The following is a 256,753-nucleotide window of genomic DNA, read 5'->3' on the forward strand; positions in this document are numbered from 1 at the left end:
AACCAACTGTGTGCCCAGCACTGTTCTAGGATTCAGAAACAATAAAGACACCTGTCTGTGTTCACAGAGATTTCATGGGGGGGGGGGGGGAGAGGGAAGGGGAGAGAGAGAGAGATTAAACAAGCACATAAGAAAATATCAGAAACAAGGGCTACAATGAAAATAAGACAGGTTGATGTTTTGTTAACTGGTGGCTGACTACTTCAGATTATGTGGTTTTAAGAGGCCTCCCCAAGAAGGTACTACTTGAGACACACATGTGGCCAGCCACCAAAAGGTCAGAAGCACATTATAACTGGATTGAAGAAAGTTAGTGTATGAAAACCTAAGGTATCTTTGCTTCCAGTGAACAGGTATAAAATGAAATGGATGTGTGAGCAAAGGGGTGGGGAGTGCAAATTTAGAAAGTTTTACTTTGCCCATTCATCAAGAACCAAAGTTCAGAGAGGAAAACCCTGAGGGCCTAGCTCTGTAATTGATACAGGTGTGTGGAATGGATGGATGGATGGAAAGAGGGATGAAGTATAAAAAAGAAAAAGAAAACTTCTTGGCCACTTAAAAGACATTTTCCTTGAAAAACTAACCTAGGGGCTGGGGATGTGGCTCAAGCGGTAGCGGTAGCGTGCTGGCCTGCCATGCTTTCGGCCCGGGGTTCAATCCTCAGCACCACATACAAACAAAGATGTTGTGTGCGCCGAAAACTAAAAAATAAATATTAAAAAAATCTCTCTCTCTCTCTCTAAGAAAAAAAAAAGGAAAAACTAACCTAGATCTTTCTGAAGTTGTTTATTCTTAATTTAAGAGCTTTCTTTTTTTATCTCTCAACACATGGAGCCATGATTTTATTCTATTTCCTGGTCACTTTACCCAGCAATAAAATACTCCACTTGAAATTTATTGGCTTATGGAAACTTATCTGTAAGTACTCAACAGCTCTGAGATTTGAATGAATTGGTTAATAAATGTTTTATTTAAATAGTGCTGAGGTAATCTGAGAACACCATATATAGGAAACAATTTAGTAGGGAAATATAACATTCAAATATTTTCTACTTGACTCAAATTCTGTAAGTTAAAGCAAAGTTAGAAAACATGTATGATGTTAGTTAAGTGTTAGTCTTTAAAAAATTGAGACAGAATTTATTTTGTTGTTATAGTTGTTTGAGCTGTTTGTGCTTTTTCTCATAACACTGTTTTTCATTTACACATAACAACCTTCACACTGAAAAAATTATTACAGTAAACTTATAAGGTGACATTAATTTATTATTTGGCAAAATAAGACATCCTTTTTTTCTGTTATTTGAAGTACAGTGGGTTCTAGACCAATCAAACCAGGGCATCTATGGAGCTCCCTGGAGGGGGATGGTGGTGTAAAGGGATTAGAGGCTTCTGAGAGAATTATGATTTGATGAAGTGGAAAGACCAGATGACTGAAATTCTGGAAGCCTGTGTTTTCATTCCAACCTTTCACTGCTGAAGCTGTGTAATTTCAGAGGGGACATTTAATGTCTCTCTGCCTCAGTTAATTCATCTGTAAGCAGATCTATAATTACTGAAGACACCTCAGTCTAGCTTTGCACATTCTATAGTTATATATGCAGTTTTAACTCTTTAATTACACTAAAAACACAGTAAAACCAGTAAAAATTACTATATCAATATTTCAAAATCAAGTAAAGAAGTGTTGAGTAGATCTAGAATAATGAATGTTGGGAGAAAGAACAATAGATTGCAAGTTTAAAAATATTAGATGAATGGGAGCTGGGGCTGTAGCTCAATGGCAGATCACTTGCCTTGCACAGGTAAGGCCCTGGGTTCGATCCTCAGCACCACATAAAAATAAACAAATAAAGAAAAAAAAATATTAGATGAGTGAACAACTTATAGTTTTCACAAAGTTGCATGCTTGATGCAATTGTGGGTTATATGTGTTTATGTAATATGTTTATAACTTTGGAATAAGAACAGTTCAGTTGTTAACTGAAACTTGAGGATAATATGGGCTACATGTCTCTGTGGGTGGATGGAGGGATGTCCTTTTTAATGTTTTTGCTATTATTGCATTTTAGTTATACATAATCATACATGCATGGAACATAATTTGTTCGGCTCAGTCCCCAGTACTTCCTCTTTCCCTCCCCACCTCACCCCACACTTTTTTTCTTCTTTTACTCTACTGGTCTTCCTTCTATTAATTTATTTTTTAATTGATGCTTTATAGATATATATAAAGGTAGAATTCATTGTGGCATATTCATGTATGTACAAAGCATAATTTGGTCAATCTCATTCTACAGTTCCTTCCTTTTCTTGGGGAGGGATGAACTTTTGCTCATTGTACATATCTGTGCTGTTCAATTGATGATTAATTTTTAAAAACTTGATATTACTATTATAGCACAGTATTTCAAAAAGTCAATAGAGACAAAAATAAAAAATCGTTGTTGTCTGAAAAGACTTAGGCTAGGAGCTCAAGGGGGGAAAAATGCCACTAGGGGCAGGAGGTTGAGAAAACATTATCAGATGCTTAATGACCCAAGAAGCTGAGCTGCAGTCACACTCAGAACTCAGAACAGCTACAGTTTGTGAAATGCTGAAGAGAGACAAAGGCAAAGGAGCCTTTCTGGGAAATGCAGTTTGAGGTTAGTTGGCCAGAGCTACAGATAAAATTTAGTCTTAAATGTACATGGGTATTTTAGAGGAGTTAGAACATAAAGCCCTGACTCCTACTTCATATGGAATCCACGGGGGGAGTGGGGGCATCCTAGAGGATTCCTTTATGAATGAAAGTCCTGGTAAATCCTGGTCAATGAAATGGAAGTGGGTGAATCTTTGAATCTCAATTTCTTACTTTCTAAAGTAAAGGGATTATAATATTACATTTGGAACCTCTCTTAAAGTTAAGTTTCTTTTGACAAATATAGAAAAATAAATAGCGATATATTTTAGTGTTTGTTTTGATTCGAGCTTAACACAGATGTCCAGAATTCTAATTTTATCATATGGGTATTTTGTAAACAGTTGCAATTAACATGGTTTCACTTGGAGTTACTCACATTGGACTAAATTAATTTCTCTAATAGAATTATTGGGATACTTTTAGCAACTACTTGCCAGGGTTATGGTGGAGCATATTTGTTAGCAAATTTGAAAAATAAGCACTAGGTAATAGGAGTGATTCACACTTAGTCAGAAGACTGTTGGAAAGACCAATAATGTACAGACAAATGCCACCAATGTTGAATAAATAAATGTGTTTAAAATAGATTAAGCTGCTTTAGGTGTTTGTTAGGTTCTTTATTCAGACATATTAAAGGCAGCCTGGGCCTCTAAAATAAATTAATATATCTATTGAAAATTAAATAAACCCTAAGATTCCTTAAGAAAAGTCTAAAATTTAGAAATTAATCACCATCTCCAAAGATCCAGGAGTAGAGTTGCTAATATCCAATATCTATTTATGATTATTTTTAAATAATCATATTAATAAATTACAACCATAATAAATTACAGACACATATTTAATATGGTAAGGAAGACTGACTTTAGAAAAAATTAATATGGAGAAATACCAGAGATGTTTCCATTAATGTAAGAAATAAAAGAAATGTGTTATTATAGTTGCTACTAGTCATTATCTAAGAAGTTTTACAAGAAAATAAAACATAATACATAAGATGAAAAGATTTCTAATGAGAATATAAACTTATTTGCTTATAGGTTATATAATTTTTTACTGTAAAAATACAAGATTTATTACTGAAATATATTTGAATTGAAAAGAGAGAAGTGTGCTTAGTACAATATTGAATAATAAAAGAAAATAATTTTGAAAATGTAGTTTACCATGACTAACAATATCTAATCAAACTATATCAAAAGCTACAAAATATAAAATACATAGAAATAAACTTAATGAAGAATTTTAAGACTAAAGAAAATTATAAAACTTCACTAAGACCTAATTAGACAATGAATTAAAATTTATATCAAATTATATAATATAATTTACTGATAACTCTTTTATACTTACATTAAATTTATAAATAATTTTGAATAGAAAGTAGTATTTTTAATATTGTATATCCATCTAGGGTCACGTTTTCTCTACTATTTACTTTTTCACATTTCTAAAAATAATTTTGTCAAAATCAAGAAAAATTGACAAAAGAGAAGCAATGGAAGAAACTTGGCCTATAAAATATCAAATGATTTAGTAAAACCACACTGAATAAAATAAATTAATACTCAACAAATGGAAATATTAATAGAATATAATATAGTCTTAAAAAACTTCAGATACAAACTATTTTATGGTATGATAAAGAACACATTAATTAAAATGAGGACAATAATAAGGAATATTAAATGAATTGAATAGATATTTCTAGCTCATATCTTTGTCACAACAAGTGGAATGCATTAAGAATTTAAATGTTATTAAAGAAAATTTTTTTAAAAACTAGAGTAAGATACAGGTAGAGTTTAATATATATGTTGTCTATAGTAAATTTTATATATATAAATATATATATATATATATATATATATATATATATATATATCAATCTAAGATCAAAATCATATTGGTATCATTTATGATCACAATGGCATGAAACTGGAAATCAGAAACAGAAAGAAACTTGGAAAATTTACAAGTGTGAGAAAATTAAGCAACATTATTCCTGAATAACCAATGAATCAAAAAGAAATCAAAGGGGGGATCCAACATGGCGGCGAGAGGGGAGGCAGCGCTTTCAGTACCTCCTCAACAACGGGGTCAGAGAGACGCATGGATACGCTTAGATTCGACCTGCTGAGAAACTCCTAGCAAAATTCCACTAAAGAGAGACCGGCCGGGAATCGGTAGGATTTTTAGAGGTGACAGTCTGCGCTAGACGAGTGAATCTCCGCCACGCAGCGCAGAGGTCCAGACCCGCCAGCCGCTGCCCGCGCGACTCGGCGACTGTCAGCTGCCTGCACGCGGCCCCTGCGTCAGGGCGAATAGCCTCCGAGGCGCAGCGCAGCAGGAGCGGTGCAGGGACTCTAGGAAGAGGTCTCTCGCCAAGCCTTCATGAAATAGCGAACCAGGAGCTGAAACCAACCAGCGACAGACCAGTCCCACCCCTCCCTTCGGACACTCCAGCAAGGAGCCTGGGGCCCGCCATAGCAGAGAGGTGACATCATCAGAGTTCCGCCGACAGAATTCCTTCCCAGCGGAATCCACAGTAGCAGGTGTGTGACTCCCACCCCCTCCAGATACAAGCAGCCAGGAAACCTCGGGAATCTCTCCGGGGGCGTGTCTGTAGGGAAACAGAGGGGATTCCAGATCCCCACCTCCCCTTAACACCAGCGGCGACACCCAAGATTTTAGCCGCCAGTTTCTGGGGGCGTGCCCACCAAAGGGGTCTGGAAAAATTAAACTGTTGGTTCCCAGATCACCCCACCACAGCACTGGGGCTTAGATGAATGACAGAGAGGGTGTTCATTGTTCGGGATATAGGACACATGGTGGGGCTGCAAGTGTAATCAGATCCTTGGGGAACCGCCTCTGGTGAATAGGACCTGGCTGGCTGGCTGGGAGGCGGAACAGGGGGAGGGGCCGGATAAGTGAAAGGGCTCTGGACTAACAGGATTGAGAGACTCCCAGGAGCCACTGTACAGGGATTTCTGTCAGCACATAGAGGGCAGAAGCTCGGCTCAGAGGGCACAGCTCCGCCTATTGGAAGAGAAGAAAATGGGATTCAGCCATAGAACAGGGGATGCCAGCATGGCAGAGATCTGATGTCATCGGAGAGTGGCCGAGGAGAGAACCTCATCGGTGCCAGCGGCGACGGAAACAGTTGGTCCCCTGGTAGGGAGGGTGAGTCACAGATACCCGAGTCTCTCTCGCTTTGTCGTCGAGCCAGAGGGGAGGAGCGGGGCCGCCGCCCGCGCCCGCAAGGTAGGCAGACCTGCGACCAACCTGCAGATCAGGCCCAGCGGTCTGCAGGCGTGGTAGGAGGGGCAGGGCAGAGCCGCCGCCCGCGCCAGCAAGGTAAGCAGACCTGCGACAGACCAGCGGATCAGGCCCAGCGGCCTGCCAGCGTGGTACACACTTCACCCCAACTGGAGTAGGGGCAGAGCAGAGCCTTCGCCCGCGCCCAGATCAGGCCCAGCGGCCCGCCTGTGTGGTGGTCAAGTGACCCCAATTGGAGTGGGAGCGGAGCGGAACTGACACCCGTGCCCGCAAGGTGGGCAGACCGGCGACCAACCTGCAGATCAGGCCTAGTGTTCCCCGGGCGTGGTAGGAGGGGCAGGGCAGAGCCTTCGCCCCCACCTGCAAGGTAGGCAGACCTGCAACAGAACGACGGATCAGGCCCAGGGGTCCGCGGGCGTGGTAGACACCTCACACGAATTGGAGGAGGGGCAGAGCAGAGACCCCACCCGCACCTGCAAGGGAGACTTTTCAACTATACAAGAGCAATATAAATATATAGGGGGGGAAAAAATTTCAAAAACACAACAGTTTCACCAAGAAGAAAGAAACGCAAGCAGTATGAAAATACAAGGAAAGAAAGGACCACAAGCAATGCAGGTCAACTCAACTTTAGAAGAGGTAACAGCTGCAGCAGATGGAATGTCAGATAAAGAATTCAGGATATATATGCTTCAGATGATCTGGAGTATCAAGGAAGACATTAGACAGCAAAATCAGACAATGAAAGATCACTTCAACAAGGAATTACACAAACGAATCCAGGAAGCAAAGGATCAACTATACAGGGAGATAGAGGTTATAAAAAACAAACAAACAGAAATCCTAGAAATGCAGGAAGCAATAAACCAACTTAAAAACTCAATGGAGAATACTACCAGCAGAGTAGAACACTTAGAAGATAGAACATCAGACAATGAAGACAAAGTATTTCAACTGGAAAAGAACATAGACAGCTCAGCAAGACTGTTAAGAAACCATGAGCAGAACATCCAAGAAATATGGGATAACATTAAGAGACCAAACTTAAGAGTCATTGGGATACAGGAAGGTATAGAACTCCATACCAAAGGAATGAGCAATTTATTCAATGAAATAATACGAGAAAACTTCCCAGACTTGAAGAATGAGACAGAATCCCAAATTCTAGAAGCCTACAGGACGCCGAATGTGCAAAATTATAAGAGATCCACACCTAGACACATTATAATGAAGATGCTCAACATACAGAATAAGGAGAGAATTTTAAAAGCTACAAGAGAAAGGAAGCAGATTACATTTAGGGGCAAGCCAATCAGGATAACAGCTGATCTTTCAACACAGACTCTGAAAGCTAGAAGATCCTGGAATAACATATTTCAAACACTGAAAGAAAATGGGTTCCAACCAAGAATTGTGTATCCAGCGAAATTAAGCTTCAGGATGGAAGATGAAATTAAAACATTCCATGACAAACAAAAGTTACAAGAATATGCAGCTAGAAAACCATCTCTTCAAAACATCCTCAGCAAAACATTACAGGAAGAGGAAATAGAAAATAACAATGAAAACCAACAGTGGGAGGTAGGACAGTAAAGGGGGGGGGGAATAATCAAAGAGGAAAACAAACCATGTTTAGTAACATAAATAAACAAATATGGCTGGAAGAACAACCCATATCTCAATAATAACCCTAAATGTTAATGGCTTAAACTCACCAATTAAGAGACACAGGCTACTAGAATGGATCTCAAAACAAGACCCAACAATATGCTGCCTACAGGAGACGCATTTGATAGGAAAAGACATACATAGGCTGAAGGTGAAAGGTTGGGAAAAATCATATCACTCATATGGACTTCGGAAACAAGCAGGAGTATCCATACTCATATCAAATAAAATAGATTTCAAGCCAAAGTTAATCAAAAGGGATAAAGAGGGACACTACATACTGCTTAAGGGAACCATACACCAACAAGACATAACAATCATAAATATATATGCCCCAAACAATGGTGCAGCTTTGTTCATCAAACAAACTCTTCACAAGTTCAAGAGTCTAATAGACCACCATACAATAATCATGGGAGACTTCAACACACCTCTCTCGCCACTGGACAGATCTTCCAAACAAAAGTTGAATAAGGAAACTATAGAACTCAATAACACAATTAATAACCTAGACTTAATTGACATATATAGAATATACCACCCAACATCAAGCAGTTACACTTTTTTCTCAGCAGCACATGGATCCTTCTCAAAAATAGATCATATATTATGTCACAGGGCAATTCTTAGACAATGCAAAGGAGTAGAGATAATACCATGCATCCTATCTGATCATAATGGAATGAAACTGAAAATCAACGATAAAAGAAGGAAGGAAAAAGAATATATCACTTGGAGAATGAACAATAGGTTACTGAATGATCAATGGGTTATAGAAGACATCAAGGAGGAAATTAAAAAATTCTTAGAGATTAATGAAAACACAGACACAACATATCGGAATCTATGGGACACATTGAAAGCAGTTCTAAGAGGAAAATTCATTGCTTGGAGTTCATTCCTTAAAAAAAGAAAAAACCAACAAATAAATGATCTCATACTTCATCTCAAAATCCTAGAAAAAGAAGAGCAAAACAACAGCAAAAGAAGTGGAAGGCAAGAAATAATGAAAATCAGAGTTGAAATTAATGAAATCGAAACAAAAGAAACAATTGAAAAAATTGACAAAACTAAAAGTTGGTTCTTTGAAAAAATAAACAAAATCGACAGACCCTTAGCCATGCTAGCGAAGAGAAGAAGAGAGAGAACTCAAATTACTAGCATACGGGATGAAAAAGGCAATATCACAACAGACACTTCAGAAATACAGAAGATAATCAAAAACTATTTTGAATCCTTATACTCCAATAAATTAGAAGATAGTGAAGGCATCGATAAATTTCTTAAGTTATATGATCTGCCCAGATTGAGTCAGGAGGATATAGACAACCTAAACAGACCAATATCAATCGAGGAAATAGAAGAAACCATCAAAAGACTACCAACTAAGGAAAGCCCAGGACCGGATGGGCATACAGCAGAATTTTACAAAACCTTTAAAGAGGAACTAATACCAATACTTTTCAAGCTACTTCAGGAAATAGAAAAAGAGGGAGAACTTCCAAATTCATTCTATGAGGCCAACATCACCCTGATACCTAAACCAGACAAAGACACTTCAAAGAAAGAAAACTTCAGACCAATATCTCTAATGAACCTAGATGCAAAAATCCTCAATAAAATTCTGGCGAATCGGATACAAAAACATATCAAAAAAATTGTGTACCATGATCAAGTAGGATTCATCCCTGGGATGCAAGGCTGGTTCAATATATGGAAATCAATAAATGTTATTCACCACATCAATAGACTTAAAAATAAGAACCATATGATCATCTCGATAGATGTGGAAAAAGCATTCGACAAAGTACAGCATCCCTTTATGTTCAAAACTCTAGAAAAACTAGGGATAACAGGAACATACCTCAATATTGTAAAAGCAATCTATGCTAAGCCTCAGGCTAGCATCATTCTGAATGGAGAAAAATTGAAGGCATTCCCTCTAAAATCTGGAACAAGACAGGGTTGCCCTCTTTCGCCACTTCTGTTCAACATAGTTCTCGAAACGCTGGCCAGAGCAATTAGACAGACGAAAGAAATTAAAGGCATCAAAATAGGAAAAGAAGAACTTAAATTATCACTATTTGCGGAAGACATGATTCTATACCTAGCAGACCCAAAAGGGTCTACAAAGAAACTATTAGAGCTAATAAATGAATTCAGCAAAGTGGCAGGATATAAAATCATCACGCATAAATCAAAGGCATTCCTGTATATCAGCGACAAATCCTCTGAAATGGAAATGAGGACAACCACTCCATTCACAATATCTTCAAAAAAAAAATAAAATACTTGGGAATCAACCTAACAAAAGAGGTGAAAGACTTATACAATGAAAACTACAGAACCCTAAAGAGAGAAATAGAAGAAGATCTTAGAAGATGGAAAAATATACCCTGTTCATGGATAGGCAGAACTAACATCATCAAAATGGCGATATTACCAAAAGTTCTCTATAGGTTTAATGCAATGCCAATCAAAATCCCAAGGGCATTTCTTGTAGAAATAGAGAAAGCAATCATGAAATTCATATGGAAAAATAAAAGACCCAGAATAGCAAAAACAATGCTAAGCAGGAAGTGTGAATCAGGCGGTATAGCGATACCAGACTTCAAACTATACTACAGAGCAATAGTAACAAAAACAGCATGGTACTGGTACCAAAACAGGCGGGTGGACCAATGGTACAGAATAGAGGACACAGAAACCAATCCACAAAACTACAACTATCTTATATTTGATAAAGGGGCTAAAAGCATGCAATGGAGGAAGGATAGCATCTTCAACAAATGGTGCTGGGAAAACTGGAAATCCATATGCAACAAAATGAAACTGAATCCCTTTCTCTCGCCATGCACAAAAGTGAATTCAAAATGGATCAAGGAGCTTGATATCAAATCAGAGACACGCCGTCTGATAGAAGAAAAAGTTGGCTACGATCTATATACTGTGGGGTCGGGCTCCAAATTCCTCAATAGGACACCCATAGCACAAAAGTTAATAACTAGAATCAACAAATGGGACTTACTCAAACTAAAAAGTTTTTTCTCAGCTAAAGAAACAATAAGAGAGGTAAATAGGGAGCCTACATCCTGGGAACAAATCTTTACTCCTCACACTTCAGATAGAGCCCTAATATCCAGAGTATACAAAGAACTCAAAAAATTAGACAATAAGAGAACAAACAACCCAATCAACAAATGGGCCAAGGACCTGAACAGACACTTCTCAGAGGAGGACATACAGTCAATCAACAAGTACATGAAAAAATGCTCACCATCTCTAGCAGTCAGAGAAATGCAAATCAAAACCACCCTAAGATACCATCTCACTCCAGTAAGATTGGCAGCCATTAGGAAGTCAAACAACAACAAGTGCTGGCGAGGATGTGGGGAAAAGGGTACACTTGTACATTGCTGGTGGGACTGCAAATTGGTGCAGCCAATTTGGAAAGCAGTATGGAGATTTCTTGGAAAGCTGGGAATGGAGCCACCATTTGACCCAGCTATTCCCCTTCTTGGTCTATTCCCTAAAGACCTAAAAAGAGCATGCTACAGGGACACTGCTACATCGATGTTCATAAACAGCTCAATTCACAATAGCAAGACTGTGGAACCAACCCAGATGCCCTTCAATAGACGAATGGATTAAAAAAATGTGGCATTTATACACAATGGAGTATTACTCTGCATTAAAAAATGACAAAATCATAGAATTTGCAGGGAAATGGATGGCACTAGAGCAGATTATGCTAAGTGAAGCTAGCCAATCCCTAAAAAACAAATGCCAAATGTCTTCTTTGATATAAGGAGAGTAACTAAGAACAGAGTAGGGATGAAGAGCATGAGAAGAAGATTAACATTAAACAGAGATGAGAGGTGGGAGGGAAAGGGAGAGAAAAGGGAAATTGCATGGAAATGGAAGGAGACCCCCAGGGCTATACAAAAGAACATACAAGAGGAAATGAGGGGAAAGGGAAAAATAATACAAGGGGGAGAAATGAAGGTCAGTAGAGGGGGTAGAGAGAGAAGAGGGGAGGGGAGGGGAGGGGAGGGGAGGGTGGGATAGTAGAGGATAGGAAAGGTAGCAGAACACGACAGTCACTAGTATGGCAATATGTAAATCAATGGATGTGTAATTGATGTGATTTTGCAATCTGTATATGGGCTAAAAATGGGAGTTCATAACCCACTTGAAGCAAAGTGTGAAAGATGATATATCATGAACTATGTAATGTTTTGAACAACCAACAATAAAAAAATAAATAAAAAAAAAGAAATCAAAGGAAAATTAAAAATGAGACAAACAAAATGGAAATACAACATTCTACAACTTATTGGATGCAGCAAAAGGAGAGCTGAAAGAGAAGATTCTAACAATAAACATTCACATTAAAAAAGAGGAAAGGGGGGCTGGGGGTGTAGCTCAGTGGTAGAGCACTTGCCTAGCATGTGTGAGACACTGGGTTTGATTCAGCACCACATATAAATAAATGAATAAAATAAAGGTCCATAAACATCTAAAAAAATATTTTAAAAAAGAAGAAAAAGAAAGTTATCAAAACAAAACAACCTAATGCTAAACCTTAGGGACTAGAAAAAGAACAAAATTGCTTATGAGAAAATGTAGATCAATGATGCCTCTATTAAAGCAGCTGTAGACAAGTGGACTTGACACTTTAGAAGCCCAGAAAAAGCTTCAGAAACAATTTTTAAAAAATCATATATGCAAGATAACATGAAGAGACATTTTCAGTGAAGAAAAACTTTTGTTTTCATGAGGAAATGAAGCACTTGATGCCAAGGACATTAATATACTCAAAAGATTGCCTATGTGAAATATATGTATGAAATCAGCAAAAATAAATAAGATTCTGGGGCCCATTCATGAGACTTTCAGTAAAGTATGCAGACTGTCTAGTAAAAAGAAAAACCTAAGTTCAAAGTTATGGAAAGAAGGAAATAACAAATATCAGAGAAAATAATAAATGAAGTAGAGACTAGAAAAGACAATAGAAAAATTAACAAAACTATGAGTTCTCTTTTTTTAAACTCCTTTTTTTAGAGAGAGAGAGAGAGAGAGAGAGAGAGAGACAGAAGAGAGAGAGAGAATTTTTTTTAATATTTATTTTTCAGTTTTCGGTGGACACAACATCTTTATTTTATGTGGTGCTGAGGATCAAACCCAGCACCCGGCACATGCCAGGCAAGCGTGGTACCGCTTGAGCCACATCCCCAGCCCAATGAGTTCTCATTTTTAAAAAGACAAATAAATTTGGCAAACCTTAGCTAGACTAATAAAAACTAAAAGACGATTTAAAGCAGAAATGATAAAAGAGATATTACAGCTGAAATCACAGAAATATGAAAGATCATAAGAGATTACTATGAACAACTGTAAACCAACAAATGGATAACACAGAAGAAATGGATAAATTTCCTCTGAAGACTGAACTACGAAGAGATAGAAAATCGGAATAGATCAACAATGAGTAAGGAGATTGAATCAGTACTCAAAAATATCCCATAAAGTCCAGAACCAGATGAATTCAGTGCATACAACTGAACTTTTAAAGAAGAAGGGCTAGGGGTGTAACTCAGGGGTAGAGCATGGCCTAACATTGTTAAATTTCAGCACAGAAGAGGAAAGGGAAGGAGGAGACCAAGGGGCCTAGGAGGAAGAACAAATAGCGATCCTTGTCAAACTCTTTTAAAGATTCAAAGAGGAAATCAATACTTCTAAATTAATTTGACAAAACTATAATTATCCTGATAACCAAATCCAGATTTTAAAAAAACACTATAAGAAAAGAAAATATCAGGCCAATATCCTTGATAACCACAGATGAAAAGATCCTCAAGAAAACACTGGCAAACCAAATTCAGCAGCACCTTAAAAAATCACTCCCCATGATCAAGGGAAATTTAGCTCTGGGATGCAAAGATGAATCAACATATACTATATTAACAGAATGAAGGACAAAGTCCATACAATCACTTCAATGGATGTGAAAAAAAGTATTTGACAAAATTCAACATTCCTTCATTATAGAAACTTTCAAAAAATTAAATATAGAAGTAATGTATCACAACACAATAAAGAACACACATGAAAAGTACATAATTAACATCATACTCAATGATGAAAAGTTTAAAACTTTCCTTCCAAGATCAGGGAAAAGACAGGTATGTCCATTGCCATAACTTCTATTCTACATTGGACTTGAAGAACCAGCCTCAGCAATTTGGCTAGAAAATGAAATAAAATACATTCAAACTGGAAAAGAAGTTAAATTCTCACTGTTTACAGATGTCATGATATTATATATAAAAAAACCCTAAAAATCCCCAAAACAACAATAAAAAACTATTAGAACTAATAAACAAGTTCAGTGATGTAGCAGAATACAAAATCAGAATACAAACGTCAATGATGTTTGTATATACTAACAAGTAACTATTTGAAAAAGAAATCAAGTAAGCAATTTCATTTATAATAACTGCAAAAGATACTTAGGAATAAAGTATTCAACCATGTGAGAAGAATATCTGTACACTGAAAACAAAAGTGATAGTAGAAGTTGAAGAATTAATATTGTTAAAATATCCCTACTACCCAAAGCAATATACAGATTCAATGCCATCACCATCGAAATTGCAATGATATTTTTTTACAGAAAAAGTTAGAGAAAATATTAAAAGAATTTATAGAACCACAAAGGACCCTGAATAGTCAAAGAAATGCTAAGCAAAAAGAAAAAAAACATGAAATATCACATTTCCTGGTTTCAAAAATCTACTTATAAAGCTCTCGCAATCAAAACAACATGTTATGGGCAAAAAACAGGCACTTGGATGAATGAAATAGATTGGAGAGCCCAGAAATAAATATAGGCCTTCATAATTAATTGACAGAATGAAGGACCAAAAAATGTATGTAGAAAAGATTATCTCTTGATAAGTGGTATTGGAAAAAAAGGATATTACATCCAAAATGGTAAATATATACATATGCAAAAATTAACTCTAAGCTGAGTAAAGATTTAGACACAACACTTGAAACATAAGACCTAAAGTAGTAATAAAACTATTAAAGGAAAACAAAGGGGAAAAATTTCAACACTGGTCTGGACAAAGATTTTGTGGGTATGATCACAGAAGCACAGGTAACAGAAGCAAGTATTGGCAAATGAGATTGCAACAAACACATAAAAAATTTCTGTGCAGCAAAGGAAATATTTGACAGAGTGATGAGACAACCTATAGAGTGGGAAAAAAATGTTTGTAAATCATATATGTGATTAGAGATTAAGACCCAAAATATTCAAGGAATTCAATTCAATGGCCAAGAAAAGAAAAAAAAAAAGAAAAACAACAACAAATCAGTTGATTTTAAAATGGTCAAAGAAGTTGAAAAGATATTTTTAAGAAACATGAAAAAAGTACTCAACACTATAAATCATTAAGGAAATTAAAACCAAATTGTGCAAATTAAAACCACAATGAGGTCAGACACTGTAGCACATGCCTATAATTCCAGCTGCTCAGGAGGCTGAGGCAGGAGGATTGCAAATTCAAAGCCAGCATCAGCAACTTACCAAGGCCCTCCGCAACTTACAGAGATCCTGTCTCAAAATAAAAAATAGAATGGGCTGGGGATATAGCTCAGTGGTTGTGCCCCTGGATTCAATCCCAGGTTAAAAAAAAAAAAGAAAGAAAAGAAAAAAACACTAAGGTATCATGTCACACCTCTTAGTATGCCTGTTGTCAAAACTACAAGAGCCAACAAGTGTTGGAGAGGGTGGGTGTGTGTTTTCCATTTTGGAAAACAGTATGAGATTCCTCAAAAAATTAAAGCTAGAACTCCTATAATGAATTACTATGATTTTATGTTGTCTTGATATTAATTTTAAACATAAATTGGACTTTCTCATACCAGAAGCAGGGCTTAGTCACCACTGACAGAGCTTCCAGTTCTTTACCTCCTCCCAGTTTCTCAAAGTGATTGATCTGTATATCTGCCTTTAACAGCTACCTCCCAGTGACCACCTCCCATAGAACACCACACCACAATACAACCAATCTACTTAATTTACCCACATACTTCCACGTCCCTCACAGGCTGTGTAGATGGGCCACAGTGATCTTCTCTCAGTCATAACATGCCTTCATGGAGCTTGTGCCTGTTGTTTTCAATCCAATTAGAACTTCCCAAAGAAAATTTATTTGGATAATGTTCTGGTCCCCAGTAGAAGCTTCCCTCCCTCTTTCTCACTCCCCACTTGCTGGTTGTATTTACATGTTTTGGATGCTCTTCCCTTCCTTCCTGTTATCCCTCTGATGCAGGCAGCCTTCTCCCTGGATCTGTTAGTAATACAATGCTTCTATTATTTCCTGTGTTGTGGTGCTGCCTTCTTTGTATCTCACTTGACCACACCCAGACCTAATTCTCCTAAGTCAAGACTTCCATAGAGGGCAGAAATCTTGGCTGGAATAAACTTGATGCAGATAAGAAATGAGCCATAGAGTGTCTGACAGTATAAATCATTTTTTCTGTGAAAGGTTGGCAGTTAGTCATGAAGCCATCTACCAGGATAAAGAGATAAGGCATATTGTCATATTCCTGAGCACCTCAACTGGGTCAAGATAAAATTTATTGCCACTCTCCAGAGAAAGATTTTTTTAGATCAAATTAAAGGAAAATCACAACACATCAAAAGAAAATGAAATAAACGTGCTAAAGAGATAACTGCATTCCCATGCTCATGACAGCATTATTCACACCAGCCAAGATATGGAATCAACCTAAGCGTCTCTCAATGGGTAAATGTATAAAGAAAATGTGGCATAAATACACAATGGTATATTATTCAGCCTTAAAAAGAAAGAAAACTAATGTAAAATTAATGAACTTGGAGGACATAATGTTAAGGGGGTAAAGTCAGGCATAGAAAGATAAAATACTGCATAATCTCACTTGTTGTGTAATCTAAAAAGTCAAATTCATACAAACAGAATATAATAGCAGTTACTAGTGACTGTGTGTTGGAGGTAGTTATCCTTTGATACCATACCTGCATTTTTTTCCAAAAGTGGCAGCAGGGAAATTCCAACAAGGAAGTGCCCCTAACTGTCCTGAGATGGGGCCAGTTGCAAATCCAAAGACAGAAACACTAAACATGAGAGTGATCAGTCCAAAACATTTGTCAGAACTTGCAGGGTACTGTAGCACATCCTTGGGAAGACATCAACAGAAAAGGATGATTTGTTTAGGTATGTCCATGCCAAAAGGTTCAGGACATGGTGTTCATAGAAGGGTGTAAGGAATTTAGCTCAGGTGCAGGCTAGTTTCTTTCAGTATTTTGGGCAACAACCTAAATACCTTTACTAGTACTTGAGAATGTTCAAGGCTTTAGCTTGATTTCAAGCCTGCAGAGTAAAACATAATTGGCTAGGTCCAGAACAACTCTGTGTTTTTTGGTCAAGACAAATAAAGAGCAGTGGCACTTGGGGGACCTTCCAGGGAAGCTTAGTGTGATGTTGGTCAAAGGGTACAACATTTTAATTATAGGTGGAACAAGTTCAAGAGATCTATTATACAACATGATGGCTATAATTAATAGCATACTTTAAAATTGCTGAAAGGGTTGACTTCAAATGTTCTCACAACAAAAAATGTCACATATGAAGTAATGCACATGTTACTTACCTTGATTTAGCCATCCAAAATATATACATATATCAGAATATCATATCATACACTTTATAGATATAATTTTAATTTTTTAATTAATGAACTTAAAAATTTAAATAAGTAAAATATGTAATCATATGGATAAAGCTAGACTAAGAATTCACTAAAAGATTAAAAAAAGAAAAAGATTTAAAGAATTAACAAAAATTAAAACATATATGTCAATATATGTATCTAAGAGAGATAAACCAGTGCTATACCTACAAGATATTTTATCCCAGGAGGATTAAAAAAAGATAGCTAAAAGTTAGAGCTTTACTCTAACTTGGGTAAAGAGCCAGAGTATCACATACTTCAAGGGTGGGACTGATAATCTCTTCACTCTTTGGCCTATGTCCATACATAAATATACAAATAATGGCATTAATGTTTACAACCAAAAAGGTAGAATAAAAGATCCTACATTTTATAGACCCACAGTCATATAGGAGAAGGAAATAAAAAGTCCTCTCTGAAGGAGAAAATATTGTCTGAGGCCCCAGATTACACCTTCAAATTACTTTTAAAATAAAATATTCAGTAACAAAAGACAATAAAGTCCATTTAAAAAACAAGATAATATAAATAAGAACTATGAGAAAAAACAGGTGATAGGAATGAAGAGACAGATGATAACAATGCTTGAGTTAAAACAGCCCAGTGAACCAAAGGAAAAAAGAAAGAAAAATGCAAATAAATCCACACCTAGACCCATCATAACAAAAAGCATAAAATCAAATGATTTTTTAAAAATCCTCACAGCTGGGCACCATGGTGCAAGCCTTTAGTTTCAGCTATGCAAAAAGCTAAGCAGGAAGATGGCCAGAGCCCAGGAGTTTAAGGCCAGCCTGAACAACATAGCAAGACCTGAAAGAACAAAATAAAGATGAAAGCAAGGAAGGAAGGAAGGGAGGGAGGGAGGGAGGGAGGGAGGGAAGAAATTCCTAAGAGCAGAGAAAACATAGGTTAACATTTTGGAACCCCATTTGTTTCAAAATGGGTTTATGCTGTGGTAATAAAAAGCCCCCAAATTTCACTGGCATAAAAAGTGCTGATTTCTTATACTACATGTGCTTCTTGGCTTACTCTGTCACAGAGGTTAATATAACAGCCACTGATTCCAACATTGCCAACATTGTGACCAAGGGAAAAAATTTTATGATTCTGCAATCTGTATATGGGGTAAAAATGGGAGCTCATAACCCACTTGAATCAAAGTGTGAAATATGATATATCAAGAACTATGTAATGTTTTGAACAGCCAACAATAAAAAATTAAAAAAAAAAAAAAGAAAGAAAATGATGTGGATCACTTCCATTCACAATCCATTTCATAGAACTAGTCATATGGCCCCAGTGCAACTACAAGGTCAGGAAGTACATTTCTATCATGTGTCCAGTAGCCAAAGAACCACAAATGTTTGTTGAACAGCATCCATTCATTCACAGGCCACCCACAAATAGTAGGCCAACTTCTTCCAAGTGTCAAAGACTTTAGCCATTGAGAGAAACAACAAAAATGTCACCACCAGTTACAGCATCAAACTCCAAGTCCATTTTCTGATGGTGCAAAACAGTGGTCTTGTCTGCAGGGTTAAAATAAATGTGATTTGCTGCATACTTACCCAATATACAGTAATGGAACTGGGACATGATAATCACAAGAAACACTTTAGTTTGAAAGAATGTCTTCTTTCAGGAATATTCCCTGACTTCCCAGAATCTGAGGCTGCCCTGAATTCTGCCCACTTGTCAAAAGGCAATAAATATTACAGACTTTCTGTAAGAAAGGATTTTTATTTCCTTCTCCTATATGACTGTGGGTCTATAAAAAGTAGGATCTTTTATTCTACCTTTTTGATTGTAGACATTAATGCCATTATTCGTATATATATGTATGGACATAAATATACTACCCACTCCACTTGGTGGCTGTTTTGACCTCTCCTCTGCCAAGTTGTAAAAGGGGTAAATTTACACTATGTAGATTTCTTCCAAGTTTTGGCTCCTCTCAACAATTATTGTCCCACTTCTATTCACCATCAAGTGACTTTGTGTATTTTCTTAATGTGTTCCAGAGTTAGTACTTGTTGCATGTGGCAGGTTGTAGTCTTACAGAACCCTAACTTGCCAGATAGAAGTAAGCACATCATAATTAATTGCTGAAAACTAAAGGAGATGATTTTGACAAAAGACACGGAAAATGATACATTTTATTTGGGGAACAACTGTTCAGTTAACCAATGATTCTACTTTAGAAGGTCAGAAGACAGTTGTATAAATTCTTTAAATCTCATCAAACATAGGTTTTAAGTCACAAATTGGCTTCCCACTACAGCTAGGGTGTGGGGGGAGTTATACTTCTCAGTACTTGCATGGCTTCCTTTTTATATGTATATATCTAGTTTCTTTGGAAAGTTTTTCTTGTGTGTGGTATGAATTATGGAGTCAATTTTATCTTCTTCCAAATAGCTTTACTTATTCCAATACCATTTATCAAAACCTTCACTTCCATCCTTGTGTTTTTAGACATCATCTTTATCATATATTAAATTTCCATGTGTACCAGGGTCTATTTCTAGACATAGTCTACTCAGATGACATGTTCATTAATTCACTTGTGAGTTCCACACCAATTTAATTATTAAGAAATTATAATATATTTTTATATATTGTGAGATTAGTCACTTAGCATTTCTGTGTTATCCTTGTTATTCTTGGTGCTTGATTTTCCTCATGAAGTTGTGTTTCAATTGTTCTAACTTCAGCAAAAAAAAAAAAGTTTGTTGATGTTTTTATTTAAATCACATTAAATTATAAAATAAATTTAAGAAAAACTGACATCTTTATAATGTTGACTCATCATATCCAAATGCAAGGGATGCCTTTTGTATTTGCTCAGATTTGCCTTTGCATCTTTTAGAATTGTTTTCATCATACGGGGGTTTTGCACATTTCTTGTATGAACATCTCTAAGATTTTCAATTTTATCACATTATTTAAATATAGTTTTATCTTTTATTATGTTGTCTAAGTAGTTGTTATGATTAGAATATGTTATGTCCTACAAAAGCTCATGTGCAAGATAATGCAAGAATTTTCAGAGTAGAAATGATTGGGATATGAGAGTATAAACCGAATTGGTGTTTAATCCACTGATATGAATTAGCTGGGCTGTAACTCCACAGGTAGGGTGTGGTTGGAGGAGGTAGGCCCCTCAGGGCATGCCTTAGGGGTTTATATTTTGACTCTGGTGAGTAGAACCCTCTTTCTCTGCTTCCTTGTTGCCAAGTCCTAAGCTGCTTTCCTCTACCATTCCCTTCTGCCTTGATGTTCTCCTTGGCCTCAAGCAACAGCTATGAAGTCAACATCTATGGACTGAGACCTCTGAAATTATGAGCCTCAAATAAACTTCCTTTTCTCTATGTTGTTTTTGTCAGGTCCTTTGGTCACAGAGATAAAAAAGCTGACAAAAGCAGAAGTTGTTTTTTGTTTTTATTTTTTTATTAATTGCTCAAAACATTACAATGATCTTGACATATCATACATTTGATTCAAATGGGGTACGTAATCTTATTTTTCCACGTGTACAGATTGCAGGATCACATTGGTTATACAGCCACATTTATACATAGGGCCATACTAGTGTCTGTTGTATTCTGCTACCCTTCCTATCCCCCCCTCCCCTTAGCAGAAGTTGTTTTGCTTAAATTTAAGCCACTGATTTCTTTATGCTATCTTAATTCCTGGTAATTACTGAATTCTTTTGTTTTAAATTAATTTTATCATTAATTTACCAGGGTTTTCTTGGAGTAGTATCATATAATTTGCAACTAGTGATAGGTTTTCTGTTTTCTTCCCCCAAATATCCATGACTCTAGTTGTTTTCACGTTGTCTACTTGCCTTAGTTAATATGATCAGTATAATGTAAATTAGTAGCATAGTATAGGTTATGCATATTTTATATTATTTGTGTAATGAAGAAATTGATAAACCTATTGCAAACTTATCAAAAAATACAAAAGTAAGCAATTACAGAATTGCAGTGTGGAATATTTCTGCACATATCTACACATCTTTTAGACATTAAGTAATACTAGAAAGATATTATGAACAAACTAAATGCAAATTAAAGCTGAAAAATTCTTAGAAAAACACATTAAAACTAACACAAGAATAAATAGGAACTCATGCTAGGTTCCGATTAAAAGATTGAATTCACATTTAAAACTGCCTCATAAAGAAAATAGTGTCAAATGGCTTTACTGGCAAACTTCATTAAATATTTCAAGAAGCAATTGATCACACCTGATACCAATTAATCCATAGAATAGGAAGAGGTTAAACTTTCTAGTTACTTTCAAGAGACCGATATTGCTTTCATATCAAATCAAATTAGACAATGTAAGGTAAGAAAATCAGAGGCCAAGTTCATTCAAGTGCATCTGCTCTCGATCTGCAGAAGCCCATCCACACCTTACTGAACCAGGTATATAAATACCAAAATCATATATCTCATGAACACACTGACTTCATCCTAGGAATAGAAGAGGGATCCAATATTTTTAAAAATCTGACCAGTTATTTCCTACATTAACTATGTATAGGAAAAAATATCATTTTCTCATAATTCCTACTCTGTTTTTTATTCTGAGTAATTGGGGATTTGGGTAAAGACTTTCCAAAAGAATCCAATTTTTCACCCATTTTTCTATGTCCTTTGCCATGTGACTTTGCAGTTCCAACCACTAAAGAGGGGAGCTGAGGGCTGGGGATGTGGCTCAAGCGGTAGCACGCTCGCTTGGCATGCTTGCGGCCCGGGTTCGATCCTCAGCACCACATACAAACAAAGATGTTGTGTCCGCCGAAAACTAGAAAATAAATATTGAAAAATTCTCTCTCTCTCTCTTCTCCCTCTCTCACACTCTCTCTTTAAAAAAAAAAAAAAAAAAAAAAAAGAGGGGAGCTGATTTCCTCACCCTTTTTTCTCAGGTTGGCTGTGTATCTAGCTTGGCAGGGAGGTGCTAGCAGATGTGGTCCCTGCTGAAACTTGCAAACAAATGTGGTTCTGCATTTCTACTTCCTGTCTTCTGTTTCTAACACAGGAAAAGTGTCTCTGCCCTAGGGGTTTTGTCCTTTTTGCTCCCTCCTTCCGGAATGATCCTCCCAGTGGGACAACAGCACAGCTGACTCTGCCTTCATTGATGCCTCTGCTATGGTGACCTCACCAGAAAAACTTTCTGGATCATACACGATAAAAAAGTGTACCCTTGAAAAAGAAGTTCAGGACATCACTCTGTTTTCCCAGTTTTCTTTATAGTACTATCACCACTTGACAGATAATTCATTCATTGACTGTTTCTCCTGATTTGATTATGAGATCCATGAGTGTAGGGACTTTTCTTTATAAAACTCACTACTGAATTCTTAGTGCCTATATAAGAACATAGTCAGTATCTGGGAATTGTCTATCATATTAAAACTATGCCTTGAGTCTTGCTGATTCCACCACTTCACTCTTAATTAATTTAGTGAAATGTAATGCACAAAAAACTGACACACATTTTTGGGATGGGGCTGATGAAGTGAGATGGGAATAAGAAATTGCTAAAAAAAAAAAAAAAACATTTACTTGATAGTTTGTTAAGATAGTACTTAAGGAGATAGAAATACGCTTGCTGTTCTTTCCCACCCCCTATTCTGGGTGATTCACAAACTGAAACTTCACAAAAATAATAGAAAAGATAAATTTATTTTGGAGAACTTGAAAGCACTTTGAAGGAAGAAACTTAAAAGATATAATGAGTAAGAAACCTAAATATGGATTAAAGAGTTAATGAAGGATGATTGCAGTGTGCAAGCATAATAATTCAGAATGTATCTTGACTTGAATAAAAAATAATGTATATGAAATAAAACCACAGGAACTCAAATATTCAATGTAAAATAACCTGTGAAATACTCAATATAAAGTGACCTGCAAAATCCTAAAACTAAAGAAAGAAAAATATTTAAAACTATCTATTTTTTTCAAAGATAAACAGAATATTTAGGTATTAAAAATCTGGTTGTTTGAATGTATTGTCAGTAATCAGCAGACAATCCAGGATTTATGGTTATTTATATTTATGGTTATTTATATATATGGTGATTTAATGTGTAATAGTGTGATTAGAGAGAAAAAAATGGATGCTTGACAAAAACTGAATTCTGAGAATTACTTTAACAGAAATGACTCAGTATGCACAGCATCTCATAGTCTTGCTTGTACCACATAGATGCTTTCATGGCATTAATGCAATAACTAGATGTTTTAAAAGGAAAAAAAAAACTGTGTACAACAGGAGAAATTGCTTGCCTAACTGAGCCTAAATTAGTCTAAGCTATTTTTAGTCTGTGATTCTGTCCTTGTAGGCACTTGGGAATTGGAGGGAAATATGGATAGAAAAAAATTTGCTTTTTTCCCAGCTTAATAGTACTGAGATAGTCCTGAAATACATTGAAAATGGCCTTATGGTCCAAAGATAACTCAGTTTCTGTCAATCACAGAGAAAATAGAAAGGTGGAAAGTTTATTTTTATGACACATTTCCTCCAGTGGCTTTCTCCAGGGTAACTACTGTGTCTTCCTACAGGCAGTAGAAATAGGGGTATCAACTCAGAGCAAATGAAGCACTTCTGAATTTGGAGAAAAATGTTTTTAAATTTCATTTTTCTAGATATCTTTGATCCCCTTCTCTAATACCAGCTTAGATAGTTCCCAGTCCAATATTATTGTTCAATATCTTCATTTAAAAACTGTATTGAATTCCACTTGATGTTTGGCACCTTGGAGGCACTAAGAATCCAATAGTGGACAGGCACACTAGCACAGGGTTGTAATCCCAATGACTCAGGAGGCAGAGGCAGGAGGATTGCGATTTCAGAACCGGCTTCAGTATCTTAGTGAGGCCCTAGGCAACTTAGTGAGACCCTGTCTTCAAAAAAACTATTGTCATGTATGTAAGAAATAATAATAAAAAAGAAGAAGAAACTCAAACATAAAAGATTAATATATATATATATATATATATATATATATATATATATATATATATATATATGATAAAAAAGAAAACAACTATATATATATATATATACACACACACACACACACACACACACACACACAGGGGGGTGGTGCTGGGATACAGCCCTATGGTAAAGAACCTCTGGGTTCAAGCCCTAGTAACAACAACAACAAAATTCCAATAGTGAACCATTCTAATGGCAACTACTCTAAGAACCTTGGTCCACTTTTTTGTTTTGTAAGCAGGATAGATGTGCTGTGGGACACCTATGATAAGGATAAACACAAGATGGTATGGAAGTGACTGGGTTGGAGACCTATTGCATTTTTAGCATCAAAGGTGATATTGTAGCATCTGACACCAGCAGACTATCATTGCTAGGAGTTAGGGGAAGAGGTGGGAATGTAAGAGGGAATAATCTGAATAGGAAGACAGAAGGGAAGGGTTAGGAACCCCCTGAGAGTTCTATAAAATTGGAACACAGATTTCAAGAAAGAAATGGGGAAGGAAGCGGCTGCCTCATTCCCAAAGGAACTCTTAACTTCCCTTTTTGAAGTATCTCCCTTCTTTTTTAAAAAAATTTACCTATTTATTCTAATTTGTTACAAATGACAGCGGAATGTGTTTCAATTCATAGTACGCATATAAAACACAGATTTTCATGTCTCTGATTATTCACAAAGTAGAGTCACACCATTTGTGTCTTCATACATGTACTTAGAATAATGATATCCATCTCATTCCACCATCTTTCCTACCTCCAAGCCCCATCCCTTCCCCTCCATCCCCTTTGCCTTATCCAAAGTTCCTCCATTCCTCCCATGCTCCTCCCAACTCCTGTTATGGACCAGCATCCATATATCAGAGAAAACATTTGGCCTTTGATTTGGGGGGATTAGCTTACTTCACTTAGCTTGATATCCTCCAACTCCATCCATTCACCTGCAAATATCATGATTTTATTCTCTTTTAATGCTGAGTAATATTCCATTGTGTATATATACCACAGTTTCTTTATCCATTCAAATACTGAAGGGCATCTAGTTTGGTTCCACAATTTAGCTATTCTGAATTGTGCTGCTATAAACATTGATGTGGCTATGTTGCTATAGTATGCTGTTTTTCAGTCCTTTGGGTATAAACTGAGGAGTGGGATAGCTGGGTCAAATGGTGGTTCCATTCCAAGGTTTCCAAGGAATCTCCATACTGCTTTCCATATTGATTGCACCAATTTATAGTCCCACCAGCAATATATGAGTGTACCATTTTCCCTACATCCTCACCAACACTTATTGTTGTTTGTATTCTTAATAGCTGCCATTCTGACTGGAGTGAGATGGTATATTAGAGTAGTTTTGATTTGCATTTCTCTAATTGCTAGAGATGTTGAACATTCTTTCATGTATTTGTTGATTTGTTATGTATCATCTGCTGAGAAATATCTGTTCTGTTCCTTGGCCCATTTGTTGATTGGGTTATTTGTTGTTGTTTTTGTTGTTGTTGTTTTGGTTTTTTTGTTTGTTTGTTTGTTGTTAGGATTTTTGAGTTCTTTATATATCCTAGAGATTAGTGCTCTATTTGATGTGAATGTGGTAAAAATTTACTCCCATACTGTAGGCTCTCTATTCACCTCACTGATTGTTTCTTTTGCTGAGAAGATTTTTGGTTTGAATCCATCCCATTTATTGACTCTTCATTTTAATTCTTGTGCTATAGGAGTCTTTTTAAGGAAGTCAGGGTTTATCTGACATGATAAAGATTTGGGCCTCCTTTTACTTCTATTAAACGCAGGGTCTCTGGTCTAATTTCTAGGTCCTTGATCCACTTTGAGTTGAGTTTTGTGCATGGTGAGAGATAAGGGTTTAATTTCATTTTGCCACATATGAATTTCCAGTTTTCCCAGCTTCATTTGTTGAAGAGGCTATCTTTTCTCCTCTGTATATATGTTTTTGGTGCCTTTGTCTAGTATGCAATAACTATTGAATTCATTTATTAGTTCTAGAAATTTTCTGGTGGATTTTTTTGGATCCTCTAGTTATCATGTCATCAGCAAATAGTGCTAATTTGAATCCTTCTTTTCCTATCCATATCCCTTTAATTGTTTTTTGTCTGTCTAATTGCTTAGTCAGTATTTCAAAAACCATGTTAAATAGAAGTGGTGAAAGAGGGTATCCTTGTCTTGTTCCAGTTTTTAGAGGGAATGCCTTCAATTTTTTTCTCCATTTAGAATGATGTTGGCCTGAGGCTTAGCATAGATAGCCTTTACGATGTTGAGATATGTTCCTGTTATCCCTTGTGTTTCTAGTGTTTTGAACATAAAGGGGTGCTGTATTTTGTTGAGTGCTTTTTCCACATCTATTGAGTTGGTCATATGGTTCTGATCTTTAAGTCTATTTATGTGCTGAATTACATTTATTGATTTCCGTATGTTGTATCAACCTTGTGTCCCTGGGATGAACCCCATTTGATTGTGGAGCACTATCTTTTTAATATGTTTTTATTTGATTTGCCAGAATTTTATTGAGAATTTTTGCATCTATGTTCATTAGAGATATTGGTCTGAAGTTTTATCTTTTTAATGTGTCTTTTTATGGCTTGGGGATCAGGGTGATATTGGTCTCACAGAATGAGTTTGGAAGTGTTCCCCTTTTTCCTACTTCATAGAATAATTTGAGGAGTATTGGTATTAGTTCTCCTTTGAAGGTCTTGTAGAACTCAGCTGTGAATCAATCTGTCTTGGGCTTTTCTTGGTTGGTAGGCTTCTGATGGCTTCTTCAATTTCATTGCTTGAAATTGATGTGTTTAACTTGTGTATATCATCCTGATTCAGTTTGGGGAAATCATATGAAATTTGTCGATGCCTTTGATATTTTCTATTTTATTGGAGTACAAATTTTCAAAATAATTTCTAATTGTCTTCTGTATTTCAGTTATTGTCCGTCATGATATTTCCTTTTTCATCATGGATGTTAGTAATTTGAGTTTTCTCTCTCCTTCTCTTTGTTAGCATGGCTAAGGGTTTATCAATTTTGTTTTATCAAAGAACCAACTTTTTGTTTTCTCAAATTTTTTAATTGTTTCTTTTGTTTCAATTTCATTGATTTCAGCTCTGATTTTTATTATTTCCTGTTTTCTACTACTTTTGGTGTTGATTTGTTCTTTTTCTAAGGCTTTGAGATATAATGTTAGGTCATTTATTTGTTGACTTTTTCTTCTTTTAAAGAATCCACTCCATCCAATGAACTTTCCTCTTAGTACTGCCTTCATAGTGTCCCAGAGATTGTATCAGTATTCTCATTTATCTCTAAAAATTGTTTAATCTCCTCCTTGATGTCTTCTGCAACCCATTGTTCATTCAGTAGCATATTATTTAGTATCCAGGTATTGGAGTACCTTTTATTTTTTATTTTATAATTGATTTCTAATTTCATTCCATTATGATCTGATAGCATGCAGGGTTGTATCTCTACATTTTTGTGTTTTTTAAGAGTTGCTTTGTGGCATAATATATGATCTATTTTAAAGAAGGATCCATGTAGGGGGCTGGGGTTGTGGCTCAGTGGTAGAGCTCGCCTAGCACATGCGAGGCCCTGGGTTCGATCCTCGGAACCACATAAAAATAAATAAACAAAATAAATATATTGTGTCCAATTACAAGTAAAAAATAAATATTTTTTTTTAAAAAGAAGGATCTATGTGCTGCTGAGAAGAAAGTGTATTCACTCATTGATGGATAAGATATTCTATATATGTCTGTTAAGTCTAATTTGTTGATTATAGTATTGAGTTTTGTAGTTTCTTTGTTTAGTTTTTCTTTGAAAGATCTATCCTGTGATTAAAGAGGTATGTTAAAGTCACGCATAATTATTTTGTGGTCTGTTTGACTCTTGAAGTTGAGAAGAGTTTGATGAATGTAGATGCTCCATTGTTTGGGGCAAATATATTTGTAATTGTTATGTCTTGCTGTATGGTTCCCTTAAGCAGTATGTAATAGCCTTCTTTAACCCCTTTTGATTAACTTTGGCTTCAAGTCTACTTTATTAATATGAGGATGTAAACCCCTGCTTGCTTCCACAGTCCATGGGAGTGGTATTGTTTTTCCCAACCTTTTGCCTTTATTATGTGGATGTCTTTTCCTATGAGTCTCTTGAAGGAAGCATATTGTTGGATCTTTTTAAAAATCCAATCTACCAGTCTATGTCTTTTGATTGGTGACTTAAGGCCATTACATTCAGAGTCATTATTGAGACATGATTTGTATTCATGGTAATTTTTATTTATTTTTGGTATTTAACTTGAATTGGTTTCTCTTTTGTTTGGTTTTTACTTTAGTGTACTACCTCCCTTTGCTGATTTTTATTGTTGTTTTCATTTCCTCCTCATGGAATATTTTGTTGAGGAAGTTCTGTAGTGCAAGTTTTCTAGTTGTAAATTCTTTTAACTTTAGTTTTTCATGGAAGGTTTTTATTTCATCATCAAATCTAAAGCTTAATTATGCAAGATTCTTGGTTGGCATCCATTTTCTTTCAGAGCTTAGTATATGTTGTTCCAGGATATTCTAGCTTTCGGAGTCTAGGTTGAAAAATCTGCATAGATCCTAATTAGTTTCCCCCTATGTGTAATCTGATTCCTTTATCTTGTGGCTTTTAAAATTCTCTCCTTATTCTGTATGCTAGGCATTTTCATTATAATGTGCTTTGGTGTAGATTTATTGGGATTTTGAACATTTGGTGTCCTGAAATCCACTTGTGTTTGATTTTCCAATTCATTCTTCATGTTTGGGAAATTTTCTGACATTATTTTATTGAATAGATTGTTCATTCCTTTGGTTTGTAACTCTATGCTCTCCTCGTCTATAATTCTAATTTTGGTCTTTTTATGTTATCCCATAATTCTTAACTGTTCTGCTCATGGTTTATCACCATTTTCATTGTGTGATCAACTTTATTTTCAACATTATATATTTGGGAGCTGGGGTTATAGCTCAGTGGTAGAGCATTTGCCTCACACATCTGAGGCACGCGGGTTCAATCCTCAGCACCACATAAAAATAAATAAAATAAATAAAGTAAACAATGTTTACTTTATTTATTTTATTTATTTTTATGTTTACTTTATTTATTTTATTTATTTTTATGTGGTGCTGTGTTTACTTTATTTTTATGTTTACTTTATTTATTTTATTTATTTTTATGTGGCGCTGAGGATTGAACCCAGTGCCTCTTTTAAAAATCTTTGTAAAAAAGGGATTTTATATTTTGTCTTCACTGTCTGAGGTTCTGTCTTCCAAGTGATCTAATTTGTTGGTTATGCTTCCTATTGAGTTTTTAATTTGGTTTATTGTTTTCCTTCATTTCAAGGATTTCTGGTTGTTTTTTTTTTCCAGAACCTCTATCTCCTTATTGAAGTAATCTTTTGCTTCCTGTATTTGCTTATGTAGGTCTTTATCAAATGATCTTTTGCTGCCTGTATTTGTTCTTATTATCCTTTAATTCACAGAACATTTTAATTATGTACATCTTGAACTCCTTCTCTGTAATTTCTTCTGCAGTGCTGGCCATGTATTCTAAAAATGTAGCATCTTGGTTTGTTTGGGGCTCTTTCTTCCTTTGTTTTTTCATGTTGTTCGTGTGTCTTCCCCTCTAGCACTGCAGATCTGAGGTGTTGCAGTTTTTACCCGATAGACTTATAGTTTCCTTGAAGGGTTCAAATACCTCTCCTTTAAGGGGAGAACAATATTTACAGATTCCAGTATAAGCAATACATAGCCTTAAACCAAATAGCTACTATTAAAATGTTTATGGTTTTGTCACAATATACAAAAATGTTGAGTTCAATTATTATCTAAAATATGTTTATATTATTATTACAGTAGTTTGCAAAAGGGTCTCTGACGATGGACAGAGAGAACTGGGGATGGGGTGTGGAATGAGATGTTGAGGGGGTAGTAGGTAAGGATATAGAGTTATTAGATCTTAGGATACTTGAAAGAGGAATTTAAAAAGTTGGCAGGAGAAAAGAGAGAAAGTGATTTTTGAAAGACAAGTAAGTGGGAAGACAATAGAGAGAGTACAACAAACAAAAAAAAAATACATGAAAATTAAGAAGAATTAAAAAATGTAAAAATAGGAGATAAAAAAATATACAAGACAACTGTAATATACTAATCAGACATTCCAGTCCTCAGTACCCCAATTCATGAAAAGTACTTGGTTTCACAAATATTGGGAATGTGAGGGCAGGAGAAGAAGGAGAGAGAAAGGAAGGAGGGAAAAAAAGAGAAAAGAAAGAAACCCCAAAGGAAAATTCAAGAATTGGTTTTGTTGGAGCTCAATATTCCTGCTTCCCTTCTCATCCAATAGGTGGGGTTGTCTGTTGTTTGCTGATATCTCCATCCTTAGGATGGTGAAGGTTTTATGGTGGGAGGGTCGGTCTTGGGGGCGGAGTTCCTGGAGGTGAGGTATAGCACTTGCTGGTCCCGGATGGGAGACTGGACCCCAAAGATCTCCTTGGGACCCACTTATGTAATGTGGGCACCTGATCTTATCTCCATATATCACCTGTAGACCTCACAATTCCTGGTCTCTAATTTAGTCTCTAAACTCTATTTCACTCAACTCCTCCCTTTCTTTTTTGAATTTTTTTTAATTCAAATTTGTTATATATGACAGTAGAATGTATTACAATTCATATTACACATATAGAGCACAATTTTTTATATACCTGGTTGTATACAAAGTATATTCACACCATTTGTGTCTTCATACATGTACTTAGGGTAGTGATATCCATCTCATTCCACCATCTTTTTTTTACCTCCTTGCCTCCTCCCTTTCCCTCCCTCCCATTTGCCTAATCTAGAGTTTGTTTAATTTTCCCATGCTCCCCCTCCCAAGCCCATTACAAATCAGCCTCCTTATATCAGAGAAAACATTCTGCATTTGATTTTTTGGGATTGGCTTACTTAGCATTATATTCTCCAACTCCATCCATTTACTGCAAATTCCATTATTTTATTCTCTTTTATTGCTAAGTAATATTCCATTGTGTATATATGCCACATTTTCTTTATCCATTCATCTACTGATGGGCATCTAGGTTGGTTCCACACTTTAGCTATTGTGAATTGTGCTGCAATAAACATTGATGTGACTGTGTCCCTGTAGTATTCTGTTTTTAAGTCCTTGACCCAGAATAGCTAAAGCAATCCTTAACAAGAAGAGTAAAGCAAGTGGCATCACTATACCAAAATTTAAACTATTTACAGAGCAATAGTAACAAAAACAGCATGGTATTGGCACCAAACTAGACTGGTAGACCAGTGGTACAGAATAGAGGACACAGAGACTAACCCAGATAAATACAGTTATCTTATATTAGACAAAAGCAACAAAAACATATGTTGGAAAAAAGATAGCCCCTTCAACAAATGAAGCTGGGAAAACTGGAAATCCATTTGCAACAAAATGAAATTAAACCCCTATTTCTCACCACGCACAAAACTCAACTCAAAGTAGATCAAACATCTGGGGATTAAACCAGAGACTCTGGGTCTAATAGAATAAAAAGTAGACCCAAATCTCCATCATATCAGATTAGGCCCCTACTTCCTTAAAAGATTCCTATAGCATAAGAATTAAAATCAAGAATCAATAAATGGGATGTATTCAAATTAAAAAGCTTCTTCTCAGCAAAAGAAACAATCAGTGAGGTGAATAGAGAGCCTACAGCTTGGGAGAAAATTTTTACCACATTCACATCAAATAGAGCACTAATCTCTAGGGCATATAAAAAAAACACAAGGAGCTAAACACCAAAAAAAACAAATAACCCAATAAGTAAATGGGCCAAGGAACTTAACAGATACTTCTCAGAAGGTGACATACAATCAATCAACAAATATATGAAAAAATGTTCAACATCTCTAGCAATTAAAGAAATGCAAATCAAAATTACTCTAAGATTTCATCTCACTCTAGTCAGAATGGCAGCTATTGAGAATACAAACAATAATAAGTGTTGGCGAGGATGTGGGGGAAAAGGTATACTCATACATTGCTAGTTGGACTGCAAATTGGTGCAGCCAGTATGGAAAGCAGTATAGAGATTTCTTGGAAAACTGGGAATAAAACCACCTTTTGACCCAAATATCCCACTCACTCACTCCCTTTCTACTTCCCAATCAGGAACCTCTCTCTTCAGAGGTCTTGTGGGCTGCACTCTGGGGTCTGCACAACCATCATGGAGAGCTGTTCTGAATTGGGCAGTTCAGAACCAGGCTTTGCAAGCCATGGACCCACTGAGTAGCCACAGGCACTGTGTCAGGTTAGCGGCTGTGGAGGACAGGGGGGAGTTGGGGACTATAGGTACCTTGATAATGTTTCTAGGCCCCAGCAGGTGTTCCAAGCTGGGAGTTGGCCCAACTAAAGATGGAGACAAAGGTGTCCCAAGATGGAGGCAGCTGCTTTCAGTGATGGAGTGTCGGGTCGGGTCAGGCAAGGTGGTGGCATTAGGTGGGGTGTTCAGAGATGCAGCTCTGTATTGTGCAGTGTTGTGGCTGATGGCTGTCTCCAGATCCTGTCCTATGTCCCCATGTGCAGGCTACTGCATGTAGGGGACTATGTCAGTGGTTGCAATCTCAAGATGGAGGCAACCGTGGCAGCCTCATGTTTGTAGATGGGGGTTCACATGGGAGTAGTGGCCAGAGGTTCTGTGTGTGGGCAGTGGCTGGGTAGCCTGCCTAAGTGTGGATTCCTAGGCGGGAGCAGCTGTGGGGGGGTCCTCTAATAACTCTCAGAGAAACAGTATTCCCACTACTAGAATTCCAGGGCATGGAGCAACACAGAAGGCAGCCTCCCTCTAGCCTGCCATCTTGGATCCCTCTGAATTTTTCCCTTCTTTCCTGAAAATTCTTGTTTCATTTTGAATATTGTCTAGACTCAAAACCTCTTTTGCTAACTTCCTTCCTAAATGAAGTTTGATTTTATTCAGTCTCTTTATCCTAAAATCATCAGTCTTTCAGAAACTAGGAAAATCACTTTTCTTTTTTAATATTTATTTTTTTAGTTTTAGATGGACACATATTTTTTTATTTTACATTTATGTGGTGCTGAGGATTGAACCCAGTGCCTCATTTATGCTAAGCAAGCACCTTACCACTGAGCCACAACCCCTTGGAAAATCACTTTTCTACTCCCTCACGTCCTAGTACTCAGCAGGAGCTGAGAATAGATCCTCATACTGCCTTCCCTTCTGGTGTACAGAAGATAACATCCTGCAGATGTGTTCTCAAGGTTTCCCTGGCTCAGAAGAAAAGGAGGGAATCTTTCAATGTGTACGTGTATGTATGACAAGGAGACACTAAGGTCATCAGATTTGATAAAAACCACTATGGAATCCTGAACTATTCAGCTAATAGTTTCATGTATTATTTTTCTAATCTAGGATGAGTGCCACATTATTTTCCTGTTTATAATACAGACCACATATTTATGTTAGAAAATATAAACATGTAAAATAACAAAAAATGAAACCATAATCCTACACTTCAAACAGCTATTGTTAATATCTTATGTATGTTATTATGATATTTTACATTTCTGGTTATACTTCTCTTTTATAAAATTGACATATTCTATAATGCTATTTTGTATCATGCTTTTAAAACTAACCACAGATGGTAAATATCTCCAATATATAATTTAAATATTATTTTCTAATAATGTTTTTATGGCTATATAGTATCCTATTGCATGGCTATCTCATACTTCATTAAAAATGATGTTTTATTGTTCCATTGATTTTGTATTATTTGTTTACTCATGAATTGAAACTCTATTTCTATGGTTACAATGTGGGATGGGAACAAACATGAAGGGGACACAATTTTAAAACTGAATACTAAATTGGAATAGAAATGCTGACTCCAAAGTTCTAATTTAAGTCAGTTGAAATTAATGTTGATATTTGACATGTCACCAAGTACCACCTCCCAGGATGGCACCAGTTCATCATGAGAGCTCTTTGGATATGATTGCTTATTTGGTTTTGAAACCAACTAATTGCACTAAGCTCCTTCCTACATTTACCCTTAATTCACAGAGCCATCATGAAGGTCTTAAGACCTACTGAAATCTAAAAGTATTCCTGATCTGCTGGTAATTGTATAGAAAATAAAATCTACTAAGGAAGCTTAAATCGCCTTTTTCCTGATTTCCCCTCCCATGTCTTCTTCCTTCCTTCCTTCCTTCCTTCCTTCCTTCCTTCCTTCCGTCCTTCCTTCCTTCTTTTCTTTCTTTCTTTCTTAGATGGTGGTAATTTCCCATGTTTCTTAATGTTACCAGGAAACTCTCCATGGAGGAGCAAGTTTCTGCCTAAGGTTTCAAGTAGAACTTGAATGGTACCCAACTCTCAGAAGAGAGTTGGGTTTCTGAACGCCTACCTGTTTCCTCACTATCCTAATAAGGTAGAAAAAAATGTTATTCCCTTTACAAATTTTCCATCAAAGGGAATTTTTAGTGAAGGCTCAGAGAATAATCATCCAAGAAGTATTTTATATAAAAGGTGGTGTGAACGTCTTTATTCCCTTCTATATTTTATCTCCCCACTCCCTGCTAAGTGAAGCTGCAGTATTAACCTGTAGGTAGAAGATAAATTACTTGTCATAAATTAAGCTTACTTAATAATGTTTTAACTTAAGCCAGAGTTTTGTTTTTCCCCTGATTTTCTTTCCATAGTCTTACTGCTACTGATAAAATTTTGTTTACATTATTATGAAAATTTATAACTGGATCCCAAAGGATCATATTGGTTTGGAGAAGGTCATGGGCCCTAAAAACATATTTTTCTTTACCTCTTTAACATTTGGCCATTATAAATACTTTTTTGCTTTTTCATCTTGATCTTAACATTTAACGGAATCCCTTTTTCTATCCCCTATGCAGTCAATAATAACTGCTTAATATATTATAAAATTTAGTGCTAAGTTTTAGGTTGTATATTGCATTAGATTTTGTGAGAGAGCTTTGAAAGCCAGAAAATGATCTTGTTATTCTTTGGCAAAATAAAATCCACATCCTTACTGTGGCTTAAAAATCTCACATGTCTTCTCTTTTGGTTGCTTTTTATTTTTTTCAACCTCATGTTCTACATTTTGCTGTTTCTGGCCTTTCCCACTGATCATACTTACACATGTCCCTCATAGCCCTCAGTCCTCTATATAAATACATTGTCTCATCAAGTTTGTTTCTCCAAGGATTTATGCAAGGATAATGGGAATTCAGGTCACTTGGGAATTGGCTCATCTGCCACATTGTCAATCTGGACCCTGTGCTCTCCAGACTGGGTAATGAAGCTTAAGCAAACCACCTACTTTTCCTTAGTATTCATGCTTCACAAAGAGCAAATTTGATAATATCAGAAGAACTGCATATCAGATTGCGGCACCCTGATTTATATTTCCATTGACTTGTCCAGTAGTCAAGGGGGTAGATTTTAATTACTTGATTATTTATGCATAAAATAACTAGTTGGCACCATTTTCCTGTGGAGAAAATGGTGTAATTAAGAAGAGTATGGCATTCCATAGTCTATCCAGCACCTATGGTTCAGCAGTAAATGCCTGGCACATTGTAGACCATTAATATACATAATAATAAATGAATGTATTTTGTGACCTTGTCTAAGTCTCTCCCAATTTTGTGAGTCTTCTTTCTCACTACTGCAAAGTGAAAATATTGGATTATTTTATTCCTAAGACCCCTGTAACTTGAAAATTACATAATCTAAGCTAAGAATGCTTTCCAAAGCTCATTCTTACCCTTACACTAAACACTCTTAAACAAAATAAGATTAAAAATTAGCAAACTGTCAAATAAAAATATTTTATAAGCTTTATTTACCATTATGTGGTTATGGCAAGAGGAGAACTTGATAACTGCCCCAACTTCCTATTTTACTAATAAAGAAAACACTCAGAGACTTTCTATCAAATTTCCATTTTGTAGTCCACTGTTTGAGGTTTTACTTGTTTATTCTCTTCATAGCTATATTTTGGCATTATGATATAAGCTCTAGTGCTAGATGGAAAAGTTTTAAGGCTGTCTTTAAAACTCCTCTATCAGTGACAGATTAAACCTAATGGAGAAACAGCTGCAATGTTGCTTTCAAGTCACGGTAGAGAACTATCCAAGACAACTCAAAAACACACCACGGATGTTTTCTAACTCCACCCTGTCTTTCTGCACCACCTGCAATTTCCTTGGGGATTTAAAAATCACTTGCCTCCAGTGTAGTGTTCAAAACTGCTTATAACTCCAAGTTCTTCTTCTTGCTATGATTCATCATTTTCATATTTTCCTGGGTTTGACCTAGAATCTTACCTTTTCCAAGGACCTAGAGTTCCAGAAGAGTAAAAGGCAAGGGTATGAGCCACCACGGCTCAAGATCTTTTCCAAGAGATTGTCAGGCTTGGCCTTTCCTCCAGCTCCTTCTAAGACTTCTTGATTACACTTGACTGTATCCTGCTGGTGAGGGAATGAATCACAATCATCTGTCTTGCCCTTCCCATTCTTTACTACCAAGCACTTTGATAATGCATGGGGTACATGCACAAAGAAATATACTATTATGCAAATAAATATCTTGAAGCCGATACTGGATGCATCAGTACTTTAAAATTTCTTTACTAATGGATTCAAAAATATAAATTCATTGCTGTTTTAATGTATCAAAATTCACTTTTGTAGGTATGCATCAAAGTTCACACATTTACAGATTTTTCAGGAAAAGAGACAAACTTTCACAAGCAGATGAGCTCAGGAAGTGCCATGTTTTATGATTATTTGCAGATGATATTTACATATGCAAGGTCATACACCCTGCACATCAGCTTTCTTAGATGGGATTTCTTTTCCACTGAGGCTTTGTAGTTCTCTGTTTTCTTACTGTTTTCTCAAAGTGGGTTTTGAACATTTCACACAGATGGAATCTGTTTGGAATCCAGTGATACTGAAAAAGTCCAGTAGTCAGATAACCCAGACAGTCTCAACTTCATTCTGTTTTAAGTCCTTAAATATATTTAGGTCTGCCTCTTCTCTCCCTGAAGCAGCAAAAATAAGCAAAGCTGACCTTTACTATTCCACTTAAGCAGAGCCTGACTGTTGCCTCTCAGCCTTTGACTGAGGATTTATTGGACCTTTTAGTACTAGTCCTAGGATCTCTGTTTCCTGGATTTACCTCCCACCCCCTCAGATTCTATTTCCATATACCTAAAATTCATACTCAAGGGAAGAATTGGATTAATTTTGTTTCTCTGAAATGATGTGACATATTCCCTAACAAGTAGCACTCAATAACAACTCACCTAGATGTTAAGAAAAATCAGGAACTCACTGTACGTATCAACAAGTAAACATAGTTTGCAATCTGTATTGTAGTAGACAAAATGAGTAGTGTTAAGAAGGTTCTAGAGAAAGGAAGTGAAGAAGGTGACTCAGAATCTATAATTCAATTTTGTGACTAAGCACCTACAAACAGCTCTGGAACAACACTTTCACGTTTTCCATTCCTGTTCTTATGTTCCAAAATAAAGTTATACAAATATGATAACTACAATTTTTTGAGCAATTGTGATTTATCAGGAACTAAATGTACTAGACATTTTTACCACAAGAAAACTTGCCTGAGTTTGTCAGTTAAGCAATGCACCTAAGATTGCTAATGCAGAGCTGCTTGAGTCCAAATCATGGGATACATGGTGCTCCATATTTTTCACTCTCATCCCAATGAAGAGCTAGGAAGGGTGTTATGATCCAGGATTGACAGGGAAGAGACTCCTAACCTGTAGCAATGGGTGAGTCATGCAATGAGGTGTTCCATCAGCCTGGAAGGTATGGGGATAGATTGCAAAGACAATGCTAGGTCAGAAGAGTTGATGGAAGGAAATATTTCCATTTCTTATTCTGCCCCTCCCCCACTTCCTCAACCACCCATTGGGAATTGGTTTTATATGTTGCCCAAGTACCTATTAGAGCTGTATTGTTCAGTGTTTCTCAATACTTATCTGTGGTGACGTTTTTAATAATCACATTTAAAAGAGGAAAGTAAGAATATTATCTAATACATTTTACATAAAACTAAAAGTATTAAATTGATGTAATAGCCTATATTCTGAAAGATGTCCATCCTGCTATTTTTAAAATGATTGCATTAAAACCATGTTAAGGGAAAAATAGTTTTTAGTTTTTAGAGGCTAGACAGAAATATTCTTGGAAATCTTAACATTTTGTAACCACAATTCTAGACAAAGCAATGTTGAAAGCAGATGATTCAGGAAGATAATTCTAGAAAGCATGTATAGAAATGGAAGAAATCCAGGAGTTGAAGAGATAGTTAATAAACTATTATAGTAATTCAGATTGGGCTCAAGAGCCTGTAGTACATGGTAGAAAGACTAGGATATAAAATATATTTTCAGAGGAAGAATCAGGATGACTTTGTGTCACAGGAAACAGATGGAAGAAAAAAATTACAAGAGGCATGCAGTGGTGATATGATTAGCTAATCCTGTATATGCCCAGACAACCACCTGAAATAAATTCTATAGTTTCACATTCAGTGACACCTTCACCTCACCATAAGGAAAGCAGTGTAACTGCAGGCATACAGAGAATAAGTAGTTTTCTAGCACATCAAACCATTAAATATTAAGTTTCCAATTCTGCAAACATAATAATTATTTCAAAGTTGCCAAAATTGGCACATTTGTTGCTCAATTTCTTATAGGCACTCCTCATCTGGGATGATGGGACTAAATGAGTTAATGGCTGTGTGACACAGTTCTAGGCTCACAGTAGATGCTTAACAACTATTACTGCTTGCAGTTGTAAGGTATTTTTTAACCTTCATAAAGGTTGAACTTAGGCCTGTGTAGCTCACTCTGCTACTGCAAAAACCGATATTCACAGAAGCTAATTTCACATGATTGCTACAGAGATATGAATAATGGTTAGAGAATATCAGAGAGGGCACAAAAAGCTTCATGGTTGTCAGAAGCACTACTTCAAGCCCAGTTTACATAACAGACAGAAAGAGGATCCTCTGGTGGCCTCATGCATAAGAATATTCCATATAGAGGAAGTAACTTCTAATGTTCTATAGTACAGTTGGATAATTATGGTTGCCGATGATTAATTGTGTATTTTGAAATATCTAATAGAGAAGATTTTGAAAGTTCCAACATGAAGGAATGATAAATGTTTGAGGTGACAGAAATTCCAGTTACCCTGATCTGTACCACATAAATACAAATAGTTATATGTCAATTAAATGAAAGATTTTTTTATAAAGAATTCTCTACATTTAATTTAATGACAGCAAATTGGTAATACACACTTTGCCCCTACTGTATGGCAGACGGTGTAACTAAGTTGTCAGTGTCAGAGGAACAAGACATTCCTGCTCTGGAGGAGCTCAGTGCCCAGCAGCAGGCAAGGTGGACAGCAATGTTTAAGGTAGTATCAAAATGCTTGAGCAAAATTTCACAACTGCCAAACTGCTGTGTGGGAAGAAACATAGATTTTCTGCTTCATAATCTGCAATGTGAGATCACCAGATTTATATTACATTGTACAATCTTCAAAGAAAATTCGTTAAGAAAGAGAATTGAGCTTTATGAGACTATAAATTTTCAAAGCAGCTGTGTAAAAATTGTGAATAATCTTTTAATTAAGAATGATAATCCTGTTCTATAAATGCTAAGTTAGATATCCTTTAATTATGACTGAATTTTAGAAATAATTGAAAGAATTTCCTTTTTATTCATCTATTATTTCCATGTAAAATTCTGTGTTTTTGTTTTTTACTACCCAAGTGGACCAGCAGGTAGATTATTTGAATAACTATCATTAAAATTCCAAATACTTAATCTAAAAGTATTTAAAAGGAAAGATGTTTGTCAAAGGGTACAAAGTTTCAGTTAGTTAAGAGCAATAATTTCAAAACATATCATATAAGATGATAAATATAGTTAATAACAATATAATGAATTCTTTTTTTAACATTTACAATGGGTGCATTTTATTGTATGTAAATTTTATCTCAACAAAATACCTTTTAAAAACAACCAGTCCTTTTTTTGGCAATAGAAAAAAAAAATCTGTTTTTTATGCCTGGGGTAGCAGTTACAAGATAATCAAGGCCAAGAGAGGGAGTCAATTGTCTCTTTTTAAAACAGAATTCATTTTTTTAGAGTAGTTTAAGGTTCCCAGCAAAATTGAGCAGAAGGGTCAGATATTTCCATTTTTCCCTGGCTCCCATATAACATCTCATACCCAAGTGGTACCTTTGTTATAATCCATGAATATATGGGCAGATCACTATCACCCAAATCAATAGTTTATATAAGACTTATATTTGGTGTTAGACTTTTTGTGGGTTTGGACATGTTAGAGTAGCATAAAGAGTATTTTTACTGCCCTAAAAATCCTCTATGTCCACCTATTCATCCTCTGTTCATCCCTCCCTACCCTATAATCCCTGTCAATGACCAGTCTATATTTTTCCTTTTCCAGAGCATCATATAGTTGGAATCATACATACAGTATGAAGCCTTTTCAGAGTGACTTCTTTCACTCAGTAATATTTAATGTTTCTCCTTGTATTTTCATGGCTTGATAAATCATTTCTTTTTACTACTAAATAGTATCAAGTTGAATGTAACATAGTTTATTTATCCATTCACCTATTAAAAGATATATTGGTTGCTTCCAAGTATTGGCAATAATAAATAAGGTTGTTAGGAATATTCATGTGCAGGTTTTTGTGTGGACTTAGTTTTTAACTTGTTTTGACAAATACTTAGAAGTACAGTTGCTGGTTTGTATGTTAAGTCTACATTAGTCTCATAAGAAATCGTCAAATTATCTTTCAAAGTATCTGTACTATTTTGTGTCCTCATTAACAAAAAATAAGAGTTCCTATTGCTGCACATTCTCATTGGCAATTGGTGGGTTCAGTAGTTTGAATTTTGGACATTCTAATAGGTGTGTAGTGGTATTTCATTGTTGTTTTCATTGGCAATTCTTCAATGATATTTACATATGCTTATTTGCCACCTGGTTCTCCTTGATGATGTGTCTGTTCGGGTATTTTATCAAATTTTTTATTTGTTCTGATTAGTTGTAAATGACACCAGAATGCATTTTGACTCATTGTACCCAAATGGAGCACAACTTTTCATTTCTCTGGTTGTATATGATGTAGAGTTACACCATTCGTGCAATCATTCCCTTACATAGGGTAATAATATCTGTCTTATTCCTATGCATTCTTTTTTTTCCTATGCATTCTTGACAGTTGCTAAGAGAGTAAATTTTAGGTATTCTCACCACAGAAAAATTATTAAGTATGTGACGTAATCCACATGTTGATTAGTTCATTGGTTAGCCATTCCACAATGTATATTTCAAAATATTTTAACCTGTTTTACATGATAAATGCATACAATTTTTGTCAAAATAAAATGTTTAAAAAGTATTTAATCTATTTGGGTATAAACACAATAAATGCTTGCAAGGCCTTGGTTTAGATATTAGATTTATCCTATTGTTGTTCTTATTGAGTAATCGACAATGATTCCCTATTTCCTATCAAAATGATCACTTGCTATTGGCTGAGACTTACTCCCCCTGACACCCCAGCATGGCCTTCTGTCCCCCAGCAGTGTGGTGCCTTTCTCCAGCACACACACCACTCATCCTGAGCACTCCACTCCCCTAAGACAAGTGCCTGCGCTCATGCTTGGTATGTTTACCCTTAAATCTTCTCCAAGCCCTTACTCTGTGCACCTACATTGCAGGAAGGAGCTGGTGAACCACACCAGCTACATTCCCATTTCCAAGGAAGGTGGGTTCAGCTAATGGGAAGACTTCCCTGTAGATATGAGTGGAGAGGATGAAGAGAGGAAAAAAACAGATTTTATTTCTGTCTCTCCCTCTGTGCCAAGGGCTCCTTCTCTAGCATAGGGGAAGCTTCTCTGTGGCTCTGTCCCCTGCCTCCACATGCCCACTCTGTTTCCATCTTTCACTTGGTGACTCTGGTTATATCAAAGACTCTTCTCCACAGCAAAGGCATAGTAGTGACTTCCTATTGCTGCCAATCTCTGAAGTGCCTCTCCGGCCTCTTGTGGTCTTTGTAGATTTTCTACCACCTGTATAACTAATTAGGAGCATTTCCTGTTTCAAACATCCATTGGGTTTCAGTATGTGAATGGACCATGCTGAAGCAATGGAAAAAAATCAAAGTTTTGGGGGTTGTGGTGGTGGCTCAGTGGTAGAGCACTTGCCTAGCATGTGTGAGGCACTGGGTTCAATTCTCAGCACTGCATATAAATAAATAAAATAAAAATATATTGACAACTAAAAAGTATTTTAAGATAATCAAAGTTTTTCACTATGTTCACCAGGTTTTTCTTATTCATCTTCTTATAAAATCTTCACAGTAATCCAAAAGGATAGATTTTGCTTTCATATTGTATAGGAAAGTCAAGTTCTTCACCTGTATAAGTCTCAAAGTCACACAGTAAAAAATTTAGATTTAAATAAGCTCCAACTACTTTTCAATTATTGTCACTTGTTTATTCACCTACCAATTAGGTCTTTAGAGTTTGGATTTGTGAGTATTCTCTTGTCTCCTCCATGGCGTTTGGCATGGTTGCATAGGTAGAGGGCTCCATAATATAGATTAATTAACTGATTAACTGTATAAGAAGTATTCAGCCACATGGAACCCGTCTTTTAAGAGAAAGTTTTGCCCATTGTGCAGTTTGCTCCCATCCATGTTCTCTCACCCCATTGTGCACAGGAAGATGTCAGAGGAGACAATCAGCAGGCGTGAGGTAGCACCGCCAGGGGAAGGAATGTTTGATCCTAAGAAAGTATGGCTACTGAGGCTCATAGCAAAGCCTCAAGGTTCAAAAACAGAGGTCTGATTCAGAAGGGCAGGGCAGAGACAGAACGGTGACTGGATGTCAGAGACATGCTCTGGATAATCTCTGTATGAGATGAACCATGAAATACTTAAAATAGGGCTGAGTCCAAAGAAACAGACCAGAGCAGGAATGAGAGAGGAATTCAAATCCCAGCCAGCTGGCTTGGATACAGTATGAGATGATTGATGGAGGCTACAGACCTTGTAGAAAGAAATTCTGGAACCCAAACGACTGGGTAGACTGGCCTCTGTAGGAGTGGGCATTCATTAGTGTCACTAAAACTCCCACTGAAGAACTTAATTCCTTCTAATATTTCAGCCCTTTGTTACAAAGCTAGAGAAGACCCTTTCCAGCCACTGGTGGAGGTATTAAGGGATTATCATACCCAGCCCAGATCCATTGCATACATATAGGAGCTGGTTTGTAGTAGTATCCACTCACCTTGGAACTATATGAATGTCTATATTTCCTTTCCTTTTCAGGAGAAACATAGTGGCAGTTTTACCAGAAATTTACAGTCACTCATGTTCTTTTAGTTGGCACAAAAGAACCAGGACATTGTTGAGAACAATTTTTGAACCAGGACATTATTGGGAACATTGAAACCTACCTTCCCACTTCTTCCCAAGAAAGAGTTGTCTATTCTCTTCCTAGCATTGCTTTTCTCTTCTTGTCCTTTTCCAATCAAGAATTTTAGTCCTCCTTCTATTTAAGAAAGGAGAAAATTTGGAGGAAATAGTCTCAAAAATACATGTTAGGAAAGAATTTGAATCTGGCATAGTGGTGCATGACTGTAATCTTAAAGACTAGGGAGGCTAAAATGGGAGGACATAAGTTCAAGGCCAGCCTCAGTAATTTACCAAGTCCCTAAGCAACTTAGTAAGAATTTGTCTCAAACAAAAATTTTAAAGATTGGGATGTAGCTCAGTGGTAAAGTACCACTAGATTCAATCCCCAATATGAAAAAATAAAAAACATGAAAGAGAGATCAAAGAGAATCAAACTCAACAGTCAAGTTTTGTAAGGGGGAGTGCCATTGGATTTGGTAAGATGTGTTATTGTTAACCTTTGCCAGATTTTAAATCTATAATAACAAAAATTAGATTAAAATGAGTAATAATAAATGGGAAAAAAGTGTATGTTTCTCTTTAATGAATCTTAGCTGAAAAAATAAAGAGGAAAGTGCAGTGCTAGAGGGGATAATACTTGGGTTAATTGATGGAGCAAGCTACGACAGGATGCAATCTGAGACTCATATTAACAAGGGACATTTATTTCTTTGAGAAACAAGAAAAAAAGAGCAAGGATGAGTGTGATGAGGAGTTCAATAGAGTGGTGAAGGAAGTGAGGAAGGTTTGTGATTAGGTTCCTCCTAAATGCCATTCACTAATGTCTTGTTAGCCTCTGGTTGGTTCAAATGCAGGTTATTAAGATGATCTTTAATGATGATTAAGATCAGCAGTCTGTTTTCTTTCCAGTCTGTTTCTTGTCCTTCCCTGCCTGTGCCTCATATTATAGGGAGCCACATTTCCTAGAACCTCTTCCTTCTGGTCTCCTGGTAAGTTTGAGCATTTGGTGGCAAGAGTGGAATATTGCAGGGCAAGGGAAGGGAGAGACCAGGGCATTTCTCTCTCTCTCTCTCTGGTGCTGGGGATTGAAGCCAGGGACTGTGCATGTGAGGCAAGCACTCTACCAACTGAGTTATATCCCCAGACTGAGGGCATTTCTTTTCCTCCCTCTTTCTCTCTTCTTCTTTTGGTGTCTGGCATAAATTACACCTTTGCCATGGCTCAAGATCTTACCAAGCTCTACTCCCATCTCTCATCTAGCAAACCGTACCCTTCTCGCACCTTCCTGACTACCCTGGTATGTAGAGTCTGGCATGACCCCTTCTGTTATCTTCCTGCTGCTACTAATCTCTAGGTTGTCTCACAACCTCCTTTTGGCTTTTCTGACACTACATAAACTATTTCTACTATTAAATTAACTCTACTTGAAGAGCTAGAGTGATTTCCCTTCCCAGCTGGACCCTGACTGATAAAGCATCCATCCCTCTAAATCATTTATATGACCAAATGGAAGGTGTGATTCCAGTGCCTGAGCAAATTAACCTTAATCACATTTTCCTTCTGAAAAACATAGGCAACTATAGCCAGAGTTTTCCAAAATGTGGACCACCAACTATGATGATTTTTTTCATATGATTATTGGTGATAAATGGTTATGACATAGTGCATTAGCTTTTTAAAATACTTTTCCATTATTGAATATAATTAACCAGTCATTCCAAAGAAGGGTAAAGAACACTATTTCTAGCTAGACCTCTATCTATAAAAAATGAAAGCCTGATTTTATTTTTATAAGGATTTTCTAAGTGTTTCAAAAAGAAACTTCCTCATTCTGTGACTTTATATTACTTCATAAGCACAAAAATAAGTGTACACTTAGCCTTCTGTATCCACAAGTTCTGCATTTATGGATATTATGGTTTAGATATGAGGCATTCCCCAAAAGCTCCAGTGTTAATGAAGGAATATTCAGAGGTGAAATGATTACATTATGAGAGCTATCACCTGATCAGTCCATCCTAGCTTACACAGGCTAACAGGGTGGTAACTGTAGAGAGGTGGGCATGACTAGATGAGGTGGGTCACTGAGGGATATGCCCAGGAAGGGTTCACCTTCCCTATAGCCACTCCCCACTTGCTCTCTCTGCTTTCTGGCTACCGTGAGGTGAGCAGCTTCTCTCTGCTATGATTTCTGCCATAGTGTTCTGCGTCACTATGCCCGGAACAATGGAATCAGTGGATAATGACTAAATCTCTGAAACCATGAGCCAAAATAAATTTTTCTTCTTCAAAGTTCCATCACAATGATGAAAAGCTGACACCATGGATTCAGTCAACCATAGATTTACAATAACTGGGGAAAAAAATGTACCTGTAGTGAACATATAGACTCTTTCTTCTTGTCATATAACAATAATATAGCAGATATTTATATAGCATTTGCATTGTGTTAGATACTACAAGTAATCTAGAGATGATTTAAAGTATGCGGGAGGTATGTATAGGTTATATGCAAATACAATGCCTTTTGATTAAAGGACTTGAGCATTTGAGGACTTTAGTATCAGGAGGACTGTAACCCCTATATTTGTAATGACCAATATCAGTGCCCTTTGACTCTTAGAAGCTGTTAAGAATTTCTCACACAGCAATCTCAGCCCTGTTGGCAAATTACTTGTAAATTTCTTAAGATGGGATATAAATCCTCCCAAAAGGACTGGAGGATTTAAAATTCCTGAGAAAAATATGGGAGGAAGAGAAGGAGCATTGATGAGGTAACAATAATGCTACTTGAAGGGGAGAAAGTAACACTCCCTGCCTATGGCCCCAGGGTCCCTGGCTAAGAAAGAACTCGAATAAAAATTTTTTTTAAAAGTGCTATGTCATGGCCAGGTATATTGGCACACACCTGTAATCCCAGCGGCTCAGGAGGCTGAGACAGGAGGATCATGGGTTCAAAGCCAGTCTCAGCAATGGTGAGGCGCTAAGCCACTCAGTGAGACCCTGTCTCTAAATTTAAAAAAATACAAAAGAGGGCTGGGGATGTGGCTCAATAGTTGAGTACCCCTGAGTTCAATCCCTAGTACCCCCCACCAAAAAAAGTCTACGTCATGTCTTTTCTTCCAAATCATTGGCTATGAGACGTGTGAGGTAAATGTCTTCTATCTCCCCTATGAAATCTTTGGAAATTTTTTATGTACTTGTGTTTTTATGTAAGTAAATTCAAAGAGGCTGATAAAAGAAAGCTGGTAAGTGAGGGGGACAAATTTTAAGAAGAAAAAAAATGTGTCTAACTGAACTTCCATAAGTGTACTGTCTCTGTACTCTTCTGAATTTGAAGATATGGACTGTCGCATAAGAAAAAGTCTTCACTCATCCATCCACATGGCCATCTGTCCTGGGATGTAGTGTAGACGTGTGTGCACTGAGCGTATTCACAGTTCACTGACTTCCAGAATTGGAAAATGATTGAGTCAGACTAAAACATTCAGACGAATTTTATGGAATGAAGTTTCATTGCAACACTGGGATTCAGTCTGGTTCACACAGACCTGAGGAATCAGGAAGCGGGAGCAAGGCTGAAGAAAGAGATGCTGAGAAGTATTAGTATAAATCACTTTTTCCATGAGCTGGCTAGGGAGAGAAGGAAAAAAAAATAGTTTTCTCTTTTAAGAGCACATTCTCTTGTAATTTTCTGGGTGCTTGCAAGCTGATGATCGATTCCAAAATTCCATTCCATGGCACTCAAGCAGTTCCCCAACAACACTTATTTCCCTTATCCAAAATGCACATGCTGTGTGTTAGGGAGGTTGGGGCATGCTTACGTGTGTGGGGAAATAGTGCATTCCAAGAAAATGCCACTGGACAGAGCCCTCTGCTTTGAAGACTCAGAGTCATGATTGGGTCAGTGCCTCAAGGTAATCAGACCCTGGGAAACTGACTCATGCTTGCTAAAATACACAGAAGACTGGCATTAGCCAGTGAAAAAACAACTGTCACAACAACAGAAGACGTAGGACAAGCACATTCTCTTCCTGTGGCAAGGAACATGGGAAGCTGTTGAAACCCCATGACAACTCTCCACTTCTAAGACCAGAAATATAGGAACACCTTATTGCTAACACATTTTCTCCTGCACGCAGACCTATGAGTGAATTCCAGATGCTCCTTTGTGAGCCTTGACTTTGAACAAAGGGAGTAAGCCTGACTCTACAGCAGTCTGAAGGCTCCTGTAGAGGCTCTCTCCCTGCTGCACCTGGTGAGATGGGAGCAAGGTCATGCAATGAACTGATTCAGGTTAATAAGCACTGATGTCCTGATGAAGCAAAAACTGATATACACATAGGCAAGCACACACAAAGGAGGAAAAATTGTCATATAATATCTCATCCTGACAGTGTATTCATTTATGGGTAGTTCTCAAGTACACCATATTTTATGGGGCTATTAAGGAACCTGTATATTCCACAGGTTAAGTCATGTATGGGATTGTTTTCCCCCTTAGGTTGACTATTCTGCCTTTCATTAAACAAGTCTCAGATCAATGTGGATATTTTAGTCATAAGTTAGGCCTCACTGATTAGTGAAAGATTGAAGTCTTGTCCTGGTCTTCCAGATATCTTCTTAGAAAGTTTTTGGCTTATGAGTCACTGATGGTACTGTCAGGTTAATGCAATAATTGATGTCCAGTCATTCCCATTTTATAGACTAAGGAAATGAGGCATAGAACATTTGCCATAGCCAAAGATGGCAAAGCAGGTTTCTAATCTACTTATGTGTGAATCATAGTAGAGGTCCTCCCAGTGCCTAACACGGACTCCATCAATGCCCACACTCTCGCAGATCTTGGCATGTGTGTCTTAGAAGTGGACCTGCTGAGGTGAGTGATGGCAGGATGCTCATAACTACCCACAGTTCTTGCTAATGCAGGGAGAAACAGCTGCAGTATGAGATCTTGAAAAAATTTCCAAATGCCTTCATACAGGTATTACACATTCAGTTTCATTATGCAATTGACTGCTGCCATCATGTCATGTCTTTCTTCTAGCAAACTTCTTTGTATAGTGAGTGTCTTTGTTTACCAAATTATAGGCAACAGAGTAGCGTGTTCAGGTCATGGAATATGAAGATTTTGTTCAAATACCAACTTTATCACTTAATAGCTATTTTACCTTGAAAAAGTTATTTAGACTTCTTAAGCTTTAATTTCTGTACCTGTAAATATTGAATAGTAAAGATTATTATATTAAGGGTTTTATGAGATTTAAATAACACAATGTATAGAAAGATCTTGGCATGATTGTTGTATAAGCACTGTATATAGAAGGGATAGCAGTGATGTGAAAAATACTAAAATATTATTACAAATCTTTTTGCATAAGTAGTCTCATCACATGTCTTTGTATCATTGTATTATCATTGTTTACAGATGAAGAAACAAAACGTTGTAGAACTTAAATCACCAGATCAAGACCATCTTGATAAGTATCCGAGAGGAGACTAATGTTTATTCACATTTTAAATTCTGTCTGCCTCGCACTACAACAAGCAGCCCCACAGTCATAGCCATTAATGACAATTTATGCACTAAATCCCCACATCCTAGTGTATTTAGGAAGGCCAGCTGAAATTGTAGATGGTTGAGGACACGGGCTTCAAAAACTGGAGTTAGGTTGGCTTTTGATTAGAATGAAGTTAGACTATCAATAAGTTTGCATATTAATGTAGATCTGTTAATACTAGCTTTGTCCTAGCACTGGGCTAGCTGTTTTTTTATGTTAACTTTAACCATCCCAACTTCTTTATAATGGAGGAATTTATCATCATCAGTTACAGAATTTAAAAAAAAAAAAAAAACCTGAGTATTAGAGAAAGTAAACAGCTTGCCTAAGGTAATACCTTGGCAAATGGGGTTGGGCCAGTGCTTGAAGCTAAAACTGGTGCAACTTTCAGGAAATCCCACTGCTTTTAAATAATGTAGCTAGCCCTCAGTTCCTTGTCTGTGAAAGTTACAGAATAGCCTCATCTTGGTACTGCATGAGGGTGAGATAAGGTAACAAAAAATATAGTACATAGAATAAGGCCTTGCATCAATAGACAACTGAACACTTATTGTCTTGCTGTATATTTATCTGTGGAAAGAATGGCCAAGAGAGAAGAAAGACAGGTGCAGAGCTAGTGGCCTTATCTCTGAGTGACATCTGCAGGCAGCTCAGTGACATTAGAACTGGAATTTTCTTGTGTCAAAAGGGCCATCTCTCTGTGAGCTCTGCACATAAGTTTATGGATACATGATTTTTTGAAGGATTGAGTTACGTGGTAGGGCTAATTGCTATAGGGATTCTACTATACATGGGAAGCATATGCATCATGGAAACGAGTGGTAGCCAGACAAAAGGATGACATTCTTAACCAGAAACCACCTACATAGCTCCACCATGTCCCCTGCCTCCATTGCAGAAAGGGAAGAGGCAAACTTCTTCCTTCCTTCATTCCTGCCTTCTTTCCTCTTGCCTTCCTCCCATCCATGTATCTATCCATCTATCAACCCATTCATATTCATTTAGCACTTACTATGTTCTAGTCTTTCTGTTAAGATCAGAAAATGAAAATTCAAATAAGACATGACCCATGACCTAAAGAAGCTGATAGTCTTGGAGAGAGAAAAATAACTCTGCCAGAAGCCAAATACAATGGGCCAAGCCATGTTACATGTGTACATCTGTAATCCTAGTAACTTGGGAAGCTGATGCAGGAGGATTGCAAGTTCAAGGCCAGTCTGGGCAACTTAGCAATACCATGACTCAAAACAAAACAAAATGTTTGGAGATGTAGCTCAGTGGTAGAAAACCTTAGGTGCAAACACCAGTACAAAAAAAAAATCTAATTACAATTTCAAGTGCTTTGATAGGTAGGGTAATGCATGGGGAGCTATGGGACCTCAGAAAAGAGGAAATTAACTCAACCAGAGTCAAATAAGCCTTTCTGAAGGGGGAAGCTGTGAGATAGATGTTGGAGGACAGTGTTAGCTAAGGTCTTTGGCCTGAAACTACAAATGGTGGTCCATTTTGTCAGCTATTATGGAGGCAGGAAAAGGAATGGTGGGCAGCTCCCTCATAAACTACCATAGCTTCTCAACACTTCTTTGTATGGAATTGTTACTTCAATTCTGTCACTTTTGTCTTAGAAATGCTATATAACTGTTCAATCAGTGAAAGTTTTACTTTTAAAGACAGCTGCTTATCACGGTTTTTAAACACCAAAATAACAAAAACAATGCTCTAACTCCACAGAGAATAGATTTGAGCAACACCAAGATATAAATAATACAGAGAATGAAGCAGGTCCCTGTCAGATCTCATTTAATTTTCTGGGTTGTAAAGCTTAACACAAAGCTTTGTAATCTAAAAATGATGCTCTTAAAAAATATATTTTCCTTGAAGTAGGGTAGCATTTTCAGTCCATTGCTAACATCACTCATGTTAATATGGAGATATTTCTCATACAGCACTGTCAAAGAAATCATAAATAAGAGGATAAGTACCAGAACAAGACTGTGGGATGCTTGTGTAGATTATTGAAAATTAAAACAATTAGTCTAGTTCCATTAAAGCCTTATACAATGAGTGCATATCTGTATTCAAAATTTTATTTTCAAGTTCTTAAGGAATATTGAGCAGAGGAATATTTGTGTAGTCTTGAGTGCATGTGAAAAAGAAATTGATCATACCTTTTAAGAATTTATCAAGCAATTGCTTTATTCAAGTCACTATGCTAAGTTGTATTTATATAAATATTAAACAAAAACACAATCCCAGGCTTCAAGAGCCTCATGATTTAATTGTGAGAGAGACCAGAAGATAAACTAATAATCACTTTGCAAGACGTGAGAAATCATGCAAAGTGCTAGGGAAGGCAGCATATGAAAATACACAATTATAAAAATTCTTAGAAACAAGGATAGTCAAAAAGGGCTTCCTATAGGAGGTGAGACTGAGTTATATTTGAAATCTAGGAAAGCTTTTGCAAGGCAAAAATTAGCAGAAATATATATGTGTGTGTGTGTGTGTGTGTATATATATATGTATATATATATATATATATATATATATATATATATATATATATATCAGATACAGAAATTTGTGTAAAAACATAGGGAGGCAGTAGTTTAAACAACATGCATAAATAAGTAAAATGATTGAACTTGGGCTAGATAGGAAGAATTTCATAGATGAGGGAAAGATGGAGGACTTAAGTTGCTGCAAACATTAATGAAGTCCAAGAATGTATATTAAGTGAATAAAGTTCACAATTTGGTTCATAAAATGGCCAAAGTTTCAAAGAACTATGATGATGAAATATTCTATAGACCATTATGTAAGCACTGATGTCCCTTAGGATGCTAGATTCTCTTGGAGGTCCAGAGAGAGACTGTGAGAGGTTTCAAAGCCAGGTCTCCACCTCCTCTGCTCCTAGGAGCCAAGCGTTGCTGAAGAAAATTGCTCAGCTAAGTGAAGGAGATTTCTGGTCAGAGCCCACTCCCGAGTCCTTCACCACTCTTTCCAAACTTCACAATTTAATCTCAACTTTTCTCTGTATCAGATTCCTTCTCATTCTCAGCAGGTTTATTCACATTCTGCTTTACACAGCTTAAGTTAGACTTATAGTAGCAGACACTGATTTCTTTCTCCACCTAAAAACTTGCTTACATCTGCACTTCTCTGTGTGTCTCATTTTTCTAAGCTATAAAAATGAGTTTCTAATTGTACATATGTAACAATGTTCAGGGGAAAGTTAAATAACATTTGGAATACATAGGCAGGTACATCACATAGGGATCAGTATTATTAGTTAGCATTAGCATTATTTTTATTATTATGGCTTTCATTGTTCTAATACCTGTCCTTAAAGTACCATCCCCGGCTGCCTTCTGGAGAACCCCTCCTCTTCATTTATCTCATCTCCCTCCTGTATGTTCTGTATTCACACCCACCCCCAGAAGTTCTTTTCTGTCTACATAGATCAGTTCTCTCACATATAGGGGTGGGGGGGGAGACTTTCTTTCTTTGCTTGGATTCCTTTCCCCAAGTCACCGCTTGTGAATTTTCCCTTCCCTTTCATCAAGCTCCTTGAAAGCTCATCAGCACCACTGTGTCCACGGCCTTCCCTTAAAACGAAACCACCACACCCTGGTCTCTACCCTATAGAAGCTGCTCTTCAAAAGTGATTTATCATGTCCAAGATACAAAATCCAATGGATACTTGTTGGTTCTCATGTCATTTTATCTCTCAGGAAGAATGACACTGTTAAAAATTCCTTCTTTTTGTTACCCCTTCTTGTTTCCTCCCTTCCTTTCTCTACTTGGGCACTTTTATTTCTTCATAGCCTGTCCCTATGACTAACATGGTATTGGGTACATGGTTAGCCTTCAACAAATATTTGTAGAATTACTTAAGTTGATATTGATAAGGATAATATTCTCAGTAAAAATGAATTTTCTTTAGCGATTAGGTACATTTTAGTGCTAAAGATTATTTTGTCTGAGCTATGGTCATACTCCAGGAAGGAAGCTGCAGCATCAGTGTAGAAACTAGGATATGCTCTAAATTGTCTTTTCTTGATTAAAAAAATAAATAAATAATAATAGCATATAAAGTTATCCAAGTTTTATTTTTTTCTATTCTTAGTAAAGAGAGACAAACTACCAAAGAATAAGATGACAAATTCTTTTTATCATTTTTAACATTTTTGTACTAATTCATAAAAATCTAAATGTTGAAGAAAATTTCCTGATTCACTGTTATGAATATTTGGATCTCATCAGGTGAAGACTTCAGTGTAATCTTTTATAAACCTGGTGTTTAAAATGGGAAATGAAAGGTCATTTAATGCTTCCCAGCTGGCAGTGGACTGTGGTAAAATGTACGTATTCAGTATAGCTCGTATCCCTGATTAGCATTCATGGGACTTGCATTTGTAGCATAATAAATATCTCATTGGAAATGCTCTGCACTGCTTTTCTCATCATGGTCTTTGTATACACAAGTGCAACAGAATCAGATGTGAGAACAAGGACAGCCCGGCTGCTCTTCTGGGGCTTGTGACTCTAGCCCTGTGAGGAGTAAAATCGTATTTCTGAATGCATTCTATTCATGGGACTATAAATGGACAAGCCACATCTGTTTCACTTATTGATTCACTCATTGATGTACTCATTGGTTTATTCACTCATTCATGTTTTCACATATAGAAGAGGCTGAGTAATTTTTGCAATCTCATGCAGTCGATCCTAGTGAATCCTAATTACAGAATTCCCAAAAACATCTAAATTACAGAAAATCTGTTCCACAGAGAACCTGATTCCTTCTTTATTTCTGATCCTTCTATTGCAGATGACACTATTCTAATTTAGAACCTAATTGGTCCTTGTCTAGACTAGGATAATCATGTTCTGGCTAATGTCACAGATTGGGTTCACTAGAAAACTTGACTCTGACATGGATTTTAGGGTGCAGCATGTTCATTAAGGAGTGCTCTGGGAATCAACCCCAATGGAAGAGAGAAAAATGGAACTGTAGTAGACAGAGAGAAGTCATGCAACGATCAGGTTCATGGACAGCTTAAGCCCTCTACCCATCCTGTGGGAAGATCAGAAGGTAGAATAAACTCTTCATAGTTAACCTAAGTTGGGTCAATACATACCCACACAATTATTAGTCATTGAAAGTGAGCTGCTACTGCCAGGTGTTTTACTTGGCCAAGATAATTCTCTGCAGGTGAGGCTAACCAAGGCAAGTCTGACAACTGAAGGCTATCTGTGAACAATACACAAGAACACTGCCCCACTGGGGAGCATATCCCATTTACTCAGCACAGCTGGATCCCTCTTTCACCCACCCCCACTGTACTACAGCACACACATTACACAACATTAACCTTCTGATAACTCTGAGTTGGTCACGAATCTCCAGTGCTCAAAAACCTTCAAATGCTTCCCACTCGCTACCAAATTCTATACAAATTAAATTTGGCTAGCTCTCCATTTTTCCCTCCAAACTCACCTGAGAATCCTCAATTTATACATACCACTATTCCCTAAGCCAATTCAGTGCTCTGTCACAGCCAGATGAAAAACAGGTATGTGAGAGAAGTGGTGGACAGTTCAGAAAGGTATTCTCACAAAAAAAAACCTCTGTTCACACCCTAGCCCTTATTTGTACCTTCACTTCCCAAATGCCCTTCCCCTAACTTCTAATTGTGAAAATTCTATTGTTCTTCAAGGTCCATTGTGTTACTTTTTCTATGTTATACCTCATGTAGGGTATGTCTAATTGATGTTTATAAACCAGGATGCTTAATATTAGAGTATGTGGTTGCTGTGCTGCAATATCTCTCCTCTCTCTATCACCCTTTAACCCGCAGGCTGTTATGTGAGTGGCACATCGGGTACATCACACACAGGCACTGGGCTCCATGTCTTAGCATCTCAGACAGGAGGGCAGACTGACTAAAACCATTCTATAACACACTGTGGTGACTGTAGTTAACAACAACTTAGTGTATATTTCAAAGTAGCTACAAGAAAGAATTCTGAATGTTTCTACCACCAAGAAATAATGAATGTTAGAGGTGATGGATATACTAATTACTAGGATTTTATCATTACACATTGTATACAGGTATCAAAATATCATAATGTACAATTGTTATATATTAATTTTTTAAAATATATAATATGACTTCCCACAACAAAATAAAAAAAAAAGTTCATTTACTAAAAGTAAATAATGGGTTGAAATATCTCTGGTCTTGGATGATTTGAGAGAACCAAACCTCAAAGAGTAAAAGCGTTCAGACTTACTGATTTGCTGTCTCCAAGGGAACAGAGGGAGTTCAGGCCCTTTCTGTCACCACCTGAGACTGAGACCAAACATTACCACACAATGCTCTTACAAGGCACTTGGAAGTCTGTAATATGAACTTTATAGGCAAATTGCCTGGTTTTGAATCTAGGCTCTAACATTTACCAGGTGTGTAGCCTTGGGAAGCTGAGGCAGAATGGTTCTGTGGTTTGCTTATCCATAAAACAGAGAAGCTATTTGTGAGGATTACATGAAATCATACAGGCAAAGTGCAGAAGTCTGGCACATAATAAAACTGCACAAATATTTGTTTTATCTTTTACTTTTCCTGGTTAAAAAAAATGCTGCTCAACGAGGGGGTGATTTTCCCCAAGCATGCACACTTAAGTGGTAGTTGGTCACCTTGGGCTGCCACAGCAAAGCATCGCAGGCTAAATGGCTTAAAAAATAGAAATGTATTTCTTCACAATTCTGGATGTTGGAAGCCTAAGATCAAGGTATTGGCAGGTCAGTTTCTTTGGAGCTTTCTTTGGTTATTGAGAGTTGCCTTCTTGCCATGTCCTCACATGGTCTCCCCTCCATTTGTGCCCCCATTTCATCTTCTTATAAGGATACCAGTCACATTGATTAGGACCCCCTAGTAACTTCAATTAACCTTAATTATCTGTTGAAAGCCCCATTGTAGGGCACATCACATCAGAGAAATAGAAACCTATGATGGAGAAAAGGAAACCTAACTTGCAGACTGATGCTTACTTCCTGGTCTTGGGGCTGCACATGGCTAAGATGGCACCTGGCGATCAGCCAGAAGGCATTACTGTGGGTTGAGATAAAAAATCAGACCACCTCTAGGATAGGCTCAGAACCCTTCTGCCCTCGTGGACAGCTCGTGTCCCCCCTTACTGCCTGTAGAATGGGTATACACATGAATTCTCCTCACCCTGCTGACCTCTATCCTGATTAGATCCTGTGCCTTGTATTAGCTGTGTGTGCTTCCTCAATAAAGGAGCTACAGCCTTGACTGGTCTCCCTGACCCATCTGATTGTCCTCTGGTGAGGAAGGGCTGGATGCGGGCAGTCAGTCGGCCCTCTCCTTTCTTGGCTCATCCTGGCCGAGGTGTGTTCTCCCTATCTCTCCTGCAGGTCAGGAGGGAACGAGGACTAAAAACCCCAAGACCCCATCTCAAAATACCTCATTCTGAGGTACTGGAGATAAGGATTTCAACATATAAAATTTAGAGGGAACATAATTCAGCCTATAAAACAAATAATCTCAAATTCACAGAGATTATTGGGTGATAATGAGATCATGCAGACTATTAAAATTATAGCTTAAAAGTAAAGAAGGCACTCATCTGTGTTTTGTTTCTCATAATGGCTATCCATAAATTTCATATTTGGTTTTCTCACCTGTAAAATGAAAATACTTTATATCACTAGTTTCAAGTAGTTTTTCTTCCACATTTTTATTGGTACATTATAGTTGTACATAATGATGGGATTCATTGTTGCGTAGTCGTACAGGCACACAGTATAACAATATAATTTGGTGAATATCACTCCCCAACACTTTGCCCTCCCTCCCCACAATTCTTCCTTCAAACCCAAATGTTTATAAAATCTCAATCTATAAAACAGATCAAAGTGGAGCTGCTCATGTAGAGGGGGTCAATGGGGAGCTAGAATCAGGTCTGCTCAGTTTTTCCATCAGTCCCAGCATAGGCTCCTATCCAGTTCCAAAGGATACCACTGAGAATCAGTGTTCTATACTAAAGTCCCTTCTGGTTTCGTGCTCCAAATCACCAATGAATTTGGAACCCTGACTCTTAGGTTTTATTAAGCTGTGTAACACAATGAGAGACAGATTTCATACTGCCTGGTTACTACCCTGTACAAATACCCTCCGCAAGTACAGAAGAGACAAGTTACTTTCAAATCTAGGAAAGCATATACTCTGAGATGGGTACATATTCACTTTCCATTCTTTACACTAAACAGGGTGTTAGTCATGGTCTAGGGAGATGTTATACTAAAAAGAGGAGAACAAAGAAAATTGTGTGAAGAGATCAATTGAAAGCCTATGGGCAAGTTGTAGGAACCCACAGAGAAAGATGAGGAATCCTGGGACTAGAAATAGCTGGAAACTTCTACTATACTTTAGCCCAAAGGGGCAAGAGAGGTAGCTATTAACAAAATTTATCAAAACAAATTTTTTAAAAAGGAGAAGAGATCCTTCACCAATGATGGCCTCAGAGGAATGCAGCCACTACAATACCCCATAAAGAAAACCCCACCTCTCACCAATGTCTGGATAATACACTTCACTTGCAGAGTCAAACAAGAAGCTAGAGAATGAGAAACTGTGAATGACACAATTAAAGAGGTCAGCCTCCTAAGTCCAGAGGCCAGCTGCAAAAGTAGAGTATGGACTTGAAGAGGCAAAGACAACATTAGGTGACCCTTTATTTATAGTATCTGTCAGGACAGTAGGTTTCTCCTAAGGACAGAATACTAGACAAATCCAGGAAGGCTAAGTGGAAGGCACCAGTCACTGCCTTGAATTGTAGAGCACAGTAGAAGGGATCATGAGAAAAATGACACAGAAAAAGGTTGGAAAACAATATCATGAATAAGATGCAGGACAAAATGGGCAGGGGTTTAATATCATGGATCATAATAGAAGCTTTATTTGGGTCAGTCAAAAGGCCCCTCAATCTATGGATGCTGTTATTGAAAGCAGAATCAGACAATAATTTGGCAAAAGTGTCATCATCATTCTTTATTATAATATCTTCACTGTCCATGAGAAATGAGGTTCAAGGTCTTGAATTATGATTGGACACTGGGAGTTGAGAAGTAGGAGGTAAATGTGAGAGATACAGTAAGAAGCAAATGACAGAATTTGAAATCCATAAAGAAGAATATGAAACATACAAAGCATGGTTTATAAATATGTTCCATTTTTGTGGCTATCCAAGATAAGCATTTGTATAACTTATTTAGTATGTTAAGCTGTTTATCTCATGAAACCAGAAGGGAACGTCATTTTGCTGTTATTTTGGGTTCAAAATTCCTGTCCACAGTATGAGATAGTCTGTTGGCATCTGACACTGGGGCAATTTCTGTTGTTTGTAGAGTAGAAATTGTGCCTTTCTTCTTTATTCAGTTAAAAGGAGTTTAGACTTTGGGCTTGAAATTCTAAATAGATACTGATGTCGGTTCACTAGCATATGTAGTTATGATTTTAAAAAAATACACAGCATTAAAACATGTTTGAAATTGAACTGAAATAAATGTGATTCTAAAGACAAAATGTGCAGTATTATAGCCTTTGTTAAACATTTATTTTTTGTGTATTAAATAATTTCTCTATTCTTTCATTCAATACATATTTCCTCCCTTTTCTTTAGTCTAATTGTTAATGAATTATAACTTACATGCTTTAAAATACACAAATTTTAATTGCATAACTCAGTTGTTCTTAAATAAACGTTCATGGAATCACCTGTGCATTTTTCCAATCAACAAGTCTAAAGAGCAGTTTTGTCTGTTCTAGACCTTCACATAGAAAGAATCACATATTACTACTTTTCTGAATTCTTTCATTTAATTTAATGTTTTGAGATCTCCTCTTTGTCGTTGCAGGTATCTGTTGTTTGTGAGACATTCACATAATTATCCATTATCTTGTTAATGAATGTATAGGGTTACTTTAACTTTGAGAATGTTATTTTTAAAATTTCTATTTGTTTCAAATTCTTGGAAACTCACTTGGTGTTGTCAACCATTTAAGTTTTAGTCATTCGGGTGAATGTGGGCTTGATATTATTATGTTTTTAATTTGCATTTCCCTGATGACTAGTGTTGTTGAGAACATTTTTACATTTGTCGGGTCTTTTGGATACTTTATTTTGTGAAGTAATTTTAAAATCACTTCTATTTATATTTTAAAATTAGAATTGTTTTTATTTTTCTTTGTGTATTCTGGATATGACATCCTTATCAGGTACTGTACATACTTTCTTTCAGCTACGGCTTGCCTGTTCACTTTCTTAATGGTATCTTTGATGAATAATTTCCATTTTGTTAATGTCCAGTTTGTCATGTCTTCTCCTGTGGATACTACTTTTGGCTTCCTGTTTAAGAAATCTTTTTTATATCCCCAGTCTTATAGCTGTTCTGCTATGTTTTCTTCCGGAAGCTTGGCAGTTTTAGCTTTCACATGCGGGGTTCTGACACATCTTAAATTAATGTTTATATATGGGTAAGTTAGAGATAAAGGGTCACCTTTTCCCATACGAATCTCTAGTTTCTCCAATTTCACTAATTGATAAAACATTCATATTGTTTTCAATTACATGACTTTTTAAAAATATTGTATTTGCATTTCTGTGTTCTCTTTCTGATATCTCTTCTGTTCCATTAATCTATTTATCTATCCTTATATGGCTATTATTTTAATTACTGTATCTTTTCATTATTTTTATTCAATATAAACTTATTAAGTGCCTAATATCTGATTATAGAAGCCCATATGGGCCACCAGGGCCCTAAAGGGGCAGAGTAAACAAAACTGGGGGACATGACCTATGACCTACATGGAGGCACCCCTACTACCCCTAATTCATCTACAGATACGAATGAAGTGCCCAACTATGTTTTAGTTCTTCTGTAAACTCAATGACTTTAGCAGCAAATAGTAGGAAGTGCCTGCTCTCTTGGATGAAAGTACACATTCTATAAAGTAAAAGAATAAACTATAAATTTCAGATGATGATAAAGTTCTGTGCTTTAGAGTAATGGGAGAGCAATTTTACACAGGGTGTTCTGGGATGGACAATTAAAGCTTTGCCAGGCTGTGAACTTCCCAATCCAGTGCCATCTATATAGACTATAAATGAATAATGTCCCCGCCAGACATGGTGGCGCAGGCCTATTATCCCAGCTGGGGAGGCTGAGGCAGGAGGATCGAGAGTTCAAAGCTAGCCTCACCAAAAGTGAGGCATTAAGCAACTCAGTAAGACCCTGTCTCTAAATAAAATTTAAAAAATAGGGCTGAAGATGTGGCTCTGTAGTTGAGTGCCCCCAAGTTTAATCCCAGGTACCAAAATAAAAAAATGAACAATGTCTTCTCAAATTGTGCTATGTAGTAGGCCTGCCTGAATGGTCAGAGAAGGGCCTTTCTGAAGACATGACATTTGAGTACAGTCCTGGAAAGCAAAAAGATTATCATCTATATGACTTTCTGGGATAGGAATGTTTTCAAGGGAAAATGAACAAAACCTCCAAGGCAGGTAGGAATTTGGTGTGTTTGAGATCAGAAAGAAAGTATTGTTGGCTGGAACAAGGTAAAAAAGATAAAAATAGTATTAAATGAGATTGGATGATAAGCAGAAGCCAGCTATAGGAGGCCTTGTTGATTTTCGTAAGGATTTTGGGTTTTACTCTAAGTACTCTGAAAAACTTTAAGGAGAGCCTGTTAGGAAAGTGTTCTGATTTGATCTGTGATTTGAAAAGATTAATTTTGACAACTCTGTCAAAGAAGGCTGGTTGGGATATCTTCTTTAGTCTATAGAGGATTAATTTATATCAGAATAACACAAGTGGATAACATTCTTTAAGATATATGTTTGAAGGCACACTGACACAAAGCAAACAACAAGGAGTGGCCAAGATGCCAAGACTAAGGTAGCAAAAAGAATAATGAAACATTAGGTGCTGATGGCAACCTCTAGACATTTTGCCAGTTCACAGAATAGCATTCTACAAACCAACAAGCCTCACAGCACTTTATATATAAAAAAAGTGTTTATATATATATATATATATATATATATATATATATATATATATATATATATATATATAATTCTGCATATATATAATTCTGCATAATTAATTCCTAGGAAAATGTAAATCAAAAGCACAATGAGAAATCATTACATACAAGCTGAAATGCTTAAAATTAAAATGTTTACCCATATATGATATTGAAAAAGATATGGAGTATTAAGAATTTTCTGCACAGTAAATAGAAATATATAATGGCACAATTATTTTGGAAAACCAATTCAGCAATTTCACACACACACACACACACACACACACACACACACATTATTATTGTTATTATAGGTTGCCTATTATTATTGCCTATTATAGGTCTTAGTTGTTTCCCTCCTAGGTATTGGAAGTAAATTTTTTTAATATTTAATTGATTTTATTTTTTAAATACATGACAGTGGAATGCATTACAATTCTTATTATAAAAATAGAGCACAATTCTTCATATCTCTGTTTGTATATAAAGTATGTTCTGGGGAAACTAACATTGGTATTCAGGTCTTGTCAAGGTGGAGGCCTGCTGGCAAATACCTTTGGGTTACAGTAGGGACACATAAGAGCTACCTACCCCAGGAATAAAAGTAACAATAAAAATAATCTGAATCCTAAAACTAAATTCCTGTTTCAAATCGGCTTAATTGCTACTTGAATTAAAGTTGTCTTCCACTAAGGTCTAATAGCCTGTTAAAAGAAAAAGTAAGTCCTTTTTGTGTGGGTGCCCAGAGCCTAAAATTTTTCTCTAATATTTGTTCTGTATTGCTTTATTTTTAACACAAAGGCTTTTGTTCCATTTTAAAAGTTTCAGGGACTAAAAAGCTTAGAATAGACTATGATGAAGGAAAAAAAAGCTACAACAGAAAAATCCATGAGATTCAGCTAAAGCTGTGCTTGGAGGAAATTTTATAGTCTTAAGTGTAATACATTAAACAAGAGGGAAAGTTGAACATCTGTGGTTTAATTATTCATTTAATGAAGAGAGAAAAAAATAAACTCTAAGAAATCAGAAAGAAGAAATGATAAAATAAGAACCTAATGAAATAGAAAATAAACAAACATTAATGAAGCCAAAATTTGTTGTTTTTGAAAGAATAAAATTGATAGGACCCCTGGGTAAAAATGGTAAAAAACACAAATTACCAACATAGGCACTGCAAAAAAGAGGGTGGAGGTCATCTCAACAGATCCTGCAGACTTTAAAAAGATAGTATGGAATATTTTTAAACAAAAATGAAAAGTTAGACCCAATATAAAAAGCTTTTTAAAAATAAAATTAACTATACTTGACTTAGGAAGAAATAGAAAAATTGGAGAATTTTTATTGTTAATATAGATGTTGAAGTAAAAAAAAATTATTACAAAGAAAATTCTGAACCTAATGACTTCACAGTTAATCTCTAAAACATTAAAAGAATAAATATCACCAACATAACAGAAAGGGTAAAGAAAATTATAGGAAAATTTTCAATAATCAAAAATAACTGTCACAAAACTTCTGATAAAACAAATCAAAGTTACCATATACAAATTAGGTGTATTATGATATGAAAGTATGACTTAACACTTGGAAGACAATCTATGCATTTGACCACAAAATTAATATAATCAACCAAATGATGTAGAAAAGCATTTGATAAAATTCAAAACTGATTTTAGCTGATTTTGAATTTCCTGATTTAAAACTCTTAGGAAACTAGGAACATAAGGGAATGTACTAAATCCACACAAACCAATAACAAAATCATCTTTAATATGCCATATTGAAGTCGTCCTATGGAGAGCAAGAATGAGAATAAATGCTTGTTATTTGATTTCTAGTTCTCATTGTATTAGAAGTCCTGACCAGTGCAAGAGGCCATATATACACATAAACATATAATAATACATTATATAGTATATATAAACTATGTTATATTAATGTAATATAATACATATAATAATACATTTGTGTGTGTGTGTGTGTGTGTATATATATATATATATATATATATATATATATAGTATTAGAGAATTGGAAATGAAGATATAAACTGATTATTTTCAGATAATAAGATTTTATCAATATAAAATCCAAAATATAATCCTATTATATCTAACAAGTAATGTTAGAAAATTTGCTAGATGCAATATCAATAAAGACAATATATTATACTTTGTATTATATCAATGCATGATTAAAATATAAAATAAGGCTTTTTAATAGGGCATTAAAACATGAATTATCTATAAATAAAATAAAAAAAAAGTTCAAGACTGCTACACCAAAACTAACAGATATTTTATAGAAAAACAAATATTTCTATGAACCAACAGATACAACAGTCATTATTTATAATAGATATAATATTGTTAAGATGGTAATTCTCCTCAACCTGATATATACATTGGTTATAATTTCAAAAATTTAAAAAAAAATCCAACCATATTATTTTGAAGAAATTTACAAGTCAATTCTAATTTTTACATGAAAAAGCCAATGTTAGATTTAATAACTTCAGTTCATCAAAAGACAATATTAAGAAAGTGAAAAGACAAGTTCAGTTCATCAAAAGTCAAATATTAAGAAAGTGAGAATACTCTGGAGAAGCTATAGGTAAAGAAGCCAAGAAGGCTCAGGATCCAGCCAGAATCCTCACATTTTGTAGTACTCAAATCAAAGTGAAGGGACCAGAAAAATGATTTTGAGAAAGATTCATCACTGAGATTGCAGAACAAGCAGGGCTGAAACTTGTTTCATCTCACTGACTGGCTTCCCCCATTAAAATCACCCAACTTGATATCTGACACTGACATTTCCAAAGCTCTATACATATTTCCAAAGCCATACCTTGCTCCGTTCATCACTCAGCCTTGGATTTCCACGACAGAGAATGAAACCAAATTTGTGATGACTTGTTTGGGCTTGATTTCTGACTATTTCCCTCATAGAGTTCCTTACTACTTCCCCTTATTTAGTCCAAATCTTATCAGCTTACAGTTAACTACCAGTATATCTCATGGCTTGTATAAAAACTCTTGCTAAAAGTTTTCTAGACACTAAGTAAGACATTAACAGGGGATAAATATTTACTTCATTTGTTCTATTTGGGGCCTAAGGTGCTGGCACTGATACTACTTTAAAAGGTTGAATTTTTTTTTTTTTTTTTTTTTTATTAAAAGGTTGAATTTTTAAAAATTAGAATTAGGATTCTCTTTACTAACATTTAATATCAAGATAAGGCATGTATGCTAGGTATGTATTCAAAATATTCTACTTTATTTTGTTTATATTCTGAGAAGTATTTTTATAGCTCCTGTTTATAAAACACATTGTTATGGCAATTTTTAAAAATAATCTTTGTATACATTCTGAAATCTTTGAAGATCTATTTTGGTATGAGAATTTAGATTGTACAAGCTAGCCTTGGCTCTAATTTAATTATACCCATGATTTCAATGTGTTTCCAGATGTTTAAAACATTAGAATTGTAATAATTCTATAGTGGCTCATATTATAGAATTCATTTCCAAGGTGGCACTTAATCAGCATTCCTGACATCTCTAAGTATAACACAAATGTATTTTCATTATTTACCACACAACCCAGTTTTCAGGGATCCTGCTATCTACACAGTAATGCCTGAAATGTGGTGGGAAACCTCTAAAATGGCTCTGATGATCCTCAACTCTGGTATTCTCACTTTGTGAAGCCCCTTTCCTTGAGTTTAGGTAAAATTTAATTACTGGCTTCTAATGAATAGGCCATGACATAAGTGACAGTGTGTCAGTTCTGTAGTTTGTTTACAAAAGTCTAGGACTTCCATCTCGGGAGCACTTTCACATACTCTCCCTGTTCTCTTTCAGGTTGTTCACTCTGGGAGAAGCTACTTACCATCTATGAGAACACTTAGCCTAAGGAGAGATTCATGTGGCAAAGAATTGGCCAACAGCCAGGGAAGAACTGAAGTCTTCCACAACCACATAAAAACTCATGGAAGTGAATCTTTCAGCTCCAGTCAAATCTTGAGATGCTGGTAACCTTGACCAACAGCTTGACTGTAAGTTCATAAAACTGAGCCAGAGATACCCAGTTAATTTAGAGACATATTCCTGACCAACAGAAACTATGAGATAATAAATGTTCATTATTTTAAGCCTCTTAAGTTTGGAGGTATTTGGTGCACATCTACAGATACCTCATAAAGTGAGTAAACATTAACAATAAAGTGCTATTGGATTCCTATTTAAAGTCTTTTAAAACACTTAATTTCTTAATAATTTATAAGTGTACAGCAAGTTACCCTAAGTAAAAGTCTCTGAAGGTAGTATTTAACATTAGTCAGCATTGCTTGGATGCAAGTCTCCTCCCAGAATGCCTGTAACTGCACCATTTTTGCTTTGAGAATTCCTCTAAGACTGAGAGGGTGACACAATTTGTCTACTGACAAATTACTGTTATAAACATCTAATGACTTCAACAATCTATGATATACACACTCCAAATGTTAGTATTTACTACCTGAAATCATAGCCAACCTCTTCCATGAGGTGATGGTGACTTTATGTCTGGCAGTTAGTTTCTAGTCTCATCATAGTGCTTATCTTGCTGACTTAACATGATTGATGCAGAAGAGATCATGATGCATTAGGTCACTACTCGGGTTTTATTTTTTTTACCCAGCAGACCTGCACTCACTTTATTTTCATAGACATGACTCTATATTATCAGTTAACTGGTTAATGCTTCCTGAAGAGATTTTTAAAGGTTCTATCCTGGACTTCAATCTGGAGAAATACCCCTGTTCAGGTATCTACTTTTAAAACATGCACTAAATCTTATTATTCTTAGCTCAAATCTTTGTGTCACCAACTGCCTAATATCTCAGAGTCTCCCATACTTGCTATTTATTAGTTCCACTAGATTTGGATGTTGGCCCCAAGCCCAGTGGAATATGCTAAATTTTGCCTTTGAATATGACATTTCCTCCAAATAGCCTGGATTGACATGTATTTGGCTCTGATCAATAGCCTGTCCAAATATTCCACCATTATACCATAGTGTTAACCTAGACATCATAACTAGGTTGACAGCAGTTAGTTATTTGTCATCATGAAAATCATGTTAGCTGACCTGGCTGGACTTCCTCTCATTACCTCAACCTCATCTGTACCCTGCAAACAACCAACTCCGTTGTGGTGCCTGTTATCTGACCATATCAAGTCAGCTCTCTTTTATCACCGGCTGACTGTGCCCTATCAATTCCTATACAACAAACTGGCTGTGTTCTCAAGAAAGTAAAGAATTTATAGGAATTCACCTGTAATTAAATCCAAAATTCCTCTTCCAGGCTAGGTCCCTTTATCCTAACCTCTCATTGCCTCTTTCAATTTTCTTTCTTTCCTTCCTCTCTTAAAGGATTCAGCCTCCACATCCACTCTACACTCATGGACTGCTCTTTTTCTGATGACTCTGCAGTAGGACTCTATTCCTCACTTCCTTGCTCTTTCTGAAAACAAGATCTTATTCATGTAAGAATCTTTTGCTTCAATATGGAAAATAAGTGAATCTTTAAGCCCCCATCAAATCACAAAAAAGATGCCACATTCTGATACGTTGCATAGACTCAAAATCTTTCCAAGGTTTTTGTAGTAGTCATCCCCATCTTTACCAGAGAATAGATAAGAGTTTGGTCTAACCTTCAATTAGTACCTATTCCTAGATTCCTTAAGTCACAAAAGACTTGGCACATTTGAGAATAAAAAGACCTGTATGGATAAAGTCTGGGTGAGTGAAAGAGCATGTGGAATGAGAAGAGATTAAAAAGAACAAGGGCCATGTTGAGTAGACATTAAGCATCGAATTTAGGAGTTTAGATGATATTTTTAACACAATAGGAAGACATTGGAGGTTCTATACTTAGGAGTCATAGGATCATCCTACATTCTATGTGAAAAACAGATTGATAAAGAACAGGTGGGAAATCAGGAAGAATAGCAGGAAGAGAGGCTCCAGCGGTGATTCAAGCAGGAGGTGATGCTGCTTAGACCAGGTGATGCTGGTGAAGACAAAGGGAAACCAATTGAGGAGGTTCCATGAAGATATGAATTACAGCACTTGCTGATGGGGAGGTGGTGAGTAAAGAAGAATCAAGCAAGACAATAGAGCGATTGGCTTGAGCACTTGGGTAGATTATAGTGACACTTATTGTGAAAGAATATACTAGAGAAGAATAGATTTGATGGCCAAGTGGGAATCATAATTATGATTGAAGAGTTCAACTTTGAATACATTACGTGGGGTATACCCAAAGAATTCACAAAAGGAGGTGTAAAATTAAGCAGCTGTGTACATGAGTCTGGAATGAGAATACAGGGTTGAATTAGAGTAGTAAATATGTGTGGCATTAGAGCTATGGAAAGTTATTCTGAAGGAGGGAGTAAAGAGAAGGGGGAAGAGGACCTAAGGTGTAGACCTGTGAACAACATTTAGAGATAACCAAGGAGGAACTTGTAAAGAGGATAAAGAACAAATTGCCAGTGGGAGTAAGGAACTCTTATTAGAGTGTAGAATCATAAGAGCCAGGGAAGAATCATGTTGAATTCTGTTAAATGTTTTTCCTGCATATTGACAAGATAATACTGCATATTGACAAGATAATATACTTATCCTCTATTCTGGAAAATGTGGTTAATTAGATATATTGAGATGCTAATATCAAACCAATCTTGGATTTTAGGGAAGAACCACACTCAATCATGATGATTTATGTATTCTTTTTATACAAATAATATGTATGATTTTTTTTTATGTTTTGTTTAAATTTTTTGCACTTATGGCCAATTGTTCATGAAATATATTGTTCTAGAATTTTCTCTAGTTATGTGACACAAATTTTTGCTATCAGGCTTGTTCTGGCCTCAAAAAAAAAAAAAAACCCATTGAGAATTGTGACCTCATCTTATTTTCTGAAAGAGTTTGTGTATGATTAATATTTTAATCCCTGACATGTGTTGAGACAGTTGAACCATCTGGGTCTACACTTTTTTTTTTTTTGCTGGGAATTTTGATTTAAAACATTCAGTGTCAGCTGGATATAAAGTTATTCATATTCAATTTTATCTTGTGTCTGTTTTGAAAAGCTGTATACTCAGAGAATTTTTCAAATTCAATAAGTAATCCAACTTTTGTTTGTTTTTATTGGTTCTTTTTAGTTGTACATGACAACAGAGTCCATTGAGACATAATTACAAATCATGTAATATATCTTGCTCTAATTCAGTTTCCCCGAGCCTCTCCTTCCCTCCCCTCCCTTCCCCTCACCCCTGCTCCCTCCCCTTTATTTTTCTTTCTGACATTTACCCATAGCTGTTTTTTGTTTTTTGTTTTTTTAAAATTTCTTGTGGATGTACACATGGTGAGATTCTGTGACATATCCATAACTGTTCATAGGAAAGTTATGTCAGATTCATTCCACCGCCTTTCCTTCTCTCATCCCATCTCCCTTCCCTGCATTCCCCTGTGTCTACTGCACTGACTCAATTTTTTTCTCAGATTTCACTTGTTTGAGAAGTGACATCAGCAAGTTAGAAGAGTAGGAAATATCGGCCTTCATTTCCCGACAGAAAACAGAAGTTATCCCTGAGCATAAAGAGCCATTGGAGGCTCAAAAGAAAGAACATGCAACAGCATAGTGGAGCAAAAAATGAAGAAGAAGTGCACAGAAAGAAATGCTGGAGAGAACCGCCTGGCAGAGACATCAGAGATGGATAGGAACATAGAAGGCAGGGTCTGTGGGCCTCAGCCCCACAGCGGGTGCCCCTGCAGTCCACAATGGCCTGCCCCTACAGGGCCGCCACCGCCTTTGCCCCTGAGGACCTACCTCACCAGCTCCCATGGCATTGTTGTCACATATTTTAGATTTTAATATATAATACATTTTGTCTGATTTGGTATATTTTAAACAAATTAAAAGAAAAATAAGTTTTTAAATTTCTGGCTGTCTTCATTACCTATTGTGGATGTGGTTTTCCATGTAGTGCAATTCCGTCTGCCTGAGGAGAGAATTCCTTCAGTATGTCTTATATTGCAGGTCTGCTGGTGAAAATTTTTTTTCGATTTTCACTTACTCGATAATGTTTTTATTTTACCTTTATTTTTAAAGGATATTTTCACTGGCTTTCGAATTCTGAGTTGACCTCTTTTTCTCTCAATATTTTAAAGGTTTTGTTCCCTACATTCTGGTCTCCATTAGGTCTGGTAAGAAGTCAGCAGCCATTCATATTATTGTTATTCTCTACAAAATGAATCATTTTTGTTTGCTTTCAAGATTCTCTATCATTAACTTTCAGCAGTTTGACTATGATATGCCTAGAAATGTATGTTATTTTCTGTATTTATCTTCTTTGGGATTTACTAAACTTCTTGAATCTATCAATTTATGTTTTCAGTCCTTCCTTCTTCTGTCCCCATTTTCTCCTCCTTTCTCCCCTCTCTGTGAAAACACAATTATGTGTCTATTATGTTTTTGCAACAGTGTTTCACAGGTCTCTAAAGCTCTGTTCACTTTTTCTTTTATTATCTGTTCTTTTCTATTTTTCAGAGAACTACAGATATCATCCAATCTTTAAGTTCAGATTTGTTCTTGAGTCATGTTTGCTGTTAACCCCATGACATGAATTTCTTACTTTAGACATTTTACATTATTTCTATTCTATTATATTTATTTTACATTTTATTTTTTTGGCTTCAGAATTTCTACTGAAATTTTGAATTTTATGACTAATTCAAAGTCCAGTCAGAAAACAGAAAACTTGCCAATAATTTGACTGAGGGAAATGTCACATGAAGAAATATTAACTGAGAGACAAAGAACTCTAAGGAATATATAAATAGCAGAGTAGCCACCGTCTTGAGGGCTATAGAAGAATAACAAAGAATGAACAAACATGGAATAAGTTACATCTAACCCTAAGGCTGAGCTTCAGTCATTGAGGCTGTGACTGTGACCCACTAGCGAGCAGGAAAATTCAAGATGTTTCAAGTAAGAACAGCAAACAGGAAGTGACCTGCTGATGAGGATACTGGGGAGCCACCACTTGGGTGTCGCATTTTCTACAGGACACCTCACACTTGATAACCAGATTTTTTTAAAAAATAAAAATAAAATGAAAAACATATCACACCCAGGAAGAGAAGCACCATCCTCCATTAGTGCCTTTTAGCATTTTCTACTAACAAACCATAGCACTGTGCCCACTAGCAACAGAGAAATGTTGTGGGAGATAAATTTCAGAGACTCCAATTCTGTTATCATCTCTAGATGATGTTGATTTTTGTTCCAGTTAAATTATTGAATGATCTCATTGAATTTATAGCGGTTTGGTTTCCCACTGTTTGGAGTGGGTTTCATGGTTTATGTTTAGACTTGAATCATTTGGATTTGGATTCTGGGGCATAGTCTTTACTCCTGTAGCATGATAACAGGGCTTAGCAAGGATTTGAAGGGAGTTTACACAGACACTGAGGGCTTTTCCTTCTGTGGCTTCCTCCTTGCCAGAATTTCTCCATTCAATTTCCAATCCTTTGGGCAGCCTCCAACTCTTTCCTCTGATACCTGAAGTCAGTGATTTTCAGCTTATTTCCAACTGCTTTGTGCATTTTGGGCTGTACAGTTAGTTCCCTTAAAGAAAAAGCCATATTACAGTGTTACAGTGTACCTCATCACTAGATGAGGTACACTGTAATATGGCTTTCTTCCTTTAGATGTCAAATCTTTTGCAGGTTCTACCCTGCTTTTTCTTACTTGCAAAGTCTTGAGATAAACTACTCTTCCATTAGTGGAACCAGAACCAGACAAGAGGATTTCTAAGGAACATTCTTACCTTAAGGTATTTGTATTCAATTTTAAGCAGGAGGTAGATTGTAACACACATAAAAATGAATTTGCATATTTGTGAAAGAGTTATAAATTTTCATTTTAGCACAATATGTACTGTACTTCAGGACATAATAACTGCAGTTCTAGAAAGAACATTAATTGTACTAGAATGTAATAATGGAAAAAATTGGATGAGTGTAGCCATATTATAGCTTGTCTGATATAGTCAGAATAAACATGGAATATTCTATCTTCATTGTAAATGGCTTTATTTTAGTTAACAGAGTATGCTTACAATATGTGTATATAGACACACAATAAAGAGATCAATACAATATGGAACTCACATTACTCTTGAATTTGCACTATGCTCCTCTTTGGAAACATGGACACTTCTGCATGGGTAAATTGTTGTTCCTGCACAAACTATTAAACATGGAAGATCTCCTGGGCAAAACACGGGGTCACAAAGCACAGCTGGCAGAAGAGAAATAATTGGGGAAAGAAATTATAGCTCAGTGACAAGCAGACACCTTCAGTGGTCTGTTTTTTTCTCTTTACTTATTAACTTGTCTGAAGTTCCATTTCTCTGAAACTATAAGTTGCATGTGGCTTCATGCTTGTTCAGATGTATCTCTAATAAATCTAGTCTTGAACAGAACTTAATCTTGTTGCAATAAAAGGGAAGGGTTAGCAAAAACAGAAAAGAAAAAAGCAGCTCCTGCTCCATACAATGGTAAGGAGATATCAACCTCTGTTTACAGAGGGGAAATGTGCAGAGGCAATTGTCTGCATTTTTCTGTATTCTATTAAATATTTCTATTGTTTTTCTTTTCCCTCTCTAAATGAAAATCTTATAGACTAAAAAAAAATCAGAGAATACATGAAAGAATCAAGAAGAAAAAAAATTTTAAGACACTTTTGATCTCACCACCCTGACATGGTTAGTATAAACACTTTGCTGTATAAACCTACATGTATAGAGAGGAGTAACATTTACCTCTTAATCTGAATGTACATCTATTTCACTGTTTGGTGACAGCATATTGTATGGATGCACATACTTTTAAACTTAAACTTTATGGTATCACTCCTCTAGTAATAGGCATTAAGTTTATTTATTTATTTCACTTGTTAAATGACACCAAAAAAGCATCCTTATTCATGTATTATTTTGCATTTTTCAAAATTTATGGTTATTTATTTATTTTCAATTTATTTTTATTGGTACATCATGATGACACTTAATAGTGGGGTTCATTATACAATTTTTGTATATGCATATATCATAGTTTGATCAATCTCATGCCCCAGTATATTCCTTTATAAAGGTAAAAGTGTTGAGTCAAAGATCATAGACATCAGTAAGGTTTCTTGTGGATACTCATAAAGAATCTTCTTGATAGATTATACCAATATCTACTCCCACAATGATGGCAGTGTGCTCTTTACTCCTGAGATAAATGCCTAAAATTTTGAGTACATGCAATAACAATAAAAATGATGAAAGCTAACTTTTGAAATGCTTGCCATGGGCCAGCATCTATCTGCCCATTAGCATTTTACGTGTGAATTTAAAGTAATTAGAGTTAAGAATGCAGAAAAGAGAGGGGAAGATGGCGGCGAGGGGAGTGCATTGCCCCCGTGGGCTGCTTCACTGTGTGGGAGTATGACAAGTCAGGACGGCTAAAGGCTATCTTGTTAGGAATTTCCAGCAATAGTGGGGTGCTCCGGAACCTGGAGGAAGGATTTCCATCGCACGAGGATCGGCTAAGGGGACTCAAACGCAAGAGGTTTGTCGCACGGAGGGTAACACTGCTTATTCAGCAAATCGCCCCGCGGCTAGAGTCTGCAGCGCGTGCTGGGAAACGAGGAGATAGCGACGCAGGGATACAGCGCTGCAGTTTCTGCCAGCCGTGCAAGCACCGTACTCAGGGCTGAATTCTGGGTTTGAGACGGGGAAGGAAGCGGTCCATCTCGGTTCTCCACACCGGTCAGACCACAGAGGAGGCCAGCAGCCACCATGTTGGAAAGCTGACGTCACCATCCCTGTTTTCGACTGACCGCAGCTCATTCAGCCATAGAACAGGTAATTTCAGGCTGCCATTCGCCTGCGGCTTGCAGACAGATTGCTAGGGTTCAGTGCCTGGGGGCTTCTTAGAACCTGATCTTATCGGAGCGAACACCGAGCGCGGGCGGCCGAGTTCCCGCTTCCGGAACCACCCTAGCCCAGGGCTGGGGAGCCTGCGGAGGCTGCTTCTTGGACCCTGCTCCTATCAGAGCATACACCAAGCACTAAGCGGCAGAATTCCGGCTCCCGGAACTGAGCCCGCGGGGACTGCTTCTTGGAGCCTACTCTTATCGGAGCTTACACCGAGCATGGAGCGGCCGAGTTCCGGCTCACGGAACTGCCTTGGCCCAGGGCTAGGAGCCCACGGAAACTGCTTCTCGGTCTGGGTCCTGCTGAGGGCCGGTCAGGACTCACCCGTTGCTTTGGTTGCCTGGCAAGGGGAACGAAATGCTGCCATTCGCATAGGATACCAACATGGCAGAGATCTGATGTCTGCAGAAAGCGGCGGAGGAGGGAACTTCATCAATACCAGTGGTGACATAAGCAGTTGGTCTCCTGGTAGGGGGGGTGAGGCATAGTCACCCGAGTCTCCTCAATTTGTTGTCGAGCCAGAGGGAAGGAGCCGGGCCGCCGCCAGCACCCGGAGCAGGCCCAGTGGCTCGCCAGCGTGGTGACCGCGTGACCCCAATTGGAGAGGGGGCGGAGCGGAGCCGCCACCCGCAACCGCAAGGTGGGCAGACCCGCGACACAGTGGTACATGGGCGTGGTAGGAGGGGCAGGGCAGAGCCGCGGTTCGCGCTTGCAAGGTAAACAGACCTGTGACAGCCTGGTGGGTCAGGCCCAGTGGCCTGCCAGTGTGGTACACACATCACCCCAACTGGAGTAGGGGCAGAGCAGATCCTTCTCCCACGCCCGAACCAGGCCCTGCCGGTGTGGTGGTCACGTGACCCCAATTGGAGTGGGGGCGGAGCGGAACCGCCACCTGTGCCCGCAGGGTGAGCAGACCAGTGATCAACCTGCAGATCAGGCCCAGGGGTCCGCAGGCGTGGTAGGAGGGGCAGGGCAGATCCGCCGCCTGCGCCTCCAAGGTAGGCAGACCTAGGACAGACCGGCGGATCAGGCCCAGGAGCCTGCCGGCGTGGTACAAACACCACCCTAATTGGAGTAGTGGCAGAGCAGAGTCGCCGCCCGTGCCAGGAACAGGCCCAGCGTCCTGCAGGCGGGGTAGTCACGACACCCCAATTGGAGTAGGGGCAGAGCAGAGCCTCCACCCGTGCCCGAAAGGTGGGCAGATCTGCGACCGGCCAGCGGGACAGGCCCAGTGGCCTGCCGGTACGACAGACACGTCACCCCATTTGCAGTAGGGGCAGGGTAGAGCCGCCGCCCGCGCCTGCAGGGTAGGCAAACCTGCAACCGACCGGCGGATCAGGCCCGGTGGCCTGCCGGCGTGGTACACTCGTCACCCCAATTGGAGTAGGGGCAGAACAGAGCCGCCGCCAGCTCCCAGAACAGGCCCAGTGACCTGCCGGCGTGGTAGCCACGACACCCCAATTGGAATAAGGAGAGAGCAGAGCCGCCGCCTGCACCTGCAGGAAAGATACGCAAGCAGTATGAAAAGACAAGGAAAGAAAGGACCACAAGCAATGCAGGTCAACGCAACTTTAGAAGAGGTAACAGCTGCAGCAGATGGAATGTCAGATAAAGAATTCAGGATATACATGCTTCAGATGATCTGGAGTATCAAGGAAGACATTAAACAGCAAAATCAGACAATGAAAGATCACTTCGACAACGAATTACGCAAACAAATCCAGGAAGCAAAGGATCAACTATACAGGGAGATAGAGGTTATAAAAAACAAACAAACAGAAATCCTAGAAATGCAGGAAGCAATAAACCAACTTAAAAACTCAATGGAGAATACTACCAGCAGAGTAGAACACTTAGAAGATAGAACATCAGACAATGAAGACAAAGTATTTCAACTGGAAAAGAACATAGACAGCTCAGCAAGACTGTTAAGAAACCATGAGCAGAACATCCAAGAAATATGGGATAACATTAAGAGACCAAACTTAAGAGTCATTGGGATACAGGAAGGTACAGAGCTCCAAACCAAAGGAATGAGAAGTCTATTCAATGAAATAATACAAGAAAACTTCCCAGACTTGAAGAATGAGACAGAATCCCAAATCCTAGAAGCCTACAGGATGCCGAATGTGCAAAATCATAAGAGATCCACACCTAGACACATTATAATGAAGATGCCCAACATACAGAATAAGGAGAGAATTTTAAAAGCTACAAGAGAAAGGAAGCAGATTACATTTAGGGGTAAGCCAATCAGGATAACAGCTGATCTTTCAACACAGACTCTGAAAGCTAGAAGATCCTGGAATAACATATTTCAAACACTGAAAGAAAATGGGTTCCAACCAAGAATTGTGTATCCAGCGAAATTAAGCTTCAGGATGGAGGATGAAATTAAAACCTTCCACGATAAACAAAAGTTTAAAGAATTCGCAGCTAGAAAACCATCTCTTCAAAACATCCTCGCCAAAGCATTACAGGAAGAGGAAATGGAAAATAACAATGAAAACCAACAGTGGGAGGTAGGACAGTAAAGGGGGGGGGGAATAATCAAAGAGGAAAACAAACCATGTTTAGTAACAGAAATAAACAAATATGGCTGGAAGAACAACCCATATCTCAATAATAACCCTAAATGTTAATGGCTTAAACTCACCAATTAAGAGACACAGGCTAGTAGAATGGATCACAAAACAAGACCCAACAATATGCTGCCTACAGGAGACGCATTTGATAGGAAAAGACTTACATAGGCTGAAGGTGAAAGGTTGGGAAAAATCATATCACTCATATGGACTTCGGAAACAAGCAGGAGTGTCCATACTCATATCAAATAAAATAGATTTCAAGCCAAAGTTAATCAAAAGGGATAAAGAGGGACACTACATACTGCTCAAGGGAACCATACACCAACAAGACATAACAATCATAAATATATATGCCCCAAACAATGGTGCAGCTATGTTCATCAAACAAACTCTTCTCAAGTTCAAGAGTCTAATAGACCACCATACAATAATCATGGGAGACTTCAACACACCTCTCTCGCCACTGGACAGATCTTCCAAACAAAAGTTGAATAAGGAAACTATAGAACTCAATAACACAATTAATAACCTAGACTTAATTGACATATATAGAATATACCACCCAACATCAAGCAGTTACACTTTTTTCTCAGCAGCACATGGATCCTTCTCAAAAATAGATCATATATTATGTCACAGGGAAACTCTTAGACAATATAAAGGAGTAGAGATAATACCATGCATCCTATCTGATCATAATGGAATGGAACTGAAAATCAACGATAAAAGAAGGAAGGAAAAATCATGCATCACTTGGAGAATGAACAATAGGTTACTGAATGATCAATGGGTTATAGAAGACATCAAGAAGGAAATTAAAAAATTCTTAGAGATAAATGAAAACACAGACACAACATATCGGAATCTATGGGACACATTGAAAGCAGTTCTAAGAGGAAAATTCATTGCTTGGAGTTCATTCCTTAAAAAAAGAAAAAACCAACAAATAAATGATCTCATACTTCATCTCAAAATCCTTGAAAAAGAAGAGCAAAACAACAGCAGAAGAAGTAGAAGGCAAGAAATAATTAAAATCAGAGCTGAAATTAATGAAATCGAAACAAAAGAAACAATTGAAAAAATTGACAAAACTAAAAGTTGGTTCTTTGAAAAAATAAACAAAATCGACAGACCCTTAGCGATGCTAGCGAAGAGAAGAAGAGAGAGAACTCAAATTAATAGCATACGGGATGAAAAAGGCAATATCACAACAGACACTTCAGAAATACAGAAGATAATCAAAAACTATTTTGAATCCTTATACTCCAACAAATTAGAAGATAGTGAAGGCATAGATAAATTTCTTAAGTCATATGATCTGCCCAGATTGAGTCAGGAGGATATAGAAAACCTAAACAGACCAATATCAATTGAGGAAATAGAAGAAACCATAAAAAGACTACCAACTAAGAAAAGCCCAGGTCCAGATGGGTATACAGCAGAATTTTACAAAACCTTTAAAGAAGAACTAATACCAATACTTTTCAAGCTATTTCAGGAAATAGAAAAGGAGGGAGAACTTCCAAATTCATTCTATGAGGCCAACATCACCCTGATACCTAAACCAGACAAAGACACTTCAAAGAAAGAAAACTACAGACCAATATCTCTAATGAACCTAGATGCAAAAATCCTCAATAAAATTCTGGCGAATCGGATACAAAAACATATCAAAAAAATTGTACACCATGATCAAGTAGGATTCATCCCTGGGATGCAAGGCTGGTTCAATATACGGAAATCAATAAATGTTATTCACCACATCAATAGACTTAAAAATAAGAACCATATGATCATCTCGATAGATGCGGAAAAAGCATTTGACAAAGTACAACATCCCTTTATGTTCAAAACTCTAGAAAAACTAGGGATAACAGGAACATACCTCAATATTGTAAAAGCAATCTATGCTAAGCCTCAGGCTAGCATCATTCTGAATGGAGAAAAACTGAAGGCATTCCCTCTAAAATCTGGAACTAGACAGGGATGCCCTCTCTCTCCACTTCTGTTCAACATAGTTCTCGAAACACTGGCCAGAGCAATTAGACAGACGAAAGAAATTAAAGGCATAAAAATAGGAAAAGAAGAACTTAAATTATCACTATTTGCAGATGATATGATTCTATACCTAGCAGACCCAAAAGGGTCTACAAAGAAACTATTAGAGCTAATAAATGAATTCAGCAAAGTGGCAGGATATAAAATCAACACGCATAAATCAAAGGCATTCCTGTATATCAGCGACAAATCCTCTGAATTGGAAATGAGGACAACCACTCCATTCAAAATATCTTCAAAAAAAATAAAATACTTGGGAATCAACCTAACAAAAGAGGTGAAAGACTTATACAATGAAAACTACAGAACCCTAAAGAGAGAAATAGAAGAAGATCTTAGAAGATGGAAAAATATACCCTGTTCATGGATAGGCAGAACTAACATCATCAAAATGGCGATATTACCAAAAGTTCTCTATAGGTTTAATGCAATGCCAATCAAAATCCCAACGGCATTTCTTGTAGAAATAGAGAAAGCAATCATGAAATTCATATGGAAAAATAAAAGACCCAGAATAGCAAAAACAATGCTAAGCAGGAAGTGTGAATCAGGCGGTATAGCGATACCAGACTTCAAACTATACTACAGAGCAATAGTAACAAAAACAGCATGGTACTGGTACCAAAACAGGCGGGTGGACCAATGGTACAGAATAGAGGACACAGAAACCAATCCACAAAACTACAACTATCTTATATTTGATAAAGGGGCTAAAAGCATGCAATGGAGGAAGGATAGCATCTTCAACAAATGGTGCTGGGAAACCTGGAAATCCATATGCAACAAAATGAAACTGAATCCCTTTCTCTCGCCATGCACAAAAGTGAATTCAAAATGGATCAAGGAGCTTGATATCAAATCAGAGACACGCCGTCTGATAGAAGAAAAAGTTGGCTACGATCTACAGTCGGTGGGGTCGGGCTCCAAATTCCTAAATAGGATACCCATAGCACAAAAGTTAATAACTAGAATCAACAAATGGGACTTACTCAAACTAAAAAGTTTTTTCTCAGCAAAAGAAACAATAAGAGAGGTAAATAGGGAGCCTACACCCTGGGAACAAATCTTTACTCCTCACACTTCAGATAGAGCCCTAATATCCAGAGTATACAAAGAACTCAAAAAATTAGACAATAAGAAAACAAACAACCCAATCAACAAATGGGCCAAGGACCTGAACAGACACTTCTCAGAGGAGGACATACAGTCAATCAACAAGTACATGAAAAAATGCTCAACATCTCTAGCTGTCAGAGAAATGCAAATCAAAACCACCCTAAGATACCATCTCACTCCAGTAAGATTGGCAGCCATTAGGAAGTCAAACAACAACAAGTGCTGGCGAGGATGTGGGGAAAAGGGTACACTTGTACATTGCTGGTGGGACTGCAGATTGGTGCAGCCAATTTGGAAAGAAGTATGGAGATTTCTTGGAAAGCTGGGAATGGAGCCACCATTTGACCCAGCTATTCCCCTTCTTGGTCTATTCCCTAAAGACCTAAAAAGAGCATGCTACAGGGACACTGCTACATCGATGTTCATAGCAGCACAGTTCACAATAGCAAGACTGTGGAACCAACCTAGATGCCCTTCAATAGACGAATGGATAAAAAAAATGTGGCATTTATACACAATGGAGTATTACTCTGCATTAAAAAATGACAAAATCATAGAATTTACAGGGAAATGGATGGCATTAGAGCAGATTATGCTAAGTGAAGCTAGCCAATCCCTAAAAAACAAATGCCAAATGTCTTCTTTGATATAAGGAGAGTAACTAAGAACAGTGTAGGGACGAAGAACAGGAGAAGAAGATTAACATTTAACAGGGATGAGAGGTGGGAGGGAAAGGGAGAGAGAAGGGAAATTGCATGGTAATGGAAGGAGACCCTCAGGGTTATACAGTGGAGGAGGTAGAGAGAGAGGAGGGGAGGGGAGGGGAGAGGTGGGGAGGGGGGATGTTGGAGGATGGGAAAGGCAGTGGAGCACAACAGACACTAGTATGGCAATTTGTAAATCAATGGATGTGTAACTGATGTGATTCTGCAATCTGTGTATGGGGTGAAGGTGGGAGTTCATAACCCACTTGAATCAAAGTGTGGAATATGATATGTCAAGAAATTTGTAATGTTTTGAACAACCCACAATAAAAAATTAAAAAAAAAAAAAAGAAGTTCTGAGTATGTCAATTACTCTATGTCTCAATTAGAGATAAAATATGTGAACCACTGATTGTCAATCCAACAATTACAATTAAAAGAGACCTTTGATATGCAGCTTAATTAAGTAGGAATAAAAATTTTAACTAGGAATTTTACCAACCAAGCTCACCTCAAATATATGACATATACTTGTCTCTGCCATTCCCCCCATCCCCTAACACCATCAAAAGAAACAAATAACTAGAAAGATTGGTATGGTGATCCTAAAATATTCCATATATCTCTTGGCAAATAAAATGTTTGAATGGGAAAATACTTGTAATCTTAATTCAGTTCCATAAACCTTGTGGTCAGTGGGAAATCCTCTGTATTCTGATAAATAGGATAACTATCTCTCTTAGCTTTCAGTGATGTATAAGTTAAGTTTTTATGTCTTCACAGGAATATGTAGTGGAAAGTAGAGGGGGAAAAATTGGCAGATTGAATCAGATCTTTGCTTCACACGAGCCCATGAATTGGGCTATAAGATTAATATAGCAAAATTTCCCATATGCTTCTGAATTTCTAACAAACTAGATACATTATGATCCCCCTGAATTTTGTTCCAGATTCCTTGAATTTCAAGCTCGATTATGTGATCACTTTTTGTTATAATTGTTTGTTAAGTGATTATCTATATTAATGATAATGGCTCATTGTTAACTCGATTGATAAAGTTATTTTTAAGAAAAAAGATCATGACTTTTCCAGGAAAAGTATAATTACTCAGGAGATCTAGAGTGGAAAACAACAATAAAATTGAAAATATCTCAAAATATAATTCAGGAATAAAGGTCAGAGGGTGTGTCCTTACGAAAGAGAAAGGGTGGTTAGCTAGTAGAAGCTGACGACCAAAAGAGACTTTTGGGGTGTATGTTCATTACAAATTATCCTAAAGTATACACTGTACATGAAACTTTTTATTGAAAATAGAGATAACATTCATCTGTATATTATTTAGTAGTTTATAAAGAATTTTCACATCCCCCATCTATAATTCGAGTCTCATGACACTCGTGTTAAACTGATATCAATCTTTCCCATGTGGAGTAGTTATGGTCATACAAATTTATAAGTGGCTCAAAAGGACTTAATCCAAGAGTTCTTGAGTAGTATTTTTGAAAGTTTAAAGATTTACTTAAAATGCAGATTCTAATTTAATAGGTATAGGAGAGCCCTGAGGCTCTGAAGATCTAACAAGTTCCCTGCTGGTACCAACAGAGGTTAGCAGTTTTAGATTAGATGCCGTGCTCTTGACCCTTACATTCCATTGTACTCCTCTCTCCTCTTCCATACCTACTGCCTTTGTACAGAATATCATTTTTTTTTCCTTTGGTACCAGGGATTAAATCCAAGGGTGCTTAACCACTGTGCCACATCTCCAGCCCTTCTTACGTTTTATTTTGAGACAAGGTCTCACTAAGTTGCTGAGACTGGCTTTGAATTCACAATCCTCCTGCCTCAGCCTCCCAAGTCACTGGGGTTACAGGCATGTGCCACCACACCCAGCTGTACTAAATATCTTATCACTTAAATGTGTCATATGTTATTTGCATTTTCCCTATCTTCTCATATATAAATATAACAATAAAGTCACCTGGTAAAGATGCGTGAATGGATAAACCAACCAAATTGCCAAAATCTACAGAGCATGATCTGTCAATGAAACTTCAATTTCCCAAAATAACTGGGAACACTGAATATATTGAATCTGAGTGAAAAAAATTTTAAATAAAAAATCTGAAATCAAAACTCAGCTGCTTGTTTTGGCTACCCCAGAGAATACAGCTGGTATTTATCCCATACCATAGTACCCGAGAAAGGTGGAATTCAGGGAAATGAAAAGAGAGTCCTGCCTGCACTGAGAAGAGGCTGAGGATTGAGGCAGGATTTTCAAAAACTGAGGGTATTTCTAAGCCAAACTAGAGATTCATGAGTCAAGTGAAGCTAAAACTCTACCACTCACTACCCATCTTCTGAAGCTTGTCACCTTTATCAATCCTGATGGCTGTAGGAGAGCTGTGAAATAGAATGCTAACATCATCATTTCCTCCAAGACATCATGGAACAGTAGATGACGCATGACCAGGTGAGATGGCAGATTAATTTCCTGACTCCTGAACTCCTCACCTGGGGTTCCTAGCTTCTTGCAGTTTTCAGAATGATTTGAGGCCTGCTTGTGACAAATATCAACAATAAAATTCATCCTGTTGAATAAATTTTAAAAAGGATAGTGAGAGACACAAATAGGATTACATTTTTCTGATAACTTCCAAGTCATACTTGTTTAAGATACAGTCTATGTACTTTGGGTTGAATTTGGGAGGACTGTCTTGTGAGCACATTGGACTATTCATTGTGAGGACAGACAAGAGACAAAGGGTGAAACTGTGGTGTTGTAGTCACAGGTATAGTGAAGTGCCATTGCACAGGGTGTGGGGAACTAGTCCAGGAACCCATAGCTCTGGCCTCTCAGTCCACTAAGATAATGCTTGCCAGAAGTCTGCTTTTAAAATGTTCTAGAAGCTAATAATTTTTAAGTTTATGACCCACTTTCTTCTACTTAGAGTAGAAATCTGATTTGTTTAAAATGAATGTACCCTTCAACTCACATGACAAATTAGTCTTAAAAAGAAATGTAGCCTAAAATGGAGAAATGCTAAAAATATTTACATTTTATGCTGGTATCATCTGTTAGGTATATTGTACAAAATGACATTTTTCTTTCCCTTATGACAAAAAAAAAATTCTTGAAAGCAAAGCAATGTTAAGTAGTTATTTGACAGGACAATATTGAAAAATAAATAACTGAGTCCATTATTACAGATTTTTTTGGACAAATCCAACTGTTCCTTTCAGTGGTTCCAAGTTGCTATTTAAAATATTTACATATTTATCAACTTGGATTTAATTCTAAATTTAATTCTAAATCCAAGTTGATAAATCTTCTTCTAAGCTTCTATTTTCATACAGATATATTAAAAGCTTGTGTTCAAAGTATTACTTTCCTAAATTGGACTGTTCTCATATATTTAAGGTATCATTGAGATGATTAAATATAACTTTCCAAGGTTTTTGATTTTCTGAGAAAATGTAACCAATTAAGTCAATAGTTTCTGTATCACTATAAAATACAATAATTATTCCATACATTGTAATTTACTATTTGGGGAGGATTCCAAAAGCATGTTTCAACAAAATATGAAAATTCAAGATAATTAAAAATAAAATGACTTAGATTTAAATCATTAATATCTTTATTAGAGAACAATAGGGGGATTAATTAGGAATAGCACTTTTTCTAATTATCAATTATTTGGAAAAGCAATATTAGAGGTTTCGATGTATGCAATTTTTTTATAAATAAGATCAGGTGGCTTGAAGATAACTCTTGTGGGTAGTTTTATTCAAAATCAGCTTTTTATATGTTAGTCAAATTTTCATTGCTGTGATCAAAATATCTGACATGAACAACTTAAAGGAGGAAAGATTTATTTGGGTTCATTGTTTCAGAGACTTTAGTCCATGGTTGGCTGGTTCCATTGTTCTGGGCCTGAGATGAAACAGAACATAATAGCAAAAAGGCTTAGTAGAGGAAAACTGCTTAGCTCATGGTAGCAGAGGGAGAGAGACAGAATGAATGGAAGGGGCTGGGACAATATACAAGGGCATGCCCTGGCAACCTACTTCCTCCAACCATGCCCACCGGCCTACAGTTTCTACCACTGTTTCATTCAGCTATGAGTGGATTAATCCACATATGAGACCAGAACTTTCATGTCCCAATCACTTCCCCAAAGCCCCACCTCTGAAGATTGCCAATGGGGAACAAAGTCTTCAACACATACACCTTTGGGAGACATTCCAGATCAAAACCAGAACATTATATAAGAAAGAAAACAAAATATAAGATTTTATTTGATGTTTTTCCCTTGAAGGAAGTTGTCCTTTTGAAAAAATTTGAAACCCATTTTCAATTAAAACAGGTATTTCTGAATTTCTTTATTGAATGGTCTGTTGGATGCTATTAGGCATTCATTAAAAGCATCTGACTTATCATCAACATCAAGATAAGTATCTAGAAAGGAAATAATATTAAAATCAAATTATGAAAATTATAATGAAGATTCAATAATTAATAGGAAAAACAAGAAAAGAAAGCATTATTAGTGTGGGCTAGTTTGATCAAAAATACCTTCCATAGAGTTTAGTACCCAAGCCACTGAATTTTTCTACCTTTTATCTGTTCCTTTTATAGATATGAATAATATATTAAAACTACTTTAAGTTAATTTTATCATTCAGAGCTAAAGCTATTCTAAGATCAAAAATCATCAAATAGCAGAGTGAATGTTTTGTGAGACACCACCTGGTTAATCATCTGATAAATATGCCATATCACATTAGAGATCTTAGACTTATAAAAATTACAGATACCGCTCCAACTACTTTCCTAATTTATTAACTCAAGTTTCAGTATGACAAAGGAAATTTTGGATTTAATCATCAATTTTAATATACTGAATTATCTTGTTTTTCATTTACTGCTGTGAAGAATAACAAAGGAAGAGAGTATATAAGAAACAACTCTTCTTGGGGACCACACCTGGCACAAGGCATCCTCAGCCTCACAAATTAACTCCCACCTCAACCTCAATTGCTATTTTTACATAATGTTACATTTCTTCCCTATTTTTCTTTCTTCCCTCCTTCCTTCTTTCCAAATCAAATACATAGCAAAGCACTTTAGAACTTTGACTTTTAGAGATGGAAAAGGAGCAAAACTCTTTTAAAAAGCATGCCAGGTTTGCAAATTATAAGTAGATACCAATCAAGTGTGACACTGGCTTGGTCCCCTGTTTCTCTTTAAAATGAAAACAGTAAAAGTTTGTAGAGACTTTTTGTAAATATTAAATTATAAAAGTTCTTGAAACTTTAGAATCTTACATAAATTAAATAATTATTATAAATTATATATGCCACCAAAGCAGATATTAATTGTTCCTGACTGATAATAACTTTTTTAGGGTCCTGCATTTGCCTATCAAAATGCCTGGAGTTGTCAATATTAAAGTTTGTTTTTAGATGAAAGCTAAAGGTGAAAATTCTTCTAAGTTTCATAATTAAATTTTCCTGACTCTTGTCTGAGAAGGGCAAACGATTCATTTGAAGTGGATTTTTTTAATCGATTCAGAGTAAAGAATAAGACGCTGAGAAAATAATACTGAAACAAGTGTTGATGGAAGAGTGGAAATGAGGAAAAGAAAATTGAGAGAAGTCTGAGTATCAGGAGAAGACTCAAGATTAAGAAAACCTGGGAAGGAATGGGAAAATCCTAATGATATGTCACTTCCCATGATATATAATTTCCATAATATATGATTTTCTATTTACTTATGCATCTCCCTTATTAAAGTACATGCACCCTGATTGCCAGAATTATATTTCCTAATCTTATATTACTATATATAATTGACAAGCAATATCTGAATGAATCAATGAAAAGTCTGTTTCAATTTCCTTGAGACCTGTCCTTTCATACATCTGTCCATTCTTTTATCCTTTATCCTTTTGGTCTTCCTTCCTTCAGGCATTTATTGAGTACTCCCAAGATTTCATACAGTAAGTGCTGTCAGTTAAGGAGAGTGAAATAGAAGTCCTGTATAAATCTGAAATTTTCAAATACCAAATACCATTTCATTTAAATTATATTGTAATTGTTAATAAGTAATGCATTGAAGATATTATATCCCTTTAGGAAAAATTGAAGCTGTGGCACAAGAGAGTAATTTACTCCAAAAAGTTAAATAATTGTAGATAATAAGTATTAAGCATGATTTGAGAGACTGGCAGTTTTCCAGTTTGAGTTTCACTAACATTCATCTCATGGATTTCTGAGGCTTTAGGTTAGAAACTTGTCACTGTGACCAAAATACCTGACAAGAACAGCTTAGAGGAGGAAAGTTGATTTTGGCTCATGGTTTCAGAGGTTTAGTGCATGGTTGGCTGAGTGCATTGCTCTTGGCCCAAGGTGAGGCAGAGCATCATGGTGGAAGGGAGTGGCAGAGGCAAACTGCTTAGGACATGGCAGCAGGAAAGCAAAGAGAGGGGAAGAGCTGCAGGGAAGATGAACCCTTGTGGGGCACACCCCCAGTGACCCACCTAGTTACAGTCAACACCCAGTAAGTCCATTCAAACTAGGATGAACTTATTAGGTTACAGCTCTCATAATACAATCATTTTATCTCTGAATATTCTTTCATTAACATAGGAGTTTAGGGAGATACTTCATATCCAAACTATAACAAAACTCCATACATCAAGATTAGATTATTTCTTGAGGCCATGGGCAGGCTAGGGTTAGGGTTGTGTGTTGCAATTTGCTTACTTGGTAGAAGGGAAAGTGGACATGTTTGGCTGCTTAGTACAACTCTGTGGATAGCTATTTGTTAAGGAGGTTAGCAGCCCTTCACAGTGAAATTCATTTCCAGTGACCATAATAGATGGGAGAACTGCCTACAGCTTGGACAAATGCCAACAGTGTGTTTTTCTTAAGGACAGCAATGAATGACTTTGGCCCTGAGTCAGCTTAACTGGTATGCCTGGGAAAATGCTTGAACAAATCATGATAAAATCAATCTGCAAATGCTTCTAAAAGAACATGAACTTGTGAAGAACAAAGCCTGGAAAATAAATCTCTTCTGCCAATTCAGAGTTCAGTGTGATAGCAGCTTGATAGATAAGAAGATATGTTGGAATTTTAATTTATATAATTTATAATCCTTGTGAATGACACCATCAACCCCTTGGAAAAATAACAGAGGTGAGCCCAAGAAACAGAGGCATGTCCCCCAACCCAACTAGGGGACTCCAGTGAGATCATGCTATAAGATTAGCCAAAACTGCATATAAGACATCTGACAATAGGGAGAAATGGGTCTTTGTCAGCCATGACTATTGTTGCATAGTAAGCACCAGATTAAAAGTGACCATCTTAAATTTAAAGACATTCATTTGATCCCACTTCCTCCTCTATCCCCATTTTTTTCTATTCCATTTCTGGAAAAATTCCTTGAAAGTATTGTTCATATTCACTGTCTCAAATTTTTCTTCTTCCATTGCAAGACAGCTGCATAATTTACAGAACCCAGTGCAAAACAGAAATGTGAGACCCTTGTTGAAAAATATTAATAATTCAAACACAGGGACCGAAGGGCATTAGTTTGCACATGAGCTTCTCTGACATAGGGCCTTGTAACTACTCAGGTCATAACACTCATGAAATTGGCCCTGCTCCATCGCCTTCTGAGCCTACTCAAAAAAGTCTCAGTTTCCATCAATTCTACTAAATAGTACTAGATGATGTCAGCACTGAATCTAAGTCAATTTTCCTCTTCATCTTACTGTATCAATAATTGCTATTTAACAAGAGTGATCACTCCCTTCTTCTTAAAGCACTGTCTCCACCTCGTTCCAGAACACACCCTCTGTTCTCTTTTTACCCACTGGACACTGCTCACTTTAATCCTATCTGGTGGTTCCTCCTTGCACTAGACTCTCCACAGGAATCTATACACTAAAGCAGAGAACCTACGAATACATTACATTACATGGTAAAAAGGGTTTGTAGATGTAATTCATTTAAGAAAAAAATAGATTATCCTGGATTACCTGACTGGACCCAGTGCTGTCACAGGGTTCTTATTAGAAGGAGGAGGAGGATCAGAGTCAATAGTGACAGATGTGATGATGGAAGAGGTCAGAGTGACATGAACAAGGGACCATGAGCTGAGGAATGCAGGTGGCCTCTAGAAGCCTAAAAATCAAGGAAATAGACTCCCTTGTGAAGCCATCAAACAGAATATCCTGAAGCTTTAAAAATACCTTGATTTGGGGCTGGGGATGTGGCTCAAGCGGTAGTGTGCTCCCCTGGCATGCATGGGGCCAAGGTTTGATCTTCAGCACCACATACAAACAAAGATGTTGTGTCCACTGAAAACTAAAGAATAAATTAAAAATAAAAAAAATACCTTGATTTGTCTGCTGATCTTCAAAAATGTAAGAGAATAAATTGGCATGTTTTTAAAGCCACTCACTCTGTGGTAATTTGTTACAGAAGCCATGGTAAGTTAATATATTCTTCAGCAGTCCAGTCTCTATCTATTGGCTTGGGCCAGGGCTCATCCCTAGGACCTCTTACTTTCCTATTTATATACATTCCCTCAGATGTCTCACTCAGTTTCAGGGACTTAAAAACCCAGCTAAACAGTAAAGTTTAGAAGGATTACTTCTACAGTAAATTCAAAAATTTACTCCTCTGAATTAGAATTCAGTCCTAAACTCCAGATTCATGTAAACAACAGCTCATTTAATGTTTTCATTTAAGAGGCATTGCAACTTCAACATATCCAAAGGCACTGTCCTTCTACCATCTTTCCTGAATCAGTAAAAGAAGGCTCCAATTTAACTCTTCCAGTTTTCTTAGGCCAAACCCCTCAGTTATCCTTGATATCTTTCTTTTCTTCACACTTCACGTATTGCCTATCAGGAAATTCTGTTTGCTGAGCCTCCAAAATAAATCCAAAACCTGACATTTCTTACCACTTTCTCTGCTACCACTCTGAGGCTCACCTGGAATATTACACAGCCTCCAGCTGGTGTCCCAGCTTCTAACCTTATCCCCCTACACTCTAGGCTCATTCCAGCAATAAGTGATTTTCTTGGAATATTCATAATGCCAAATCACTTCTCTTAAAATCCTATAATGGCTTTTCATTTCAGTCCAAAGGCATAAGTCTTATAAGGACCTAGAGGGTCTCTGTGATCTGGCCCTTCTGCTACTCCTCCATGCCTCTCCTACCACTCTCTGATTCACTGGCTGTCTTCCTTCTACACCAGCCTGGTTGCTTTCCTAGAACATTAGACTTTTGCAATTGTTATTCCTTTGCCAAAAATGGGAATGCAGATGTATCTGCATTACCCCTTCTCTCACTTCTTCTAGGTTCTCTGCTCAAATGTTCACATGTTACTATCCCTGAAGATTCAAATGTTCTCTTACTACTATCCCGCACTCAACTCCCTGTCTTTCTTATTCTGCCTTGTTAATCTCCTTAGCATTTACTATTATGTAACATAGACACATATTCATTTATTATTTGTTTATTTGAGTCTTGCTACTAGAATGTGAGTTCTATTAGGGTAAGTACATTTTTTTTCTCTAAACTTAAAAGTTCTCAGTTCTAGAACAGCAAGTAGCTAATGGTAGGTACTTGGTAAATACATGTCATTAAGTTAAATGAATGAATAATACCACATGACTAGAGTGCTGAACTCATTTGCCAAGTTCTTTTTTCTTTTTTTTACCTTTATTTTATTTATATAGTTTTCTTTTTTATGTGGTGCTGAGGATCGAACCCAGTGCTTCATACATGCTAGGCAAGTGTTCTGCCACTGAGCTACAACCCTAGCCCTCATCGGCCAATTTCTAACTAGTATATCAGTGAATATCCATGAATAAATCATATCCCAAATCCACTTTTTGAATGAAGATGAAAAGACTATTAGTAAATTCTTAGAAATTTCTGGAATTTCTATTAATTTTACCAAAACTATGTGACCACTGTGACCCAGGAGCTGCATTGATCAAAAAACCAGATAGTCTTCCTTAACAGGCAGGTATGTGTGCATGCGCGCGCACACACATGCACAGAGACTTTCTATTAGGAATGATTTTGCTTCCAAGGGGACATTGGCAATGTCTGGAAGCATTTTTGTTACCACTGAGGGAAAGGTCTTACCGGCATCTGGTGAGCAGACACAAAGACGCTGCTAAACATCCTGTAATTCACAAGACAGCCATCTACAACAAAGTAATTATCCAGCCCAAATTATCCAGCCCAAAATGTCAATAGTAGCAAGTTTGAGAATGTATTTGTCTTTGTGAGGCAGAGTGATTTTTAAATGTCATCTAGGTCCTATGATCAATAGTATTGGTTAAGGTTTCTATATGTTTTTCTATTTTTTTTATTGTGCTATCAACTACTGAAAGGTGATTGTTGAATTCTTCAACTATAATTGTAGATACATTTTTCTTTGCAGTCCTATTAGTGTTTGTTTCAGGTCTTTTGAAATTCTTTTATTAATACATAAACACTTAGGATTGTTACTTTCTCTATAAGAAATCACTTTTTTCATCATGATCAAAGTATTCCATTATTGGTAAAATTCTAAAATCTACTTTATGAAATTAGTACCCTTATAAAAGATGCACAAGAAAGACCCTTGGATTCTTCTACCATGTGAGGACAAAGAAAGGCACCATCTGTGAACCAGGAAGTGGGCCTTCACCAGACACCAAATCTACTGTCAACCTGATCTGCAGAACTGTGAGAAATAAGTCCCTAATTCTTATCAACCACCCAGTTTGTTTTGTTATGTCATCCCCAAAGTGTGGACAGAACTCGTGAATGTGATGGAATTTCACTCTCATTGTTAGGTTATGGTATGTGGAAAAGTTGGAAGAGATTTGCTGTAATTAAGACTAAGATATTGACCAATGGCTATCAAAAAGTGAGGACCTCAGTTATAAAAAAAATAAGAAGAAGAAGAAGAAGGAGGAGGAGGAGGAGGAGGAGGAGGAAGAGGAGGAGGAGGATGAGGAGGAAAAGGAGAAGAAGAAAGGAAAGAAAGAGAGAAAAGGATCTCTCAGGACCTCAGAACACAAATTAATTCTGCCAATAACCTGATTATCTATGACACCTTCCTCAGCAAAGCGTACAGATGAAAATGAAGCCTTTTAAATCAGCTATGAGAGATCCTGAGCAAAGGTCAGAGCTAAGAGATGCTTGGATTCCTGACCCACAGAAACTGTGAGATAATAAATATGTACTGTTTGCAATGTTAAATATATGGCGGTTTGTTATATAGCAATAGAAAACTAATACATTCCATTTTGCTTCTTTATTGGATTATTAGATAAACCTGTTTGTGTATGGTTGCTTTAAGGATAACAGTATCCACCCTTAATATATCAGCCTACCTTCAAATTCATTATACTACTTTATTTATAATTTAAGACTCTTCTAGCTGTTTTCATCCTTTTTACCAATCCTATTTCTGTGCTACTTGTTATATACTTTGCCTCTTTGTGTGCTATAAACCCCCTACATGTTGTTTTTATCTTGCTTTAAATGTGAATTATCTTTAAAGACATGTTTTAAGGAAAAAGAAAGTCTCTTTTATTTATCATATACTTATCACTCCCAGTGTTCTTCACTCCTGAATGTAGATCCAGATTACTATTTTAATTTGCCTAAAGCACTACCTTTAATATTTTCTATAAGGCAGGTCTGTTGGTGGTAAACTCTTCTAATTTTTCTGTCTTAAAGAGTCTTTTTCACTAGGTTTTTGAAAGTTTTCTTGCTGCATGTAGAGTTCTAGGTTGACAGTGCCCCCCACAACTCATACACACACCTGTAAAAATATTGACCCACTGTGTTTTACCTTGCATTATTTCTGACAAAAAGTCAGCTGTTGTAGGTGAATAATAATAGAAAACACTTAGAGCAGCACCCACTGATTAATATACATCTCATTTGTATATTTATGTATGATTACACATATTAGTTTATTTAGTACCCACAACTATGTCATAAAGTAGGTACTATTATTGTGTCTCTTATAAGGAAATTATGGCACAAAAAGACTGAGCTACTTGCTCCAACTCACAGGACTTAAGACATAGCCAGGAATGAAATCCTAGCTATCTGGCTACAGAGGCTGCCTTAAGCATTAATTCACACTACTTCTTCCTTCTTGATATCAATAGATCAACACAACTACATAGGAAGCTCAGAAATATGCCTAAGTAAAGTACAATACAAGATAAAAAGTCATTCTTGAATTACTGGATTATAATCCTGTTATCCTATGTCCAATCAGAAAATAAGCCTGTTGAGCTAGGGATGTAGCTCAGTGGTAAGCGCTTGCCTAACATGTACAAGGCCCAGAGTTGCATCCCCAGTGGTCTCTCTCTCTCTCTCTCTCTCTCTCTCTCTCTCTCTCTCTCTCTCTCTCTCTCTCTCTCTCTCTCTTTCACACACACACACACACACACAGCCTCTGTCCTATATCCTTTGGCTCTGTCTCTGATATGACCTGACTGCTCCCCAGTGTCAGAGTTTTTCAACATGACTTCTGAAAACTAAAGTCCAAAACAACTCTGGATATTTATTCTTCAAGCCTGAATGAATATTTGCCCTTTATGCTATTTTCAAGCCTTCCATGTCTCTGTATCATTGTCACCTGCCGAAAACCTGATTATCATGTACATCTTCCTTGCTTGGAACATGCTTCTTTATGGGTGAACTCACAACCCTTGAAGGTAGGATCCATGTCTTTTTTACCACAGTGATAGACATGCAGTCGTTCTCATAAATGATTGGATCAACAGCTTTAACAACTAATTCCTCCAGGAGCCAAAAATACTATCTTGTTCAGTGAAAGTCTGCTATAAGCTCATATCAGCATCACTTTAATCTCTTGAGCTAGGGTTGATAGTTTCTAACAGACAAAAAAAGGAGTCTTTTATCACAGAAGTAAATGGAAGCTGTTGGCTTTAGATGTCTTGGCTCCAGTTCATGAACTGTTGATGCTATAACACAAATGAGAATGATTTTTTCCATCTACCCGTACCACTTTAATATCCAGCTTTTCAACATTCACCCTTATACTACAAGACAGTAAAAGTGTTTAGGTATTATTTTGTCCTCATTCTATAATGAAGAATAATGCACATTATAATTTTTTATTTTGAGAATTAAATGAGAAAATATTTACAAAATCTTTTAAAATAAAGATTTTGTGATGTAAATCAATTCATAGCATTTTATAGATGAGAATAACTCCAGTCCTGTAGAACAGGTCTGATCTATCTGGGATCACACAGAAGATAGCAGAACTGGAACTAGAACCTGTATCTAACACCAATCCATGATTTATTGCAATTTAGATGTGTGTTGGCCTCCCACCAAGAATGTGGGAACACTGGAACAGGTCTGGGTTGTTCCCTGGGGAATCTTGTGGAGCATCATGATAAGGTATATTTCTATAATTCTGTGCTCTAGCCCAAAGCTAAGGCAGTGCCTGAGAGCTAGCATGGTTAAATAGTACCTGAGACTGAAAGGGGGGCAAAATATCCAAGCAAGTTGTATGTCTGAAGGTCTCTGCAGAGAAGGAGAACAAAAACTGGAGAAATTAGATGAGTGGAAGGTCCACACACAGCATGTGAGTCCAAGCCTGGAGGTCACGGTAGGCCTAGATAACACAGCTCTTTGTAATGGTCAACTACTTCTAGCACTAGTGGGTCAATACAGCTCAGATAAGCCCTCCCCCAGCCTACCATGGCAACTCCATGCAGGAGCTTCTAGGAAAAAGCATTTCTTTTCTGTCTTGAGAATCCCACACCCCTTAGAGTAGGGAAGGGAAAAGTGACATCTTTTTTCTATATTTGTCTGCCTTACTGTGAAAAGGTAAAAATTATAGATTGAGAAAAGAGAGGAAATAATGATTTCAAATAAATACACTCAAAAATGTTTAAATGCCTCTTTAGGGAACTCACTAACTCAAGTAATACAGCTCTTCAACTTGGATAGACTTCTTCCCCTCAATCTTCCCTCATAACTCATTACACATTATATCCTTCCCTCTTATATACTTGAACTCAGCAATGGTAAATGCAAAAATTTAAAGAAAACCCTCAAAATCATTTTTAATAGATAACTGACATGGAATTTTATTGCAAAGCTACCACATAAGACAAATTTGAGTATTAACGTAATTTGTAGCTTTGATAAAAAGCATTCTTTGAAACTAGGGCAGATGAGATTTTGTGGTGATGAGGTTGATCTCTACCTGTCTATCTCAGGTTTTCTGACAAGTCAGCACCCACTTTATGTCTAGTATATTTGACTCTCACCCCTTTGCATAATTTACAGTTTCCTCACTCACAGAAACATGGCACTCTTTGTGCTAGGCAGGTTATGTAACCATCACTATTTTATTTTATAATCTAAAAGTTTGCTAACATTTCATCTCAATAAACATGTCCATATCCAATAGAAAGGAAACAAAGTAGGATACAATATAGTAGGTTAGAATAACTTTGATACTTTCTCAAGAAAAATCTTTGTTAGCCAAACAAGGAATGTAATTTGTAGATTTTTAAGTGATTTTGCCAGGGATGGGGGAATTGACGTGGCTGAGGACATGGAAAGGAAACTAAATTGAGAATTTACTAAGGCCAAAACTCTATAACCTTTCATATTTTATGGGGGTTGTTGTTCCTTTTAATCATTTCAAAGACACCTATATCCACTTTAACAATGAAAACATCTCTGAGTCTCATACAAGTCAAATAATCTGATCCAGGTCAGCTGGGAGATAAGGGTTCATTCAGAGCTTGAATCCAGATCTACCTTATTCCTCAGCCCAGATGGCTTCTCCACATGGCATAGTGCTTAGGGACATGGCAGAGACTATTGGCAGCACCCATTCTCCCTGATTCCTTCTTAATAAAATCCATATGTTAAAGCATCCACCTTCTCACACACCACCATTTAGCTCAGAGAATGAGGACTCCTCACATACCCAAGGGATACCTGATCAAATGGCCATCACCATTTCCTCTACAATAAGTGCTTTAGGGAGGGAATGTGACTTAATTCTGACCTAAGTCAGATGAGAAAAATCTGCTGGTGGAATGTGGGAAACGCTTTGAGGAAAAGTTTTTTTCTTCTCTCTTTAGAAAGAACCAAACGTGAAATAATTTTCTTCTTGTTTGGGATATGAGCATATCTAGAAGCAATGCCTAGAGTTGTTCACCAGCAACTTGGTACCAGCCTAAGGATAAAGTCTCTGCCAAAAAGGGCAGAGCAGAGGAACAAAAGTAACTTGGTCTTGAAGGCCTTGCAGAACTGACCCGTAAGTAATCCTGGAGTCTTCTCACCCCCAGATTGCTCCTTATGGAATATTATCTGCCTGTGTTCACCCTAATTCAGATTTTTTTCCCACTGGTTGGAGTCCACAGCACCATAATGATATAACTGGAGGCCAAGACCCCATACAAGACTGGACAGCCTTCACTCCTTGTAGCTTACAAGGCCAGTGTAACAGAAAGTCCTAAACTAAAGGAAATCCATCCATCCAAGAAGGGCAGAGGAAGGGGTCTTAAGTGGTTAGGACTTGTCACCAAGACTTCAAAAGCACAGTATTTAGGAAATCAGGGGTCAGCTGATACCAAGGTAGGAACATTTGCAGCAATTAAATATGGGACTCATATCAAAGCATCCTGGCTAGTTTATCAAGCTAAATTTGGGCCTATAATAGATTCATGGAACAATGTGCTCGCTTCAGCAGCACATATACTAAAATTGAAACGATAGAGAAATTAGCATGGCCCCTGAGCAAGGATGACATGCAAATTCATGAAGCATTTCATATTTTTTTCTCAGAATATGAAATACAATCAATCAACAAATATATGAAAAAATGTTCATCATGATTAGCAATTAGAGAAATGCAAATCAAAACCACTCTAAGATCTCATCTTATTCCAGTCAGAATGGCAGCTATTATGAAGACAAACAACAAGTGTTGGCGAGGATGTGGGGAGAAAGGTACACTCATACATTGCTGGTGAGATTGAAAATTGGTGCAGTCAATATGGAAAGCAGTATGGAGATTCCTTGGAAATCTGGGAATGGAACCACCATTTGAGCTATCTCTCTCCAGGTCTATACCCAAAGGACTTAAAAACAGCATACTACAGGGACACAGCCACATCAATGTTTACAGCAGCACAATTAACAATAGCTAAACTGTGGAGCCAACCTAGATGCCCTTCAGTAGATGAATGGATAAAAAAAATGTGGCATATATACACAATGGAATATTACTCAGCAATAAAAGAGAATAAAATCATGGCATTTGCAGGTAACTGGATGGAGTTAGAGAAGATAATGCTAAGTGAAGTTATCCAGTCCCCCAAAAAAAAAACATTTGCCAAATGTTTTCTTTCATATAAGGAGGTTGATTCATAGTGGGATAGGGAGAGGGAGCATGGGAGGAATAGACGAACTCTAGATAGGGCAGAGAGGTTGGAGGGGAAGGGAAGAGGCATGGGGTTAGAAATGATGGTGTAATGTGTTGATCATGATTATCCAAAGTACATGTATGAAGACACAAATTGGTGTGAATATACTTTGTATACAACCAGAGATATGAAAAATTGTGCTCTATATGTGTAATAAGAATTGTCATATATAAATTAAAAAAAAAAAGATTCATGGAACAAAGGGTCAAGTCCTACAAACTGAGTCACTTACAAAGAAAGTAGAAAATGGGTTGCCTAGCAAGAGTCAACTTAATTAAATTGATCACCTAAGAGTTTTTTCTGGGCAATGATTTCTCTCTTTTTTTTTCTCATCTAAAAGACAATTTTGAAAACTAATTACCTTCCCAATCACTTTAAATTTATTTATTGGTTTAGGATTTTAAATTTAACATGTCAAATTTTTATGTTTAATATTTAAACCATATTGAGTTAGCAAAAGTTTTAATAAATTTAATGAAGATTCTGAATATATAAGCTATTTAATTTTTTAACCCAATATGTGTCTTTGCTGGAGCGAATAGGGAGAGAAAGATTGTTAGGAGAGAAAGAATGATAAGAAACTCTATGCTTCAGTCATAGTTCTTGTATTCAGTCATATTCCTTGTTTTATTTTAGAATGCATAACAGAAAAACACACTTTTATGACTCTACATTTTATTTGTTGGGAATAATGAAATATGTCTCAAAGAATCATATGTATAAAAGCACTGACATAACTTCCCTGGAAAAATTGAGTGTAGTTACCATTTTAGTATAGAATTACATAATCTAATGAAAACTAAGTTACCACTTATCTTCTTCCACATTCCTGGATTTTCTCCAGTGGTGTTGAAATTTGATTATTTTCTATAAACCTCTTAAATATTAGTGTTAGGAGAGTGTAAACTCTGAGGCTGATGATTGGAGAAGTGACACTGGCAAGGTCAGATCGAATCTTCCCTTTATGGATACTAGGAGCATCCTTATTGTGCACTGGAGAGATACTTTTAGTCATATAGAGTTCTGGATCCTACCTCAGTTTCAGTGACATTCAAATCATCCAACCCTCAAATCTCAAATGGTGTGAACTACTTGGTGTAGGTTCTTCAAAATGTCCCTGCTACCTGCACATCTCTATTAACATTCTCAAATCCTCCATATTTTGAGCAGTAGATAGAATATCTAAACTAATCAGCAGCTGAGAAGGAATATTTATTCCCATGGTCTGTTCAACCTGAATGAGTTTCAAGCTATTTGCCCTGGTGTAGTTATATGTATCAGAAATTTATGAGAAATTATTTCTTTAATTTTTGTAAGACACAACGAAGTAATCTCACTTCCTGGCAAACTTACTGGCTAAAAACTTTTCATTTGCTTTAGTCAAGTCTCCAATGACTTGGAAAAATTTACTGAAAACCCTGCTTTCAAGGCAATTTTGCCATATTCAATTTAAAAGTTTTTCATTTGTCTCAACACTGCAATATTACTAATAACTGCATATAGGCAGCAATGCCTTTATTAGGTTATAGATTATTTTTATAAAGTTAAAATTTGTGAACAATTCCTGCTGGTGCCTAGCATAAGGGAATGATGGTAAATGGGAAAACTCATGTGGCATTATATTTGCCTTATGAACTCATGATGAAGTAAATTCTCTAAGTAAATAAGTGCCAGAAAGCAAAAAGATTGATAGCAGTCCCTTCCTATAATACTCACAGCAGTAAGATAAATTATATGTCTCAGTAATCTTTTATAATGACAACTATATTTAAGTACTTTCTAGTAAATGCTGAGAGAGGATTTACATTGTTTACTATTGCAAATATTTTCTAAAACCAATTAATCTGGATTCTCTAGAGAAACAGAACCAAGAGGATGTTTACTTATTTATTTATTTAGTTGTAAGGACTTGGTTTATGTAATTATGAAAGTTAAATCCAGACCTAGGAGAACTGATGAGAACTGATGGTATAATTTCAGAACACCAATCATATATATATATATATATATATATATATATATATATATATATTCTTTATATATATATATATATATATATATATATTCTTTATATATATATATATATATATATTCTTTATATATATATATATATTCTTTATATATATATATATATATATATATATATATATATATATAAATTCTTAGATGCAGAACATTAAAACAAAGCATGAAATTCTTGAAGCATTAAAATATGGAATTAAAATGAAAGACACACACTACAAAATGACTAACTCAAAAAGGAACCAAATAAAATTCTAGAAATAAAAAATGTAGTACCTGAAAAAAATCTGAATTTGATATATAAAGAAACTGCCCCCCCCAAAAAAAAACAAGGAAAAAGAAACCATGAGATATAAAAAGAAATAATAAATAGATAAAGTTTATCAGAATTCCCAAAAGAGACAATGAAAGAATGATACTATTTAAAGAGATAATGACTGTGGCTTTCACAGGAAGACACAGAAGAATGAGGAACAACAGACACAGGAAGGAGAACAGTTAGTAAGACCACTGGTATTCTGGTAAACTGACTCTGAAAATAGAAGTTCAGATTTATAGCAGTGCTTTACTAAACAATATTCTAAACTACATCATAATGGTCAGGATGATTATGTTCCCCTGAAATTCATATGTTGAAATCTTAACCCCCAATGTGATGGCATTAGGAAATGAGGTGTAATTAGGCCATGAAGATGGAGCCCTTATGTTTGAGATTAGTGCCCTTGTAAAAGGGACCTCAGAGAGCTGTTTCACCCTTTATTCACTGGTTGAGTATATGAGAGCTTGGCCGTCACAACATGGAAGAGGACCCTCACCAGAATCCAGATTTTGGACGTCCAGCCTCATTATCCATTGCTTCTTTGTTATAGGAGCAAAAACTAAGACATATGTATGCCAAAAGAGGATAAAATGTTCCAGAAGAAACACCTAAGTGAAAAGAATTGGTGAAGATAATAGATAATTTTAACACATATTATCTGTATAGAATAATAAATATTGTATAATTTATGGAGAAATTGAAAAAAATATCAAGATATTGGGCAAAAATTTGCTTATAAATCAGTAAAATTACTGAAGTTAAACTTTTCTGAAGTATTATATGGCATAGTAAGAGAATCAAAATATAAATCTACACTTTTGAAAAAAAAATGGAATAGGAAAACTAACCTCAATCAATTTAAGAGGAAGCAAGAAAGAAGGAAAAATGAATGAAAAAAATGGGGGACAAATAAGGAGCACAAAGAAAAGTGGCAGAATGCAGTCTATATGTGTCAATAAAAAAAAATGCTCCAAACTCATCAGTTAAAAATAAGATTAGCTGGGGCATATTGTACATCTACAGTCCCAGCAACTCAGGAGGCTGAAGCAGGAGGATCACTTGAGCCCAGGAGTTCAAAGCCAGGCTGGGGAACACAGCAAGATCCCACTCAAAAATAATACAAAGATTATCAATTTGGGTTCTTTTAAATCCAGCTATATTTTCTTTACAAGACACATGGTAGAACATAAGGACATTGAATGTAAAATGATGGAATATATGCTCTGAAGTACTTAATGAAATAAAGCTAGTATGGCAATATTATTGTAAGCTAAAATATATTTTACGTAGAAGGCCCTACATCTCTAATAATTTGATGCAATTTTTTGGAAAGTAAATTTGAGTATACATTTATCTTACAACTCAGCAATTTCACTCCATTTTCTAGCGGAATTCTTGCACATGCACCCAGTAGATAAGTAAAGAATGTTCATAGCAGCACTGCTCATAAAAGCAACAAACAATAACAAAAATTACCCAAATGCCCAAACATGAAAGACTGGAGAGATGATATAGCATAGTCACACAATTACTGTACAAAATAACAATGAACTCCAACTATATGCCACATTGTAGATGGATCTAGAAAAAGATTTGCTGTGAAATGAAAAGACCCTGAAGACTTTATACAAGACAACACCACATTTACAAAGCTCAAAGGCAAACTGAACAATATGTTGTTTAGGGATACATACATATGTGGTAAAATATGTTTTTAAGAGCACACATTTTAAATACAAGATTCTGAGGAGTAGTTATTTTGGAAAATGAGTCAGTGGTTTGGGATCTAGAAGATGATGCAGTGAATGCAATAACGTTCTAGCTGTTAAATAGGCAATGGTTTCAGGAGTGTTCATTTTATTGTTTTGTTTCATTAACTTAAATGTATTAAACATATTCCCTTATATCAACATTACATAATAATAAATGTAGAAATTCAGGCATACACTCTTGCTAAAACTCTTTTAGTACCATACTATAACAAAATTCAATTGAACCTCAGAAACAGAACATCCAATATTGAACCCTCACTCACACGTAACAGCATTTAAATAGCAGATCTTGACTTGACTGCATCTCAGACCTTTGCTCTTTTCCCTGCATGGGGAGTACATCATGTCAAAGGCACAGTTTCTACCATAAAGTTTTACTTTCATCTAAAAATCCATTATTCCCATGTTCTAGGATAGGTAAAATCAAAAAGCTAGATAATTACAAGTGTTAGGGAAGATGTGGAACACTCAGAGCCCTTAAAAACTGGGAGGAATGTGAAATGATGCAGAAACTAGGGAAAACAATCTGGTGGTTTCTTAAATAATTAAACACAGACTTTACACATGACCTGGCAGTTCTATCTCAGGTATATACCCAAGAGAAATAAAAATATGTGTCTACATCAAAATTTCTACATGAAAGTTTATAGCAGCATTATTCATAATACCCAAAGGTTGAGATAATCCACGTCAGTCAACATACAAACAAATAAATAAAATGTAACATACCCATCCATACAATGGAAGAGTATTCAGTCATAAAAGGAATGAAATCCTGATACATACTATAATATGAATGTATCTCAAAGACAGTTACAAAACACTGCATATTACATGAATATATCCATATGAAAATCCAGAGTAGGGAAATTGGTAGAAACAGAAAGTAGATTAGAGCTTCCTGGGGCTGCAGAACAGGGCCAGAAGAAGGTGATATAGAGGTGATAGCTAGAGAGTAGAGGGTTTCTTTTCGAGGTGATGAAAATAATCTAAAATTTGCGGTGATAATTGCACATATCTGTTAATATGCAAAAAACATTAAATTGCACAGTTTAAATAGGTGAATTGTGTGGCAAGTGGATTATATCACAATGAAACTGGGTTTTTTTTTAATTTATTTTTTACGTGTGTGTGTGTGTGTGTGGTGCTGGGGATTGAACCCGGGGCTTTGTGCATGGGAGTCAAGTCATTCTACCAATGGAACTATGTCCCCAGCCCAATGAAACAGTTTTTAAATTTCATTATTTACAACTTCCTAATGGCTACTGGGAAACGAGGCTAGAACACAATACAATACCATTATGTTGTGAACAATACAGTCTAATAATAATTGTTAGACTTTAGCAACCAGTTAATCCATTATCTCAGCCAATTACAGTTCCTGCCTCCAAATATCCCAAACTGAAATGACCCATAAAATATTGGGAGCATGTAGATTAAGTTACTAAGTAACAAATAATGTGGGTGCCAATTCTTTGCCTATTTCATCTCATGTTCATTTTGTTCCTTTTCCCTTCTTTTCTCTTCATTGTGCATGGGAAGGTCACACCTTCAGGATCTATTTTCCAGGGATTCAACTGAGTTTAGGCTGGGAATCACTGTCAAAAGATAGAAAGGTGAAAGAAAGAAGAATTCAGAGCATTTTTTAAATTTTACTTATTTATTTTAATTAGGTATATATGACAGAATGCATTTTGATTCATTGTATACAATTGAAGCAAAACTTTTCATTTCTCTGATTGTACACGATGTAGCGATGTAGTGTTGCACCATATGTGTAGTCATACATGTACCTAGCATAATAATGTCCACCTCATTCTACCATCTTTCCTGCCCCCATGCCCCCTCCTCCCTCCCTCTCCTTTGCACAAAGTTTCTCCCTTTTCCCATGGTCTCCCCAATTATGGATCAGCATCTACATATCAGAAAGAACATTTGGCCTTTGGTTTGGGGGGATTGGCTTACTTTGCTTAGCATGATACTCTCTAACTCTGTCCATTAACCTGCAAATGCTATAATTTTATTCTCTTTTAATGCTGGGTAATATTTCATTGTGTATATAAACCACAGTTTCTTTATCCATTCATCTATTGAAGGGCATGTAGGTTGGTTCCACAGTTTATCTATTGTGAATTGAGTTGCTATAAACATTGATGTGGCTTCTCTTATCTGCCTTTATCTATATCCACTCTGTAGCTCCACCTCATTAGACAGACTGCATGGTTCAAGTGTTTCCTGCAAACCTTACCCCTGGTAACACATAACACATCTCCTCCTTTTATCCCCCAGCCAAAGAATAACACACAGCTCCTGTGTTTGCTAATTTCTGGATTCTTCATCATACTCAGTTTCATGCCTGCATAATTAATGCCTTCTCTTGGTTTAAGTTAATAAGGGTGATAATTATCTAGTAATATCATACTAGACAAAGGCACCAAAAACATACAGTGGAGAAAAGATAACCTCTTCAACAAATGGTGCTGGGAAAAGTGGAAATCCATATGCAGCAAAATGAAATTAATCCCTTATCTCTCACCATGCACAAAACTCAACTCAAAATGGATCAGAACTTAGGAATCAGATCAGAGACCCTATGCCTAATAGAAGATAAAGTAGGCCCTAATCTTCATCATATTGGATTAGGTCCTGACTTCATAAACAAAACTCCTATAGTGCAAGAAATAAAATCAAGAGTCAATAAATGGGATGAATTCAAACTCAAAAGCTTCTTCTCAGCAAAAGGAACAATCAATGAGGTGAATAGAAAGCCTACAGCTTGGGAGCAAAGTTTTACCACTTGTACACCAGATAGAGCACTAATCTCTAGGATATATAAAAACTCAGAAAACTTAACACCCAAAAAACAAATAACCCAATCAATAAGTGGGCCAAGGAGCTGAACAGACAGTTCTCAGAAGGTGATATACAACCCATCAGCAAATATATGAAAAAAAGCTCAACATCTCTAGCAATTAGAGAAATTCAAGTCAAAACTACTCTAAGATTTCATCTCACTCCAGTCAGAATGGCATCTATTACAGTGTTGGCGAGGATGGGGGGGGGAAAGGCACGCTTATACATTGGTTGCAAATTGGTGCAACCTATAAAAAAAGCAGTATGGAGATTCCTGAGAAAACTTGGAGTAGAACCACCATTTGACCCAGCTATCCCACTCCTCAGTCAAAACCCAAAGGATTTAAAAACAGGACACTACAGTGACAAAGTTACATCAATGTTTATAGCAGTACAATTCACAATAGCTAAATTGTGGAACCAACCTAGATGCCCTTCAGTAATTGAATAAATAAAGAAACTATGGTATCTATTCACAATGGAATATTACTCAGCATTAAAAGAGAATTAAATCATGGCATTTTCAGGTAAATGGATGGATTTGGAGAATATCATGCTAAGCAAAGAGAGCCAACCCCCCAAAACCAAAAGCCAAATGTTTTATCTGATATGTGGATGCTTATCCATAATGGGGGTGGTGGGGGAGCATGGGAGAAATGGAGGAACTTTAGATAGGGCAAAGGGGAGGAAAGGGAAGGGAGGGAGTATGGGGGTAGGAAAGAGGGTGGAATGAGATGGAAATTATTACCCGAAGTACATATATGAAGACACAAATGGTGTGACTCTACTTTGTGAACAACCAGAGACATGAAAACTTGTGTTCTATATGTGTACTATGAATTGAAATGCATTCTGCTCTCATTTATAATAAATCAGAATAAATAAATAAATTTTAAAATGTATCTTAAAAAGGGCTGGCGATGTGGTTCAGTGGTCAAGTATCCCTGGGTTCAATCCCAGGTACAAAAAAAAAATCATCTGCTTCTATATTTAGCTCATCTGAGTAAGTTTTGGACCAGCATTTCTATCATTTTGTTGGTCTGAATGGTTTTTCAACTATTAATTCTGGCTAATAATGAGGAATACATTTTGAAATCTCAAAGAAAAAAAGAGAACTGATATAAAACACATTAAAATTTGAAACACAGAACAGAAAAAATATTAGAAAAACAGGTGAATTGATCTAGTTTAAAAAATTCAACAACTAAAAATCATGGAGAGTGAAACTTCCATTCTTTTTTTTTCTTTAATTTTTATTGTTGGTTGTTCAAAACATTACATAGTAAACTTCTATTCTTTATGTTCACTCAGATGGGAAAGATACATGAAAAGGGATTGTGAATTATTATGATAGACATGTATGAAATACAAAGAATTAATATTAATAAAACCTTTCCTAAAGATAATGGAATTTATTCTCAAAAATAGCTGTGAGGTAATAAATATATAAGTTTTAAGCAAAGTCATAAAAATAACTAAATTAATTTATGTTCTAAGTTTTGATCATCTAACAAAAAAGAACAATAATAAACTAAATTGCACTTATTTATAAAAATATAAACTCAGGGCTGAGCAGTTTTCCAAATATAAAGCAAAAACAATCTGTCAAGAAACAAGATTAAATAAGAGATAACCAAGAAAGTTCAAGCAAGTTAACAGCTGATGTGCAGTGCTGTTTGTAAGTGGTACCCTTTATCATCAGTTAATTTGACAGACGTCATTGGAGCAGTGGAGCCTGCCAGGGATAAGGCTAAGTACTAAGAATACAAAGATGAAGAAGACATCATCTTTGCCCTCAAGGAATTGTATGTAACAAGGAAGTGAAACACCAAAATGACCATGAGACAATGTGATAAGGGCTATGACACATTCCCACAAGGTGTGAGAATTTAGCAGAGAGATTTGTTCTGCTGAGGTCAGTCAAGGGAAGTTACTGAAAAAAAGGTGACACCTGAGTCCATCAGTGGGTTCATTCATTAAGCCACGTAAATGAAGAAAGTTATTCTCTCCTATGACAAGAGGAAGAACAAAAGCACAACAAAATGAAATTGTGCCCTGTGTTTGAGAAAGTGTCTAGTGTGTTTAAAGTCTAGTGTGTTTGGAGAGAAAATAACTGGAAGTGAGTCAGAAAAGTAGGCAGGAGATAGATAATAAAGAGCTTTTTTTCTGAACACACAAAGAGCTTTGGATTCTGTTCTGTGCCTCAGCAGTTAAAATTCATGTCACAGTAGGATTCACAATATGAACTGAATTGCAGTTTTTAAATGGTTGGAGAATATTTCCAATAATACTTACATAATAAATGTGTTCATTCTACAGTCATGAATGTACCTACTTATGAGTTAATGTTAGTTGATTATTAAAGACTTTTTGTATAAAGGAAATAAAATAGTCTCTGAAAATTTTAGGATCAAGACCAATAATTCCTATACAAATAACCTTGGACAAGGGATTTACATTCCCTGAACTTCACTTTCCTCATATGTAGAGACACAATACCTACTCTTTCTATCTCACAGGATTATCACAACAACCAAATCTAGTTGTGATCATGGAAGAGTTTGTAAAACTGTAAAGTGGCTGTGAGGCATTGTTATTTTCTTCTTTTTTTTCTTCTGTAATATGTTTATTTTCTTTCTTTCTATTTATTTATTTATTTTTGCATTGAGGCATTGTTATTTTCAAAGCAATATTTATTTCCATTTAACATCTTCTTCTGAAATAATATGTGAAAGAAATGGCATTTTAAAAGTGCAAACACACAAATATTTTACACAGAATTTGAGGTATTCCACAAATATCCACAAACAAGACCTCTTCTCAATGGACACAAATTTTTGAAGGAGTTCATGCTAGCTCCCTTCATTGTGCCTGATAAATATTTGTGGGAATGAAGTAAATGAATAAATAACATTGCTATTTGGGAATGTAATTTCACTGAATCTCCAAAATAAGAAGGAAGTCCAGTAGCTGAACCAATAGGAAACATCTTCAGATGTCAGAGATGGGCCCCATCCTAACCTCCATGGAAAGGTTGCAAGTTCCTCTCTCTCTCTGACCCAGGGACTTCTGAATTTATTTGAATCTGACAAGACTCTCATTAGTCATTCTTCTACCCAGTCACCTGGAATGTATCATGTGGCAGTTTCTGTCTTAAGTGCTGGGAATGTAGAAGTGACTACAAGGTACTTGCTTTTGTTCTAGTTGGGGAGGTAGACAGGAAAATAAAGGGCAACAATAAAGTATAATATAGTATACCAGCATAAATAGTGCCATTTTCTAAGTTTTCCTGCAGGACGTAGAACCCACTGATTCCCTGCTGTTAAACATGTCTCATTTCTCTTCCCTGTGTCACTTCCCCACTCCTCTCTGTGTACCCTGCACATCCTTAACAAACTACTGTATTTATACTTGAAACCATCTTTCAGAGATCTGCTTTTGAGGAATGCAAATGAAATCATGTTCTTCCTAAAAATGGAAACAAGCACAGGGTTTCAGGGGAGAAAATGAAATTATCTACATAAAAGAATGATCAGGGAAGACTTCTTAGAGAAAGTGACACAAGCAACTCTTGAAAAAAATCGGCCTGGCAGAGAGTGAAGAAGGTGACCCAGATGGACCAAAAGCAATTCAGAAAGCACTGAGGTACTAAACAGATGTATCTGGAGAATTACAGGTTGTTTCTGTGACTGGAATGAAGTGTGTTTGTCGTTGGTGAAATGACAGATGATGAAGCTAGAGAAGCAGACTCAGGTCACAGACTGAGGTCACCTCATGAATTATCTTGTGTGCTAAGCCAAGGAGTCTGGTTTTTATCTTAGAATACAAGGGAGACAGAGACACTGGAGGATTTTAAGTATGGGAGTCATACAATCAGATTTGTGTTTGAGAAAGATTATTTTGGCAGCAAAGTAGAAGTGAGATTAGGAGAAAAACAGGTGGAGGCAGGGAAACTAGGAAGTACTTTCAACAATTCTCACGTTGAGAATTGAGGATAAAATTGAAAATAGAGAATATTGTTAAATGGTGAACTGGCTTCCAATCCTGGCTCCATCTATTGCCAGCTCTGTGACTTTTGAAGAATTATTTTACTTATTTGTACTTTAGTTTCTTCATAGATAACATAAGAATAATATAACTTTCCTTCAGTGTTTTGTGAGAACTAAACAAAAATATATGTGAGAAGTCTAGCATAGTTCCTGGAAAACAATAGCTCTCATTTTTTAAGGCTACCAAGGCACTGCAGTTCATGTTGGAGAAAGCAGAGCAACAATCAATTTTCATTAGGATTTACTAATACAGAGGATGTAGATTGTGAGTTTGAAAAGATCCATACAATTTGAAGGGTTTGGGCCTGGGAGACTGAATGGATAGTGAAAAATTTCAAGGTAAAAAATAACTAGGTTTTGAGTATGAATCCCTCATTTCCAGGTGAACCATAGATAAACAGACCTTGAGCAAAAGAGAGCAATCTAATCAGGATACATTCACTCAGGGATCATCAGTGTGCAGTTGGCTGGTGAAATCATGCCTGTGGATGAGTGAGGGATGAGGGCCGAAGAGGGAGGGTGGATAAATGGAATATTTAGGAGGTGAGAGAATAAAGAACAGCTTGAAATGCAGGCTCTTGTTTTGTACTGGTGTCCTAGTAAAAGTAACACTGAATAACATTCAACTGGAAGAAAGTTCTGTGGTTTCACATGTGGGGGAGTCACAAGAAGTAGATGTACAAGAAATAGCTTGAAAGATGCTGTTTGAATAAAACCATTTATTTGTCTGACTCTCTGGAACATGAATAAAAACCTAAATCAGGTCAATGGAATAAGCAAAGCAGGCAAAAGAATGTAGCCAGAAAGCACTGTAGATTAACTAGTTTCCTATGCTCTGTACTTGAACAATACAGAAAGACTTGTATTCACTCAATGAAAGTACTTTCTAAAAGTAAAGTCTACAACAATTGATTGCTTTTTAAGGTAGTGAGCAGTAGTCTTTGGAAAAATTATAGACTAAAAATTCCTTCTCAGGGAGATATGTAAAGGTGCTTTGTTCAACAATTAGGAGGTAGATTACAACTACTAATTATTATTACTATAAGATGGCAATAAATCTTTGAAACCTTTTTTCTATCAAAATGTTTAAATTTGCAATCAGTAGAACATTTTATTTCAATAACCCCAAATCCATCTTTCTCAATACTTTGAAAATGTTGTAATAATGTTACTATTGCCAATGACTGAAGGGCATGATGCTGCTTCCAAGGGGGACATTTTGGAAATGTGTATGGTGTTTTTGCACACCACAAAGTTTGGAAAGGCGCATTATTGGCTTTAGTGATTAGGTGTCATGGATGTGTGAAGTCTTACACTGCATAATAGCTCAAATGGTTGTGAAAGGTAGTAAAGAATATGATTTTGTAGAAAAGTCATCATATCAGCTTTAAGAGAAGTAGTGGGGGCAATGATGCAAAAATATAAATAAAATGTCTTTTCTATACCACTGAACAATGGTGACAATATTTTGAGAAGAATTAATCATTTGGTAAAAGTTGACAAAAAGCAACAGAAAATGAGTTGCGATCAGTTAAATTTTTATTTCAATAAGATAAATATATTTTTGTAATAATAAAACTTTACTCCTCACATATGTTGGTTTTCTTCAAGGAATAAAGAACTTATTGAGGTAGTGTTATTTTCAAAATTACTGCAAATACATAGACAAAAATTATCAAAAATAAGATGCTTGAAACTCTTAACAATTCTTCCATAGAGAAATTCTTTATCTAATTCCTTTATAAAAGAAAATTATATGGAATGCCAGCAACATTTAGCAGTGTAGGTGGATAGCCAACTTTGAAGAAGTAGCACTAAGTATCTTAAAAATTTATTGCTTTCTTCTTTGATCATATTTAGTCACCAAATATATTAATTGAAACCTTTACATATTAGTGCTATTCAGTGCTATTAGTACAATTAAGGGTAGTCTCTAAGACTATGCAACAACAATGAAGAATTTGAATATTATATCTAAAGGAAATTGTTTAAAAATATTTTGTTTACTATTTGATACTACTATGTTTACATTTGAATAATGAAAAATTATTAAAAATTGAAATAGTATGACATAATATATATCTTTCTTACATATTTGAAAAGTTAATATTGTTCTTTTTAAGATGCAAGGATCAAATCAATCTCAAAAAATTATTATGGGATTTAATCATGGACATTATTTACTACTTTATACAGAATTTTTATTTTTCCATCTTTGGTTGTTAGATTAAAAAGCAAACTTAAAGAAAATTATTTGAAAATATATTTGAAAAATTATTTGAAAATTTTGCAATGAACTGAAAGTTTGTTCCCTCCCTGCCCCCTGACTTCCACAAACTCATAAGCTAAAATCCTAATGTCCAATATAGTGGCATGGTGGGGGAGCCTGGGGAGGTTTATGTCATGCAGGTTGAGCTCTCATGAGTGGGAGTAGTGCTCTTATAAAAGGTATCCCAGAGAGCTCTCATCTACATTTTAAACCATATAAAGACACAATGAGAAGACACCAGTCTGCAATCTGGAAAAGGGCCTTCATCTTCAAATAGACTGACACCATGATCTTGGACTTCCAGCCTCCAAGACTATAAGTAACATATTTCTGCTGTTTATAAGCCACCTGGCCTATGGTACTTTGCTATAGTATCTGAAACTAAGACAGCTCTCATTTGAACAGTTTTAAAGATCATCATATATTCCCTGTCACTTATAACAGATATAGTCTCTCCTGGCCAGGACCTCCACCAGGATAAATACATGACACACTCAAATTGAGTAATATAAAGAGCATTCAAGAAACTATTTTCTAAGATATGAGAGCACCAGTAACTAACCCCACAATCATCACCATCACAATTTTTGACTTAGTGACTAAATGCTACAGTTATTTGGCACCCATGCCTTGCCTTCCATCCCATGCCCCACCAATGACAATGAAGTGAGCATGATATCCCAAGACCAGTATTAACCCCAGGTAGGAAGATTTTCTCTGAGCTCCTTAAAGATATGAGCACCACTACTAGGATCCCATTATGAAGGTTTGCTTCATAAACCCATTTTTATTATCAAATAGTACACTATGCAGTGACCCCGTGAAGAATAAATAGCATGCTCAGATTGAATGACTTGAGGAGAAGTTAGAGGGAAGATTCTCAAAGGTTTGGGAAAACCAGAACAAACAGAGTAGTAATTGGGATTTTGTAACTTGTATGCCTCAGACCTGAAGTAGGAAAAGTGAAAGAAAGCCAATCTCACTTATGAAACTAGCAAACTTTCCTTATTTTTCCCACTTAGAAATCTGTAATTAATTTCTGCCTACGATTTTCTTTTTATCCTATATACACATAAATCTGGCCAATAACCAACCCAGTTTCATTCTCTTCTTCCCATGTATCTATGCTCTTCCATGCCTGAACTTCTTTGGCATGACTTTTGATCTTTCTGTTCTCTGAAATTCCACAAGTAAATGAAAGCAATATTAAGATCACCATTTTAACTTAAATAGACATTTTTAATGGAAGTATATGTATATTACTTTCATTTATGTGTATACGGCTTTTATTTCAGGCTAAAGTATTCCCTGTCACTTATAACAGATAGAGTCTCTCCTGCCAGGACCCCCACCAGGATAAATACATGGCACACTCCAATTGAGAGAGAGAGAACAGACTCATCAATGATGTGGTAATGTTGAGATTCAGTGTTATGATCTATCAGCAATCAGGTACAATGTGGCTTAGAAACTGAGGGGATTGGGAGAGGTTCCCACCTTGCATATTTCTGGGCAAATGGAATCCGTCTAGGCAGGGTGTCCACTAAATTTTCCTATTGGATCTTCCTTTTTCCAATGCTTAACACTTTGTATTAGTCCACTTTTTATTTGATTGAAATAAACAATCATATTAAACTTTTAAAAACCAACCAATTAAGAAACTCTTAAAACTAAGAACAGAGTGCAACAGTTTACAATTTAGCAGATCAGAAAGTAACAGTAAAGAAAGTTCTTCTTTATAATAATCACAAAATCATAAATACACAGAAGTAAACTGAAGAAGAAATATACATTGTTTATATCAAAGAGACCACAGAACTTCATAGGGGGGGTGGGGTAAACCCAAACCTAAATGATGGAAAATTAAAATATGTTCCTTGATGGCAAGACTCAGTTTCGTCAATCTGACAATTTTATTATCTATCAAATATATTTATGATAATAATGCAAATTTAATCACTACTTAAAGTATATGGTTGGGAAAAACATAAACACAGAGAGAGAAATTTCTTTATAAGGAGGAGGAGGAAGATTTGCACTGCCAGGCATTTATTCCCAATACTTGGAGTTGCTTACTATGTGTCATGTTCTATAATTAGTAGGTGCTGACTACAAAGTTCATATTTGCATTCACTATTGCACACTACTTCTCCTTTAGAAGTAGAGAAAAGTCTTAGAAATAATAAAGCATACAGTAACAGGCAAGAAGGTAAATAATTTTAGTGAATTCATAAGATACTCTCCTGTGAAACCATGAATAATGTACATTTTGAAAGAATTTTAAATGTGGGAAATACTCATGGGGCAATGGGCATTAAAATGTACAAAGAGTAAACTATTTGTCCAAAATGATCCCAAGTTTATAAATAAAAAATACATGACCACAAAGACTGGATGAACCTATATCAAATGATAGTTGTTTTTCTTCTTTAATCTTTTTTAAAAACAAGACATTTTTACCATCAGAAACATTTTTAAAGCTATTTTAAAGCATTAGTTGGGCACTGTCATTACAATGCTAAGCAAAAGCTCTCTTAATAGACCCTCCATTCCCTCTCCAAACAGCGGGCTATTCCCACTCAAGCTGAGGACTCAGTCTCCAAGACCTCCAGCATCAGTGCTCCCACAGTGGAGTAATGTTTACCAAGCCTGTTTATGCCAGTCACATTTATTATTGTTATTCTGTAATTTGATTAACTAGTATGTAAATAGATGAAATAGGAGCCGGGAAACAAAGAGAGCTGTTGTTTCTAAGAACCAGTTGAAGATTTTGAAGACTCCATGAAGTCCAGCCGGTTAATAAAAAAGAAAGAGACAAGAAACAGACACAGAAGGAGAGAGAGAGAGAGAGAGAGAGAGAGAGAAGGGTCAAGGAGGGAAGAAGGGAGAGAGACTGAAAGAAAGATTTGCCTGAATATGTGTGAGGCTAAGCAATGTTATAATTTTATAATGTTATAATTGGAAAAGGGAAATGGTAAAAATCTAAAAAGATTCATCACTCAGATTACTTAACAAGCATGCTGAAATCTCTAATAATTAAACTAAAGAAATTGACACTGGTAAGAGTAAGTGATGTACATTAGTGTAGTTTATGCAAAATAATAAAAATGATAATATTTAAGCCAATCAATGGGCACATACCAAGAGATATGGCTTAGTTGTACATAAAAACGTGGATGAGAAATGCATAGTTGGGGTTTAATTTAAATAAAATGTTTAAAATCTATGGAAAAAATTTTTTTTTTGCTATAAGTTTCAGTAACCAATTTTTTTCTCTTCAACTGCCATATACCAATACTGGCAAAGTAAAGTAATAGGACATAAACATTTCAGGGCCATTGTTAAAGTTTTTCATTTAATCCACCTTGTGGTAGAATATAAAGAAGACATATTTGGGTCTATGACAACTAGCTATGGACTTTTATCTCATCTCTTAACTTCTCAATTTTAATTTCTTTATTTGTATATGAGAAGATAGGCTCAAAAGTCACTTGTACTTTTCATAACAATCTCATTATCTATAAAAATTAATAAGCTAACTATGAAACTTAAAATACTAGAAAACCAAAATACTTCAATCATGGTATGGTATATAATATGCAATTAAAAATATCTTTTTTGGAAAACATAGAAAAGAAGGGTATAAATTAAACTGTGTCTCAAATTTTTTTTTTTTTTGCAAAGGAGAAAAGCAGAAAATGATATTTATAAACTTGAATAAAAAACAAATTCATTTTCCAGTATATAAAATCATTGTTCGAATTTTGGGAATCTAATTACCTTCTTTAAGTTAAATTTGATCTGAAACTATTTTATTTTTAAAGAGTTCAACACAAATGAAATCCAAATCCAGATATGTCACAAAATTGCTTTGGTATATTAAAAAAAGTCTTCCAGTCAAAACTCACCAAGAAAAGAGATATTTTTTCACTTATTCCCCACTCAATCCAACCCTAAGTTCCATAAAACCAGTAAAATTCTGAACAATTAAGGAGTTGGCAAGAACATTTTTCATAAATCAACAATTAATTATTGTAAACCTGACAAGGAAGTCATAATGCCTGTAGTGACCTCTCTGTTCACAGGCCCACAAGCCACAGAGAACTGCAATTAAAATTCCTGACTTGTTTTTAAGACCTTTACATCCTGCTGAGTTGCACATTCAGAGCAATGAGGATTAAAACATCCACCCTAGATTAGTTTGAATGTCCTGGAGAAAAAAAAATGATCCAAATATCTCTATAACCGAGTCATACTCCATATAAGAACCAATCAAAAGGAAGTCACTCAACCAGCTGATTAGCAATTTGATTCAGAGCTAAATTTAGATTTAAAACTGAAGAGGCAAAGAAAAACATTGCATGTAAAATCAATTTCCAACATTTTGATAAGTTCAGCTTATCACAATCCTTAAACCAGGAACCAATGAAAATATTATATGCAAATATTCATGAAATGATATGTATTTCTTTTTCAACCCTTAATTTTTTTTATTGGCTTTCTATATATACACAACATCAGAATTTGTGTTGACATAATTATAAAAGCATGGGATATAATTTGTTCTAATTCAGTCCCCAGTACTTCCTCTTTCCCTCCCCTCTTCCCTCCCCCATTCCCTTCCCTCTACTCTACTGATATTTCTGCTATTTATTTATACTTTCATTTTTTAAAATAGCATCTTTTGGATATACATAATAGTGAGATTCAGTGTGGTATATTCACATATGCACATGGGAAAGTTAGGCCAGATTCATTCCACTGTTCTTCTTTCCCAACTGTTTCATTGATCTTTTGTATTATTTTTTTATCCCAATTTTATTGATTTTGGCTCTGATTTTAATTATTTTCTGTATTCTATTGATTTTGGTGTTGTTTTTTTCCTTCTTTTTCTAGGGCCTTGAGATGTAATGTTAGATTGATTACTTACTTGGTATCTTTCTCTTCTTTTTAAAAATTTTTTATTTAGTTATACATGGGCACAATATCTTTTTTGTTGTTTATTTATTTTTATGTGATGCTGAGGATTGAACCCAGTGCCTCACACTTGCAAGGCAAGTGCTCTGTTACTGAGCCACAAACCCAGCCCTCTATTCTTTTAATATATGGGCTCAATGCTATGAACTTTCCTCTTAGAACTGCCCTCATACTGTTTCAGAGACTTTGATAGGTTGTATCACTATTCTCCTTTACCTCTGAGTGTTTTCTTTTACTTCTCCCCTGACTACTTCTGCTACCCATTCATTATTTAAAAGTGTATTATTTAATCTCCATATTTTACAGTAGTTTCTATATTTTATCTTATCATTGATTTCTAATTTCATTCTATTTTGACCTTGTAGAATGCAAGATACTATCTCTACTTTTTGTACTTGCTAAGATTTGCTTTGTGATCTAAAATATGATTTATTTTAGAAAATGTTCCATGTACTACTGAGAAGAAAGTGAATTTAGCCATTGATGGATGAATTATTCTATAGATGTCTGTTAGGTCCATTTCATTAATAATATTTTTAATTTTGAAAAATCTTTACTTATATGATATCTGGATGATCTACCTAGTGGTGAGAGTGTGTTGAAGTCACTCAGTATTAATGTATTGTGGTCTATTTGATTCTTAATATTAGAAGGTTAACCCTAACTTTTTGATTCTCACACAACATGCATCTCTTTAATCATCTTTGTACTTCTGGAGAGATGGCAGCCACAATGGAAAAACCTGGGAATATACAGTGAGGGTTTGAGTCTTCCTTCTTATTTATTTTGGGCTGTTATTTTGGGTAAATCACTTAACCTAACAGAATCCCAATTTCTTATGAAGAAAATGGGGATTTGAGTCCATATTTATTATTTATATATTATAATATTATAGCATGGGTTGAAGAATTCATATGAGATATGTGCTATTTATGATTTTTAAGTTTATAACCCCACAATGTCTTACATATGTTGGTATCATTCAGAGAAGAAATTCAGTTTCCTTTTATTTATGCCTCCATTTGTTTGTGTGTTTATTAACATGATGAATCTACCCTTTGATAGATGCATTGGAGCATAAATACTTGCTCTATGTGGATTCTCCCATTCTATGCCTCCTCTTCTCCTCACCCCTCTCACCCTGCACAAAACTCAAGTCAAAGTGGATCAAGGAACTAGGCATTAAACCAGAGACCCTGTTCCTAAGGGAAGAAAAAGCAGGCCTAAATCTACATAATTTTGGCCTACAAACCAACTACCTTAACAAGATTCTTAAAGCAAAGAAGTAAAATCAATAATCAACAAATGGGATGGTATAAAACTAAAAAACTTCTTCACAGCAAAGGAATCAGTCAAGACTATGAAGAAAGAGCCCCAGAATGGAGAAAAATCTTTGCCACATGCACCTCAGATATAGCACTAATCTCCAGGATATACAAAAGACACCAAAAAAACAAATAACCCAATCATGAAAATATGTTCAACATCTCTCGCAAATAGAGAAATGCAAATCAAAACTACACTGAGTTTCTATCTCACTCCAATCAGAATGACAATTATAAAGAATATAAGCAATAATAAGTGTTGGCGAGGATGTGGGGGAAAAGGTATACTCATACATTGCTGGTGGGACTGTAAATTGGTGCAACCACTCTGTAAAGCAGTATAGAGATTAATTAGAAAACTTGTAATGGAACCATCACAGCACTTAAGGGAGCAATCTTTGCACAAAGGCAGAATACCCATACTTTCTTACTAATAGGTTTATTTTCTGGTAGTATTTACACCCATGTAGTTTATTTAAAATATGTTCTTTTTAGATATACACGACAATAGAGTGTTTTCTGGCATAGTATGTATACAAGGAGTATAACTTATCCATTTAGCTTTTTGTCTGAATATGAACAGTATGAGAAACTTAAGAATCTGGATTAGAGTTGGAATGTATTGGGAAGTAATCTGCCAAATGGATCAGAATATTTTTAGATCAGATGAAAGTTAACTGAAAGTACATGGATTCTTCTCTAGCCAAAAATTCTCAACATGAAAAAATTCTAATATGTAGCAGATGCATCAAGATGCCTAATAAAGATACGCTCACATATTTATAATTAACTATATGGATACTTTCTTTCTTAGAGTAGATGTGAATAAAATAAATATTTGGGGCTGGGGATGTGGCTCAAGCGGTGGTACGCTCGCCTGGCATGCGTGCGGCCCGGGTTCGATCCTCAGCACCACATACAAACAAAGATGTTGTGTCCGCCAAGAACTGAAAAATAAATATTAAAAAAAATTCTCTCTCTCTCTAAAAAAAATAAATAAATAAACATTTAACAATAAATCAAACAAATAAATTTTTAAAAAAACAATAAATCACCTTAAACTGAGACTTCTTTTGTATTTTCTACAATGTAAGTATGAATCCCCCACAGAGGGGTAAATAATACCAAAAATAAATAGCCCTAGAACTAACCAACTAGACATATCCCGTTCATACTGTATTGAGGTGTTCTTAGTATCAGCAGAAGGAGTAGAAATGCTGCTTCTATTTTTTTTTTTTTTTTTTTTTTTTTTTTTTGAGATGAAGAGTCATTCCTGGGAATTACAAGTCTTCAGGACCATTCTAATTATAACATTCTATATTTACAAACAGAGTTTAGACAGAGATATCATTCAAAGACCTAGCCTAGGAAGTAACCTTTGTAGATCATGGACTCATTAGGAATGCTCACTTCTGACTAGTAAGATGTTGTCTTAACTGAAATTTGTTCTTTAATAAAATACATGGCTGCTGGGACATAACACTGAATAGAAAGCAAATTAAATAGTTTGTATTAGATTAATTTTGGATTCTCAATTCTGGTTAACCCAAGGAAATAAGGCTATTGCCTTCTTAAATCATTTGGCATCACCTCAAAATGTTTAACAATCACACCTCTTCATCCCAGCACATTCAACTCCAGGTATATGCTTAAGGGAAATTCTAGCACACTTGCAAAATGTGTCCACAAAGGCTGCTAACAACACTTTTCATGCTAGTAAAAAGGTAAAAACTCAGGCTGCAAAAGTCTATTGACAGAGGATGAAATAAATAAGTTGTGGCTTGTTCGCTGCCCAGTGTAATATTACACAATGAATTACAGCTGCAGGCAATAACACAGATTAATTTTAGGAGCATAATGCTGAGTGAAAAAAATCACATTTTTGCAGACTTTATATAGCATGGCCCATCTTTTATAAAGCTCAAAAACAAGAAAAGCTAAATACCATATTCTTTAGACATGTGTATGTAAAAAATGAGAATATAAAGGATAAAAGGAGGCAGGATGGTGAGTGAAGGGTAAATGGAAGTGATTGCTAATGATCTGAGATCTGATTTGGATAGTGTGTTGTGATTAGTTATTATATCATGCTTTGTTTAGCATATAAACACTTTAGTATCTATCATTATTATATTAAAAAGAAAAATAAATATAAACAATTTTAAAATATAATCAAAAGTTGACTAAATACTATGAATGATCCAGTAAATATTATTCTCCTCTAACATTTTAAGCATGATCCACTCATTCATTTACTCATTCTTAACCCTAGTGAGGATATTCAATATATCTGTCACTAGCCAGGTACCAAAGATGAACAAGATAACCCTTTAAGAGTTTACAATCCAGTGGAATAATTCTTATGTGATCACAATTCTCTATAAATAGGAAAAATAACGAAAAATGTTATCTTAAAAACACCTAGCACATAGCAAGTGCTTGAAAATTATGATTATCATTATTATCACTATTGTTATTTGAGCGGGGGGGTGGGGAAGCCTTGAGGATGTAGACACTGAGCACTTATTCTCCATGGAAAGCATTTTCTTTCTTGCTAAACCATTGTGTACACAATAATGGATGTTTCTGTTTCATATGGCGCCTCTGGATAAGTAGAACTTGAAAGGTAAGAGAACAAAGCAAACCAAATACTATTTAATCTAAGCTCTACACCATACCGCCTGTTCTTTTAATATTTACTCTCTTTATAAATGTTTGCCCTTCACTTCAGTCTAATAATTCTAAGAATGCAATTTCCTCACAGAGTTCAACTTATCTTTAGAAAATGAAAACTAGGAATATTTAATGGGACAAACAGAAAAGCTAAAATACAACACATAACATAAGAGACTTGCAATGCTGCTAATTGAGTCAAATGGCCATTGAAATCCAATAGCCCACCTTTAAACATTTGAGATAAAGTGAGATACCATATCAAAAGAAGTAACTCATACACACATCAACTGGTGATGCTTCAGTCTCAAATTGAAGTAAAGATATAAGTACAATCTATTAACTACAAAGTATGAAAGCTAAAAAGAAGTTAAATTTAGCACAGCAAACTACACATTTCTATATCCATCAGCAGAATAATCACTCTTGTATAGATAGACTTCAAAGTAACTTCTGGAATCTTCATTCATGGCCAAAAATAATTTTTCAGAGTTTGGTGGAATAATACACAAAGCCTAAAATTGTATAAAGCCAAGAGTTTAGATGCAAAATGTCCCCCACAAGCCATGCAGTTTTCAAATTAAATTCTCAACCTAGTAATGCTCACCACAGGAAATTCCAAAAATATCTCCACCAAATGGGTAATTAGAAAAGAGAAACAAACGCAGCCCTTGGCACAGGTTCCCCTCATGAACAGAACCCTGTGGGTACACTTCACACCAGGCCATCTGTTGTTGCATGATGGAGTGTTAATGGATGGTTGAGACAAGTGACTAATTTCTCTGAGGAGAGCAACTCGTTATTCAAAGCAGCCTCACAGAGTAAGTTCTAACTGAACTGTGCATTTTATTAGAGTCAGGGGAGAGGAAAGACTCTTATTTAATCATTTGATGTGCTTATTACAAATTGCCAAAAATTAAAGTGAATCCCTCTAATCCCTCTAGGGGTAAAAATACATCAATACCAAAGCACAGATCAAAATGGCCAGCCAAACATTATTTGATTTGGATTTGGAAAAAGTAGGAAACTTCCAGAACCATGAGACAAACAGGCAGGAAATTCATGCTAGTAATTATAACTGCCAGATAAAATGAAGAGATCCGTTAATTATGAATTTCAGATCAACTGAGAAATTTTCTTTTCTTTCTTCAATGCTTAGTTAGCCTAAAAATTTTCCATTAGGGAACACCCAGGGGATGGATTACCACACCCGTTGAGATGTTAAGGTGGGGTTCTCCATCAGGCATATGGAGCTATCAGTATTGACTTTGTATAGATTAGAAAACAGCACTCAGTCATCAAAATATTTTATTACCTTATGCCAGAAACTTATCATAACACTGAGTGCTGCCCTCTAAAGATGTGCAGTACACATCTGGCTATCTCTGTGTGGTAGTCCTGCTGGCCTCCCCCACATTCCAAATATTGTATGACCCATGCAATATTTTGAATATACCTATACTAAAATGTTTGTTCTTGTTTATCTAAAACTCAAAATTAACTAGGCATCCTTTGTTTTATCTGCTAAATCTATAGCCCTACTAGTAATGGGTTCCAACATTTCTAGCAGCATTGACTAGACTCAAAGTAGAAATATGATCACCTCATAGTGAATAGCAACATACTCTCCAAAAAAAATGGTACAGTATGCAATAATATATAATGAATATGACCATGATAACATTATCGAAATTCATGGACTATTAGAATTTATTTGGTTAAAGTATACACTGAAATGTGGAAAGTTATAGCACAAACTTATATATTGAAATGTTTCATCATTTGCTAACATATTCTAATGACTTTTCAACATATAGCTATTAACTACCTGCCACTTGTTATTTTCATTAATGTATTCATTTTTATGCACTATTCCAGGTACATTTTTCAGCATTTGAAAAATAAAAATAAACAAAATAAGACTATATCCTCATTACCTTTCAAAGGAAGAAGACCATACTAGTCTTCCTCTCCAGAAGCACAGAACCAGTAGATTTTATGCACACACACACACACACACACACACACACACACACACACTCATGTAATTATAAGAGGAAATTTGTTAGATCAACTCAGACAATCAGAGGCTGGATAGTTTCCCAATGGCCACCTGCAGACTGAAGAGCTAGGGAAACCAGTAGCTGTTCAATCCAAGAAGCTGAACGCTTCAGAAAAAGAGGGACCAATGATGCAGCCCCAGTCCAAAGTGGAAGACCTGGGAGTCTGCTGAAGAGTCACTGGTGCAAGTCTGTATTCAAAGGCTAAAAGGGTCCTGAAATGTGATGTCTATGGATGACATCAATAGCAAAAAAAAAAAAAAAATGTACCTTCTATAGAAGGGTCAAGCTTGAGCACACATGAGCTTCCCCCTTCTTCTCATTTCATTCATTCTGGGCCCCTGGTCTGTTTGATGGTGATACCTACATTTAGGGTGAGTCTTCCCCACTCAGTTTGCTGACCCTCATGCCCGTCTTCTCTAGAAGCATCCTCACAGACACACCCAGAGGTATGCTTTACCAATTTTCTTGGCATCTCTCAATCCAGCCAAATTGACAATCAAGATTAACCATCAAAAAGACAGAAAAACAAATTAACAGATGAAAATATGATGCATCAGATATGAAGTGAAGCAGTAAAAATAAAGCCAAGTAAGAAAGACAGAAGGTGTTGGGAAATGGAGTGAATAATAGTATTTACATAGGGTAAAAGTGAAAACCCTTTCTGATAAGATGACAATTCAAATAGAGATCTGAAAAACATGAGGGAGCAAGTCATGTAAGTAAGAATGTCCCATGAATGATAAATTCCTGGTGCAGTTCACACACAGCAGGAGACCAGTGTGGTCAGAGTGACAGAGGGGAAAGTGGTAGGAAATGAGGTCAGGAAGTTGATGTTTGAAGGAATTCTTTAAATAACTTGGGATTTTACATTAAGGGAAAAAGGAATTACTGAAAAGTTTAGAACTCTGTCCAGGATCCCATCACTGTTCAGTTCACCATTGTTTCCTAGCCTCTGTGTAGGATAAACTACAGGCTAGAAAGAGGAGGCAACAGACAACAGACAACGGAATAAGGTGGAAGATAGTAGCAGTGAGGTCAAAACAAGTGTTTTAGACAGCTTTTTCACTGCTGTGACTAAATGATCTGACAAGAACAATGGTGGAGGAGGAAAAGTTTATTTGAGGGCTCACAGTTTCAGAGGTCTTAGTTCATAGAAGTCCGGCCCCATTTCTTGGGGCTTGAGGTGAGGCTGAAAGAACATCATGGCAGGGGAGTTTGACAGACGGAAGTAGCCCACATGAGGATCAGATATCAGAGAGACTCCACATTCCAGATACAAAATTATACCCCATAGCCACACCCCACATTGAACCACTTCCTCCAGCCACACCCCACCTGCCTCCAGTTACCACTCAGTTAATCATATCAGGGATTAATTCACTGATTAGGTTAAGGCTATAACTCATCATTTCTCCTCCAAACTTTCTTGCATTGTCTCACACATGAGCTTTTGCAGGACACCTCACATCCAAACCATAACAAGTAGTTGGATATACTTCAAAGATAGCATCAACCAAGAAGGAAAAGGAACATAATCCCTGCACTCAAGGATTTTTCTCTACCAATAGCTGACATTTATTATCTGTGTGCCACCAATTATATATATACAAGCCAAATTCTTTACATGCATAATCTCATTAGTCTTCTCAACAATTCCATGAGAAAACTGAGGCTAAGAGAAGCTATTTGCTCCAGGCCATATGGCTAATAAGTAAAAGCAGAGGAGGAACTCAAATTTTTAAAAATCTTCATTATTCTAAATATTAACTTATATTAATTGCATAAATTAATGGGTTTAACTGTGACATATCCGTATATGCATATACCATGATTTAATGATATCCATATTCCCTAGTAACCTTTCTTTTTTTTATGTTTGGTTTTTAGTTGTAGTTGGACACAATACCTTTATTTAATTTATTTATATGTGGTGCTGTGGATCAAACCCAGGGCCTCGCACATGCTAGGCGAATGCTCTACAACTGAGCCACAACCCCAGCCCCTCCTATTAACCTTTCTTAATTCTGCTCTCTCTCCCTCTTCATGTCCCCTCCCCATTTCCTGATAGTCTTATCTACTTTTCTGTCATCTTTTCTCTCTTTCTTCAGTTTCCACATATGAGAGAAAACATATGATACTTGACTTTCTGTGTCTGGCTTATTTCACTTAACATGATGTCTTCCAATTCCACCCATTTCCTGCAAGTGACGTGATATCTTCTTTACAACTGAATAATATTCCTCTGTGTATATGTACTATATTTCTGTACGTGTTCACAATGATGGGCACCTAGGCTGATTCCATAATTTGACCATTGTGAGTAGTGCCACAATAAAGATAGGTATGCAGGTATCTCCTATGTACACTGACATCATTTCCTTTGACTACACACCCAGGACTGTATAGCTACATCATATGGTAGTTCTATTTTTAGCTTTTGAGAAACCTCCATACTGTTTTCCACAGTAGGTGTTCTCCAATTTACATACACATCAATAGTGTATAAGTGTTCCTTTTTCTGCACATGTTCGCCAATATTTGCTTTTGTTTTTTATTTTGTTTTGTTTTGATAATAGCCATTCTGATTGGGGAGAGGTATAATCTCAATGTAGTTTTTATTTGCATTCCCTGATGGCTAAAAACATTGCACATTTTTTGCACATATTTATTGGCCATTTGTACTTCTTTTGAGAAATGTCTGTTCAAATCATTTGTCCATTTTTTGGATTGCATTACTAATTCTTTTGGTGTTCAATTTTGGGTTTTTTTAAATATATTCTGCCGATCAATACTTTGTCAAATAAATAGCTTACAAAGATTTTCTCTCATTCTGTAGGTTGTCTCTTCTGTTCATTGTTTCTTATACTGTGCAGGAGCTTCCTAATGTGATATAATATCATTTGTCAATCCTTGCTGTTATTTCCCAAGTTGTTGGAGTTATATTGCATTCTATTTGGGAAGTTGTTGCCTATGCCTATATCTTGGAGTATTTTCCCCTAATAGACTCAAAGTTTCAGGTCTTACATTAAATTCTTTGATCTATTTTGAGTTGATTTTTATACCCAATACGAGATAAGAACCTAATTCTAATCTTCTACATGTGGATACTTAATTTTTCTAACAATACTTATTCCTAAGGGTAGCCTTTTCTCCAACTGTCTGATTTTGGCACCTTTGTTGAAAATCAGATAGCTGTAGATGCACAGATTTATTTGAGTCCTCTGTTCTAGTTCACTGGTCTACATGTCTGTTCTTATGTCAATGCCATGCTGATTTTGTTACTTTACATCTGTAGTATATTTTGAAATCAGTACTACAAGGTCTCTAGCATTGCTTTCATTTTTCTCGGGATTGTTTTGTCTATTTGGGGTCTTAGTGGACCCATAAAAATTTTATGATTGTTTTCTACAGTCCAGTGGAAAATGACATTGCTATTTTGATGGCAAGTGCATTCAATTTGTACATCAATTTCAACTGTATGACCATTATTACAATATTAATTCTTCCAATCCATTAACATGGGAGCTCTTACCATCTTCTAATGTCTTCAGTTTCTTTTTTCAGCATTCTGTAATTTTCACTGTAGAGGTCTTTTTCCTCCTTGGTTAGGTTTTTTCCTGAGATTGGTTGTTTGTTTTGTTTAGGCTATTGTAAATGGCATTATTTCCCTAATTTCTTTATCAGAAAGTTCATTATTGGTGTATAAAAAAGTTAGTGATTTTGTATGCTGATTTTTTATTTTGCTACTTTGCTAAATGTTTATCAGTTCTAAGAGCCTTTTGGGGAGTCTTCAAGGTCTTCTGAGTATAGAAAGAATCTTATCATCCGCAAATAAGGATAATATGACTTCTTCAATTCCTATTTCTATCCTTTTTATTTTTTTTTCTTTTGCCTAATTGCTCTGGCAAAATTTCAAATTCTATATATAATAAGAATGAATGTTATACTGAATAAGGGTTAAGAGTGAATATCCTTGCCTAATCCCTGATATTAGAGGAAATGCTTTCAGTTTTGTTGGCTATGGGCTTGTAGTATATAGTTTCTATTGTTGAGGTATGATCCCTCTATACCTAACTTATTCAGGGCTTTTATTATGTAATAATATTGAATTGTATCACAAGTTTTTGCTGCATCTATTGAGGTGATTATGTGATTTTTTTTCCTTGATTCTGTTTATGTGCTGTGTTGCATTTATTAATTTGCATATGTTGAACCATCCTTGCATCCCTGGAATGAAACTAACATGGTCATGGTGTCTGATCTTTTAAATGTGTTATTGAATTCGAATTCCAAGTATTTTATAAAGAATTTCTTTATCTATATTTTTTGAGGATATTGGTCTGCAGTTTGTTATTATTATTGTCCTGTCCTTACCACACTTTGGTAGGAGAATAATACTGGTTTCATAGAATGAGTTTGGAAGGGATTAATTTAAGGATCATAACTGTTAGTTTTCAAAGTCTGGTAAAATTCTGTCCAGTCTTAGGCTTTTCTTTGTTGGGAGACTTATTATTGCTTCAGTCTCATAGCTTATTATTGATCATTTTAGGGGTTTTGGATCCCATTGTTTCAATTTTGAGAGCTTTATCTAATTTGAGAAATTTATCTATTTCTTCTGGATTGTCTATTTTATTGAAATATAATTTTTCAAAATAGTGCCTGATGAGTTTCTGGATTTCAGTGATATGTGTTATACCATTTTCATGTCTTATTTTATTTACTTGAGTTTTCTCTTTCTTTTGGTTCCTTTTGCTAAGGAGTTACAATCTTGTTTATCTTTTCAAATAGCCAGTTCTTTTATTGATACTTTCAGTCTATATTTCATTTAGTTTAGCTCTGATCTTTATTCTTTCTTTTCTTCTATGTATTTTGGGTCTGCTTTTTTCTTGTTTTTCTAGGACCTTAAGATGCTTTATTAAGCTGTTTATTAGAGACCTCTGAGTTGTTTTAATGCAGACACTCATTAAACTTCCTTCTTGGCACTGCTTTTTGCTGTAGCCCAGTTTCTGTTAAGTTTTGCTTCTATTTTTATTTGATTCCAAAATTTTTTAATTTCCTCCCTAATTTATTTAATTACCTACCATTCATTCAAAAGTATATTGTTCTTTCTCCATGTGTTAGTATAGTTTCTGTAGTTGCTCTTCCTGTTGGTTCCTATTTTCACTCCATTAAGATCTGATAAAATACAAGAAATTATTTCAATTATTTTTTGTATTTGCTGAGATTTGCTTTATGGCCTAAAATAGGAACTTAAATTTGACTGATACCAAATAATGGGCTATACACTAAGACTCTAAAGAAATATATGCTGTAGGTTCTACCTCATGGAGTTTGGGAGAGATTTTAGATAAATACATGAAATACTGTTAAATTACCATCCTACGCAGCCTGTTTCTTTCTAAGATTGAGAGCCAAGTGAGTGGTATTCATTTAAATGCTTTGCAAGTCCAAAGGAGCAGAGAAAGTATATGATTTAAGGAACTTAGAGAAGAATTCATGGGGAGCAAATACAAGCTGGGCCTAGTAGAAAGGGGAGCATTTGGACCAGGTGGAAAAGGGAAAGGGTGAAGAATATTAAAGCAGTAGCAACAGAAATAAGTCTTAGAGTTTTAGAAATTAGCATGTTTCCAGGACAAAAAAAGGTAGCCAGCGTGATAGAAATAGTACCACACCAATGAAAATCTAAATCATCTTAAACAGTTTTGTCCAAGGATCTCTTTTAAGTGGAAGTGAAATGTACTGGTATTGATAAGCAAAACACACAGGCTACAAATTTACACAAAGAGCCATGAGGCTTTCTCATCTCTGCCTATTCTTAGTTTACATGCGTATTATTTGACAGTTGCCTACCCACACAAAGAAAGAAAATTTAAGATTTGGTCATTAACCAGTCACTGATGCAGTGAGGGGGTGACATGTCAAAATTTACACACTATAGAACACATGCATAACAAACGCAGAGTCTTCATTCCTCTACAAAAGCACTGAACTTCCTGCCAAACACCCATTCTAGCATATGGCTGGGGGTGGGGTGGAGGCAGAACGTTAAAATGCCAATAAGAGGTGAATCATTCTCTTCTGATTCAAAATGTCCTCTTTTTTTAATTTTAAAGTCCATTTCAGGAAAACATTCAGCCAATTCAAAGTTCAAACATCTATCAGGGCTGTCATCCCTCTCTCAAAGTACTATCTCCCTCTTTTGCAAGACAGTTTCTGGAAACCGGGTAAAGCTCTCGTATGCCCAGGGAGTTGAAGGGGTAGGAGCTCTAATCCATCTGTGTGTGAGGTCCATATGGAGAGGAGGTGTAGGATACATGCCACAGTAACTTTATCTTGCCAGGTCTCTCAGCTTCTGTCCTTACTACTTTCTGCTTTTAGAATGTTCAGCTTGGGTGGCTTGTGGTCTGTTCTCTCAGCATGTCATAGGGTAGGTTGTTGCCCTTCACCCCCAAGTCTCCCTACCTCAGCCCTGGCAGATGCTTCAGATCCTCTGGCTCTCCTTTGCCCTCTTCTCCTGACCACACTCTGGCCTACCTGTATGGGCAACCTTATCCTCACCACAGAAAAACCACTGGTTCTGAGTCTCCACAAGAAGCATGGGTGGAATTGTAGATTTCCCTCCATGCTACACAGTTAAAGGCAGTAATTTAGAGATAAAAGCAATCTCCAGCACTGTCTCTACCCAAATATGCAGCCATGGTCACTTCATGTTGGCCCTGGGCAGGGGTGAGGGAGGCATGCTTCTGTGAAGTGGCCTCTCTCCTGAGAATCAAACAGGAAATGAGGGCCCAAGCTATCTCTATTTTCACTGTGCTCCCCAATCTAGCTGAGATTTATTATAGTCTCCGACAAACATCTTCTGAGTGTCTTCTTTAAACAGCTTTATTGTGGTATAATTCATATGACATAAAACTTACCCATCTTAAGTCCACATATCAGTGCATTTTAGTGAAATTATACAGTTGTACGACCAGGACCACCATGCAGTTGTAGAACTCATGCATCACTCTAAAATTTTCCCTCATATCCATTTGCCATCAATGTTCATTTCTTACCCCAAACTCCTGCAACCCCTGCTCTATGTGGAGAGAAACTCTGCCTACTGTGTGGAGAGAAAAGACTTCCACTCCTGGTATATTGGACCATATTTTTAAAACCAATTTTTCAGCCAGGCACAGCAGTGCATGCCTATAATCTTAGCAGCTCAGAAGGCTGAGGCAGGAGGTCCCAAGTCCAAAGCAAGCCTCAGCAACTTAATGAAGCCCTGAATAACTAAATGAGACCCTGTTTCAAAATAAAGAAGAAAAAGGGCTGGGGATGTGGTTCAGTGGTTAAAAGTCCCTAAATTCAATCCCTAATACCACAAAGAAAAAGAAAAATCTTCTGCTGAGGACAGTTAAAAATCTATATCATTTGAAATGATGATGAACAATAAATTGATATGGAAGTATCAGATTATAATCTAGGAAAATGTAGAACTTCACAAGGAAAAGATCAGCTAAAAAAAAAAAAAAAAAAACCACTTTTTCCCTGAGAATGTTTATTCATATGAAGATACAGCTGTGAACAGAACTGGGCTATAGAGATTTCCTGGAATGAAGACAACTAAAGTAAAAGTCAGTGCAGGATGCCTGACAAACGCCACCACCCCTTTTTTAAGTTACAGTCCTTAGAGAAAGAGTGAACTGGAGGTAAGGAAACATTGCTCCATATTTGCAATCAAAGTATTATAAGAAAATAATCTTTGAACTTGGATAAATCAGACATCCAAGATCACCAACGTACAAAGAAACAAGACACTCATGGCATAAAGCAGGAGAAAAGAAATAATTAATACAAACTCACAAAGACTTCATATACTGGAGTCATCATAAAAATCATGCAAACTATGAAATAATTATGTATTTTTTAAAGAACTTTTTAATTTTAAAAATATAGCAATGGAATTTTATTCAGCCATAAAGAAAAAGAAGCTTATATTATTTCAGGAAAATGGATGGAACTTGAGAACATGATATTAAGTGATATAAGCCAAACTCAGAAGGTCAAAAGGCATGTTTTCTTTCATCTGAGGAAGCTAGAGATGAAAATAAAGGTGAGGGTTGATCAGGAAAAGCAAAGGGACATTAGTAGAATAGAGAAAAGGGACCAGGGGGTGAGAAAAGGACCAGGAAGAGGGAATGATATTGGCCTCTAGTTATATCACATGCACATACTAATATGTAACAACACATCCCACCATTGTAACAGCTATAAAGCACCAATAAAAAATGTAGAGGAAGAAACTGAGAAAATATCAGAAAAGAACTAGAAATTATAATATTACAAATTTTAAAGAGCTAACTAGCACTTCCAAAGCAGAAAAACAATAAAATTCTAATCCAACTATACATTTTCCAGTGTTTTGGGCAACCTTTAGCAAATTCTTTTCTTTTATTCCTCCCTGTTATTCTGTCCTCTAATCTTCCCCCAACTATTTTAAACTTTGTACCATGGAAACAGAAGGAACAGGATATTGGCATCTCATTAACAAGTTTGTCTTCATACAGCTTCTTATTCGGTGGTGTGTTAATGATTTGCTTTTGGGGGAGGAAATAAAATAATGTACCTCAAAATTGGACAGGGATTCTGTACTCATTAGATACTTTTTGCTACATGTCACAGAAATCCATCTTGGGCTAGCTTAAACATAGAAGAAAATCACCCTAACAACATCATGTTCTCATAGAACTCAAGTACAGAATTGTTCTCCAGCCTCAGAATAAAACTTGAAAAATTAGCCTAAACATTATCCCCTCTTCCAATCTTCCTTCCTCCTACCTCCATTTGTTTGTCTCATCTTCTTGACTGCCTTTTCAACCACTGGAAAGAGAATGACCTCATATTCTCATTTCCTGGCCTACCATCACAATTGTTTGTGGCAAAAGGACAGGGTTTTTACTATTTCCAGGATATGGAGATGTGCAAACAAAATATTGGATGTCCACTTTACAGACAACACTGGTTAAACTGAGAGAAGGTTTTCCTATGGGTTCTATAGGTCTGAATATCATTTTTATATAAATACATAAAACTATAACAAAAAAGGGAATGAAAAGCTTCTGCTTCTGGTCATGGCAAATAAATTGATTTGGATAACCCTTCCACTTCAGACAACTGATAAAGTAGGAAGGATTTTTTTAATTAAAAAAACTTTTTTTTTTATCTCAGTGGATACTGGTGTTTTAATCATAATCTGATATGAATATTTCCAGGGCTCCATATCATAATGAATGAGAGTACTTAAAAATATCAAAGAACAAATTAATTCCATAGTGTATAAAGTCTTTTAAAAATAACATTAAAAATATAAAAAATGACCAAGGAATCATAACAGGAAATGTCACAAGAGAAAAAACACAAATAGTCAATAAACAGATGAAAATATGGTCACCTTCATGAATATGTCATTTTATACAAGATTTTTTTCCATCATTGAACTGGTAAATATTAAGGAGATTAATTATAACCAGAGGTGAAAAAAGATATGAAAAAACAGATACTCTTAAATGTGGGAGATGAAATGTTAAACTAATACAACTATATTAGTGGACAATTATTAAAAGTAATTAAAATTTCTAAATATTTATCTTTTAAATTTTCTTATGGGTGCTTACACTTACATAAACTGGTGAGATTCACTGTTATATATTCATACATTATATAAAATAATGTGGCTGATTTCATTGCCCAGTACTAATACTCTTTGACACCATTCAAATTTATGTATCCATTCCACAATTTTGTAATTTTTAACTCATGAACAAAAATGTGTGTCTAAGGATTTTTCACCATAGAAGCCTGCTATTTATCATCAATAGGAGAACAGCTGAATAAATTCTGTGATGCTACTCTGCAGCAATTAAAAAAATAAGGTCTCTGTATATACATAAGTTTGGAAATATCACCAAATTGTACTTTTAGGCGTAAAACATAAATTGCCAAAAAGACCTTTCGATCTACATGGAAAACCAAAATTGTATTATTACATGGGACAAATAACAAGAAGTTACCCTTGAAATAAGTATTACGATTATCTGAGAGTGGGTACAGTTCAGAGTTCTGGGACAGGTAAATGATTAACGATATCTCAGTGGGACCAGGAGTAGTAAATAGCCCAAAGTCTGGAAGCAAAGGAAGCAAACTAATCAGCAAACTATCATCATCAAAAATATGTTGAAGGTCTAGGACCCCAAATAATACCATGCTGTGCCTGGAATTCAAACTGGAATTGAAACTACCCCAGAGAAAGGAACAAGAAAAACAAATTGAATCTTGCCAAGTAATTTGTGAAAGTTACTATAATGTGGGGAATTATGAATGCATTTATGTTCTGATCTATGATGAAGATGGGAAAACAGCAATAGTCTGTGGGATACACAAACAGGAAAAGAAAAAAAAAGAATGTTCTTTCTGAGTATCTTCATGACAAAACAACATAACTACACCGGATATAACATAATGTGTTGTGCTATTCCATGGCCACTATCTCAGGCAAGACTAAACTAAGTCATTGGCTTCCTCTTCACTCACCACAATTGTGCATGAGAACAAAAAGTTCTATTAAGCAAATGTCTCATATTCAAAACTTTGAGAATTCTCAAAGCATAACTGAATACAAAAAGAACATCCTCAGCAAGCAGATGAAACAGTAATTGAAACGACAACAAAAACTAATGTTCCAATTTTACTCTAAAGAGAGAAAGAAAGAATGGAATCCCTGCTCCCCAAAAGATGTTCAGTTCATCCCCTTTGCTTTCTCAGATGCTAGCTGAGTTAGTTGTTGGTTCTAATTCATCAAGACCATATTTATCAATCTCTGGAACAGAATCTTTTAGATATAAGAATGAAAAAATCTATCAAGACAAAAAATATAAAAAGCCCAATATAAAACAGCAGTAGCATTTTCTTTCCATTGTACTTTGATACAAATGTATGGCAAATATTCTTTTGATTTTTATTACAATAAATCATTTCTATCCATGTATGGATAATGTGATAGATCATCTCACAGCTCAACAGTGTATGTGGATCACAAATTAACATATTAAGCTGTTTTTCTTCTCTCGCTCTTTTTTTTTTCATTCATACCTCCTGCCAAGGAAACAAGGTATGAGGCATTTTTTAAAAATTATAAAGCAAATAAAACCTTTTTTGTATCCTCTCTTGTCTATTCCTGCTGCACCTTCTTTCTCCTCTTTGCCCTTTAATTAAAATAAAACTTTCGCTGCCCCCAGCAGATCATGAGAGTATATACCTATTTCATCTTTCCAATACTGAATATTATATCTTTTGAAACTTTAGGCTAGTTCAATAATAAAAATATGGTAAGATTATTAAAGTTCAATTACTTCAACTATTAGTAAATTAGAAGTATATTTTTGAAGATTTGTAGTGAAGTATTCAAAATTTTTTATAAGAATATATATTAACTTAGTTTTTATTATAGTGTTCTTTTCCTATTTAGTAGTTCATATCTTGATCAAACAAAATTCATTTTATATACAGAAATATTTACTTTTATGTAATCAGTACAAGCTTTTTGTTTTCTTATCTCAGAAAGGCCTTTCTCACCCCCACATTAAGTTATTATATAGAATTTGATATATCACATATTATGTTGTTATATAATTATTATATATTGTATATATTATGTTATTTTAATTAATTTAAGCATATATTAATATTGAGCTTATTTATCTGGTATCCATTAAGAAATTGGAGGGGGGATAATAAAAAACTATGACCCAATAACTATTACCTGGGCAAAGCCTAAATGTTTTAAATATATCATTATTTCACATTCTTTTTAAACAGAAATTGTCTTTATTTTAAATCACACATTCTAAAACATCCCCCCCCTAAAAAAAATTACCATTTAGATGACATAATCATAATCTATCTCAGAAAGAACAGTAAAGTTATCTGAGCTCTTGAAACTTTTTATTATTTCAAAGTTAGTAGCTTCAACTCATTGTTTTAACCTTAGCAACTACAATTGCAATTTTTTAAGAAGAAACAATATCATTCAGGTTAATACTAGGAATATTGTGCTGTCTGGTCATAGCTGGATATTGCCAATGTTAAATCAAACATCAACAGGGGAAAAACGTTGACACACACAAAAGAACAATGAGGAGAAACATGCTAGACAACATTTGAAGAAAAAGGCTGAAGTAAAATGCACAAACAGTTATTTTCATTTCATGGAAGCAGAAATCTATATATGTATTCTAATTATATATCTGCTTCATTCTCATTTTTGTGTTCCTAAGAAACTATCAGACCACTTTCCTCTAATATTATGGACAAGATACTTGGATGAATTTCTCTATTGCAATACAAGTCCCTGTCCTCAATAAATTACAACAATCATGCTTTTGGATGTATTGCTGAAATCTTAAGAAAGTAAATGAAATCTCTAAGACCAAGAGAGAAAAAGAGCCAAAGTAGAAAAACAGTGAGGCGAAACCTGCAAAAAGTCATGTTTGCATTTCCCTAGGCAAATAACCTTAAAAACAGGTTTGTGGACTAAACTCCCAGCTTTCCAAACCTGAGGCCCCTGAATGTGGCCAACATGGCTCAGGAGGGAAAGTAGTCTCAGGTCAGTAGTAACCCCTGGCTGTAGTCAAAGCAAATAGCTTTCATACATATTTCACTGTCCCTGCCTTCTCTAACTCTCACTGCCTCTGGTTTATCCTATAGTCTTTTCTTTTTCTTTTTCTTTCTTTCTATTTTTTTTCTTTTATTCAAAGACTAAAAAACATTCATGCTGGGCCACAAAGCTAAAGCTAATTTGTCCTTTTTAAATTAAGTTTTCCTCTTTATCTTTTAAAACATATTCTGCTTTCTCTTTGCCTTATCTATACCACCAAGGTCTCTTCACCTTCTTTTACTGTCTTTTGGATGCACTTTTGAATCAATTAAAATCATGTCTTCTGGTTTTGTTCCTTTGGTTTTTCTTTTTTCATAGTTTTTTTTATTTTGTTTATGCACTATTAATTATGTGATATCTGAGAGTCTATCTAACCTACATATGGGGGTTCATCACAAGGGTCATTTTGGTTTACTATATAACCTAGTTGTTTTATGAACAAAATCCCAAGGTTGCATAGCTACTTCAAAACTGATTTTTACATTTAATTATTTCAGTTTCACTTTTAAAATTGAACAAGAATTTATTGAGAACCAAAATTGAAGTAGCATTTTTTTAAAGTAGCTCCATTCAGATAAAAACTGAAATTTTCAGTCATTAGAATTATGCCTTCACAAGCTAAAACATCTGGATGACTGATGTTGATTTAGAATTTTGTTCTGAATGTTTAGTATTGCATAAAAGTAGACACATTTCATATTTATATTCACTTTATATTTTCTGCAAAAGAAAGCCATGTAATAGTCTATAATTCAGTTTGTATAAGTTCTTCCAATCAACTTCTACTTAACTGACTCACTGGACTAATCAAAAGTTTCCTTTCCTTCTTTAAAACTTATTGATGCCAGCTGTGTTAGTAGACACTCCCTGATGTGTGCCTGTTCTTCTGCCCCCACCCCATTGAGTTATACATCAAAGCGCTGTTTCTTCCCAGAGCTGCTGATATCAGTTGTATTTATTGTGTAATTAACACATAATCTGATTAAATAGTATGTAAACTGAAGAAGTATGAACATTAAAAAGGAACTAGTTTCTCTGAACAACTCATTAACTACCTTAGAAAAGTTCAATAAAATTTAATGTAAAATTGCTATTGAATGGATTGTGGGAAAGGCCAATTTAAAGATAAGGAACAAAATCATAAAATTCTATGAATTTTTTTCATAATATATATTGCAGAGTAGTTGAATTATTACTTCATTTATAAGAAAGAAACAGGGGGTGGCAAATGCTGCATTGTGGGTAGGATTTATGGAGGAATCAGAAGAGAGAACTCCATTCAACCAAACCCATGAAGTCTTTACACTGCATCTAGAAGAGACTGAAACACTTCTCAATATCCCTCCATCTATATCAGTAAACTGAAACTGATTTATCATCCTGATACCATACTACCTTCTCCAATGGGCAATGTTAGGCCCACCCTAAATGACTGCTCTAATTCTCTTCTTGAGAAATACCGTAACACATAAGAAGAAGAATAACAGGCCAAAAGTAGAATGTTTTTTTCCCATGGAGAACCAGGAAAGTTTCAGAAACTGCTAAATTTTTTGCATCCAGTCCTATTTAACTCTCACAATAATGCTACCATAGGAGTACTATTCTATTTTTTCTAGTGATTAAAAAAAAAAGCAATGAGAAAGTGCATAACATACCCAAGCACTCCTACCTGACAAGTGATAGGAATAGCATTTCAGCTTCTGAATTCCTAACCCTACAGTCTGGCTCTTTCTACTTCTCCATTTCTTTAGTAATAAAATACTGCTTCCCTATTATTAAATACCAATTTAGAGAACATTTGTTTTCCTGTCAAACTCAACAATAAAGTATGGTATAATGAATTTTAGACTAAATCCATTAATTCATAAAAGGTAATAAAGAATCAATAAGTCCATTCAGAGAAATATTTTTAATAGTGCATTGCTTCAAAACATATTTTACTAAGTGGATAAGTGAGTGAACAGATGGATGGGAATCTTATAAACAATATTATTTACTTTAAGTTTTCAAGGTAAAATTTTTCTAAATAAGAACTTTTTCAATACTGCATTCTGTTGAAAAGACAGTTTTTAAATAATTCCATATGCTATAATATTGAATGCATTGCCTCACTAAATTTTCTGGGACTTTGTCCTTAAAAAAAAGAGAGAGAGAAAATAAAAAAGTAACCATGTAAAAAAGAATTCAAAATAGATGTTCCTCTACCTTCCTAAAGAAGTACCAGCTTTAGGATTCATCCTTTGTGTTTAAACTTGTCAGCACTGGGCTTATATATGCCCATGAACTTCAGTGCTTGCTACTTCCCACTTGAACATGGACTAACTAACTAACTAATATGGAGTAATTCATCCTTTCATATTCCCATCCATCTGTTCACTCACTTATCCACTTAGTAAATCACTTATTTAGTAAATATTTATCAAGCTCCAACTATGTGCCTATCACTGTTGTAGACATTGAGAATGCAGTGACAACAGTCTCAGTTCATGAAGCTCGTTTTATAATGGGGGAAATTAGCACTCATTCAATAAACAAATAACTCATGTTGAAAGTAGCAGAGGACATAAGTGTTCACCAATACCCATGTTTTTCCTCCTCTTAGTAAGATTTATTTAATCATAGCTCTAAAGCTCAAGCTTTTATTACACTATAATTATTTCCTTATACTTAAGGGGAAAATATAGTATTCATAGGATTCATTACTATCCATGGTTTCAAGCATCCAGCAGAGGTCTTGGAACATATATCCTGTGGGTGAGAATGGGGATCGAGTCCTAGTCTTTATTTTCTGGACCCCTTGCTGCAAGGCAAAAAGACAACTGAGCACTGGCCAATGAAATAGGGACAGAATAAATTTAAACTCTTTTTTAAATCTGACATCAAATACTTCCCCATGATCCTCCACATGCCTCTTCCCTACCTTTTAGCTAGATGAATGGACCCAATTAAGCATTCCTAGAGGATAATGAAGACACCAGGTGGAAAGATCCTGAGGCCCAAAAGCACATGGAAGAATATCTGTTATGGTTTAGATGTGAGGTATCCCCCAAAAGCTCATGTGTGAGACAATGCAAGAAGATTTAGAGGAGAATTGATTGGGTTCTAGCAGTCTTAACCCAATCAGTGAATTAATACCTTGATGGGATTAACTGAATGGGAACTGAAGGCGGGTAGGGTGTGGCTAGAGGAGGTTGGTCATTGAGAACTGTGGGGTATATATTTTGAATCTAGCAAATGGAGTTTCTCTACTTCCTGATCATCACGTGAGCCACTTCCCTTCACCACACTTTTCCACAATGATGTCCTGCCTCACCTTGAGCCCAGAGGAATGGATCCAGCTATGTATGGACTGAGTTCTGAAATGGTGAGCCCCAAATAAACTTTTCCTCTTCTACAATAGTTCTTATCAGGTCTTTTAGTCATAGCAGCGAAAAAGCTGAGTAAAACACCATCCATCCAGCAACTATGTTAGTACTAGTGTTCTGCTAAACCACTGAGATTTTGAAGTGATGTTTTCTCATAACACCATTCACAGTCTTGTGCCACATTTCATAGCTTTTTCATCATAGTAATACCCAAGTTTGATAATGGTTACTTTATATACCAAGGTAAGAAAATAGGCTACATAGATGGAAATCCATGTATGTGATGGCAAAACATCTAATAACTGGTTGCCTGAGATAACTTGAAAGCTGTGTAATGTGCTTACTAACCTTAATTGACAATAATAAAAAGCAGAATCTTATCAGGGTTTACTCATGATTACTGGTGCATTTTTTATAAGAACTTATTTTTGAAAAAAAAAGAGATGATGATGATGATGATGATGATGTCATCAAGAGCAAAATAGCTAGTATGTAAGTACAAATGTGAAGAAATACAGAGAATTCAAATATGGAGGTCCCTGCTTCATCCATTGATATCAGTGAGATTCAAATGACCAGCTCTGGCTACAGAGGAGAATCACCACTTCATTTCCTAGTGATGTTATTGCACTTCTCACCAGACCATTTCTTAAAACATTAGTTAATGATGTATCTTCAGGACCTTCCTAAAAAAATATAGGCTTTTGGTGTGCTTTCTGGGCTCATGAAATATCTCCATTCAGGGATTCCCACTCCTCTAACACTTTCATTGCCTTCCTTCACTATCTACTATAGATATATACCCACTATAGATATACTTCCTTCACTATCTACATAGGAATGTTCTACCTATGTACAAAAAGTACAAAGGCAATCTGCTTTGCCGGGTTGAAGGCCACTCAGGGGTCACTCCAGGGGAACTGGGCTGCGCTAAATAACCACACAAGAGACAAAAATACCTTTCTCTTTGGGGGTGCTGTGACAGCTCCTCTGACCTTAAGGGTCTGTGGAAAGAGAGACAGAGAGAGCATGCACTGATCCCTTTTATTGAGAAGCTATTCAAATGAGGCAAGGGGTCAGGTTTCAAGGGGCTGAGTCTAGCTTCATGATGTCTGCTGTTAGCAAGTTGACTTAACATCTCGGTAGGCCACACCCAAGGGCAGAGTAAGAGAAGGGGACACACAAAAGGTGTTTCCATGGAACATTCTATCCCAAACAGGGCAAGGGGTAATATTACAAAGGAAAAGGTAAGCATAGCTCCACCCATGGGGATGTAGGAAGGAAAGCCCATGCACGAAGATATAGTTGCTCATACCCTAGAAGACCCGGGGCTATCCAGATCACAGCATGACCACCAGATGCCACAGGGCAGCAGGAGAGACAGATGCAGTCTCGTGCTAGTTGGCCTCCCACACTGCTTATCACTTTTTTGTTTCAAGGAGTGTCTTGAGCTGAAAGCTTTAATTTTCCCTTTCATATCTACAATGTTTGCCCTCTAAGGTTTAATATTTGTTCTCAGGAAATACTTTATTCCTCCACTTTACCCAAACTATCTGTCTTAAGTTCCTCCATAAGCAGACCCTGAGACAAACAAAGTGGATGTAAGCTTATTTGGCAGATGATCAAAGAAAGCAGCAGAAAGAGATTGCGAAAGTGAGACAAGGAAAGGAAGGAATCCAACATGGAGTTCAATCATGACCAACATGGAGTTCAATCATGAGTATATGATCTTTGTGGGTACTTGATGCTCATTCCAACTTGTCACTTTGGATAGTCCTTGTAAATACTCCTCAGTAATGTCTCCCTGAAAAGGTAGATAAATGGGTGTTTATCTTCCAACTTCTGTTCATCATTGGTTGTGAGAACTACTCCAAGAAGAGTCATTAACCAGTCTTTCCTATCTGTCCTACTTCAACAGTCAGAGGAAACTTTCAGAAAGAGTTACAGGGTTTTTCGGAAAGAAAACATGATGTTCGAGAGGATGGTGGGTGCTACACGATAGGAGTAGGGCACTGAGAAAGGCTGTTATAAACTACTCCATGTACTATTCAGATCTACCCATGATGATATCAGAGAGAAAACTATTCCAACCAGATGGAAGAAGTATAAAGGCCCTAAGTAAGATTTCCTTCTCTCTGTTTGCTTCTTCACCAGCTAGACTCTAGCAAACTTTCCACATTCATTCATCATCCCATCTAGACCATTTCTAGGTTTTCCTTTCCCACTACCATCTAGGTCCTGATGTCTCATAGAGACTGTAACACTAATCTGTTGAGATGAGTTATTATCTTAAATTCAAAGTCAAAGTAATAATATGATATGAGAAGAAAACATAAAAATCTGATGAGCCTACTAACTCTACAGAAAAAAAACATCAATTTTCATAAGAAAGTTCTACCTATGTACAAAAAGTTTTAAAATTCTCAATTGAATCCTGTTACACCTCAGTCTCTTTATTATTAATTCCATTATTGACTTTCAATTCTTATTATTTGCTCACAAAATGTTGTCACTCTTTCAGAATTACCAAAGATAGGAAACTGCCAGATGCTCTAGCCAGGCCTGCAAATGACACTTCAATGATTAAGCCTGATTCTATCAACACTAGAGACTACATGCCCTAACAGTGTAGAGACATTGAATTAAAAACACTTTTAGGTTCTTCCTCCTCTTCCAACCCTTAAATATGTTCCTAAGTATTCCAGATATCTACTGATACACTGCCTTCAGGCAGACTCATCTGTACCCACAGCTTTGACCATCCTCCAAATATAAATGGCTTCCAAATTACTAATCTCTACTCCCACCTTTCTCATGCATAACCACTTCCAGAGAGATGCCTTCTAATCATCTCAAATTACTGTGTGAAAAATGAAATGCTTCATCTCCCCCAATATCCTTATATAACTTTTTAAATGAAACTGTATGATGATTAAAGCTTTTATGATAAATAAAAAGGAAAGGCAGGAAGGAGAAAAACAAAGAAATGTATCAAGGAGAAAGAAAAGAACACAATACCATATCTCACAGAGTATTGCTTTGAGTTTCCAAAAGCCCATAAATAAACCTAAGCTCGGAACTAATAGGATAGATTTAGGAATTAGACTTTTGAGATCAAAATGTCTATTTTATTATTTATTTAAAATATAAAACTAGAATAGAGAACATTGTTCAAGTGTTCAATAAAATGAGCATGCTAATATTTCTCTAAATAGAAATTATCCTCCAAACCTGTTCCTTTATCCTTCGCTTTTCTTGCACAAAAGCAAACAAACCATAAAAAAAAAAAAATAAACTGAATCCAACTGATGCATTTGGAAGAAGAATATGGGAATGAAAAATCCTTCACAAAAACCTTCCCTTCCCATCTGGGATCTGAGTCTCCATAGGAAGAACATCTGAAGTACTCTGTAGTCGTGTGTTAATTTCTGTGGAGTCAGCATTCATGGCTGAAAGTTAAACTAAAGAGGAAAAAGAATTGTTTACCACAAGGTATATCTTAACATTCTGGGCTTACACTGGAAAAACCCAGTGTTAACTATGGAAAATTGAGGGAGCAGATTAAGATTAGCAATACTACTCCCATCTTCAGAAGATTATTTTCCTAATTCTTTCAGTTATTCCAAAATCATTCATGGTCATTTTGATACTACTATATCCCACCAACCCTGGTGAATGTTCTGAAATATATTTATATTTTATATTAACAATAAACCTATTTCGTAACTAAAAACTCCGTCCTTATTTTCCATTCCAAATTTTCTTACCAAAACTTTCATCTGAATTTCTGCACTGAGATTAACTGACAACAACCAGACACTCAAATAATAATAAGCTTTTGTAATTCCAACAAGATATACCATTAAATACAAACTCTTCCATTATACAGTTCTGAGAAAAATTGGAATTCAAAGATTAAATCCATTTGTTATGCTTCAATAAAATTAACATCCAAAATTAGCTTATCTTGCCCCATAAATTAAATACCAAAGAGTTAAAGTAAAATATAATTGTTTAACCAGTTAGAAAACAATAAGTAAAAATGTTTGAAAATCCTTTTTTCAGTTTTTTCAATCTAAGGGGATAATAAATGGTATTGAATTTTTCTTTAAAGGAGAATTTTAACTGATGACTATAAAAGAAATGCCAAAAATTGGAGGAAGAACACTATTTTATAATTGCCAATGAAATAAAATAATTGATTCTGAAAATAATTATTAATGAATGAAACCAATAAAGACTTGGCAGATGAATGTTCTTATTATTATGGACTGTGCTATGTTGTAGTAATAAACACAGCCAAAATCTCAGTGGCGTATATAAACAAATAAAAGTTTATTTCTTACTCATGATATAGTCCAAGTCTAATCTTCAAAACAAGAGTCCTTCTATTCAGAGTCACTCAGAGATCCAGCTTAGAATATTCTTCCTTGATTCTGAGTCAGAAAAAAGAAATTTGATGATTTACACACTGGCTATAAAAACTTTCCACCTGTACATACCATATTTCACTAGGCTAATAAAGTCACATAGAAATGTCTAATTTCAAGGAAGATTTGGATGTTCAATTTTATTTGTGCTCAAAGGAGGAAAAGGAATATTTGTGAGCAACACTTATAATAAAGGAACTTTTAACAGAGAGGTTAGACAGTCATCACTTTGCCCAACTAATCATTAACAGAAAAAAAAATACTGTATACTGCTACCATAATGCAAGATGAGGGGCACAATGTAATCTATGAAGTATGCTTGAAAAATTAAAAAAAAAAACCTAGATGGAAAAATCTTTAAATGTAACCCAGACACTAGAGTAACTCTCAGTTAACTGGAAAAAAAAAAAGAAGACAAAGAAGCAAATTAAATGATAAGACTAGGAAACAAGAAGACAAAACCCAAAATTTGAGGGGTTTCACAAAGCAGCAAAAAATTTCTTCAGTGACTCAATGACATTTAAAAATCAATAGTGCAGAGACTTCTCTAGATTAAAAGAACCAGAAAACACAAATATGCAAGACTAGTTTAGACCCTAATTTAAACAAACCACTGTTAAAAAAATGTGCAGGGATATCTTAATTTAGAAAGGATATTAGATGTTACCCAGGAATTTTGTTCTAATCATAAGTTGGCTGTTACCTAAGAACATTTTCATATTTTTAGAGATGCATCTCTATAGATACATATTTTTAGAGATGCAGAGGTGAGATGATGTGATGTCTAAGTTTTACTTTAAAAATACTTCATCAAGAAATGAAAAGAGGATATATGAAATAAGTATGGCAAAATGTTGATAATTGTACCAGTCAAGGTCCAATCCGGAAAGCAAAAACTACTCTATGCATTTAAATAATACAAATATAATACAAAAAAATAAAAATAATAAAATATTACATAAAGCATTCAAAGAACTAAGAAGCCAAACAAGGAAAAATGAATTTGGCAATAACAAATAGATGCTACCACCTTTTAACTTGGACAGAAACAGTAAAGAAAGTAGTGACAGAGCTTAAAACCATAAGCAGGGACCTGAGGATGGACTGTCTGATTAAGAGCAGGGGTACAGAGGTGACTCACTCACTGGCTGCTTGAGTGTAGGGGAAGGGGCAGCAGAATAACCTGGTGTGTTATGGTATGGATGTGAAGTGTCCCCATTGTGTGAGACAATGCAAGAAGGTTTAGAGGAGACATGATTGGGTTATGAGAGCCTGTTTTAGTCAGCTTTTTCACTGCTGTGACTGAAAGATCTGACAAGAACAACTGTAGAGAAGGAAGTTTATTTGGTGGCCCACAGTTTCTGAGGTCTTAGTTCATAGACAGCCAGCTCCATTCCTCCAGGCTTGAGGTGAGGCAGGACATCAGGGTGGAAAAGTATTGTGGAGGAAAGTGGTTCACATGATGGTCAGAAATGAGAGAGAGAGAGAGAGAGAGAGAGAGAGAGAGAGAGAGAGAGAAGTCCACTCACCATATACAAAATGTATACCCCACAGCCACTCTCCCAATGACCCACCTCCTCTAGCCACACCCTACTTGCTTTCAATTACCACTCATTAATCTCATCAGGGGATTCATTCACTGATTGGGTTAAGGTTATCATAACCCAAACATTTCACCTCTGAACCCTCTTGCATTGTCTCACACAGGAGCTTTTGGGTGATATCTCACATCCAAAACATAACATGGTGTTTCTCTCCCTTTCTCTGGTTTTCCACAAAGGCTTTCCTTGTGCTCGAACCACTGGAAGCCAGAGAGCAAAGAAGGCTGGGGAATGGTTTTCTTGTGTACACTTAAAGAAAGATTTTATTTTTTTAATTATCTTTATGTGTATAACCTTACCCAGAAACATTCTCAATGCTCACCTCCCATGAATCCCCATTTTAAAGAGTTGAAAATGTTAACAGGGTATACAGGGTTATCCTTCCCTGTTTCCATACTCTGTTCCTATCTATTTGGTTGAATTCAGCAAATAGAGATTACCAGCTGAAGAGTAAAGCAATAGATGGGAAATAATGATGCATATTTACTTACATTTACTCCTTATCAAGCCATAGATTTGTCCAAGTGGTCTTCTCCCATAAACTACAGCTCTCACAGATTCTGTAAACAGCACAAGGCCCTTCTCTGTCACTTCAAGATAGTCAAGATAATGGCTTTCCACTCCCGCAAGTCCTGTTGCTTTGTCACCCCTTGTTGGATCTCTAGCCCTGGTCATGCCTCTGTCAATATAGTTTTTTGTAAAATTCTTATCAATTACCCCTTAGAGTGTGTCATATATTGTTTTGTTTTTTGACTAGGATCCCAACTGTTGAAACTTGTTATAAATAAATAGGCATAAGCAAACAGGTTTCCCATATACCAGCAATGATGAGCAATTGTTACAGAAAGACATCTCAGGTACCAGAGAAAATGTTCATCATTATATAGGTGTGTGTATACTGTGTAATATGCATCAGGTTTATTAATATACATCTATTTTGTACACTAGCTTTTTATATTATATTCCTTAGTAATATATTAAAAAGATCTAGTTGAGAAAAACTACCATGGGACATGAATATTAGACATGATTAAATTATGCTGTATGCCACATCCTTGAAAGACTAAATATTATTGAAAATAAATTTCTAAATTGATTTTTAATTAAATACCTATAAAAATTCCATTAGAATTAAGAGTACTTTAGGAGTGGGTATTGATTTTAAAGTTCTGTTGAAGAATAAACAAGTAAGAATAGTTAATAAAAATCTGAAGTTCATTTAAAGAATAAGCAAATAAGGAAAGCTAATAAAATTTTGTAAATGAGATCCATTTTCTTCTCTTCCCGTAGGCAAAGGAGAGAGAAGGGAGAGAGAAGGGAAACTATGGAAATGGAAGGAGACCCTCATTGTTACACAAAATTACATATAAGAGTTTGTGAGGGGAAAGGGGAAAAAAAAACAAGGGAGAGAATTAAACAACAGCAGATGGGGTAGAGAGGGAAGATGAGAGGGAAGGGGAGGGGGGATAGTAGGGGATAGGAAAGGTAGCAGAATACAACAGTCATTAATATGGTATTATATAAAAATGTGGATGTGTAACCCATGTGATTCTGCAACTTGTATTTGGGGTAAAAAATGGGAGTTCATAACCCACTTGAATCAAATGTATGGAAGATGATATGTCATGAGCTTTGTAATGTTTTGAACAACCAATAAAAAAAAAATTTGTAAATGAATTTCAATGTAGGGTATTTGATGTGTTAGATATTTAACAAAACAATGTGATATTAGCCAAAGGATTTAGAGATGAATAGGACAATAAAATAACCTATGAAGTTATCCTTAGTATCCTCCTTTGCAAATGTTTGACTTTGTTAGATAATATATTGCAAGCAATTGGGGGAAAGGAGCAACTAACATTTTAGGGACAAATGAATAACAATTTAAAAATCATAGCTATATGTTATATATCTTATAAATTAGTATGCTAAATTAAAATATAGAAGAAAATCTAAGCATATGCTTCTGATGTAGAGCTGGGGAATAATTTTAGAACCTAAAAAAAAGTAATAAAAAAAAGTAATAAAAAAATCTTAAAGAAAAAATTAAATTTCTCAAACATCTTTGGTATTCCATAATCTAAAGAAACTTAAAAGGCAAATTTTAAAATGTAGCCTATATGTAAAGACCTTACATAAAAGCAAACATGCATACACAGACACACATACACACACACACACACACACACACACCACAAATGAGCAGTAAGGTCTATTATAAAACTGCTAAAATCACTAGAATAAAGTTTAAATGACTTTCATATCAAGGAATATAACTTGGAATAGACATATGCAATATATGGAAAGTTCTTGCAGCACTTGTGTTTAAATTGCTAGTGCTAGACTAGGGTAGTCAGTGCTAACCTAGCTTGCTCAGATTCTATCACTTGTATTCAGGGACACAGGATGGATCTGGAGGGGCTTGTGTTAGGGGATTTAGGTGTCTTTTCCATAGGTCCAAGAGTCACTTCTCATTGTTTAGCCTCCAACTGGAGCTCAATATAGTTAAATTACTTCCAATCACTGCTATAATTTTCAGAGTTCCAAACTGTCAATTAGCCCAGAGGAGATGGGTATACTTTTTTTAGTGAACATAAAAAGAATGGGGATCATTACTCTAAGTATGTATGTCAACTATATATAATAACAAGTAATAAAATAAACTAGTTGCAGATTCAAAGTCTAAGTTGATAATTTAAAAAGGTTTTGTTTGGAATATTCCATCATAGGACCAGGAACCAATGGAACCAATATGGAAAAACATATCTCAGTTCTGTTATCACAATGGTAAAGGTAGAAACATGGCAACAAAATAAAGGAGGCCTGTATGGTAGATATTGTGCCCACCCTGATCCTCTAACTACTAAGTATTTCCCTACATGGTCGTAGTTTCCTGTCACAGGCCCCTATGATGTTCTGTCTGAGGACTTTCTCTAGCCACATGCTGCTATAGGCTGCGTGTTTATGTTCCCCCAAATCCATATGTTAAAACCTAATATTCAATGTGATGGTATTTGGAAGTGGGAGCCTTTGACAGGTGATTAGGTTAAGAGCAGAACCCTCATGAATAGAATTAGTGCCTTTATATTTTTTCTCTCTTCCTATTTTTTGTCAGAATCTAGAGAGATGCTTTCCTTTTTTTTTTTAATTAGAGCTTTCTAATCATACATAGTATTTGGGTTCATTTTGACACACTCATCCATGCAAGAAATTTGATTTCAATCCCCATCTTCCCCTTTTCATCTCTTCCTCTCTCTGTTCTTCCTCCTCCATTCTATTGATTTCCTTTCACCCCTTCATTTATTTATTTTTGATTGGTACTTTCTACAAAGACATAAAGGCGGATTTCCCTTTGGCACCTTTATATGTGAATATAACATGATTTTGTTAAAATCGTTCCATATTTCTTTCCCTTTCCCTGTCTTCTTCCCTCCCTCTTCTTCTTCTGCTATTCCACTGATCTTCCCTATATCTTTATGATAAACTATCCCTTCCCCAAATGACTTTTTTCTCTTATTTTGCTCTAGCTTCCACCTATGAGAGAAAACATTTGATTTTCTGAATCTGGATTATTTCACTTAGTGTGTTATTATTCGTTTTCATCCATTTAGAGACAAATGCCATTATTTTATTCTTGTCTAACTGAGTAAAACTCCATTGTGTGTATATATACCACATTTTCTGGATTCATTCATCTATTGATGCGCATCTAGATTGATTCCATAATTTGGCTATTGTGGATTGTGCTACTATAAACATTGCAGTGACTATATTGCTATAATATACTGATTTTAGATCTTCTGGTTAAATACTGATGAGTGGGATAGCTGGGTCATATGGTAGGTCCATTCCTAGTTTTTTAAGGAATTTCTATACTGCTTTCCAGAGAGGTTTTATTAATTTGCAATACCACCAAATTCTTGTACCTTTCCCCCCAACATCTTTGCCAGCATTTATTATTATTCATATTCTTTGCCATTCTGACAGCATGAGATTAAATCTTAGTGTGGTTTTGGTTTGCTTCTTCCTGACTGCTAGAGATGTTGAGCATTTTTTTTTTCATGTATTTCTGGCCATTTGTTTTTCCTTTTGAGAAATTTCTGTTTAGTTTTTTGTTGTTGTTTTGTTGTTGTTGTTATTGTTTGCCCATTTATTGATTGAACTATTTACTATTTTGACAATGAGTTTTTTTAGTTCTTTTTATATTCTGGATATTAATCCCCTGTATCTGGCAAAGATTTTTCTCCCATTCCAGAGGCTCTCTTTTCATTCTCTTAATTTTTCCTTTGCTGTGCAGAAGCTTTTTCATCTGCTGGCATCCCACTATTGATATTTAAGCTTTAGGGGTCTTGTTAAGGAAGTCAGTGATTTCACCTATATGGTGCAGTGTTGATCCTGGTTTTGTTTTTTGTTTTTTGGTTTGTTTGGGTTTTTTTGGGTTTTTTTTTTTTTTTTTTTTTTTTTTTTTTTTTTGGTTTTTTTGTTTTGTTTTGTTTTGTTTTTTCTAGCAGTTTCAGTGTTTCTGGTCCAATTCCTAAGTGTTGATCCACTTTTATTTGACTTTTGTGCAGGGTAAAAGATAGGGATTAAAATTCATCTTTCTACACATGTATATCCTGTGTATCCAGCACCACTTATTATAAAGTCTGCCTTTTCTCCAACATATATTTTTGGCACCTTGTCAAGTATCAGATAACTGCAAGTATGTGGGTTTGTCTCTTCATTTTCTATCTTTTCATATTTTTTATTGGTGCATTATAGCTGTACATATGTGGGATTTGTTTTTACTTATTCACCCATGCACATGATATAACTATACAGTTTGGCCAATATCATTTCCCAGTATTTCCCCTTTCCCTCCTCTTCTCTCTCCCCCTGGTCCCTTTCCTCTACTCTACAGGTTTCCCTCTGATTTTCATGAAATCCCTCCCCCTATCTTTCTTTTCCTTTTTCTTCTCTAGCTTTGTGATGATTGATCTGAACTGTCAACTGGATTTAATTAAGAGGTGCTTACATTCTGAGGTTTCTAGGTGTATCAATGAGGTTATTTTGAGGAATGATTGGCATGTGGGACAGAAAACTCAGGGGAGACACACCCTAAATGTGGGCAGCACAGTTCAATAGGTTGGGAGCCTGGATGGAACAAAAGATGAAAGAATAAAGAACAAGCACATGCAACTGTGATTCTTCTTGAGTAACTGTTTCAATTGCTACTGTGATCACCTGAGGACATCATATTCCAGTTCCTTCACCCTTCCAAAGCACATTCTGACTTTCTCTCCAGGGTGTTTCCAGGCCTTTTGCTCCAGATTGAAGCTCCAGCTTTTTGTACTGAGCACTGATTTCTCCAGCTCTCCAATCTGCAGACAGCCATTGTGGAACTATACAACTTTTGGCCATGTAAGCCAATCTAATAAATCCCTTTTTTTAATAATTATATATGTAATTATAAAAAGAGATTTGTTACACACACACACACACACACACACATACATATCCTGTTGGTTCTGTTGCTCTAGAGAACCATCCTAATACAAGCTTCCACAGATGACAGAAAATATAATGACCCTTGACTTTCTGAGTTTGGCTTGTTTCACTTAATATAATATACTCAAGTTTAATCCATTAGCAGTAAATGACATAATTTCTTTCTTATTTATGGCCAAATAAAACTCCACATTTTCTTCATTTATTTATTCATTGATAGATATCTAGGCTGGTTTCATAGTTTGGCTATTGTCAATGGGTATGCATGTGTCACTGTAGTATGATAACTATAATTCTTTGGTGTGTGTGTGTGTGTGTGTGTGTGTGTGTAAAGGGTACCAGGGATTGAACTGGGGGCACGAAACCACTGAGCCACATCCACAGCCCTGTTTTGTATTTTATCTTAGAGACAGGGTCTCACTGAGTTGCTTAGTGCCACTGGAATTATAGACATGCGCTACCCTGCCCAGCTTAGGATAAATATTAAGGAATGGTGTAACTGGGTCATATGGTGGTTTCATGCCTAGTGTTTTGAGAAAACTCCACAATGATTTCCATAGTGATTGTACTAATTTGTTATCATATCAACAGTGTAAAAGTGTTCCTTTTTCTTCACATGTGCTTCAGCATTTATAATTGTTCATATTCTTGATGACAGCTATTCTAACTGGAGTAAGAAAAAAATTTCAGTGTAGTTTTGATTTGCATTTCTCTAATTGCTAATGATGTTGAACATTTTTTCATGGATTTGTTGGCAATTTGTACTTCTTGTTTTTGAAGTGTCTGTCTAGTTCATTTGCCCATGTATTAATTGGGTTACTTGGGGGCGATTTTTGTATGATGTGTGTGTGTTAAGTTTTTTTGTGTTCATTAAATATTCTGGATATTAATCTGTTGTCAGAAAAGTAATTAATTATAAAACAAAGCTGATAGAATAAGGAGTTAAGAAAAGAGTAGTTTGGGCCATCAGAGAAGGCAGCTGCCATGTTTACAAATCAAGGTCTCAGAGTCTGTTCACACAAACTGGAGGAGCAAAGTGTCTTTCTGCACTGATTCTTCCTCCGATTCATAAGCACCACCTATGTTTATCTTTCTCAATCCAGTGCTCTCTCTGAGTCCAGCATTAGGTTTTCCCTAAGTACTAGTTGTAAGTGCTATTGCCAGTTTTTCTCCTTGACAGTGACTTGATGAGTATTTCTTAAATGAATCCACGGTAACCTACATTAGCTGGGCCCTGGCCTTATTTCAAACTGGAGTTCACAATACTGAATCAGATTATATGAATCCATTTGTATTATGCTCATAACATTGTACTGTCATTTATGTTTTCTATTCTCTTCCTAGTAGCCTATCAGTTCCTATGGGGTAGAAAATAATTTTTCTCATTTATCTTTGTGTCTTCAGCACTTGGCTCAGTGCCTGATATAAGTAAAGCCAACACCTATGTTCCAGAGATGGTAAGAATTTGTAAGTGTGGAGAATTGAACAGTAAGCAGAACAAAATCAAAACGAGGTCACAGGAAAGGAATTTTGAAAAACATATTTAATAATGAAATACATTTCCTTAAAATTATGAAGGTTTGAATGTCACATTTTTTGGCCTTTTTTATTGGTGTATTATATTTATACATAATACTTGTGTGATAGGTATTTTTGAAGAGTGCAGGTAATTTGCCTTGTAATATATTCATGCACACACATAATATAATTTGCTCAATTTTCTTCCCCAGTACCTCTCCTTTCCCTCTCTTTCTCCCTCCCCTTGATCTTTTTCCTCTACTCTACAATTTCCCTTCTATTTTTGTAAGATACCTTTTTACTCATTTTTTCTCTTTAGTTCCCACAGATGAGAGAAAATAATGATCCTTGACTTTCTGAATCTGGCTTATTTCACTAAGCATGATGTTCTCCAGTTTCATTCATTTTCCTGCAAATGACATAATTTTATTCTTCTTTATGACTAAGTAAAATCCCAATAATACATTTATTTTCAATTCTATAATACATGCATGTATGGAGTTTATAATATACAAAGTATTTTATGTGGAATATACTATGGCCACTGACTTAATCTTTCCCACTAAAGGCCTCTAACAATTGCTTTTTTTTTATTTTGATCTGTTCATATCTTTACTTTCTCAAATTTTAAGCTAACAAAAAAAGCTGATGAAATTACATGATGAGTAACTTTCAGCTAGAATAAAAGCCCTTTATAGCCGTTTGTTTCCCCTATCCAAGATTCAACCAAGGGATTAAGTATTTCATCCAGCTGTCATGTTCCTTTGTTCTCCTTTAGTTGAAAAGGATCTTCCCACACACATATCTTTTTTATTGTTGTTCCTCATAACACATTTTTGAAGACCCAGGTAATTTGACTTGTAAAATGTATCTCAATCTGGATGTGTCTGATGGCTTCCTCCCTTTCAGATGTCGGTTAAACATCTTTGGCAAAAACACTGTTGAGGTAATTTTGTGTGTCTCAAAAGATAGGTATACTATCATGGGAATTTCATAATGTCAGTCCCATATTAATGATCTAAATGTGATCAGTCAGCTAAATCACTCCATTAAAGATATAGTTTTCTCTTTGTAACTAATCTGCAAAGTGTTAACCCAATAGATTTTTATTGTTCATGGATGAATCTTGCTTGAATCAGTTATTACATAGAATTAGAAAATCATTATTTTGCAAAACCCATCACACAGTCCACATTGCTGCCATTGCTCTGTAAAAAAGAGTTTTCCCTCTATACACACCTTATTTTATTACTGTATAGTCCCAAATTCCATCAGTGAATTTTAACCCCTTACTATTACTACAATTGTGATGTTCAAATGGTTCCACACAGTCCATGAAAGCTCCTCCAAAAGGGCTTCTGAATTATTTTGATGCATTTCTATAAATTTTTGGTATTTCTTTCCCTTCTGACCCAACAATAAATGCCAGCCTCCCCCTTTACTTTCCCTTATATATAAAGAAACTCCTTTTATAAAATCTAAGGACCCAATGTCTTTTACTGAGGATGCCTCTTAGATCCCAAAACCTGTGCTGAGCTATAGCCTAACTAGTTTTCTAACCTAGCCCAACTATCTTCACCCTACTCCACTGCAATAACCTCCATTTGGTCTTCTGGCTGGCAGTCTCACTTCCCTCCAACCGATTCTTCATACTGCAGTTAGGATGATCTTTCCAAATGTAAATCTGTTCAGGCCATACCCAAGACGAGGGTATGCATGTGCATGCACACATTCATATAGTTCATAATAAAAGACACATGGCTAATCCTGTCCTTATGCCCCTGTCACATTTTGACTACTTTACCCCAGTTTCATTCATCCTCATTGACCTCTTTTTCCAACATACAATGCTTTCTCCCATGACAGGTTTTTGTATATTCTACTCCAACAATTTTCTCTACTGAAACAATTTTCTTCTCTTCCCATTCATCTATAATCAGATACTCATGGTATCCAGCTACCATTCAGGTTACAGTGGATACTTCTCAGGGTTTCAAGTCACTTGTACTCGACAGATTCTTGCTCCTAGCATTTTTCAACTTTTCAGATTCCAGGCAAAAGCAGGAGCACACTCAGGCATGAGTGTGAACAGGCCTGATGGGAAGCAGGGAGGCACTAACCCACCAAGAACAGCCCTTAGCCATGAATCGGGGCAATGGCAAATGATGCAATGGGGTCCTGAGAGCTATTTTACCAGCACATCATCCCATCTCTCACTGTACCCCATGTGTCTGCCATGCTTGAACACTCTCTGTACCCCAAAGGCCACACAAATTCTTTCTTCTCTATCCAGTCTCAGCCTTTTCCATGTTTTACTTATTATTCTAGACTTAACTTGAAGGACACTTGTTTCAATGATGCCTTTCCCATTAACTCTAGGCAAAATTAAGCACTCATTTCTCTACCGGCCCAAAATAAAATTATTCTGTCCAGCTTTTTTTTTCATATCAAGATATCTTGATAGTCTGGTAACTTTTGATGGAAGGAAGCTGTCTTGCACTGACATATGTCCTCCTCAAAATTTATATTTTGAACTTCTAACCCTCAGTACCTCAGAATGTGGCTATTTGGACATAGTCTCACCAAGGTAATTAAGTTAAAATGAGATCTTTAGAGTGAACCCTAAACCAATATGACTAGATGTTTTTATAAGAGGATATCTCGACACATCTACAGAGGTATGGGTACATGGGCAAAGTCAGCCATCTGGAAGCCCAGGAAAGAGACTGGAACAGATTCCTACCTCATGGCCCTCAGAAGAAGCCAACTCTGCTGATACATTGCACTTGGAATTCCAAGTTCCAAAACTGTGAAAAAATGTTTTACTATTGTTTAAGTCACCCAGTCTACCGTGCTTTTTTCCAGCAGCCCTAACAAACTAATACACTGTCTTTCTTCCTTTTTAGCACGATAACATCTACCATAAAGAATTTTATACCACAGACATTTGATTTTTCATATGAATTAAAGTAATCACCATGATACAGTGCATGCCTTCCCAATTAGAATGTGAATACCTGGCTTTGGAGTCAAACTGAGTTTAAGTTCTGACATTTTTCCAGCTGAGTGACATCAAGAAAGAATGCAAATCTCAGGTTAAAGATGAAGGCAACAATCATCTAACTCATGAGAGTATTTTGATAATTAAATGAGATACCGTATGGAAGGCATCCAACACAGTATCAGAAAAATAATAAGTTCTCAATTATTATTAACAACTATTGCTCCCATGATTTCCTTATTATATGTGTAATAAAAATATGGTGAAGCAGAATGGAGAAATATACAGAAGCACATTTTAATGATCCACTTCAGGGTAGACAATATACAATATATTGGACATTTTTTTTCAGAATCCTAATTATACATCCACTGAAGAAAATATACTAATTTCCTTCAAAGAAGAATGTCTTTTTTCTTGTGTGCTAACATACTTTATGAAACTATTCCCCCTTTTTAGCTTTCACAACTAAATTCATTCCCAAGAGACACAGAGACATGTTCACAGGGGGAGACAAGACAAACTTCCCAGGCAATTCCCCAGACTTACAGGTTATTATGTTTCAGCCAGAGAAGGAATTTCATCTAGGGATAGGGTTTCTGAAAAACTGAAAACATTTTTAATGTGACCAGGCTGAATGTGGAGAAAGTAGATAACACACATCTGAACAGGATTATTACTCTCTTCTAGAAAATGGCATTCTCACCCTCAAGTCACATTAGTGCTCGGATGCAAAATTTTATGTGAAGTGAAAGCAGTGAAATATGTGTTAGGGTAAAAGTTTCAATCTAGAAGAAATACTGTGGGAGGTTTTTGTTATTATTATTAAACACACAGGGTGGAGTTTCACACACACACACACACACACACACACACAATAAATTAGGACCCCTGGTCTCTGAGATTACAACAAGGGAAACACAGATTGTATCAGATAAGAGGTGAAATCAATAAAACTTAATTAAGGAAAAAAGTCTACAGAGGGGAGGAGAGGAATGAGGCAGAGCCAACTGTAAATCAAAGTAAAGAAGGTTTCATGAGGTTTGGTCATTTCCTGGGACAAACCAGGACTATAATTTCAAATTTAAGAAACACAGTCTGATCCTGCCATCTTGGTTTGAGAAAGGATACATAAGCAACTTATTAGTTATCTCTTTTCCTTTGTCTTCCAAGGATGGACTAGGATGTTTCTGTGCCCCTATGGCCAAGTTTTCTTATAATGAGTGAAAAAAATGTTCTAAATTCGATAGGGATCATACAACTGGCTGCTCTCACATTCCTGGAGTTTCTGCTCCACTTAAAATACTACAAACTAAAATTATTCTTACTCCTGGAAACAAGACATCTCCCATCTCCAGCCACCATTCCAGTCTCTATAGTCCATGGGTACAAAATCTTCAGAGGCTCTCAAGACTGATAGATACCTAAATGTGTTTTGCCACCTAGCAGGATAAAACTCCCACTCTGGTGAGTACGCTGTATCCCAAAAACTTTACTTGAGATTGCTAAAACCTACCTCCAAACTACCCCCATGATTTTTATCCTCAAGTAACCCTAATTCTAACCCTAACCCATACCTGAAATCCATGAGACATTCACCAGTGCCATCACCTCTTCCTCCTTATTTTCAATCATGTTCTTCCTCAGAAATTTGGTAGAATATAAGAAGAATGAAAAATATACTCAGATAAATTATTATAAATTATACTTATTATAAGCTACTGTAAAGTGTGTTACTTGCCACTTGTCATTTTTAGAGAACAATCCTCTGTGACTAAAAGTCAATAAAATAGGGCAAATATTTTTAAAATAAAAGCAGTTTCACATCTCCATTGATTTGCTCCTTGATGTGGGTTCATTTTCTTTTAATAGTTCCACATCCTATGACTGCTTTCTGAGAAAATTCTGTACTACAAACACCAGGTGGATCACAGGCCCACTGACGATATCAGGATAAACCAGTCATAAGTTTTCCCATCAAACTTTGGGCAATCACAATCCCCGCCACTGATGATGATGAAAGAAAAACATTTTTCTAGAGGAACAGAAACCATTTATGGGAATGTTTGAATTGCTGTTCAGTAAACACAGACACTTGAGAAGAGTCAGCCATAAACGGGAAACTTGAATATCAGGGAGTGGGAGGAAAAGACAACAAGGAGCAGAAGGTTTCCATGACCCAAGGGTAGACAGTTTGTGCATATTGTGTCTATTATCATAAATATTTCCACAATCCATTGAGGCAACGATCTCCTTTCTAAAAATGGACACTGACTTGTAGATATTTAATGCCTCCCTTTTAATAGCTATATTTATGCATTTAATTTATGGTATTTCTTTAGATCATCATCTTTTAAACATTTACTGAATGAAAAATTAAATCCATCAGTTATAGCAGATACTTTTGCAATTCCACCTTTCATCTCCACAGCCCATCTCTGATTTCAGCTACAGTTGGGATAGACTGGTATATGCAAGCTTCTAACATCCCATCTCAAGTGTGTATGTTTCTTCTCCACTTTGGTACACAAAGGGCTTTTCAAAGCCAAGGAACTTGCTCAACCCTGCCAAAGCACAGTCTAGGAGCATGAGGGAGTTACAGGCACAACAGAATTAACACTCAACCCCCATGGGGGATGTAAGCAGGACAGTCCCAGAAGGCATCCTGTGTGTTTCTCAGCGGTCCTTGCAGAATTGTGCCACCAGAGCTACCACACCCATGATTTCTAACCTTGGCTCTTTCTCTTTCTCTAGTTCATTTTCTAGTTCCTAGTTTTCCCTCCCAATGAAAGTACCTATCCCTACTTCTACTCCCAGGCTCTGCTTACTTGAGAACCAAAAGACATAAATTTACAAAATCTAGAGAAATCTAGACAGCAGAAATCTGGACAGTGAAATGAAAGCAGTGAGAGAAACTTGGAAATATTATTATATAATCATTAATATGTCTCCATATCCTTGTCTATGCTTATTTATTGCTTATAAAGCACAGTGCACTGTTTCAGGGCACTGGAGACACAGCTCCAAGACGGAACTATATAAATAGTCATTTGCAGAGATAATAAGACTGCCTAACACATATTAAGTACTATGTGTCTATTAAATAAATAGAAAATAAGGGCTTAAATTCTAAGTGTCTACTGAATATATCTCAAATTTTAAGCTCTCTCAGTTATCACAAACTCTGATGGTTTTTAATTAAACTTTTTATTATTTTGAGATAATTTTGGACTTGATGCAGTTGTGAGAAATAGTAAGAGAGATCGCATATACTATATACCCAAGTAGCTTAAGTTACTTCTACTACTGATCAAGATAATTAAAATAAAATTCTCTCTTTTTTTCTCATTTTGCCTGGAACATAGGGTTCAGTGCTTCTTGAAATGAAGTAAAATTCAAATAATATAAAATTTAATCATATAAAATGCATGGTGGCATTTAATAGACTCAAGATATTGTGCAACTACCACCCACATCAAGTTCCAAAACATTTTACCAACCCAAAGGATAACCTCATATTCAATAAATAAGCACTACTTCTTCCTCCCTCCCCCAGCCTCTGTCAACCAACAATCTGCTCCCTGGCTGTAAGGATTTACCTATCCTAGATATTTCATAGAAACGGAACTGAATAACATGTGCTCTTCTATATCTGTCTTTCCTTTCACTTAGCCTAATGTTTTCAAGATTCATCCACATTTGTAGGTACTTTGTTTCTTTTTATTACTGAATAATACTTCACAGTATATATATATATATATATATATATATATATATATATATATATATATATGTAATATATATATATTACACATGGCTATCCATACCACACCATCAGTATCTATTAATGGGCACTGTGTTTGTTTCTACCTTTTGGTTATTATGAATAATAATGTTATGAAGATCCCTCTATAAGTACTTGTTTAAGTACTTATATTCAATTTTTTTAGAGATTTACCTAGGAGCAGAATTGTCAGACAATGTGGTAATTTAATATTAGACTTTTTGAGCAACCACCAAATTGTTTTCCACGGTGACTGTCATTTTACACTCCTACTAGATTTCTCCATATCATTGTTCATGCCTGTTAATTTCAATTTTACTACTTTCTAAAAATAAAATAAATATGAAAATGATAAGTAATGAATAAAAGCAAAAAGTCATCGATTTTACAATCAAGTTTAAACATGAAGAATAAAAAAATTTCAAAGAAAAAAGTCAAGTTTATACTGTATATCTTTGTTCCTCCATTCCAGCCAATTAAAAATTCTAAGTGTCTTAGGTTCATACTTCAATCTAAGAAAACAATGCAATTTCCAACTTTCTTTAAGATGGCTAAAATCTTTCTAAAATATATATGAAAATAAATAACATTTTTTAAAAACTATGTACTAGCAAAATATTATTTGTGTGAAATTGTCAAGCATCACAAATATCTTTTGGGTTTTGTTTTGTTCTTGAGTCATGCATGATTAATAGCTTGTCAAATTATGGTGGATTGTTTTGTTTTGTTTTGTTTTGTTTTCCTACATCTGAGCAAGATGTTGAGGTAATAGTGATATAGAGATAGCAACGTTCCATAGAATGCAGGTGGTTTGGGCCAAGGGAATAAATCCGCACATGCACATGATAATAAGATATGAGATATGAGTAAAATTTGTTTACTCTTAAAAGCTTCCTTGCCTTTTTTTTCTTTTTAACACAAGGTCTTACTGAGTTCCTGAGGGGTTTCACAAAATTATCCAGACTAGCCTCAAACTTACAATCCTTCTGCCTCACCCTTCCAAGTTGCTGGGATTACATGTAAGAATGTGCCACTGTGACTGACTCTCCTTACCCTTTTTTTTTTAAGTAATTAGTTAATTTTTAAGGTAAGAATCAAGGAGGCAATGAAATACTACATTTGAGCTTCTTAACACAAGGGCTTTCTAGTCCAAAGAGATGTGGATGTGTTTTCTAAATTAAGAAATAAAAGGTATTCACAGTTGAGAGGGCGGGGGGAAAGGTCCCATGGAACTACACTTTGTAACAAAATTCCTGTGCACTCATATACCTTAAAATTTCATGTTATATGCAGTTTAAATTTTCATTGAAGATACTATTTGTCTTTGTTTATGTACAAATCTCACTTTCAGAACCACTGTGTTAATGAAATCACGTATTCCCATGAGAATATATAGACAGTTAAAATAGTACCATCTAGAAATACTGAGTCAATGAAGAGGCATGAAATGGTTAACTGATATTATGAGTCTGGGGGGGGCTTTTTTCTGATTTTCCCTAGCAAATGTTTCTTCTTAGCTTCTTTGGCATGTGGGTTCTTCAGCAGACCTTTCAAATAGTTTTGGATGTGTATGTAATAAGATCTATGACTGAATATAATAGTCACACGCTTAGGCCATAGTTTAATAAAAATAACTGACCATTTTAACTTAGAATGGCCTATAATTTCAACTTACTACAAAATTAAACTGGGCTTCACAGTCATATTTTCCATAAAATTTCCCTACCTAAGACTGCTGAAGCCCACCTAATTGTCAAATAAGTTTTTTAAGCACAGTCATATTGATTGACACGTCAAAATCTTTTTTCATTAGGTTCTAGGATGATGTTTCCCAGCAGTTCTTCCCCTGTTAATGCCCCACCTCCTCCCACTTGTCTTCAAAATTTCCTCTTCCTCCACCTCCTACTTGTATGTTACTTTCCACATTCCAAATAAATAAAAAAAAATCAAAAGATCTTCAAATGTGGCAGAAAAAAAACCTAGAAACATCTAAGCAAAAGCATTTTAATAATGACTTTGTTTAATGGTCAAAGTACAAGTAATTTTTTCTACCTTTGTCTTCCACATTTTCTTTACTGAAAACAAAATAATTATGATGAAGAAAAACATTGAGGGAAAAAAATGGAATTTCCTAAAGTTCCATTAGTTATGGTTTTTTTCTTCCTGCTTTATGTGTACTCCTTGGGTACACATAAAGCAGGAAGAAAAAAAAAAACTTTTTCTCTGATTTAAGCCAGAAAATCTGCAACAACAAATTCTAAGTCTACACAGGTTGTCTCCCTCTTTCTAAAAAATGTGTTCAAAGTGTATAGAATCTAGGGGGAAAAAAAGATGACATGAAAGTAGAAGAGGAACTATTAAGGAAAAGAGAGGGTCCTGGGGAAGCTGATAAAAAAGGGTAATAGGGAGAGTATATATGATCAAAATATATTATATGCATGTATGAAAGTGTCACACAGAAACTCACCATTTTGTACAATTAATATGTGCTAATAATTATAAACTTTAAAAAAGAGAAAACTTTATAAAAGAAGAATGAGAAAATCAGAAGTCATGATACTTAGCCACAAATATATTTAATTTAATATGCAACTATGGGCAAATTATATTTAAAAGCAATTTTTTTGTAGATACACATGCATTTTTTTTTTCATTTTTATTAGCACTAAAGTTCTCTAAAAATTGAATGTCTCCAAGGCAAATAAAAGATATACATACATTAAAGGAAGTTTACTCTTCCAAAGAGTTAAAATTTGTTAAGCACATTGCCTTTCAGATCTGCACTTTATCCTAAGAACTTAGGAAGTCAAGCAAGGCAACTCCTCTCCTCCTCCTACATTGGTCTATACATAGGTCTTAGAGGCCAAAGTAAAATGTTTCTTCCTTGATATCCCATGGACATTTAAAGAAACCAAATTAATATACTTCACCTCACCAAGAAAAAAAAAATCTTATAATTGTACTCTAATTACTCACATCTACTCTGGTGAATTATAGAATGCAAGAACACAAAGGGGTAGGGAGTCTAGAATATCTCTCAGATCTCAGATAAATGCCATAGTTTGTTAATTCTACTTACTAACTATTTCCACCCTCTATTCCATCCTCAGTGTCTACTTAGGTGCAGACACTTACCATTTCCTGGTTGGATTAGTGATCCTGGCCATTCTCCAACTTTTCATTCTTGCTGACCCAGGTAATCAATCTTTTACATTGTTGGGGGGAGATGTTTCTATAATAGAAATATGATGAATAGTCAACACTCAGTAAGTATTTCTTAAGTGCTTGAATGATCAAAATCAAAATCAGAAAAACCACTATTGTTCATTTCACAATGCTTAAAATACTCCTGGAGAAACAGACTTATAAAGTAATCTAATTTTTCCATCTATACAATTGTATATTTATAATACTTTTCTTAATTTGCAAATTAATTATGTTGTAGGAAGACATATTACATTGAAAAATATTTAAGTTAAACTTTTTTGTTTGGGGGGGATACTGGGGATTGAACTCAGGGGCACTCAACCACTGAGCCACATCCCCAGTCCTATTTTGTATTTTATTTATCACTAAATTGCTTAGCTCCTCACTCTTGCTGAGGCTGGCTTTGAACTCACAATCCTCCTGCCTCAGCCTCCCAAGGCGCTGGGATTAGATGTATGCACCACTGCGTCCGGCTTTAGCTAAACTTTTTAATAAAGTCATTCTTATGAAAATAACATTATATGTCATAATTAATAATATGTCAAATGTCATGGTAATATATTTAATTACTGTAGTCTAATAAGGAACACACACTGGCATACTTCATAGATAGCCAAGGAGAGGCACCAAGAAAAAACTACACTGTATCACAGGTTAGGGACAAAGGCTCTACTGTAAGTCAATTCAAAAAAAGTGTTGGAAGAATTAAGTTTCCATGTGGCTCATGGTGCTAGAGATTTCCAAACACAATCATAACTGCACCACAGTACTCAGTGCATGATCACTTAAAGAAGATGCTCATGTCAATTTCATCTGGTTCAAAACAACTTGCAGTTAAATATGCAAGGGAAATTGTTCCTGAGAAAAGAGAAGAAAAATGAAAGTATTACATTTTCTTTTCTGAAGGGGCATTTTATTTTATTTTGCTCCCTATGTAATATTAAACTGATTAGCCCAACAAAATAATGAATTTAATTAGCCAAGACCTAATTTAAAAGGATGGAATTGATCATGATGGTGAGTTGAAGGATGGTTCATCAGGGTTAAAATAAAAAGAATGAATAAATAGGTTAATAGATAAATGTTAGCAGTATATCTTTCTACTATTAAACTCAATCTAGCAATTTAATTTCACCAAACACCATCTATTGCTTTAAATTCCTATGATTAATTTGACTTTTACAAAGTTTGTATTTTTTATTTTTTATTTATAATTTTTTGTGTTTGGCAATAATAAAAGAGCTCAAGTATGAAGGATTATACCTAGTTTTATGTCTGTAGTTGTTTTAAAATATTGGAGTACTATTACTTAAATGACCACTGGAAATTAATGAAAAATATTTCCCTGTAAATGGGAGATTTCAATACTACCCATGATTGAGAAACACTACTGAATATAATGAGGGAAACACTGATTTCTAAGTGGGAGAGAGTCAAAGTATTGAGGATGGCATTAATGATGACAAAAATCTATTCCAACCTAACTCTCCATCTTCACTTCTGCCCCTTTCCCAAATGAGACCACCACACAATACTACTTGCAGTTCTCTGAACATGTCTGTGCTCTCATTATTTTGATCCTAAATAACGGAGCCTCAATAAACTTCTTACACTTCCATAACTACTTGGTGCTCTTCCATACCTCTGCCCTCCTTCACACATCTAGCATGAAACGCCCAATCTTGTTAAGCCTAAAAAGTCGCTCATCCAACTTTTTAGTCCCTCTCCTCCAAGCAAATACTCTCCTAGGAGGAGGAAAATCTAATCTGGGCAGTGAGGAAAGCCATTTCAGGTCTAGGAAACATGATTTTAGGAAGAATGATCTTGACTGGGAAAAGATGAGAAGTAGGGACCAAAAGAGTAGTAAGAAAAGAAATGGAAAGAAGAGGCCAGTGTTTAGGGGGCAGGTCTACAAACTTGGGTGATGGGTTGGATATATAGGGTAAAACATTTGAAGAAAAATGAATGATTAAGTGAACAGCAGCTTTCAATTCAGAAGGAAAATGCTAGAAGAACAAACAAATTCAGTCTGGCTCCCACCCCTCAACACCTGAGTTTAATTTCTCCATTGTTATATTCTAATCCTCGTTATATAAAACTTATATTCATTATTTTAAGAATATCTTAACACATTGTCCTGTGGTTGTTCATTTACAGAATTCTTCTCCCCACTTCCGCTCTATGCTGTCAGTCTCTGAAGATGAGGGACAGCCTTTTATTCAACTTTGAGTCAGACTTCAGAGCTGGTCCATAAGGAGCACTACTGATGCAGAAAAGTGTGGAGGGAGGAGAACAAAGCAGAACAGGGTTGGTAGTAATTGTTTCATCTTCTGCTATTTGGTGACCATATCTACCCAGATTAATTAGACATTTCAACATGCATTCTCATTAATGCTTTGACTAACTGTGAAGACGTCTGGGTTTTTGCAAGCAGATTACCTAAAATTTCTGACACCATGGTTTGCATTTACGTAATGCCTCCAGTGCAAGTTTTAACACATGGAAAATTTTTACCCTTACACTCTAAAGATAACTAGTAATGACTCCTAAAAACTAAGGAATTTAGAAAGAATCTTTGCTGTTCCTGGTAATAGTGCAGTGACAAAAATAAATAAACAAAAATCAAAACAGTGGCAAAAGGTTTGTGGCTGAGCCCGTAACAGAAGGATCATCTCTACAAAGGTTCATACTCACTCTGTATTATTTTTACTATGAAAAGTAAGGGAAGCAGATCCAACTATCAAAGGAAGGCCATCCCTAATCCAGGCGGCACTGAGTGACCTCTGAATTGAGATGGCAAGCAGAAAAGGCAGAGAGAAAGCCGCGCTGAAAGGGGGGCAGTCTCATGGGATGGCATGTGGCCTTTAAAATGACTCACTCACTGGGACCCAACAGTCTGAATCAGTTGACCCACAAAGCAAAGTACAGAACTTACGTTTCGGGTCAAGCTGTTGCCAGAAGCTGTGAACCAGATGTCTCTCAACTCCTCACACTTGCTTCTCTAAATAAAAGATAATGGAAGTGCCAAGGAGAAAACAAAAATGAATTGACATCCTGGAGTCCAAAGATTACAGGAGGAATTCTCATGAAGTTGATAATTCTTGCCACATTTCAGACTGTACGCTAACACTAACTACATCCTTGGACTTCGAGCCAATGCTTAAATATGTGCTTGCATCCATTGTAGCAAATAGAAGCAGAGCATGATGAAAGACTGCCAATTTTCAAATTGCCCAAATTGAGCCAACAGATGAAAATGTACAAATAGTGAAGAGTTCCCAGAGCTAAGAGTACAGACTCCAAAAAACAACACAGAGAAGATGAAAAAGAAGAGAATGATTATCAATGAACGGTTGGCAATGGTAAATGGAAAAATAAGAGGGAAATATTCACTGAGTCTAAGCTGATCTCAGTAACTTTAAGATAAGGATTTCAGGTATACATAACGTCCTTCAGACAAGGCTCAGTGTCTAAACTTTTTAGTAGCCCCTAATGCATCCAACCTACTGGTGGGTTTTATATTAGCTGAATTTAAAACATTCAGATTTTCCCTGTTTTCCTTATTTAGATATCTGTTCCTTTCATCCACCTCAATTTGGTTATGTTAGTCTTCTTTAAGTCATTGGTAAACCCCTAAAATAGTACACATCATTTGCCATATAGTTTATCACATCTGATACCTAGCAACAAGAAAGATATTTTATATGACACAAGTCAAGCAATCAGCAACTTATTGTTTTTAAGGTCTTGTTTATCTACTTTACAGAAAATTATCATTATTATCTATTCAGGAGGATTGGATGCATCTGAATACTTGAGGCTCTATAAGTACTTCTAGATATAAAAATAAAATATGCTGCCATTCATCTTTTATTCTGTTTGTGCCTTTTATTCATACACATTTATATGAGATTCACACAGGTGTTCAGTTCCACATCTTTTCCTGCATTGTCAACTTCTCCCCCCAACACACTTTTTTTTTTACTATTTTCTCTAAACATAAAGAATTCTCAAAAAAAAAAAAATCTGACATCTTAAAACACGCACCTCCCACAAAAACATACAAATACACATAAGCATCCACACACATATGCATCCACACACATAATTCCCTTGACCCTATTTCCAAATCTAAATCTAACTCTCTAGCTCTCCTTTATGTCACAACAAAATGGTGTATATTTGTCTAAATGCCCTGGCTTCTGTAACTCTCCTCCCTCTCCTTCCTCTATTCATGCTAATCTAATTTTTGTCCCAAGATCATTAGCTATATCCTAATTTCCAAATCCTAGAAACTCTTTTTTGATAGTGACCTTACTTGAGCCTTTATTTAACAATCCATCAATAAATTACCTGAATCTGAATCTTAGGCATGGTTTCTAAGAAGCCCAAGTCCTCAGGAGGGCCCTACAAAAATACGAGGGATCTAGGATACAAAAGAGTGAGAGATTAATCAAGGCTGTGTTTCCAGGTAAAGAGCAGCCTCAGTCTGATTCCAAAGGAAGCCTTGGAAATTAGATTGTACTACAGAGTCAGTGATAACCTAAAGGGAAGAATGGTAGCTTTTGTACCCACCTGCAAAGAAGCATGTCTTCTGCACCCAAGGCCCAAAAGATATTGGAATAACAGACACAGCAGATATGGGCCTCTTGTTGCCCCAGGGTAAACCTTTAAAGTGTCGGAAAACCCAAGAAATCTGGTAGAGGATGAACAGCATCTGCTACAGTTTCTTCCCACTTTACACTTGACTTTCTTTCTTAACATACTTTTTGGCTTCCACAATATTCGCGATTGCTTTCCTACTCAGCATCTTGTTCTTCCTTTTCCTGCTCTTTAACCATTTATTCTTCAGATAGGTTTTCACTCTGTACTTGTTTTAGGTGATCCCATTACATGCAAGGCTTCAAATACCACCATTATGCCAGTGATTCCTGTCTTGGGTCAGGATCCCTAGAAACAGCTTAAGACCAGGATCCTTGTAAAAAAAATATTCATTTCTCTCAGGAAAAGGGAGCTAAAGAAAGCAAGATCAGCTAGCTTTCATTTGATATAATGGAGAAATTCTAGAATGTAACTACACCACAGACTTGGTCTCATTTCAAGAGAAGTAGGCTGTACTGCCCACCTTCACATTAGCCAAACATTGGTTTTGGTCTGCCTAATAAGTGGTGAGGGGCTCCTGCATACAGTCTCTTGAGGGAATCAGATCTTGACTGCTCATTGTCTCTGTTTGACAATTGGTGAGATGCCTAGTTTCTCTTAGAGCCAATAACATGTCAAGAGACTTTTGAGTGGTGCACAGTGGTTGTAAGTTGCATGGAGGCTTGTCTCTACTCCAGTCTGCACTTTTTCTCCTATTTATTTAGAAACTTCAAACTTCTTTATCTAGAAGGGCTGCTTCTACTGCAAACTATGCCTGTTGTAGTGCCTTTTCTTCATCTTGGTCTGAGCCCCTGTCAAAATGAGAAGACTTTTACATCACCAAATAGTTGAGCATCAGAGTAATTGTCAGTGTAGAATATGTTGAGTCCAAATACCAAAGAGCCCTTACAAGTTTTATGCTTCTTAATTAGGGGTAAAAACCACAAGGGGCAATAATTGTCCTGTATTCTGATGAGGATGTATAGGTATACACCAAACCACTAGATCCCTAAACACTTCAATCATGTGGCATATTACTGAATTTTTTTTTAGGGTTTCCATCCTACCTTCTGGAGTACAAGTGTTTTATCAAAGCATCCTTAACACTATCCAGGTCAACAGATCTCATTTACATGATATCATTAATACAGGGGAGAAATGTTCTATGTGCCCAGAACAATCCAGATCCCTTTGGATTAAATTATGACAAATAGAATTAATATAGCCTTGAGAAAGCATTTTGAGTATAAATTGTTGATCCTCCCTTATGAATACAATCTATTTCTGATCTTATTTGTGAGCAAGTAAGGAATACATTTACCACGTTAGTAAATTATGTAGCTTAAGTAATTTAATCTGCTCCAGTAAAAATACTATGTCCAGAGTTATAACTGCATTAGGCATCCTACTTGGTTAGGTTTATACAGTTTATCATCAATGAAGTTATAAATGAGTCTTTAATCAACCCTTCCAGTAGTTCTGAAGCCAGTCACACTCTTCAGAATTGCCCCAAATTCTGGCAAGGTCATTAGATCCTCCTGTTAACCATTGGAAGAATGTTGTTTCCTGGAAAGAGAATCTTGTCTGTATCAGTAGCCACCAATTCCAAGAAACTAGGGTGCAAGTCACCCCTGAAGAAGAAGGCATCTGGATAAAATATGATAGTAACTACTACCCTTTCTCACCCTGCCCTTGATGATAAATATTGCCACTTGACCTCAGCTATTTCAAGACCCTATAATCCACAGAGCTGCTAGGAGAAAAAATATGAAAAGCATCTCTGAGTGCTCCTTTATGCTGGAGTTCCCTCACCAGTGCATTCTTTATTGCCTTGGTAAATGGAGTACCCTGAGGAATATGGTGAGCTAGTTATTTTTCTTATATAGAAGAGCCACTCTAGAATGTCCTCTTTTCTCATTTATTAAGGAGAAAGTTCTAACATCTCTGTTTTTCTTAATGAGAAATATTTTTTCCTCTAAGCTTGCAAGTAGAATACCAACACCATATAAGCTCATTTCCTATGGCCATGAGTGAAATATAAAAACACCTTTCTCTTAACAAATTTTTCCTAAGCCAGTTTTATATCCCACTCCATCTAGCACACTCAAGATTTCTATTACCTTTCTATTATCATATTTTCTAAAGTAAATATAAGCAAGGCCTAGATTTCCCTTTACCAGACACTATTTAACCTCCCTTAGCAAGTCAATGTTTCCCCCAGGTGGACTATGCACATAGTCAATGCCAATAATATAACTAGCCAGGAGAAAAGATGGAAACAGATTCTGAAAAGGGAAAATACTGTCTTAGAAGGAACTGTGTCACTTGAGTCCTTCAGATAATTTTTAAAGTGGAGAGGGAAGCTCCCATCTTCTAGCAGTAGATGATTAGCTTCTTCTGCACACACAGATGGTTCAGACAAGTTAGAAGCTTCAAAAATCACAAGTGCACCTATACAGATATCCCCATCCCAAGTTTGAGAGTTCTGCTTTTCCCCTATTCAAGTTGACCTTGGGATAGAAGACTTAACCTAGGCTGAGAATTCAATCTTCTGTGATGTTCTACCATTGGTGCCTGATCTCCATCTGTGTCTGTACTTCAACTTTAGGAGATAAGAATCTCTTTAGAAAACATGTTGGAGGCCCTACTACTCTCACAGTTTGATTAGTAGATATGAAACTATTATTTCTTTTTTCAAAAAGTTGCTTGTGCTTCATAGCAGCCCCCACGTCCTCGGTCTATATAGTTACACTTTCTTCCAGATCTCTCAAATGTGAGACACTGCAGTATTAGCATTTTCTCTTCTACATATAACCCATTTCAGAACATGATGGATCAAATTCTTATCTTTAGCACCACTAGCACATGCCAAGAAACATCAGTACCGTGATTGCCATCAGTGACAGCATTTACACTGCCATCCAGCTGATAACTGTTCCAATTCTATAATTCTCTCCTTAGGATCTGTTTCTTAGTTCAATGCAGGGATCTTTGTTCAAATTACCTATTAATGCACAGGGTAAATTGACAGTGTTTACAAGTTCATTGTTTCTCAGTGGGCTTATCTATTCAAAATTATCTAGGGCACATTTCTGAGGCTTTATAAACTTGTCGAAGACTGTGGGTACGCTCTGATTTTACTTTCAGAAAATCTCCAAGTCCTAACATCTTTACAAATATTTATTTTTATAAACTTATAAAATCACACTGACAGGAATGCATATAAGGATTATGTATTTGCCTTGGGCAGATTGAACATGCACTAAGAAAATTAACAAAGCAATTATTTTCAAGCCTGTATTGTATTATAATGCATGATCGAAAATATTCTGTCATCCAGTATTTAGCAGAATTTTGTAAAACTCAGGAACTAATTTGCCAAAAGTATATTTCAAAATTATTCACAAATGAACCACTAAATACAACATATATATATATATATATATATATATATATATATATATATATATGCTGTAACATTTTGGTGTAAAGCTGTTTAATACAAAATAAGTCAACTCCTGGTTGTCAAAATTAAGTTTTACAATACAGATAATAATACATATATATTAATTATTATTATATTAAAAAATATATAGTCTGAATCAGAATTATATACACAATATTAGTGTCTTTGTTTTTATAATTCAATAGTTAAATTATATTTAATTTTTATTAAATCACTACTCAGCTTTCATCTTTAGACATTCTGAACTACTATCATATTTAATAGCATTACAATTAGGTCAAAAAACACATCACATGTGATCAAAGCATGTTATTTGCATGTACAAATATTCCACAATGAAACTCATTATTCTGTATATTTAAATGCACTAATAAAAATCACAAGCTTATTATATGATTGAAAATCTACAGTATTTGTTACTTAATCTTTCTGACACTCAGTTTTCTTTTCTGTGAAATAGTAATTTTCATACTGCTCTATTCTTAGGGTTGTGTTTAGGATTCACTGAGTAACATAAGTGTCTATCTCATTGGAGGTACTCATAATGTTCCTGTGTTTTCTTTAAAGAAAAAAGAAAAGAAAGACATATTCAAAGGTCCTCCAGGAAAGGATTATAGCAATTTATCTTTAGCATTAGTATGTGACTCACAGAGAAGCTGTAAATTGCCAATAACTAAAGTGAATGTGATAACTGACTACTTATGATAATCAGTGTATGGGGTTTTTCCCCGTTTTTGTAATTTTTTTTAAAGTCTGGGAAAATAAATTTTCCAATAATATTTGTTGAATGATTTGATAAATTTTAGGATAGATGATGTTTAAAAGTACAAGAAAGTCCACTATAGTTCAAAGTAATATGTCAAGAGGCCCTGGGAAAAGAACATTAGTACACCCAACATTTAAAAAACTATTTTAGACTTCATATTAAAACATGAGTATCTTTAGATAGAGATTTTCCAGCAATTATGACAATTCTACTTCCTTCTATTCTATTTTCCCTTTAAGAAAAGTTAACCACAATATAAGCTAGAAAGTGATAAATAATATGAGAGAGAACAGGGGACAGATGTGGGAATTAATCAAGGTAAGTTGACATGGGAATCAAACTTTAATGGTAGGAAAAGGAAATTTTGAGTTTTAAAAAATTCAATGACTTCTATTTTTTCTCCCAGAATCTCAGGAAGCTTTATTTGAGATGCTGATGAGACCTCTGGAATCCCCTCCAAGCATTCTTCTGACTACATGTACCACTCATGGATCCCAGGAGTACACCCAGCCTCTGCCATCAGTGAATTTTTTTTTTATCATTATTGGTACTAGCTTTTGGTGGCAACACTTCCCAATAACTATTCCTGAAAAATCTTATCCATGATGGCAAGAGTTTTCATCTTTCCAACACCTGAATGCCTGTGTCTAAATAGAGTTTGGCACATGGTAGGTATTCGATAAATATTTTTGAATAAATTAATTTAATAAAGGGATAGATCCTAGCAATTGCCGTGACTCCATTTGGCAGCAACCACCAATGAAAATGACCTTTAGCATCTTCTCTGCCTTAATACATTAAAGTATTTCTTGCTTTTGGACCAGCTCTTAGATTTTGACTTGCAGGATGGCTCAAAGATAATTTCTGAACGGGACTTCTGTTGAGCAACTCAAGACATGGCTCCTGATGAGTCCTATAGGTAAAAGCCTATACAATATCTCTTTCAAATAACAATTCTCTGAAGGAATGGGTCTAAAACTCTAGAATTGGAAACCAAACACAAATCCAACAGCCATCTGAAAATCCTACAGCTATCTTCACCTTTTTTCAGTCATTGTGTTGCAAGCACTTGATTCAGTTCCTCACCTGTCTTCTCACAAGACTTTTGGGATCAAGCGATTCCTGGCCAAGAAACAAAAGCAAAATCATCCCATTCCCCCTGTAGATTCAAATGAAAACTGGGAATAAGATCAGGTACAACTCCAAGAGCAGACATTGGAGGAGAACCAAACTGGATCTATAAGGAATTACATGTTTATGTTTTATCAAGGTTATGATCATCTTGTCATGTCCAGCTGAAAACATCACCACTATCTGGACAGTTGAGAACATTTAACTGAGAATGTGAGCTTTCTTTAGTTAGAAAGGTGCTGCAGTACTGGTTTGGGTTGGTTCAGTAATAAATATGTGAAACTTTAAAAAATAAAAAACAAGAAGAATAAAGAAAATCACACAGCTAGCTGTTAAATTTTTCTTCCTGTAGGCCAGGTTAGGACACAATTCCATTGATTCTCTAAGGGAACCCTTTTGATAAAGTTATCAATAATTCAGTTCATCAAATACATATTGAGTACCTACTATGAGACAGGCCCTCTTCCAGATAACTTACATATGACTCATAAATTTCTACTAAGGACTTCAAACTCCGTTAAACATGGGAATCAGCCGTAATTCAAACTCCCCTTCAACAGGGTCAGATTTACCTTGTAGATCAAAAAACACCCATACTTACATTTTTTAACTTAGAGCTTTACATCAGTTCTATGACAAAGACACAAGTCATTTCCATTTCACAAATGAAAAAACAAGTATGATTATTACCTGTTGATTAAAAACAAAAGAAAAGAAAAAATTTAGGCTTAGAATATATAAATTGCCTAAGATCACCCCAACTCTTGGACTTCTTGGTATCAGAAAATAGCAGAGCTCTTTCTTTTCCCCACATCAGGCACATTTTCCACTGGATCCTATGTTCATTCTCAGAGTCCATAATTTCTGTATTTTGTTTGTTTTGTTTTGTTTCTTTTCCTATTGTTATTCAAACAAAGTATTATGTACTCATTTATTTATTTAGCATGAAATATATTTAAGCACTAGAACATGATGTATAAAACACCTTGTTTCAAGGCCATTTTGTATTCTAATGGGAAAAATCAGACACATATAGGTATCTATAAGCTAAAAGAGGAAGTGATGACGCATACCATAAGATCCCAAAATAAAAATATACCAGAGATCACTTCCAGATGGGGGAAAAAACAAGACTTCCTGCAAGCAAGACTTTAGGAATATGTGACTAAATCAAAAGAAAAGAAAATTCCATTTAATGATCTTTGCACAACAGCCCACTATTTTGGTTAATTACAAGCTGAAGAAAAAAAAAAAACAGAAGAAAGCTATGACCCATTTAAAGTTCATGACATTATTCTTCCATCAAAAATTGAATATGAAATACATTCACATAAATTCCCACGCTGGCAAGTTGTGAGTGCTCAGTTAATAGAGGATCTCCACCCATCCACCCCCAACTCACTTTCCATTGGAGGAAATTTAGAGTCTAAATTAGAAGAAAATTATAAGCTTCCCACTTTAGCAGACTGAAAACTCATCAGAGATAAATCTTAGTGCTGGCAGAATCATCTTCCTCCTGGTTAAACTGCATGTGTTAAGTGGATTTCATATTCTGTTCATTCACTTGATTATACATAACACAAAAAAAGTGGCAGTCATGTACTATCCAAATTTGAATCGACTATTAGCATGTCCTCAGTGCCCATGCAATTACAGTTGGCTTAGACACCCAGGTGGAAACTCATCAGCCAATATTATCCTCTCATAGCCAAGTGTATTCACAAATGCACTGGCATCAACAACTAGCCTATCTATCTTATTTTTCATGTCAAATTTTCCCCTAATTTTAAAGGATTATACTGGAACCATGAAGAGACATGGTTTAGTTTTTAAAGAAGTGATGCTTACAGCTAATACCTAAATTTGTGTTTTTTTTTTCCTAGTTGCATGTCTCTAAGGTCAGTTGATATTCATTTTGATTTTTCTTTCAATGTACCATTAAGAAAGAAAGAACAAATCATTTTTTAAAAAAGGATCGGAAACTTTGAGATGAAAACTCACAGAACAATAGGAGTAGAAAAGTAAAAGCATCCACAGAATGGAAAAGAGGAGCCCAGATCTAGAGAACACAGGAAGCTGCAACAGAGCAGCTGAGTGAGCCAGGAGGCACACAGACTCTTCTGTGGCAAGAAGGGAAATTTAGATCACTGAGACACTAAAAGACGTTGTAAATAAAGCAGTTTAGCAATGTTTCATATTTATACAATACGTTATAAATTTGTGTTCTTTTAATCTTTTACTATAATTTTGAGGGAGTTTAATGTGCTTTTTCACTTAAGGAAAATATTTTCATTTTTCAGTTACAGAAACTGAAACTCAGAGTGATACGTTTTGACCAAAGTCCTGAGATTTGGTGATGAAGGAGCTGGAACATGAATTTGGGGCCTCTGAGTCCCAGTCCCCATGCCTGTTCACCATTCTACACTTCCAAAACTCTAGAAGTAAGAATAAAACTGGCTTCTCTATTACTGCATGTGGTAGAGTGGAGGAAGGCACTTCACTCAGCAGGAGGGACAGAATTAGAAATTAGGGACGGAATTAGAAATTAGTGACAGAATTAGAAACTGTGTGAGCAATGTGCTCAAATTATCTAAATCGTTTTTTATAAATCAATTAAAGCTCTGTGATGATTTTTAAGTTGAAAAATCATGGGATTCCAGAATGACAAATAAAAAGTAAAGACTGGTTTAGGGACATTTTATGGCCAAATTGAGTAATAGAATAAAATTTATTTTATTAACAACTAATATTAATTGAGAACTTAACTATTTACCAGACTCTACACTAAGTATTGATACATATTACACCATTAAATCTTCACAGCCCTATGAAGCAGGTACTATTGGGGATGCCATCTTTCAGATGAGAAAATTAAGAAGCAGAAAGGTTGAAGAGGTTTCCCAAAGCCACAAAGCTGAAAACCAACAAGGGCAGGATTTGAGTGTAGGAAATCCAGAGTCCAGAACCTAAAGTCCTAATCAGCACCCTGTCTCTGCAAGCTACTAGTTATTCAAGCTGTCAAGATGCTGTGTCATGGACATTACGTACGATCCTCATTATTCCTAAGAATCCGAAAATTGGCATAATCCTAATTTTATGTACTTTATATGTGGGAAAAACAAGTTTTAGAGACTAAGTGGAAAATAAAAGAGCCTGAGAAAGATCCTCTTATGAGACAGGAAGGAAATAATGTCATAAATAAATGAACTTCAGGTCAAGTAAAATAAGACATTGAAATGCTCATTCCATTTAAGTTCATTGGTAACTTAGCAAGAGGCATTTCAAGAAGGGGCTGGAAACCAGCTTGCAGTGTGTTGGCAAAGGAATGGGAGATGAGGTGAGGAAACTACAAAGGAAAGAGGGAGCTGTAGCTGGAGGGGAAAATAGGTCAAGAGATCATGTCTAACATGAAAGACATCTGAGCATGAGATGGAGGTCTCAATGAAGATGGCCAAGAGCCTTGACGCAGATAGAGATTTAAGATCCAAGAAGGGGATGAAGTAATCAAGGAAACCACATCCCCAAAGGGGAGTAAGAAAGATGGAACTCACAGCGCCAATAGAGGATTTGCCCTGGGCAGAGGGGGCCAGACATTTTAAGATAGCTGCTATGTTAAGAGGGGCATTGAAAAAGTGGAATAAAATCCAAAACACTAAAATGTTGGTTTACTTCAATAGGTGGAGAGAAGGAGAGATGAGTGGTGGAGAGCCCTCTGAGCATGCAGGGTCATGGGAAGACTTTGGAGTTCAAAGTATGAGAAAGTCTTTGTCAACAAAATGGGATCAAAAGCTCAACTGTCAGAGCACTGAACATATGGAATAGAATTAGTAACAGCTTGTCATTTGGGGAAGTATAACATGTAAACATTACTCTATCCCACAGAACACTAATGTATTTTCAGAAATAAATTTACTAACCCTCATCAGGTTATTTTAGGACCAACAAATTTATTGTGAGTCATTGGTTATGTGGATCTGCTCCCACCATGATATTTTAATGATTTTTTCCAAATTAAGTTTTCTTCAGATGTGCCCTGCCTGCCTCTGTTCCTATGCTTCCTGCCAGTCCAGCTCTACTCCCTAGGAAGTCCAGGATGGCCTGCTGGTCCACTCAGAGGGCAGCTCCCCATGAGCCAGCCCATGGCCCTTCCTGCCAGAACTGTTTTCTCTCCTTGGGCCATTCAGGCTATGACCCCACGCTACTCAAGAGATAGTCTTCAGAGGAGCAGTTTAGGCAATGCCTGGGGGCTTATTAGGAATGTAAAGCCTTGGGCCCACCCTTGGACTTTATATCAAGGTCCTTAGGCCAGTTGTGCACATACTAGAATCTGGGAAGTTTAGGCTTCTCATCGGTCTATCTTAACTTTTATTAGGTCAGCTTGTTTCTACCTTATTTAATTTCCAATTTAAATTTCCAAAAGAAAAGGGATCATTCTTATTTGTATGCCTTACTGGACATTTATCCATGGAATATACTTCCAAATACCCTTAACCCAGTGTAGGCAGTCCTTTGATTCATTTTCAGGGTCACCTTTCTGTTACAACCATCTCAACCCAACCTACTTGATATCTGTACTCATGCACCTCCCCACAAAAACAAGGCAAAAAAAACCAATGGCCGAGAATGTTCTCACTGATGTGCAGATTTTAACACACAGCAAGGTGGAGAGGGAAGAATAGAAGTTCATTGGATTAGACAAAGGGGAGTGAAAGGGGTGGGGGATAAGAAAAACAGAGTGAATCAGACATAACTTTCCTATGTTCATATATGAATACACGGACAACCAGTGAAACTCCACATCCAGTTCAACCACAAGAATGGGATCCTAACTGGAATAAGTTATACTCCATGTATGTGCAATATGTCAAAATATACTCTACTGTCATGTTTATCTAAGAAGAACAAAAAAAAATTTATAAAACACAAGTCATGTACTTTCATGCTGCTTTGACTGTTGTCATGCTGTTCCTTTGATCCCTCCCAGTCCTTTTCCTCTTGATGAAATACCAATCATTATAAAAGTCCATTGTCAACTGTTCTAGAAAACCTCACCCAAGGATTTCTAACTCTACATGTGGATGACACTTTTTGCAGAGCTTCTCTCTCCTCTACTATTATTTCTTTTTGTTAGATTTCTATTTTCATTGTGAGCTATAAATACTATAAAATTATTCCTTTGTGTATTTTCCTAAGTAAAATATGAAGTCCATCATGACAGAGACTGTATTCTATTCATCTTATATACCTAGCACAATTTCTAGAACCTAGTAAGAAATCAAGGCATTGTTATAATTTTTTGAAAACTACAATATAAGTAAATATGGACACAGATATTTATTGAATAGTTATTTTATCTTTACATTATATACATAGTTATGTACATAAATGCTGTGTACATAGTTCATGTAAGTAATTTTTATATGCTTAATTCATATATGTATTTAATTGCACTTGATTTATATATTTAGTATATATAATTTATATATAGCTAACTTACATACATATAATTCATAAATGTATTTGGCTGCTAAGTGTGTGTTTGTGTATATGTGTCTTCAGGGTATTTGGATTAACTGAGTTTTCTCAGGAGAATATACAAAGGGAAGAACATGAGAAAATATTTTAAATGAGGGATCTGGGGGGGAATGTTTTCTTTCCATAGCCCCTGAAATGACTAATGTAACCACATAAATCCCCATGAGCTTATAGGATTTGTTTTTGGCAAAAACACACATGCTAAATAGCTACCCGCATGCCTAAATCATCTAGGTTGCCAAATTTCTATTTACAATTGTCTTACTTTAGGCTCTGCAGGACTTTAGGCTCTTCTGATTCCTGTCCGAACCACTTATAAAATGAAGTTCTCTTTGTTTTTTTGCCATAGTTTTAAACTCAAGAAATAAGCACATTTTCATAGAACATGCATAAAGTGCACATTAGCAGAGTCACAGAAGTGGTCCTTGTCCTCGGGGGTAAAGTAACAAAGGATGTGAGAAATGATTTATTAAATCCCTCTTGTATGCCAGACATTATTCTAAACAATTTACATGCATTCTCACTCTTATCCTCAAGACAACTCTAAGAGGTAACCCTCAATTCTCCTGGTTCTCAGGCCTTTGGACTCAGACTGAAGCCACATCGCTAGCTCTTCTGAGTCTCCAGAATGCCAACTGCAGATCTTGGGATGTGTTAGCCTCCATGGTCATGTGAGCCAACTCCTTGCAATAAATCTCTCTCTCCTCTCTTGATTGGGCAGGAAGGGTAGGGATGGACAACATGATAATAGTTATATTTCTCTGGAGAACCATAACACAATGACTTATGTTTATAAGTCAACATCTGCTTAAAATAAAAATACAAGACAACACTGGAAGCAACTCCTTTGAAAATATTAGGATTATCCATATTTCTCAAGAGTTCCTGGGGTATTTCAAAGATATGCATTCAGCGTAAACATCAAGAATTAAAAGTTGTGAAGTCTTCTTTCATTACAGCCTAAAGAGAATAAGAATGATGACACAGAACTATGGGGTTAAGAGTCAGACCACAATTTAGCAGTGCTTCCTTAAGGCCTATATATATATATAGGATGATATATATATATATATATATATATATATATATATATATATATATATATATATCATTCTATTTTTTCTTTTTTTAAAATACAGATAAAGGTTTATTATCCACAATATTCCAAGTGTTCCATTATAAGTACATTATTTTTCTTCATGGCATTTACTATGATTCGCAATTTTGTCATTTAGTTATTTGCTTGCTTATTATCTACTTTCTCTGAGGTACAAATTATAGGCTTACTTTATAAGCTAAGAGAAATTAATAACTCCTTCATTTACTAGCTGACTAATCAATTCAAGAATATGTTTCTTAAGTATTATGTCTTTATCTTTAAGTAGGGAACCAGATTGCCTAGTTCACAGGGCTGTTCTAATAAATGATTATTTAAATTGTGCATATGAAGTATAACAGGTGCTCAATAAATATTGATTTCCTTTCCTTTTACTTCAGGCATGCAAAATTCCAATAACTAATTACCCAAATCATACCCTAGAGTTTCATGTAACTATTATAGGTTGTTATTTGAAAAGAATAATTTAAAAGAATGAAGCTTAAGCTGCATATTTTACACTATATTTATTATGTGTGTGTGTATACACACACTGAATTGAGCATTTTAGGATGTTAGCTTTTCAAAACTAACAAATATCTAGGATAATTAACTTATATAGACAAAATTTTTATTTTGGCTCACAGTATTGGAAGTTCCAGTCTATTATCAATTAGACCCATTGCCTTTGGGCCTATATATAGCAAGACAGCATATCTTGTGTTGTGAATGGATAATTATGATTATAATGCATTCCACTATTGTCATGTATGTAAGAAATTTTTTTTAAAGTTAAAAAAAAAAGACAGCATATCGTGGCAGGAAGAAGCAGGAGGGCAAAAACATTCCTCCCATGGACAGGAGGAAAAAGGGAAATAGAGGAAGAGTCTGGGGTCCCCTGATCTCTCCAATGAACTAAAGACCTCCTCCCAGGCCCCACATTTTAAAGGCTTCACCACATCCCAATAACATCATCCTAAAGATCAAGCATTTCACTCATGGACCTTTGGAGTAGGATTCAGACTATAACATTCACCAGTAGACAGCATTTATTAAACTAATTATAAATTTCTAATTTTATACTCCTCAACCAGTTCCCATATTAGTATTTTAAGATCTATTTTGAATGCTGTCATGAATAGGCTCTTGTAAGTAATCATTTTCTCTTTAGATTATTTTCAAATGAGGTTTCCTGTTCACTTAAGGAAAATGCCTGATGTATCTTTTTCATCCTTTCATTTCCATGAGATTGTTTCAATCATATTTTACATAGCAGATTATACTTAAAATGAGAGTCAGTGCTTATAACAAAGAAAGATCTGTCATACGGACATGCTGCTCTTCCTGCAAAAACTTTACCTGGGACCCTTTATCATTAGAGGTTTACTGAAGTGTGAATGGCTTATATCATTTGGTTTCAGTTCTTTCCTGACTGATGAAATTAATTCAAAGCTTGCGATTCATAATTTTAGGAAATTGAACTTTCTCCTTTTTCAGTAAAATAATTAAATATTTTAAAGGATTTAAAATATTTTAAATTCACTTTTCTCCCTGAATGTCTACATTTGTTTCATTTTATAGGAGGTATGACTTTACGCTATGATGTACTCATAAAAGCCTTACCACTCTCGGGAGACTGAGGCAGGAGGATAGTAAGTTCAAAGCCAACCTAAGCAAAAGTGAGGCACTAAGCAACTCAGTGAGACCCTGTCTCTAAATAAAAATACAAAAAAAAAAAAAAAAAAAAAACCCTCCTGCCTGAAGGGCTGAAGATGTGGTTCAGTGGTCGAGTGCCCCTGAGTTCAATTCCCAGGACCCACTCCCCAAGAAAAAGTCAGCCTTAATGGTCTAGGAATGCAGCTCAGTGGCAGAGCCCTTTTCTAGCATCCCAAAGCCTTGGGTTCAATCCCCAGCAATCCCAAAATGAAAAAAATTAGCCCTAATAACAGAAGCCATGTTTGACTGTGACAAAGTAAATACAAGACATAGTCCAAAAACTTCAAGTTTTTTTCCAAAAACTTATTCTGTAGGAGTGCTTTTTTTAGTAGAGGGACTATTAATTCCTTAACTAGTCATTTGTTTTCAACTACAGCTGTGCAGTGGGTCTTGCCTACAACTACACTCGTTCCGTGCTTTCTTTCTGTACACAGTTCTTTGGAATTTGTTTTCCTTTTATAGTTCTCATTAGCTGTGTACAGCTGAAGGCATGTTAAATTTAACATATTCTCTGTAACTGAGAGACCTTGTTAATATGATTTTATATAGTTTAATTTATCCTTTACCCACTTTAGACAAAATTTTACTTTCAGAAATTTATGCACAGGTCAAGGCAGATTTAGCTTAAGAATATTATGTGCAATTCTAAAGAGGTAATATACTCACTCATGGCAAAAGTCAAATGATAACATGATGAATTGAATCATCTTATGCTTTTTATTTCATTCACTTATAGCTGGCAATCTTATAAACAACCGAAAAGTAAAACATCATGAGGAAGTTGAAGTAATAAATCATGCTTTCTGAATCTCTCAACATTTCTTCCCTTTCTTCCCACTCTCTCTTACCCTAGAGACCACATCTTTTCCTGTCCTCAGTTCACAGTTAGAGGGAGACCATACCCCAGAGAGGTAAAAAGTAAAAAGCAATTTTCCAAAACAGTCCCAGGCCCCAGGGAAGTTCAGGAAGCTAAGAGCTCTCTGGCCTTCCTCACTTAACTGGTCTCGTATCTGATGCGGAGCCTGTATTTCCCCATATTTTCTTCTGTGGTCCTAGTTAGGAAAGTTGACTGATGTATGAGGTCCTCGCTCTCACTAGATAGCTGACTTTTATTGGGATTATTTCATTTGATTCATGAGTAAAATGCAGCATCCATATGTATCTCAGATTTATTACTTATTGTCTTTACAATCTATAAGCCCCATCAAACCCTATAAATGTTAGTGCGTAACGTCATTTTTCCAAGAGCTAGTTAACCTTGTCACTTAAAGCAAGCAAAGATTCTCTCTTAAATCAAAAAATCATTCCACAGCCTCAATTGGATAAATACTTGTGAGAAAAATGCCAAGGAGCTACTTTTTCTCATGGGTCTGTATGTTTTTGCAAGTGAAAATAGCTGAATGAATGACGACATTAAAGTTTTTACTCATCACCACCAGAAATCCGGTCCGAAGGGTACATCTAACCCCTGTGGGGGAAAAAGTAATGGGAAACATGCCTTCAGCTGTACACAGCTAATGAGAACTATAACATCAAAACATCCCTATGGGACATGACTTACCAGAATCAGTAATTTCGAAAGTAATACTTTTCCTAGTATTTTCCTGGGAAAAGTTGTTGGCTCTCTATATATTTTAAAGTTATCTTTGAGAGTTTAATGTATACCACAAATAATCCAAATAGGTGTTAAGATGAAGGAGAAGTCTTTCCTACAAATCACATTCTCCCCAAATCATACTGACTTAACAAAAACTTCAGAATATTATCTGAGATAAGTGTTTTTCCAACTTTAGCATGCATCAGAATCACCTGGAGATCTTGTTAAAATAAGAAGCTAGAGTTTCTGATTCAGTAGGAGTGGGGTAAGTCCTGAGTACTTTCCTAAGAAGTTCCTGTGATGCTAATGCTACTTGTCCGGGGACCAACCACACTTACAGAATTATGAGGCTTAAATAAGTTACTGAATTTATAATATTCATCTCTAATATCAGTGTTTTTAAAATATTTTTATTAGAGATCATAACTATACATTGTATTTGGGTTCATTTGGACAAAATCATATGTCCAAGGAAATTTATTTCAAGCCCCATTGCCCCCCAACTTTTCTTCCCCTCCTCCCTCCTGCCATTCTTCTTCTCTTCTCTACTCCATTAAAGTTTCTTTCTTCTACATATACATAAAACTGAAATTCCCTTTTGTATCTTCATATGTGAATATAGCAAGATTTTTGTTAAATTCATTCCATTTATCTTCCCCTTTCCCTTCCTTCCTTCCTCTTGTTCTCCTATATCTACTCTACTGATATTCCCTGGATCTTTATAATATCACTATTTTTATAGGAAAATAGCAGTTAAACAGACAAGAACAGTAGCTCCTATTATCTCCTGAATCTTTATTATATTATATGATTTAAAATTTAGTTATTTTAAAGACTGAGGTTGTGATAGTTAATTTGGGTGTCCACTGGAGCACTGGTAAAGTATGACCTCTGAGAATGTTTGTCAAGATGATTCCAGAGAGGACTGGCATGTGGGTCAGTGAACAAAATGGGGAAGACCTCCCTTCAATGTGGACAAACACCGTCCAACTGCCTGGAGGCCCAAATGGAACAATAAAATGGAAGAAGATGGAAACTCTCTGAATCTTCCTCCCTGAGTGGAAGATTCCTCCTGCCCAGGGTCTTCGGGCTTTGGATCCTTTGTACTAGGGGGCTTTGGGGCATTTGCCTATGAACTGGAGGCTGCAACATTGATTTTCCTGGTCCTGGGGCTTCCATCTTCTTGGACAGAGCCATGCTACTGGCTTCTCAGTTTTCCAGTTTGCAGACGGCCATCATGGACCTTTTCAGCCTTTGTGATCTTGTGAGCCTATCCCCTAATAAGCTCCCTCTTTTATCTATAAAAAATATATAATCCAATATAATATAGGTTAATTATAAACATTTTATAAAATATATTTATAAATATTTATATTATAAATGTTTTTATAGGTAAAGGGGGATTTATTGGGGATATATATAATATAGTTATTCATTAAGGATATACATATGCATATATCTCCTATTGGGAATGGAGTGAATCTATTGGTTCCACTTCTCTGGAAAAACCTGACTAAATAAAAGGTGATGTCAGGATCTCACACCTTAACAAAGGTTGGCTGATGAGTTGGTGATGAAATGCATGCTACTGTCTCAAGGTACCAAGTCAGCTTTCACTATCTCTAGTCTATAACCAAACTAGCCATAATCTTCACATTGAGAAAACCTCAGAAAAGAGAACAACCTGTTAAATGTCACCAGCGTCATCTTTGGAGGAAAAAATATTTGAATAGGAGAGACTGGAAGAAAAATGAGGGGGAAAAAAGACTATAAGAAAATGAAGCTTTGAAAAGGCAAAACAAAACCTTATACATGGTCCTATCATTATGACAGTTTGCCTGGTCTGCTAAGGAAACTTTATTCCAAATTATAAAAGTAGATCTTGGCTTGATATTGAAATTAATTTCTCCAGTTTTGGCTTTGTGTCCATTTGTTTTGTTGTGTTTTGCATTTTTATTCCTTCCTTGTACTTCCTAACAGTGGAAACTTCCTTTGGGTCTTTTTTTATTAAATGTGATCACCATCAGGGTCACATAAAATGACATATTTCATGTGGTTTTACTTAGAAAGAATTCATATTTTAATATTTCTGGAGGGCATTTTGGCTGTATAAACCAAAAGATTCTAAAATGTATATTCTCTTTGACCCAGAAAATCCATTCTTAGAATTTATCCTAAGGGAAATTTAACATGCCTGTATCTTCAAACATTTAGCAATATGGACAGTCATCAAAGAAAGTTCATCTTTTAAAACATTATAAAAGTTTAAATTTCTAATAAAATGACATTTTTAAATCTGTGACACACTCAAACCTATCACTTAAATATAGAAGAATTTTTAATTGGTACAGAAAGATATCCAGGATATAATATTACATTTAGAAAACCAAGAGAAGATCCAAGATGGTGGGCTAGAGGGAGGCTGTATTCTGTGTAGCTCCATGACCTGGGATTCAAGCAGTGGGAATACTGTTTATCTGCCAGTTATTAAAGGACCCTTTACAGCTGCTCCTGTGGAGGAATCCCAGCCACCATGCCCACTCAGGTCCCCAGGCCTCAGCATCCGCGCAGGACCTCTGGCTGCCATTCCGAGCAGGACCCTCAGCATCAACACTCACACTGGTCCCCTGGCCACCCACCTGCAGCCATAATCTCAACCACTACTCCCACACAGATCCTCTGGCTGCTGCCCACGCACAGGACCTCCATCCACCACTCCTGTGTGGCGACCCCTCTACCAATGTGGGGCTCCCCCAATCACTTCTATCGTGAGACACTGCAACCACTGCCATAGTCCCCTACATGCAGTAACCTGCACCTGGGGACACAAGACAGGGTCTGGATACAGCCGCCAACCACAATACTACACACCACAGAGTTGTATCTCTGAACACGCCACCCATCACCATTGCCTGGCCCCACCCAACTGGACACCCCATCACTGAAAGCAGCCGCCTCCATTTTGAGACACCTTTGTCACCATCTTTAGTTGGGGCAATTCCCAGCTATAGTCCCCAAATCCCCCGTCTCCCCCAAAGCCACTAACCCTGCACAGTGCTATATGGCTGGTTGGTAGCTCACAAAGCCTGGTCCAGAACTGCCCAATACAAAATAGCTCTCCAAGATGAGTGTGCAGACCCCAGAGCACAGCCTACAATACCTCTGAAGTGAGAGGTTCCTGATTTGGAAATAGAAAGGGAGGGAGTGAGTAAGATACAGTTTAGAGACTAAATTAGAGACCAATTGTGAAATCTATAGGAGATAGAAGGATAAGACCAGGTGTCCACATCACTTGAGCAGGCCCCAAAAGAGATTCTTGGGGTGCAGTCTCCCATCAGGGACCAGCAAGTGTATACCCCACCTCCAGGAGTTCCACCTCCAAACCCAACCCTCCCACACTAATAACCTTCACCGTCCTGAGGGCAGAGACACCGGCAAACAACAGACAACCCACCTACTGGATGAGAAGAGAAGCAGGAAAGATACTGCACTCCAACAAAAACAATCTTTGTATTTTCCTTCAAGATTTTTTTCTCTTTTCTATTTTTTTTCTTTTTTTTCTCTCTCTCTTCTCCTGCCTTCACATCCCCAACATTTGTGAAGCCAAGTACTTTTCATAGATTAGGCTGCTGAAGTCTGGGATGTCTGAATAATGTATTACAGTTGTGTTGTTTATTTTTTTACCTTCTATTTTTCTTAATTTTTATGTGTTTTTTTTTTAGTACTCTGTCTATTGTCTTCCCATTTGTGTCCCCAAAATAACTTTCTCTGTTCTCCTGCTACTAGCCAACTTCTTTAGATTCCTCTTTCATGCTTTCTAAGACCTAATAACTCTACATCCTCACTTCCTACCTCCTTAACATCTCATCCTACACACCACCCCCAGTTCTTTCTGTCCACCATCAGAAATTGTAGACCCTTTTGCAAACATACCATTTATATTGTACATAATAATTAACTCACCATTTCTGTATATTGTGACAAAACCGTAAACATCTTAATAAAAGCTCTTTGGTTTAAGGCTGTGTAGGAATTCTGACCATGGAAATATACAGGGAAGTGTTCCTTTGAAGAGCAAACTCCCAGGGGGGACCTGGAACTTTGTTTCATATGCTTGGAATGCTCAGCAGTTTCTCCTAGAAGCTAATAAGATAACTAATACAGGTGCAGTATCTAATTGCTATGGTAATATCCTTTGTGAAGAGGCTCTGTGCTACAGTCTTATGATCCTGGACCCTGATGTCATACACTCGGCTCCTAGGAATAAAGGAACACCAAACAATAATGCAATTATGGCACTAATGACCTAAAGTAACCTATTAATATAAATAAAGCTTGGCAGTTTGGCATCTCTGCCATTCTGCCATATTTCCTGCCTCTGCATCTTGTCTCTGTGTCTCCTTTTATTTTCCTTAGAGTATATTGTTTGTATTGGGATCTGTTAATATTGGTCTCCCCCTTGAAGGAGGACACTATAATCCTATAGGGTAAAACCTGTAACATCTTAGATATGTAGTGCTAGAAGGGAAAACACAAAAACAACTTGAAAAAACAAGGGAAGAAAGTGCCCCAAACAAACAAAGATACTACTTTATTAGAATCAATGGCCAGCACAGCAGAAGAAATGACAGAAAATGAGTTCAGGATATACATAATTGAAATGTTCTGTGAATAAAGGATGATATAAGAGAGAAAATACAGGCAGCAAAATATCATTTCAATAAAGAGCTACATAAGCAAATACAGGAAGCAAAAGATTACTTCAATAATGAGATAGCGGTTCTGAAAAAAGACCAAACAGAAATCCTTGAAACGAAGAAAACAATAAACCAAATTAAAAACTCAATAGAAAGCATCACCAACAGATTAGATCACTTAGAAGACAGGACCTCAGACAATGAAGACTAAATATATAATCTCAAAAAGAATGTAGATCACACAATGAAGACAGTAAGAAACCATCAGCAGAACATTCAAGAATTATGGGATAAAATAAAAAGGCCAAATTTAAGAATAATTGGGATAGAGGAATGCACAGAGTTCCAAATCAAAGGAATGAACAATCTATTCAATGAAATAATATCAGAAAAATGTCTGAACATGAAGAATAATTGGAAAATCAAATACAAGACGCTTACCAGAGACCAAATGTACAAAAATCACAGCAGATCTACACCAAGGAATATTATAATGAAAATGCCTAGCATACAGAAAAGGATAAAATTTCAAAAGCCACACAAGAAAAGAAACAGATTACATATCGGAAAACCAATTAGGATATCTGCAGATTTTTCAACCCAGACCCTGAAAGCTAGAAGATCCTGGAACAACATATACCAAGCTCTGAAAGAAAATGGATGCCAACCAAGAATCTTATATCCAGCAAAATTTAGATTTGATAACAAAACAAAAACCTTCCATTGGAAAAAAAAAGTTAAAAGAATTTAGAACTAGAATGCCTGCACTACAGAACATCCTTGACAAAATATTCCATGAGGAGGAGATTAAAAAAAAAAACAATTAAAATCAGCAAAGGGAGGTAGTACACTAAAGTAAAAACCAGTCAATGAGAAACCAAGTCAAGTTAAATACCAAAAAAAAAAAAAAAGAAAAAAAATGACCAGGAATACAAATCATGTCTCGATAATAACCCTGAATGACATTGACCTAAACTCATTAATCAAAAGACATAGACTGGAAGAATGGATTTTTTAAAAAGACCAAACAATATTCTGTCTTCAAGAGACTCATCTCATAGGAAAAGACATCCTCAGGCTGAAGGTGAAAAGTTGGGAAAATACATACTACTCACATGGAACACAGAAACAAGCAGTAGTTTCTATCCTTATATCCAATAAAGTAGACTTCAAGCCAAAGTTAATCAAAAAGGGAAAAAGAATATATAACATACTGCTTAAGGGAACCATACAGCAACAAAATATAACAATTATAAATGAATATGTCCCAAACAATGGAGCATCTACGTTCATCAAACAAACTCTTCTCAACTTCAAGAGTCAAATAGACCACTGGATAGATCTTCCAAACAAACATTAAACAGAGAAACTTTAGAATTCAATAATACAATCAATAACTTAGACATAATAGACATATATAGAATATTTCATCCATCAACAAGTGAATACACTTTCTTTTCAGCAGCACATGGATCCTTCTCTAAAATAGACCATATATTAGGCCACAAAGCAACTCTTAGCAAATACAAAAAGTAGAGATACTACCCTGAATTCTACCAGATCATAATGGAATGAAATTAGAAATCAATGATAAAATAAAAAATAGAAGCTACTCCAACACCTGGAGACTAAATAATATGCTATTGAATGAACAATGGATTGCAGAAGTCATGAAAGAAGAGATTAAAAAATTCTTAGAGATAAATGTGAACACTGACATAACATCAAAATCTCTGGGGCACTATGAAAACAGTACTAAGAGAAAAGTTCATTGCATGGAGTTCATTACTTAAAAGAAGAAAAAGACAGAACTTAAATTATCACTATTTGCGGACAATATGATACTATATCTAACAGACCCAAAAGGGTCTACAAAGAAACTACTAGAGCTAATAAGTGAATTCAGCAAAGTGGCAGGATATAAAATCAACACGCATAAATCAAAGGCATTCCTGTATATCAGCGACAAATCTTCTGAAATGGAAATGAGGACAACCACCCCATTCACAATATCCTCAAAAAAAATAAAATACTTGGGAATCAACCTAACAAAAGAGGTGAAAGATTTATACAATGAAAACTACAGAACCCTAAAGAGAGAAATAGAAGAAGATCTTAGAAGATGGAAAAATATATCCTGTTCATGGATAGGCAGAACTAACATCATCAAAATGGCGATATTACCAAAAGTTCTCTATAGGTTTAATGCAATGCCAATCAAAATCCCAACGGCATTTCTTGTAGAAATAGATAAAGCAATCATGAAATTCATTTGGAAAAATAAAAGACCCAGAATAGCAAAAGCAATTCTAAACAGGAAGTGTGAATCAGGAGGTATAGTGATACCAGATTTCAAACTGTACTACAGAGCAATAGTAACAAAAACAGCATGGTACTTGTTATGGTACAAAATAGAGGACACAGAGACCAATCCACAAAATTACAACTTTCTTATATTTGATAAAGGGGCTAAAAGCATGCAATGGAGGAAGGATAGCATCTTCAACAAATGGTGCTGGGAAAACTGGAAATCCATATGCAACAAAATGAAACTGAATCCCTTTCTCTCGCCATGCACAAAAGTTAACTCAAATGGATCAAAGAGCTTGATATCAAATCAGAGACTCTGCGCCTGATAGAAGAAAAAGTTGGCTCCAATCTACATATTGTGGGGTCGGGCTCGAAATTCCTTAATAGAACACTCATAGCACAAGAGTTAATACTAGAATCAACAAATGGGACTTACTCAAACTAAAAAGTTTTTTCTCAGCAAGAGAAACAATAAGAGAGGTAAATAGGGAGCCTACATCCTGGGAACAAATTTTTATTCCTCACACTTCAGATAGAGCCCTAATATCCAGAGTATACAAAGAACTCAAAAATTAAACAATAAGATAACAAATAACCCAATCAACAAATGGGCCAAAGACCTGAACAGACACTTCTCAGAGGATGACATACAATCAATCAATAAGTACATGAAAAAATGCTCACCATCTCTAGCAGTCAGAGAAATGCAAATCAAAACCACCCTAAGATACTATCTCACTCCAGTAAGATTAGCAACCATTAGGAAGTCAAACAACAAGTGCTGGAGAGGATGTGGGGAAAAGGGTACTCTTGTACATTGCTGGTGGGACTGCAAATTGGTGCGGCCAATTTGGAAAGCAGTATGGAGATTCCTGGGAAAGCTGGGAATGGAACAACCATTTGACCCAGCTATTGCCCTTCTCGGACTATTCCCTGGAGACCTTAAAAGAGCGTACTACAGGGATACTTGCCACATCGATGTTCATAGCAGCACAATTCACAATAGCTAGACTGTGGAACCAACCCAGATGCCCTTCAATAGATGAATGGATTAAAAAAAATGTGGCATTTATACACAATGGAGTATTATGCAGCACTAAAAAATGACAAAATCATGGAATTTGCAGGGAAATGGATGGCATTATAGCAGATTATGCTAAGTGAAGCTAGCCAATCCCTAAAAAACAAATGCCAATTGTCTTCTTTGATATAATGAGAGAAACTAAGAACAGAGCAGGGAGGAAGAGCAGGAAGAAAAGATTAACATTAAACAGAGACATGAGGTGGGAGGGAAAGGGAGAGAAAAGGGAAACTGCATGGAAATGAAAGGAGACCCTCATTGTTATACAAAATTACATATAAGAGGTTGTGAGGGGAAAGGGAAAAAAAAAACAAGGGAGGGAATTAAATTACAGTAGATGGGGTAGAGAGAGAAGATGGGAGGGGAGGGGAGGGGGGATAGTAGAGGATAGGAAAGGTAGCAGGATACAACAGTTACTAATATGGCATTATGTAAAAATGTGGATGTGCAATCGATGTGATTCTGCAATCTGTATTTGGGGCAAAAATGGGAACTCATAACCTACTTGAATCGAATGTGTGAAATATGATATGTCAAGAGCTTTGTAATGTTTTGAACAACCAATAAAAAAAAGAAGAAAAAGACAACAAATAAATGACCTAACATTACATCTCAAAGCCCTAGGAAAAAAAAGAAAAAATCAGCACCAAAAGCAGTAGAAGACAAGAAATAATTAAAATCAGAGCTGAAATCAGTGAAATTCAAACAAAAGAAACAATTGAAAAAATTGACAAAACAAAACGTTGGTTCTTTAAAAAAAATAAATAAAACTGATAAACCCTTAGCCATGCTAATGAAGAGAAGGAGAGATAAAAGTCAAATTACCAAAATCTGTGATGAAAAAGGAAATATCCCAACGGATACTACAGAAATACAAAAGATAATTAGAAATTATTTTGAAAAATTTTTACTCCAATAAAATAGAAAATATCAAAGACATCTACAAATTTCTAGAATCATATGATTTATCCAAACTGAATCATGACCTATATACAAGTTAAACAGATCAATTTCAAGTAATGAAATAGAAGACGCCATCAGAGAAAACCAAGCAAGAAAAGCCCAGGATCAGACAGATACACAGCTGAGTTCTATAAGACCTTCAGTGAAGAACAAATACCAATACTTCTCAAATTATTTCATGAAATAGAAAAAGATGGAACACTTCCAAACTCATTCTATGGGGCCAATTTCACCCTGATTTCAAAACCAGACAAAGACACATCAAAGAAAGAAAACTTTAGGCCAATATCTCTGATGAACATAGATGCAAAAATTCTCAATAAAGTTCTGGCAAACTGGGGCTGGGGATGTGGCTCAAGCGGTAGCGCGCTCGCCTGGCATGCATGCGGCCCGGGTTCAATCCTCAGCACCACATACAAAGATGTTGTGTCCCCCGAGAACTAAAAAATAAATATTAAAAAAATTCTCTCTCTCTCTCTCTCTCTCTCTCTCTCTCTCTCTCTCTCTCTCTCTCCCACTCTTTCTTTAAAAAAAAAAAAAGTTCTGGCAAATTGAATACAAAAACATATCAAAAAGATCATGCACCATGATCAAGAAGGAATCATCCCAGGTATGCAAGGTTGGTTCAACATAAGGAAACCAATAAATGTAATTCATCACATCAATAGACTCAAAGATAAGAATCATATGATCATCTCAATAAAAAAATTAAAAAATTAAAAAAATTTTAAAATAAAATAAAATAAACTGGGGAAAAAAATAAATAAAAAAATAGATGCATAAAAAGCATTTGACAAAATGCAGCACCTTTCCTGTTCAAAACACTAGAAAAACTAGGGATAATAGGAACATATCTCAACATTGCAAAGGCTATCTATGCTAAGCCCCAGGCCAACATCATTCTAAATGGAGAAAAATTGAAAGCATTCCCTCTAAAAACCAGAACAAGACAAGGATGTCCTCTTTCACCGCTTCTATTTAACATAGCCAGAGTGATCAGACAGACCAAAAAAAAACAGTTAAGGGGATACAGATAGGAAAAGAAGAACTCAAACTATCATTATTTGCTGACCTTATGATTCTATACCTAAGGTCCAAAACATTCCACCAGAAAAACTCTAGGACTGTGGGGACAACTGCATGGAATATTGCATACATGGCATACATTAAGGGCGTCTGAGTGGCAGGCCACTCCCCTGATGCTTGGCACGTGAGCGGCAGACTGCTTACCCCATAGGCACAGCCCTGGGCGTCAGGCCATGTGTTGCAGTCCCAGTGCTTGTTCCATGGCCCACTCCTCAACTGGTCACTGCAAGGACAGTTAGCAAGAAAGTGTATTGGTGGCTGCCTATAATCTGCCTAGTTACTGCCTGAGTATATATACATGGTAAAATAAAATCAGACCTGCTTTGTGCTTGGCCTCTGGAGGTCTTGATTAGCAACTCTGCAGCCACACTCCCCTCTATCCTGTTCCGTGGACCTCCTTGCTGGAAGAGAGAGAGCCCATGCAGAGAACTAATAAATGAATTCAGCAAAGCAACAGGATATAAAATCAACACCCATAAATCAAAGGGATTTCTGTACATCAGTGACAAATCATCTGAAAGGAAAACTACCCCATTTACAATAGCCTCAAAAAATACTTGGGAATCAACTTAACAAAAGAGGTGAAACACCTCTACAATGAAAACTACAGAATGCTAAAGAAAGAAATTAAAGAAGATCTTAGAAGATGGAAAGATCTCCCTTGTTCTTGAATAGGCAGAATTAATATTGTCAAAATGACCATACTACCAATAGCACTATACAAATTCAATGCAATTCCAAACAAAATCCCAATGACATTCCTCATAGAAATAGAAAAAGGGATCATCTGGAAATATAAGAGACCCAGAATAGCCATAACAATCATTAGCAAGAAGAGTGAAGCAGATAGCATCACTACACCAGATGTTAAACTATACGACAGAGCAATAGTAACAAAAACAGCATGCATTGGCACCAAAACAGACTGGTAGACCAATGGTACAGAATAGAGGACACAGAGACTAATCCACAAAATTACAATTACCTTATATGAGACAAAGGTTCCAAAAACATACATTGAAGAAAATATTGCCTCTTCAACAAATGGTGCTGGGAAAACTGGAAATCCATATGCAGCAAAATAAAATTAAGTCCCTATCTCTCACCATGCACAAAACTCAATTAAAAGTGGATCAAGGACCTAGAAATTAGACCAGAGACCCTGCACCTAAAAGAAGAAAAAGTAGGCCCAAATCTTCATCATATCGGATTAGGCCCCAACTTTCTTAATAGCACAAGAAATAAAATCAAGAATCAATAAATGGAATGGATTCAAACCAAAAAGCTTCTTTTCAGCAAAAGAAATAATCAGTGAGGTAAATAAAGAGCCTACAGAATGGGAGCAAATTTTTACCACATGCACATCAGTAGAGCACTAATCTCTAGAATATATAAAGAACTCCAAAAATTTAACACAAAGAAGCAAACAACCCAATCAATAAATGAGCTAAGGAACTGAACAGGCCCTTCTCGGGAGATGATATATTATAAAACAAACAGATGAAAAAATGTTCAACATCTCTAGCAATTAGAAAAATGCAAATCAGAACAATTCTAAGGTTTCATCTCACTCCAGTCAGAATGGCAGCTATTAAGAATACAAACAACAGTAAATGTTGGCGAGGATATGGGGGGAAAGGCACACTCATACATTCCTGGTGGAACTGAAAATTGGTGCAACCAATATGGAAAGCAGTATGGAGATTCCTTAGAAACCTTGGAATGGAACACCATTCAACCCAGCTATCCATCCCACTCCTTGGTTTATACCCAAAGGACTTAAAAATGGCATACTACAGGGACACAGACACATCAATGTTTATAACGGCACAATTCACAATAGCTAAACTGTGGAACCAACCTAGATACCCTTCAATAGATAAATGGATAAAGAAATTGTGGTATATATACACAATGGAATATTACTCAGCATTAAAAAAGAATTAAATCACGGCATTTTCAGGTAAATGGATGGAGTTGGAGAATATTATACTAAGTGAAATAAGCCATTCCCAAAAATACCAATAGCTAAATGTTTTCCCTGATAAGTGGATGCTGATCTATAATGTGGATGGGGGTGGGGGAGCATGGGAGGAATGGAGGAACTTTGGATAGGGCAAAGGGGAGGGAGAGGAAGGAAGAGGGTAGGGAGGTAGGAAAGATGGTGGACTGAGATGGACATCATTACTCTAAGTACATGTATGAAGATATGAATTATATGACTCTAATTTGTGTAGAACCAGAGAAATGAAAAATTGTGCTGTTTATGTGTACTATGAATCGAAATGCATTCTGCTGTCATTTATAACAAATTAGAATAAATAAATAAATTAAAAACAAAAAAACAAAAAGAAAACCAAGTTGAAACTAATATGCATTAAATTACTGCTTTGGGAAAATGTGTATATGAATAAATGAAAGACTACAAATATACATAGAAATATTAACCTGTAGTCTCATTATTAGAAGCTAACAATTATTCAACATTTTTTACTTGTCCAGAGGTTTTGGCTTTTTGTTTGTTTGTTTGTTTTTTGGTGGGGGTGTGGGTATGGTTACCAGGGATTGAACTCAGGGGCACTCGACCGCTGAGACACATCCCTAGCCCTATTTTGTATTTTATTTAGAGACAGCTTCTCACTGAGTTGCTTAGCACCTTGTTTTTGCTGAGGCTGGCTTTGAACTCATGATCCTCCTGCCTTAGCCTCCCAGGCCACTGGGATTACTGGAATGCACCACTGAACCTGGCTTGTCCAGACCTTTTACATAAAATATTTAAGTTTTTCCATAAGTAAAACAAACTTTAAATTTGTCATTTTATGTTTAAGTAATTAGGAAATAGTTTTTGATTCCACAAAAGATAATGAAGACCCTTGAGAAGTTTATAAAAGCTAATTTTATTGTCACATATAGATAAATTATTTTAACCTGGTGACCTCAGGACAGTAAGGTCTCATTCTGTCCACAACCAGTAAAAAGACGATAACAAAAAAAATCATCTAAGTGGATGAGAGAGCATACTCAGGAAACAATTATAACTTAATTTCACCAAGAGAAACATTTTTTCCTATGAAAATATAGTAGGCTGGGTAGGAACTAAACAATCTTTAAAGAAACACATCATTTTATTGAAAGAAATGTTTGACTATTAAAATGCCACTAGATATAATTCTTATTTAAAATAAATCAGCAAAGTACATCTGTGATTTTGGTTTTAGTTAATGTTCAGTAGACGTTACTTCTGTAAATGGGAAGACAGATATTCCAATGCCCACCCATTAAATAACACAAAATTTCATTTAGTTTCTGTGTGCTAAAATGTTCTGCATCCAGTTATGACCAGTACAGATATGTATAGAATGGAAACTACAACCTGTTCAGAACTTCAAGCATGAATGGTTAGCATCTACACTAACCAATACACATGCCAACTTTTGATCGTTCTCAAAACACCAATGGTAGGTTTTTCTTGACTTAAAGACTGCCTCAGAACTGAATCCTACCATGGAAGTTACAGTTTCTAACCTTCCACACATTCTCTCTGGCTGTGGTTTAATTATTGAAATAATTCTAGATTCTCGGATTCCTCACTTATACTGCTAAGAAGTTTGAAAAACAAAATGACCTCTAAACAAGCAAAAGTTTAATTCTGCCTCTTTTTTATTCTAGGAGCCCCTTCTTAATTTTTTTTCACCTTGTACAAACTTCAAAGGCATGAAAAAAATATATACAAATAATTCTCATTATTCTAAAGTCCCCTTTTTGAAAATATAAACTGGAAACAATTATAAAGTTATTTATAAATACTCACTATTGGAAGTGGAATTTTCTGTTTGTTCAAAGTAAGTAATGAAAGACAACTTCCTATTGAGAAACCAAAAACTAACTGAACTGTTACAGACATGCCTACAAACATAAATTACAACTTTTCATCTATTTTTAAAGTATAATGACTCATCTTTGCTATTTGACTATAGATTTCATTTAATCTAATGTTTGTATGTAACTAAATTGAATCCTTAATTTTTTGAGCATTCAAATTAATTTTATTCTTGACTGGATTCAATTTTTTTTCCTTTTTTTTTTTTTAATGCTGAGGATTGAACCCAGGGCCATGTCATGTGAATGTGAGGCAATCACTCTAGCATCTGAGTTGTATCCCAGGATTCAATTTTTTAAGAAAAGAATACTACTTCTGAAAGTTTCTGTCCTACTTGTTTATAAAATACTTTGAGTGGTTGATATCATCCAGTTGATATCTATATCACAAGCATTTGTGAAACTCTTCAAAGTTTCCTCAATTAATTCACATAATTTATTATAAGCATCCAAACAGATAATGTTACAAACAAAAAAATAATAATTATTCTCATTTTCCAAATGAAGGAATGGAGACAGAAACAAATATTATAGATTCACAACCCTAATAGTCCCTTACTGAGCTTTTTTGATGAAAATTCTTTCCTAAACTTCACAATGATTGAAAAATACAAATATTCTCTAGAAGACGAAACAGAAGTTCAAGAATCTTTAAAAATTGGTCCAAGACTAAGTAATAAAAAAGTGCATTCAGGGTAATAATCCCTTAAATGTAGGAAAACATCTCTATGTCTCTTCATTATTTGGGCTATTTTAAATTTTAAGTTAAAAAGTATTATAACTTCTGCTTTAGATATTTAGAAAATCCATACAATATTCTGAAAATAAATATCCTAATCCTCAAAACAATTTCAGTAAATCTTTGAACCTTACAAACTAAAGAGTCTTAAATAAAACTTTTAATAAAATTCATTTATTAAAATAATCATCTATTCAACATAGAAACTGCAGCATGAAAAGAATAACACATTTGCATACCAATTAACAAAATAAGGTTCTCTGAAAGTTAATTTTAAGTAGATCAATTTTTCCTTTCTACCCCACATATGTTTCATTCATATATCCATACACTTATTCCTACCCCAGGCAGTGACCAGGTCAGGGAATTGAATAACAAAAATACTCTCCACCCCTAAGAGGTGTTCTCTCCAGAAAATTAATGTAACTTGGAAAGAAATTAATGTAACTTGGAAAGAAATTATAAAATGTTAAGAAATATTTGAGAGACTATAGAAAGAAGCAGCTATAAAAATTATGTACATCTTTAATGCTTCTTTGCCAATTCTTTGTGATTTTGAATTCAACCTTTGAAGTAAAGTTGTTTAAAAACCCGTGACAAAGCACAAATATTCCTGTTGCAAATTTTAGTTAGATAAATAGTCAACAAGTACTTGAAAAATACTCACTGATCATTAAAGAAATGCAAATCATCAGGGGATCATCAGGGAAATGCAAATCAAACCCACAATGAGAAAAAGATAACTTGAAAAAATTAGGAAGACTATTAAAGAAGAGGAAGGAGAATAATGGGGAGGGGTGGGTATTATTAAAGTATGCTATCTGCATGTTCAAATATGCTACATAATTAAAATACACTAATAAAAAAAAAACATAAGGTATCATCTCACCCAAGTTAGAATGGCTATTATTAAAAAGACAAAAAATAACAAACGCTAGCAAGGATGTGTAGAAAGAGGAACTCTCATATAATGTTGGCGAGAATGTAAGTTAGTATTGTAATTATGGAAACAGAACTACCACATGAGCCAGCAATCCCACTGCTAGGTATATATCCAAAGGCAATGAAATCAGAATATCAAAGATACCTGTATTCTCATATATACTGCAGCATTTAGACACAATAGCCATGATATGGAATCAAGGAAAGTGGCCATCAATGGATGAATGGATTTTAAAAATGTACAATGGAATACACAATGGAATATTATTCAGCCATAAAAATTGAAACCCTGTCATTTGCAGCAATATGAATAAAATTGGAAGACATTATGTTAAGTTAAAAAAAAGCTAGGCACATAAAGACAAATTCTGCATGTTCTGATTCATATACAGAAACAAAAATAAAGCTGATCTCATAGCATCAGAAAGTAGAATAGTAGTTATTAGAGACTGGGAATGTTAGGGAACAGACAGATGAGGGTGGTGGGAACATGAGGTCCAAAGAATAATTCTATAAAATGGGCCCATGGGGCTGACCCCCACATACTTTCTTTTCCAAGAAGCAATTTACCTGCAGCCCTGCCTGACAAAAGTAGACAGGATATGTCATATTCCTCAGCAAACTACCTGTTCACTGCAGGAGAAATGCAGGATCAAAGTAATGTTGATAAGAGGAACCCAAATTACCCTGAAGGAGGAGAGTTTTGTGACCAGATCCTGAAACTCTGGGAGATAAAGATAGTTGCCCCTAATCTCAAAATCTGTAAGAATAAATGGTTAAAAATCCAATCAGAACTTGTCAGCATGGGTCAAGGCAACCTAGAGTTGCCACAGCAGTGGGTGCTTGAAAGTCTGATGTCACCCTGCTGTCAGTCAAGTCAAGAGGTGGGTCTGGACAGTACTCTCTGGAAACTTCTCTGGTGTTTTAGTCAGTTTTTTCGCTGCTGTGACTAAAGGATCTAACTAGCACAACTGTAGAGGGGGGAAAGTTTATTTGAGGGCTCACGGTTTCAGAGATCTTAGTCCAGAGAAGGCTGGCTCCATTCCTCAGGGCTCAAGAATATCATGGCAGAGTGTGTGGCAGAGGGAAGCAGCTCACATCATGGTGGTCAAGAAGCAGATAGAGAGACTCCAGCGCCAGATACAAAATATATATCCCATAGCCATGCCCCCAATTAACCACTTCCTCCAGCTACCTGCCTCTAGTTACCACTCAGTTAATCCCATCAGGGATTGATTTACTGATTGGTTTGAGACTCTCATAATCTGATCATTTCTCCTCTGAAACCTCTTGCATTGTCTAACACGTGAGCTTTTGGGGGGACATCTCATATTCAAACCTTAACATTTGAGATCCTCAATAAAACTGGAATGCAGGAGTTGCATATTGTCCCTCTACTCTCTGAGAGGACCCACTCTGCAGCTTGAGAGTGTCCCTTTTCCTTTTCCTATCCCTTCAATAAACTCATTCCTTTTACTCTGAGTGACATGTCTGCAATCTTTCTGACTTGATCACAAGAATGGGGATTTGAAGGGGGGGACTTCACATTGTCTCTGTTTCTCAGAAGTCCCCAGTTCTGTAACAGGAAGAGGGTACTACAGAGAAATTTTGAATTTATTCAAAATTTGGTACCTTTAGGGTACCAAAATATAGTTAGAAAGAAGGAAAAAGCTCTTTTACTCTGTAGCACAATAGGATGCTTAGCGTTTATAACAATTTATTATATATCTCAAAATAACTAGGAGAGGATTTCAAATGTTCCCAAAGAAATGCTAATGACCTTGATTTGATTGCTACACAGACTATACATGTATCCAATTATCACATTGTAACCAGTAAATATGTGCAATAATTATACATCAACTAAAAATAATTCCATGAAACAGTTGTTTTCAGTGTTTTCCATAGTAAACTTTATGTAAGTTTGTAAAAATGCTCAGAGCGGAGCTTGAAAAAGAAATACAATTCCTATGTTTAAATAAAATACTTACAAAAATCTATTCGAATAGGAAAATGTAGTGATGCAATTTTTCAGAACCAAGATAGGACCAGAAACAAGAATGTGTTGTTTTTCACACAAAGTCAAAAAATACACTATATTTTTTATGACCTGAAATAGGAACACTATAAAGAAAATGAAAAAAAAAATTGCTTTTCCCAACTTACATGCTTCTGGTTTTTAGAGCTAAAAGGGACTTTAATGACACCATCCCTCTTCAAAAGTTGTCTAATAAACATTGGGATCCTGAGAGATACAGTGGTGTAGAAAGGGCACAGAATACTACTGGAGACACCCTGGGCTACGACTCTAAGAGGGAACCTGGGTGGTATCTGCATATGTTTGGGAAAGGATAATAGAGATCTCAGATCAGTCCCTGCATGATGGCTAGACACACGCAAACCCCATGAAAGAATAGAATGCCAAAAAGAAGACTCAGTTTTCATTATTGTTCTGTCTGAAGTTACGTACACAGTATAAATTCCTTCTGAAACATTCCTGTGCTCTGCTAGTCTCCTAAAAAGTCCATCCATCTTCCTCCCCCATCCTCTTCCTCTTAAAAGACAGATCAAATATCAACACTAACAAAAATCTACTCCCATATTTTCTGCTCACACTGATCTTTATTTTCTTTGAACTCTTCTTACACTAACTTTAACTGGTGAGTAATAACAAATATTGTGCATATTAATGGGGTAATGGGATATTTTGATACATGTATTCACAGTGTTATGTTTAACAGGTTAAACAGTGTCTGTCTCCTCAAACATTTGTCATTTCTTTAAGAACTTTTAAAGCTCTTTTTTTCAAGCATTTCAAAATTTTTTTCAAGCATTTCAAAAGACGTTTTTGCTATCTATGGTCACCCTACTGTGCTAGAACATTGCTCTGATCTTGAACAGGGAGGGTTTTATTACAATACACAGGTCAGATCCTGGAGCCCAGGGACTAGAGTTTACTCCTAGATGAGCTTCTAGTGGGTTGTGTGAGCTTGGGCAGGTAAGCAGGGTAGCTTCAGTCTGCCTTTAAGAGGGAACACATGCACACAGGTGGCCCAACAAACCAGCACTCTCCCACTGGTTTATGCACTAGTTTTGTCTCCTTAGTTAAGTGACAAGTTTTGTATGTGATAAAATCCTAGACTAGATATGAATATTGAGATTTTGGAAGTGTTCTTACATAATAACATGAATTCCCCCTCCCCCAGTTCTATGCACTTGAATTTGATGTCCAAGATGTTTTCTAATTCCATTAGCTCAATTAGTTTCTTTACTGACAAGCAACCAAGACACAGAGGGGTTAAGTGATAAGATCAAGAAACAATTAGTTGTTTGTAGTCAGTTGATTCTGACTTTTATTCTTGTATTTTTCTTTCTTTCTTTCTTTCTTTTTTCCTCTTGTATGATATTGGTAAAGAAAGGTACAAGTTTTTTGAATGGCTTAAATGCAGATCTGCCTATATGTTGATGAATTATTTCTAAATATCCCTACAAGTATTACTTTCCATAGACTTTTTTTTCAAAAATAGAAAACACATTAGATATTCTTGGAAGGCAAAAGAGAAGAATCTATAAATAAAGTTTAGGTTACTGAGGTAATTTTAAATATACACAGTAAAAATCTGAACACGTGCATGCTTCTGGAAAACAGGGTATACATTTTTTAAGTAGATACAGCAGTCTATAAAAAGAATGAGAACCACTGACATAAATGATCTCTTGAGTTGCTCTAAAATTCTATGAATCTAGCATTAAATCTGTTAATTATAAAAAGCTAGATTTTGTGGTCAAATATTTGATTACTAGTAAGGATCAAAATGTAATATGTATTATTTTAAACTTCAAAAAAAATGAAATTAACTTCTATTTATAAGACAATGCTAAAATAAATATTTTCATTCTTTCTGGTCTTGAGTCACTGCATTTTGGAAGTCATGGAATGAATGAACTTTATATTACTACAAAGGGCAATACAAACTGCGGATGTGCTTACGTCTAGGAAGGTCACATCATCCCTCATCACAGTGAACACTGCTTTCCAACCGTGGGCATGTGAAGCTGTGCATCATCTTTTATAGGAACATTCTTCCTCCAGTTTGTAATATTTCCATTTTTATAAACAAAGTCATCCAGCCATGGTGGCATGTGCCTGTAGTTCCAACTACTTGGGAGACTGAGGAAGGCAGATCATGTGAGCCCAAGAGTTTGGGGTCAGCCTGAACAGCACAGTGAGATTCCATCTCAATATTAAACAAATAAACCCAAAAAAACTATAGCCAATTAGAATACAAGTAGAATAAACTCAATATCATAACAGAACCTAAATCAGGAGGAATCAAGGAACAGCTCTGTCTTTCTTGGGGAAATTGCTTAACCTTGTTCAGGTTTCAGGTTTCATTGCTATATAAATAAGCAAGTCAGGAATTGAATTTCTCTGGCTTTCTTTTACCATCTTCCAAAACTTTACTTTAACCTAAAGATGGCTCCTCTACAGTTGTTTATCCTGGCTAAACAAAATATAGAAAAAAGAACCAAGAAGATCTAGCAAAGGATAAATAAGAGAGTGATCTAATTCTTGCTAAGTCAGCCCTCCAAAATGCAGTATTTTACGCACAGTACTACAGATTTTTCTCAGCTCATACAAAACTATTTTGCCTATATTCAAAAAGGGAAGTTTAAAAATGCCTTCTGGAAACAAATGATTTGAGAGTTCAGTTTTTTTGGAGAAAAACAGCAATACACATTTAGGTACAGATATGATAAAATTATTCATTTGGAGTCACATAAGAATTTGGAAGAAATTCTTATATTCACTTTATGAGATAAAAAGATGAAGTTCAATACATCCCAGTGATCAAGTAAATTAAAATCTGAGATGGGAAATGTGTAAGGGAGATTCTTCATATTTTAATATTTGTATATTTTTTTCTCTTTTGTATCTGTCATTCAAAAGTATTCAAATAGGAAAAAATAAAATTTCCATGTGAGGATATATATTAAGAATTGACTTTGGTCTTAGTTCATAGAGGCTTCTATAACAAAATACAATAGACTTAATGGTTTAAAACATTTATTAGAATCTAGAGGCTAAGGATTCTAAGATCAAGGCATTGATATGTTTGGAATCTGGTGAGAGCTCGCTTCCTGATTCAAAGATGGCTGTCTTCCTATTATGTCCTCACAGGACACAAGGAAGAAGGGAAGTCTCTGGAGTGTCTTTCAAGGGCACTAGTCCCATTAATGAGGGGTTTCACCCTCATTATCTCCCAAAGACCCCACCTTCTAATATGGGATAGGATTTCAAATATGAATTGAGGGACACAAGCATTCTATACTTGGTCCTCAAAATTTATGTCCTTCTCAATGCAGAATGCATTCATTTCATCCCCCAAAGCCCTAAAATTCTTAATTTATTCCAGCATCAACTCTAAAATCTCAACTCCAAAGTCTCATCTAAATATCATCTAAATCAGACAGGTGTAAGACTAAAGTATGCTTCATCTTGAAGGAAATCCCTTTCCAGCGGTAAGCCCATTACACCAACCAAGTTATGTGCTTCAAAAATACAACGGTAGGCTAGACATTCCCATTCCAAAATGAAGAAATAGTAAAGAAGGAAAAGATAATGGATCTCAAGTAAATCCAAAACTTAATGGAGCAAAAAAAAAAAAAAACATTAAATTTTAAGGTTCAATAATAATCTTCTTTGGCTGAATGCTTTACCCTCTGGACCCACTGTGATGGCAATATCACACCTATAATTTTTTGGGATGCTGCCCAAGCCCTGGGTCTCTGTGGTTGCCCTGTCCATGTCATAGATCTCTACTATGGCCCCACCTCTGAGTGGCTGTCTCCCAAGATAGGAGATGATTCCATGTCCAACCTACTGTGAATAGTGCTACATAAACACCGCCTATCTTGTTGGGAGGCTGATTTTATTTCCTTTGGATATATAACCAGAAGTGAGATATGTGAATCATATGATAATTCTATTTTAGATGTTTTTGTTTGTTTGTTTGTTTCTTGTGAACCCTCCATACTGGTCTCCATAGGGCTTTACTAATTTCATATTCTCACCAATAGTGTCTAAGAGTTCCTTTTACTCCATATCCTCACCAGCATTTATTTTTGTTTTGTTGTCATTATTATTATTGTTGTTCTTTTAGTAATAGCCATTCTAACTAGGATGTGATGGTATTTCACTATAGTTGTATTTGCATTTCTCTGATGGCTAATGAGTATTTTTCCATATATTTATTGACCATTTGTATTTCATCTTCTGAGAAGTATCTACCCAGATCATTTGACCATTTTTAAATTGGATTATTTATTTTATTGTTATTGCTAAGTATTTTGAGCTCTTCATATATTCTGGATATTAGCCTTTGATAAGATGAGTAGCTACCAGATATTTTCTCCCATTCTATAGGTTTTCCTCATCACTCTATAAGTTTCTTTTGCTGTAAGGAAGCTATTTAGTTTGATTTAATTATATTTGTCAATCTTTGCTTTTGTTTCCTGTACTCTTGGAGTTCTATTCAGAAAATCTCTGCCTATCCCATGTCTTTAAGTTTTTTTTTTGTTTTGTTTTTTTTACCTCTTGTAGTTTCAGAGTTTCATGTCCTACATTAAGGTTCTTGATCCATTTGGGATTGATTTTTGTTCAGGGTACAAAACAAGGAATCAAGCTTTTGTCTTCTGCATGTAAACATCCAGTGTTCCCAACACCATTTGTTAAAGAAGCTGTTCTTTCCTCAATGTATGTTTTTGGCAACTTTGTTGAGAATCAGTTGGCTATGGATGCATGGTTTATTTCTGAGTTCCCTAATTTGTTCCATTAGTCTTTGTGTGTTTGTTTATGCCAATACCATGCTGATTTTGTTACTACAGCTCTGTAGTATGTATTTAAATAAGGTATTATGATGCCCTGAGCTTTGCTATTTTTGCTCAAATTTGCTTTGACTATTCAGGATTTTTGTGCTTTTGTTGGGAATTTTAAGGTTATTTTTTATAGTTTTGTGAAGAATGTCACTGGTGTTTTCATGTGGATTAAATTGAATCCATCATTCGTTTGGGGTAGTACGGACATATTAATTAATTCTTCTACTCCATGGACTTAGTGGGTCTCCCACTGTTTAATGCTTTCTACAATTTCTTTAAGTTCCTTAAATTTCTTTCTTCAGTATTTTATAATTTTCACTATAGAGGTCTTTCACCTCCTTGGTTAAGTTAATTCCCAGGTATTTTGTGCACAACTATTGTGAATAGAATTGCTTTTGTGACTTTTTTCTCAGGAAATTTATTATTGGTGTATAGAAAAGCTACTGATTTTGTACAATGCTTTTGTATGGTACATTACAGCATATTACAGATTTATCATTTCTAATAATCTTTTGGTGGTATCTTTAGGTTTTTTCTATGTGCATTATATTATTTGCAAACAAGAATAGTTTGACGGTCTCCCTTCCTATTTATATGTATCTTGTTTCTTTCTCTTGCCTAATTACCCTGGCTAGCACTTCTAGTACTATATTGAATAGGAGGGGTGAGAGTAGAAATGCTGGTCTTGCTCCTACCTTAGGGAAACCTTTTCAGCTTTTCCCCACTCAGTATGATGCTGGAAGTTCAATAAACCCCAAAGGGGGTGGGGGAGATGAAGAACACTAAACCATGTCATATCATAAGCCTGACAAGCAAGGATATCTTTTCCAAACACTGGACTGAACCTCAATTCCTATATTATACCATGTACAAAAAGTCATAAAGTCTAAATTTAAAAGGTAGATTTATAAACCTTCTAGAAGAAAATATATTTGTGATTATGGAAAAAGCAAAATTTCATTGGACACAAAAATCAGTAACCATTAAAGGAAAAAAGTGATAAATTAAGATCAAAGTTTAGAAAAAATAATCCTTTTAAAAGAAGCCATTTAGAAAACAAAATGCAAAAACTAGATATGCATACATATCTATATCACAATATCATAATCACAAATTTGTATGACAAAGTACTTGTATAGATTTATATCGTTACAACATAAGATTTTTTAATTTAAATATGGGCAAAATACTTGAATATAAACTTAACAGATGAGTGTGGGTAGTCAATGAATACATAGAAAGATGATCAACATCAAGAAATGCAGTTTAAAACCTCCCTGAGATACTGTTTTAGAGTCATTAGTATACATAAAATTAGAAGACTAATGGTCTTGGTAAGAATATAAAGCAACTGAGACTCATAAATTGCTGGTAAGGATGCAGACTGAGATGATCATTTGAAACTAGTTGAGCAGTTTCTTTATAAGAGTAAACATACATTTTCCAAAATGGCACAACAATTCTACTCCCAGATATTTACCCAACAGAAATGAAAATATGTGCCTTCAAAAACCACATATGCAAATCTATATCACAATATCATAATCACAAATTTGTGTGACAAATTTACTCATAAGAGTAAAAAGAAAAGAAAAAACAAGTCAAATATTTATCAACTGTAGGTAAAATGACAAAATACTTGTGCATTCCTTCAATAGACTGCTACTCAGCAATACAATCATACAAACTACCAAAATACACAAATGTGTGAATCGTGAAAAACATCATATTGTGAAGTCACAATATACAAAAGAGAAAGGGTTAAGAAAATGAAAGAAAGAATTTGACAGGAGTGGTAAAAATGTCATATCTCCTTTGGGATAGTTTTGTCAGAGGTGTTCATGTTAGTCAAGACTATTAAACTGAGCAGTTATAATTTAAATACAGTAAAACGAACAGATTTTAGTTTAAAAATATCAATGGGAGCTTAGTGATCATGCTAGACACCAAAGACTACCATTATAGTACATGCATGCTTTTAGACAGAGACAAGCCGCCACATCTCCCTTTGAGAAAGCACTTGCTACCCAGTTATGGAGAATGTAAATGTGAAAACAAGGCTCCCAGATCTCAGCAGCTGAGAACCCCTAAAGAACCTGCCCTGTCCAACCTCATGCCCTTCCTGGGGCAGCCTGCATCTCATGATTAAATTAGACCCAGATCTTCTGGCCTGGCTCAGGCTATATTAGTAGATGGTATGGTACTTATTCTGGCTCGCCTCACCTTTGGTGCACCTTCATGTTTCTCTGTCTAATCCTGCTCCCTCTTCCTTCCTTTCATAGGTATTGTTACCTAATGCATACCTTACACCCTAAACTCCATTTCCATGACAATTTCCAGAAAGCCAACTTGCCACACCATATAATACATTCCTACAAAATCTCTCCAGAAAGTTTTCTTGCCTTTGGTCACAGAATCCTTGCCTTGGAAGAATGTAAGCAAACTTTCCATCTGGACTAACTTAAACCTGGTGCCTCTCTTCTATCTTTTCTTTTTTTTATTTTTGTTTTAAATATGTTTTTATTTGTCAATGGACTTTCTTTTATTTATTTATATGCAGTGCTGAGAATCCAACCCAGTGCCTCACACATGCTAGGCAATGCTCTAACACTGAGCCACAACCCCAACCCGTCTTCTCTTTTCTGACAGTACATTGGGATCTTTTCTAGGTGCTTTGCTTTCATCCAGCAGTAAATCAAGCCAAGATCTCAACAAGAAATAAATGTCATACTCAAACTAGGTAATTGAAGTGAATATAAGAAAAAAAAAACGAGTACTCTTTATAAAGGCTGGGCAGGCTGTAGGAAAATGAGCGAGGGGTTAATTTGGTAACTTGAGTCCAAAATTAATAGGAAATAGTAAGAAACTACCACTGGTCCTGAAAGCATTGGAAATATTTAGAACTAGGCAAAGATTTGTGTGAAAGGATTTCAGAGAGAATTATACTGAAAATTGTCAAGCTTTTTAATAATTATCTATAATTATTACATAATTCCACTCTAGTGTTTATATAAAAGTAGTAAAATGATTGAAATAGTTTCTAAATCTGACTCTTCATTAACACTCCTAATGAATCTTATTTGGCCTATGGTTGTATGTCAATTCCTACACTCACTTCATTGATTCAGCAAATATTTACTGAATACCTATTATGCCAGACATTCATATAGCCAAAGATTTATGAATATATTCAAACTACATTGAAGTTGCATTTAAAGTTTCAATGATGTACTCTGCGATTGGATATTTTTACCACTTGACACATCTGTATTATCTATAGACATCATAGACTAGAGATACATTCAACTAATTGGAATTTATATTATAATTAAAATCATAATTATGTACTTTGTAGGATTATTGAACTTTGTTGACAGTTGATTATTTTTTGGTGAATGATGTATATAAGTATTCAATTTTCAGATTTAGGGTAAGAAAAGTACCATAGAGTAAAATGTTCAAAACAAACAAGCAAACAACAGGTAACAGAATTACTCAAATATTATATACTTTGAAAATTTAAGCTGTGACTATTAGAATGATGAAAAACTGAAAAACCTCTGCAGTATTGGATCCTCTAGGAAGCAGACACCCAAGAGAAGGTAGAAGAGGAAAAGACTCACTGTAGGTTGCCTATGTAAAGGTTGAGGACTTCAAACTCCACCACAGTTCTGAAACTCATGAAAAGAAAGAGGGAACAAGGAGCATTGGAGAGGGAAAGCCCCAGGCTCTGCAAAGGCTCACTTTGCCAACTAGGAAAGATTCCTGGTAAAAGAGTCTCATATTGGACCAAAAGGGTCAAACACTATTTACTTCACCAGGGCTCAGTCTTTGATTGGGTCCATCTAGTAAGATGGAATGGCCAAATGCCAAATGACCTGGCAATTCAGAAGGTACGGAGACTTTCAGTAAACTATACATCTCACAGATGATCAGCAGCTTTTTTTCTTAAAGTGATATTTGAACAATGGCCCTTCATGACTACCACCATTCCCTGAAGCTCCAAGCAGATCCACTTTTCCTTATACATTAATGGAACAGTTGGTAAATGAATGTCATGTTGTTGATCCTATTTGTAGTCACCATTCCTATGCTCATGAACACTCCATTCATGTGCCCATCATTCTAGTTCAGGATGAACAATGACAAGGCTGGATAATGCTAACTGACTGAAACATTTTTATCTACTTTGCTGTTCCTTGCCTCTTCCATGGCGGGGACTTACTTTCTGATGAACGTTACATGCCATATAAAAATCTTCACAGTTCATACCCATTCTCAACTGCCCATGTGTCTGTCACAAACTTCCTTGTGTACAATCTTTCAGTTCTTTTCTTTTTAGGACTCTGACCAACTGGCCAGACCACTTACCACTGTTCAGGAGCATGTTCAAATATGTGTATATCTGAGAATGATACTGTAATTCTGTGTCAGGGAGCTGGATGACCCCAGTCTTTAGTTCATCTATTCCTGTCTTCTGATTTTAACATGTTTAATAGCACCCTTGATAGCTAACTACTTATTTTGCCTCTGGAGACACCATTATCCATCTCTACAATTCCCTCATAGTCAAGCCACTTAGATGATTGCCTTTCTAACCTTGCTGGCTGTTACAGTAATTGTGGCTTCTGGAAGTTAAAAACCAACACTTATTATTTTCTGACCCCATCATTCCCATTGCAATTAAAAGCCCAGTTTTGTGGCCACTTTTCCTCCTGTCGGTCCTGGTAGGCACAGAAAAGCCACCAAAATCCTTTTAAGTGACACTGATTTTCCTTGTATCAATGCATTCCTAATGTTGAACATGTCACTTGGGCCCTCCAGGAAATAAGTATATAATTCTCTGTTGGGTCTTCTGCCCTTCTGTAACATACCTATTTTAGCAGACCTCCCTTCCAGAAACTTTTGACACTTTCCTATACAATGTCAAATGCAAAATTGGATAACATATGTTTCATCACAAAATTGGGTGGACAAATGCTTTTATTTGCACTACAAAATTTGAGTATATTATCAGTGGTTAGCACTGAGTGGTAATATGATAAGGAATTTTTTTCTCTATGGTTTTACATATTTCCTTAGATCTTTCAAATCAAAGGACACAAAAGTGATGACAAAAATTAAGCACATTGGAAAAGATACAGAATACCTTTGAGTAGCATGAATTATTTCTTCATATTGTTCCTATTCTTACAGGACTAAATTGATTTGGACTGTGTAAGTAGAAAATAGGCTATGGTGAATTTAGGGTTCCACACAGAATAACAGAGTTTGTTGTGCATGAGTAAAATTGATGTCGAAAACTCCCTAGGACATCACTTGTGGTACTACAATATAGGAGCTAAGAAAACAAAAAAAGTTCACCAATTTCAAGTAGTATTTTGGAAATTAGAGCCACACTATGGTTATTTTATGAGTAAAATTCAGTGCTTTTGTTCTTATCTGGAATTATATAATTCAACTATAGTTTCAAAGCATGTTCTGGAAACTGAATCCCCAAAGCCTCAGTGTTAAGAGTAGGTGATTAGGCTAGGAGGTTCCATCCTCTCAAATGGATTAATTAAAATTAATACTTGACTCTGTGAGTCTGATCTTTCCTCCTCCCACCCTCTTACCTCTGCCCTGGGACCACGTAGCAAGAAGGGACTTGCAAGATGCCAGTACCTTAACCTTGGGCTTTCCAGCCTCCAAATCTTTAAGGAATTAATTTTTTTTCTTTATAAATCACCCACTCTGCAGTATTCTGTTACAGCAACATGAAATAGACTAAGATACATGCCTTCTCCTATTCTTACAGGACTAAAGTGATTTGGACTGTGTAAGTAGAAAATAGGTAGAGCTTTTTCAATTTTATGCATTATGCACAAATACCCTATTACTGATTTTTCAAGCTATAGCTCTAACTTCCAGATTTGAAAATATACCAGTATGCACAATTATTAACAAAGTTTTTTTTTTCTAAAACCACTGCATTTAACAAGTACAGAAAATGGATGCATCACAAGAGATGATCTCTGAGTCTACTACCAACACCAAATAATTTGTCCAAACTATCAGAAAATTTCGCAAGGAGAACCAGAAAAAGAATGAGACAAACTGAGCCAGAATCATACACGATTGTTGGATTTTCCGTTTCTCCTGATCATTCCTCCTGTCAATATGAAGCCAAGATCTTGAACAACCAGACCACATCACAGAAACTGCCTTCTTTGTTCCATCCCATCATTACTGTGTTAGTCCATTTTCTGTTGCTAATAACATAATACCTAGACTAGCATGTGTGTGTGTGTGTGTGTGTGTGTGTGTGTGTGTGTGTGGCGTCTGTCTATCTGGTATCTCTCTTCCTTCTTATGAAGCCACAAAGGATTCAATCATGGGGCACCACATTAAAGAACTTATCTAACCCCAATCACTTTCCAAAATCCTACCTCTGAACACCATAGTCAGATAAAGTTTCTACCGTCTTGACACCTCACAATGAGGATTAAATTTCAACACAAGTTGCAGAGGGGACAAACCATATTCAAACTACACCAATTACTATCACTGCAGTATAAGATTTTGAAGTTAGACAGTCTTGGATCCAAGTTCTAATTCTCATGTGGGAATTTTTACAAGTTACCTATCCTCTTTCAGCCTCTTTCATTATTTGTAAAGTAGAACTATCTACCATGGGGCATATTTACAAAGATAAAAGATAATGTATATTAAGCACTTAGCATTATACTTAGTACATCATAGGTACTCAATAAAATGGTGGCTAACTTACTTTGATGTAATTTAACCTTGATTTTATGACATCCTCTCTGCCTCTATCTATTCCCACTGCTGCCCATCTTTCTAACTGTTGCCAAAGATCCCATAATTTAAAATAAAATGAATTGTGCCATTTTCTTATTAACTAATTCAATCACAGTGCTTTCGAATCTACTCTAAAATCTTATAAAACCATAAAATGCCTTTATGGCTTGACTTGATTTTTTTTTCCACTCCTCTCATTCATCAGGCCAATGTCAACATTTGAAAATATGCCAGGTGTGTTTGATACAGTGTCAAGCAAGACCTATATTGTCCATATTCATGGGGCATATTTAACAAGCTGCTGGCCCTACCAAAGTTACCCCTTGCCTGAGTAGATACTTACTCACCTCATTTATGAAGGTATAAATTCATGTATCAAATAGGGGCTACCACAGAGATGAAGGTGAGGACAAGATTCAAATCTTATCAAGAGGACTTTCAGATGAAAAGAAGATAAACATAAAAAGTGGTGAAAATCAGCTTCTGGTTTTAGTCTTCACATTAATGAAGGAGGGAAAAAAATGCTACAGGAGGCAATAGGAGTATGTACAACTGAAGGAGAGTTCAAATATATTTGCAGTGATTAACAGAGAGATTTCCCAAATAAATTATCATGAGGGCTGGGCTCTTTTTTTGAAGAGGGGAGAGGCAGTGGGGCAGATACCAGGAATTGAACTCAGGGCCACTGAAGCCACATCCCCAGCCATATTTTGTATTTTATTTAGAGACAGGATCTCACTGAGTTGCTTAGCAACTCATCAATGCTGAGGCTGGCTTTGAACTCATGACCCTCCTGCATCAGCCTCTCCAGCCACTTGGATTACAGGTGTGTGCCACTGTAACCAGGCAAGGCTGAGCTTTTAAGGTGGATGGAATTGCTACAACTAGGGGAGATGAAAGGACTTTCCAACCAGTGAACAGAACATCAAATCAATCTGATCAACTTGCCAGTCAAGTTTAAAGTTACTGCAGAGCAACAAACTGCTCTTGTGTAACCTTTAGGATTGCTAAACTATAGGAAATCTGGTTGTCTTACAGCAGCATTGAACTTTGGGATATATCAGCAACATCTGGAAAGCTAAGAAATCAAACAGTGGCCAGCCCAGCCCAGGTTCTTTGAAGGAGACTAAGATCTGAGCCTGTTTGTATCAACTTTCTCAAGTGATTCTGTTACATACAAGATTTGAAGGAGCTAAGTCACTGCCTTTCAAAATGTGGACCACAACCAACAGCAGCATCACCTGTGAACTAGTTATAGGATCTTGCTGAGTGCAGTGGCACACACCTGTAATCCCAGTGGCTCAGGAGGCTTTAGGCAGGAGGATCATGAGTTCAAAGCCAGCCTCAGCAAAAGCAAGGCATTAAGCAACTCTGTGAGACCCTATCTCTAAATAAATACAAAATAGGGCTGGAGTAGTCCAATGCCCCTGAGTTCAATCCCCAGTAACCACCGCCCACCAAAAAAAAAAAAAGAAAGAAAGAAACATAGGGTCTCAGAACCTCCCCTATTCTATACATCCAAAATATCCCCATGTGACTCATATGGGCATTTAACTTTTATAAGAGTTAATATGAACCAGCAGCTCTTAACCCCAGATTCAGTTTAGGATCACACTGGAAGCTTTAAAAATTACTGATCTTCCCCTCAGACTCTTATTAACTTAGTATGGGTGTGGCCTGGACACAGGAGTTTTAAACACTTGCCTAGTAATTCTAAAAGACACTAAAGTTTATGAATCACTGTTTAGCAATTTCCAGGGCTTCTGATTCCTACTTTGTATGTTAATCTAAGTGAAATGTTCTCCTTGATAGTTTTTTATTATTTCTATAAATTGATAACAAATCTCAAAAAGAAGTTAAGAAATTTGAATTAAAATATATAAATTTAAATAAATTCATATCTTTATTAACTTCATATTTTATTCATGTTTGCATGCTTATTTGTAATATAGATTACAGAAGGAAAAAATAGAAGTTACCAATGTATCATATATGTGAGCTTTTAGAGTTATAGAAGTCTCCAGATCAAGAAGTTTTTAACTGGTTGGAGAAAGGATCTGATTTTAGAAGGAATACCCTAGTAAATAAGGTCCTAACATTTAAAAGAGGGTTTTTTAAACCTTATAAATTAATAATACTTACATATTGACCATATCTGAATTGTCATAAATCCAGAATTAGAATGTATAATTTAGTTTGATTTAAAGATGTATTCTAATTTTTTGAGGTCATAAAATTAATTTTATATCTTTTAAATAGATTTTTAAAAGAAAAGTTTTGGTTCAAGAAATTTATATGTATGAAACTGAATTTATCCTATGAATTCAATGTTACCTCCGTCTTTCTACAAAGTATTTAATTTCCCATTACCAGTAATATTTAAGAGCATGTTGCCACCTGCTGGTAGACATTTTAAGACTATCACATAACAATGTAATCCTTATTTTGTTTTAAACTTTACTCTTTGCTATTGTTTTCAATTAATGTTTGTTTCATTTAAAAACATGAAAACATTGAACCATTACATATTTCTGAAACATAGTTAAGATGTATTACAAGATAAATATTGCAGAAATGCACCAACTAAGGATTTGTAGGGAGTGTTCATTGACATGCTGAGTTTTACCCCTTGTCATCTCAGTTCCAAGGAGACAGGACACAACATATCACTAAAACTAAGGTTGTCAGGAAATGGGCATAGAGATTACTTTTGGCCAAGGCACTGAAGAAGAGAAAGTGGAAAAATTCCAACTCTTGAGAACCATAAAAATGCAATGCTCACATAAAAACAGCTGTCAGTAAAACAGAAAGCAATGCAGAGAGAAGCAGGAAACCATGTAAAGTTTGTGTGTGTGTGTGTATATATATATATACACATATATTTATAATATATGTATATATATATATATATATATATAAAACATATATATATAACACATACAGAATCATAGATATACATAGAAATATTAAGAGAAAAGTTAGGACTTATACAGAAACATATAGGAGATCATTGTATCCCTCTAGATGTGGTTGGAATCCTGTTTCTAAAAAAAAAAAATAAGTATATAGAACCCATATAAAAAGCCAACATGTGTTTCAGCTTCCAAAAAGAGGGATGGATCTCCAAGACTCCCACTTGACACTTATAGCCTTGTTACTATATAGAGACACTTACATAGGATATATCGCCTACCACATGTCATCAGTGGAATTTTGCAAATAAGTTATTGACCTTAGAAATGAAGCATGAGCCACAGAGCTTATGTTTATGGCCAGTTTTAGATACATGTTCAGCAATAAAAATCACAAATGTTGGTTGATATGAATAGGGATGACTAATATTCATAGGCATTAACACAGATTTGATGAAGACAATGCCTCAATACGCTATGAACTAAGAATCTTAGTTCATACACTGTGGGTTTGATTTTGTTATCCCTATGCTGGAAATCTACACATGTGAACTAGGTGATATCATACAGTAGGAAAATAACTCTCCTGCAGGAAAGGAACATGTTGACATTCCAGTATTCTCACATGGGAATCCATGGACTGTGGTATCTGAGGGCGCCAGCCTGTAACCTAGTCTGGTGCAGGTCACTTCATCTCAATGTTGTCTCATCTATAAAATGAAGGAGTTGACCAAACTAAAGAAGGCAGCTATGCTTCATAGTGTGATGGTTAGGTTAGTTGTCAATTTGGCTATGCCAGGATACCCAAGTATTTGATCAAACATTATTCTAGGTATTGTGCAAAGACATTTTTAAATGAGATGAACATTTAAATAGGTAGACTTTGAGTAAAGCAGATTACCCTTCATAACATGGCAGGTCTCATACAATAAGTTGAAGGCCTTACAAGAAAAAGACTGACCTTCTCCAGAAGAAGATGGACTTCTGCCAGCACTGTTCTCAGACTCCAACTCCAACATCAATTCCCCACTGATCTCCACCATTCCCTACTCCCCTGTGATAGGTGGGTTTCCCACCTAGAGTCCTGAACATGATACAACAGACCTTTTAATCCACAGCCTTCACTGTGGATTTTGTACTTTCCAGCCTTCACAACTCCACAATCATCAATCATCACACAAGCCAACTCCTTAACATCAGTCAGTCTCTCAATATCTTTCTCTCACTCCCTCCCTCTCTTCCTACAAATATATCCTGTTGGTTCTGTTTCTTGGGGAACCCTGACTAAGACACATGGTAATTCATTAATATCAGCTCAAATTATAAAGAATAATCCTATATAGGTTAAAATGAGGCATATTATTCCCTAACACTCCACCCAATTCAGGTAACTAATAAAGCTAAATCAGAAAGGCATATTGATCAGAAAGAGAGACTGATGACTATGAGGATTAAAATATCCTTGGCACTCCACGTCACAGTGAGGTTATTTTGCTATATATACTACACATCTGCCCTTTTTTAAAGCTAGTCATTCTGCTATTACTTCCTTGTACTGAAAGACAATGTAGAGAAATCTCTCCTGCAAAGTGACACATGCTCTTCCCATCTTCTCAATGGTTTGATGAAGGGACATCAGATGTTGCACTTTCTTTTCTGTGTCTGAAGGTACAAAATTCAATAATTGATCTTTTACTTTTGAGAGGGTGCCCCAGGAGACTCCAGCTACTGGGCTCCTAAAATTTCATGTTAGCCCTGAATCATCACAGAGTTTATCTCCTACCTTCTGAGATACATGTCTTTTAAAGACCTCCTGGATGATACTCGCCTCTTGCTCATTCTGGCTGAGGCTCTTAGTTTGAGGTTCTATAACAAATTACCATAGACTATTGGGCTTATAAATAACAGAAATTCATTTCTTACAGTTCTGGAGACTCTAAGTCCAAAATCGGAGTGCCAGCATAGTCCGTTTCTGGTGAGAGCTCTCTTCGCATTGCAGACTGTTGCCTTAGCACTTTGTACACACATGGTGAAAGCGGGGAAGGGGTTTCTGGCCTCTTTTATAATGGCATTAATCCCATCCATAAGTGCTCTATTCTGGTGACCTATCCACCTACCAAAAGCCTTACGTCTTAATAACAACACATTGAGGGTTAGGATTTCAACATATGATTTTGAAAGGGACATGAACATTCAATCTATGGCACTGATCAACATACTGTCATCCTTGTGATATATTAGTGTGTGGTGTTCTTTGGCATGTCCAGATGACATACCTCTTTGAAATATGAGATGACTGAAGGAAGAAAAAGTTAACGTAGCCTGGAGAAAAACACAAATATGTATTTTTCTCCATGCAATGACAACTGTTTCTAGTCCTCTTTTCTGACTTGGATGGAAGCCCTATTAATCTAGTGCAGTGTAAATATTATACTCAACAGAACAACTAGGACCTGGTTCAGTTTGCATTGGTCTAAAGTTATCCTCCATAATACAAATGGCTTCTGTTGGGCCAGAGTGGTAAATTAAATAGACATAAGATAGGACCCATTCCTATATTGTTTAGATCTTTAAGATCTCCACCATTCCTATGCCCCTATGATGTGTGGTTTTCCCATCTAGAGTTCTGAACATGATGTAAAAGACCTGTTTTGATGAGACAGTTAACCATCTTTGAGTTTTAATCAGTTTGACTATTGGATCCTTGGTTTTGTCCTCATCTTTACTTATATTTGCATGCAGGAGAAAAAAAATTCTTTATGGACAATTAAAGAGCCTCTCTGGATTTTAGATGCCTGTTCTCAATCTTTTCTGTAGCACAAAACTCTTAACATCCATTATTCATACAGTTTCCTTTTCCTGCATCTGTCTCAAACACCTGCCACATTACATACCCCAGTGCTTTCCTTCCCCATGAGAGATCATCGAAATATACCACCAATGAAAGTTGAATGCATTCCTCCTAATAGTGAACTAGCTCCAAAACCCATCTTACCACCTGCTTTTCAAAATTCATACCACTTCTTAGTACCAATTATTGTAGATGGGGTTCGCCAGAAGCTCATTCTGAGACTGAATTTAGGGTGAAAGAAAGGCTGTAGAGATTAATATTTATGAAGGGAACCAGAAGGACACAGTCTTGGGAAGAAGGATAGGTCAAACTCCAATGCAACAAATAAAAAACATAATAATTTTTTTTTTTAAACTCCAATGCAAGACAACAAATCTAAGCAATCAGGACAGCCAGCATTGCACACAGAGTTGTCCTGTTGCAGGCTGCTGCAGCCAGGCATCTTTAACGTACCCTGCTTAGTGTGGGTTTCCCCAACAAGGATGTGACACTGGGTGAATGTGCTTTCTACCACAGAGGCTGAGCCTAAGGGAGCTCACAGTTAAGACATTGTCTTGCACCAGACTCACATATCTGAGCAGTAAATCCTCATGAGATCTGAGCAGCGCATCTCTACATCAACCACATGGTGGCAGTGGAGGAAAGGAAAAATTCATCTGCCAAAACAATTACAGGATATTTTAATTGCTATTTAAAGCTGGCAAAATATGGACAAGATGTATGGAATTGGATTAGAAAATATAAAGCTGCTAGAGCAAACAAGTGCTAAATTTTACCTCAGGCTTTATTTAGTGATGTGGGCATAATGGTTTAGTGACTAAGTTGAACATTACAGGCTCAACTATAAAAGGTGAAGCAGCGGAAGTTAATTTCTTGCTTCTCAGTCAACTGATAGAAATTCAAACTCAAAGGGGGCCTGAGCTAGTTTCTGGCTTCTATGTTGTACATAAATAATTTATGTCAAGTAAGGGTTTTACAAGATAGAAATCCTGTAGTGGATTATTATATAGGAACCAGACAATCATCATCTACCCTCTATTGTATCCTATTAAAAGATGCAGGAGGCATGTCCTCTCCATCAAAACAATGAAAGGAGTATGCTAATATCTCTGAAGCACTACAGTGGTGGTTCTCTATAGATTGGAATGCTGATAAAATGTGTTAAATTAAATGGACTCCCTCATTTCAATAGTGAGAAAATGATTCTGAAAACAGTGAATGAAACTTCACAGAAATCCCTATTGTTCAAACCATTCTGTACCCAAAAAAAAACCCTGCTGCCATGTATTAAAATCATGCCTCTTCAACTCTGCCAATTATTTTTTTAACTTGAGATTACTAGGATCAAAATATTTGAACACTCTAATAATGTTCAACTTTATTTGTGTAACAGACATTCTGTGCATTGAGAACAAGAGTCTGATTTACGCTTCCAACGTAAAAAGGATTGTGTTCACAGAACAAGAACTCATTGGATATAAGGCAGGTCAGCAGGATTACCACACAGAGATAGCCAGATTTGTGCATTGCACAACTTTAGAGGGCAGCACTCAATGTTATGATGAGTTTCTGGCAGAAGGCAGTAGAGTATCATGAGAACTGAATGCTGTTTTCTAATCTATCCAAAGTCAGTTTTATGCTTGATGGAGAACTCCACCTTAACATCTCAACTTAAATGGTAATCAACCCTCTTGGTGTTCCTAAATGAGACTACTAAAATTTTTTAAGGCTAACTAAGCATTGGAGAAAGAGAAATACCCAAACTTTTCAGGGATTACTAGACATTGATTCTTATAATTAATTCCTAGGAAACCAGAATACTACTGTAGTCTTCTTATCATAGAGGAGAATTGAAGGGATCAAAAAACAGCTGGATCATTGACCCAAAACTGCCTTATCATAAGCCCACTGGGACCTGAAGATACTACATGGTTATTTCCCTCAGTTCATCAATGTTTCATTGCAATACGTATCCTCAGGAAATGAAAAAAAAATGCACAATAATTTAGGACATATGGAATAATGACCAATAAATAAACAAATAAATGCACTTTTAGCATTCAAACATCATCAAGAATAAACCAAATGCAATGCCTTGTCCATTTTAGTGCTATCTCTCTAAAACCTTGAAGAAATTCAGGGATAATCACTTATAGCACAACCCTATTTAATTTTCTGATTTAGCTACTTCAGAACATAGATGATTCTTAGAAAATGAGAGGGAAAGTTTTAAGCTTATGATACTACTGATATCAAGGATAAAATGCATTTAGAGATTGAATTTAAAACATCAGGTTTATTGGAACCTAATTGATCTGAAAAGCTACTTATCTATAAAATAAATGTGAATACTGGCAAAGAAAAAAATAACAAGACCAACTTTTGTAGAATCATAGAAATTAACCCAAGATAATAAATTATCTTAAGATAATTTATTAAAGAAAAACAGATAAATGTTACTAAACAGTGAATTTTATAATTTTAAAATTTGCCCCATTCCCATCTTCTCACAATGGCTCAGTTATAGACTTGCAAACCAATAATCTATAATCAACATGAAAACAAGCACCCTATCATATGTGGGTGAAGGAACTATGGAGTTAAAGTTCCTTCAAAGCATATTCAAGAGATGCACACTGTGGCACATACCTGTAATCCCAGCAACTTGAGGCTGAGGCAGAAGGATTGCAAGTTCAATACCAGCCTCAGCCTCAGCAACTTAGTGAGACCCTGTCTCAAAGTAAAAACTAAAAAGGACTGGGGATGTAACTCAGTAACAAAGCACCCCTGGATTCAATACTAGTACAAAAAAACAAAGCATATTCAGAGAGAAATATCATTATGTTATCTGCCTCTTGTTTCTCTAGAAGAACCCACTTTCATAAAGCTGTCTTTATTTTACTTTTCTTAGACCTCATTCATTGGGAGGCAGGAATCCTTTCCCCAAATTTTTGTTGAAAAAAAAAAAACCTAGAAATAAAATTGTGTAGCATTGCAGCTGTTAGAAGCAGTGGGCAACAGTTGGGACAAGCAATAAACTAATTAAATAACTTCAAAGGGAAAGCTGGAGAATAAGATGTCCATAGGGATTCTGAAAAGCTGTGACATATTCCAGGAATCAAGAAGCCTATTCATATACATAGAGCTATGTGCATTTACAGCAATATGCACAGCAACAAGCACATGCTCAGGAAAGACATGAGATGGTCCTAAACTCTCACCTTCTGCTGATCTTGAGATTCTGCCCAAATAGGAAGTGAAGTTTAAGGCAGAATTCTCAAGTACCTGGCTGCCTTTCAAAGGCATGCTAAGACTTAGCAAAAACTACAAGAAATCAATTCCACACATTGAAGGAAATCTCTAGCCACTCGTTAATTTTCCATTAAGCTGACCAAGCAAACATTTCAGTAGCCACACAGAAAAAGCAAATAAGGACTTAACAAAATTAGTTCTAAAAACTTGCTAAACAAAGAAAAACAACAACCCTGTGGAATGGACAAAATCTGAATTCTGGAGCTGCCATGTTGTATTATTTTAAATGTTCAAATTTCAACCAAAAAAATTACAAGATGTACAAAGAAACAGAAAGTATGAACTAGATTAGAAGGTGGCAGAATAGAGGGGGTTGCTTTTCAGGATGCTCTGTGACATGAAAACAAGAAAGCAGTTTGGCAGCTTCTCAGCAAGGTGAGTGAAATAAAAGAGGTGGGGTGAACTTAATGGGATTTAATACTGGACGTTCAAAGTAGATCAGGCACTCAGGTGGTTGGATATAATAAAATAAGAAAGAAATCCCCAGCACCACTGCTGCTGTCGAAGCTGGAGGCACTAGCCAGAGCAGTCCCTCTGCAAGCAAAGTGAAGGGATAAGGGAATTAAAGGAACCTGCATTTTTAGGAGTCCTGAGGTGTATCTTGGTATGTAGAGATTAGAGATCAAAGACACTGCCTGACTACACTGAAAGGGGGCTGCACAATATCCTTGTGCAAGAAAGAAACAACATCTCTCCCAGCTGCCTGCAGAGGACAAAGGAAGAAACTATTTTTAAGCAGCTGCACAGAGGCCTGCAGCTGGGGTAGCCGATTCCTGGCAAACCTGGGTTGGGCCCCAAATACAGGCCTGGCATACCCATGCTGCATGACATAGAGTGTGCCTAAGTGATCAGGAGACAAATCAAACATGGAGAAAGGTTTATACAACTTTTCTGGTTGTATAAACTGGTCATGGAAATCCACCCGACTTCCCTCCACGCCCAATCAGGATCTTGCAAGACCAAATGGGAGAGATGTGCCTGGCCGAGAATTTGAAAGGACTGGGCAAGAGAGATTGAGTTTGGAGAGGGAACCCAAGAGAACAGGAAATGTGGGGTCTGCAGGTGACAGAGGGAACTAAGAATTGGCTCCTCCACCACGTGAGTGGAATGCAGGGGAGACTTCTGGGGTGCGGTCTACCAGCATGGACTCTTAACTGTTGGGCCCTGGAGATGCAGTGATTTAAAATCTTCAGAACAATCACCATTCAACAAAGAACCTAGAGACTACTTAAATCTAAACCCCACTTTCAGGAATTCCACCTACAGGATTTTCTCTTACACTCCAGGAACCCCACCCTGAGGGTACAGCAGACATTACATTTCAGGCCACCATTTTTTTTTTAAGAGAGAGAGAGAGAATTTTTTAATATTTATTTTCAGTTTTCGGTGGACACAACATCTTTTTTATGTGGTGTTGAGGATCGAACCCAGCGCCCCACGCATGCCAGGCAAGCGCCTTACCGCTTGAGCCACATCCCCAGCCCTCAGGCCACCAATTTAACACTGCTGAGAATGGAAGCTGAGAATCATTTGAACTCCAGTGAAAACAATTCTTTAACTTTTCATCAAGACTTTTTTTTTTCTTTTTTCTGTCTAATTGTGATTTGAATGGTTCATGGACATTTATGCATGTTCATATTTGTTTTATTTTTCTCATTTCTAGCATTTTTTAAAAAAAATTTTAGTTGTAGATAGACACAATACCTTTGTTTTATTCATTTATTTTTGTATGTGGTGCTAAGGATAGAACCCAATACCTCATGCATGTGAGGTGAGTGCTCAATTACTGAACTACAACCCCAGCTCTCTAGCATTTTTGAAGTCAGTTATTGTTCATGGATCAGTATTTTGAAGACTATGATACTTGATTAGAATATTTCAGTTTGGGGGGGTTCTGTTTTGAATTATTTTATTTTTATTTTTATTTATAATTTTTTTTAGATTTTTACTTTATATATTTTTTTTTCTCACTTATCTGTTTCCTTTGATTCTCGTTTGTTTTGTTTTTTGTGTGTTTCTGGGGATTGAACCCAGGGGCTTGTGCATGCAAGGCAAGCACTCTACCCACTGAGCTATAGCTCCAGTCCCCTCCTTTGATTCTCTTTCTCTCTTTTATTCTGATAACAGCCAATCTCTATTGCTCTCTCTTTCGCTCTTTGAGTTTTTATTTCTATTTTCTTTCCTCATCCCTCATAATCATCACATCCTACATCACTTCTGTTCTCTCCCTGTCTGTTGCTGACAAACATGGGGAGGTCCTTGTCCCCAATGCCAATCCAATAATGAGGACACAGTATTGAGAAAAAGGAAAAAAAAAAAAAAGGCTTATTGCTTTGCTAGCAAAAGAAACACATGGGACTCCTGTCACAAAGGTTGTGATTCTGCCCATCAGCAAGAACAGGGGGCATTTAAAGAAGTGATTTAAAGCCTACATTCCATGTGTTGTCTGTCAGAACTGTGATTCACTTTTTTTTTAATTTGGGAAGTAGACATTTCTGAGATCTTTTAGCACCATTCCTAAAGTCTGGATTTCTTGTTCCTATGGTAACTGTATTCTCAAGGACATATAACTCTGCCTAGGATGGGGAAGAAAGGTAATCCTATTTCTCCTGAAATTAGGGAGGGAATAGATTATAGAAGAGCAGGGAAAGAGGAAAAAAAAGAAACATGTACATTTAAAAAATAAGTTGCAGTGGCAACACAGCAACGGTTATATTCAGAGCATAAATTGGAACACTGTTACAAAAGGATGATGTAAGGAGTGAAATCAGAGAGAAAATACAGAAAATGAAAATCACTTCAATAAAGAGATAAATATTCAGAAAAAAATCAAGCAAAAATCCCCAAAATAAAGGAATCAATAATCCAAATTACAAATTCAATAGAAAATATCACCAGCAGACTAGACCATTTGGAAGACAGAGTTTCAGGCAATGAAGACAACTACAAAACATATTTTAAAAATATTTAATGAAGAAGAAATGAAAAATTAATGTGAAAATGAGCTGGGTATGGTGGTGCACACATGTAATCCCAGTGGCTCAGGAGGCTGAGGCGGAGGATCGTGGCCTCAACAAAAGCAAGGCACTAAGCAACTCAGTGAGACCCTGTCTCTAAATAAAATACAAAATAGGACTGGGGAAGTGGCTCAGTGGTCAAGTACCACTGAATTTAATCCCCAGTACCAAAAAAAATAGAGTGAAAACCAGCAAACAGAGGAACTGCACTAGAAGAATAATCAATCAAAGTAAAAACTAACTCATATTAAAAATCAGAAATAAATCAAAATATGAGAAATAAAAACCATTTCTCAATAATAACATGGAATGTAAATGACCCAAGCTTATCAATCAAAAGACACAGACTGGCAGATTGAATTCAAAAACAAGACCCAACAACATACTGTCCCTAAGAGACTCACCTCATAGGCAAAGACATCCACAGACAGAAAATAAAAAGATGAGAAAAAACACATCATTTACATGGATCTTGTAAATAAACCAAAGGTTTCTATCCTCATATCAGATAAGGTAGACTTCAAGCCAAATTTAATCAGAAGGGATGAAGAAAGTCATTTTATACTTGTTAAGGGAATTGTACACCAACAAGACATAACAATCAAAAATATTTATGACCCAAACAATGGAGCATCTGCATACATCAAACAAGCCCTTCTCAATTTCAAGAATCAAAGAGACAGCAACACAATAATATTAGATGACTTCAACATGCCTTCCTCATCATTGGAAAGATTCTCCAAACAAAAACTAAATAAAGAAGTTATAGAACTGAAAAATACAATTAACAGACAATTTACACTTAATAGACATATATAGAATATTTTATCCATCAATGACTGAATATACTTTCTTCTCAGCAGCACACAGATTCTTCTCTAAAATAGACCACAAAGCAACTCTTTGCAAAAAAAAAAAAAAAAAAAAAAAAACAGATAATTCTATTAGATCATAAAGGAATGAAATTAGAAATCAATGATAACATAAAAAATAAAGGCTACTCAAACACCTGGAGACTAAATAATACACTAGTGAATGATCAATAGATGGCAGAAAAAAAATCAGAGATGAAATTTTAAAAATTGCTTAGAGGTAAATGAAAATAATGACACAACTTATCAGAATCTCTAGGATACTATGAAGACAGTTCTAAGAGGAAAGTTCATTTCATTGAGCTATTCATTAAAAGACTAGAAAGTCACCAAATAAATAACCTAACATTACATCTCAAAGACCTAGGGGAAAAAAAAAGAAATCAACACCAAAAACAGTAGAAGATAAGAACTAATTAAAATCAGAGCCAAATTTAATGAAATTGAAACAAAAAAATTCAAAAAAATCAATAAAACAAAAACTTTGAAAAACTGAATAAAATCTATAAACCTTTAACCAAGTTAATGAAGACAAAGAGAGAGAAAACTCAAATTAATAAAATTGGTGATGAAAAAGGAAATATCATGATAGACACTACTGAAATACAGATGATAATCAGAAAATATTCTGAAAATTTAAACCCCAATAAAATAGTAAATCTTGAAGACATCAACAAATTTATCTCTAGACTTACTAGACCTACGGAAATAGGATATTTTGCAGTGACATTGCAGTTAGGTGACCTTGCTCAAGGACCAGGGCGGATCCGGGATTAGGGTGTTCCCGGTTTAGGATAATCGGGTTTAGGGCGTTCCAGGTTTAAGATTATTCCTGCTGGGAATAGGGCGTATCCTGCTGCCTGAGTTCCCCTTGAGTTCTCACGGGATTCAGACAGTATATTTTGGGAGATAGAAGCCCAGAGGAGGGGGGTTTGGGCAGAGAACGTGGATTTCCCCAGAACGTGATTGTAGACGGCTGGTGTGAGTTCAGGAATAAAGAGTTGCTGTTTGAATCTACAAGCTGTGTGGTGGCTCGTGATTTGTGCCCAGCCAGACTGCAGCAACCTACCACATTACTTACCCAAATTGAATTAGGAGAACATAGAAAATTTAAACGTATCAATTTCAAGCAATGAAATTGAAGACTCCATCAAAAACCTACCAATGATAAAAGCCCAGAAACAGACAAATTCTCAGCTGACTTCTACCAGATCTTCAAACACCAGTCCTCCTCAAATTATTCCATGAAACAGAAAATGAGGGAATGCTGTCAAATTCATTCTATGAAGCCAGTATCACCCTGATACCAAAACCAAAACACATCAAGGAAAGAAAACTTTCAATCAATATTTTTGATGAATGTAGATACAAAAATTCTGAATATAATATTGGCAAACTGCATGCAAAAAAAACATTAAAAAGATCATACACCATGATCAAGTATATTTCATCCCAGAATGCAAAGTTGGTTCAACATATGAAAATCAATATATGTAATTGAACACATAATTTAACTTAAAAACAAGAATTACATGATTGTCTCAATGGATGCAGAAAAAGCATTTGATAAAGTACAGTCCCCATTCATGTTTGAAACACTAGAAAAACTAGGGATACAAGGAACTTACCTCAATATTATAAAGGCTATATGTGACAAACCCAATACCAACATTATTCTAAATGGAGAAAAACTGAAATCATTTCCTCTAAAAACAGGAATAAGACAAGGATGCCCACTTTTACCATTCCTACTCAGCATAGCCCTTCAAACTCTAGCCAAAGTAATTAGGCAAGAGAAAGAAATTTAAGAGATATGAGTAGAAAAAGAAGAGCTCAAATTATCTCTTGTTTGCCAACAACATAATCCTATATTTATAAAAACCAAAAAAAAACTCCACCAGAAGACTTCTGTAACTCATAAATTAATTCAGCAAAGTAGCAGGATACAAAATCAAGACCCATAAATCAATCATGTTCTTATACTCCAGTGATGAACTTGCTAAAAAATAAGAGGTCCAGAATAGCCAAAACAATCCTTAGTAAGAAAAGCGAAGCAGGAAGCATTATAATACCAACCTCAAATTATACTGTGGTGGCATAGTAACAAAGACAGCATGGTACTGGCACCAACGTAGGCATGAAGACCAATTCAGTAGAACAGAAGACACAGAGACAAACCCACATGAATACAGTTATCTACACTAGACAAAGGTGCTAAAAACATATATTGGAGAAGATAGTCTTTTTAACAAATAGTGATGGGAAAACTGGAAATCCATAGAATAAAATTTAACCACTATCTCTTACCCTGCCCAAAACTCAACTCCAAGTGGATCAAAGATCTAGAAATTAGACCAAAAACCCTGCACCTTCTAGAAGAAAATGTAGGCCTAAACTTCAACATTTCAGCTCAGAAACTGAATTCCTTATTAAGAATTCTAAAGAGCAAGAAGTAAAATCAATAAATAGGAGGGCACCAAATTAAAAAGCTTCTGCACACTAAAGGAAATAATCAAGAGCATGAGGAGAGAGCCTACAGAATATAGGGAGCAAATATTTGCTATCTGCTCCTCATATAGGGCATTAATATCCAGGATATACAAAGAACTTAAAAAACTTAACACCAAACAAATAACCCAATCACTAACTGGGCAAAGGAACTAAACAGTCACTTCTCAAAAGAAGAAATACAACATATACACCAATGGTACAGAACAGAAGACACAGAGAAAACCCACATAAATACAGTTATCTTGTACTAGAGAAAGGCACTGAAAACATACATTGGAGAAAAGATAGCCTTTTCAACAACTGGTGCTGGGAAAACTGGAAATCCATATACAGCAAAATGAAATTAAACCACTATCTCTCACCATGCACCCAAGTGGATCAAGGACCTATGAATTAGACCAGAGACACTGTACCTAATAGAAGAAAAAGTAGGCCCTAATCTCCACCATGTCGAATTAGGTCCTCACTTTCTTAACCAGACGCCTAGAGCACAAGAAATAAAATCAAGAATCAATAAATGGATGGATTAAAACTAAAAAGCTTTTTCTCAGCAAAGGAAAGGATCGATAACATGAAGAAGGAGCCCACAGAGTGGGAAAACATCTTTGCTACACACACGTCAGATAGAGCATTAATTTCCAGGATATATAAAGAACTCAAAAAACTTAACACCAACAAAACAAACAACCCAATCAATAAATGGGTTAAGGAACTGGACACTTCTCAGAAGAAGACATACAATTGATCAACAAATATATGAAAAAAATGTTCAACAAATATCTATTAATTATAAAATTGCAAATCAAAATTACTCTAAGATTTTAACTCACTCCAGTCAGAATGGCAGTTATCAAGAACATAAGCAACAATAAGCAATGGTGAAGATTTGGGGGAAAAAATACACTCATACATTTTTGGTGGCACTGCAAATTGGTTCAATCACTCTGGAAAGCAGTGTGGAAATTGCTCAAAAAACTAGGAATGGAACCATCATTTGATCCAGCTATACCACTCCTCAGTCTATACCCAAAAAGACTTAAAATCAGCATACTATAGTGACACAGCCACATCAATGTTTATAGCAGCTCAATTCCCAATAGCTAAACTATGGAACCAACCAAGATGTCCTTTAATAGATGAAACTGTGGTAAATATACACAATGGAATATCACTCAGCATTAAATAAGAATAAAATGATGGCATTTGTAGGTAAATGGATAGAGTTGGAGAATATCAAGCTAAGCGAAATAAGCCAATCCCCAAAAACCAAAGGCTGAATGTTCTCTCTGATAAGTGGATGCTGATCCATGATGGGGGCAAGGGGAATGGGAGGAATGGACAAACTTTGGATGGGCAAAGGCGGGGAGGGGAGGGCATAGGAGGGGACATGGGGGTAGGAAAGATGGTGGAATGAGAGGGACATCATTACCCTAGGTATATGTACGATTGCACAAATGGTGCAACTCTTCATTGTGTACAACCAGAGAAATGAAAAGTTGTGCTCTGTTTATATCTAATGAATCAAAGTGCATTTTGCTGTTATGTATAACTAATTAGAATAAATAAAAATAAATAAATAAAAGAAGAAATACAAATGGTCAACAAATATATGAAAAAAATGTTCAACATCTTTATCAATTAGAGAAATGCAAATAAAAACTACACTGAGATTTCATCTCATTCCAGTTAGAATGGCAATTATCAAGAATACAAGTAATAGGGGGGCTGGGGTTGTAGCTCAGTTGGTAGAGTGCTTGCCTTGTATGCACAAGGCCCTGGGTTCAATCCCCAGCACCACCAAAAAAATAAAATTTTTTTAAAAAAAGAATACAAGTAATAATAAATGTCAGTAGGATATGAACAAAAGGGTACACTTATACATTATTTATGGGACTGCAAATTGGTACAACCACTCTGGAAAGCAGTATGGAAACTGCTCAAAAAACTAGGAATGAAACCACCATTTGACCCAGCTATCCCACTCCTCAGTAATTATATAAGTGATTTAAAATCAGTATACTATAGTGACACAGCCACATTAATGTTTAGAGTGGCACAATAGCTAAGCTATGGAGCAAATCTAGATGCCCTTCAACAGATGGTTTGATAAACAAAATGTGGTATAATACACAATGGAGTATTACTCAGCCATAAATAATGGTTTTATGGCAGTTGTCAGAAAATGGATGGAACTGGATACCATCATGCTAAGTAACATAAGCTAGTCCCCAAAATACTCAAAGTTCAAATGTTCTCTCTGATACGTAGAAGTTAATCTAAAAATAGGGGGGGGGATAAAAAAATAAAGGAAAGATCAGTGGATTAGACAAAAGGGAATGAAGGGAAGAAAGGAGGGATGAGATAAGGAAAGACAGTTCTGTGAACATGAAATTACATTCCCATGTACATGTGTGAATATGCCACAGTGAATCTTACCATAATGTACATACACAAGACACTAATTAAAAGAAAAAACTATAAGTAAAGAGCAGAAAGATCAGTAGAGGAAGAGAACAAGGGGAGGGTGATAATGGGGGAAAAAGGGGAAGTATTGGGGACTAAATTACAACAAATTATATTCCATACTTTTATAATTCTGTCAGAATAAATTCTTTTATTGAAAAGAAACAATAAAAAATAAAATAAAATCATAAAAATTATGTCAAGTGAAAAAAGCCAGTCACAAAAAAGCCATATTATATCAATCTATTTATATAAAATATTCATAACAGGCAATTTCATAGAGAAAGGAAGTGTACTTATGGTTGCAGAGGTTGGTAGGAAGGACCAATGGAGAGTGACTGATAATGGATATGAGGCTCCTCTTTAGGGTAATAAAATTTTCCTGCAATTAAATATTGGCAGTGGTACAATCTTATGAAAATAGTAAAAAAAAAAAAAAAAAACTCGCTCAACAGTATAGTTTAATAGGGTAAACTTTGTGACATGTAGACAATATCTCAATTTTTTAAAACAGCAGTTCCCTTCTCATAAAAAGTTTTCAGTTGTGGCAAGAGGTAAAATGATTGTTAAGCTTGTACGTGTTTATGAGCACATTGTGTTGGAGATTTGGTAAACTGAAATATTTCTTTGAAACAATACCTATACTTATTTGGAGATAATTATTACCTTGGAAAATGTTCTTTCTTTTTCTGCTTTGCTTTTCCTAAGAAAAAAGAAAAAAAGAACATTGTAAGAAAAAAGAATGAGGAATATATAATTTAAAAAACAGGGCCAAGTGTCAGAGGGTAGATTGTATAGGATAGTTATCTTCCATCTGGGCCAGGATAACTCTGCTTATCTCCAGGAATGCCTGGGATTTCTGGCACTGACTCTTAGCCAAGATAAGTACAGTAAACTAGTGATTTATGATAAGCTGTTTAAAGTTTGAATTCTCTTGCTAGCAGTTGGGACCAGTTTGTTTATTGATGGCTTATATCTGGTATAACGAGTTGAACAGCCTGGCTTTGCTAACATGACCAAGAGAGACATAAAAGATCATACTAGAAAAAGTACCTTTCCCAAGACAAAGATTTGTCATCACACAATTCTTGACAATTCAAATCAGAAAGACAGTGGCAACCTGCACCTGGAATTTCCTGGAACCTCTAATGCTCCTGCTATATTCTCTCTTGACTTTACTGAAAAAGCTCTGTGAGTCCTTGTGGGTCTTTCAATTATTCCAACCTAATGTACTGTTTCCATGAGTAATGCATTCCATACTGCAAGCCATCTTGTAAAAGATAAAGGGCAGCGGCCTCAAAAATCTTATTCCAGTGAGGCCCTCAAAACCCTTTGCATACGGCTGGGGTTGTGGCTCAGTGGTAGATTGCTTGCCTCACATGTGTGAGGCACTGGGTTCAATCCTCAGCACCACAAAAAAAAAAAAATAAACAAAACAAAGTAAAAAAAAAAAAAAAAAACTTTGAGTAAATATAAGCCAAGTGTTTCTCCATCCCTGGGACAGTGCCAACATACCCAAAAATCATTCTTGAAAAGAGATACTAAAGGGACTGGGGATGTGGCTCAAGCGGTAGCGCGCTCGCCTGGCATGCGTGCGGCCTGGGTTCAATCCTCAGCACCACATCCAAAAACTAAAAATAAAATATTAAAAAATTCTCTCCCTCTCCCTCTCTCTCTCCCTCTCTCTAAAAAAAAAAAAAAAAGAGAGAGAGAGAGAGAGAGATACTAAAGAGAACGTTTGCCTCTTCCCAAACCTGAACTATTTGATTATGCAGTTGAAACCATCAAAATCAGTCCCTTTCCACAGACAAGGGCAAGAGTTATATTTGTGGAAGAGAAATTCATGATGCTCAAGAACTTTCACACAAAGTCCTTGAAGCAAGGCTCAGGAAACTGATCACAGAATCTAAAAATCTACTCCAGCATACTACCCCACATCATCTAATCAGAGACTCTCCTAACCTGCTTAGGCACTGCAGCAAATTCATCACAAACACCCTCTGAGAATATACGAGCAGAGAAAGATTTGAGGTGGAAATTTACCAGAACCACCCTAGAGCCTGAACAGCCAATTCAGAAGGACAAAATTCCTCCAAAATTTCTACCCACACAACCCTCAAGCAGCTCCTGTAGACCACCAGAGTCTTCTTGGCATATAATCCTTGTTCTGTGGGACAGATGTTCAAATTTCTTCAAATCCCACCACTGATAAAATACAAGAGACATATGGGTCCATATCCTCATGGCTTTGGAGAAGGACTTAGATGGTTTGATGATTTCCTCAGGAGTGTTTGTTTGTTTGTTTGTTTGTTTTTAGCTCATACTATCAAGAAAGTACCCAGGGAAATGCACCATTCCCTGAACCTAATTACCAGACCTGACTCTTCTGGTGGCTATTTAACCAGTCTGGTTATCCACTCTCATTCATTTTGCCATACTCTCTATTCCAAACTTTGACCACTTGAACACCACCCCAGAGATTTTCAACAAGGCTCTCAGTTTTCTGAACTTCTCTCTAACAAAGACTACTTATGGGTTTATATTAATCACTCACCTCCCTCTCTCACCCACATCCCTGGACAAATTCTGGACTTCTCTACAAGGAGCTATTCAGCTCTTATACCCATGAATTCAACCAGCAGGGAGTCCTTCCTACTTGCTTAGAAAATAAGCAAGGTTTACAAAGGAGAGTCCTGTGGTAGCCTCATAAAGCTGCAAAATAATTTGAACCTCTGAGCATAAATTAATCCGAGGGCAGGGGGGTTGAAGTTGATGAGGCATCTAGGTGGGCAATAAAGAGCTGAAGTAGATAGAAGGAGAACTGTGTAAACTGAGGTAAACTAAATCACATATGGACTCTAAGCAACCTCTAAGGAGTTAATAAGATCTGATTGGATCTTATTAGAGGACAAATCTTTCCCAAGATCACACACAAGTCTTAGAAACTAGTATAACTGCTTTATGATCCCTGAAAACAGTCTTTGAATGTCAGTTTTTTGTCACGAGAGCTAAAGATACATATGAAGGGTATTCCTCAGGGAATGGAGGGGCCCCTTATTTCTTCTGATAAAGAGAGACATTGGGATAGAGGAACTTTGCTGTGGAATCAGGTTCTGGCCTGAGTTTCAGACGTCCCTTTACTATGCCTTAGTGTCCATTGGTTAGACCCCTCTCTCCCCATAAGCTTGGAATTGTTCTCCAGACAAATGGGCATGCAAGTCCTAATACATAGAAAAGGATGAAATTGTTAAATATAGGGGCATCTAATGGAATTTCAAACAGTACCTCTGAGGGTGTGTGTCATGAGGAAACTATGAAAGAACAGTGACTCCCTGAGTGCAGAAAAGAACCTTTCCCCAGATGCCCTGCTACTAAGTTCACAAGCCTCATAAAGAATTCCTTCACCTTCTCTTCAAGGGATGAAGGGCTGGAGCAGCAGATCATCTAAGGTTTTATTTTGGTGCCCTTTTAGCATATTGGATACCTCTTTCAAAGAAATTGGTAACTTATGACCAGAAGCTGAGCATTGAAGGTACCAGTCCTGGTAATCCATGTTGCCTAGGACAAGACACCTAAGCTGCCACAGCAAGTGCCATTCTGATTTGTTCTCTTCCTTGTGAGTTTAACCTCTGATGGATCCTCTTCCAATTCCTCCTCTTAAATCTAATCCATAATTTGGTGAATATTTTATTTAAAAGGTAAGATAATAAGCATTTTCCCTTTTACAGATCATACAGCCTTGGTGTGAATTCCTAAACTCTGCAGGGTGGCATGAAAGAAGATATAGACAATACATAAATGAGTGAGCATGGCTGAGTTCCAATGAAACTTTACTGACCAAAACTTACAGAGGATGTTGGCCTGTGGACCCCACTTTGCCGACCTCCGATTTTAACCATTCTTACATCTGGACTTAGGCCTATCTGGAGCAAGGATGGGTCTAGTGTGGGCAGGCCTGGCATGTCCTTATTCACATGGGAAAGTCTAGGAGCCTTCCTAGTCCAAGCTCTCAGTAAGAAAAAGTATAAAGGGAAACTGGAAGAGATGTCAACTTTTCTTACCTTCTGCCTAAAATGTCTTAGAAATTTAGTTTTCTCTCAGTCTCAGAACTTTTACTGCCATGTATTGGAGCTCATTTCTGAGACTGCAGTGAAAGCATAGTCTAACTCAATCCAATAGATGACCTAGTTAACCTCACAAGTTAACAATCCTTAAAATCTAACTTGTGAAAGTCACAATGTGGTGAAATTGTCTTATTTATTCTCTCTCTTAGCTTGGGTTTACCTTAAAGCAATGAACTTGAATATAAGTAGTTTACTTAGGATTAAAAAAAGATAATCACTGTAAATAAATTCTGAGATCATGCCATTATATTTTTTCCTGCAGAGAGCCACAGTATTCTAACAAATAAAAAGGCAATTTAATTACATTGAGAAAGAACCAATCCTTACAATTTACTCCCAGACCTACATACCACTCTCCACTTAGTTGTTTAACCAGTTTATCATCTACCTTCATTCTTGCAAGACTTAACCACCTAACTTACTTTTCCTCTTTCCTAAGACCTTCTTTCACTTTGGAAAGTTTCAACACAAAATATCCTGGTGCCTCATTTCTCTGACATCCTCACCTTCCCAAGAGCAGAGACTTCTCATGGCCACCTCCTACACTTACCAACTCTAATCATATGGCACTAAGAGCCACAGGTTCAAGCAATACTCCAACCCCAGCCATAAGTTCTTTCCACTTGCTCAGATGATAGGGGCTGCCAAGAGCCTGAAAGATCCCTAGGGCAGGAATTCCTTCCAGATAATTTTCAGAGCCTGCGGAACTCCTTCTGATGCATAGATTCACTTTTTCTCCTAAATACCTTTGGATATTTTAAAGAGGAAAGGCTGAAAACACAGAGAAGAAAACACTTTCTCTTAACTTTTATTTTTATTTGATAGTTTTGGGGTGGAAGGGAAATCCAGTTGACTTTCCTTCAGGATCACCTGTCTCCTTGGGCAGAGGGTAAAAGCTAAGAGAAAAGGCCTTGAAGGAAAAGACTCTCTCCCAGGAAAAGGCTCTGGTCTTAGTCCTAGTCCCCAAGGGGACACCTCCTCTACCTACCTAGGCAAATGCAAACATTTACTAAACAACCAGGGAGCACAGATAGCCAGCAGGGGTCTGACTAAAGTGGGCATATTTAAGCTGACACAAGATAGTAGTTTACACAGATATCAGCTGCATGGTAAAGAAATCTGTATCTGTTTATATGCATACCTATTTAGAATTAGAAGTTCAATTTAAGCACTGTTGTCCAGATGGTAAAATACTGGTAAAGTACTTAACTGTCAGATTATCTGCTGCATTAATATCTTTTATGGTAGTAAGTCTTTTTACTTCTTCTAAATAGCCTTGAACAGGTTTTAAGAGTTCTACTTTAAGATGTCTGTGCAGTTTTTAAAATTCTTTTTTGTAATAAAATTTACATCCAAATGTGAAGTTAAAGATTAATGTATTCAAATGTGCATCTAAGAAATTTGTATAACTTAGAAGTAATCAAAATTTTCCTTGTGCCATTTGTTTCAGTTTCAGAAGACTAGCCTTGCTAAAAATTTGAAGTGTTTTAGCATTTGTGGAAAATGAAATACCTTAAGTCTTATTCCCATCTGTTTAATGCATTAAATTCTTGAGTGCCACATAAGAAGTATTTGACTTCTTAAACTCAGCTTTTATAAAAAACAAAAAGCACAAGTATGTTAAGTGTATAATACTAGTAATAATGAAATGAAAATAGCCTTTTACATGCTTCTACATACCAATTTTTCTCATTTTTGTTTCTCAAACCTTTTTTTGTTATGCTTGTTTATTTGAATTGAAAGCACAGATCCTGTGAATCTCTTACCTCATTCCCTGGATAATGAGCAACTACCCAAGCTGTTCGTAAGCCTGGTTTAGGCTTATTTTAATAAACAGTAAAATTTTCTTTTCACCTACCTGCCTTCATATCTCCTGTTATTAACATATGGCTTTCCAAACTCTTCCTTTATAACATCACTGAAGAACTATTTCAGAACTGACATAAGAATTTATTTGCCCTTACAGAGCATTCATAGCACAGTATGATAGCCCAGAGTGTTTGGAAGAGACTAAGCAAGGCCACACATTTGTGAGCCTTCACATTTCCCACCACACCAGCTATGTGACATCAGGATTGAGAATACCTGTGTTCAAATTTCATTTCACTTACACATAAGTGTTGTTGTTGTGGTTCTATGTTTGATTTGACTATCTTCATCAAGAAAAGGAAAATAACATCTAACTCTCAGGATTTTTCTAAGGACTGAGATCCACAATGTTTATCACAGTGTCAGACACCTAGTAAACTCTAAATGTTAGCTATGGTTGAATATTCATAATTTTGTGTATATTAATGTGTTATATAAAAGTGAGATAAGCTGTTTCCTCCTGACTATTTTTAACAAGTTTATATCAATTTATATTAAAAGTATGAATAATCCCATTTCTCAGCTTCTGTACAAACACTGAGTAGTGTTACCTCAGGTAAATGCTGACAATCTGAGGTCTTAATTTTCATGAGGATTCATGAGATAATTTTATGTTAATTGACCCTTTATCAGCAATTATCAATTGCTGTTCCCATTTGCCTATCTTCTAAGAATATTCTTTACTTATATTTTAAGATGCATCATATATAAGGAATAGAATTTGTCATTTGTTAAAATACCTTTTCTGGTTTTTCTTATGTCTCTAATTTTGCTTGTTGTGTTTGGGGTATATGGAATCTTCAAATATTCAAGTAATCAAATGAAAGATGTACTCATATGTTTGCCTAATATTAAGTAATTTTGTTTTTTAACATATTTAATGAATCTAGAATTTTTATATAATAAAATGTTCCTTTGTAATCTTCAAATTATTAGCCATTTTCCTGATTACCATTTATTTATCTCTTCTCCCACTGACATAATACTCTATTTTCTCCAAATACTGTAAGGTTTTACATATTTTACTAAGTTATAGAATCCATATTCTACTATTCTTTTTCTTCCTCATTATAACTGTTTTGATTTTTTTTGTTTTTTTCTTTTTTTAGTTGTCAATGGACACTATATCTTTATTTTTTATTTTTATGTGGTGCTGAGTATCAAACCCAGTGCCTCACACAGGCGAGGCAAACACTCTGCCACTGAGCCACAATCCCAGCTCCTTAACTGTTTTTGATTTTATAGCTTGGTGTGAGGGGCAGAATTCTGAGGTCTCCAAGAAAAAAAATCTAGCAGCTGATACACACACATCTTCTCCCAAGTACCTTCAGAAGTCCAGAAGCCCCCTTTATCTCTGGGAATACATTCCAAGACCCCAGGAGAAGATTGAGACCATAGATAGTACAGAACCCTATATATACTATGGGGTTTTCTATACATACATACCTTTGATAAAGTATAATTTATAAATTAGGCCCAATAAGAGAGTAACAACAGTAACTAACAATAAAGTAGAACAATTTTAACAACATACTGTACTAAAAAGTAGGTAAATGTGGTCTCCCTCTCAAAATATCTTGTTATACTATACTGTATTTAGTGTAAGTAACTGAAAACTTTGAAAGAAGAAACATAGAAAGCTAAACCTGAGGTAAGGGGCGGGGGGCAGTAATCCTTCAATGTTTTCACCACCTCCTTAGTCTTTACAGTGGGATTTAAAATGTAAAAGCTCCTAGACTTTACAGTGCCATACGGAAAGTTGGATTCTGGCCCAGACTCTAGACAGCAAGTTTGACTTGCTAAATAGCAAATACTTTAATTTGTAGGTTAATTTGCCTTTTAGTGCTTATATCATCACTATAGGTATAAAAGGCAGTGAGCCCACAGCTCTGTGCTCCTCCAGCCTGGAATGCACTTTACTCCATCACTAAGACACAGAACCTCAACTGTGCCTCTGCAAGATACACATAGGGAGGAGGCCATGTGAAACCATGTGCACCCATCTGCAACTTTATCTCATGTATATCCTGTTCATGATTTAGTCACTCACTGCCTTGAGAGGATTTCAAAATGAAAGCAATCTGGAACACTGACCTCATTGTCATTTTTGATCATCTCTGAACCCAAATCATATTTTTCATTCTGAACAAGCTTAATCCTGTTCTGAGTTCAGCTAGCTCACCCTGACATCAATCCCCTCCTAACTACTTTTTTTTTTTAATTTTTTATTGTGGGTTGTTCAAAACATTACAAATTTCTTGACATATCATATTCCACACTTTGATTCAAGTGGGTTATGAACTCCCACCTTCACCCCATACACAGATTGCAGAATCACATCAGTTACACATCCATTGATTTACAAATTGCCATACTAGTGTCTGTTGTGCTCCACTGCCTTTCCCATCCTCCACCCTCCCCCCTCCCCACCTCTCCCCTCCCCTCCCCTCCTCTCTCTCTACCTCCTCCACTGTATAACCCTGAGGGTCTCCTTCCATTACCATGCAATTTTCCTTCTCTCTCCCTTTCCCTCCCACCTCTCATCCCTGTTAAATGTTAATCTTCTTCTCCTGTTCTTCGTCCCTACACTGTTCTTAGTTACTCTCCTTATATCAAAGAAGACATTTGGCATTTGTTTTTTAGGGATTGGCTAGCTTCACTTAGCATAATCTGCTCTAATGCCATCCATTTCCCTGTAAATTCTATGATTTTGTCATTTTTTAATGCAGAGTAATACTCCATTGTGTATAAATGCTACATTTTTTTTATCCATTCGTCTATTGAAGGGCATCTAGGTTGGTTCCACAGTCTAGCTATTGTGAACTGTGCTGCTATGAACATCGATGTAGCAGTGTCCCTGTAGCATGCTCTTTTTAGGTCTTTAGGGAATAGACCAAGAAGGGGAATAGCTGAGTCAAATGGTGGCTCCATTCCCAGCTTTCCAAGAAATCTCCATACTGCTTTCCAAATTGGCTGCACCAATCTGCAGTCCCACCAGCAATGTACAAGTGTACCCTTTTCCCCACATCCTCGCCAGCACTTGTTGTTGTTTGACTTCCTAATGGCTGCCAATCTTACTGGAGTGAGATGGTATCTTAGGGTGGTTTTGATTTGCATTTCTCTGACAGCTAGAGATGTTGAGCATTTTTTCATGTACTTGTTGATTGACTGTATGTCCTCCTCTGAGAAGTGTCTGTTCAGGTCCTTGGCCCATTTGTTGATTGGGTTGTTTGTTCTCTTATTGTCTAATTTTTTGAGTTCTTTGTATACTCTGGATATTAGGGCTCTATCTGAAGTGTGAGGAGTAAAGATTTGTTCCCAGGGTGTAGGCTCCCTATTTACCTCTCTTATTGTTTCTTTTGCTGAGAAAAAACTAGGATATAAAATCAACACGCATAAATCAAAGGCATTCCTGTATATCAGCGACAAATCCTCTGAAATGGAAATGAGGACAACCACTCCATTCAAAATATCTTCAAAAAAAATAAAATACTTGGGAATCAACCTAACAAAAGAGGTGAAAGACTTATACAATGAAAACTACAGAACCCTAAAGAGAGAAATAGAAGAAGATCTTAGAAGATGGAAAAATATACCCTGTTCATGGATAGGCAGAACTAACATCATCAAAATGGCGATATTACCAAAAGTTCTCTATAGGTTTAATGCAATGCCAATCAAAATCCCAACGGCATTTCTTGTAGAAATAGAGAAAGCAATCGTGAAATTCATATGGAAAAATAAAAGACCCAGAATAGCAAAAACAATGCTAAGCAGGAAGTGTGAATCAGGCGGTATAGCGATACCAGACCTCCTAACTACTTTTAATTCAACCCTCTTCCTACCTCATTTTCAACCACTTGTCTCCTCCTTCATGCATTGCATAATCTTAACTCTGGACATAGCACTTATTTGTTCAAAGCTACTTCTTGATTGCTTCTCTTGTCTTTCTTATTAATAACTAGCACTTGGCCCAGGATGATCCCTGATGTCTTCTCCCATAAAATCCTTACCATCCAACTTCTTCTAACTCAGGAAGAATAGAAAGGGTCAACTTGCTTCCAAGCACAACTAGACCATTGATTCATCACTCTTTCTCCACTGTCCTTCACTTAAAGTTCTTACCATTCTATGGGTTTAAAGAGCTAAGACATAGATGTGTTTCAGAACGTGACTGATCAGGATATAAATGTACAATAAATTTATTACAAGCAAGAACAAAAATATTAACCGAGATAAAATTGAAAAACAAGGGGTTTATTTTTGGCAGCAAACTTGTAAAATATATTGTAACTTCACCAACAAATAACATTTTTAAACATGTGAAGTTTATATAGTGATCTGCATAAAAAGTATTATTTGTAACTATCTTCAGTGGCAATTTTCAGTTGAGTATGTTATTAATTTATAAAATGAATGTAGAAATAAGTAAAATACTGTCCTCAATTTTCCTAACAATGTACTATGGTTTATAAACTTTAAAGAGGAGGCAAAAATCCTTTGAAAGCACTATAAATTTCAAATTGTTTCACTTAAAACAGATTTGTAATATATCATTAATATAATTAGTAGTAAAAACATACAATATTCCATAATTCTTTTATAAAGTGCTATGAAATTTTAAGTTTTCTAACTAAATTCATAACAAAAATGCCATCTTTAATTAAATTTTAGCTAATATGTTTGAAACCCTAAGTTTTAAAAAAAGGAACTATGTGAAATATTTAATACCAAAAAATAGCTGTGGAACTTGCACTACAATTTAACATACAATTACTTAAAATATGGATTGTAAGTTCTTCTAATTTTCATTGAAACCGATTTAATCTTGACAGGTAAGTTGTTTTTGGTCCATGTACCCCACTGAATTCCAGATGCAAGTAATTTTCCAGGGAAGTGATGAATGCCATTTAAATTTGCTAGACCACACTGGTTGAACCACCAGCCAGTGTTATTTTTGAGGTGGCTGCAGCTCTTCACAGACTGACCATTGACTAGGCATGCAGGACGGCACCCATCATTATCAACATCTGATGTGCTGAAAGGCATTGCATTTTGATTATCTTCTTTTCTGAGGCCCCGGAATGCATCACCTGAGTAAAACAGATTTTTTTAAGTGACTGAATTTAGAGACAATTTCTATTATTAACCAACCTACTATGCAAAAGCATGGCATCTAGAAATAGAGTTTAATTTATATTTCTACTGTTTAGCATGCTTAAAATCTCTCACAAATCTGGTAATAAATTCCTCAACATGACATGCGTCTTTAAACGGATATTAGATATGAAAGTCAGAAATCAAAATGGAAGTTTGGCTGTGTAGACAAAATCAAATAATTTAGGCCAGAAATGATGGTGTATAGGCCATCATACTAATATGGCAATTGGTAAATAAAGAGAAGAAAATAGCTTACACACTGTAGGTTTTTATACCTACAACTTGCCTTGCTTTAAATAGTTATGAATAGATTAAGGGGAAATTTTTACTTAGATTTATAATTACAAAAGTTGTTGGATGCTATTTAGGGATCATCAAGTTTATATAGAATTCCTAATACCCTCAAGAAAAATTTAGCTATACTCCTGAGGTTATATTTATCTTCATAGATGGTTGTTTGCATAGCCTGATATCCACAATATCCCTTCAAAGATTAAGAATCTTGACCAAGACAACCCAATTTAAGTCGCAGAAGCAGGAATTATAGTTTGCTTCCTAAAGTTTCATGAAATTAACATATTCTTAGTAAATCTATAATACCTACATTTCCCTAAACATAAATTTTGATTAAAAAGCTTTGAAACACTATAAAAAAAAGCTATGTACATGTGTAGAGAAACCAAGGCCTACATTTGTTTCATTATATTTCTGAATGGTTGGCATCTTTCAAGATAATCTTTCAAGGTGCTTTAAGAACTTCATTAATGGTATGGCCTATCCTAAATTCCAGAGTCTGATGATTATTAAAGTCTCTGGCTCCTCACTTGATGGAAAACAAAATACACACATTGCAGGTATTTTTTTTCCAGAGAGAATATAATTTTCAACATGAACACCATGCAATACCTTTCAAAAGTTCATAAGAGAGAAATACCATCTATGGAGCATTGCCTAAATTTTGTGATCACTTCATGAATACTCTCCCTGAGCAAAGTGAAACCATCAGAAGAATCACATGTCATATGGGCACCGCAATGGATTATATTTAGCAACATATTTAAAAATATATATATGCATGTCTATTTCTTGAGAAATAGTTCATTAAATGTATTCACCCCATATCCTGAGAAAGTGTAATTAGAGAACATGATACTGTTATCTCTAAGAACCCAGAGAAATTTATCTCAAGTTTCATCATCAGGAATATTTGGATTTCTTATGGAACGTTTGTGTTTCTCAAATGGTCAAGTTTATATTCTATTTTTGCTCTGAGCTCAAAGTCAAATTAGTGGCCCATTTCTACCACATACCTAATTACAATTAAGCCCCTAGTTTTACTCATGTTTCTATTTTCACATTCTACTGACACCTTTTTCTTTCACAGTTGTGATTATATTATGTTATCAATAGCTAAAAATTATTTAACAACCTTGTTGGGAAAATGTAGAATAAAGGATGGCAGGGTACTGTAATGAAAAAAAAATTGCCACTTTAAATTTTATCCTCTAACTAGATTATAATTATCTTGTAGAGAACCCCCACATAAACTTCCCAGCATAGCATATTCCATATTTAGATAGTTCTTTACACTTTTAGAGATGAAGCTTTGAAAACTGTATGTTGTAACTCTTTAAAATTTTCCTTATATATCCAGATTTGAATTTCAGACTTTCACCCAATATCCCAAGACTAAACCCCCTCAGATTTCATAGATTCCATCCATACCAGACAACTCTCTGGGCCATGTAACTTTCCTCCCTTTATGCCTTGACTTGAGCTGTTCCATTTGCCAACATTCACTTGCCAAAAACCTATCCATTGCTCTAAGACCAGGTCCATGGTTTTCAACTGTAAGTATGCCAACATATCCATCTGCCCAAAAGTCACTGAATCAGACTGTGAAAGAGTAATGTACTTTCAAAAAACTTCCCAGCTTTTAACATGAACCCCTTGTTGAAAAATACTCTTCCATGAAAATTTTCTGGTGCAACCAACTGAAATCATTCTCACCCTCCCTTTAGCCCCCAGAGCTCTATTAGTAATCTGTGTTTTCATTGTTATCTTCTCCTCTATATTGTGATCAGTTAAAGAGCTGGAATCATATAATTTTCATTTTTTTATTTCTAACACTGAATATACATAATGAACAAGTGGGTGGGGCATTTACTTTAGTATTTCTTGACTAAAATGTCTTTAAAATTTCAATACCAAAACATGGATTTATCATCAAGTATTTTGAAGTTCTAGAAAATTTAATTTATTTGGAAATGAGTAGATGCATCCAGATAGGGTAAAAAGAACAATAAGTTCTTGTTTCTATCAGCTTGGATTATTGCCCTGGCTCAGGTGTGATGAGCTGGAACTCTTAGGCAAATTACTTAATGTTTTAGGTTTCTTTTCTGGTAAAGTGAAAAGAATACAGACCAGCTTTAACATTCTCTGACTTCTAAATGTCAGCCTCTGTGAATACAAAAACAGGAATAATGCCTTCCTAGACTACCCTCACAGGATCTCTATCCAAAAAGTCAACTGGGATTACATATGGTAAATGTTTTAAAGAATTTTATTAAGTATTTTAAAATCATGAGGTGATACAATGTTCATAACAGAGTTTCAAAACTCCAAACTTGGCCAGCTTTCTCATTTCTAATCTATTATGAGTAATGTAGCATGTACCAAGAGACATGCATTGTTTTTATCTTTACCTATATACTAAGTCGGTGATATTTCCATCTTCTGGAAAATTTTAGGAATAAGAAACTTACCTGCATTTCCTGAATACCGTCCTAAGTGTATTTTAAAAAATCTTGTTTCATCCTCTAGCCAAAAAGTATCATATGATGCATAAGCAAACATGTCATCTTCAGATTCCAAAGCCACATACAGCATAAAACTGGTATTTTTCTGATTTACTATATAAAAAATCTTTTTTAGTCCTAGCCAAAATTCTCCTGTAAAAAAAAAAATCACTTTGTTTTATTATATTTTAACACAAATTAGAACAATCCTTCCTTATTGAATGTTGGGTGTTATTTAGTGTGTCATTAACTCTGAGATGACTCACACAAATAATTACAGATACTATATGGCCTAGCTCAAATAATTAGTGTTTATCTAATTTACAAAAAAAATAAATAAAAAGAAAAAGTTTTCCTACTGATGTTTCACCAAACTGGGGAAAATAAAACTGGTTCATTTTATCTCTCCATATTAAAATCAAAATTTCACTTAAAAACTAAATACAAAGTACAGTTTTTCCATGATATGTCAACAGAAACCTTGTTGAAATATTATGGCAGGTTACAAAATGATGTATACCAATAAAAGTCAGAGGTTTAACTTCCAAATTGGCTGCTCCTAAAGAAATATTTCATGACAATGATCATTTGAAGTTATATTTTCTTTCTCAGAATGTACTTTCTAAACAAATAGTTGTTATAATACAGTGTCAATTACTTATGACTGGAAGTACAATCTAGCAACACTGAAGTATCCCAGGTATAGGGTCAATATTTCCAAGACAATTGTAGATCCAGATGACTCATCAAATTCCCTGATTCAGGCAATGTGCTTCTGCATGCATTTCTAGCTAATGATTTTCTACCTCCCTCTACCCACCATGATGTAGCCTACATGTGGACACCCCAACATATGTCCTTCTACTTGAATTATGAAATTCTCCAAAAACTTAAGAATGTAGTCAAAACAAACTTCAAAGAGTTAAAGCATAATGTGACAGCATAAAACTCTTGAAACTGTAACTAAGATACTAAGTACTCCTCTAAGGCTTACAGAGGTATTTTAGCTAACATCCAGTTAGAATTGAAAAGTATCCAGAATAAATATGGTAAGAAAGTGAGCACTATCAATTGGGTCCCTACAGGGTCTGTTTAGTCGCGTACAGTTATAACCCTTCAACTTAAGCATCTCTGTCATCTTTCCCCTTTGCTCCAACCTCATATTTAAGACTGAACTGTACATTTTCCTTAATCCCCAATTTATTTTTAAAAATGAATCAGGTACAAGGCAGTCTTAGTTTGCATGAAAATACCTGCATGAAGACCTTATTAGTCAAAACTCACATCACCTCCCTATAGAAATAAGCAAGAAGTAAAGAAAAAGATAATAGGAAGTCTATATGTCAATCTATGACTACTTAATTCAGGAGGAAGCACTCAATGGGAGATTAGAAATAATGCTGAAAAAATACAAGTATTTAACTGCATGCAATTATTTAACTGCATGGCAATTATCTATAAGCCAAATGCCTTCTAAAATTATTAGCATGCAGGACCAAACTACCACTTACTGAATCTTTAGATGATATTCTTATGGGAGGATAAACATTTTACATTATAATAACAACCATTAAAGTAACTTAAAAATTAACAAAACCGCCTGCGGAAGTTCCAACTAATATAAATGGTTCAAAAATACTGGTGTTTCTGTTTACTAGCAAAACTGATGCTGCCATGTGGCAATAATGTAAACAGATTTTACAATTCAACAGGGTTTTATAATTTTTAAATTTTGAGCAAAGGTAATGCTTATTAATATTTTATAAAACATTGTATTCAATTCAAATCATCTGAATTTGATCATACCTTAATTCTTTGTTTAATTTGCTTGTGTGGACACAGCATATCAAAACTTTTAAGATATATGGCAATCTTGCCCATTTACATTTTCTTAGTACAGAAGACAAGAACTCTACTGGAAACATAATAGATACTTAATAAATATCCAGCTTAGAGTTTTTAATAAACTCACATTTCAACAATAACTAAATATAAATATTTCTAGACCTCAACTGTTAGAGTCTGTAAACAAGTCAGGATGGCGCCTGGCATTTTGCCAGAGAAATGTTAGAGTCTGTAAACAAGTCTGGATGGTGCCTGGCAAAATGCCAGAGGGAGTGGTTTGTGAAGTAACACCAGCAAGCCATTAAGTGTGGAGATTTCTTATTGGTTGACTGATGTATCTAGTTTATGCTAATTAAGATAAGCTGTGTAAAATGTATAAATACCTCTGTTGTCCTACAATAAACGGCTTCCACTCCTGCTGTATCAATCTACACAAGTTCTTCGTCACCCCCCCCCCCCCCCCCGGCTATATTGCCCAGCCAGCCGGGCTGCGGCACTCAACTGAAGAACATTTTATCCATGAAGATAGGGTATTTGATTCATATTTTTATAATCATATATATTTGCTATTTTTACGAATACAGATATAGTCTTTCGAAATAATATCAAAAGATAGAATACAAATACATAAAAATTGACCTAAAAGATCACCAAATCCATCCAGATAATCACACCATAACCTCTGGAAATCAATTGTCCCATCAATCCTCTTCTGTATCACGGTCCATCCACCTCCTCTATAATCCATGTCACACATTACCTAAAACAGGCCAAGAAAATACCAAAATAATACATCATTATTTTCATTATGTGATAATATAAAACTCATGCTTCATCAGTAGGCCTAAACAAAAAGATGATACTTTCATTAAACATTGTGAATGCAATTGTATGCCATTAACATATTCAGATTTCTTACATGCCTAGAAATAATACTGTTTATTATAAAAACCAACTTATAATTAACCAAATTATAGTCCCCTTATCAGTCACCTTTTAAAATATATAATTGTGGCATTTTAAGATTATCCTATTATGCCTCAACTCTATAAATATCTTCCAGTTTAGTAATAACAATTCTGTTCTGATGTGATAGGAATATATTATTTTCAAACTAACTCTTTCTTTGAATTAAAACACTAACCTTCTTTTTTTACTGTGTTAAAAATGCCTTTATGCCTGCCCTTGATTGTTCTTTCCCACAAGCTGTTCAGCCTGGCATTTTCAGACACAAAGGCAGGATCTGTGCCTTCCCAGCAGGCTCTTAGGGACACATGTGTTGATGGTATGTAAAATGCCCCTAAGAGAGCACCTGCAGGGGACTTGTCGAAGCGTCAGGGGAAGAGAACAGAGCAACCCTCTCCAAAAGAAACTTCCCACACAGAGACAGAGAAAGCAGTGTGGAGGAAGTTAGGGAACCAACACTTCCCCACATAAGAGGGAATTATGCATCCCACTCTTGACAAAATTAGAAGCCTTCCTTGCCATGGCTGTTCAGATCCATGTTTGAATCTGTAGGCAAAGTAATTTAAGTAATTTTAAAATTATTTCCCACCTAATTCCCAGTTTTTGACATCTTGTCAATAGATTACAAAAGAAATAATGGTAGTAACTCTAAGAAGAGAAACTGGTAGAATCTAAGTAGAAAAAAAAAACGTATTTTACTGAGCAATAAACACCATCAATAAGGAAAAAGTATCATAAACTTTCTTATGCACAAAGAAAAAGTACCCAGGATAAAACACATATATGTATAAACACGCACATGTACATTATTTCTAGTAGAAATTTCTACCAGAAATCCCAACATGACTATTAAGAATAGACATGAGTAATTCATTTTATTCAAATTAAGAGTGAATAGATCAGTTCAAAAGGTTTTTTTAAAAAATTATTAACTTCTTATACAATCATTTGTCATCAAAAGAAAGTATAATAATTAATAGGAGGTAAATCAAAAGTATTTTTAGTAGGCTCCCAGGCAAAAGAAACCACCAGTATTTTCTAGAGACAATTTAAGGAATGGATTTATATTGCACAGTTCTGCCTACTATAAGGATAATATAAGATCTCGCACCAAATGGATTTACTTTTAGTGTGCAATCATGGAAATTCAAATAGACAAGTGAAAGGTAGTCTAGTTCTTTTAATAGTTTATGACAGGGCATTAGTATTATAGAAAACCAAAAAATTATTAATTTATAATTTCCAAGAAAAAATATTAAACAATGAAATTTTTAATGTTAATTAAATTGGTTGTATGTTTATCTTATCACAAATAATAAGATAAAACTTTACCTCAAATGGATAACTAGAGCCTTCTGGGTAGATTATATATAAACCACTTGGTGTTTTGGTCACAGAGCCAAAGGTATCTTTAATATCAGTGCAATCTAAACCTAGGAAAATAAAATTAGTTATTTAGGATATTTTAAACTGAATGTTTCTGAAAGTCATTTCACTGTAGAGAACTAATACAGCTATCTAAAATTATTACTAAAATTTTCATTAATCATCTGAATGGTTTTAATATCTTAGAAATAAAAAGTGATTTAGAAACGAGGAAGTGATTTGCACTCTATACTGTTTAAATGTTTTATTTGGGATAAACACTTATAAGTATTCCTTCTTTTATAAAATACATAATACCTTTTCAGGAAACTAGGTTTTTCTTAGAGGGTATAGTGCTCAAAGGAAATTTATATGAAAGGAGAGGATAAAACTCAGAATAAGTGTATTGACTACTATTGATACATCCTTGACTACTTTATTTCAAATTTCAGAGACTCTAATGTGTTGCAGGTCACTATTAACAATAGCCAAAAAAATGGAAAGGAGAGATCACTTTCTTCACCAAGGAGAACTTAAGCTTGAAGTTAGGACTCATTCTATAGATAGCAGTTAGTGCTGTCATAGCTCATAATCACCTTCTACAAAGCATTCAGTTCCCAGGGGACTGTAAGCATATGAATGTGGAAGTGATATTATACTGTACTACAAGTATTACATTTTACTTGAAGACAATCTATGGTATCTTCTGTAAATGCTCTTACAGCATCAGTTTCTTAGATGCTTGCCTTTGAGTCCTGGTTCTACTCCTTTCTAGCCAAGAACCATTAACTAACCTTTCAAAGTCTTGCTTTCTCTGCTTAATATTGGAATAAAAATAACACTATCTACTTAATAGTGTTATTCTAACAATTTACATAGCAAGGAATTATATAAAGCCCCAAGCACAGGGCCTATCACGTATTAATATATAGAAAATATCTTCAAAAGTTAGCTATAAAAGATGGCCCACTTTGCTCTTCATTTCCAGGAAACAGATTAGTTGCCTATGTTCTAAATTGTTGAGACATTCTTATATTGACTTCATGATAGACGTTCACACTGAAGGACTGATCGAGGCTGGAGTATCTGCTTTGTCTACCATACAAATAAATGTGAACAAATTATTTATATTTTCTGGGCTGTATACTCCTCATATGATGATGATTATACCAAGCTTTTATATCATACTTACTATGCATTGGGCAATATTTTAAGAGTTTTCATGTATATATCCATTTACTCCTCACAACAACTATGTGAAGTAGGTACTATCAGTCTACTGTTGAGGAAACCAATACCAAAAAATGGCAGATCAACAATTTGAGGCCAGACTGACACCAGTATCCATGCTCTTAACTACTGTGTTACACTACCTACAAAGAGGCAGTTATGGAAAATACATTTTGTTTAAAATAATAAAATAACATGAAAGCACCTGTCTTTGTACCCAGAACATAAAAGATGCCCGGGCATTGTTTATTTTCTTCCCTTCCTAAGTAATAAATAAATATTGCATACTAAGCCCTTAATGATATTTATTTGCTTGGAACTCTTTGGTATAAATTTATATTTATAAGGTTTATAGAGTTTTTTTCTTAGAAGTCCAAGTCCAGAGAAATCAATGTGCTGTATTTAAGTATGAAAGCGCTTGCTTTCTGTTTATTTCTCTTAAATTTCTTTTTCTTTTCAAATTTCATATCCCAGTTTGAAACATTTCATACATGTCAAAAACATTTTTTACAGGTGGGAGGAATTCTAAAACTTTCTTTTCTTCTGTTTAAAAAGTAATTACTAATAAAATACCAAAGGGAGAAGCCCAGAATAAAGCTACTCTAAAATTATTCTCTTTTCAACAAATTCAGGTTATATTTTTATACTCGTGGATTAGAGAAGTTTTCCAGTTTAGGAAAATACACTTTGTCTATGGTGTAATTTACTTAATGGCAGGTATTAGTCCTCCTGTCTGTTAGAGAATAAGGAGCTGCATTTTTTAAACAAAATTTTTAAATGCACAAGCTGTCCAGGAAATTTTTAAGTAATAAAAGACAAATATGAAAAGGCTGAAATACCAAAGCTCTCACCATGTGACTGAACCGGTCTGTGAGGAAAAGGATCCAGCTGTTTTCTAAAAACTTCTGTAGTCAAAAGGAGAACTCGATTCATGAGTTCATTAACCTAAACACACATATACATACACACACACACACAAATATTTAAATAAATTTATGTTTGAACAAAACTCCTTTAGCTAAATTATAGAAAAGTTATCTCTAAACCGCTTATAAACCCAGCTTTGAAATACATAATGAGGCCCCTTTTCCTAGACTGAATTCTTACTGCTTTGCCAAAACAGTAAAGTCATAGTTAAATAACAATCATTAAATTCAGTAGTGTCTGTGTCCCTAACCTTGATTTTTCCTGACCCTGTTTTTCATTTGACTGCTTTACCAGATTGTGCCTGAATCTGAATTGTTGCTATTGCTTCCCTTTGCTCTTCAAGTCATCCTCCACACCACCATCAACTGCGTCACCGCATGTCCTTGCTCAAGCAATTCAGTGGCCTCATGGGGTGGCATAATTTAGCTTCTGATTATTCCTTTAGCCTGTTTTTCTTATGTACTCTCCAACCTACCTCATCAGCCACTTCATCCCTGAACTATCTCCAAGAAGCTCCCCCCACAATGGAACATACTCTCCTACTTACTGAACCTTCATGACTTTTAAAAGATGTACTTAACTCTCATGACTCAGCTCACAGGCTTGCTCCTCTGAGAAGTTTTCTTGTATCTCAAATTTCTTTTTTGTGTATTCTAACAGCGGCAACGTTTTTCCAATGAATTTATCTGCCCCACTACACTGTATGCTCCCAGCGTTTTTATTGCTTTCTGTTTACATAAGACTTACTATTTTGCCTCTCACATAGTAGGAACTAAATAGATATCTGAACATAAGTGAAGAAAAATAATTATGCCCGCAGTTACCTATGAATCAGTGTGTATGCACACAGAATAACAACATAATACTGAAACATCCATACCTGATTAGATAAATAGTCCAGGGAGGCTTGTTGCTCATCCATTATATTTCTTAATAGTTTTTTCATACTTCGTGTGTAGGAAACAATAGAATTTTGCAGATTTCCTTAACCATAATAAAATGGATGCTAAATATTATGTTATTATAGAAAACTACAGTGAAAAATAATGAGGTTATCATGATTTTGGATAAATATGGAAACAATAATATCTCAATTTATCTGAGCATTCAGAACCATACATTTTTGTTACTTCATATTGTTCATTCATTATTAACCAAAAAAAACAATTGTTTCAACATTTCTTAATAAAACTATACTTCCTAATAATGTAGATTACCTGAAATAATTAATCTAATCTTTTCTAATTAAAAGACAACATTCTGAATATTAGCTAATACTTTCTAAAAGAAAGGAAGCAAAAGGTTCAGGATTCTTCAATTCTTACTATGCAAGAAGGTAAAAAAGTAACAATTCACTGGCTTACCAAGCAAGTTGAGTTTAAAGATAATCTTTGTTTTAATTTTTTATAATGCTATATTTTTTAACTTTTTTTTTTTGGTTGTTGAGGAGCTTTACTTTTATTTATTTATATGCAGTGCTGAGAATTGAGCCCAGTGTCTCATACATGCTAGGCAAGCGATCTACTACTGAGCCACAACCCCAGCCCTAAAACTGTATTTTCATATAATTAAATTACTAGTATATATGCACATAGGATAGACCTTAGTCAAAGGTTTTGGTCAGTTAGTTTCTGAAGGAACTTTTGCATATATTTTCTTTTTTAAAAACATTTTTAGCAGGGCACAGTGGTGCACACCTGTAATTCCAGCATCTTGGGAGGCTGAGACAGGAGAATTAAGAGTTCAAAGCCAACCTCAGCAACTTTGAGGAACTTCTAAGCAACTCAGTGAGACCCTGTATCTAAATAAAATACAAAATAGGGCTGGAGATGTGGCTCAATGGTTAACTACTCCTGAGTTCAATACCTATTAACAAAAAAAAAAAAAAAACTTTTTTAATAGAAAATATTCTATATTCAATATTTCTTAAAGATAAATTGAAAAAAAATTGCAAGTAGTTTTTTGTCCTAATATATTTGGGATTATGTTTCCATAATGTTCTATCATCTTTAATATTTCCTACACCAAAGACATCCTTAGTAAATATAATCATCAGAATCAAGAAAAATATTTACTATATTTCTCAGACCTTAGTATTACCTATGATACTGATATTGACCTCTATAACAAAAGAACCCTGACATGATTGCATATATTATCCTTTTAAAAATATTTTATTTCTAAGTTTATTTCACCTGAATGATAGAATCACATTAGTAATTTCTGATTATTTTTAATTCTGACTCATCCAGATTTATCTTTTTAATTTTCATTATTATTTTAAAAATTAGAATTATTATTGTTAAAAACTTATTATAAAAAAGTCTATTAGCTTTTTTCTGGATTTAGATATCTATCTTGATGGGACTAAAACTGCATTCATTGGTTTGAGAAGCTTGTAACCCTTATGTTATACACAGAATTATTATACTAAAGTAGAAACTTCATACTTCCTGATGTAGCCATGATGGTCCTATAAGATCTGGATCAGATCATCAGCTCCACCCTTTCCAATCTCCCTTCTTTATCCTGTTTCTTATGAATACATAGTAAATTAAAAAAACCTGTACTGTGACTAACTTTTTAAATTAAGTTAAACTTTTTATTTATTATGCTTTGCTACATAAATCAACTATGATTTGTTTTATACCTTTTGCATTAGTTCTTATAATAGTATTCAATGCTAATGTATTGGGTTTTAGAATTTTCTTCCTCTCAAAAAAAAAAAAGAAAAAGAAAGAAGAAACTCTAAATCTATGTGAAATTTCCTAGGGATCTAATGAAAGGAAGAAAATATCCCTGGAAAAATTAATATATTCCTATCAGAATCTTCTGGTTTGTCCCTCCCTCTGTGGTCAGTTGATGCCACAAAGCTATATGGTAGAAGAATCCATTCATTTACCAAATATTTATTTTATTAAGTACCTACTACATGTCAAATACATACATATTTACATACCTAGAGTGATGGGGATGTATATAAAATGACCCAGATGTCCACCTATAAGTAACAAGTTGTATCCCTTTACAATTGTGGTTATTTTAATACTTACTACACATGAAATGTTTTTCTTCTCGTGTAATTTTAGTTTTAGCATCACATGATTCTGCACAGTCTTCCTTAAAAACAGTATCATTACTTTGAATTCCATCTTTTGCATTAGATACATCTTCTATAACATTAACTACTGGAGAATCCTTTACATTAAAAAATAGAAATAAGGACAAATATTAAATGTTGTATGATATAATAAATAAGAAGCCTTATAGAAAAAAGAAAGCTTGGAATACAGGACGAAGATGATCAGCAGAAAAAAATATAACAAACTGGTTAGTTCAAAGTCCCACAAATAAACCTTATAGGTAAATTTCAGATACAGACAATAAACATATGTTAATTTAATAGTTTCACTGTCCTCTTTTCTTTTTAAATTCTGAAATAATTTATTTAGGGTTTATTTTCATTTCTGACTCTATGGTCTTAACATTTAACTTTTATAAATTTATATGTGTAATACAGAGCTGACCCATCTCTCTTCCAAGAATCTTGCAATTTGAACTTCTTTGAAAAAGGACTAAGAAGTTTCCCTGAGATATCTACAGTATTTCTAGCCAAGTGGACTTTCTGCCACCACTGTTAGAAAATATTAAAAAAAAAAAAATGCATAGGAAGCTGGAATAAAGTTGTATAAGCTAAAATATCCAAAAATATGAAAGGTTAAGTGTTTATAGATTTGAAAGTTACTAGTGATAAAAGAAAACAGTCTAGACTTTTGATTTGCAAAATCAACATTAAAAGGCCAACTATAGTTGTCATTCCAAAGCTATCTATATTTGTTGGCACCCTATTGCTTTCCTCAATATAAAACATTCTTTGGTAAAAGTCACATAAATTTAATAACTCTGTTGTTAAATGAAAATAATAACAAGTTCTTCCCTGCTTTTGCTGAATATTGAGAGAAAATTACAGGGTTAACCATGTTATAAAAATCTTTGCCCCTCAAAAGATGCTTACATTTTTTTTTACATAGATCTATTTTAAACTTCTTGCTGTTTCTTTTTACCTCTATAATGACTAACATGCTTTCAAAAATCTAGATAATAGCTATCCTTTTTTCAGTATGTTTGTTAATTTGTAGCAAGTATTTTAAAGAATTAAATCAATATTTTTGTAGCATTCTTAGAATTAATTCTTGTTTTAACCATGGAACTTTGGAATTTTGTTTGAGACAATGATAAATACATTTCATGACATTGAAAAATCAAAAACCAACATTTAGCTATGTGGAGGAACTAAAATCCCCTAAGAACTCCTAATATTTTATAAACCATACCAGCTATCACTCTGATATTGTTGTGGGTGAAATTTTTAATGTCCTAAGTAACCATTCACAGCACTATATTTGAACTTCAAAATGATATAAAATTGCTTTTTTAAAAAGCAAAGTCATTTTCAGTTTCCTCTGAGATACTTCATTATCAAAGTTAGTTGGAAAGTTGAGAATTAGTTTTTAAGCTAAGCCCTAGATTTCTTTAAAAAAAAAAAAAGACTTTATGAGAAAATTGTTAACAGTCAACTCTAAGTTTATAGTTTCTTCAGTTTAAAAACAGTAACCTTTAAGCAATCTCAACATTTCAAAATAACCATTTAAATTAATCTATAAATTACATTTGGTATTATGATTAGTCTTTTCAAACTTATAGTTTATATCTTGAAAGCTAATCATGCTTTCTTAGTTAAAATATTATTGCTAGAATTCTTACCTTAGAATGATGTACACAATTACCTTGTACAGCTTCCCCACAAATAAAAATAAATACATTTAAAAATAAGAATGAAGCTTGTGATGGATACATTATATTTTTCTTGGATAAATGAAAACACTTCTTCAAATATCAGTCAGCTCTCTGTGGAAAGAAATACAGTGCATAGAGTCTTCAGTTAAAAATTTCTGGAAGTTGTACAATAAAAACAGAAGCCAATACTTACTGGTTTCCATGCCCTCGTTTGAAACAACACCCTTCATATGAAAAACAAGGAATCCTGTAGAGATCCTGTCATTTTAAGTTATACAAAACCTTTTTTTATCTTGTCATGCCTGCTTCATAAATCCATGATTTTGCTATCTAGGCAAAAAATACATAGATAAGTAGATATATAAATAGGCACAATATGAATTTATAAATTCAATTAGTTTTAATGAGGCAGATTTTTTTGCCTTTGAAAAATGCCTTTGAAAAGTTATATCTCAAAAACTGTAAAATAGTTTGCACAAAAAAGGGAAGTATAAATGATTAAAAGAGTGGGAAGAATATTACATTAGAACTATTTCCAAGTTATAAGAAAAAACTTGTTCAGTATGGATATCCAAAGCAGATATTTCAGATTTAAAATATCCTTTTAAACTGAATATAGCTATTATTAATGATCATAATAACTACATAATTGCCAAATTTCTAGGACTTCAGGTGATTTTTACATCTTTCAGCTTCATTGTTAAAAATTCAAAAATTTGAATGTAACAAATATTGTTATTTAAAATGACCACTCTGGGGGGGCTGGGGTTGTGGCTCAGGGGGTGGAGCGCTCACCTAGCACATTCGAGGCACTGAGTTTGATCCTCAGCACCACATAAAAGTAAATAAATAAAATAAAAATATTGTGTCTAACTACAACTAAAAAAAATAATAAATAAAATGACCACTCTGAAAGTCGATAGAGAATGTGTATAATGAGTCTTCAAATTTTCCTTTATAGTGGTTCCTTTTCTTCATCTTAGAATCATATCTAAAACTTCATTATACTAAGTTATGAGGCAAACTAAAACTTTTTTGAATCTTTTTTTCTGGTTCAAACTACTGTTTTTTCTTTCTCCTTTACTAGCGTAAGAACTGGAAGGCAAGAACCATGTCACAGTTTTTATAGTAGTAATGCAGTGGCTGACACACAATAAGCATGCAAGTTATCTACTCTGAAAAAGAAATCTTAAATTATCTCTTTGTGCCTCTACCTGCTATTTAAACCCAAACTCTTATTTACTGATACTTCCTTCCCAGAGTTTCTCAGGAGAGGCTGTGTGAGGTGTGTGGGAGTGCTGTCTACCTGGTTTACATCTTGATTTCTCCTCCCCAATATTGTTAAAGTTCATTTACTCCTTTGTAGAATGGAGATTGTTGTCTGAATTGACTGATTTAATGTACGTAAGCCCTTAACACAATGTGTGGGATACAACAATGGAATGTTGGGTGGTGTCATTTTTCATTTTATCTATGAAACAGCTTCACCAGTTTCATAGATATTTTTCATTTTATCTATATGCAGGGCCAACACTGGTCACAATATTAAAGACCTTTGTCATCCTTTTTTGGAGTAGAAGAATATATCTCATTAATTATAAATCTTTAGTTGAAGTCTTATGAAATTGACATGAAGATGACAGGACTTTGACTATTTGAATCAACCAGACATTAAAAATCTTTGTTCTTTCAGTTTTTTATTTCACAGAGATATAAATTCAGGAAATTCTTGTTTGAGCAAGAAAATACTTTTGCAGAAGATGGGAGAAAAAATAGCCTCAGCCAAGATAAAAATGAAAGCACAAAAAAATTGTTCATCACAGGCTGCCACATGACTTGCCAAGTTGTAAGCATTGTTAAATTAAATAAGCAGAAAACCATTGGTGAAGCTGTCTCATATTCAAAGCTCCTTTGTAAAAAACCATAACCTAAGGTAAGAGTGTATATTTGTAACAAATAACCAGTTTTCAGTCCATCACAAACAGTTGAGCTTCAGCCAATCAGAAGAAGCCAACTTAGTAGGCCATGCCCAAATAAGACAAAAGCATAGCTATAGCCAATCAGATATTTCTCTATTTTGCTTCTGTGTTGAGTCTATAAAGGCTTGCAGCTCACACTGCTGAAGAGCTCTTTGAACTCCTTCTGGTTCTGAATCCTGCCTGATTTCATAAATTGCTCTTTGTTTAAACAAACTCTATTAAGTTTAATTCATCTCAAGTTTTTCTATTAACACAGTATTCAAATTAGATGTTATATGAACCTACCTTTTAACTATAAAATGGTTAATTGTTTTGTAAGTAAAATATCTTTTGCAAGCAGAACATTTATGAAACCATGTTAATGAAGTTGGATGTCTAATAGCAATATCTTATTTAACTCATTTGAATCCTCTTTTCCTTCTCCCTACTTATTCCTTCCCATCTTAGTAAATAACAATACTCCTTATACCGTGTTCCAGCCCTAAATCTGAGCATCACAGTTGACTCCTTTTCTTTCTTAGACTTGCTACAACCATCTATCAACACATTTTATTGACCCATGGCTCAAATTTTAAACACTAATTTTTAAACAATTCTATCACACTATAATAGTAGTAGTCTCTATCATCTTTTACCTAATCTGCTCTCTATATAAATATTCTACAGATCCTCAATATTTCTCTTATCTCCTATAGTTTCCCTATAGCAGCTAGCATGACCCTCATTAAAGGTTAAATTAATTCAGAACTCTTCAATGGCTTACCCTCCACTGGAAGTTCGATTTTATCTTAAGTCCTTGCATATAACATAAGTCCCCACTAAATCTGAGCCATATGTTTCTCCAATTTTATGTTTTAGCATTCTTCCCATATCTCATTCTGCCCCAGCCATAGTGGTCTTCTTGATGTTGAACAGACCAACATGATTCTGCCCTCAGAGCCTTTTGTTCTTATAACTCCTTATGACTCTAATATACTTCATCCAGATAGTTGCATGAAACCTTTCTCCTTCATTCAAACCTCTGCCCTAATTTCCGTTCCTTAGGGGCCTTTCCTGAGAACTCTAGCTAAAATAGAACAGACATTAACCTGTAACACCCACACTACTCTATTTTTTCCTTATAGCACTTTTTACTACCTAATATGTTTATTCTTTTATGGAAGAAAAATAAATGTTTCATGAGAGTAATATTTTTAAGCTTTATTCACCACTATATTACTAGTACCTAGAAAGTGTTTGGCATGCTTGGCATAGAGTGCTCAACATATATTTCCTTAATAAAATAATTTATTCTTTAAAATTATTATTAATAATTATCTTAAAATTATTTTATGGTTTTGAAGTGTGAAAGAATTAAGCATTAGATGGCTGGGGATGTAGGTCAGTGAGTGTGCACTTACCTACATGCTGAAGAACCTGGATTGATACCCAGCATTGCAAAAAAAATGAATAAACATTATATTTAATTCAGATGTTTTCTTTGATAAAATATAGGGATTTTAGTCTATTATTATTGCTTACATCATATTTTCCTTTCCTGCTAAAAGATATCTTCTATAAAATCTAACTATAAAAACTTTTTTAAAGAATCTAGCACTATACAACTTAAATGCAATGTGGAAAACCTGAACAATATTTTGAAGAAAGAATTTTTAAAATAAAAATATCTATGATTTTTAAGAATTGATAACCTTAAGTTTCTTCTTGGTTTTTATTGTAAAGTAATGCTTAAATGAAGACTGATTACATAAGCATTTGTAGCCAAATGAGAAACAAAATCATGCTTCTTAATAAATATGCCATACAACAAAGCAATAACATGGCTAGGTGTTACTTGTTACCACACTGATAATTTATCAAAAGCTAAACTTTCAGGGAAACTAAAATGCCCCCAAAGAGCAACCACAATCATCTCACTTTTATTTGCCCTTTGCACTGCCCTACTTTGCTTAGCCTCAAATCATGCCTGGAGAGACAAGAGTTGTAATGACAGCAATGAGAATAGAATCAAGGACAATACCTGTGGCTAGGTCAATTAAAAACTTACCAAGGTAGCTAATTGCCAAAGTATACACATTTAGTTTTTGCTGTTAGGATTATATATTTTATTTTCTTGGTATTGTCCTGAACCAGACATAAGACATTTTGTATTTAAAATCAAAACTGGATTTGTGTTGAATATGTCCCCAGCACATATTCCTATTTGAGTCATTACATTCAAGTTTGCAAAAGGTCTGTTTTAAATAGTTTCAGGGAAAATTTTATTATTTGAACTTTAAAACTGAACAAATTGATTCACAAAGGCAAAGAG

At 35.7% G+C, this 256,753-nt stretch overlaps 1 protein-coding gene, 2 non-coding genes and 1 pseudogene across 4 annotated transcripts; 3 read left to right on the forward strand and 1 right to left on the reverse strand.

Annotated features, from left to right (window-relative positions):
• The first annotated feature begins 5,787 nt into the window (after window positions 1-5,787).
• LOC114089025 (large ribosomal subunit protein eL39-like) lies at window positions 5,788-170,235 on the forward strand (annotated as a pseudogene).
• LOC114089060 (U6 spliceosomal RNA) lies at window positions 95,959-96,062 on the forward strand. The gene has a single exon (XR_003582117.1). It is a non-coding gene; the product is annotated as a U6 spliceosomal RNA (small nuclear RNA).
• Window positions 170,236-226,646: 56,411 nt separating the features above from the next.
• Window positions 226,647-226,719, forward strand: Trnat-ugu (transfer RNA threonine (anticodon UGU)). Its single transcript has one exon. It is a non-coding gene; the product is annotated as a tRNA-Thr (tRNA).
• Window positions 226,720-238,032: 11,313 nt separating this feature from the next.
• Angptl5 (angiopoietin like 5) lies at window positions 238,033-252,561 on the reverse strand. Of its 2 annotated transcripts, none has more exons than XM_071617164.1 (8): window positions 252,431-252,561; window positions 250,720-250,864; window positions 248,547-248,650; window positions 247,591-247,684; window positions 245,477-245,571; window positions 243,818-243,938; window positions 241,301-241,486; window positions 238,033-238,468 (listed from the first exon to the last, which is right to left on the reverse strand). In XM_071617164.1, the coding sequence occupies exons 1-8, from the start codon at window positions 252,521-252,523 to the stop codon at window positions 238,149-238,151; spliced, it is 1,158 nt and encodes a 385-aa protein (XP_071473265.1). In that variant the 5' UTR covers window positions 252,524-252,561; the 3' UTR covers window positions 238,033-238,148. The 2 variants fall into 2 exon arrangements, with proteins under 2 accessions (XP_071473265.1, XP_027786609.2); XM_027930808.2 differs by having other exon boundaries at window positions 245,477-245,577.
• Between the last annotated feature and the right edge of the window lie 4,192 nt (window positions 252,562-256,753).

The sequence above is a fragment of the Marmota flaviventris genome, chromosome 9, assembly GCF_047511675.1.
Source record: "Marmota flaviventris isolate mMarFla1 chromosome 9, mMarFla1.hap1, whole genome shotgun sequence".
NCBI classification, from domain to species: Eukaryota; Metazoa; Chordata; class Mammalia; order Rodentia; family Sciuridae; genus Marmota; species Marmota flaviventris.

Bases quoted from the DNA above. Each gene is read 5' to 3' on its own strand.
- Angptl5 (XM_027930808.2), bottom strand. From the start codon at position 252,523: ATGTATCCATCACAAGCTTCATTCTTATTTTTAAATGTATTTATTTTT. The intron at 248,651-250,719 runs GTAAGTATTAAA...ATTATGGTTAAG, and splicing joins AGAAAAACATTTCATGTGTA to GAAATCTGCAAAATTCTATT. The intron at 245,578-247,590 runs GTGAGAGCTTTG...TTATTTTCCTAG, and splicing joins CAGACCGGTTCAGTCACATG to GTTTAGATTGCACTGATATT.